We start from the raw sequence: 288358 nt of genomic DNA, 5'->3' as shown, positions 1-288358 counted from the left end.
GCCATTCTGTGATTCACTCTATGATTTTAAACAAACAAACAAAAAAAAGTGTTCCTTGTCTGGGATAGGTTTGGACTGTGGGACAGGTGGTAGGAGCGGAATTGGAATGGGTGGGCTCCTCCATCTTCTCTCACCTCCTGAGCAGCAGTAGCAGCCAGGAAGGGGAGTTTTGGAAGGATACATCTGCCTACCAGGTGTCACATGCACAGAGGGGAGCTCCAGAGGAGGAAGCTGAGGACAACTTTGTATGTGAAGTTGCTACTCCAGTGCTGGAAGGGGCCTGGCCTCACCTTTCTGCTGAGATTCTGTTGAGATTGGCTTAGTAATGCAACAATAACTTGCTCACAGGACACAGAGCAGAGCCGGCTACTCATTCCTCTGAACAGCCAGTGGTGTAGCTTTGAACAGATGCCTAGAGGTGAAAGGATTTGTATTCCATTACTAGCCCCTTGAACTAGCCAGGGTCCCCCAGGTTAAATATTTTTGGCAACAGCTTGTTTACATGTCAAACTTGTCAATGAACTGCTGGGGCACTGCTGCCACAAAACTGTGTCAGTGGCAGCCGGTGAGCCTTCTCTATGCACTGAGTTAAAGCCTTCTAAAGGACTTGTCAGATACAGTCTTCCTCCCGTGTCACAAGAGCAAGACTAATTTCAAAGAAATGCTCTTTATTTCTACTTAAAACTGCTAAGGAAAATATCCAGCACTGTCTTTTTTCTTGTCATCTGTTCGACAAGTGTCTCATAAAACAAATTGAGAGGTTTAGATCTCCAAGACAAAAATCAATAAGGGGATAAGTAAAGAATAGGAGGAAGTCAGCAGGCTGAGATTTATTTCACTGGAAATGTTTTTTCAATGGATTTACTAATAAATCTGAAGTGGCTGGTACAGCCGCCTTTGATATGCAGTATCTCCTTTACTTAGATGAAAGTTGCACATGAAAAGGATCTCTGAATACTGATTTTTACAAGGGTGTAAATCAGGGAAGCCTCACACGAAAATATACCACCAACATCTGCTTCAGGTACAAGTTGAGAGAAGGGATCTGTTTGTGTGCCAGTTTTTCACTGTAATTTTGACCCTTTTCTTTAATACAGTACAGTAGTTGTGCTCAGGGCCTTGCTGTGCTGCATACTGAATGCTGCAGTGCAATAAAATCATCTCTGTCCCAAAGAGTTTACAGAGTTTCAAGGGCAGGAAACTTCACTGAAGTGTTAAATAGGGGATGACCAGCAGTGAAATCACAGGGAATGAAGTGTATAACGGTAGCACTGAACTCTGTTATCTCTTGAAAATCCTCTCTAGTGAGTATTTCCACTTTAGTGATGGGAAATTGGGAAGATTTTAAAATAAATGGTGATTCAAAACAGACTTACAGATAGATAAAATGAAATAAACTCTTGAAATAGTCCAGAGAAGGTTATAATGGACTGGCTGCCAATCATCTTCAAGGTTGATTCCACAGCTGGTCTATGTAGTAGGAAGAGGCGACGTCAATGACAATAATGACAGTTATTACTGAAAGGCACAGACTTTGATATGGATGTGTAGCAGTGGAAAAGACTGCACCTCAGTCCAGAACACCTGTTCTCCCTGCTGTATGTTCCCAAAGATCGTGATCTTCCACAAAAGCCCGGTCTATGAGAAGGAAGTTAGACTGAGCTGCTTGTTTAGTAATATTAGTGGTTTACTCCAATTGGCACATATGACAGATGGCTGTGGGTAGGGAGCTTGTTGCTGTGTCTGTGTATGTGCTGTGTCTGTGTATATGTGCTAGGAGGGGTTCCAGAATGGCATGGTTCACTATTCTATTTCAAATTAAACAGTCTTGGATGATTTTACAGTGTCAGATGGGAAATCAGCCAGAAACTAGCAGATATCTTATTGCTTCTTGTTCTTACATTGATTTTGCATTTTGGAAAGATTTCTTTGCACCAGACATGTATTGGTACATGGTTAAGCTCTGTTGTTCCAGTTCACAAATTTGATGTTAGGAAAAAAACATCAGAAGTGAGAGTAAATCAAGAGATATGGTCATTTTCATCCCCTTCTATGGATTTTCTCACATCAACTTCAGAAACATGTCACAGCTAACTGTGAAAACTGGCACCTCGTTACCTACTTTATCATTTCTTATGACTTACTAAAAATTATTATTATTGTTCATCATCCTTTTTAATAGTGCATACCCTGGCTATTATGTTATGTTATTATTAGAGAGTACAAGCAAACGTGTTTAGGTCACTCAAACAGTATGTATTTAAAAACTGCTATGGCTGTTAGTCTGAAGGATGCAACCAGGACTGTGATTTGCACAAGGCTCTGGAAATGGAAAATGTGGAATGAAAGCTGTGTGTGATCGTATGCTAACTGGATGTGTCATAAAGCCATATGCACAGTGGGGCTGAACTGAAGTTGCATGGCCCACCTCAAGCCTATAATTTCCTTCGTTTCTGAGCACTTTGCTTTAAAATCAAAATAACAATGCATTACCACAGTAGGTTTTAAATGCAGTTATGTGTATAGACATTATACAAACATACACACGTGTACAAATATTTTACAGTGGAAAGTCAGAAAACCTTTATAGTAGGCAATGTTTTCCATAACATATGCATTCGTATTTAAAACTGTACAATGGGAATTGGGATAAAGACTTTTCCCTGTGTCACAGAATGTTAAGAATAGATTAGAATCATGGAATTGTACAATCATTAACGTTGGAAAAGACCAATGTGCAGCCATCCCTCTACCACCAATATTGCCCACTAACCCATGTCCCTAAGCACCACATCCACATGTTTCTGAAACATCTTCAGGGACTGTGCTATAAAGTTATATTATATATAGGCTTCACCTTGAGTTATTAAATGTCATAAAGAGAGTGATGCTCATAACTTATACAACCTCCAGCCCTACACCACACATTCAAAGAGTCCAGTTCCACAAAGCAGGAAAGTACAAGCTCAGTTTCTTTGAGGATGATGCAGACAATTATCAAAATTCATGTTCTGAATCAGAACTGAAGCTAAATTTAGAAAGCAAGCCTTAAGTGCCAAGTTTTTCCCAGCAGACTTTCATGAGGAGGACTGGTCAGACCTTAATTTGATTTCCAAGTCAAGAGTGGGACCCTTCACCTTTCAGCAATGGAACAGTATATGTATATATTTTCAAGTACTTAGTAATATCTGCAGAGGGGGAATACTGCATGCTGTGCTCCTCACCTCTCCACATCATCTCCACGTCACAAAACCCTGTCTGGGTTTTCATTCAAAATCTTCTATCCATGGCCTGACCCTGTTTGATCTCTCCCAAGATCAAAGTCTGGAGAAGCTGAAAGACACAATTACATGATTTATCCTCAGGGGAGCACAGTGACTTCTGAAATTTCTTTCTGCCCTGGATTCCACACGCTGTACTCTTGCCCATAAAATGGAAATACTGATTCTGTTCCTGGTCTGGATTGTCTAAATGGATGTGAGAGAATAGCAAATATAATTGCATAAGGACAGAAACCATGATGTCGCAAAGAACAGGGGGATATTAACTCTTCCGGTCTTGTAGATTTCCAGGCTGCAGTGTAATCCTACAAAATTAAATAATATGATCAGGATTTCCCCCTTTCCTCTTGACCCGACTTTCAAGCTAAGGCTAAGAATTGCAGCACATTTCTTTTCCCAAAGCAAAACACAATCCTGGATGAAAGTCAGTTTAGTTGAGAGAAAAAAAGTACAACAAAAATAGATCTTTTCCATAAACAAAGCTGCTTTCCATTTTGTTAACGTAAACAGGGAGGTGCATTAAGAGATCATGCCACCCAGGCCTGGAAAAAGAAGCAGGGAAACATATTTCTGAATATTTTTCTGAAGGTGCAAGGATGGCTGAGCCTCAGGCAAACTCAGCAGAAGGATAAGGCTTTATAGACAAGGCAGCTTTATAGACTTTGTCACCTGAGACTAAGGAGAACTATACTTTCATAGTTCAGGTCAAATGCAACATCCCCCTTCTCAAATGAAATACCTGTTTATAGTGGGCACCTGTGCACTTTGTGTGCTTTCAGTAGCCCTACGTGCTTAGCAAAAAAATGTGGGTTTTTACAGCAGTTCCTACAGCTCTGAAAACACAAATTCAGGTCTCTGAGCATAGACTTGGATTTCAATGATAATGGCAAAAAATAAAAAAGGCCTTTCAGAAGTGTAAGTGCTCACCTTCACAGACTGAGGCTGGTAGGTACTGGTGTTCAGGCTGTTGCTGTACCAGCTCTGCAGTGAATGAAAACACCCTTCCCCCAGGGACTGGAAACAGGGAGATGAAACAACAGAAACAAGAAATGAATTTTGTCCTATTTTTGCACTGGATTTTAAGATGACTGACTGAAATCAAAGGTGGATGGAGCACATACTATTAGAGCCCAAATTTGTTTTCTATGTCGCTTGAATTATTGTCATGGTGGGAAATTCAGCCCTTCCAAATGCAAGACCCACACAATGCTTTAGCCATCAAAGTAGTCTTTTTGTTATTGTCTAGGGATGTCTACAGTCTAAATGTCTACAGTCTATGAGCATCTGTAAAAATCACACTGGTGAGATGCTGTAGTTTTCTCATACAGTTGGTTTGAGATACACTTCAGTCATACATTTAATTCATGGGCTATAGCAAACAGCTCTTCCCAAGGTAAATTCCTTGCAGACAGAAACACCCCCCACCTTTTATTTTCCCCTTTGAAGAGTCTCTGTTTCTGTTACTCAAAGCAATCTGCTAATATTAATCTCCCAACTAGATACTGCAGGGCAAATTCTGCCCTTATGCATGCTGCATTTGATTAAAACTGGTGTATATATATATGCATATAAAGCTGGTAAAAGCAAAGCTCTTCCAGGGCTTGATACCGTATCTGATTCACATCAGAGACAATAAGACAATAAATAATACTCATTGCAAAAATGGCTTCTTCCACTTTGGCTGATATCAAAAAGGAAGAGCTGGCATTTAGTTTTGTTGTTTGGATTCAGCCTAAAGATTTATCCAGAGACTCAAACACTACTTCTTCAAACTGTTTGGAAAATGGTCTTCAGGATCTCAGCAGAACATGATGATTTCTGCTTTTTCTTGCTTCCTTTTGGGCCATAAGTGCAGCAAGAAGGGCCTTTTGCAGAAGACCTTGACCTTGCAGGAAGTTCAAGTCTATGTGCAAGTGAAAAATAGTTTAGCAAATATTCCATATCTATCTTTCCTCCCCCTCAAAGTTTAGAGAAGAGGATGTGGTTCAAGATGCCTTGGAGGTGTATTTGGGTTATTATTTTCTCTGGTCTCCTTTTGATAATCTCTAGGTATGCCATCATATCATAATGTATCTTGAAAAATACATGCATGGAAAGAAGTAGTTTAGATTGCTTTATCCTTTCTGATACTTTTTTTCTCTTTTACTCCCCTCTTCCTTTTTCCTTCCTCTGTTCCTCTGCAGCTCCCATTAGGAACAAGTCAGTGACTCACAAAGGCACATCTTCACTCATTCACTACATCACAGCCCTACATGCTCAGCCACTGCAGGGTTCCTTGACGCTTGATCTTTGCCACCAGGAGCATCCAATTCTTTGGCCAGTTTTAAGGCCAAAGGGAACTCTACAAACCAGTTGTTCCCTGTTTCCCCCAGGAACAAAACTGTGGCTGTGTTACTGCCCTCTAAAGATGTGTGGATCAACATTAAAGCACTGACCTGTTCAACGCTTCTAGGACCCTTTGAACTGTGGGTCTTTGAAGCAAAGGCTGTAACAAACTGATGTATAATAAGCTGCTGCCCCATGCCGGGAAAGGCAGAGGTATCAGGGACTGGTGGAAGCTTTTGAAGGCACAGAATGCTATTAAAAACTGCGAGAGACTGGAGGAAAAGAGACAGTGAAAAACAAATCTCTTTTCCAAGCAGTGGTACATCTAAGTTTGGCAAGTTAAAACTGGGGTCACTAAACCAGATTTGACAGAATTTTGGGGTGGCTGGCTTATGGTTTTGGCTTAGATGCACCTTTGCTGAAATAATAGCACCGTTTCACTGGGAGAGAATCTTAGTTCAGTTTGGGGCTTTTCTTACCTTTCTGCACCAGTAAGACGGTAGGGAGGGGAGTCTGCATAGCAATAATTATTATCAATGGTATTGTGTTTTTTTATCTTCAAAGTGCTTTACAGAGACAAACTAATTATTTCTCTGCAACACCCCTGTGAAGAAGATGGTAAGTATCATTATCTCTGTTTTACCAATGGGGAGACTGAGCCAGAGCATTTAAGCGATTAGCCTGGGGCCACAGGGGCAGTTAGTGTCAGGGCTGGGAATGCAGGAGTGTCTCTGCTCCCAGTCAGCACCAGGCAACATATCTCTTTAGGAGGAACAAAAGGGAACCTTTCTCCAGACTTGGAACCTAAAGAAGATCCTTTTTTTTTTTTTTTTTTGGCAGGGGATTATAAACTCTTTCTTGAAAATGTAATCATCATTGGAAAAAGTCTGTGGAGTAATGGCACGAGAGAGGGCTGAAAATCAGCATCTCTGCTTTATAGGCAATCCTGGAATTTGAAAAAATGGGGAAATTCCTGGAAGGTGTGTGTGTGTGTGTGTGTGTGTGTGTGTGTGTGTTGGGGGGGGGGGGTGATGTGCTCTATTTCAGTGCAAAAAAAGTGACATATCTGAAATTTCCCATGGAAGGGAAGATAAATTACAATGATTTTTAAATATCAAAATGTTTCGTTGCAGACATTTCAAAATGAAACTGAACCTGAAAGTCTGTGCTCTGAAGTTCCTGGTTCAGACATAGCTTCAGGGCTTTTAAATTCCTGCATGCCTATCGGCTCTCAGTGAGGTTCTCAGGGCTTCCACAGGTATGCTAGTCGTCACCTCCCCTGAGCACAGTGTGGGCTGAGTGCCTCTGCTCTAGGGGAAAAAAAAAATCATTTTAAACCACCAATAGTTTGGCTGTTTGGTTTTTCTCTGGAGCAGAAAGAGAGCAGTCATACTAGACCAGATGGGAAGCAAAAAGTACACAAAAGCAGGAGGTCACTTTCTGGGCCAAATCTGCAATGGGAACTTTCCCACTAACATAATATTTCCAGCTGCATAACTCTTTGACCAGTCTGCTGTCATGGAGAAGCTGTCACAAGGCTCCACATCCTGAAGCCTGTGCTCCATGATACCTTATGGGGCAATCTAACTTGGCCAGGATCGGTCAAGATTCCTTCTGTGTCTAAGAAGCCAGTAAGTTTCTTGAATTTCAAGGACACTGTCTCATTTGAGATGCAAATAATTTTCAGCAGTGAATTCTTATCCAGCTCTGTGAGACACTGACAGCAGTTGAGTTGTTATCCCTGTGCATTAGACCCTGATCTGTTGATTCCAGAGACCAGTGTGGAGTCCTCTTCCTTCCTCTCTTCCATTCCCTTTCCCCATAGAGCTGCTGTGCCAGCCCAGCTCAGAGGAGATGTTCTATTGGGTCTCAGCCTGGTAATTAGATGCCAAGAGTAGTGTTCTGCAAACATGCCAGAGAGTACAGAACAGTTGCTGACAGCCTGTCAATACTTGCAAGGATCCCTGATGGCTTTTGGCATGATTCACCTCCTAGGCACCCTCCACGGCCAGATTGTCCTTGGTACCCTACTGTGGGGTGAAGCAGGGATGGAGCTGAGCAGGTTGCTGGTAAGCCAGTTAGAGCTACCAGTCCTGTCTCATTCAAGGAGAACACTGGAGTCCTAAGTGACAATCCATCCTGCTTGCCTCCCTGACATTATGATGAGATATGAAGTTGGGACAATGGAGAGGAAACAGCAGAGCTAGCGTTTTTTTTTTCCTATGGGATTTTCTTTTGCCTGGATATGACCCTTAGAATACTGAAGTACAATCACCAACCTCAGGTGCTGCCTAAGGACTGGGACTAGAGAAAAGATCAGATTTCAGGGCAGGAGAACAGGCAAAAACAAAAGAAAACAAAACCATCTTTCTTCTTTTGGTTTTGTTTGGAATTTTTGTTTGGAATGAAGAGCTGTTGAAGAACACAACTCTTATTTTTACAGTTTATACTGCAGTACTGACAGGAGCTAAAATGTATGAAAAAAACTAGAATACTTAACACCAAGTCCAGGAGAGACTTATCACATAGCTCTGGTTCCATTTCATCCTGAAGAGCTGAGCCAGATCCTCAAATGCTCAGATGCTGCCACGAGGGCTGGATTTGCTATAGAGTTCTGTAGCCCGCCAGTGTGGCACTTTTGAAAATCTAGATACTGATTTTGGTGCCTAAATGAGAGCTGAGCTCCTTTGCAAATCTGCTTCTGATTGTGCATGCTGAGCTGTTCTGCAAATTCTGGCTATCATTGCACTGCATTCTTGTACTTCCTGGTTGTGAGTTGTGCTGGGAGCAAAACTATCAAAGCACCGCAAGGAAACCACTCCTGCTCTAATCAGGAAGCACAAAAAATCTCAGGAGCCAAACTTTTCAGCCTTTTATTACCTTTTGGGTGACGGTTGTATGTCTGAGACTGCCTTACCCTAATATGGATCGGAGCTGTGCCACGGCAGGTGCTATAAAAACCTCTAAAAAGAAACAATCCCAGCACTGATTAGTTTGTAATCAAAATATAAGACAAGGCTGAAAGTGTGTGCAACAGATGGATAGATCTGGCATAAGGAAAACATGGGGTAAGTGTTCTGTTGAATGTCTCCAGCGTAGTCTGCACAGCAGAAAAGAGCAGTCAAGGATAAGCTGAGCTGCTTACCTTACATGACCCCCTAAACCTTTTGAGATTTGCCCACAACAATTAATTATTCTTTTGACTGGCCAAGATGACTCACAGCTGCTCATGCCATCCCAAAGCTCGAGATCTAAGTAAATTTATTGAAATTAGTGGTGGCTCCATTCCAGGAAACTTGCATTTCATTTTGACTCAAAGAAGATCCGCACCCTTCCCACCTTCTAGTCTTAGCTATACAGCTTCGATCTCCTAGTGATTAAGACTCAGGAATGGGAGTCATGAGATCTGAGTCCTATTCCTGTTTCTAATACAGGGTGTTTTTCAGTGAGTCACTTCCTCTCTCTCTTCCTCAATCTCCTTGTCTGTAAAATGGGGTTAAGAACACTGACCCATCCCACTGAAAAGTCGTTAATTCATTAATAACTGCAAGCAGTCAAGTAGCCTTACATTCTGGAGACTTTCTCTGGCTTTAGTTGCTTTCTATCTGTCACTAAACACATGGTTGCATAGTGCAAAGGAAGTTCGGGGTGTCAATTAATTAGACTGTTATGGTTTGTTAGAGTTCTTATATCTGAATTGACTTACTTACACCTCCTTAATAATTAATACTTCCAGGAGGGCAGACAAGAGGGGTCACTGGGTCAGGTGTCATCCTTCCCATGATGACAGTCATCCATTTCACAAAGACCAGTCTGTACTTTCCTTTGATGCCTTGGCATTGGATGAAAACTGCAAACGGTCAATGCCAGACCCTAGTGAATTTTGAAAACGGGCATTTCAGACCCAAGTACTCAAATAATATTGTTCTTATAGCCCTGATCTTCGTTCCTCCCTGGTTGGAAATTAACCTACATCTCTGAGAACAGAGTTCAACCTTTTTCTACCTCCAGCAAGATCTTTCCCAGTGAAAGCTGTATCAATGTCTAATTCTTTGAATTGGGTTATCCCATCTTGCGTCTGTGGGCTAGACAGCACTGAAGCTTGCTTTGCCTAATTGTACACAGGTCTTTTGAACAGGAACCCTATTGTTAGTGCGCTGGGAGGGCTTCACCAGAACCAGGACAAGTGTCTGCCGCAGCACTCCTGTAGGAAAGTGGAGGAAAATCCCTCAAGGCTCTTGAAAAGCTGAAAACTTTTGTTTTTACTTGGAAGGGGTTGTGCCTATTGCACAGCTGGGCAGGCCTTCTTATGTACTTCTCCTTTCCTTTGAAAGATGCCACCCGGTAGCCATGGTTAGCTGGGAGCTTCTGCAGCTGCACCAACTGCCAACTTCAGTGTCCCCTCTTGATGGAGGGGTTGATAGACTGCAAGGACAGGAAGGAGAAACCTGCAGAGTCATCGCCTTATGCAGCAGCTGAAGCCACAACTGCCTGCAGAAACAGAAGAGTGCAGTGGGGGCTCTGACTTCCTGAAGCAGCCTCCTAGAAACTGTGGGGAGAGAATAATCACAGGGAGGAAAGGCAGGCAGAGGAACTGGAACTAGTGGTTTGGGCCTCCCCCCCAGCCCAGAGAAACCACTGTCCTTTTCTTCTGACACTGCCTCCCTCTGTTGAACTGAAGTCCTGAAACAGCAGTAACTGCAGCCTGGGGTTTTGGTTTTGAAGCACATAGCAGGAAGAAATGGGAGGCACCCCTGATGTAATACAACATATGTTTGCTTCTTGTTGGAAAAGTGTATAAGCAAAAAAAAAAAAAAAAAAAAAAAAAGGAAAAAGATATGAAAATGAAACACAACTTTTTCTTTGACCAGAAATTACTGTTTCTTACATCTTTTCATCTGTGTTTTCTGTGTCTGTTCAGGAACAGAGCTACAGTCACCGCTTCATCAAGCAATAGCAGAGAGCTGTTCAAGAGGCTTCACATGCATGGCTGATTTTTTTAGCTGGTGCAGTGAGACACGTGGAGCCATGCTGCAGTAATGTGCATTTGGCACTGCTTTCTCTCACCTGATTACACCATCTTTCCCCTCTAGTGTGACTGGCACAGCTTAGCTTCCTTGCTTGAATTCATGGCTCCCACAAACTGGGCAAGTTTCCAACCCATTATTAATTACCTTATGTCTATGTTCTCGAGATCTACTGCCCCACTCTTTCTTTATCTTTTCTTCTTTATCATATGTTATTTGGAAGACAAACTTGTCATGTGAAGGATCATGCCTGCCTTACATTTCTTCATTCCATAGCACATAAGAAACATTAATATAAGAGCAATATTGTAATCAATCACAGTGCCGCAGTAACACAGGAGTTAATGTTCCTTAAGATCCTATGTCAGTTTATTGAATTACAAGCAAACATATTTGGTACATGAACTAAAGGACTCATGTGATTGCCAAGACTCTAAGCCAGATCTCAGGTTCACATTTCTCTAACACTACTAGACCTAACTCTATCTAGACCTCCAACAAAAGTGCACAGTGGCCACTCTTTGCCAACACCTGCAGCTAGAGATGCTGGGGAATGTAAGAATTGCAGATAGACAAGTGAGAGAGCTAGGGCATGGATCACAGGAATCACTGATTTTAAACAAGTTTTGAGGGTGCGTATTTCATGTTTTTATGACTGACTTTCGGATGTCCACGTTTTGAGAATGTGAAAGAATATTTAATTAATTCTTTATCCACCTATAAACAGAAGACTCTGTATTCTCAAAGCATCTCAAAGAATTTCTGCTGGTATAAATTGATATAGCTCTGCTCACTTGAAGGAGGAAGGAGACAAGAAGGATGTCCTGGCTGGGGGTAGGTTAATCCTCCAGGGATTGCTAGACTGATGTGTTATTCCTTGTTTTGCTACAGATTTCTTGTGTGACCTTGGGCAAATCACTCTCCCTCTCAGTATCACAGTTTCCCATCTGTAAGCTGGTGAGAGCAACAACCGCCCTGCCCCAGAGGGGTGTTTGGAGGATAAATATGTTAGAGGCTTGGAGCCACGGGAGTACAATAGTGACAAGGTTCCAACAAATACTGAAGATAGATGGAAGCTGACAATCAGGAGACTGCTATTAGCAGCTGATTCATTCTCTCTGGTTAATGCATATTTTTAACAGGCAGTTATTGACTAGACAGGCACACAAGTCTGTCAATTAACAATGTTATAATGAAGTAAATCTCTGTACCAGTAGCCTTTGGAGGGTGAATTCAGAACTCCCAAACCCTGTGGCACAGGACCTGCACTACTAATAAAGGGCGAAGATTTTCCTGTAAGTCGAGATACCACACACTGAGAAGCAAGTGCCCATGTGCTATTGGCATTTTCAATGTAGAGTCCTGAGCCGCTTCACCATGCAGCACACTGACAAATAAATAGTCTTAGGTGAGCATGGATTTATTACAATGTGCTCATAAAACCTTGTCAAGGCACCATTTGAGTACAAATTCTGTCCAGGCATTCCAGTGATTGGTGCTTAGAGCCCCACTTACGACCTGCCCTGCAATACGATCAGGGAACACTGCTTAATTGTATTTCTTTTACAAAGTGATGAAACGTAAAACTCTGCTCTTGGCATGCTGGCTGGCACAGGAGTCTCAGCAAATATGTGATTCTCGCACTGCAGCTGGACTCTAATGACATGAAAGGTGCTAATGCAATGCAACTGGAACCTTTAATTATCCAAGTGACTAATAGGAAATCTCTCAAAGTGTCTGGGAGAAAGAGCCTTACTCTTTAGTGAGAGTTCCTCAAACTGTGTTTAGAAAAGGGGTCATGCAAACAGCAAATGTAGGAGCAGATGTGAGACCCAAAGCTTCAGCGTCTGGGAGTGGGTTTCGCTTTCCTCTGACAATTAGATTGACAGACAAAGTAGAGAGAGGGAGAATAACACTGGGCCCATTATTGACTTATACTTGTTGGTACCTAAACTTGTTCTGCATCCTGCAGGTAACTGGATGAACCTGCTGATGAAACAAAAAGATTTGGATTAACTTTGAATGTGTTTGTGTTCAAGGAAGAGAAAGAGTGACAGACAACTGTTTCCCACTTGCAAATTGAACGGAGACTGTCAGATCTTAATGCACCTTGGGGATTATTTCTGTTTGATACAGTTTCAGACCCTATTTCTTATTTTATTTATTTATTTATTTAAATAAGCATTATTCTTTCCTCAACCATCCAAGGTATGAAAACCATACAGACCACACTGCCTGGATGTTTTGGAGCAATGTACAGTGTGTGTAGGGGTGGGTAGTTTATCACATTACTCTGTTGCTTGGTTTTCAGACTGATGCAGATTCAGCCTTGTGTCACTATCGACTGTATCAGTTTCTCTTCACTAATTTTGGCAACCATGGGTAGATAGAGTTCAAGGGCTACTAGAACTTAGTTGACATTACTTGGCAGTTCAGAGGTGCAGGTAGTTCCCAGACAAGAGAAAAACTTTGTCTATTTATTTATTCACCGTTTATCTCCAGAACTTGACTAAACTGGTGCTAAGCAATGCTAGCTAATGCAACATCAGTTACAGAGGCCCAAAGCTAAACCAAAAAAAAAGAGAAGAAATATGCTGATAAGTAGCAATCACCCATTACCAGCCAGTCCTAATCATGAGTCCCTCAAATGCAGAAGCAGATTTATCAGTGCCTTTGAAGCATGTAAACTTATTTGTTGCTGCCACCATACAAGCCCAGGCAGTCCCAGGTCTGTTACTTCTTTCTGTTCCTGCTTTTCTGGTTAAATGCACCTGGGAATATGTAATTGTCTTAAAACATTCATCATAAACAAATGGGATGGGCAAGCCAGCTGAGCTAATGCTGGGGAAATGACTTAAAAAACCTTGAGATTGGTATAATTGGTGGTGTGCTTCTTGTGAGCAGGACAAAAGATGCATGTTTTATATGGAAGTACATGGGACAGGAGCTCTGTGTGCCTGGAGAGAGAAAGCATTCCATGTGTAACTGTGGCTTGGCAAAAGCTTGGGCACTGTTGTTACAAATACAGAGAACAGATCACTGGCGGAGCAGAGGAGTGATGTGATAAGAAATGTAAAGGCCTGTGTTAAATCTCTTACAGTGATCTCTGATTTGCATCAGTGCAAACAAGGGCAGAGACATGGCCTAAGTCAGAGCTGTAGGCACTGTTCAACCGTCTTGGTTGTTTTGTTTTTGTTTTGTTTCCTATATAGATAAAAGATAAAGAAAGCATATATTCTTTGTTAAATAATGCTCAGTGCTAAGGGACTTTCCAGGTCTAAAAGTCTGGGCTGAAGAAGTTAGCTTACATGTGGAATTGCAGCTGATCCAAGAGCACAGAAAATAAACAATACCTCCATCCCTTGAACTCTGTGAGCTAGTTTTGTGGTTACTGTTCCTTTTGGTATTGCCTTATCTCTTGCCATGTTTACAGAATTCACCTTGTCTGTTACCCTGAGCCTCCCTGCCAATCACAGAGCATTGAAAGTACCTAGAAAAGTTGGTTAGTGTGGGAACAGTGGACATTGCATTGATAGTACTGAACGAAGCAATGAGGAGACCACAGTTTTAAATGTCAGTGTGACTGTGTGGTTGTAAAACAGAAGGCCATTAACAGGAGGAGTTTGTATAGAGGAGCACCAGTGAGGTATCTGATACTCTGTGCTCCAGCTTTTTTTTCAGCTGTAGTCAGCTGCAGTATGATGAGATTTAGACCATTTATTTGTTGTTCCATTAGTAAGCAATAAAGCACAGTGAGTGTATATAGAGGAAAATAGACCACATCTAAAGTGCACAATCATTTTTGCAAAAATCGGCCCTTCCACAGCAGATAAGGACTTCAACCCCTCTTTGCTTTTCCTTCGTCACTGGGTCAGATTCAGCTTTTGCTATGGATGTTCACTCTTTGCACTGCAGAAGAGCTGCCTCCTGGCAGCTGTTGGCCAGTCCAAGGCTGGTAGGATTCTGTCACACCTGTCTTGGTCCCAAATGGACAGAGATGGACATACAATGCTGTAAACACATTTCTGAGCAATTAAGCATTCTGGCTAGGAAACAACCCAGTGGCAATATTACATGAACTTAAGTTACCCATGAGACAGTCCAAATTTACTTTTTGGCCGCCTGACATTTTTGGATTGAATGGCAAGAAGTTGTGTCATTACTGCATGGTACAGTTGTGAAACAATGAAGAGGCCACAAAATGGCTGGAAATCAAAAAGCATACTGAGCCTCAATGTCACAACTACAAAGCCAACCCATTCAAATGATATGTGGCAGTCCTAAGACAATCCTAAGAAGTTAAAACTAAGAAATATCTGCTAAGATAGAAACATATTCCTATACTTTTTGCACAGAAGTGAAAGAAGTTGTAACTTAGGGCTGTTTGCTCACATCTCTCTCCATGTGTGCTGTTCTTTGCTCTGTGCTTCTAACAAACAACACTCTAAACTATCCCAAGTCACTGCAGTGTTGCTCTTATACACACCAGTTTGCTTTCTGTTGGATTCCAACCTCTTGTGTTTGGCAGTTTCCTTAAGCATCCAGCTCTAGGACACAAAGTCATTAGCTGAAAATGTCCACTTTCCCTGGAAAAGAACAGGGAAAAAGGTCCTTTCAATGGCTGCTTAAGCACTTAAAGCCATGGCGTTTTGCAAAACCCAGAGACAAATAAGCCAGAAAACTTTAATTTAAACTGGAAATTGTGATTTTTCCTCAGCCTCATGATTGCTGGTGAGCCTGACTCATGATTTTTGAAGGCTTAAGATTTGCAGTGCCACGTGAGGTAGATACAGCCACTACAGGACAGGCCCAAACAGTCCCTTAAAAATCATGTATTAGGTCTCCCTTCCTTTGTACTCCCTTTTGTTGGGTGCATGTAATTAATTAATTTTGCATGCTCTTTTCGCCTGTCATTTGAGAAAGAAAAAATACTTGTGGATTCAGGGCGGCAATAGAAAAACCTTTTATTTTAAAATTGAAAGATGAAAATGAGCATAATGAACTCGCCACTTCCTTAGAGTTCTGGTAACTTGGGTGTGATCTGATGGTACAGAATGATTCATGGGATAAAATTATAGACTTATGCAGGTGTGTACAAGAGCCTGGGTGGGGTGTAGGCAAACAGGGAATTTTATATGGCTATAAACATGGGCATGTGGTATAAAGAAACCGTGCAGACTTAAAAAAAAACCCTTTATTTTAATATGATAAGGGCAAATTGAATGAACTTTCTGGTCAAAGGTAAGGACACCCCTTTGCTCATCTCCTGCCAGATTCCAACAGAGATAACACTGTGTATCTTTGAGCAGGTGGAAATCTTGTCTGATTCTTACAACCATGCAAAATAAAAGGGCTTGTGTAGATTCTCCTTATGCTTGAAGTCTGTCTTCGTTGGAATTGGATAACTTGGCATTATTTAAGCTCATGTAACCTCCGTGCTTTCTTCTGAACAGGGAGGTTTGGGGGCTTTCTCCTTGCAGTCTCTTTTGCTGCACTTTGTCAATGGCAGACAGGGTAGGCCCTGTCATCAGGCTGCTGGACAAGTGAGAAAGCTGTGCAGCTCAAGGAGCGAACTCCTATCTCACACCTGATTGTAGTGCCAGATACAGTGAAGGTCAGAAGGCCAAAGGTTGAGAAATCTGGCTTGCAAAGCAAACAGAAATGTTTCTGTTTGCAGACAGAAATGCTGACTGTACATAGAGCCACAGGAACTTCCAAACCACAAGAATTGCCTCTCACTGTTTCCCTCTTCATCTTCTGTTCTTCCACCACCAACCTTTTCTCTTTCTTGATGCTGTTGGCCTGAGATTCTTCTTGCCTGAAGCCCCTGCTGTCTGAGACAGCCTACACAAGTCTGCCTGAACACCTCTGCTGATTTCAGAGCTCGTCAGAAGAAAGATGAAAAAAAAGAGCCTGGCTTCGAGGCCGGTGTAAAGTCATGCAGCTCTTCTGAAATCCAGCAAGTTAGGCAAATGAGAGCTTTCGAAATGTCACGGACGAATATTTTGTTTTGTTTTGTTTTTTTCTTTCTCGTCTAATTTCTCCTCGCTCTGTGGTTTGTTATCATTCAGCTCTACAAGGCTTTGTTTAACTCTAGTAAAGGCCATAGGAGTTGGAATTAGATCCATTTTTGTTTGCACAGGAGTGTGTGGCTAAGGCTGGGCCTTTGAAAGGGCATATTATACACTCTGAAGGTTTTGGAAGATTGTCGTAACTATTCCTTGAGGGTCAGGCTGTGCTGGGCTCATTCTCCCCTTATAATGTCTTACTCCACAGTCAAGTCTGGTTTGCCTGGAGTAAAGGACACAGTAAGATTCTGAACAAAGATAGCTGTTGCTTCTCCTTCAGCAGCTCTAGCAGAGTGCACTCTATGAGATGTATGGGGCTCTGGCCCACAAGTGATTCTTGCACAGGGACCATTATAAATGAAAATGCCAGAATTCTCTAGACCCTGACTAGAGCTGGATGTTGGCTGTTGGGAGTCCAAGGCGTCCTTACTGAAGAGAGGACATCAAACTGCTACTTTTCACACAAGCTGTGTACAGTTTGACAAAGCCAGCGTGGGTATGAGGGTGTGCTCATCTGCAGCAGCTGATGAATGTGATCTATGTGATGAATTTGAGCTGTTCCTGATAGCTGGGCACCTTGTGCCAGGAGGAGAGATGGGTGCCAAACGACACAAGTGGTAACATTCAGAAGTACAGATCTGTCATCTCACTACTACCAGCTCAGCATAAATCCTGTCTATTCAAGTGAGCAGTAAAGCCCACCCCAGACTGTCCAGAAAACAAAATCAGAATGCAGTACTTTCTCTGCGTAAATAGCTAGCAATTCCTGAGGAAATGGGTCCCAGATTTCCCTGTGAATCGGGGCCTTAAGTTCTGACATAGGGAGCTATTCATGGAGGAAATTCTAATTGAGTCAGGTTGTGCTTTTTCCACAAATTGTTTACCCTCTGTCTGGGTCTTTACTGGGTTCCTAAAGGGACCTGTGTTGCACCCAGATGCTCTGGTGGTTAGGCACATTTAGGTGAGCACTCTTTGTATGCAGAAGTCAAATACTAAAGGAAAGAAATGTGTCCGTGGTCCATAAGAGGGACAGATCATATGGTCACCATCTGGGGTTTAGGGATGGCTCTGTGCACTGAAATAGCAGTTGCTGTGCCTTGCTGTGTTTCCACAACAGAAACCAAAGATGGTGACATGGAGGAAATTAATGCCAACTGCCCACTCATTTCCTGATTCTTTGTTATACATGCTCCAGTGGATTTAAAAAGAGAGACTGCAGCATACAGAATCCAGAGTCTCATCTCTGACAGGTGTGGATTGAAGTCAATGGAATTATGCTGGTGTAATCCAGGTTAAAAGGAAGAAACAGGCCCTGTACTCTATGCTAAAATTCTCTCATGAAACGTTTCCCAGAAATATCAAAGAATATTAAAGTTCTTTGGGAGCAGGGACTGTCTCATACTGTGTGTGAACGGTGTCCAACACAATGGAGCTTGCTCTTGGCAGAGACCTCTAGGAGCTGCAGCAGTACATGTAATAACATCTAACTACACCTTCAAGACATGGTGTAGGGAAGTACATTGTGTTAAGGCAGTTGAGTGCCTGCCTAACCTGTGATTTAGAGGTGCCCCTCCCTCAGCGTTCAAAGGAGGAAATGAAATCTTCCCCAGGGAAGCATTCTGACCTTTCAGCAGCAGGGTCTGTGCACACTGGCTCCAGAGGAGGAGCGGGAACTGGGACGCTTAGGATCAGTTCCCCAGTTTGGCTACCTGGCCTTTGGCAAGCCACTTAATTACCCTGTTCTACAATTGCTCAATTGTCATAATTCTTCTTTTCTTTCCCATAGCAGGGTGGGGATGGATGGAAGGGAAGCAAATTCTTCCTATATTTATGATTACAGAGTGCTTTGAGGTACACTGGTGAAAGGGCAAAGAGACATAATAGATCACGTTCAGCTCTGCTAGCTGGTCCCTAAAAGCATTTATTTAGAGACTGAGGCTTGCTCGCTGGCCTTAGTGGTAATTCTTTCAGGAAACAATTGCTTAAGGTAATATTTTCCAAAGCATCCAAGTGAGTCTCCCAAATCCCTTTGAAAGTGGAGGAATCTCAGACATTACACTTAAAAAATACCCCTGAGCCCCCACAGAATCTGAAAACATCTGCACCAGTATTTCCCATGTGAAGAATATGAAACTATAGAGCCATCAACTGACCCAAGGAACTTAACGTACATTTTAGTAAAATATAGAAAATACGTATCTCATTACTGATATATCACTAAGCAAAAAAGACTCCTCTTTGCTGTAAAGATCATATCGAGACCCTCGACAGACTTGCCTGATTCACTAGCCATGAAATCTTGGTCTTTGATCTCTCTTCATACTACTTCATGTAGAATAAGGCAAACTCCCCTGGCTTGCCTCCAGCAGGGAGAGACTGAGGGTTTCTGTGCTTTTTTCAGGCTAATTAGCCACTTGTAGTACCCCAGAGAGATGCAATGCACTATTTTTCTTCCCTTCATCCATTCCTGTGGAAGCCTGGATCCTGGTCTTTACTTTGACACTGAGTAGTAGGGTTGACAGAGATTTCTAATCTCCAAATTAAAATCAACTTTTGGCAAGGCCCTGTTCTAGTATAGGAGCTGCACCATTGAGCCAGATAAGTGGTAACTAAGGAGGTTTGTAGATACTGAGGTATCAGCTGGTCAGGAGGTACAAAGGGTTAACTCTTAATTGCAGTCACTCCATAGTCTGCACGTGGATGTCTCAGGGATGGAAGAGGAAAAAGCACAGAAACTGTCTGTGGGAAAAGTTGCATTCTATGTCCCAAACCTCCACTATGCAAAGTTTTTTCTGCCTGCCTCGGAGTTATTTTGCTTTCTTGCTGTATATCTAACTCCCAAGGAAAAGACCTTGTCGACTCAGCCTGAATCTTTTTGTGTTGAGTCACCCTTCCAGCTTCCAAATTAAATGGCTAGTAATTGCACGTATATGAAGATTTAGACAACTGCTGTCTTATACCACATGTCAGTGTGAACTACACGTGGAATTTCTCCTCTTATACATGAAAAGACAAGCTTAAGTGAGATTGTATTGGATCTTTAAATCAGCAGAAAGGAGCAGTGAACATAGCATTAATTTTCAGTACACTTGTGATTGCAAGATGTGAACCCTTTGTGGGGATGGAAGCCACAATAGCTCTTCTGCACAATAATCTCTTACTGTTCGTGCACATAAATAGTCTTATTTTCATCTAACAAGCTTCTGATATTTCTGACAGAATTCCTGCGAGATTAAACATCACATAAAACGTATTTATCTCACACAAGATATGACTTGCTCTTGAACCCCCAGAAGTTGCTGGGGTGTAGAGCTATATTTTTTATTGTTATTACTATTTTTCTGCTTTTTGTCCTGGATCTTGTAAGATACCTATCCTATCTCTAATTATGCTAACAAGGTCCTGAGGTTGATTTAGAGGCTCTGTTATAATGCCAGCCTCCCAGTTTATATCTCAAGTATCAGCATGTTTGTTGCAGATGTCAGTTAAGAGAAGCTTCTTTTCCGTGCTTGCGTGGAGAGTAAGAACAGGAGCTGGAGCTGGAGGGGTGTAGCCTAAAATAACAGAAATGAGACAAAACAGTGATCTCTGCTGTATCTGCACAAGGACTGAATTTTCTGTGAGGCGCAGGCAGCTTGCCTGTATCTTCTTATGGACATGCAGCATTTGATTTCATAAGTTCTTTCCCCAGACACACAACAAATTGACTCATGAAACAGAATAGTTCGTCTCTGAGTGCCAGCACTGTGTTAGGTATGTTGATAATTTTCCAAAGCTGATGTGTGTGTTAGTCACCCTTGCTGGTTCACTGCTGACCTGAAAGGAGTTAAATCATTGCGAAAGTAAAGTTGATCTCATCACAGCGCCTGCTCGACCTGGAGCTTGGGAGCTGGTGAAGGAGGTGCTTCTCCCATGCTTTTGCCTGGGGAAGGTGTCAGGCTGAACAGTGGGTGTGCAGCAAAGGGCCCAATGTCTGTGTCTCCTTCACAAACTCCAAACTCATGTGCTTGTCTAGAGCACAGACTACTATCCACAATTGCAGTTTCACATGGGTGTGAATGACACTGAAAGCTGTAAGGTGGTCAGAACGATAGAAGATATAGAGTTCAGAGGGTTGTGATCAGTAGTGCAGAGTCTGGCTGGAGGCCCGTAGCTATCAGTGCTCCCCAGGAATTGGTGCTGGGTTCAGTCTTGTTCAACATTTTAATCAGTGACCTGGATGATAGATAGAGTTCAATCTCAGCAGATGTGCTGATGATATGAAGCTGGGAGGAGTGGCTGACACATCAAAAGTCTGCTGCCATTCAGCAGCACAGGACAGGCTGAGGGCTGGGCAGAAGAACCTTACAAAGTTCAACAAGAGCAAGTACAGAGTCCTACATCTGGGGAGGAATAATAGCATATATCAGTATATGATAGAGGCTGAGCTGTGGAAAAGGAGCTCTGCAAAGGAGTGTTCTAATGGCCAACAGGGTGACCATGAGCCAGCAGTGTGCCCTGGTGGCCAGGAAGGCCAATGGTACCTGGGGTGCATTAAAAGGAATGTGGCCAGCAGGGAGAAGACTGAGGGAGGATCTTATCAGTGCTTCTAAATATCCAATGGGCAAGAGTCAAGTGGATGAGGCAAGGCTCTTTTCAGTGGGGCTCAGTGACAGAACAAGGAGTAACAAGCACAAATTGGAACAGATGAAGTTCCATCTGAACATGCTGAAAAACTTCTTTACTTTGAGGATGGCAGCACTGGAACAGACTGCCCAGAGGGGTGGTGGAGTCTCCTTTGGACATAATTAAAACCAACCTGGATGCTTTTTCTGTGTATCCTACTCGAGGTAACCTGCTTTAGCTGGGTTGGACTGGAGGATATCCAGAGGTTCCTTAAAACCATTCTCATTCTGTGAGCATCATGAAGAGGACTCCTCCTGCAGACCTTTTTTGCTCTGCTCTTTGCTATTTCTCCCAATCTGACTGGATCCTGATGGTGCTTTTATAAATGAGAGGCAAGCATACACATTTTCAAGAGCCTCCTTTATATATGTATATATATATATATATTGCACCACGTGCGTATGCCCAAGCATGTAAGTCAGGATCTGTTTTACCATGTATAAACAGATGGGTATGTTGCACAGGCCTGTTTTACTGACAAAATTGCCTGTATCAGACATAAGCTATCACATATCCTATACACTTGTATAGGAGTGTGGGCATTTCCTACTTATTTTTTTAACACTGAGACTTGGCACCGCATGAGACACTGAAAAATAAAGAGACCCTGCACTGTAGAGTTTGTACTCTAAATGTCAGACAGAGAAAAGACAGGATGCACTGTGGTGAGGAAGATTTCTGATGTGTTTGTAACTTAAATAGGACAAAAACTAAACTTGTTTCACAGGAAAAGAGCATGTGCGTGTTTGTTTTCAAGAACTTAGAAAAGAAAAAGCACCAGCTTTGTGACAGTTTGCTGGGGAGAGGTTTCTCTTACCACCTGCATAAAGGCTCCGGAGAAGGAAATGGGTGCACACATCTGTGTGGTCTCAAGTGCCTGTTGTTCCTCTGCTCAGAGAGCGAGGTTCAGCTGCGATCGTCTGCCTCGGTGTCTAATTCCTATCTTGCTTTATGCTTTATGCTTTTAGTGAGAAGGGATAGACAGCAAAGCAAAGCTTTCATACTGTGATCATAGGAGAGGAGCTGTTTATTTCTGTGCTTCATGTGACGCCATGAAAACAGTCAGTGGCTTTACAGGGGAGCTGCGCAGTGCTCTCAGCACCTCTGCTGATGCCAGCTGACAGTCTGTGGCACATGGCCCTTCCAGTACTGCTCTGCATCAGTGCAGTGATGGGCAGCAGGTCAGAGAAATTAGAAACAGGTATGTTTTTCCAGGTTTAAATCACTTAAAACTCTTGGCAGCATTTTTATTACACATGTACATATTTGTATTTTAAGAAAATGAAGTGCTGGGTGTGGATATGTGCAAATACTATAAAGAGGACACCACAATATGAAGCTTCCTAAAGCCTTAAATACCAGAAGTGTTTGACTCCAAAGTGTGGGGCTGAAGTGGTATGTGGAGAAGCCTTGGTCCACTTTGCTGCTAAAAACAGAAACATCTCACAGGTTCATTTCAGGACTTGCACTGGAAAGTTGTGTGGTCACACCACCTTGATGCCACAGCTGGGAGACTCTTGTGACATTGTGGGGATATAATGCCATGCCAGGGAGCTGCTTTGTAATGCTGGAGCCCATTAGATGGCTAATTTCCTTCTGCAGTGTCAACACAGAGAAATCCCATATTCCATTTTATCTGAACAGCCTTCATGATGGCATTTTCCCTGGTTTTACTGCAGAGATAGACTCAGTTTCCCTGGCTTAAACTCACACTGCATCCCCAGAGGAAGTGTGAACATAGTGTATGTGACTCTGTGACCTCAGAATTCAGCACAGCTTCCCAAAGTGAAGTGTATATGTAGGGTCTCCAGACCAACCACACGACAAATTTAATAGCAATGACAGCAACAACATTCTTAGCGCTTGCAAAAGCAAGCAACGGTGACAGCAACTGAAGCAGGTTATCCTCACTTATTGTAGCAAAGCAGCAAAAATGAGGTGCAGTTCTGACCACAGCCTTTCTCGTCCCTGCAATGATGGACGACCACCTGCTTGGGAAATGGTTGTGCACTTTAGGGAAAGATGCTACTTTGAAGGGGCAATATAAAGAAATGTTCTTTCTAATGGTAAATTCTGTGTTTTTTTCTCCTTGTGGTCACATCTGCTACCCTTGAATGTACAATTCAATCCTATAAAGGTAAACGTATTACTGAAAATAATACTTAAGGCCAGTTCTAATACTTTTCATACATTTTAAAGCAATTCATAAGACTCTTTACATGAATAACTTAAATTAACCTTCATTTGTGCCTTAATTTGAAGTTCAAGCTTAACATAATCGATATTTTGTGGTCTTCTGCAATCTGCTCAAGTCTGTTTATCCAAGGAAATTATTTGTTCCACTTCTGCATTTGAGGTAGAAACGGGCATAATTAATTCCATGAACTGCAAGAAACTGAAAGAACCGGAACTCTGAAGATAGATAAATATACCATGTCCAAATTCAAGGCTTTTGAAGTCCATCCACACACACTCTCCACTTAACCTTATGGTGTATAATATATGCAGTATTTCTCATCAAACAGTCCCAATTCAGCTTCTTGTAAAATCACAGCTCTTCAGCAGTTGTTGTAAAGTCTTTTTCTATTTTTCCCCAGAGAAAATGATTGTCTAAGGTGAAAATAATCTTATTTGCTGTAATCAGAATGTGAAATCAGAAATGAGAGCAGACGTATGCTACCGAATAAAACCCTTCACATTGTTCTTGTAATGATATGTTTTTGGATGAGCTACGTTTATAACCAAGTAATTTGCTATCAATGCTTCATTGTAATTTACTCTCTAAAGAATTCATCATGTCATAAACTTCAGTAGGTACGAGATCAGTTTGTTCTAATTTTAAGATCGTATCATAAGAAACATTTAGCACATTGTGAAATAAATTCAAGTAGCATTTAATCACGGCAAGTCTCTCTGTCATGCCCATCTTTGTCATCCTTAACAGACTTAAAAACTGCAACTGGGCAATTCTCAGCTAATGTAAAAAGTAACATCTAATAGCTTTCAACTGCAAGTCAGACAGATAATCATCTTGTGGGGACATGCCTCAACGTTTCCGTGCATTGAAGGTTGACAAAATGATACAGCTTCCGTAATTCTGAAACTCGTGGCAGCCAAGGAGAAGTGATTGAAAACTTTGGTTACACAGACCTCAAGATCAAATGATTGTTTGATCAAACGCTCCTTTATAAAATACTGCGCTGTGTTTTACAGGAGGTGGGAACGCTTATTTTGCTTCCAGCTAATTGCCCAGCTCATTTTCCATTAATTTATAAGACAGCAATGCCTGCGAACACTAACATTAGGCTTATTAGCTGCATGTGAATAACAAAGTTCAGATCACCTGACTTTTTTTAATATTTCTTCCCGTTTCAGATATTGTCCAGCAGTTTCACTGGTACCTTGAGTAACAAGAAAACAGACTTTCTTCATTATAGCATGGCAGAGAGGCAAATGACTATCAAGAACACTTTGTTATTTCTGTCGTTTGAAAGTTGGTGTGTGTGGCGTAATACTAATGCAAATTGTCTAGAGTTATTCAAACTTACTTTTTTCACTTTTGGTTGTTATTTTCTGTTTATAATTTCAGTGACATTTTTCAGAGAACAAATTTCTTGTTTGAGTGGATGGATGGAATTTGATCTCAAGCAAAGTGGGCACAAGACAGAAAGACTTCTCATTTCGCTTTTTACTTCCAAGGGCAGCAGATAAAACTGAGGTTGTGTACACAAGGCTTTTACCCCAGCAGTGAGCTGGGCTAACAGCATTTCCTCTGGTTATAGGTGGAGAAGCAAGAAATGGGGTGCAGGGGACCTTCACTGTGCTTTGCTCTGCTGGATTTGGGATGTTGGGCTGACTTGAGTTTGCTCACATTTCTGATCTTTCAGGAAAACGACACCTGAGTTGTACCCAGCTTCAGTGTTATGCATTATGCACACCTAAGCAGATTCGTGGTTTTGTGTTTTCTCTTGACTTTTCTCTTGCAGCAGGTAAAAAAAAAAAAAAAAAATCAAAGGATAGTAAAAGGAAACTGCAAGCAGGCAATTCTGTCAGCCCAAAGTGTTCAAAACAGGGCAAACTGGATTTAGGGAAGGATGCAAAATGGGAGCAAATGTGATAATTGTAAGAACTGTATGAGAGAGGCAGGGAAACCCCTTGGGTGCAAGAGTAAATTCATCATCACATTATGTGAGTATTCTGTTGTGATTGTTCTCTGATGTGAGTGAAAAGTGGTAGGATTTTTTTTCCCTTTAATTTACTGGAAATTAGAGTGGCTCAGTTTTGCTTTAACATATTTTTTTATCTGCTTTGTTTAGAGTGTGCTCTGAACGGGGCTTTCTGTTCTTGTATTTCTATAGATTTTGCTTCTTGCTTCTCTCTTTTTTTTTATTTTCATTTGCTCCTAGAGGTTTGAGTGAAAAGTAGCCATAACATTTCTGAGAGCAGAAATGCACAGAATCCATTCTCCTAAAGCCAAGGATGGTGGAACTTGAAAATGTATCAGGGTCACCCAAGAGGATGTGCTCATGAGAACTAGCCTAGGCTTTTCTTCCAGCCCTCCAAGGTGTCACCAGATGGGCAGCCTGGAATCCTAGAGCTCTTTCAGGAGCAAACCCATTCCCTCTGCTGACTTTCTGTCCTGGGGCCCATCAGAGGATCTCACTGCTTGAAAACTAGCATCTGAAATGGCTTCATCGGTGAATAAGCGGCACTCTGTGGTCAGCTGAGAGCCAGGCTGCCGTGCTTATGGAAGATGAGGAAGGTGGGTGACTCACATTCAGATGGAAGGTGACCTCAGGGCCAGCCCTCGCTGCACAGTGAAATGTCATCTTGGTGCCGGATGGGCTGAGCAGCTTGAAGTGAGTTTGTGTCCTGCTCTGAGTGCTTGAGTGGAAATCAGATGACATGCAGCTTAAGGCTGAGTTTGTGTTTAATTAGGAGATTATCTCAAATCTGAAATGGAGCTACTTTGAAGCGTGTGAACTGAAGCTACATAAAGACTCCTACCAACCCCTGCAAACTGGGAATTTATCAGTTTCACTCAGCATTTATTTGCTGTGGCTCAGTTTGGGGTGAGAGGTGCAGCTTGGTTGCCACAGCTGGACTTCTCTTTTCAGGTCCATATTTTCTCTCCGTTAGCTGCTCCAGTTTGTAAGCAGATCAGCTGCACTGGAACTGCCCTGCTCTGCTCCCTCAGCCAGGTCTGAGAGGTGTCTGGCTGTAATGAAATGAGCTGACTGGCACTTTAGCGTTCCCCTGTGTAGGAGTGTCTTAGGAGTAAGCCACTTAATTATTATTAACGTTCTAATTGGCCTGTGCAAGTGCAGATGTGCATGGCAGTGCTGCCTGGCTCTCCGCACCGCGTGCATCCCGATCCCACTCCAAACCACACTGAGCCCCGTGCTGCTGCAGTCCCTATCTGTTAACCTTCAGCTGTTTCCAGAAGCCAAACCACAAACAGACTAAATGTGAAGGGAGGAGAGAAGAAAGTAACTGTAATAAAGAAACATTAACAGGAAAAGTACATCTTGGTAAGGTCTCCAGATAAGAATGGTAAGAATCGTTCTCTCCGAGCATTGTCTGCAGTACAGCATGTCCTCCCTATATGCTGCCACAGCTAAAGCATACAGGACATTAGCTCTTAATGGGAAACATTAGGTGTTTAAATCAAGAACATTTTTCCACCACACGAAATTGTCAGGTGACTGCTGCAAGCCTTGGTGGAGGCTCTGCTCCCAGAAGTTCCTTCTTTGTTAGAGGCTTGCCACCTAGTGCTGCGCTTCGGTACTGCTCTCCTCGTCCAATTGTCGGCCTCACTGCTGGAAAAGCTGATTTTTAAAAATTGCTTATTTGACATAAGTGGCAGTTACTGCATGCATGGACTGTTTTGCTTTTAGAACAAGATTTGCTCTGAGACAAGCAGCAATGTTTGCTGTTCCAGCTGCTTGTGCTGACAAACTGCATCCAAATGGGGTTATTGTAGTGATGTCCCTTAACCCCTCTTTGCCAGAGAAGCAGCCTAAAAATGGATGGCCATCATTCATAGCAGGGCGCTGCCTTCATGTGAAACTGCAAATGACAGTCGGTTCTGCAGGGTACAAAGATTTTTTTGATGCATCCATGATTGTCTGGTAGAGCACAAACGTTATTCTCACAAGTTCACACTTTAGAAAAACATAAAGAAACCGGGCAATTTAAAATAGCTTCCTTTGTGCTCAGGCCATCTTTCTGAAAGACACAATCTGACCATTCGACTGTATTTGCAGCTGTCCCCTTATGGTGAGTTATTATAAAAACAGAAGCAAGATACTTAGCTTCCTGTATCTGCATTTAATTTAGCATTAACATCAAAGCCATCCCACTCTTCTATACAGTAGGAATGATTTCTTCCACCTTTCTCCTGCTTAAGAGCAGCATCTCACACCATTAGTTGTTTTGCCAGAAATCAGTAGGACAGCTGTCCTTACAGTGAAGTTTCTGGTGCCACAACCTGACCCGAAGTTATTTTGCTAATGGAGGTCTCTGCTTTGGCAGTGCCACATCCTTATCTGTTGAGCTTGAGCTGCATGGTGCTGAGTGGCTGCAGCTCCCAGTAGAGCTGGTTGCTGTTCAATACGCTTTGTGTCAGTCCAGGCTCTGCTCATCATGTTTATTTGACAGGCAATAACCTTTTTATTGAACCCAGCACATTACACTGATGATCCACCCTTCAGCAAATATGATTGTAATAATCACTTGGTATTTATTTAACAGCCAATTGCTGTCTTTTGGGAAAGAGTCAATTTACATAGTTCCAAATTACAATTAATACGTATTCTAATGGTTATTTAATAAAGGCTGACATGGAGGAGTTGCATATTGGTAAGAGGTGAGGATAGGAGATGGGACTTCATTCTGCCACTGCCTTGCTTGGTGACCTTGGGCAAATCACTTTGCCGCTACATGCTTTTATTTATTCCCTTGTAAAACTGGTATAATAATAGCCCAGTGCCATGAAGCCTAATTACTGTTTGTGAAGGATTTTGACCTCTCAAGCAAGGAGCTGTGTGAGTTATACTATAGCCAGCCCATTGACCCTGAGTGAAGGAAACGTATGCAGCTGTTTATCTAGAGGAATGTCGAGACAGAAATGCATTTTGGGCCAGCGAAGTATCTTTCATTAAAGAACACCTTCCTCCTACGCGCTTCACCAAATGTCAGAGCTTCCTATTGCTCTGAAGTAGAAAGTCTAATTTTCTCTGTATGTACGTATTCAGGAGCCCAGCCAACTCCTGGATATTGGTTTCATTGGCTAATTGATGAGGCGTGGAGAAGATTTTCTCTAATGCCAAACTTGGGCCTTCCCCATGTTGTAGCATCAGACTCTGACTCCTTGTCCTGTTTCTTCCCTCCCCCCTTCCTGATCCTCCTTAGGAAATTTAAAGCACTTCAGAGAGAGAACTAGGTTTGTAATAAGTTACTTTAATTGGATTTTTTTTTGTATTGGTATGCACAGGTTATCTTTAAATGATTTACTGACGTACTGCCAAGCACTGCTCATTTAAGCTCCTTCCTGCTCTCTTTGTATATGGATTCCTCTAACGATACTGGCAAACAATCTCTTAGTGAACTGTTGCCGTGCACAATTTCAACCTCGTTAGCATCTACAACAGTGAACGTGCAAGACATTTCTACAGCGAACATCCCAAACGAAAGCTAGGAGGCACTGCCATTGCAGAGACTGTGCCACCATCCCACAGGCTGGGGTACTGAGGCTCAAACCTTGGTGGGCACCCCCTTATTGTGGGATGCTTACCCACCCCCTTCCTGGGAAGGTGAAGAGGAATCCAGGGGTTTCTTTTCTGCCTTTTTCTTTCTTTTTTCTTTTTTTTTTTTTTTTCTTCCCTGTGATCGTTGAGCCACTCCGACATGAATTTATGTGTGTAATCATCTGTGTTGTAATTGGCAGCCTGGCATATGAGTCACTAACCAAATTAACTGAAGTTTCCTTTGGGGAAAAATGTAATCAGTTACTACACTGAGATACATTGCAAGAAATTAACTCTTACTGTTGTTGGGGGCTTGGAGCTGACTGACTGAGGGTTTCCTTCCCCAAACCAAATGGAAGCCAATGGGGGAAGGGGGCGAGAACAGAGAAGGGGAAAAAGCCCAAAGGGTGGAGGTAGCTGGTAAGTTGTTTGTGATATTGTCTACCTGAAGAATTGAAAAGTCACAAATAAGGCCCATCTCAAATCATGATATATATATATATTATTAATTAGTAAGATGGGAAGATATGTTTTTAGCTTGTTCAGGGGCTTTAAGCCTCTGGAGCTCCAGTCTGTGAGTGTTTATTTGCATCCCAGATTATTTGATATTCACTTTCTGTGCTAACGAAGGCTGAGATCTTCATGTGATTGCATGATTCAAGAAGCTGGAGCTTTAAGAAAAAGTCCACTATTACAGAACTAAGACTTAATTGGTCATAGTTAGCGTTACAGCATTTGATTGTTTTTCTTCTGTACTGACATCTATTGAGAGCCCAAATCTAAGCAGCACTGTGTAAATAACTGATCTTTTCTTTGTCGTGCTGGATGAATCTAAACATTAAGAAAAGTTTTGTTTCAAATCAAATGAAATATTTTATTTGAGCTGAAACGAAACCTTCATGTTCAAAGCTCACTTACTTAAAAGATAGCAGATACTTGATTTTTGAATAAAATGCCCTCATTTCTCTAAGTGTGTTTTTCTACAAGCCTGGTACAGAGTTCCAGTTGACCCTGATCTACAGCTGTCTGAAAACAGATGTCTAAAAAGATCATACTGGCCCACCTGAGAGGCTCCAGTCTAGTGGGTGACTAAGATGGTGAAGACTTGTGGCTTTTAAGTGATCCTATATAATGGTCACGAGGGATCAAATATACAACCATGGAGATGCCACTATCTTAATTTTGATCTCTAAGTGTTGATATTTGTTTGTTTGTCTTCCTACTTCCTGAGGACCTTTTCTTGATGAAATATTGGTAGAAGGTTTGTAAACCAGACGTGCAGTAACGCAACAAAGAAGGAGGAAAATGGTACCTGAGGGACCAAGGCAGCTTTCAGGAAGACTTTCTGGGAAGTGCTCCTGCCTGAACAGTTAAGATTTGTAGTGTCTTCTGTGTAGGACTGAGCTTGGTCAGTTAAAGAAGAATGGTGCATGATGCCTAGTGGAGGAGAGCAGAGGAAGGCTGCTTGAAGAAAACAACTATGATGAGCAAAATCTGCAATTTAGGCATGAAAAACCTGTACTGATCAGTGAATGCACAGACACTCCTGGAGGGAAAATCAGAAGGTTAAAAACTCTTGGCCCATTCTTTCTCCCTCTGAAGTCAATCACTTAGTGCAGTGTAGATTGTCAGGATAAATTCTGACATCTGCTACATGGCAGCCTCTCATTTTAACCTTAAAATGCCTCTCCAAAGACCCTCGGAAAAGGGCTGTAGTTTGGTTTTTCTTTCTTTGTTTATTTCTTGCTTGGTGCTCCTGCATAAATATAGCACAAGTGTCTTAGTACCACTGCAATTCTTTGGCACGATTCTGTGGCTTCTGACTACATTAGCATTTCCTTTTTCTTTTATCTTCTTTATTTTTATTTTTCATACATTTATTTTAATAACTAGAACAATCTATTTCTGCAGTTGGAGGAGTGCAAAATTCAATTTATCTCACAGAACACCTAAAATTAATTCACACAGAAAGGGGGTGGTAGAAGATTTAGGTCCTGACTGCAAGCTTTTGACTGGAGTCATTTGTCATTTTGCTTCACGGATTGGAGCAATGAAGGTTTTATAGTGTAAGCCTTTAGAGTGACAGAGCTGCATGTGATTTCACACTGCTGTGTCAGGATTTCCTTTTGCAGGCCTTCATAAGCAGCCTATACAAATTCACATCTGCTTGAGCCTGGTGTGGAGGGGAGCTGGATTGGACACAACCCTTCTGTCTTTGATACTTGGCATCTGCATTGCTCGGGCTCTGCCAGTGGCTGGAAATCGGTACAGACATTTTGCACGTGGGATGTTCATGTGAACTTCTCAGTGGTCTACCTTGGTTCTGTAAGATGGTCACTGCACTGGTATTGCTGCAGAAATCAGAGCAAATCATCGCCTGGAGTTGTGCTTGATGTTGTACGCATTCAGATCTATGATCAGAGGTTGGATAATCCTTTGTAGGAGCTGGATGCTCGCTACCTCCTTCTGATTGATTGTGCTTTCAGATGCTACAGAACTTGATATGGCAAAGTGTTGCTGGGGCAAGAAGCAGTGTCAGTGGAGCCAGGACTTACCAACAGTAGCAGTGGGCTGGGCATTTCTTCAAGGTTTGTGTTTTCAGAAATGCTCATGGGTAGAAGCCTTGGAAGGACCAGGTAGTAATGGCTGGCTGCCTGCAGAGCCTCACCAAAATGCCCTTTCAGTGAAAAGGGAAATGCAGAGAGTATGAAGGCCGTGATGTGGGGGTGCTTCAAGGCTGCTGAGGCAGTGGGGAGAGCTGCGTGTGCAAGTTCCTGGTCCATCCAGTTACTTTCTACAAGTCCCTGCTTGTTAACACCCCTTTTCCAAGGTTATTTATCTTGCTGTCTTTTGCTGAGTTCTTTTGGATCCAAATGAACTGCATTCATTCACACCTGCCATATAACCCAGCAATACTGTATAAGTGAGTGGGCTTCGCTACTGAGAGCTGTGTTTCAGGTGTGATGAGAATCTATGCTCGTCTCTGCTCCTCTCTCAGGGAAAAAGCAAGCAGGGCAGCAAAGCTTTGCAGAAGCAATGGGAGATCCAGAGAGACTTCAGAGACCCCCTTTTTCCCTGCCCTTTCACAAACCTACCGCTTCTTTCCCTCACATGGAGCAGTGATGGCAGGAGATGCAGAACAGCAGTTGTTTGCTTCATAACATCACAGAACAGCTGAGGCTGGCAGGATCTCTGGGTCCATCCGGAAGAGCTGGGCAGCAGCCAGGAGGTGTTCAGAAATGGTCCTTTACTAATGCAGCCTCTGTTGTGTTGCAGCCTGCAGCCTCTCCATCTCTTTTCAGCGTTTGCTTATCAGGATGTGCAAAGGAGAGAGGGTACAGCACTTGACCCTGCATGGAGTGGCTGCCTGTAGCCCTGCTGCTTCTATCTCCCAGCGCTGTGTTATGTTAGTGTTATGCCAGAGCTTTGGAAGGATCTGTGAACTGTATTATAATCGATGTAAGGCAAAAGTGGCAGTTGGTGTGGTATAAATAGTGCATAAATATCCTTGCTGTCTACACCGAGGTGAGTCTTGTCTCCAGAGCTTCCAGTGTTTTTACTGCTTTTGTTTTTCTTCCCAATACTGAATTGTGAAGAATTACCTTGGCACTTTCAGTGCGTTGCCAAAGAAACTCAAAATGGCTTTCAGGGGTTCATTTCAGATGGATTTTCAGTGCCAGCGAAAGAAGAGATGGCTTTTTTAAAGAATGCAATTTATTTTACCCACTTTCATCCTGAGTTTATACATGGGCCATTAGCTGCCGGCTGAGTGGTAAACACATAACTGGTGATGGTACTGCCTACATCTTGGATCCACTTTCTCCCCTCCACAAGCTTTTCCCTTCTATCTAGATATGGTTACGAGCTAGTAAACCTCTCTTAACCCTTTTTCAGTGACAGAATTAAATTCCTTCCATTAATGTTACAAGTGCTTCAGGCAAAATAACTTTATTCTGTTGCACCTCCTTTGGGATGCCTCCTTTACAGTCTTGAAAAGGTTGAATGACAAAGCAGTCATTAAGGCAACTGTTTGAAGATCATTTACCAAGAAAGAATAGTCTTGTAGCAAAGTCACTGGGGAAGAAGAAGGCCTAAATTCATATCTCCACTCTTTAGCAGTCTCTTGGCATGGCCCTGGAATGTGCAATCTCTGGTTTTCCTGACCTTCATCTTTTTTGTAGCAACTTATTCCTCTTGAAAAGGCTATCAGTGAGCTGAGCTGGGTGAATAGCAGTGGAAAATGTAGTCCTTTACCTCCCTGAGCTCTTACTCTTTGTGAAGTAGGACAGAACACTGCTTCCTTGTGCATTGTCAGCCCCTATTTTAGAGTGGGAGACCTGATCTCAGTTGGTAGTGTAAAATACAATACAAATATAAAATGTAAAAGAATGTCTCGGCTTTCTGATCTATTGCCCATGGGCCCATGTAATTTCATAGCTAACTAATATTGGTAAAGAGGCTGCAATCTCATACTCACCTTTGTAGGTCATGTTCATACGGAGGACTCATTGAAATTGTGCACAGTTACAAGGTCTAGAGGAATAACCTGAACCCACTTTACTTAGCAGTGGAGTAGGTTGTGAATAGGTACGCTGTTGAAGCATTTATTGTTTTTCAACTTAAGCCATGGTTTTATATAAATAATATATGTAGCTAGTCAATGCTTGGGAAATGCATTCTTTTCCTTGTGAAATATTAATGGACATCAGTGCCTACTTAGTATCCAGTCAACTTGGAGAATACAGCTCTTGTAAGAAGGCTTGGTTACTTTAATGTCTTGGGTAGGACAGACTTTCTAGCTGGAAGGTACTGCAAATCTGCCATTTTATCTATCAGTTCCCCCTTCCCTCTCCTGGGACTTCAAATGGACAGCACAGTGAATGAAATCCTCTGCTATGCTGGGGGACAGGCACTGTATGAACAGGACTAAGGCTGCTTTCTTTTGTACCTACAGACACTCTCTTGGAGAAGCAGAGTCTATTCAGGTCTGACTCATTCCTGAGCTAGCCAAGGGCAAACCTGGTAATGAGAATAATTCATTCACGAGTGAAATCACTTGGGATTGTCATTTGCAGACAATCAAAATGATCTAAATAGTTTCTATATCAGATTACAACCTCTAAAATACTGTCACTTTTCATACACAGTGCATTTTGCTCATTGTGGAATTCCCATCCGTGACTTCTGTAAATTTCAAGTCTTCAGAATGGATTTTTTGTCAAATTCTTTGACCAGAAGACAGAAGTCTTCTGTCTTTGTATGGGAATGGGATGTCCACTTCTTTGAAGACTGAATTTTTTTTCATTAAATCAGCATTCCAGTCCCTGAATGTGATCCAGGCATGTGAGGTGGGCAAACACATGGGAGGATTTGGGCTTTTTGTTGGCAGCCATAGAGAAGAAGTGGCTGAAAATCTTCTGTGATGAAGTTCTAGTCCTGAAAAACCCACCCAGATTTACAGGTGTTTGAACTGACTCAAGCCATCTTAATCACTCACCAAATAATACCATTTTTGTCCAGTTCTGATTCCTACAGGCTGTAGGGAAATGTGCTTTGTGCTGGCTGATGGAAAGGAGCCTTTGTGATGCTCGCTGCAGCTCCCTGCTCTGCTGGTCTATGATGGATGATTTTCTTTTCTTTGCTTAATAATCAACCCTTGTGTATCTGTCTGAAACTCACACCATTAAAGTCTCAACTCAGCAATCTAAAATGGCTTATTTTTTTGTTTCCTTACCTACATGTCAAAACATAAGCATGAGCTTTACTAATAAATATTTCTATTTTATATGCATATTTTTATGCCATTGTCCCAGTTGTATTTTCAAGGCTAAGGGCTTCAGTATGAGATTTTTCCTGCATGTTTAACAAACAAATACTGAAAAATAAGATATGCTGATGTGGAGATTATTATACATAAATCATTGAAAAATGCTCTTTTTAGAGAAGGGAATCGCAAAAGGAGTCATTGACCTGAATAAAAGAAACTCAGCCATACTCCAGAGGATTTGCCATTTTGATACACGTTAGTGCTTGCTAACAATTGTAATTTATTAATCCTGTTCTCTCTTCTTTTCCTCTCTCCTTGCACATTTGCTTTTTATTGTAAACAAGAATTGTATTTATTTTCTAAGAGTGTAAATTGATCTTGAGGTCACTGATTACCACTAAAAGCTACTTGGTAGTCAAAACAATCCCTCAAAAGACCCATAACCAAAATAGGTAGAAAAGCTCTCCTCACTGGATCATTCAATTTTAATATTTTGAAGAGAAAAAGCAGCATTTGCATCCTGAAACAGAGCCAAGGATATTCTGGACTGATTTGTGGGTCATAACTCTCTCATGGTCTGTTTGGAAACAGAAGCTTGCTGCCTAGTGCAAATTGATGGAGCTGTGCTCCTGCAGATGAAATACTATTAGCTATGCTGATGGATTCCAGGATATAGATTGGTGATAGCCAGGATTTTTCCACCTCTCTGGTAAACCAAGATGCCTTGTTTGATTTTAAATGGCAGTTAAACACTTGGAAACTTCTCCTTGTGCAGAGAAAGTGGAACGAGAACATACAGCGAGATTGCTGTATGTTATTGCTTGTTACATCTCCATTCTATCTGCAGTACAGAAGTTTTACTAACAGAGCTGTCAGGTCTCTGCTTCTACCGTCAGCAACCCAGAGATTCCATCCATGTTCAGTATTAGCCAGATGTATTCATATGCATGTGCTTACAGATGTTCATGCCTACCTGCACAACAGATGTGATTATTTTTCCCATTACCTCTGCTTTCCAAGTGAGGATGCAATAGTTGAGTGTTTTATATCCCAGCAACCAGAACTACATTCTGTAAGAAATTTATAAATAATCCAGGGCTAGGTAATCTTATCAGTAAATATCCAGCTCTAATTTGTAATCACCATGTGTCTGTCAGAAGCACAAGTATTTTTCTCTCTCCCAGTATTTCCAGTTACCGTGAACACTGCCTGGCTTTGCTTTAGACTGAGCTGGAGTCTCAGCACCATGTTTTCTTTTATTTAACAAACGTTGACTTTTTAATAAGATCTGTTTCTTTCTTTGTCAATATGCTTGGAATTTGTCTAAGGAGTCCTTTTGTGCATCTTCCCTGTGGTATGTTGTAAACACACTGACAGAAGCAAATGAGTACTTAAACCATCATTACTCCTCAAGTTTCCCCTTCGGCTGCATCTGTTCTGTTTCTGAAGGTGGACTGCAATGTGCCTCTATCTACAATCAAGTTTTACATCTTACACAGAAGGTGCTGTGCAGAGCTGAGCTCTTGCAAAGTCTGGAAATGATTTTTTTCCCTGTTTTCCCCCAATTTATATTGGTTAGATGAGGTGCTTGTTTGCTAGAATGCTTCTTTCCTTTTCCTCTGCAGTTTATCTTTTCTGTGGAAAAAAATACTGTTCGGGAGAAAAAAAATATGAAATAAGTCGTTGTGCGGAGAGAAATAACAAAAAAATATACAATATATTTGAGTGATACATTTTGGGAAATTCTTAACATGGACACACAAATATCTGCCTTTCTAAATAAATTCCTGTATTCTTAGCATTTATTGAATCAGCAGTGTACCCATCTGTTATGTAACGCTAGCAGCTGGTCACCCTTCTCTGTGATGTACAGTTTCCTTTTCTTCTTGTAGTAGTGATAGAATAATGCCATTATTCTTCAGCACCTTTCAGTTAATGTTCCCTTAGTTGTCATCCAGCTCCCAGTTACTTAAATGTAAATACATATGGGTTCAGTTCCTAATTTAGAAGAAGAATTAGCTTTGAGCAAAGCATTAATTTATACTGATGGATTAGAAAAGAGCTTCTTTTCCAAATGAAAACTGTTGGGCTGGTTAAAGAAACAATTGGCAGCATCACTCCTCCGATGTGCCCAAGCAGTTTCAGGAAGTGGGTTCTAATAATTGGTCTCAGGAAAAGACAGGAACAGACAAGGCTGGGTTTCACTATCCTCCTTTCCATCACAGATCCATCTCTGCTCTTCCAATAGCTGCAGAGCTGTGGCAAAAGGATCTGTGCAAAGATCTACCTGAGTCCTGCCAGGTTATCTCAGAGTAGGAATGGAAAAACAAGGTGTTAAAGAACAGCCATGTGCGGAAGGCAAAATGTGAGATCACTGTCACTCCCAGTGTGGTCTCCTGCCGTGACTCTTTAAATGATTGTTTATTGTAAGGAATACATGTTTTTATTTTGTTCTGTCAACAGATCACAAATGTTTTGGGGAGATATCAAAGAATTTGAGTTCTGATTTGCAGTCTTGAGATTGATAGAAAGTACTTCTCATCGTGTGTATGTTGGCCATGCTTTTTGAAATGGCCATGGTGGAAAACCTGAAGTCAGGCAGATGTTAAACATCTGGTATCAGACCAAGGACTCCCTTCTACAATGTGCTGAGTAAAGCTGGCTAGAAAGTGAAACATCTGTTTCAGGAAAAACGTGGAATTTTTGTCTCAGAAATAAAAGTAAGACCTCTTGCTATAGAGCAAGTGAACAGAAAGAGGTTCAGCTTGGAGTACAGCAAAGGCCAGCTTTGAGGCCATTCCTGTAAGATATGGGAAACCAGGGCTCAATCTATAACATGTCCTTGGCTGGGTTCAATCTGTTATGCAAAATTGTTCCCAATGGATTGGTTTTGACTCAGTGAAATCCCATTCCTTCGGACAAAGGAGAGACTATGCTCCACAACCCAGACATTAGGGCATTAGTAAGGTCTGTGGGAAGACGATGTTAAATCTTTGCCCTGCTTTGTTTGGAGCCATCTCAATCTTTCCTGTATCACACGGTATAAATCCACATCGGCAGGGAATGTGCTAACCACCGTGCTTCTGGCTGTGCTAGGATCCTTTCCCAATCAGATTTTGACCATCAGTCTTTAGTCGGGCTGAAAGATTCTTCCCAGAAAGCATTTTGTTGAAACTGTTTCCCACAAAGATTTTCAGTTCAGAGAGATCAGCGTTTTCTGTCCAAGAAATAAATAAAGAAATAAATAAAAATTGTTGGAAAATTCCTGACTAGCACCAGGGCTGAGCACTGTTGAGGTCAATTGACTGCTTGCATCCTTTCTAATGTTTATATCTTTTTATTTCAAAAGAGTTAGAGAGCTGCTCTTCTGGGCAGGAAATTGCAAAAAGGCCAAGGGCTGCATTTAAATAGTGCATTCAACTGTAACTTGCACTGAGTGCAATTTTGAAATAATCTTTATATAGAAGTGGTTGTCTCTGCCTACTGAACATGTTGAACCTCCCAGATGCCCAATCTGCCTGCTTTTCACAAAACAGAACATTTCTTTCTTAAGTACCGGAGCCAATACTGTAAAAAAGAGGCCTGGAAAAAGAAAGTTTAGTAATATAGCCCATAAGTTCAGCCCAAAGGGACTTTCACTGTCAGATGAATCCAAACTCGGAATGTGTAAGTTGAAAAGGGAGGGGAAGGAGAGATAAGGGGGTCAGAGAGTTCTAAACAACTCTTGCATGAGCAGAAGGACAAAGAATGCTAAACAAAGATGTTATTGGCATCAGAAATGTGATGATTACAGGTAGCAAGTAGTTGGGGCCGCTTTCCTACTTGGTACGTTGCTGCTCATATTCCTATCTCTGCTGTTGGTCTCTCAAGGGATTCTCAGCCAAATAACTTTCCCCTTTCTGCTCCTATTTCCCTTGCTATAAAGTGGTGTCAGCGATGTTTTTGTTGCCTTTGTAAAGTACTTTGAGAACTGGGGACAAAAGGGATATTTTAGTGTTGTTATTCATTCAGCAAGTGATACAACTATAAAACTGAAGTTTGAAATCATTCTTATCTTCCTACGCTTCTTTCCTCTTTGAAAGGGATTTTTTTAATTATTATTTCTTTTTCTGTTGGGAAAAACCAAGGGATTGCAAACTAATGAACTTAGAAGACTCCTCCTACAGCCTTGCCTTCTGAGCCAAGTCTCAAACCTTCCCGAGGCTTTGTTGTCGGATGCAGGTTATGTGCTCTGAAGAGCTGTATTTGGAAAGCAATATACAAGTGGCAGATGGTGGTAATCCTCCAGGTGTCCCACTGCAAAATGTGTTGGGCTGTCCCAAACTGGACAGCCATGTGGTAATTCTTACTCGCACTGCTCTGTCCTTCAGGTTATCGCTGCCTATGCTTCCTTATGTGCTCTCAGCACTTAAGTATCTCAACACATAGTGACTGTCCTTAGAAGCTTCTAAGCACAAAAAAGCATTATGTTTTGCTCATCAGTACAACAGAACTGAAGTAAAGATTCTGTGCGTTAAATAGAAATCATATAATATTCTTTTTTAAAGTTGCTGTGTTGTAATTTCCTGTACACAAATCTCCTGCATTCAGGTCACAATAAAAAAATCATTTTAATGTCTTTTAGCCCTTATCACCTATCACATGGGCCTCACAGGCAATCAATAACACAGTCAAAGCAGCTGTAGGTAGTGACTTTGTTCTGCCATTTGATTCCTGAAAAGATTTTTCATCACCAAGATAAAGATTGGAACAACTGACTATTTAAGAAATCTTGTTATAGAATGAGATCCATGCTCCAGTCCCCCAGCTTATTGGCCACATGGAAATCCAGCTGAGAAATTCCGCATTGCTTTATCAGCAAAGTTACAAATATTTATGAAGGAACAGAAGTCAAATGGGAAGGACTGTCTAATCCAAGCTATGTATGCTTATATCTGCCCTGAGCATGAAAACAACTGCTTTTTCTCAATTTTTCTTGCTTTATGGGTGGTCTGCAGTGTTATCCATAAATAATCTTTTTTTTTTTTTTTTTAAACTTTGTACAGGATAGAGAGGATAATAACCATACCAGCTTCACCAACCCATGGAGAGAACAGCTGAAGAGAGCCTGTGAAATTGCTATGATGAATAGCAGAAGAAGGGAAGGTTTCTTGCAGTGAGAGAGATCTGAGCAGCACTTCAGGCTGGAAGGCAAAGTGAGAAAAACCTTTTTTGGATGTCGCTAGATAGTTTCCTTGTATTGTGTTAGAATTGTGTTATTAGAGAATAAGAAACCAAGAAGATTTCCCTTCTCCATGCTAGAAAAAAACAAAGAAAAATTAAATACCTCTCTAGGTATATCATAATATCTAATATTCCAACCAGTGTTTTAGCCTGATATGATAGGCACTGTCCACAATAGCAGCATTGCAGGCTGTTATCAAATCCAGGTTCAGTCTCCTCAAAGACTCACAAAAAACGAAAAGGGAAAAAAAGATCAGTTCTAAAGAGTTCAGTCTTCTGACCAGTTATGCAGCAGACTGAGCAACAGATTCAATATACAGCAGTCTTTCCTAAATTCAGAGCCACTAGGAACTTATTTGCTTCTAGAGGTGTTAGGATTGTGACTTCATTAGGTTCAAAGTAGCTACATGAAACTGTTGCATACCCTTTTAGATTCAGATGCCATTGGTAGAAAGGCTTGCTAGGCTTTAGTCTATGACTTTGGTCAGCCAAAACACATATCTTGTGAAGACCTCAGACTGCATTTGCTACCAGCTGCAGACTAAAGCTCAGCAAACAGTTCAGCAGTCAAGGCCTGCCATGTGTTGAGATGTTCTTTCCTGATCTATAGCTTTCACTGGTATGAGTTTACAGTACTGGCCCCCTTCTCCATTTCCCTAATGACAGCTGTAAACCTCCTATATCAACAAGGTGGCTTAAACCATGACATGATTGGCTTTGCCCATCTCTCTGTACACTTAGCAAAGTCCTCCTTCTCAAAGTGTTTTAGCAGCTCACATGCAGTATGGCATGATATTGAATCTGTTGCTGGCTTAGTGATGAACAGATGTCAGAGAAAAACGGTAACAGGAGAATGGCTGAAAAAACTATTTTCCTATGAGGGATTTCCACCTAGCAGAGGCATTAATAAAATGCAAGAGAGTCTTTCTTCAGGTTTTTCAATGGAGGTAAAGTTTGGTGTTTAGGTCATTCTTGAACTGAATTTCCCTAAGGCATTATGTTCCTCCTTGGGCACTTAAGTAGTTTTATAAAGGCACTGATCAGCCATAGATTGCTTTGAAGTTACTGACAGTTTGAATAGTTGGCACTTCAGGAGAAGCTGAGAAGTTTGGTGCATCAGCTCACGTCCCTGTGTTTTAAAACCGCAGCCTTTGCACTGACTGACTTGGAGACAGGTGAAGTTGATAAAAGCAAAGGAGTATAAAAAAGCTAAGTGCAGCAGAGGATTAAAAAGGAGGGAAGATAACGAGAAGAGAGATTGTGGCCCAGATTAAAAGGCAGAATTTCATTGGGATGTTTTCCTTATGTCAAGACCTCCTTTTTATAGCTTTTTTTTTCTTTATACAGAGTTGCTCTGAAAAGGCTGCATCCTGACTCTCCCACATCCCTGTATTTTATCTTGGTCAATGATGTACATCCTTGTAAAAAGTAGGTTAAATATTTCTGTGGTTAAATGTCACCTGGCTTGGTGGACGCAGAAGGCTCACGTATAGGGCTGGTAGGAGTGAGTCACTTCATAAGTTGCAGTCCCTGCTGCTCCCCCTTGTCTAGACTTGTTCTCATCTCAAACCTAGCAAGGTCCTGTCACTGAATTCACTTGAAACCTGGAATGGAGAGCTCCTGCTATAGCATCCTTCTACTTCTATTCTGCAAACAGCAGTTCTGTACAGGGACTGTGTTCCCTGGCTGCAGTTGCTTATTCACAGACTCCTCCGAGACCTAATAGAGTGTTTCACATTTAATTTTGGAGGTCTGAACGATCCTACTGCTCGGATCTTGTAAGATAAACAGGGTCAGGCCTGGTTAGTTATTGGATGGGGTCACCTCCAAGGAAAACACAGGTGCTAGCCTGCAGGAAGTGTGATGGTGATTCAGAGGCCGCTCCGATCCCTCCGTGCCTCTTGTGCCAGAGTGCAGCACTGGCAGGGATGACTTCTTCCAAAGGTCAGGGCAGGATGGAAAACCGCTGCCTCTGTATTTTGTTTATAGAGACATGAGAGAAAAGTCCTAGAAATGGGGCACGTCTGCTGTGATTAAAAGGTAAGATCTCTGCTTCTTTAAAACTGGGAACAGACCCTCTGAGAAGATCACACCTATGATGCTCCAGGAGGCCCTTTGTCCTTACTGCACAAAATCCCAATTCTTTTATAGCCCTGTTGCTGACAGAGAGTCAGTTCTGCTCTACAAGTGAGGAATGTTCCTTTTGTCACACTTTCGCACAGTAGATTGGCTTAGAATGGAATTCTCTCTCTTTTCACTAAGTTAGAATGTTTGCACTTTAGTTATTTGGAGTCAAAATTCCTTTGAGCTTAGAACTTATGTTTCCTAATAGCACCCAATGAGAGTTCTTATAACAGGTACATTTGCACCTCTTTGGACTCAGCCACGTATCTTACACCTGGCTGAAAATTTCAGTTCTCTAAATGATGCTGTGGTTCACTCTGCTCTAAAACTAGACTGTGATCTCATGGACATCAAAGTTACTTCTCTGAAATGACATCTTTCTCTGTGCCTTTTTATAATGAAATGCCTTAAAGTGAAATCTATCTTTAGGCTAGATTTGGCCTCTTTTATTTTTATTTTTATTTTTATTTTTATTTTTATTTTTATTTTTATTTTTTTTCCAGAAGAATTATTGTTGTTCTCAATTGTATTACTATGGTCTATTAACCAGGAATTTACTGTGTCTTTATTTGGGACTGAACTGAATGCACGCTTCATTATAATGTTGAGACACTTTTCATCACAGATTTACTGATGTCTGTAGTCTCAACAGAGTGAAACAGTGCTAAGTATTTTCTAAAATGAAGTCAAGTGAATGCAAAGCATATGCTTAATGGAGTGCCTGCTTAAATGTTGTCCCAAAAGAAGGATAGATTTCTCATCCTTAAGCATTTTGCATTAAGTCATATGGGATAAAATTCAAGATTCATTTCAATGAATCAATCAACTCAGTATGAATTAGCTCTTTGCCGATCAACCACTGATGGTGCTTTCCATTCAGACCTGCTCTGGAATGCTCCATTTCATTGGCAGCTTGCTTTGGCTAGTCCTGGAGTACTTTACATGTACTTTTGCCAATAGCAGTTGGAATTGTCACTTGCTTTTTGAGGGGAGAAGCGGGGAGCAAACACAGCTTCTAGATTTTTGTGGGTTTTGGCATCTTCATGACAGTTTTACTGAGCTTGCACATATTATGCTCTTGCTGACATTTCCTCCTTTTGAAGTCATTAAAACCAATTTCATATTTATAAATAAAATGTCCTAATGCATCTAGTATTTGATGAGGTCTGGCTGCTGCCTGCTTTGCTTTTTAATGTTTACACCAGGTGTCTCTTGCTATCAAGGAACCAAGCAATGAATAAATTTAACAGATATTTCTTTTAATTAGCCCCCAAAGAGCTAGCAATGAAAAACACTATCAGAAACATTTACTGCTATAGAGAATACAAGACTTCTTCTCAAAGCCACTACACAGAACTACAGAGCAGCAATAAAATCATCACTTGGATGCAGACATAGATTGTTTACATAGGGATCTTGCATGAACTGTGCATTTATTAGTATTAACTTCTAAGCATGCAAACACTTCCACACATGCATCTGAGTAGAGCTATTGAAGCCAGTGGGATAGCTCTGCTGCCTAGCATTAGGCACATGCATTAAAGTTTGTGGGATTAAGGCTCCATTTATGTATATCCCTAAGAGCTTTACCTTCTCTCAGGAGCGGGGAGGAAAACTTCTGTTCCACATCGGTGTAATTACTGTAACATACAGTATTGGCAAACCAGATCCTCTGAATGTCTGCAACATTTCAAAGTACATTAAGATACAGGCTAAAGGCTGACAGCTCCTTATTCTGACTCACATGCTGCCCCCTCTGCTTTTGATTTTGCATTCAGAACTGCCACATGAGTGTCAGAGCTGCAATCAATATGCATTTGTGTAGCACCTTTTTTTTTTGAAGTTTTCTAAACACTTTACAGGCAGCTCTTTTATTTCCACAGATCTCAAAGTTTTCAAAATCTAAGTATTGTTATCCGTCTTTTATTGAGAGAGAAATGGGTGTATTTCAAGGGAAGTGACTGGTCCAGGAATTACTGCTTTCAAGTGAGATAAATCAGATTTTTCCTGTGGAAATTCTCTCAAAAAGATCTCAAGTGACGCTATGGGAAAACACAGAATTTTTATTTCCATGTTGCAGTTAGTCTTGCATGATCCTGCCTATACCAGCTAATAACCCTTGTGTGTGACAACAGTCAGCCTAGAAAACCCTATGGACCAGACACACAGTAATTATCTCCACTCCATGGCTGGGATATCACGAAGAAAATACAAGGACCCTGACTTCAGAATTGTTTGTTGTAGACAATAGATTATGGGGGTTAAATTCTGCACCGAATCCATCTCACAGGTTAGTTTTATACGAGGCCTTAAGGGAGACTGAAATTACATCCAGGGTTCTGTTATTTGTGCCTGGTTTGTCTGGCTTGCAGTTGAATTGTTCCTGAGATGTACAGATAATGCAGCTGACTGTGTGTCCATGCAGCTCTGCAAATGAAATAAGGAAGGGTCAGTGGAGAGCAAACACATCCACATACATGTTCCTGTACACACCTGCTATGATATACCTGGTGTTAATGAACCCTCTGGGATGACAGCTGACACATTGCTACCAGGTCTGACTGTGCCACAGTCTCTGGCACATCCAGTGGGATCCATAATGTAGGATCACAATCCCTAGATAATGGAGTGTTTTGTCAGGATCATCCCATTGCATTGATCCAATCCCTGAAATGTCTGGCTGGGGAAGAGTGCTCTCCTCTCTCCCCCAGCACTATAGAAGTTCCTTAATTAAAAAGCTACAGAAACGTTCTATGCCAGCAAAATATTTCTCATAACGTTGTTATGGGAAATGTCTTAAATGTGGCAGTCAATTCTTCTTTGAAGTCATTAACAACTAAAAACGAATGCAGGAACTGGTGTGAGAGGGCTGGAAATATGAGAAGATTTAAAGTGTATCTCTTACATGTACTCCAGCAGAGAGAAGGGAAGAGATCCAATTGCTTCCTTACCCTTGGAATTTCTCTGTTGGTTTTAATCGTGTGATGCCCTAATGACAAACTCCACACACACTCTGGGGTATGTTCTCAACTTAATCCATAGGGATACATGTCTGTAATACTCATTAATGTCAAGAAGCGTTAGGAGGAACATAAATCTTTGCTCACTAAGATGTGAATCTAGACTCTGATGTACACCATACTACATCAGCTGCTGACTGAAGAAAAAGAGGAATTCCAGCACCTAAAAAGTCTACTTTAGAGCTCCTAGACTAAACAATCGATCCAGCCAAAAAAATCAGGGGTGAAATTTCTACTCCACACTTTGGTTCAAAAACACCAGCTGCAATAGAGAAAGATGCATACCTGATGGGCAGCCCCTGGCTCACACAGGAAGTCCATAAAATCCCTATGAATCCCCAGGCAACCAGACAAATTCTTTAGGTCCACAAGAAACCTTAAAAAGCAGGTAAACAATGCGTATCTGAGTAAATCTTCAGTGCCATACAGCTGGGGAAAATATCACACTATGCACATACATAAAGAGAAATTCTGATGCCAAGAAATTGGAACTACTCTATAACAGACTTCTGATTTGTGATTTCTTTGGCACTGAGCCTAACAAAAAATCACTGTGATTTCCAACTACAAATATTTTTGGAACCACCAGACTTGCTCCCATGTGTACGTTAAATGAAATGAATGTTCAAAACCCATAATAAAACCCCAGAGGGAAGTCTCCGATCAGAATATTAACATTAATCTTAGGAAGTCACTAGGAACCATTCAAGCTATAATAATAAATTGCAATAAGGAAGGAATATAGGGGCTTTTTTCTATCTGTCTGTTAAGCAGGTGTTACCGTGAATGCTCTAATATACACAGCGCAGAAGTGAAGTGGTTGCCCTTAAATTTTCCAGTTGTGTAAAATAAATAAATGACATTACCATAATACTTACAACAATCCCTCTTATACAAGCTTAAGTGTAGTTCGGGGAATACTGCCGATACTGAGATAACGTAATGCAGCTATGCATGACAAGGCTGGAAAGTTTTCAAAAGCAATCCTTCTATCAACAGCAGGACTGTGAGCTCATTCCAGATTGATGGTGAGAGCCTCTGCCAGTCACTTTGCTTGTGACCTGATCCCTGGTCATTCAGCCTGGGCAGTCAGAGGTGTCAGGACTTGGTGCTATCACATTGCTCCTGCATGAGAGTAAGTGCCTGACCTGCACCGTGCTGACCTGCAACCTACATCTCACCTTTGAATGTATCTGGATCCAGACTGCAGTTCTGGTATCTAAAATGGTAGCAGAGTACATTATCAGTAGTGGCTCCATTTTGAAAACTAATGGTATTTTTCAAAAGCAGCTTCCTTTGACTTGCAGCAGTCAATCAAGATGGCTCAGCATTATCATTTAGATAATGTGGGTATATGTGCTCAGTTTTTATGTGCTGAGTTTAAAAATGCTTTGGCCATGGTCTCTGGCACTTCATTAAAACTATGGTCCTCTGTGCACGATATTTATAATGTTTAGCAAGAAGAATGATCAAGAAATGAATCAAATCAAACTAAGCCTGCCCTTTATTTTGACCGTTTTTATTTGTTTGAGTTTGGAGTCTTTAAGTAGTCACATGAAAAACTTCTCATTATCGTTAGATAGACTCAGCCAGGAGTGGCACACTGTATTACTGGAAAAGGCAGAGCATTTTCTCAGATAGATGGGAAACAAGGTGTAGAGGAAGTCATAGGAGGTTCAGTAGGAGGTTGCTTTCTGGTTCAGGTACTGACTCCTAATGGCAAATCAATTTCTCTTATCACACAGTTGTTTTCACACCTGGTCATTCCATGGTGATCACTGTCTTTCTGACACAACTCAGATTCCAAGAGGTGTGGGAACTCCCACAGCACAGCCTCTGCAAATATCTGCAGCTCAGCAGCTACAGAAAGCCATTGGAAGCTGATCCATGTTGAACCACACCACTGAATCCATTGGGATTCACCCAGTGTTCACCAAGAAACAGACAGGTATGATGCAATTCACCAAGAACTGTCCAAACAGTGATCTTACTGTGTTTAGTATATTACCATCATAAATTTGTGTGCAGCCTGATAGAATAACAAAGTCATCGTTCCAGGTATGAATAGTGCTCTATTAATAATCTATTAAGTCGTCTGCAATAGCAGTGAATGACAGACACTTCAGTTGACTCTTGGAAAATGAATTGATATCAACTGTGAAATTGGACCCCAAGTATGGAGACACAATAGGACATGGCTGTGAAAGATTAGTTGGGGGCCATGTGGTTTCTCACTCTGCTCCACCCCTTCTTCGTGAAGCAAACATACCCCAGCACCCTGCATTTGTTTAAGATTCATATGGGCATGTCTGAGGAGAGCGCTGCATTGGGTCGATAGGAATTTTGATCTCTCCTAACAAACAACTGATCTGTTAATGTCTCCTGACCTGTCTTCGTGGAATACACTCATGCAGGGAGAAGCTCTTATGAACAGATTCTCGTCTTCATCCTACAAATAAGTCGCTGTTTTTTCTCTTCACCACTCGGCTTTTATCTCTCATCTCTCCTATTTGACACATCTCTCCTGCTGACTGCTGGTGGGGCAAGCCTGTGATTTGTTCCAAGCAAACACATGTGCACAGTTTCCACCATTGTGTGGTCTCATGCTATGAACTTACCTGTGGGTGTTTACTTTGGTGGTATGACCTGGTATTTTGTAGCGCTGTATCTTTTTTCTCCTTCCTTGATATTTTTTCCCCTCAGCCACGATAACTCTTCGTCAGAAGCTGCTTGCATTTCTGCTTTGATCATACAGAACGTAGCATATAGCCTCGGGTAACAGAGTGCTGCTTAACACAGATGAAATAGCTACAAACCCTCTTAGAAGTAGGGTTTAAAAAGGGATACCAGTGAAATCAGATCCCTCTAGCTGGACAGCAGACTGATAGGAGAACAAGGGCTGTTGTGGTATTTGGCAGCCAGACAGTCTTTATTGTTATTAGATGAAACAAAGCTTGTGATCTTTAGTCCTTGACCTTAACTGCAGCAGCACACTCTTAATCAGACCTTAATTTAACACCTAACATGGTCACAGAAAGGATCAGACATGGGCTGCTGGTTTAATTACATGTAGCTGATATCATCCAAACCAATTTAACCTCATTGCTGTGAGTTGGACACTGGATGGGAATTGCCCTTTAGATGCAGAACAGATCAGTTAAATATATATATATATAAAGATTATGTATATATATATAAAAGAGCAAACACACTGTTTGAGGTTTTGTGCTTTCACTCAAAAAAAATAAGTACGCTTTTGGATACTTCACAGGTGATGTTACAGCCTTTTCAGGAGGAACTGGAACCAACATGATTTGCTAAATCTCTTTGCCCTTTATGCTTTCCCTTTGGCATTTTAAGCATTTCTAATAATAGAATCATAGAATGGTTTGGGACCTCATAGAAAGGACCTTGAAGATCTCACAGCCCCACCCCTGCCATGGGCTGACTGCCCCCACCAGCTCAGGCTGCCCAGCACCCATCCATGGCCCTGGGCACGGCTTTGGGACACCCACAGCTCTGGGCAGCAGTGCCAGGGCCCCACCGCCCTCTGAGTAAAGAATTTCCTCCTAATATCCAATGTAAATCTCCTGACATATGTTGAACTGTTGCTGTATTAAAGTGACCAATGACTGAACTGTCTAACTCTTCCCTGATTTCTTATCAGAGATCAAGCTGACTAAAAAGTAATATTTATGTTTTTCATGACAAGGTTTTCTCATTTTGCTGCTGCTTGCTTCATGCTCAGTTCCTCACAAACTGACACAATATTTATTATTGACACTGAAATGTGAACAGTCATTTTTACAGGCTTTGACACAAAATTTAATCTATCCCTGAATTAGCATGGAAACATCCCAAATCTTCCTACAGAAACAAGAGCATTCTGAGTAACCAGATTCAACTTGAATAAACCTTACTTTTTCAGCAATGTGCCGTCAGCAAACCAACCAATGTAAGTACAATATTGTACTTTTTTTTTAGTGAAATCACAACTTTTCCATGAAATCCTGACTAAATACACTAAGACTGCTGCGAGTGCTGTAGGTTTGCTTTAGTGAGATTGCCTCAGGTTTGCTAGAAGTGGATGTCAAACTTCATTGCTCACCTGATGAGCAATCATGAGGGTCAAATTGTGACTGAGTGCTGTGCAAAGCACTCAAACAAAACTACCAGTGAAAAAAAAATGTAGCATAAGATGTTAACAAGCAGCAAGAGTTTGGACTCTGGAACAGAGATTCCATTGTCACCATTTATTACTGGCTTGCCGAAACCTTGAGCATTTCACATTTGTTGGACAGATGGACTCCAGCATGATAAGGCCAGGCCGCTGAAAATCTCTGTTGTTTTCACTTTGAATGTGAATTTAAATTGAACTGCCTCATAGTACAAGTGCAAAACTTGAATGTGAACAGTCTCTTTTATGTTTAGTTCCTGAGTTTCTACAAGATGACCTGGGGAAATGGTTTCCAACTAACAGAGGGGAGATTTACATTAGATATGGGGAGGAAGTTGTTTCCAGTAAGGGCAACGAGGCACTGCACAGGCTGCCCATGGAGGAGTGGTGCCCATCCCTGCACACCCCCAGGGTCAGGCTGGAGAGCTCTGAGCACTGATGGAGCTGTGGGTGTCCCTGTGCACTGCGGGCAGTTGGACCTGATGGCCTTTAAGAACCCTTTCCAACTCAAACTATTCTATGATTCTATGATTCTATTTATGTTCTAATTCCATTATGGACTTCTTGCACTGACTGAGCTTTGAATGAGATAAAAGAAAGGCTTTGTAGTGCTATAACCATCATGGTGCCAGGTTAAATTTCTAGCTGACACCACAGAATCAGTATGAACAGCAGGTTGTTATTGGAACTGGAAAGAGAATCTCTATGACACACACATGCCTTTTTTAATATTCCAATTTCACACTTGTAGTTCTGTTGTATACACAAGTCTTTCTGCTGGAGGGTCTGCTGAAGCTGTCCCAGGCCTTGCCAAAGGGTCAGTGTTGCTTTTAAAACTGCATGAACAGTTACACACCTTGCTATCTTCAGGCCCAGTAGCCAAACAAATGACGTTTCATGAATCCTTCCAAACGAATTGCTCTGTGACCAACAGAGACTTTTAAGCATTTAAATCATGAGTAAAGTGTTGGTAAGACTTTTCTTGAAGAGCTCCGAAATGCCCTTCTTTCACTGCCCCTGTTCGTTTCCAAAGTTCATGTGTTTAGCTCGATGCACAGCATGATTTCCCATCCTCCTGAGTTATGTTTTATCTTGGGGGGTTTGGGCTTTTTTGTGATTGAAAGTTTTCACCCAGCTCTTTGTGACCTCATGGTAGGGCAATCACTGTGTTGATTGGAAGGAATGTAGATGGGTCTGCAGAAATGTCAGGGTGTCCCATTAAGATGTTTCTTTCACCTCAGCTGGAGTTCTCAGCATTTCAGTGCTGTTGTTACCGAGATGCCCTGTAGTAAGTAATACAGCACAGAGCAAAACTGCTCTGATGTATTCCAGTAACATGGTGTTAATGTGCCATTGCTTCTCTGTATTTCAGCGCCAAGGCATCACTTTTTTGGATTACAATAACATAGGCAAGTAGACTTCTGCTTTAAGTAAACAGTGCAAATCTGTCTTTGCAGCAGTTATGCACGGGGACAGTGGGATACAATCAGCACTTTTCACTCTGTGCCTGAATGCAAGACATGATCTCAAAAGACTTCTGAATCCAGCAAGGCCCTCTTGACGTGCTTACCTTTGCACTTGATGCGAGGCCATGGCACACTGCTTCATTGCTTCTGGATGGCTTTGGATCAGGCTGGGTCAATACGTCTGTTTGAAAGGGGCCCCTCTTTCACAATGTCCCAATGTATGCATTTGCAGTACCAGAGTACAATGTACACGGTAACTTGTAATCCATTTTGACTAAACTTTTCCATTTGTTATGCTGGCATTTGTACCATCTAATGTGTATTTGCTCTGCCAAGGCTCTCAGCGCCTAAAAGTGCAATTACATATTTCAGAAGGCTCTCGTCTCAGAAGTTCTCTTTATGTCTGGGTGTTCATTATCCTAAGGATTGAACTCTTGCAAAGAAAGCAAAGTCTGAGCTTTCTTCATAAAGAAAAACAACACACCTTATTCATAGTTCTCTTATTTATTTATTTTTTTGTGATTCATATCATGCTTAGTGTTCTTCTTAAGTCTGCAGTCCCTGGAGCTAGATTAGGGCTGTGGAATCTCAGAATGTGTGGTACTCAGAACAGGAAGTTTTGAGACCGTTCTTGCAGAGAAAAGCTTGGAAATAAAGGCACAAAGGAAGCAAATCTCAAATGCTAAAAAAGGAACCCACATTCCTAAGCTAAATTGGTGCAATATTGTGGCACAGAGGATAGTTCAGTTCCAGCTTCTCATAGTGAACTGCTGCTATTAAGATAAATAAAATATTTTTAAATTAATTGTCTTAAGGATACTTAATCCAAAGTCAAAATGTTTTTCTTTAGAGGATGTATTTTCAGTATCACAAATGTTACATTTTGTATGAAAAACATAATAGAGTAAATTTACTTAAATAGACAGTTTGGTGCAGAACTAAGCAGTAGCCTTATTCAGAGGTACCTGGATATACATGTCTACCCATAGCTGTGAGCTTCTGTCTATATCTTCTCATCATTTTAAGGTTAATATTGGCATTTTCATGCCTGATTCATGATCTTTAAATGCCTGGCCCCGTCAGCACTGAATACCTGCTTTAATTGTGGGTGCTAATCTCTTTTGAAATTCTAACCTAAATTGAAAATTTCTGCCATTAAAAAAATCCAAGACCAGACAATCCGCTTGCCAAGTGCTAGGCTATAAATTACAGCCATTTCTTTTTATTACACTGTTATACACTAAAAAATAAAATAAAATAAAATAACCCCCAAACACCTAAACCCACAAATCTAATTACACCAAATGTGCTCTTCATCCAAAGGCAAGCTGCTGAGTGCAGCCTCGGCTCCAAGCAAACCGTATGGCTTAGCTGTAGCCTTACTTTGGGAAGAACAGAAGCAGAAACAGGAATGCAACTACAGCTCTGCATTAGCCCTGTAGGGAAATATCTAAATAAGTAATAAAATTAATGAAATACTATTTATAACCACTGTACAACAGATGTATTATTTATAAATAAAAGCAAACCAGGTTAGCCACGGTAAATTGACATGGCCCAAATGATTGCAAAAGTGATTTAGACAGCAGGGAACCTGGCACAGCTTTTTCCATTGTGGCCATCACAGCTGTGCTGGGGATACATGTGGGGAAGACAAGGCCATGAAGCACCACAGAGCCTCATCCACAGGTCCTCATCCACTTGCAGAATGGAACATCCTTCCACCTCTGAGGCCTCAGGTTTGTTCTGCAGTACCTGGACATGAAATTCCTTATAACCAAAGCATAACCAGACTATAGAACAGTTCCTAGTATGAAAACACCTTTTGATATTGTTGCTAATACAGGCTGCTGAGAAGGCAGCTGGGGACATCAAATGATCAGTAGTCCCCAGAATCTGTAGAGATAATCTCATACGTGCTTAGCCTGGCTAAAGGGGAAAAACACTGTGAGAGCAGTGATCTGGTGCATATTTTTTTAAATGCTGAGAGTCTGTGTAAATATTTGAGGTCCTGTAGGCAATGCTGAACACCTTGATTTCAAAACTACACGTGGCAAAATGGTCTCACAGAACTGTTGATGCCAGGGGACACAAATGAGCTGTGAGAAGCAGCAGGCCGGCCATGAGATATGTGCATCACTTAACCCTGGAGGTGTTCAAGGCTAGGTTGGATGGAGCCCTTGGCAAACTGATCTGGTGGGTGGCAACCTTGCCCATGGCAGCAGGGGTTGAAACTTGATGATCTTTAAAGTTCCTTTCTACTTAGGCCATTCTAGGACTTTATGATTTAAGATGATGGGTGCTTTGCTTTTATTATAGCTTGGGGACAGAGAGAAGGGAGTTTGACTTTTCTAGCACAGGAAAATGAAGCTGTGCACATTTGCAGGCATTTCTGCATTTCTCTGTTAAATGACCCTACATTTTGAAAAGTTTAGCCAAAGAAATGGCAGAAAAAAAGTCAATCATTATTGAATTTGTACTTAACATGTGAATCCTGTTACGGGAGATTTTAGAGATGGTCAGCTCAATGCTTTTGCTTGTACTGGATCGTGGTATGAGGCAGGAGTTGTGTCTTGTCTGCTATTGACCTGTCATGGCCACAGGGTTAGTCTGCAAGAAGCAAAAAGAGAAGGCATTAATTGTGTATTACAAAGAGTGAAGAATTGGAACTAATGGCACAGTGCTGCTGCTAATGCATGTGACACCTCCCCCTACTTCACCAACCCATATGGGGGTTTGAAATGTAAATACAATTTGTAATTGAGAGCAGCATTTTATTACTTGCTTTTAAGAGGCACAGGACGCCTGTAACCTTCAATATGAAATTTCCGTTGGCTAGAAATAAATTCAGCTCCATGTTTTGCTTTTATTCCCGCTGCGACACCCGCATGAGAAAGGTAACGGCTGGTCTGCAAGCTTTCACTCTCTCACTCAGCACCAGGGGAGAAGTGGCTGGGAGCTGTGGTTTTCAGAGTCACACTATTGCCTTCCTCACATTGCACACTGGAGGCAAAAGCAAACACACACTGCAGAGTAAATCCTCAGAGATGTTGAGAGATGCTGAGCTACTACAGCCTGGCTGGAGTCAATGAGAGCTGCAGGCACTCAGCCCTTCCCTGGGTTCTGCTCTCAGTTGCAGAGGTACGCTGCCTAAAAGCAGCTTGTTCTGCTGATGGTATTTATTTATTTATCAGTCTTGCCATAGCACCTAGAAAGCGTGGTTGTGGCCTCAGATTCCATTGTATTAGGTGCTGTACAACTACATAACAACAGTTCCTGCCACAATAAACTGGGAATGTATGTGTAAGACAAGTGACAAGAAATGTGAGCAGACAAAAATAGCACGGGATATTTTTGCTTCTTCTGTGATGTAGGACACATTACTAGGATTTATGATTTATGGTCAGATGTGCTAGGAAATCAAATATTAAGGTTGTATTTGGCAGAATGGCCTCAAGTTGTGCCAGAGGAGGTTCATGTTGGATTATTAGGAAAAACTTCTCTGAAGGAGTGGTCAGGCACTGGCACAGGATGCCCAAGGAGGCAGTGGAGTCACTCACCATCCAAACTTCCTCTGCAGTTTCTGTTGTTACCTATGTGTCATTTGTTCCTGGAAGTTAGGCTGAGGGTTGGCTGGGAGCCACCGTTATTTATGATAAGGGTCCTCCAGTTCAGATTCCTGACATTTTTTCCTTCCCAATGCACTTTTTCCTCACTGCATTGCTCTGTACTTTTTCAACAACATGGTGTGTGATGTCCACAGTTAAGCTCAGAGAAGTGACTGACCTAAGTTCATTTTAGGGATAGATGGTATGCTTACTTTCAGCCCTCTGTAGGAACCTGGCCTAAGCTGTCAGAGTAGTTGCCTGAGTTTCATTGTGGATGAAATGAGCTGACAGCAGTCCTCTCCTGCACTTCATTTACCTTAGCGCAGGCAGCTTTCATGTCTGCAGGGGTACAACAGACAGTCTGTAGAGCACTGTCTCCACGTGACCTGCAAAAACCAATGAGGTATAAAGAGCAGCCAACTTTGCTGTTCTGCCTTTCAAGAGAGATTTTGGCTTCTAGAAGCCCTTGTCTTGACTTCTGTTGAAAGGTACAACATGGGTTGAAGTTGTTTCTTCCATATGTTCAACCCTCTGTTAATTCAGAGCATTTAGGTTTTGGTGGTTCTCATGGCTGGATACCAGACCTTGTGCTGCAGGGAGTTCTTTATGGCAAATGTGGTGGGTTTGTGGCCCATATTTCTTTCACGTACTTTTAAACCTCAAAAATGCTTGTTAGAGGTATTTCCTTCACAGGCTGATACCTCAGGGACTGTTTCAGCCCATCTGAGTTGCAGCTCCTATAATTTAGTATTATTTTCAAAACTTCTGTCCCACACAACATGACTGTTGGGGTGTTGGCTCATGATTTAAGGGTACTTGGGTGGAGTTTGGAACACAATGATATCACTGAAAGTGGCATTTGAATTTCCTCCCATTTGAGTGACTGTATTGTGTATTTTCAAGCTACCACGGGATTTTGTGTTGCACTTCTGTGTACATTGGCTCCCATGCATACATAACTAATGTCTAAGTTTTGAAGATCTGGGAACACACAATAGGTTAGCTAGCTAAGTGAGCCAAACAGCAGGTCAAGACATGTCACCAGCCAACAGAATGATAGCATGGGGGGTGGTCCTCTGTTAAAAGCACATGCTTAGTCTCATCTAGGAGTAAAAATGACTGCAGACTGGCAAAGCCAGCAGAAGAGACCTTCAGACAATATTTGTCTTCACAAATAAAGCTTATGTCTGCTTTTTCCAATGGGGAACCAGGCATTATAAAGTAGCCAGGGAATGAAAAAGAGATATTATGCAAAAGAGTGGGAGTCTGCAGCCTTCCTATGACAGATTTTTCTGTTGGGCCCAGAGTAAGACACCTTTCTGTGCTTCTGCCCTCTGTCTCTGAAGCAAGGAGTAACTGCTTCTAAGTCTCTTGGGTGTGTTGAGAAGACAGATTTAGCCTCAGTTTTGAAATACACATATACTGTGGTAATTAGAACAGTACAAAAGCAAATAAAAACAGGAAGAAGAAAAGTACCTAACCCACAAAAGGATTTAGTTGATGTGCAACAAATGAGATATGGGACCACAGACTCTGTAATGAAGTTAAAAGAAATATTGAACAGCTGCTTTGCTGCACACTTTTGCAAAATGAAATGACATCCTGCAGGAAAAATGGTACAGGCTCATTTGCTACCCAAGAGGGCAGAGCTAAGGTTACAGGGACTGTAACAATGTTGTCATTTTCCTACTCCCAGGAGCTGCACTTTCCAACTTGATGGCTTTCCTAATGTAATTGCATTTACGTGCATGATGATTTTTAGAGCCTGATCCTTACTACTGCAAATGAGGAGGAACCCCAACAAAGCCAATGAAGTGATCCCCCTGCAAAAATGATGAGAGGCACAGCAGAACCAGGCATGCTCAGTCCACAACCTTCTTCCCCAGATTCTGCAACAAATGCTCCATTCTGGAATAGCAAGTAGGTGTCAGATGAAAACACAAAACAATGACAACAGTGCATTTTTCAGTAGCCACATCATATTATGTCATTGATGTCATGTTGAGTTATATTAGTCTGCTTTTCATTATGTTGTGTTATGCCTTTTGACATAATGCAACACACTGTAAGTAACATAAAGTGACCTCGAAGTATAAAAGAGAACACAGTTTTTGTCAGATTAGATAGTGGCTATGAATTCTCTGAGAGGGAGGGGGAAATGAGAAAAGGAGAGAAGGAGGTTTGGATTCAGTGTCCTGAACAACAAATCCACATAACGTAATTAACACTTACAGCAGTCCTGGTTGTTTCAGATTGGTCTGTGTGTCTCTGTTCAACACAGAGAAAAGATTCTCAGCAGGACTTACACTAATATTCTCCAGAAGGCTTGAAATCCACCTCATCTTGATAGTTTCTGGTGGCTTAGCTTGAAGAAACTGGTGTTCTTGCCCTAGTACCTTCTGAGCAGCATGAGAGGTACTGATCAATGGCTGGCAAGACAATGCTTCAATTTGCTGCTTTGCTGTTAATTCCTATTTACATTTGGATTAATCACTGGGTATATCTGTTCTCCACCTGCAAAATAAATGCACATCTGTGGCTTGGAGGACGTTAGTAGCATGCAACAATGAGCAAACAGACATTGTGGCCAGAGAACAGTAAAAGATGGCATTCCAGCAAGGTACATTTTGCCAGAGTGCAAAGTGCCAGAAAGAGGCTCATGTGAGCCCTGTGTCTGCCCCTACCTGTAGCCTCAGCACCAAGTTCCACACAGTAATACACACACACGTATTTATAGATACAGAGATGGTCAGTGCACAGAAAGTGGAGTCCTTTGGCATGAAAGCTGAGATGCTATTCTTCCAAATGTTTGGGAGTTGTCCCTACCTACTGGCAGCATATGGTAGGTTTCAGTTCCCAAATACGATTAGCTGTCCTATGTCTTCTTTGGGAGGTGTGCCATTGAAACACATGAAAGAAAACAATCTCTGTGCAGAATGAGAGGAGGAATGTTGTGGTATGAAGGTGTTTCAAAACTCAGTCTACAATAGCTGGAATACTGACAAAGGTTCTTGTCATATATTGCCTATGTCACATATTCAGCATTAGAGACTTTTTCTGTCTTTGCTGACCTGGGAGAAGAGACAACATTCCACTTGGCTTCCCACTGTACTACAAGAATTGTTATTATCTTATTAGGAAACGAATGATACAAGGATCAGAAACATTTTCATGATGGGTCTCAAAGACACAAGTGGCAGAAGCTCTTGAATGCATTTGATGTGGTCTTCTTGAGCAGTAATAAATGGGAAATCTCATTTTAAAAAGGTTTTTGAAGGATGAAAATTTGTGTTGCCAACAGAGTGAGAGTGTTTTGTGTGAAGAAGTCTCACAGGTAAGCATTCAGAACAGCACATGACATCAGAATCTAATGCCACATGTATTTTCTCTATAATTTCTCCATCTATAAATGTAGCATAAGTTAACTTCTACTTAATTTCCAGGTATGCTGCATTCCTTCAGGATGTATATAAGATGCCGTCTTTGTTCATTAGGCCATTAAATATTACAGACTTAGCAGTTATTCCTTTGGAGCAGTTTGCAATAAACCAGCTCTGCTTCCATCCTGAGATGTGTGCAATCAGACCCCTGTGACACTGCCATCCACAGCACTCTGTGAGCACAGAGATCCACTTTTAAGTGGCATTTTGAAGCATTAGAGGCTTCAGAATGAAACACTCTGGCAAGCATTGTTCAGTTCATAAAGAAAGCTGTTACTCTTTACTTGTTAAATTCATATAGAAAGCTGTTACCCTCTGTAGGACACCAAACCTTACGGCCACAGACTCCACACTGGAAAACCTCACTCAGTTTTGCAGCCAGCCTGGATCTCAGGAGACTTCCTGTTATTATTTTCTCTACTAATAAACCATTATATTGTCTCCTTCACAGCACATGGAGTTTAAATAAGCCCATCCCTGTGACAATCTGATTTTCTAAAGGAGTGTCCTGTTCTGTTGAGTCATGTGAGCAGAAAACACAAAGAAGTAGAAAGACAGATCAAAAAGGGGTAGCAGAAGGGGCCCTGGAGGCAGACTTAAGTTTGGTATTTAATATTTCAGGTAAAATATTCACTTAGCATCAATTATCTTGTTGGGTTCTTTTTTTTTTTTTTCCTTTTCTCTTTTTTTTTTTTTTTGTTTCTTTTCCTTCCAAATGAAATTGCCTTCTGAATCAGCCAGCTCTCTAATTACCAGATTGAATGATTGAAATTTTTAGGGCAATTAAATTCAAGCTTTTCTTTTTTCAGTCCCTACGTTATTCCCCTCTTCTCTCCCTCCCCTCTGCAGTCTGGAGCCTTTCTATAATTTGGAGGCAGTAGCAGAAGCAAGCAGACCTTTAAAGCCAAGATGCACGTCTCCCTTAATTCCTCTGTGGATTTGTTTTATAGACTAAGCAGAGAGGGCTCTGCTCTCTCACTGCACCACATTACAAACGCATGGTACTGTGTGGGTTTTATCCTATCATGTCATGTCATTTAAAAAACAGCTAGGAAAAATTTATTTAAGGGAGAGATTCTGTGAAAATACAAAGATCAATGGAGAAAATACATGCACTATTGGAAAATGCCTGCGGATCAAGCTGGAAAACTAAGGAACAAATTGATGACAATAACGATGATTGATGATACAGCAGATAAGAGAAAACAAAACTCCCAAAGAAACAGCACAGAGCATCTGTTAACAGAGTGGTTCGGACAAACTCCTGGAATGGCTGCATGAAAAGACAAGTGTTCTTCCAAAAAAGGGCACAACATTCACAGGATGGAATCCTGGGCCCAGTGAACTCAATGACAAAGCTGCTGCTCATTTGGCTGTCTTGTTAGGCTTAGAGGAAAATACAAACCCTTATTATTGGATGTCAGTATGTGAGCTTTTAGACTGATTTCAGTGGGTCTCTTTCTTCCTTTAAGTTAAGCACATCTTTAACAGACTTGAAGGATCTGAACCTAAATTAGTGGGCGCAATAGTCTGTATCTGCTGCTTACACCAAAGCTGTGAAATTCCCTACGAATTCCTTCCAAAACCTTGCTCTGAATTTTTCAGATTGCCAGACCCGATCTATAATGTACAAACCTGGTACTGCTAACAGTGGGTATTTGCAGGCAAGTGATGCAAGGGGTTTATTTTTGTGCTGTGTTACACCAGGTAATGGTAATCTGTCACGAAAGTCAGAATGAGCACTATGCTGACTTCCAGTTTGTATCCCAGACAATTTCACTAAAACCAGAGCTATTGCATTGTGCTTATTTATTGCTTAATTATCCCTGTAGGTGTTCAAGGTACTTCATAACAGCTAAAACAGTCTTTGCCCTGAAGAGCATGCAGTCAAATCTAAGATTAGAGGTGACAGCACTGCAAGGGGCTGGACCTGGAGGAAGAACAAGGTCTTTGTTCTGCTAGATACTTCAGCATATGTCTGCCCCAAAGTTCAGCTAATTGGTTAACAACTTTTCTGAGCCGAGGTCAGTGATTGATGCACTCATGTACTCTGATGCAAGTGTACGTTCCTGTTGTTGCTACTGTTTTTAAGGCACCAGCTGTCCTGTGTAGATATTCTCACAGGCACTTGTTAGACCGTTAGGAGATATGATTTCACTTCTGTGGAATGACACCAGTTTGAACTGGTTAACGTCCTGGACCATTGTTATCTATAAATCAGATATAAATGATTTATGAATCGGATGGAATGTGTATGTATTAATGTCCATGTGCATTCCCTGGGAGACAGCCCTTGTGGCTCCAGTGCTGCCTTCTGATTCCTCCCGCTCTCTACACCACAGTCACTGCTGCACATCCTTCTTTCGTACTTCAGTCCATTGCTTTCCATCTGGTTTGTCCTGAATTTCAGACATACAGGATAGGTTCTGGGAAAACAAGCCTGATCTGCCCCTCTCTATTTGCATCTGCAGAGCACTGTCTGCCCAGAATGCCTCCCAGTTCTGGCTGCCCCTGTACAGAACCTCAGTTATTTATCTGAGAGCTGCGCCGTGCTCTGCAGCAACCAGACCTCTCAATGCTCAGGATTTACTGCTCGTTTCCTCTGCATGTTTCTCAAGCAGTGTGGTTTTCTTTCTACATTTTCAGGGTGCCATGTTCACTTAATATCTTTTCAGTGCGTGCCCTGTGCTCATTACTTAGGAGTAGGTGGGAAAGTCCCTTCAGCTGTAGCGCATTGTGAGCACTGTACAATTGTATCCCAACTGCCTACTCTTATCTCCTGCATTATTTCTGTGAAAGCTAAAGCTGTGCATGGAACAGATGCTTGGAATGGTATTGGGATCCAATTACTGCACTTTTCCAATCTTACATCTATTGTCTAAACTTGGAGCAGACATATTTTTATTCCTTGGTGACACTATATAAAGAGGCAATTGGCATTGTGTTTGCTGGCTGACTAGTTGGCGGAGAAGGGACAGGAGGAGAAGCAGCAGCATGGTAGGTTTTGTTCTTTCCATGTCTGTCATTTTATTTCTCTGTATTTCTTTCTGACCGTAACAGTTCTAACAGAGCAGTAATGATCACATTGGACCCCATGACATCTCTTTCTTAATGTCACATCCAAAATGAAGATACATCCCATCGAGTGAGCTGTGAACTTCCAAGGACTTTATGTGTGTTTAACAATGGGTAAGGCAAGGAACACAGATGCGCCTGATGAAGGGAAGAGCTTGTGCACCTCTTTCCAAGGCTAATTTACTGATGATTGGCATGGCTGGCCTTAATTAGTGCTAAGGTCTGCTATGGCGTGATGGGAAGAGTAAGGGATATTTCTCTAATTTTAATTGTGTAGCTCTTGAGATGAGGGAGAAATAGGAAGTACCACAGAGATTTCTTTGTCTTTGCTTTGCTCACTGCTGGCTTTTAGATCACACTCAAACAGCCCCTCTGCACCAAAGGTGCATTTGATGTGATTCCGAGGAGCAAAGAATTCCAGCCTGAGGGGCAGGCTGGGCTCTATCTTCATCCTCTGCAAATTCAGAGGAATGACTCCAAAATTTTAAAAAAGAAAGAAAGAAAGGAAAGGAAAAGCTGGTGATTTTCTCTTATTTTCTCCTTTTTGCAGGTCCTTTTCAGACTGCCTTAGAGTAATGCTGCCCAGTGGCTCCCTCAGGCTAAGGAATAGTTGATTCTGGAGAACACTGGAGAGGGAGTTGTATATGAAACCGTTTCTCAAAACTTAGTTCAAACCTGATCCCATTTAACCAGGTGAAGAATGTGATCTGAGAACAGGATAAAACCCCATTCAAAGCCATTTTAATACTATACACACAGAAGTAGGATCTAGACTCAGCCTTTAAGCCCAGTGTAAATGGCTGTGCCATGAGCACAACAGTCACCAGTCATGTCCTTGACAACTGTTTAAGAAATGGACAGTGTCCTCCTCTCCATCTGTGTATTTTCAGGCTTCCCTTTAATCAGATTCAGTGAGGTCTCAGCCCTTTTGTTGGAGGTGGGGGGTAAGAAGTGCTGGGTCTCCTTCCTCCTTTCTTTCTCTCTTTCTTTATTAAAAATATATATATTTCCTAGTTCCCTTCTGTTTGGAGGGATGACACACAGCCTGCTTGATGTTCGAGGATATTTCAGGACCTTCTGTGGTGAAATCAGGAGATGTGACAATATAGCAATAGACTGTTCTGTTTCCTCACTCCCAGTTCAGCTGATGATTCTCTGTGATGGTTCTTTTCATCACGCCTTTTGTTTTGGGAAAATATCTTCTGAGGTACCTTACTATACAGGGACACATGAAACAGATTTAACATGGAAAGAAAGAAATAGCCTTAAATGAAAGAAAGCTGAAGAATATCTTTACATAAGGAAGTGATCATTTTTTATTAATCAGAGGGAAATGTATATGTAATTATGCTAGATGAACTCTGTGGGGAGGTTTTTTTTTTCCCCTCTCTTTATGATGTCTTATGGGATTTATAAATATTACAGAGGTTTTATAGCATCATAATATTTCAGATGTGCACTAAAGCTACTTTCAAAGGATTAGTGCAGACAAAGCAGCATAGTAAAAAATAATTACAAGTCAGGCAGTGCTACCAGGCTCTGACATACAGGGCTGATGAGAATGGGAGAAGCAGGGTTCAGGGAGAGCATTTTTCCAACACCAGCAGACCACACAAGTGTGATGGAGCGCAGTCCTGAGCTCTGTCTGCGGCTCTCTGCTAATTCCAGGGTATTTTGGTGATGTTTGGTCAGCAATGTCTGCATGGACAGAAAGGAGGAATGTGGGAGGAGGGAGGGAAGGGTGTGCAAGATGTTCCTGTTTTCATTCAGCTTGGTAATACCTCATAGCTCCAGCAAGCTGGAGGCAACCAGTACCCCAAACCAGACGGCCTTCCGATCAAACAGCCTGCTTTGCTGCTGGAATGTAACACCTGTACTGAAACTGCAAAGCAGTGCTGATGTCACCCACTGAAAACACAAAGTGTGTTTGACTGTGAGTGTGTGTGTGTCTGTGGGTGGGGAGGGGCTGCAGGGTGGTGTGGGGGTGCTGGGAAAGGTTTGTTGGATGGGGAAGAGCTTGGTGAGCTCTGGGTCAAGGGGTGGAGCAATCTGCAGTTGGAGAGGTGCTCTCCTGCTCCTGGGACACACGGAATTCTCTGTGCATCTGCCAGAGGGAAGAATGGAGACTGGAAAGGGATTTTATGTGGGGCAAAGGAGAATGCTGCAGCACACGGGAGCGGGAAGCAGGGAGGATGCGGGCCAACAGATTTTTGTATCTAGCAGGGATCAAAGGTGTGTGTGTCTGTGCATGTGTGGGAGGCTGGGACTGCATCTGAAATGGAGCGAGGATGGGAAGGGAGGGATCGGTGCGAGTGCAGAGCAGGTAATGAAAAGATCTTGTGTTTCTCAGCTCTGATAACGTGGGGTTTTATTTGAATGATCTGAGGCTGTTGCCTGTTTGAAATGCAAATTGTGCCCTTAGAGCAGGTTATGCTGCTCCCCAAGGGGTGTGCGCTGGGCTGCCCAAATGCTGCTCACCTGTCAGAAAAGGAACCTAATCTGTACTGAAATATTATGGCTTTTCCATAGCTGGGGTCTTTGTTGCAGACACAATGTAAATTATTGCAACAACAGCAACAACAATCCAAAAACCCTTTGGATGGGCCTAGGATGTAACTTTTGGTCCAGAAGCTGGATTTGATGATGAAAACAACTCAGAGATGTGAAATGTCAGCACTGAGGTCCCAGAGTAGATGAAAACTACAGAGAGAGCGTGATGGATGGAGAAGTAATGGTAACACAGAGTTAGCATCGTACTGCAGATCACAGTAGGGGACGGAGTCGGAGCAAGATGATGGATGTTGCTGTCTGCTCTGTAGTCACAGATGTAGTTGCAAAGGAAGGAAGTGTAAAATGAGAAACAATGCAGTTTAAAGCTGTTAGTATCTTATGACTAGTTTGCCCTGGGCAGAATGAGCACATAATGGTTGTATAGAGGTACAAGACAACAAAATCAGGCTCTTAATAGCGTATCTGCTGTGCTTCTCTGAGGAGCTCCCTCCCAGGAGAGCCGCTCAGCCATCAGCAGAAATGGTTGGTGCCCTCCTTGGTAAAAAAAAAATGGAACAAGACACAATAAGTTGCCAAGAGGGGAAGTGTTTCTGCTTATGGTTCAACTTAGGCTGTCAGGAATATCAAACTGTGTCACCTGCACCTACCTGGAGTATTTTCTGAGTGGTTGAGGGTGTGGTGGACCAAAGAGGGAGCTGAACTCTCCAAGCCAAATCAAACCAAAGATGTGGATTCTGGCAGAGTGCTGCCCTTCTTATCTGCTCGAGGAGATGCTCCTGCTTGGCACAAACACAGGGCAGGGGTGGCCACTGGTAAAAGAGCATCTGCATACACCTGAGCACCGTGCGAGGAGCAGCTGTACCTTCTTCATTTTGCAGCCATTTGGCTGCGCTGCGCTGCTCTTCTGGGATATCTGGGACATCACCTGATTTCCTGACTGCTTCTGTTTGCAGGTTACTTTGAAATCAGAGATTTTGTCACTCTGCTGCACTTAAACCTCACTCTTGCTCCCAGCATCGTGTACAGAATGAATCCCTCCTCTTCCATTCACAGAGGCAAAGGCAGCCTGCACTCGTGGCTTCTGCTGCCCATGTCACTGCCCTGTCCCTGTCCTTTTTGTCTCCTGATGCAGCCACACAGGAGAAATGCAGAGAAGGAAATGCAGCTCAAAGCAAGTGCTTGGTGCAGTGGAGTTTTTTTGGGGGGCCACATTTTGGTGTGGCTCAATTTGTCATTCAAAGCTTCTAAAACAAACTGAATCTTACAAGGAAAAAAAAAAAAAAAAAAAGACCCTTTAAAATCCAGGCTAATTGAGTGAGTGCTAACATTAGGAAGACAAATGAGTGATATGCAACAAGCCTGCGGTTTCTCTTCTAAAGTGAAGTGTTGTTTTCTTCACAATGGGATGATTAATACACTCAGGCAGGAATATTAATAGGCTTGTTCAGTTGTTGCAACATTCTTCCCACTGCTGTGCCTTGGAATCTGAGCCCAGGGGACCCCCGGCTCTTCAGTTCCTCATCTGGCATGTTTTGTATGTCAGTCTCAAAGCACACATTGCAAAGATAGAGCTGCTATCATCACAGAGTGCTGCTCGGTGCATTCTGCATTTTACAAATGGGGAAACCAAGGCAGGCAGCAATCATGTATCAGTCACCCACTTGCTCCTCTGTAGGTCACCTACTAAATTTATGAAACTGTGACATTCAGAAACTACTTTTGCTCAGTTCTGTGTTGCTTTTTACTGTATAATTCTTTAAGAGTCCTGATTCTATTAGTCAGAACATTGTGGTGTGTTTGGGGTTGTCAGGCAGCACCAGAGACCTATTTCTGTTCTCCTAGAGCTGCCTTTTATTTGATCCACCAGAACAGCAGTGACAGTGTGCTGTTCTCAGTTCCTGTCCACATCCGTATCTCTGAGCCTTCCTCTTCAAAGCCGCCTTCCCACCCATCAGCCACAAAAAACAAGTTGCACTTTCTGTGATTGTGAATATTCGAGATTTTTAGAGTGGATAAATTACATTTCCAGTACTGCAGATCCAAAAAGAGAGGAGACTGATCATCCAAGATACCAGAATACTTAGCTTGAAGCCATTCCATCTGGCAGCTGTTTCTTAACCCTGTGAATTGTTTTGGTGGTCTCAGCCCCATTTTACAAGCGAGTGGATCGTAAATAGATCTCCAGCCAGACCTTCAAAAGATGGATTGAGCCCAATAGGCATGGATCTCCTTTACCAGCCCTGGAAATGATGAACCGGAGAGAAGCATTGAACAAGTATTGTGCTGAGATTGATTTCTCTGGATAGTCTTCAGTCTTTTTTTGCCTTGAATAGGACTTCGCTAACTTAGGAAATTTTGAGTGTTTGGGGTGCTTTTATTTTTGTTGATCTGTTTTTGACAGATAATGATAGTGAGGAATGATGGAGGCATTGCCGATGTTTGGCATTTAAAGTGAACAAACCCTGGAGCTGGAGCCTCCTGTTCCTCACTGCAGTGCCAGTTCAGAAGGATGCAGGTTGCTTGCCACTATGGGGTATACTTGTCATGCTGAAAATGGATGCTGTATTTGGTCACAGCAGAGCAGAGCATGAGAGTGGTAGAGCATGTTTTGCCTTTGTAATAACCAGCTACGTGAATACAGGAGCACGGGTTGCACTGCCCCATCCCAAGGGCTGAGGCTGTGTGGTCAGCTCCCCCACACAGCCTGCAGTGCATTCTGCTGGGTAGCATCTGCTTTCTTTATGCTTTGAGGAACAAATGCCTTGTAAAAACTTAGGGTTGTCCTTCATATTTCCAGTCAATCTGGAAGTGCTGAAAACCTCCACCAGGCACCTCATGTTATGTGGATGATTGCCCATTACTGCTCAAAATAACGCTTAGTTCATATGGAGAAGGAGGAGGGAATCTATTTATTCCAAAATCAATATTTCTACATTTATGAAATAATCCACTTATTCACCTTTTCTTTTTTCCACACCTGTGGTGGCATTCTGTCCTTATTTTTCTCCTCTCTAAAACCACTTTTTTTTCCCCCCTTCATTTCCATTCCTATTTTCAGATTCGACTGCTTTGCATTAGCAGGTTAGAGACTGACAGGTCTGGAGTGTGGACATGTGGGTGAATGTCTACCACAGCCCTAATTTTCAACCTGGGATCTGAAGCAGAATGAGCTGAGCACAGAAATCTGCCTGGCAAATTAAGTTGATCAGACAATGTATACTTCAAACAGAGCCAGGTGGGAATATTTCCTTGAGCTGCTCTGCTCCTTGGGATATTTGAAATCAGTATTGAATTGGAACTTTCACAGACAGCAAAAGTTCCCTTCTGTTCCATGCAGAATAGCCCAAACTAACTAAGACTGATTTTCCATGACTTGAGAATTGGGTGGGACTGTGATGATGAAATGTAAAAGTAGAAATGATAAAGAAAAGAATCCATCTGGAAGGGAAGTCAAAAGGCAGCGGTGTGGTTCATTATCCTGCCCCAAGTAAAGGTAATGCTGTGGTTAGAACGTGTCTGTAATCCATAGGAATCACAGGTTCTGTTCTTCACTGGAAAACAAAAACTGCATTGTGTTGGGCAGGTTAGCTGGTTGGGCCCTTGTTCAGACACATGTGAGGATGTCTGGTTCTGACTGATTTCCAGTGAGTGCTGGATTCTTAGATAACATCACAGCTCTCTCCCAAGTCTTTCTGTGTCTCAGTCTTCTGACTACAGAACAGTGATTAAAGCAGGCCCTACCTTTTATTGATGATAACTATCTTGAGTATTCTAAATGTATGGGCTGGTAAGGTAACATACCGTGATATCATAGGTCAGTGTGAGAATATAGACTCTTCTCCAAATATAAAAGGCATTCCTACATAGGAAGAATCTGTTTGGTGCTGGTCCAGACAGAGCAGACTTTTAAGCTTTTCAAAGTCAATTTGCAGGGCCTAATGTTTGAGTCTGGCTGCCTGTCCCTACTTGGGACCTGGGAAGAAAGACTTTGTATGGGGACTTACCTGCACTGATTGCATTTCTCAAGAATAACAGGTTGGGAATTAAACTTCATGCTCTAAGATTATAAGCTTACATTGCTCCTCCCATAGTTCAGAGCTCTGCAAAGCCAGCACAGGAGGGGCAGTAGTCTCTGGTGCATGGTCTGGCATAGGAGCTTCTGCCCAAGGAACAAGCAGTTGTGATACCCAGAGTCACACTTTGGGTCCCTCACCTCTTTAACACAGCACAGAGACAAGATGTCCCTCCTTACACAAACTGCCAGGTTCCAGGCTAGAGCAGGGGAATGGTGGGAAGCCTCAGTGAGAGTTTCAGCTGTAACTAAAGAAGCATATTTTACCCCACTTTTGTCTATGTGAATATCTGTTGTGGGTTGAATTAAAAAACACAAAACACAATCATCTTGTATTACGTGCCTGTATATATTTTACCTTCTGTAAAAGATGGAATTTGTTTTCATGATAAACAGACAAGGTAATATATATTTGATCTTCTTATTTGTGTTACAGGCTCCAAAAAAGGCAAAGAAGAAGATAGAAGGTGGTTCCAATGTATTCTCTATGTTTGAACAAACCCAGATCCAGGAGTTCAAAGAAGTTGGTCACTATTCTTCTGTTTTCTATAGTCTCCTGTCATTACTAATGAATAACATAGGTTTTGTTTGTAATCCTTATTCATTTCTCCATCTGCTTTAAGAGAACACACAGTTGTTTTCTGAATCATCTCTGTGGTTTTGGCTGGTATATCGTTTTCCTTCTGTGTTTGTTTGTTCTTTCCTTCATTCCTTCTTTTATTCATTCTGTCTCTCCCTGCATCTCCCGTTTCAAGTTCCAGGCTTACTTACAAAAAACCCTGAGCACCGAAAAACTTACTAAAGGAAAGTTATCTCATCCACTTTAGCCCTGATTTGGAAAAATACCTGGGCATACATTTAGAGTTAAGTTTAAGTGCTGTTTTAAATACGAATAATCTTGTGTGCTCAAGTATTATCCTGAATGGAGATGTGTTGAATCAGGTCATTAATTCCTGGACTGTTCCACAGTGGTAACAGAAATATTCTGTGCCCATCTAATACTGCCCACAACTAGAAACCAAAATACCAGAAAATCCTCAGCCAACTTTCTCCATAAATGCCCATAAAATAACGCAATGTGTTGAGGTTAACAAATTGAGCATCTTTTAGCTCCCGGAGAATTGGTATTCCATGCTTTATGGATTCTTTGATCAAGTACCTGTGATGAGGCAAACCTAATTAGCTGGTTTATGAGCTGGTGCATAAATAAAAACAAATAATTTGATGAGTTTTTTTCCCCTTTTTTCTTCAAATGGGCATTTTAAATATCAGTGGCACCATCTCATTTTCCACAGATCTGTAACTTTAAATTATTTCTTTCCTCATTTTTTTGTTAACTTACATCTCCAAAGCAGTTCCCAATTTGATAAATAGCTGCTGTTTCAATTGCTGTATGTGGATTTCAACTTTACTTTTCATGAGGATTCTCATCAGTAAAGCTCAGTGGTGAATGAGACCAAAAGAACTGTCGGAGGATTACAAAGGATTGTAAATATGGGACAGGTAAAATTTCCCCATATTTAATGGGAATATTTTTAGTGCTCTTCTCCCACCGCTGCCAGCATCCTAGGAACTTCCAGTTTCATTCCCTCTGGGGGACTACTGCTTGAAGACCTGCCATCAGAAAAAGCAATTGGTTGGTTGTTTTTGAACTACTCTAAGTAAGATGCTACTTAGAACATTTCTGGGAGAGTAGTGGTGGAATAATGGCAAAGTCACAAGGCAGTTAAAAATCAAGGCCACGCTATGATTAAAGACTGCCTAGTTGGAACAAATAATACATTTTGTCTGATAAGTCATTTTTTTTATCAGAACAGTATTACACAGATTTCAGCCAGCTCACTAGAAAATGATGTATCAGCATCACCTCTTTACATTAGTTTCACTCATTAAGATACATGCCTGACACTCCTCTTCCATGATTTTGCTGGGCTCTGCTTTGGTCTTTGCAGTTCATTCTTTCTTCCAAATTGTGGGGATGCTTTCTCAACAATAAAGAGTTGAGCTTGATTTTTTTATTAGGTGGTTGCTTGGCAGGTAAGTGAAGGGTTGGGAACATGCATGCTGCAAGTTACCACACGGCAGACTGGAATGTGAGCAGTGGGGCTCTGTAAGAAACTGGAGATCAAACTGGTTGGAGATATGTTGCTTTCAATACAATTGCGGAAAGAGATGCATCCTGTAGAGCAGTGGACTCCAAAAGTTACTTGAGTGGACTGGTTGAAAAACTGGCTGATTTTCATAATAACCCTGGAACAAACATAATCCCATTGTAAAGATACACGCTCATATTGATGTGCACATCTGACAGATAACCAGCTTCAGAGATGTGCCTGGTTCTGCTGATACTCCCCATAGTATATCCAGGGGAATTTCAGGTCATTAAAACCTTTCAAAATCAATGAAACATTAGAAGTGTGATAGCAGCAAATGACAGACGTACAGATAGGTAAATAGATGGACAGATAAGCAGTTAGCTGTCTGGAAAAGGAATGTTTGATTTTTATCAGAAGCTAAATTTTGCCTGACAAGAAATATTTAAGGTCAAGCATCAAGGTCAGTCAGAGCACAGAATATAGGCTGATGGATGCAATTTATTGAAAAGGGAAATAAACTGTGAATAAACAGTACTGTGAATCCTACATTTCTCAGCGCTTTTGGAAATTCAGCTGTCTGTGTATGAAGGATCATCTTGAAGCCCAGAGGAAAAAGACTTTTTCTTAACAACAGAAAACTATTTACAATAATTAAATGTTTTACAGAATATAATAGCTGAGCAAAGGAAGGCGATACGGGAAGCAAACAAAACACAGAAATAGCTTCTAATTCAGAATTTATGGGTTAAAGCCCGAATGGCAGGAGCTGTCAGCATTGGCTTTGCCCAGCTGCATGCTGCACTGAGCATTAATTTAGTAAGAAGTTTGGGTGGGTTTAATTAAGCCCCTTGCCAAGGTACAGCAATGTGTTGAAAGTGAGGAAAGTGCAATGATGTGGCATGGTGTGGATGAATCAAAGGATGTTAAATATTCTTTACAGCATAACACTCTGTATTATTAGCATGTGACCGTAGCACTGTTCCATGCAATATGCCAATAAGTAGCCTTTGTTCTTCCAACAGGCATTTACCATCATGGATCAGAACAGGGATGGCTTTATTGACAAAGCAGACTTGAGAGACACATTTGCTGCTCTAGGTAAGCTGGTAGTAATAATTAAATACCTTAAAGAAACAGTGGTTTGTATTTGAATTAGTTGGGGAAATAATGAGGTACAGAAGGCAAAAGGAAACCTGTTCAGTTTGATCTTCTTCCTTTATGGTAGTTGCTATCTTGACTATGGAGCTCCAGCTGGAAAATCTCCCGAGCAGTTTCTTTCAGACACTAAACGAAGGTCTCTCTGGGACTCACTGGCGGGTGCTACAGAGCTGTGCAGCTGGCAGCTCTCCAAAGGCACTGATCCCTCCCCTGCAACTATTTCATGAAAAGCCCACCCAAGTCGGGGTCCATGCCAGGCATTTCTGATTTGCTTCTGAAGCCAGGCTTCACAAGCAGCACCGTTTTTATCTAGGAGTCATGGAATAGCTTCCCATTAACGTTCTTGTCATGGACTAACTGCCCCTCTGCCCACACTAAAGCAGGAAGACTTCATGTGAGGTTCGTGCTGCTGTGCGTTGATGTGGAGTGGAATGTGCATGTCATGAGATTAGGTACTGTCCATTTCATGTGCATTACAAACCTGATAACATCAAGCATATCAAAGAAAAACTTCCCAAGAAAAGGGAAAATCAGAATGCTCATGAGCCCTAACATGAAGCTGTATCCGTGTTGCAACATTTGAGGCTTGAACAGTGATGTAGGCATTTGGGCTTTTGCCATCTGGATCTTATTAAAAAGAGTTTGATAAGAATCTCTAGTGCTCCCTGGGGTGGAATCAGACTGCTGTAGAGTCAGTGCAAAGAGCAGAAGCTCCTGAACTCTTTATTGTGACAAAGAAGTTTGCAAACTTTGGCCTCTAGCTACTGTTACCCTGAAATATTTATTTCTTAAGGCCACATTCTGCTATCCTTCATGTTCAGTGAAGCCCTTCAATGCTTATAAAGTACATTCACAGCAAATTACCACTCAGTTTGAGTAGGGATGCTGGATTCTAAATTCTCAACAGTCCAGTGCAGTGTTGGGGAAGGAATAGGACTCTCAACTCATCCATTTGCTCTCTACTCATCTCGACATCTCAATATACAGGAGGGCAAAGCCTGAGACTTTGGATCCACATCAGTCACGTTTAAACTCTGCTATATTAATATCAACACAGTCTGTTTTTCACCTGAGGTTAAAAGAAAAAGCACACAAAAAACAACAACAAATAAAATGAAAAAGAATTTAATTGAAAGTAGCCCCTTCTTTGGTCTGCTGCTGGCCTGGTCTGCATCATTTATCCCTCTTACTCCTTTTTCTATCTTTTGATCTGTATTCCACCTCAGAATGCACTGGAGGATTCTGGATTTGTGTTCCACCATGTTATTAGTGAAGTTACACAGAGCCCTGAGCTCCCCAGTGGGAGGAGATGAATGGGAATTGTTTTTTGAAACACAATTTGGGATTTATTATGAAAAATGATCTCTGCTGCAGGTCGTCTGAATGTCAAGAATGAAGAGCTAGAAGACATGGTGAAGGAGGCGCCAGGTCCCATTAACTTCACTGTCTTTCTTACGATGTTTGGGGAAAAACTGAAAGGTAAGTACCTTTGGGGGGTTGGACAGGTATCTGTCAAAGATGCTCAGCACTGAAATATCTCAGAACCTTGCAAATTATAATAATGTATCCACGGAACAACGCTTAAAGGCAAGGAGTGATCTCCATTTTTGCAGACAGAGATGAAGTATGAAAAGGCAGAGGGATGGTCCAGAGGACAAATCAAAGGGGTGATTTCAGCTTGCATAAGCTAACATGGAAGTAGCGAGCTGAGGTCTAGAAAGTAATGAAATCATGGCTGCCTGGACACGCTGCAGAAGTTATTCACCAGGCTGAGGTCTGTTGCTCACACTACGCTGATATTCCTCCCAGTGTTAGATGGTTTAAAACTGTCATCAGCATTTCTATGAAAAACTTTTCTGCACTCCTTTGGCTCATTATGCAGACATGACCTCTGCACCATCTTTGTAGTTACAGGGCATGAAGCAGCATCATGGTATCCCCCATTATCTCTTACATCAGTAACATAGCAGCCCAGGCTTGCTTTCACTTGAGGTCAGTGGTAATTAAGACACTGGCTTAAGTTGAATGAAGATTTTGCAGAATAACTGCTACTCTTTTTCTCCTTCTTGGGATAAAAATCATGTAGATAAGAGAAATAAAAAATACATAAAAAATTTGAAAAATCTGATCACGAAAAGGTTTTAAAATAAAACAAAAGTTTATTGTATTGCTGCTTGCCTCTGGCTTTGTACTACTGAGTACAGTTCCAAAGAAGGGCTTTCTACCCTTGTAAGAGAGACTGACATTGAGGAGTGGACTGTATTACCCAGATACCACTCTATCTTGACCACAGTGGTACCCACACCTTTACATTCTGGATACTGTCCTGCAAAGCAGGCAGTGCCCTGCTCCGTGATCTTCCTTCTGGGATACACAGCTGTTTCTGATGGGTTGCCCTGCTTCACATTACTGCATATTTGTGTTGCTTATGATCTCATGGAGCATGGAGGCGAGCTGTTCCTCCTTCCCCCTCTTCCCTCTTGCCTCTTATGACTGCTGAAGCTGGTAGAGTCTCACCCTGCCAATTGTGTGGCCTGAAACCGGTGCCAGCACAGGAAGGTGAATGGTAAAGCATGCCCCTCTTGTTCGCAGGTTTCCTGTTGGCTACTAGAAGAGAAGAAAGGTTTTTGTTCTTTCCATTTGGTGAAGGGAAAATCACAGCTGTGCTTGTCATGCCCTTCTGGTTGGGTTTGTCATGCAAAGGAAGCAGAGCCAAAAGACTGCACATTCCCAATCAAAACTAATTGGGATGAAGAGCCTTTGTAGTGCAATTAGAAAGGGAAAAAAGGCTAGAGGAAGTGGATATGGCAATTTTGCAACGCTCTTTATTAGCTAAGTACCACTCAGAGAATTTGGTGAAAGGTGCTTTCTAAGTAAAATTTGTTGTGCTATAATTGATTTCTGTCATAAAGGGGAAGCTGGGATTTTTTCGGATGAGCTTTAGCTTTGTATGTAGAGATTATGATGCCAGATGAACAGCTAACAAAACTCAGTTTATGTTAATGCCAACCACATGGAGCTGTTTCTACGGGGAGTCAGAATAATACAATTTGTACAGAAAACAGAGATGCCGCACATCAAAGAAACCACTTTATTTACCAGCTAATCAATAAAGAATGCCTGCTGCATTGCTTCTCTTCAAAGCCAAAGTCCAAGGATATGACAGAGCAGAAAATGTAAAACACAGTAAGGAGGAAAAAAACAATCCCCCACACAGTGGTGACTACTTTAAATGCAGACCTGTCCTCAGAGATGGAAAAAGTTTCTGTTCACAGAACAACCAAAGCTCTCATTAAGTTCCAGTGCTCGTTATATTGATTATCTATTCATTGTAGAATGAACACACTGCATCTAAACTGGCAGAAGGATATATGTGGATAGTGTATGACCAAAAGGAGCCCATATAGACTTCTGCTCAATGACCATCATATCTACTAAGATTCTACTAATAATCCTTATGATTACAGAGAAAACCCAGGAGGTGTCAGCAGTATATATAGTTGAGCTGTTAAATCAGAGAATCATGCCTGGGTTCTGCTCTGGTTCTCTCCCTATCAAACTTTGCAACATAAATTTAAATAGTAATGGATTCTTTGGGTACTAACCCTTTGTTTTTATATCACATTTTCACCATTTCAGTATCCCAAATAACTTCATGTGTCAACGTACCAGCCTGTAAATTTGGTTTCCTGAAGTTATGAATGATTTATATTATATATAATCTATATACAGAATCTACAGTATTATAGAACAGCCAAAAATCCCAGTCAAGATAAAGGCACTGTGAAAGCTATTTTTGATGCATTTTTATTTATCTATCTATTTATTTATTGATTTATTTTGCACTCTAAATAGATGGGACAGATAAAGAATGAAAGAAAATGAAGACTCTTACTTTCACTTTATTGCTGAGAGCAGAGGAACAGAGAAATTAAAGTTATACCAAAAGTTTGTGGCCCAGCTATAAGCAGAGGCAAAGTCTTGGAGCCACAGTCCAGTGCTTTAAACCATCCTGTTCATACAAATAACACTTACTGTGTTGCTGTAAAGAGATGCTTAAGTGGAAGTGTGCTACAGAACGTAAGAGACGGTTACCATTTCACATTGATCATCCTGCTTCCATTGCATTCCATTGATACAAGGATTCTATGTTGAGCTCTATTTAGTGAGAGAAGTAAGCTCTTCTCTATATAGTGAAGAACAAGTAACATCAAAAAGTGTTTTTGCAAGGAACATTCAGTACAGGATTAAAGGAAGCCAGTGAGGGAAACAGTTTGTTATATTTTCATTTCTGAAAGCCACTAATCCTCTGGGTAGTGATATTGGAGACCAGTTCCTGGAAGTTTTCTCTCCTGCAGACACAGAATATATATGAGTTATTATTTTAAAGCTTCTGAGCACTGAACTATTCACCTCTATTGTTTATCTGACATGACAAATGCTGCCGACTTAAGGAACCTTTGTCTGCAAACCTACAACTGCAGAATTCTCCATTTCGCTGTGTTCTCCAGTGAATGCAATTATTACATAGCAAGTATTCAGCAGATATAGATAACCCAGGCTCCTAAATTATCTTTCATTAATTTTAGGCACGGACCCAGAAGAAACCATTCTGAATGCTTTTAAGATTTTCGACCCAGAAGGAAAAGGCCACATAAAGGCAGACTAGTAAGTTTCTTTCAAGGTCTTTTAAAATATTATTATTAATAATAATAAATATCACAAGTTTAAAGAACTCCTTAAAAGCTATATATTTTTTTCACAGTATTTTAAGAGACAGGCAGGCTTTGTAAGCCAGAGTTAAAAAGACTGGACTATTGTACAAATGTATTTGTATACTAAAAAGAGATGTTATTGTCTTCAGACGTTGCAAGAGGCAACGGAAATATAATCACATGTAGGCCATTAGATAGCCTTTTTTTGAAGGTCTGGATATAAATCAACACATGACTCTTTGTAGATTAACTCCATATGTAAAAATAAAATGAATGTCTGGTGCCTGACTGTCAGAGCGCTTCACTGAAATGGGAAATCTAGTCCCCCTTTTTAAAAAGTGATCAATTTAATTAACTCTGGGCCGTGGTTTTAGTAACAACATTTTACTTGTTATATGTTTACTGTTTGAGCCTTCTGCTTCTAGACAAGAATTTACTGTAAATTTCCACTAGATATGCTGAGAGCCAAAGCAAATAATGCTATAAATAATATGGCAACTATTATCAATATAGCTATTATTTAAATTAGGAGGCAGGACCTCATTTGTATTCATAACCTGTTAAACCAAGAGAGTGGGGTGAAAGGACTCGAAGTGCTAATTGCACAAATGTAAATCCTTCTTATACGCTCCAAATGGTGTGAGCAGACATTCAGGTAAATGAGATAAATGATATCAAATCAGGGCAGTGTATGAGGAATCCTGACCCATGGCCCTGGTGAAATGCTTTATGTGCCTTGATTTATGCACATGCCCTAATACCATGGTGAATTTGGGGACTATCCCATTACTGTGGCAGCCAGTTCAGGTAAGTTTGCTAAAGCATAATTTGTGCAAGAATCTTACTAGGGACCCATGGGTTAGAAAATCCTATTTGCATCAAAGAACTCTGTTAATGTCACAATAAGGTAAATGAAAACTGAGCCTGTCACCAGCACACCTGAGGTGGAGTGTTCCAGTACATAACCTGCAATTATCAGTGTCTCATGAAGTTAGTTAAAGGTAGGAAAATCATGTACAGTATTTCCTTCCATTACCAATATGGCTTTTTTTTTAATTACACTGGCACTTAATTCCCTGTGGGTAGGAGAGCCCTATTATGGATATTTTGGAGTCCATGTTATGGTAAGCAGTGTGAAAAAGCAAAGCTAAGAGACAATATTTTCACTAAAGGACACCCACATTAATTAAATCAAGATGCAACAAGTGGATGTAGTAAAAAACAGGAAGGAACAGAGGGTTAACAGTTGTTCTGATAGCTTTGAGGTTCATGTTATCAAATAGCATGGGAAGAACGCTCTTGGTAACACACCAGAAGCGACTCAAACACGAACAGAATAAAATGTAGCCTGCTGTCTAATAGGCCAGATCACACGGTAGTGAAATCACAACCATGAAATACAATGTTCTGATGATACAAAACCCATGAAATGTTGCATTTCCCACCACTATCTGTAACAATGTCCCGCATACAAAATGTGCAGCTTGCCACCCTGCATCCAGTTCTGCATTCCTCAGATGCTGGAAGTCAGTTGGAGTTTGGGGCAAATTAGGAATGCAGTATCACACTCCAAAATGAAGATGAGAGAAAAATACTTTTTTTTTAACTTAATGGAAAAGGTCAACCTTGTTCCCACCCCCATTACACTGCTAACATTAGACAATTGTTTCAGTTCATCACCACAACAGAGCATAATGTTTACTTATTAGACCCGAGGGTATTGTTGATCATTACAGAGCAAACCATTAAATCAATTCCATGAATGTCTTTGAGGTTTAATTTCTATTCATTTGCTTCCAAAATTTAGACATTTGAAGGTTTTGAAATATTTTTTACGTTGGCTCATGCAGCCCTTTCAATATGACAGTTAATGCTAATAAATAATATTTCTCCATATGAAAAAGAAATAATACTCCTGGAATGTTCTTCTCCTAAAACAGTCACACTGACCTTTTAATCAGAACTTCTTTTTATGTCCATGGAGTTAACATCCTTCTGGGGATTTTTATGGCTCTTCCCTCTGCGTGTTTTCACCTCCAGTCTGGAAATGACTCACTTAGTCCATCTGATGGTAGCTGGGATGGAGCCTTCTAACCTTTCCAGAAGCTTCGGGAGTTTATAACTCACTTCCAAATTCAATGACAGACTATGTTTGTCTGCATCATTATACCACACATAAAGTCCTTCCTCTAGCATGATGTCAAAAAGAAAAAGCGTTTTAGATCAGATTCTCAGCTGGTATAAACTGGCATTGCTTTTGGAAAGGTTAGATGATTCAGTTCTAAATGCCATTCATTGGACAAAGTGAGTCACGCCAACATCAACTGTTTCTAATGCTGATGCCAATAAAACTTTACAGATTTGTACCAGATGAAAATGGACCCAGAGAGCATAAACACATTCAGGTTCTTTGGAGATTGCTCTGGTTGAGCTGGGAACATTTCTCATCATAGCTGCAGAGCACTGCTTGCTCTAACTCACCTGCTTTCTTCCAGAGAAAACAATGTGTGAAGGGAAATCCCAGGGGAATAACAAAGTGTCCCAGAGCTTTTACAAGGGAAAATGTTTTGAAAATACAAGGAGGCAACAAAATATTCACAACTGGAGAAGGAATTGTAGTCAGGCAGGACAAGAGATAGCATTTAGACAACCACAACAAGGCAAATGAATCCTTTTTGCACAGAAGACTTTGATTTTTTTAATTAATTTATTTTTTTTTTTTAGAAACAAGTAGTCTTTAAAAAAGAAAACAAGATACATAAAGAAAGAAAAAAGTTCATAATCTCTTGCTTTGGAAATGGTGAGCGTTCATTTCCCTATAAAATAAATAATGGAAAATGTGCATAGATCCTTAACTCAGTCCTTCTTCCTTGTGAGTGTGCCAGAGCCTGCTGGGCTATGCATCAGAACATTATAATTAGATATTTGATCTTTTCCCCTAAATACTTCAAGCATGTAAGTAGAAGATACATCACGCCCAGATCTCTTTTTAATTCAGTCCTGTTTCTGATGAAGTTTACTGTGACTTCTAACAAAAGTGCTATAAGTGCTTCCTTCTATTCACCAAGCTCCTTCCTGGATCACACTTCCTTTTATATTTACTGATGCTGTTTTGCTCCAGCACACATACATCCAATGATCAATTTACATCGATGAGAATCACCTCTCTGTTCCCCCATCCAGTGATCATTTAGGAGTTCCACATCAAGAAATGCAGTCATATAACAAATACCAGCACAACAAGACAGAAATGGCAATATGAGAGGAAGAGGTGAAGAAAGACTTTGCTAAGTGAGAAGCATGGGAAAGTACTGCAAAGAAAACATACAGGGCATCTTAAGCTCTCTGTGACTTCAGAGTATTTTCCAGAACTTACCAGAATATTTCCATGCTTGGCCTTGTGGGTAAGGCTCTTATACATTACCCAGAACCTTCCTTTTCCTGTTTTCTCTTTCTACCCTTCCAAATAAGTGATGCAGTCATTCTGTCCAAAGGGGTTGGATTGACATTCCTATTCACCTATGCAATTAGGTTTAAAAAAATTACATGTTTAACTGAGTTTCTACAATGGGTTTGAAAACAGAGGGTAAATCAGCTGAGGATCTGTCCCCAAAATATTCTCTTTGATGCAATTGCATAGAATGCAGATTGTGTGTGGATAAGCTCCTTGTTACAGTTCTGTAACTCCAGATCAAGATCTTGCACTGTGAAATACAACAGGTCTCACACAGTTTCACAGTCTCCTCTGGGAATAACTGCATGCAAATAAAGGGACTCTCAGATGATGATTTGGAATAGCTGTTGGAGTTCTCTTTCAAGTCTTCTTTCTTATTTCATGCTCTGTTCCTTTCATCCTCAGATTTTACAGAAAATATTCTCTCTTTTGGTTTTGTTAAGTGATCCAAACTTTAAAGAGCAAGTGAGAAAATGTACCATTTTAGGTTAAGATAAGCATAAAAAATTACTCTATTACAATTAGAGTAATAACCTGAAACAATTTTAAACCTCTATAAAATGTCACAAAAGCAAAATAAGTTGGCAGAGCGAGGCACTGACACTGATGGGTGCCCGCAGAAAATCTCTTACAATATCATATAAGGATTAACAGCTCCAATTTATGCAGTCACACAGATTTCCTTTCATGCAACTTCAGGAAGGACCTCGCCATCTGAATTGTCATGTGCCATTATCACCCTTTAATCAGGTTATTTCATTTTATTTGCACAGCATCAAAGAAATGCTTATGACACAAGCAGACCGGTTCAGTCAAGAAGAGGTAAGGACCTTCTGCCTTACTCAAAACTGGGATGTCTCTCCAGCATTTGCCCCTCTTTAAATGCATGAATACAGCTCAAATCCAGTCTGAGAGAAGGCTGATGCCAGCTTTAGCAATTAGGAACAATTCAAAGCATCTCTTGTTAATAGTTCCATGGCTAAACCAAAGTCAAACAGATTCTTTGGACTTCCATCCAAGTGTAAGCATGGCCTATCTCTTGCTGTTCCTTCCTATGGTGAGCTGGGCAATGAATTTACTAGAGTTCAAATGTATTTGGGTGGGGACTGTGATCTGTTTTCCATTTCTGTGAGAGTTATTTTGTTTGAAATCTGAAATGAGTTCTGAAAGGAGGGATAGGAGGCACTGACTTCATGGTTTGTGTGAGACTGAACATGGATTCTGATGGCTGGGAGGAATTTAGGGGAACTTTCTTTTCAGAAGAAAAGATTGAGTGGAGTTTGTTCATGGCAGGACCAGATTGGGGTACAGACTGGAATACATTACTTAGTCAGGGCTTATCTGGACTTTAGGAAGAGCTATTTGATACAGAACTTTGATTTGAACAGGACTGTGTTACGTAGTTTTGCCCTAACTCCTCTTTCAGTTTTACTGAAACTACAGAAAGTTTTTCCATAGTAATTAACAAATGAGGCCAGAAGGGAGCTGAACTGGACTGAAAAGGAGAAGCAGTACTTGTTGCTGTCCTGCAGTCCCGTGTTGGTAACACTTATCTCCTGTTTGCTTGGCAGATCAACCAGATGTTTGCTGCTTTCCCTCCAGATGTCTCTGGTAATCTTGACTATAAGAACCTCTGTTATGTTATCACCCATGGTGAGGAAAAAGACTAGAATGAAAGATGAGCTTCTCCTGTGATGATGCACCAAGTTATTTCATTGTGCTTTTCTGTGCGAGACAAAAGGCTGAACATTCACTATGTGAAGCCTTGTGGTCATCAGAAGAGAACCAATAAAGCAAGTGAAATTAGATTAAAGTTGTTTAATGCTCCTGTTTCTATAAAAGATGAAAATACCAATTTTTGTGAGTTTTTTCCCATCCTTTTTTTTTCATCAGTGGTTTGAAATGGAATTTTCTTGATGAACTGATGCCATTGTGATTTATTGACAATCCTAATGTTCACCAGATGGTCCATTGGGCACTGCAATGTTGCTTAACCTCTTGTCTTTTATACATAAGTTCCATGTGCTGATTGAGAAACCCTCTAACTTACTGCATTGGGAAAAGCATTTGGTAAATAAAATTCTTTCTCCTTGCAATGAAAGTGCAAATAAAACAACCTTAAGCTCTTGTGAATGTGCTTAGTGATGTGGCCAGTTCATAGAAGCCAGCAAGAGTGAATTTCCCCCTCAGAGGTATCTTCGTATATGTAGGAAGCTGTCTGTGAAGTAACAGTAAGGGCTAGTTCTTTCAGCACTTGGTCATGATCTTTGTTTTAGAGGTGAAGGACACATTGAAAGGGTGTATTTTGCCAAAGGTCAGCTGGAAGTCTAAGGAAAATGCAAGAAAAGAACTCAAGAATTGTAGCTCAGGGTTACAAATGAAAGCAAACTATCTCTCACTTTCATAATTCAAGATCAGCATAGCTTCTAAAATGGACTACAGTTTCTTGTAGTTGGGCTTCCAGGAACTGGACATGTTCCGTCCGTGTGTAATACTGCATGAATATTTCCTGCGTGGGAGTCAGAAGGACACTGCAGCCAAAGCAAAACAAACTTCTGCTGTTTTAGCAGCTAATGAAAATGGTTTCCTTCTGCATCAGTGTTGCTGGCACCACAGTCCCACAGACATGAAGAATAGGTAACGAGCTGTTTCTTTTCTGTTTCTTTCGAAGAAACAGTGTTTTTCTGGTGTAAGTACACACTACCAAGAATCGGATCAGTTCAAAACTTTGATAGACACAACTAGAAGCAAAATGTGGTCCTTCCTTATGGGAATCTTTGCTGAAGGTGTGGAGAGAGTTTTGACACTTCTTGGCACGTGCTTTTGTAACATTTAAAATTAGATTGCACAGTGCTCCAAACCCCTCTCTCTCTGTGAGCTGTGCAGTTTGACTGGGTTTTAGTGCCCAGTAAATCTCCACAAAACACAGAAGTCTGCATAACCTCTTTTTCCACCTCCTGGCTTATTTGCCAGAAGCTCAGCTTTGCTGTGCAAGCACAGTTTGCACCTCTGTTTCACATGATTGCACTTTTACCTCCAAAATGAGAGCACTGCTTATGAGATGAGATTGTGGTTAGGAAATGGGAGGTTGTGGAGGTATTTTGAGTGTCAGAGCAGAAAATAATTATTTATGAGCTTCCTCTTTGGACACCTACATGGACCCAAACTTGTGACAGTACTTCTTAGCAAAGAAAGGAGCTGCCTGTATGAGAAATGGATGTTTCATTTGCAGTCTTCATTTGGAAATTGTTTGAGCAAGGGGGTCTGGAAAATGCTCTACACAAATCAAGTGCCAAGTCTAGCACTGCCTTGTGTGAGTTCCACAAAAATCACAGACCCCACCAAGCAAATACTGACTGTTCCACTAATAGGAGCTGAAGTCATTCAGGCATCAGATGTCAGATGGTGCTTATGGTTTTTGTTCTGTTTAAAGATTTCAGAATGAGATCGAAGAGTAGATAAAACAGCACGAAGGCTTACCTTCTACCTTCTATACAGAGAGATTTATTTTTCCTTCTGTGAGTTGATAGACAAAAACTTTGAGGATGGTATTCTTGAAAGATGAGGTCACATATTTTTTCCATCAAAGCATGCACACTTTTTGATGGATCCTTTTTCATCTGTTACTACCTAGTTACATGACTTCTTTGAGCGCAGCTCTGAAGCAGACAGCAGTCTGGGTGAGCAGTTCTGCATTCCACCCCCTTCCTGGCTGCTCCTCTTCCCTCCCTCAGGTCTGCACTAGAGCTCACACGCTGCCCACGTTTACTGCAGAGGAACTTGAGCTACACTGTTGGATCTATGCGCCTCCTTGGGCCTTCTATGAGGGGAAATGACAAATGTTCAGATGAATGCAATGCTCATTCTCAGAATCTTTATCAATCCTGGTTTCATTTCAACTCCCGTTTTCACTTGGGGACAGGGAGCTGTGCTTATAGGTTTTGGATGCAGATTCTGCTAATGAAAGGAAACAAAGAGCTGAGGTTATCTCCACAAAAACAAGATTCTCACTGATGCATCACTAAAATGCTCAACTGGGAATTGAACTCGTGTGAACTCTGGCAGAGTCAGTCCCTTCACAAACAATAGCTTATTTGGATGAGGGAGGGGAAAGAAAAAAGATACAGTGTAGAACTGATAATCTGCTTTATTAACACACCAAATGTTCACCCTGTAAACCTTTGTGAAACTTTGCGAATGGGTGCAGCAGCATCTGAGATTAACTGTCATAAACAGGCATAAAAGGAAGAAAGGTTCCCATGGGTTTCCCCAAGCTCATTGTTCTGCTTGGAGGCAGAGCTGTTAAAACCCTTCTACTGACCTGTCTAAACTTTCTAGGTAGCCTCAAGTCCAAAGCAAGCCTCATTCAAGTGCTGTCCATGTATCTATGTTCTCTTTAGGATTACCCTTACTTTGTGCATAACTTTTTCTTAAAACATAGTATGGTACATCGGACAAAAAATCCTCTGTGAAGCAGCAGCAGTGAAAGTTATGCATGTTTCTAGGCAACGTGGGGAAAAGTTTGTTCCAGGCTTCCATTTCTTATTAATTGCCAGCTTCTGCTCCCCTGTAGTATCTTCTTCCTTATCCCAGAAACTTCCTTAGCTTCGATTCCCCTCTGTCACTGTTACCTTGGTAATGTGCCAGCACAGGTTATCTCAGGACACATCTTGAATTTTCACTAATGATACAAAGGTGCAGATTGTCTGAAATTTTAAGTTTCCAGTGCAAAAACACAATACCAATTCTGCATTAAAATTTTGTATTAATGAGCTGGAGGTGTAACCCTCGCACCAACACAGACCTGGGCCGATCCTCTTAGATCCCTAACAGCTCACAAAGGAACACTTATGGACAAGTTGATGCTGTATGGAGGCATTGGCACAGTTATTGTGTCTGATGTCCCTTGTCTCACAATATGCTTCACACCTTTTTCCAAACTCAAGACATGACTTTATGAAAGCATAAATGGACCCTTGAAGCACATTTGGGCACGTTATTTGAAATAACACAGGTTTCCTAAATGCAAACCTGCAATTATTTGTTAGAGCTCTGTAACCTGGGAGATGCTCATGTGCATTCACTTAACTTTGGCCACTTAATCTCATGTATGTTCAAGTAGGCTTGTCTCTGCAGGACTTCTCTTCGTTGATTGAAGGGAAAGAGGTCCTTGAATAGACATTACAGGGCACTTGAGTTCATTTCTGCTCTGATTCAGCCTCTGCAAGCATCTATCTGACTCTGCTAATTATAAAGCAGGGGCCTAGGAATGCTAACCCAGGTATTTATGGTCAAGCAAGGCAGTACCTCCTTGAGTCCTTATCTGGAGAATTGTTGCCATTTGTTACTGGCCCCTTCAGTTTAAATGGTGGCTTAGTGCGCCTTTTGACCTGAGGAACATCATTTTTTGACAAAACATACTAGCAAGCTCAACATTTAGTTAGCTGCTTCAGCAGGAGCACAGAGCTCAGATGTTAGGCCAGACAGGAATCTTTCTGTTATAACGGTTGGAAGATGGTAGCTGTCCTTTCATGATGCAATAGACATTATGTACAGGTGTGACAAGAGATCCAAATAGACAGAAAGCTGGAAGGAAAATGCATGTTACAAACTGTCTTTGCTGAGAGCACTGTAATCATGAAATCATAGAATGGCTTAAGCTGGAGGGGACCTTAAAGATCATCTAGTTCCAGCCCCCCTGTTTTGGCAGGGTTGCTCCCCACTAGATCAAGCTGCCCAGAATCCCATCCAACCAGACCTTGAATGTCTGCAGGAATGGGGCACCCACAGCTTTTCTGGGCAGCCTGATCTAAGTAGAAAGTAGTCCAGCAAGTAGGCAGTTGGGACCAAACATGTCTCCTGATGACCAGCAGCTGTTAGCTGTGTTGCCTTTGCAGACTGTGAGCAGCCTGATAGCTGAGGAGATATTCCGGTCAGACTGATAGGATTTTGGTCTATTTCACAAGCCTACCCCCACAGCACTGAAACTGCTGCTGCTCCCTGCATTGCAGGCTCACATGCTCTCAAAATAAGTTGTTTTACACTAAAGTGAGGAGAACACAGTGGTGCTATGCTCTGCAAATGGCAGTGGGGCTTTGCTGAGGCTGTCCAGGGCCCTTTGGGAACATCACCACCACCTGGGGCCTCTTCCACACCTGTGTGGAGCTCTGCAGGTGTGGGGGATTAACGCTAATGGGCTCCACTTGGCCTCATAGGAACTGCTGCCCATAAAGGACAGCACACAGAGCTATGAGGTGCAGTTGTAGGGTTTGCTGGTGAAGCATCTTTGGTCCTGGTTCCCCTGTACTTTCTCCGGCATGGCTGATACCAACGTGAGGCCCAGCATACCAAGGTAAGGCAGAGGTTTTTTATCTGAGTGGTGTGTTAATTTGGGCATTGTGAGGTCCTGGATCAGTCCAGGGCTTGTGTTTGGGGAGCTGGTTCTTGGGAGAGGTGGTCTGGGAGCTGTGAGGTTTTTTGTTGTTCTGTTTTACCTGAGCTGTGAATGACTTGCAGTGCCTTGTTTAGTCAGCTGTGGTTGGTTATATAGAGCAACCCTTTGATTTTTTTTTTCTATGATGTATGAAGCTTACCACCTTTTTTCTGGCCCCTTCTGTGTAGCGTGCTCATTAAAGTGCCCCCTAGTCAGTGGGAAAACCACTGCCTGCTTTTCTGTGTTTGTGCCTGAGCATGCTTGGTGATGCCCCAGTGGCACTGGGCTCTCTCTTGGGAGCTGCCCATGGAGTAAGCAGGTAACCCTGTCTTCTCATGATGGTTCCTTGAGCCCCATATCCATGTGAGGTGGCAACCATGAGGTCTTCTCACAGGCTGGGAAGGTGCAGACAGGTGGTTGGGGCCAGCTAATGGAGAAGCTGTTGAGGCTGAAGCAAAGTTCCTGCTGCCTTTTGCCAAGCCAGGAGCAGATGTTCCTAATAAAGCTCTGACCTCTTAGATGTGAGTGCTCAGCTGATGACAAACAACATTAACAGGCCCTGTGCTATTAGACAAGTAATGGAGGCTGGTGTGAATTCTCTCATGTCTAATATGTGTTTTACTTCAGTTTACTGTCAGCCTTGGCTGAAGTCTACCAGTGGTTATTAGAACAGAGGATAGACAAGTGTATGTTTTACTGTTCTGTATCACCCCACAGTGAGCTTCTTAATGTGTGTTTACATGTACTGTGACTCCTGAATCGATTTAGTGCTGAATCTTCAGCTTAGTTTAAATGAGCTGGAAGAGACTGGAACTTTGAGGCTTTTTCTTTTTCTTCTCAGTTGTTTCCATCTACTGTTCTATGAATATTCCATTGCTCAATAATGAGACTTGGAAAACAAAATTCCAAGATCATCTTTTAAAGGCTGTTAATGGCCATGAATGTAACCAATATAGTTAATAACAGTCCAGGCAGAGATGGAAGACTGCTCTCTCCTTTTGAGTAAGGGCCAACATAGCTTTCTGACCAGCCCTCCTAGAGAAGAGTCTGGATATTAAGGGATAAGTCACACCAAGTATTTCCTTCTTAGGCTCTTTATTCGTTTATGCCTACTGGTTTTTGTCATCTTTAAAGGTGTTGTTTAGCCTGTTTTGAGTTATTTTGAAACAAATGTCTTAAAAAACACACACAAAAAACAGCTTTTAACTTCAGAAAACATTTTTATGGATTTCTTTTTTTTATTAAAAGACCGTTTTATTTCTTCTTTATGAAACATTCTCTAACAAAAGTAATTTGTCCTTGGAAGAGTGAAAGGGGTGAACAACTCCAGATTTCAGAAGGCTCTGCTTGGTGAAAGGAGTAGCATGAATTCAGTTTTCTTGCATTTTTGATTTAAGCATAGAAGTATGGAAGCTGAACAGTGATATACCATGTCAGTTAGGACTACTAAGAAAAAGGAACTATTTTGTTTCCCTAACCCAAAAAGCAGTGCATGAAATTGCTTTAAGCCCGAAGCAATGAGAAGCAATACTGAATGGAGGATGGAGGGGGGGAGAACTGCAAAGCCCTTCGGGCTATTGAGCCTCTTGCCTCTAGGTTTTACTTCATCTCCATTTCTCTCCTTTGTCACTGTATTCTCCAGTCTCCTCCTCCAGTCCAGCTGCCTCTTAACCTTGTTAATATTTCACTTTGATGGTCTTAAGTTCTTGACAATTTGTTCCAGATGTTTGCTACTTTGAACGAAATAGATTTCCCAAATTTCCTGTTTACTCTTAATGTCTTTTGTCTCTTTCTTTTTCTTTGAAAGTGTGACAATGTTTTTAACCTCTTAGCAATCTGAATACATTGGCCCACTGTTCCACTCCTGCCCTTGCAACTCCTCAAGCTTTGAAAGCTTTCCTCAGAATGGATGCTCCTTTTTGTTTTCCCCTTACAGGATGATCTTGCTGTTTTCCATCTCCCTCAGTTCTATACATGTGGAAGTCTGAGCTCTCAAGCTCTTTTCCTTTCCTGCATGTGTTTGCACTGAAGTAGAAAGGGTATCATGGATGGGAATATCCCACTTTTGCTATGCTTCAGACCAAATGTTCTTATAAGCTGGGACTGTCCACGTTGTTCCAATCAGGTGCCTTCCATAGATAAGTTATCTGGAGAGATGTGAGGAGAAGCAGTGGGCTGGTGGCTCTTTGTGCACTGACACGAGTTCCTGATATAGGAGCTCTATTGGGTCGCCACAGCCAACCTGGGCATGGCAGTGCTGTTGGAGGCTCCCGTTACATTAACAAGAGTGTGTCCACTTCAAGGCAGTTGTATGGCTTCAATTATTCCCTAGTTTTCTTTAAAAACAAAACCAAAAACAAACCTGTAAGTGAACCAGTTCTTCAAGTACAAAAGCTGTGCCTGGACTCAGCCTTACACCTCAATCTTGCAAATGCTTTCACACGTGTTTACCACTATGAGTAATCCCATTGATTTTTAAACAGAGCTGCTCAGGCAATAAAGAGTGGATTTGTGTGATCTGGGACTTACTGTGGGGTATGTCAGAAGTCAGTCTTTTGAAACCAATGATTAAGTGAGTGTAAGATGAGTGTCCAGCCCAGAATTTCATTAAATCAATGAGTTATTTTGCTTATAGGCTTCCTTTAAAGTATCTGGCTGTCTTGTCTGCTGAGTGCTTTCTCTTGGAGACTGTTTGAGATGACTTTTTTTACAGCATTCTTTAAAACAACCACTTGGTCAGTGCTTGATGTGCTATGGCTTTCTGTTAGCCAACTGTATCCTTCCATTGAAGCTATCCCATGTGTTGGTGCCTTTTCAATGGTGCTGTCTGGTTTCCTACATTCTAACACTGAGTGTACTTGAGCTGCAGCTTTCCATGCTTGTGGCCTCTCTGTTCTCCCCAGTTGCCTGTTTCTATGAAACTTCTAGTGATAAGACAGCTCTGAAATTCCTGTGTGTCAAACTGAGCTGAAAGCAACCAACTCATTCAAAAGTTATTAGGGATGCAGGCTCATACATACTGTGATGATATATGTGCTGTTTTTGAAGGGAGTAAGGCAGAAAAAATAAGAAGTGATTTGATTAGAGATGGATACATTAGAATACCTCGTGAGCTTGAAAAAATGACTTTGCTCTTATGGCTGGTCTTACAAGTAAGCTTAACCCCAACTCATCCCTCCAGCCCACTGAAGAGAGCAGAGGGGGAGGACTACTTCTTATGCAAGGTATAGCTGGACAAACCTTCTTGGAAGTCACAGAAGGAAGAACTTGCTTCTTAGTGTTTCATCAATGTGAGCAGGCTTGGTGGTAGGGCTGGCAGATCTGTGCCAGTTGCAAACAAAGTGGGTGAGTCATTTCTACTCAGGTGTTTGCTGGAGAAGGAAACCTTTGAGTTCTGCTTAGTTAGAGAAATACTTAAGGGAAACAGCACTGTTGTGTTAAAGCACCAGCAGTCTGACATCATAGCCAACTTTGCCCCAGCTGGCTGTGCTGCAGATCATTAAAGGGAAAGGTGTTTCACACATTCTAGCCTCTTTTTCTCCTTTACTTTAAAAATAGATCTTTATATTTTAATTGGGGGAAAAAAAGCAGGAAAAACAAAAAAACCCTGTAAGTAAAACAACAAAAACCAACAACCCTGAAAACCAACACAATGACAAACCCACACTGCATGAAACCCCTAAAGAGGAGTCAAGAAGAGACCATTCAGCTTTAGTGGAAGCTGATGAGCATTGATGATCTCATGAATCCCATGCTTCCTCTTAGGAGGCAATGAGGAAGCAAAGGGTGGGGATATAGCACAGTGAGTGAAAATTAAGACAGCCCAAATCTGTTGCTTGATGAAATACTCAACAAATTGCTCTGTTCTTGCCTATCTCATTCTTTGCATCAGTGCTGGTGTTTTAAGGTTGTTGGCTCCGTATGGGTGGGTGATCTGTGGAAGTCTTCATGGCTTGCAAGAATTACAAGAGTGATTATAGTAATTTGCATATTCATAATTGTTTCCTAGGCTGTGTGAAATGACTTCATTCAGACCTGGTTTGTGTGCTCAGTTCTTTGGGAGTGAATTGAAATGTGGTTTTTTTCCTGGATCACAGTCTCTGATTAGGACAGAGTTCCATCAGCGTGAGGCTGAATCAATGAATTGGAGGGCTGATGCATTCAAATCTAATGAAACTTGATCGCAGGGTAGGAAGTTGTCTTTACCAGGTTGTCAGAGGTATCAAAGTTGGCAAATTCTTGCCAGCTTTGCAAATCAGCTGCTCAGTGTTAGCCTACAAAACAGTTCACCTCATTTTATTTCTGTCACCCATGTGCCCTTCAGCTTCTGTTGGCAAGAAACAGTATCAGCAACACCTTCAGCTTGGAACCTTCCCCTGTTCTGTGCTCTTAGGTAAAAGAGCATGGTAGAATCTTTAATGATTCTGTGTTTTTTAAGGCTGGAAAAGACCTTTAAGATCATGTAGTCCAACTGTCTTCTCTCTGGAGAAGAGATGTTGGTTACAGAATACCCATAGTGGACATTTAAACACTTTGAGTGTTTAATACTTTTCATAATAACTTTTGCATCTAGAATCCCCAGCGGCATTTGGGGTCTTGATGTGATGTTGTGCAAATGCATATTTTGTGCAAACAGGATGATGCAATCACTTGGAAGACTTTTAGAATCGAAGCAGAGAGAAGGCAGGAGGGGAAAGAAAATCACAGGGAATGGAGTGACTATTTCAGCATCTCATGGCAGGTCACTGGCAGAGGCAGGAGCAGCAGTGGGTCTTCCCAGCTCCAGACTGATGTTCACCCACCATGGCACTCTCTCTCTTCTGAAGCGCCCTGTGCCCTTCCAGTGCTTCCCAACCGCTCTTAAACTGTTTCAGACCTGGTATGCAAGTGGGTCCAGCTAATTCAATGTAACCTCTCTTTTTTTGAGTTACTTTGCTATCCAGAGCAGTGTGACCAGCTTGTGTTGCTGGGAATGGAGCTGGATTTGTTTAGTTTCCAGAGAGGAAATGGTGCATGGTAGGAGTACCCTAAAGCAGAGCTGGGATGCTGCACTGTGGATGTACCATACCAAGAACAACTTGTGGTCATAAAACCAGGTGACCTGGTTTGAAATCACATCCAACACTTTTGAGCCGGGCAGCTAAATATTTCTGAAGCTTATTAAATTAACCAGTTAGACCAAGGCAATGCACAAGGTATACAGGCCAAAGAAAGCAGCGTGGGTGTAATGTTCTGAAGGAGAATTATAGTTGCTGCTGATCGTGCTTTTACAGTAAATGTCATGTCAGTGTTTCCTTTATTGGTCTAGTTTTTTTTTCCCCCCTCTGGTGAGTTGTTCTCAGGCTGCATGAGAAGGCTTGCAAATAATGAAAAGGTTTTCACGTGCTGCAAAGTGCAATGGAAACCTTGAATCTGTTACCCAGAGAATTCCCCCAATTTGGGTTGGGAAGAAAGAACCTCAGAACTGGGGTCTGAACCTGACAGTGAGCACCCAAAAGTTTTGGAGTGTTCAGTTTGTGCTCAGCTCTCTGTGTCATTAAATGTAATCCCCTTGGTTCTTGTGTAGTGTATGAAGAAGTGATGAGTCTTCAAGCTGGGTAAGCTTCTGTGGTTCTGATAGGAACAAAGCTTTTCAAGTTTGTGATATCTTTGCATTTATCTTTATACTTGTGTTGTGTTATGTTGCTGCATAAGGACTCTGACTGAGGGTAAGATGCTGTACAAGATGTCAGCCTTACTGCAAAGACCTGCTGTTACTGACTGAGCTCTGTGTGCCAGCCCATGCAGTCGTGCTGTACTTGATTAATCACGTTCACAAGGGCTGCATTTTTTCCAGCTCCCTTATGCTGGGCACTGTGCAGAGAAACATTTCTTTGTTTCCTGTGTGACTTGCCAACCCGTGTCTCCAGGCCAAACCTGCTTTCTAATTCAAGTGACAAAATTAGTGAAAAACTGGTTTGCATTTTGCTCTTCCATCCGCCCAGGCATGTTTGGGAATCCCTTAGAATGACTGAATTCAGTGGTTTAAGGGTTTTTTTTTTTCCTTTATTACACACCTCCCTCAGTAACTCTGAAGGAGCTTCATAATGGAAATGCTGACACAATGCTATTGTCTCAGCCCAGGAGTGTGTTCCACCTTCTATTGTTTGCCTTGGCCTCCGTGTATTGTATACTGCCTCAGTTTAATTGGTTAACTTAATAAACCTCTGAAGCACTGTATCAGTTGCCTGGCTTAGCTTTTATCCATTGACCTGATGAAGCAAGTATAAGTTTCAAAAGCTTTCCTGTATGAAGTTAATCAAAGAAAAAGGTATCTCCTACTGTATGCTGCACGTATGTCTTGGAAAGGCTCCTGAAGCTGACACATTTTTACAATTAAAGCATTTAAACAGAGGTTTTTAAGGTAATGTTTCAGGCCTGACCTGCTTAACTTCGTTTTAAGAGAAGGAAAAAAAGTTGAATTTTTTTCTAATTATTTTTGGGGCTGTTCAGGGCTTCAGTAGCCACATCTGAATGATGTGCTGGATCCAAAGATGGACCCTTGGGGTTGGGAAGGAGGGAGAGAAGTGAGGAGAACACAGTGGGAGCGTTTTGCAGGTATTATAGATCTGATGCATGGCTGAGTTGTAAGACCTGGGCAGTCTGCTCTGAGGTTTTGGATCTCACAGGAGCCTCACATAACCATCAGCAGATCCTTTAACACCTCTGTGCTCCATTCCCCACTTGGAGGTTCTTTTGGTGTGTGTGTTTCTCCCCCCCCCCCCCCATTTCTTGTCTCATTAATTTAGATCTTGAGATTTGGGGATTGTGTATTACAATGGGGCTCTTTATTGCATGAGCTGTAATAATGAGTTGGAAAGATTGGTAGATCTTAGCAGTATGTTCTCACTGTGGGTGCAGTAAAGTCTCTTCTGAGCCAATGCAAAGAGCACTTGAGAGGCCCTGTGTGCTGCATGTGAGGGGGGATTTACCTGCCTTCAGCAGAGCCAGAGAATGCAATGCAAATCTGAGCCCACCATGATCTAGCTCAATCTGCAGTCTGTGCATCCCCAGATTTGGGGTATTCATCTATCAAGAAAGATTTAGACACACCTGATCATGCCTCAGGGCAGGGGAGCTGCCTCGGTTACCTCTTGCTATCCCTTCCATCCCCCCCTCTTTTCTTTATTTTTTGTGACTCTATTAGATCTGACAACAACAGAATCACATACTTTGTTCTGAAGGATTCTTCCATTAATTAGTACTTTGTGGTGTGTAGCTCCTTCCCTTGAGGAGCTCTGAGAGGTTGACAAGTGCTAATTAAGTCCTACAAGAACTGGTGTGTTGGGTAATTATTATTTTACAGGTAGAAAAACTGAGGTGCGAGTGTAACCCACAGGAAGTTTTTTGGGACAGTTTCACTCTGATGCTTGGTGTTTCAGCTCCTTAAAGTTCTTGTGTACCTCTGAGCTGTTGTTGCTAGTGGAGAATACTGCTGGCGTTCCCCTCCTCCTGCCCACATCAGAGCTGGTTGAGGTTGAATCAGTCTCATCAGCCACGTTTGGGCTGTATCAGCATCTGGGAGGGACAGCGAGCAAAATGAATCAGGCCTGTATGCCAAAAATAACTTTATTTTACTCTTTTGCCATGCTTTCATACTTGCAGAATTACACTGACTTTAAAGGGTGAGCTGCTCCAGAACCCTGAATCAGGCCTTTTGTATTGGCAGGGAGGTAATCTCTTGCAGTCTATGTCATTTGAGAGCAATTCTCCATCAAACATTTACCTGTGTAATTAATCTGCTTCAGAGTTCTCTGGCAAGGAGTGGTATGGCCAAGTGGCATCTGAGAATACTTCAAAAGGAAACAAGATAATCAGTTTAGCTTTGGGTCAGTGGTGCATCAGGAGCTACTGAGCCTGGTTGGTCTCTACCTGGATGATGCAGTGGTGTTGTGCTCTTGGAGGCTGTCTGCTGTGAAAGGCGAGCTGTGGTTCCCTTTGCCCTGCAGGAGGGTTGTTATCCACATGTGTATTTCTGGACATTACATTGGAGCCATGTGACAGAGATCACAGGACAGCTTATCTACCCTAACTCTGTCCCTCAGCACCTGTTTGTAAGGTCAGTGGAATTCCAAGAATTGCCTGAGGATCTGAATTTGATCTGTGGATTCTGATGGAGCAGATTTAACCCTGCCACACAGGTTCTCAAGCTGCCATTTGCAGGTTATCCACATTAACTTCATACAGACCAGGGTCAATTTCATGAGAGCTTTTGCTGATTCCATCTGAGCCACCCAGTATGTACTGACAGACCAGGACTTCAGACCTGAGAGCACAAACCTGGGTGGTGTTAGATTTGTGTGCTCAATGTGATGTAGGGGAGCTGGTTAGACAAGTTCTACTCCAAGTTTTAGCTTTCATGTGATAGAAACCTTTGCCTTGTTTTCACTGTCCAGCTCCGTCACGCTGCTGCACATCAATTCCCTTCCTTCTTTCAGGGTGTGGATCCGATTAATATTTGCACACTGTAATTTGTGATGTTGCTCAGTTTAACACGGTAAAATTTGCCAGTCCAAAGTATGTCTTGGTGAGAGGGTGAGGTGCTAATTAAGACTGGGAGGTTTCCTTTGCGATCAGATATTTGTCTCTTGTTGTCCCACAAGTGAAATCTGTAATGCAGCTTTGCACAGCAGCAGTGCTGTGGGATAATGGGTTGGCTGTAAGCACAGTGTGTGGGGGGGGAAGGTGGTAAGAATGAGCCCCAAATTCTCAAATAAAAATTGTTTTCTTCCATTATGAAGAGACTTTCTTGAGAAGCAACAAGTAGGGTCACGCAGATCAGATTTGCAAGAGACGTTGCTCCAAGTTGTGTTGGATACATAAACGTTTTTCTGTTCTCCACCTTGGCTGGTCTGCCTGCCATGCTGCAGCATCCCTGTTATCTCTGCTCATGGGGAAGACTGCCATAGGGCCACAAACCTTAATGAAGCTATTCCTACAATTCTGAACATCTTTATCTGTCCCTGTACTTGTTTTAGAGAAGGGCTGGTTTTGTTTCAGAGGTGGCTGTTATGCTATGAAGAAAGAGGATGTATGTCTTTCAAGAAAGCAATCCCAACTTGCTCTGCTGGAGTAGCCATAGCCGGAGGTGTGCAGGGCTCAGGTAGTGCCCTGTTATTTCTCATGGATTATGAGATGAAAAGGTTTGAGAATGGACATGAGCAGTCCAGCCTTCTGCTCCTTGACTCATTGTGGGCCAAACCTCCTCAAAAGCACATCATGCTCTGTTGTGCATCCAAGTCTGGAGCCGCTGCCCACAAGGAGAGGCCGTGTTTATGGTTGTGCAGAGGGATGGGGCTGTGATGGGAAGGTTCTGTGCTGAAGGGCTGTGACTGTGAGGGGCTGGTTCAGCCAGCGAGCCCAGCTGAGCAGACTGGCCCACTGCTGGGGCTGAGTGGTGAAACCAATGAGCAGAACTACTGCAGAGCATTGCTGAAGTGTCCGATGGATCCATATCATGTCCTAGCTGAGAGCTGGGCATCATCAGCCTGAGTGCTTGCGTGAAATTAAAGATGAGGCATAGCCAGGGGGCAGCAGCTAAGCTGGGTGTCTGGGGAGGGGGTGTTAACACCCCTTCAATGCAGCAAGGCCCTCTGAGTGCATTAGCATCCATCTGGTGGGTAATTAGCAGGCTCTCTAGTAGAAGAACCAGCAAAGGGATCCCTCTTCCCACATCTTCTTGTAAAGTGCTTGCTCTAATTTTTGTGACATCCAGCTGCAGGGTTTCTGTATCTGTCATTACAGACCATTAAACTGCTTCAGATGCATCTATATATTTTAAGTAGTTTCTGACCCATGGGTGACAGTGGCCAAGGGGGATCTGACCTTTTTCAGCTAAGGAACATTAGCTTGGGTGTAATGAGTCAAAACGTTCCTGGCTAAGGAGGCTCCTGCCCTTGCAGGCTGGGCATCGGCAAAATCACCTTCCCTGTAGCTCTGTATTGCCGTGCCTTTAAAACATAGGTGATGTTAGCAGAAGGATCAAAAAAGGGGGTAGGTTGGCTGAAATATTTTGTTTCCCTCAACATGTAACACCTTTTATTGAAATGCCTGTAATCTTTGCTTGCTAATTGAAATTAATTTATTAATTTTGATTTGAAAAATATGCAAGCACTTTCAGGCTGATGACGCTTATTTTTTCAGCTGAAGTGACAAATCCAATGTTTTTGTTGACCCAAATCTGCCTGTTTTCTTTGGGCAGGGATAAAAGTTTCAGCTGAGAAACTCAGCCCTGCCTCTTAATCTGGACAACATCTTCTGCCTAAGGATACCTTCATTCACAGACAGACAAATATCTGGGTGGGAACAAAACCCAGGAAGTCAGCACTTGCACTGTCAGAGTTGAGAGTTTCACACTTACTGGGAAAAAGTGAAATTGAAAGAAACTGGACAACATGATGTTAATTAAAAGCCTTGAGTAAGCAGATTTATGGGGCTGTTTTCATGGAATTGGTGGTAGTGTGTGGAAGAAGTTAGCTGCTCTGATTAGCCTGTCACTATGGAAGGTGTTGTCATGACTTTGATGTTATCCCATCTCTGAGATGTCCTTATGAGCAGTGAACATTACCTATACAGCACCTGAGGTTTGTATAGCTGAATGAATGTGGTTAAGAGCTGCCATCTCAAAGCACCAGGCTGGGGTCACTGCAGGTGAGACTGATGTCATCAACCAGCCTTCAAATGGAAGTGTGGAAGAGTTTTGAGCCTATTCTGTGCTAAAATACAGGTCCTCTACTCTCTGTATGTGTCCAAGGATGAAAATACGAGACTTATTTTAGTTGTTGGCGATAACAAATGTTTTCCTCCTTGCAAAAAAGATGACAGGAAGAGTTTACAACTTGAATTGTTGGACGAATATGTTTTCTAAAAGGTGAATCCAGCCCTAGCTGTTTTTAATGTTTACTAGCCTGGTTAATAGCTAGTTAAAGAAACATGACTTTGTGTTGCTTGAAATCTGGTGTCATTCAAGGTTTAAGCCTACAGTTAGTTAGTGTGCTGATAGTACTACCAATGGTCTTCACCAATGCCCAAGGAAATAGCTGCCATGTATGCAAGCATGGGACTCCTTGGAAGGGGTGACTTACTATGGGGGGGCTATGCGTGCATATAGTTTGTGTATATGGTGATAATGAACTGGATCAAGTATTTCTGCTTTATTGGGAAGTTAGAGGGTTAGGGTCTCTTCAGAAGGCACGGGGCTTGGTTTTGGAGGGGTTCACAGCTGAATTTGGGTGGCTGAATAACAGATTATCAGAAGTGCATCGTATTGGGTAGTGTGTACTGATGCTGAGCCTTCTCAGAAAGCTGGGGCTGTGAGATGTCCTGCTGCAGGATGAAGCTGTGAGCGATCGCTGCTGGTGCCACCGTGTGCAGGCGAGGGGAAACGCCTTGCCCGGGGCTCTCACTGGAGCCATCCTCCTGAGCATCTCTGCCGAAACAAATTGTGTTGTAAAGCTCTGGTAATGAGTAACCGTGCGTTTCTGCTACTCTTTAAGGCACTTCCTTGTGTTTGGAAATCTTCCATTAAGCCCCAAAAGGCACAGAATGGGAAGAAAAAAGAAGTCGCACATCTTTCCATGCAGAAGGGAAAGGGCAGAGGAAATATTATAATGCAGGAAAGCAGCATACACCAACTCCTACAGATCCAGAGGAGATGAGCTGTTTACCAGTGAGTACCTAGTTTAGGAGAACAATATATTCTGGAATAGGTTTCTAAACAAAAAGGCATTTTGTGCAGTTGCAGTAATTAATGGTTGCTCTCTTGCAATAGCCTCCAGAAAACTAACTCATGCATTTGACAGCAAACATGAATATGCTTGTAAAACTGAGGGGAATCATTAGGCTTGTGCGAGCTTGATCACCTAAAAACAAACCAAGAAGCTGAACGTGGAAGCATGTTATGACTTAGGGGCTTGATTGAAGTTGATGGGAGTAGGTCAGCATTAAGCACTATGGAAGGAACCTGGGCTCACGTGGAGCACATGGGCTACGTGGCCAAAGACACCATATGTGTTAAAGAGGACACCTGAGGTCTTGAGCTGCCCAAGTTATGAGGGGCTTTTAAAAGAGGAAATGTAATGCTGTTATATGGGGTTTCTTCGGGAACTTGCTGTGAGGCAACATGACTGGGTTGTGATGTTTTGAGATCAGTGGATGCTCTTCAAACATCGTTTACTTTATTGCACAAAGGCAACTTATGGAGCTTCTGCAGGAGGGAAAAGTGATTTATTTATGAGTGTAAAGAAGGGGAGAGTTATGACAAATGTGAAAATGGTGCAGATGTCAAAAAAGCCAGTAGCAAGGTGATTCAGTTTGCCTCCATCTCTGCACCTGCTTACTGTGGATACTCCTTCCAGTGGGTTTGCAGGTGTGAATTTTCAAGAACATTCATTAGAAATCTTGTAATGGATCATAGCAAAAATCCATGCTGTGGCATTGCAATTGATTGACTCTTGTGCCTCTCCTGACCAAGGGGTGGAGTTGCTATTTGCTCTAAGTCTGCTCACCCAAGTGTATGATGGCAGTGACTGGATGAAGATGAGATGTGTAACTATAAGGAACTGTAATTCATGTTAGAGAAATTTAGTTTCTAGTCTTTCTGTTCCTAATTTGCATTGTGGTGTGCAGAGTACAGGATTTCTACCATCCAAATACATCCAAGTGCCCAAGATGTATGATTTGCTGGTAAACTTAATTTTCTATTTGTTCCTGGGGGGATGGGGCGGGGGGCTTGTTCTTTCTTTTGTAGAGGTAAATCAGCAATAACTCCAGTGCTGGTCGGATTTACCCATCTGGGTAGGGAGCAGACCACACGAGCTGCAAGTGAATACTCTTCTCTAGACCAGGGGCTTAACATAAGCTGTTCAGAGCAGGAGTCATCTTCATCTCGTTTGTGCTCTGCAGTGTTGCTTCAAGTCATCTCCTGGGCTGTGTAGGAATACTTAGTCCTTGGCATTACCTCAGTTATGAGTTTGACTATTTCCTGATAGATTGTTTATCAAAGAAAATATTATGTCAATAATATCTAAAAGCTGTAGCAATATTGCTCCCAGCCCAGGGGTGTAAATACTGTGTTATCTCATGGCACAACCTTAAATGACGCCACACATCTTGAAATAACATGTCCGAATGTGTCAGAGGAAGAGATTGTTAAAGCATTTGCCTTACATTACCTGCCTGCTAGCAAATGGGTGGTGAGAGAGACCTAGAGGTTTTTTTGTTGATGTTAATTCCTCCCTCTCCATTAGGCAGATCATGCAACTGTCTAAATGCAGTTCTGGAAAACCTGTTTGCTGGCTTATTCACAGCCCCAAATGGCTTTGAGCTGCAACAGCACAGTGCCTAACCCTATGAGGGGGAGAAGGAAAACGTGGCAAAACCACCCCTGTGCACCTTCTAGAACAACATCTTCCGCATTTGTGAAGATTTGGGGGGAGGGATGGAGGGGGAGAAAATGGCCCATGTGTGAAACCACGAATTATATTATGTCTGCCAACCCCCTTTGAGAATTGGGCTGGCTGTCGGCTCAAATGATTTGTGCTTATCCAAACTTTACTCATCAAAGGTTTTTATGAGTTCACTTTGGCAATGGCTGTGTTTTTCCATGTGGTGAAATCATACACCTGGAAAACATGAAGCCAAAATGGTGTGGAGGTTGAATAGCCCTCCTTGTTCTCCAAATGCTCTTGAGTTTTAGGCATGATGGTAGTTAAAGTGTTTGTGGTGCTATAAAATTTGTACAACTTTACAGTAAACCTGTGTCTTGCATAACCCTCTTGACCAAATGATTGGCAGTTTGACTGTCATCTTGTAACACAAAAAGGAACAAATATTGGCCTTAATTTTTTTACTGTACAGAGAGAATGCTGAAAATCTTTACCCTGTACGAGCTGTGCACGGTGGCATGGAAAACATCCTGCAAAGCAGCAGCTTATGAATAACAATATTTTAGTTTGCTTTATGGTGTACAAAGTCTTATCCAATACTGGCCAACTCTAGAATGAAGAACGAGTCATCAAGACAAGATAGTGATTGTGCTTCACAGGAGTGATGGTGAGAAGGGGACAGAAGATACTGACAGGAAATTTAAGAGAAGGGGAACGCCTGCAGCAGTGTTTGATGTTGACCTTGAAGTTACCTTAACCAGTCTGTCTGTGTTGTTTCTGGCAGCCTGAACAAAAGCCACTTACATTGCCCTCCTGATTTGCAGGTTGAACCCTCATAAGTCTTGTCTTGAGGCCAGCTTGCCTTTCCCTCTAGGCAGCGAAGAGAAGCTGAACTGGGGAGGTGTGGGAGTGGCAGTGCTGTTGTGGATTGGTTTCTGTACCCTTAGCCTGTGTTGTCTCCAGATGTGGTTCAGAGGAGCACAAGGCTAGAAGATGGGTAGCAGTGGGAGTGATCTCTTTCATGTAATTGATCAGAAGTCCCCGGATGGTGATGGGACTACTGGTAAATGTGGCTTTAGCAGCCTTGGGGTTAAAGCTATGGGCTTTCTGGATGTTGAGTGAGTCTGAGCAAGGCGTAATTCTCAAAATGATACCATGAATTAAGGGGCACAAAACTGGCGAAGTTGAAAAGGAATTGGGTATGGCAGACATCAGTTGCTTTGAATGCGATGCAGTCACTTGTCTTTCTGTTTACACAACAGAATAGCCTGAAGAGAGTTAATATGTTTAGAGCACTTGTATGCCTTTCTAATGGGAGAGGAAACTCAACAAATTGATGTGACTCAACAAATTGAGTATACAGAGCAGATCACAGCTCTGATTAGGCCATTTGCAAGATGATTTGAAGAGCACTGGCCTCTGGCCAGTGAGCTACTTCTTACTTGCAAAGGAGCACAGCTCATGGTCCTCATTGTTTGCCTATTGCTATGCTAGGCTTTGTCTGAAGCAATGATGATCTTGTACTTAGGCAATACAAATGTCTGTGGCCACAGCATAACTGCAGGAGCTCTTCCACTAAGACCTTGTAAATGGCACGGATTAACAATAATATGGGTAACATAAAATGGAATTTAAAGAATACCGATGGCTTAATATGAAAGTCATGAATAATGCTGCATGAAATACTTGAGCTATTAGTTTGCTTATAACAAGTGTACCTGTGCACAAATCTGTGTGCTCGTTTTGTGTACTGTAATATAAATGCTTTGTTCTTGCCTTTATGTAATAACACCCCACCTAACATCTAGACACCTTTGTATATATTTTATGCATGCATCTAATTCAGCAGTTAAATATGGCTCCAAAACCCACACATACACCAGAGGAGCCCTAAATTGTTGAGCTGGTTTGAAATCTATAAAGAAACAGCACTTGGGAAGGGTTGAAAGCTGGAGAGGTAATGAGCATTCCTTTTAATTTAGTGGCCTTGTAATATGCTGCTGAGTAGGAGGAGAAAAGAATGAGGCTGGTGGCTGGATTGGGTCTGTATTTCCTGTGTTGACATGGAATGGGTGGAGCAGGATGGCAATGGTGTCCTCTTCCCTGGAAGGAAGAGACTGCTGCTTGCCCTTGATGTGAAGTGACTCTCAGGCTTTAACTCTGGGCTAAAGATGTTAGATTCTCTACTCAGGCTCTTGTCTTCCTTTCAAATGAATGTTAATGCTTCTTCCCCTTACGTTTTAATCTTATGTCTCTGAGGAAACCACTTCTTGAACTGGAATCCATCTGTGTGGTCTTGACTTGGAGGGTCTTTCTGCTGTGGGGCACAGGACCTCCCAGCTCTGTCCCGTGCTGGAGCCGTGGCAAGGCTGCAAGTGTCTGAGATCCTGGGGGCAAGCCAGGGAGAGGGAAGAGGCAGCTTTGAATTACCCAGGAATTTCAGAAAAGCCCCAAACAACTTGGGTTGTTGGAAACCAGAGTGACGTTTATGAATTGTGTCGGATTGATGTTTTCTATCATTGCTGCTTTCTTTTCTTGGTGTCCTCTATTGAGGAAGGGCAAGAATCTAAAGTGGGAGAGAGGAAGAAGCCCAACCCCGAGGAGCCTGTAAACACAGCTAAACAGTTAATACACAAATCTGCTGTGAATGAGAGGGGAAGGGGAAGATGTTTTTCATTTTATGATGAGTTGTGAACTGAGAACCAGTTTGCCATCTGTGGGAAAGCCCTAGGAAGAGACTGACGTACAGCCCAAGGAGTTCCCCACTGCTCCCCCTCCAAACCATTCCTCAGCGTGGAAGCCGAGCCTGCTGTGAAAGCACCATGTGCTGGAAGACTGCCATGTTTCATACTGGGGAAGCCTGAGGCAAGATGCTCAGTCTGTGCGCTCTGTGTCCGTCCTTCTCTGCACAGAAAGGACTGCCAGTGCTTCCCTACTGTGCTGGAGTTCTATGGGGGCAGCTCTTATTACTTCTGAGGTGTTTGGGATGCTGGGGTTGTGGGAAAGCATCAACAAATCTTGTGTAATGGAGGAACTGGGTGTAGGGGAGTTGCTCCCTTATGAAAAGAGGGTTTTTTCCTGCATGATGTGGGGATGTTCAAAACTGTAAGCTTGGCAGTTGTGACTGCCCGTAGGAAGGATAACAGAACCAGTAAGATTGGAAAAGACCTTTAAGATCAACTAGTCCAACCCCCCACCTATCATCAGTCTCTTGCCCACCAGGATAGGTTAATCCATCAGCTGCACATGAGCCCTGTTTCTCTCACCTGCATCCCCTCTCCTTCCTGTAGTTCCCCAAAAAGCTTTTTCCAGAGGCTGCTGGAAAGTCACTCTGTGGCTTCAGTTCTCAGGTGCCCATTTCAGATATGTTAAATGAGTAAATTAAAAACATCCTCCCTACTTTTGTCCTCCCCCATGTTGTCTGGAGCAGCCATCACATGACCTCCTGCTTGGTAGAGCCGATGATGCAAGGCTGAAGATTACTTCTGTGTGCAAGAGTTGCATGGCAGTTCCAGCCATGTATTGTAATTCTGTGCTGGTTGGCGCCAGCTGAGTAATCTCTGTGATAGCCTTAGGAGCAGCTTTGCCATGAGATTTTAGAAATGATATGTTGTCTCACTGTGAAAGTGCTGATCTAAACAAGTATTGGCAGATTGTCATGACAGTGAAATTCCATCCCCTGAACAAAAAAAAAAGAGAGTTTTCTTGAATATGTGGAAATGAGAGATGTAGGGGAATACTGTAGTTAAGCAGCGTATCTGCTCTTAAAAAGAATTCTACCCTCTGTTCTTGTTTCCTTGGGAGTGAGAACTGTACTAAATATGCTGTCATGATGGTCAGGAATGCTCTATCACAGAGGGGGTAGAATCTGCATCTCTTATAATTATTATCCAGGAATTGTGCTCTGTAGCTTCCCAAAGCTGAGCACCTGCCCCTTCTTTCATTGAGCGAAAAAGGTGAAATGTATTAAGTCTGTCATCTTGTTGACTTCATGGCTTTGATGTCCTCCTGATTATCAAATTGTGCCATTAGCCTATGATAATTCCTAGCTATATTGATAGATAATTATACATGCAACTGCATTGTATCACGTGATGCTAGATATGTGATTCATCCTTTGTTTCTTGTGAATCTAAAAAACTGGGTCTCCTGCTTTCCCTGACTGTCTCTAATTTAGAGGCTATGAGCTTGAGGCATCAGAATCTGCTGTGCTTATATCTATGGTTTATAACAAGGAGATGGATTTGTCTTCCAGTTACACCAGAGAGGGGAGCAGAGGCTCCCTCAAACCTGGGTCTGTGCTGGGCAGGTGGAGGGGCTGAGTCTTGCTGTACCTTTGGCTCTTTTGAGGGCAGTGGGTACGTTCTTCCACTTAATGTATACTTAGAGCAGTGCTGCTTTAAGATCAAACAATCACTCGAGATTTATACCCTGGCAGCTAAACATGGAATCATACATAATTCCCAAGCACGTTTGTCTTGCAAGAGCCACACCTGATCTGCCTCCTAGCTCTTGCTTACATAAGATGTCCTCATTGTATTGGGAACATCTGGGGTGGGGTTGTTGCCTGCCAGGGTGGGCATCAGTGGGTGCCTACCATGTCTGTAACCACTTGCAAGCCTTCCTCAGCCATCAGGAACGTCCCTCTCTGCTGGGTTTGTGCATTGCTGTGGTCTTAATGCTCTAACCTCTTTTATCCCTGAACACAATAGGATGAAATCCTACAGAAGAAAGACATATCTCAAATGTTTCCAGGATGTGTATGTACATCAGTGATGCATGTGTAGTTTCTAGCAGGGAGAGGATTAGAATAAATGCATTCTTTGTAGATGCTGTTTTAATCTTTCAAGCTAAACTTAGATCTCGGACACCTGTCTCTGCAGCAGTCTGTCTCTTGAGCTCATGAATTTTGTGCACAGCTGTCAGTGCTGTATGTGGGGTTCTCTCTTTTCAGCTGGCTCTATTCCCAGTTGGCTGAAAAGTGGAGCCTGTCTTAGAAAGAGAATTTCCACTCCTGCGTACTTTGATGGAAACAAGAAGATATAAAACAAGATTTAATGACCCAGGTTTTTTTTTTTGTGAACCATTTATTAGCTGTTCTGTACATACTCAGTCTCTGGGGTACTAAGTTACATATTATGATAAGTATAGAGTGCCTGTTCCCCATGGACTTTGTTTCATGATTTATGTGGATAAAATAAAGCACATAAACCAAATAAATTACCTTGGATAGCTGACTTTGAAATAGGACCCTGGGAAGTGCCACGAGGTGGCCAAATGAAATGCTGACCTGAAGCAATGGTGTTAAAATGAGGATAGCATCTCCTGCTCTTGGTTTAACTCGGAGATTGGAGATTGCAAAAGGAGGAAAAAGGCTGTTAGGAAAAACATCCACCTCTGTTGTCTTAATTCCTCTGGGACTGATTAGATGAGGGCAATGTGTTGGAAATGGAACGGCCTCACCACAGACTTAACAACAAGTGGTGTCTGTGGAGTTCTGTAGAGTAGCTGTCTTCTCTCTAAGAAACGGCCAGCTGAGATGTTGGATCCCACAGGGCTCTATTCAACCTCTTGGGATGGGAGCAAGAGCAAAACTACTTGAAAGGAAGGATCCTGCTTGGCAGGATCCATGCTCTGTGAGCCTTGCTCCTGTATAAATTGGGTATCTTCAGTCTTTCAGTGTTGGCTGGCTGAAGCGTAGTTGTTCAGCTCCAGACAAACAGGCAGTTCAGCCTTCCCAAAATAGCAGTAGTGGGATGTTGTTGCCTAGAAAATCTAGGGGCGAGATTTCTTTCTATGTGGAGTTTCAAAAGCTTGCTGCCATAAGAGGAAAACATAAAAGTGAGGCCTTGTTCCCATTACTGCTCACAGAGGACATATTTCCAGAGGAAGGCATGTCACTTCTGTACAAGAAAGGCACCAAGGCCATGGGGCATGTTGCACTGGGAGATTCAGGATGGATATTAGGGAAAATTTATTCTCTGAGAGAGTGGCGATGCAGTGGCACAGGCTGCCCAGGGATGTGGCAGGGTCTCCATCCCTGGAGGTGTTCAAGGTGCAGGTGGCACTGAGTGGTGTGGTCTGGAGCGGTCAGAGCTCTGGGTTGGTGATTGGACTTGGATGGTCATAGTGGTCTTTCCAACCTGAATGATTCTATGACTGATCCTATTATCTTTGCTACGGTCAGTGGTGTGGTGGCCTTCAGAAGTAAGGCAAAGTTTGCAGGGGTGCAACTGAAGATTGCTGGAGGTTTTTGTTTTGTTTGCTTTTTAAACACCAGTGTGTCATCCCGTGAGTGGTAACAGGGAGGCAGAAAGGGAGCCCAAAAGTTTCAGTGCTGCTTCTTGTACAAGTTCAGCCAAAATTGGAGATATCAGCAGTTTTCCCTGGCTCTGAATGGCAGACTGCTGCCCTGCACCCCTGAGAAGAGCAAACTTGTTATGTCTTCTCAGTGAGCAAAGTAATTCTGCTTTTGGGAAGCAAAAGGCATGGTGTCCTTTGGGTGAACACGAGCTGCTTTGCTGTTTGTAACAGAGGCTGCTGAGGCCATCAGCCACGTACCATGGGGGAAGGAGCCCTCTGGAGCCATATCCTCTCTAGAAAGGAGAAGAAGCAGCTGAAGGAATTTGGCTCCTGTTAGATGATACACCTACACCACCAGATAATGATTTGATCAATCGGCATGCTTGTCAGATCGGACCCCAGATAGCGTGGCGGCTCGCCAGATGCTGGATCAGAGAGACTTTGTTTGATGTTATCACAGTACAATTAGGCTACACGCATTGCTTCACGGCCGAGGCAGGGTGCAAGCAATCGGGAGGTGCGTGGGCTGCTGCGGGAGGGCTCGGCTGTGCCTGGCAGTCCGGGTCATGGTTGTGGGGCAGGCGGGTGGTGGGCAGCACCCTGCAGTCTGTGCCCTGGCTTTGGTTTCCCTCAGCCTCCTTTCTGTCAGCCAGCGGAGGAGAGAACAAGTAGATTTGGTTTCGGGAGGCCTCGGGGCTCAGTAAAAAAGAAAGCTCAAAGGAATTGCTCTGTAGAAGAGTAAAATACCAGGTGTAACATGCAGCTAATTATGCCACTGGTTTACAGGAGGGATTTTAAATGTTTCTTTCTGAAAAGCCTGAAAGGAAAAAAAAATCAAAGGGGAAAGATTGAAAAACAAGTATGAGAAGATATAAAACAAGATTTATATCTAAATAATTTCCTCTAATTGCTGTTAGAAGACATTAATTTTCCTTTTGATGCTTCACTTTACCTTAGGCTTTGCTGTACCTGCCAGGATGGCAGGGAGTCAAAGAGGATTAGCTCAGCAGCTCTCTCTGCCTTGGTAGCCTCTGTGAAAGGATTTAGCAATGGGAAGAATACATAAGGCTTAAAAAAAACACGGTGCACACACCAAGAAAAACAACACAACTCTAATTTAAACAGGCCGACCTCAGCCTTCGTTTATCCTGTGTGATCACAATGACCTCACCAGCAACCCATGGGTACAAATGAGGTAGAATCTGGGTTCAAAGTGCCAGGTGTGCGAGTTGCTTTTTTACAGATAGAGAAGTACCTGGTGTATGTGTGACTGCACAGCTGTCAGCAGTGGTTTTCAAAGCATTTCAAGTGGAAAATGTTTTGACCATACAGAGAACTAGCTTAAACCTCATGCATCAATTAGGGCTTACCCAAGCCTTGCTCTGGAAAGGACTTAAATAAAGCTTGGGGTGAACTATTACTTTGCCAAGGGGGAACTTTGCCCCAGGAGGATCCAGACAGAAGCGATACGATATTAAACTTGCCCTGATTCTGATAAGCATCCTTTCTAGCTTGCATGTGTGTAGGACATCTGTCTGCAGCAGTGTTGGAGCTGTGATTCCCCTGTTGTCCATTAATGTCTCCTCTCCTATTGGAAGATTGTACAACCTTCTGGTAGCACAGAGATTGCAGATTGCCTGGGAGTTTGCTAAGAGTAGGTCTGGCAGTGGTACCATCTGAATAGGTCAAACACTCTGTTTCACCTCTTCCTTTGTCAGAAATATACTCAGTTTGGGTACTTTCTTGATCTCTGGTTGCACCTGAAATCCAAAATTGCTTTAGTGGTTGTGGTAGCTACTTCACAGCTTGACTCAGAGGTACAGATTCCCATTGAGTCTGACGGGAGTGGGAAAGTCCACATTCCTTAGGCTGCGCTGAATATCTCCGCCTGGAAGTGTTGTTTATCAAAACTTCTCTTAGATGAACCTTGCGGTAATTCTCCATTAATTTATTTCCTCCAGTTATTACAATGAGTTCTGCTCAGGGGTATCCTAGAAAACCACTTGGAAGCATCAGCGGAGAAAAATGAAGTGCGGTTGGCTGTAAGGAGCACCCTATGCCACATCATAAGACTCGATCCCTTATTTTCCCACTGCTTTGATCTATTCTGTTCTCTGTGTAGGGCTTAAACAAAAGTAACCTAAGAAGATACCGTCTCTTTGTTTTTGCCCTGCATATCATTTTGTATTAGGCAGTGATTCTTAAATACAGCTCGTAGTTCAACAACTCTATAGGCAAACCTTTGGGGTGAGCAATAAAGCAAATGCAGAAATAGCGAGAATTAAAGGTTGCTTTTAAAGTGCTGGTAGAAGTTGTGAATAAATTCCCTGCTTTAGATAGGGTGTACTGTCCAGTTTACTGAGGTCAAGGGTTTCATGAGCATTGTTCTCATTTAAGCAGTGTAATAAATAGCCAGACTGCCCGAAGTTGTTGTGTTGAAGACATACGCTACTTGTTGAGCTCTTCTAAAAAATCTGGTCCTGCTAAATCAAGAGCAGACGGTCTCTCTTATTCATCTCCTTGTCTGGCGGTGGTTAAACAAATGCTTTTGAGTCTGAAGAGCATTAAAATTCTGCAGCTTTCATAAATGACTTTGATTTCGAGATGAACAACGAGATTTTTTTTTACAATCAAAACCAAAATGCAGCATTGAAGGAAGCTGCGCTAATTTCTTCAGAATCAAATGTAGAAGTTAGTAACATGAAACATCTGACCACAGGCCAGATGCTTCAATGTGATAACAAGTAGTTCAGGAAGCCCCCAATAGCTTTGGCTTTCCAGAGAACTTTGAGATCTGTATGTATACCTTTAGGCTTGAAAATGCTTTGTTAAATGCAGTGCTTCTGCAGACAGTAAAATGTGAGCAAATAGGCAATGCTTGCGACTGCCAGTGATGGGGAGATCAGTGGCTTTGTCCTTCTGGATATTAAGTTAGGAATTATGCTTTTGCTCAAGAAGCAGCTACAGAGTAGAAGCTGCCATAACAAGAAGACTTTCAGTTGCCTTAATACTTGAAATCCCATTACTGTTGTATTCATAAGAAGCTCACAAATCCATACCAATGCTTGAAGCAGATTACAAAACAACTGCTCATGAGAGCATGTGTTATTGTTGATTCTTCATGCTTGAGAGAGCTGTTCAGTGTGACAGCACCCTGTTAAATTCATTGCACGTTGACTACAGCTGGACCTGCTACGACCTTTTTAGTCACAGTTTGACCAAATGTAGCCCATGTTCTCTACACACACTGAGTAATGGCGCAGACTAAGCTAAATCACAGCCGAATGGATCTTCATACCAGAGTTACTGTGCCTTTCTAGTATCAGATGTTCTTAAAAGGACGTCCTGTTCTGCTGTCAGACTCTTCGTTTTCAAAACAATAGATGAGTGTTTGGGAGTTGGGGGAAGGAAAACCAGTCTCCTGCAGGAGATAAGATCTGATATAGAGGCCTCAGAAAGAAAAATAGGGCTAAATTTATGGCTGCTGGTGTGACTGCTCTGTATCTTATTTATCTTTTTTTTTTTTTTTTTTAACGTTCATCTGAATGTATATTTATTGCTTCTCAAATGGTTTTCTGTCACTAAAAAACACGTCCAGGGAACTCAAGGAACTCTCAGGGAAAGGAAAAAAGAGAATAAGAGGTGAACCAAATCCTTCAGAGCCTCTTGCTTCAAGTTTCCTTTGCTGGGGACAAAGTTTTTAAAGGTGGGCAAAGCAGTTGGTTACCTATCACAGTGAGATCTTGTACTGAAAGCATGTAAATGCTTTTGGGATGGTACTGCAGCAGTGCTGATTGCCATAGACAGAAAATCACATCTAACTGTACTAAAGAGGCTTTTTGTGTGTGTGTGCATGGTCATTTGTCATGCTTAGGGTCTCATAGTTAGTCCTTGAAAGTGCAAAGAGCGGAGATCTGCCATTTTCTAGGGGTCCTCCCATGTTTTATCCAGCAGATTGATGCACAAACAGCATTAAAGTGGCTTCCAGTCATTGCTTTACAGACACCACGTGCATGGTCTCTTAGCTGAGACGGGGATGATGGGCTGGGAGCTCCGGAAGGAAGGCCTCACATTCCTGCAGAAAGGAATTTGACACTATCAAATGTTCCTTTTTTATCCATTTAGTTTTGGCAACTGTCCTTCTATAGCTGTCAGTCAGGGTGCTGCAGGACTTGGTCTTGCTTTCCAGTTTTGAGGAAGAAGTCTATCAGCTACACTTGTAAAACAACACCAATGCTGAAGTTTCCAGTCGTGGTTTCAGGATGCAGGGCCTCCCAATCTCAATTTCTCCTGCCCTCTGGGCCTTTTTTGGGGGGTTTTATATCCTGTGCAGTGCCACAATATCTACACATCACTGAGTCCTTCCTTTTTTCTTTCATAGAGTTATCCCAGCTCATCTCCACCAATGACTTTGACCAAAGCCATGAATATTGATGGCTTTTCAAAGTCGGTTCCAGGCTCTCTGAGTAGCAAAAAAATAATAATTAGGGGGTGATTTTTGTTATTCATTTATTATTATTATTAGCATTCTGGCATTTATTTGCCCAGAAACCCAGGGCATAGCCAAAGAGAGATGTGGAGGTGTTCACAGCCCTGGTTCATCGCAGCTATGCTAAACAGTGCAGCCTTATTTTAGAGGGAAGGAAAAAAAAAAACAACAGACAACCAACAACCTGATGATTAAAAAGAAACAGCTAGATATATCTAATTTAATAAGATACAACCCATGTGGATCATAAAAGGGAGATCATAGCTGATTAAAACTGCATGAATGGTTTTAAGTGCATTCCTCAATTTTTAGACTAGAACAAAGGAGATGACCTGATTTATCCTGGAATATGGAGATAGATAAGAGCAACTACCTCGACTAGACTTTTCCTCTGCCAACTCAGGATTGTATGTTTAAAAACTAGTCTGGACAAACATGAGCGGTGTGCCAAGCAGCAATGTTTCCATCACTTCCCTTGGAAGATTATTCCATACACTAATAGATCTTGTTGTCAGGAGATTTTTTTTGTTTTTCCTTGCATTCTAATTCACCTCAAAACATGAAGGAACTGAGGCAGGAGTCTAATAGCTTGGCTTTTTTTTCCCCCTCATGCCTCTCTCTTCTGCTGTGTCTCTAGGCTGTAGCTACACGGAGCTGCTGCTGAACCAGATTATTGAGTGTTTGGGTAGACTTTGTAGGAAATAGCTTGCTTAGGGCTTAAGTTAGGGATTGGTTAAAAATTGGCTTCTGGACAGAAAACAGAGGATGTCGCAGCTAGGAAGCTGTTTAGGATGGGGAGGTGTGGTGAGGGTCAGTTTTAGCCATGCTTTCGTTTCCTTCTTACATAAAATGATCTCTCATTTTGTGCTTGTAGCAAACTGCTGTTCAGCAAAAAGGAGGCTAAAGAGGGAAGGCCTTTTCTCTATTGTTGGGACAGTGCTTGAGTGGGAAATGGAGCTGGTGGGTCTGAGCTGCTGTCCGCACCCCTGGTCAGTCAGTGCTTACCCTGTGGGCTTTGTGGTGTGGGTCCATCATCCTTACGTGGTGTGGGTCATCCGTAAATGAATTAAAACAATGTAAAAGCAATAGGAATAGGCTGCCTTAATGAATGGGTCTGATAACTGATTTATGGGATGCTTTCCACTCGTGAATTGGCACAGCTCCACCGACTGAATGAGGGCAGTGCGGATTTGCACCAGCTGAGGATGTGGCTCATTGCGTTTTATGTACCAGGAACTCTCGGGCCAAAAATAGCTGTAGATACCTTGAAAGGAAATACCATGTGAAATGCTGACCGAGAACAAGGCTGTTGGAAGGAGGAGGAGGGGAGAGCTGGTGGTGACTAATACACCACGGCCATCTGCACAAATTGGCAGCTGTAAAGTAAAAGTAGCGAGGTTATTGCACTATATATATATTGAAGCATTAAGTGTAAGGCGTGTGGATATGTTGTATGGAAGCATTCAGCATTAATCAGTGGGGAATGTGAAATAAAACACGTAGGCTATTGTGTGCAGTTTTAGTTACCTTATTATGGGAAGCGTGCCGCACATTTGAGAATGCAGCAGGCACAGTGTAGGGCAACCAAAGTTATTCAGGGATTTGGGGAACGAATTATAAAGAAAGATTAGCTAGGCTTGGCCTCTATAACTTTGAAACAGGAATTGTGTTGAGCTGAAAAGCTTGCTTGGGCAGAGTGATGGTGAATGGGAAGCTCAGGAAAGGAATACTTCAGCTGAGCTCTTTGACGGGCTTGCTGGACAAAAGCCATGAAAGATTTGGAGGGCGAAGATCTGCTGTAACACACTGAAGCTGACCTGAATCTGCACACAGGATGCTGGCACAGGGGCAGATGAGAGCATGGGGAATGGAAACACCTGAATTCAGTCTAGATTTAAAGTTGGAGGGTAATTTTGTACTGGGGACCTGTTTTCAATCTACTCTTTGTATCAGTGGGAATTAAATTGGGGCACTTAACCTGTCTGTGGTATCCTAGATCATGCATCTGTACAGAAAGAACAAAGACAAATCTGCAATACCTTGGTGATCTGGATACTGGTGTCCATGTCTGTGTGTGTGTGGAATTTGTGGCTTAATGAACGTCTGAGAGGGGATTTGAGGTCCTTGGGTTAAAGGCCCATATCCTGTAAAACACCACATTATGATTATTATATTCCTCTTCATTGATCGGCTGTCAGGGAGACAGACTCCAGTGCCACTCTGCTGATGAAATGGCTGCAATACAGATATCAGTGCCGCTCCATGGAGCAGCTTGCAGTAATGCTGCTGAGCACAGCTCCCGTAATTGCCTGGCAGCAGTACGGGCAGAAGTGCTGCTCCATTGATTGCTGAGCGTCCAGCAATGCTCTGCCGATGGCTTGGCACCATTGTAGGCTGCAAAGCTGCTCCACGGACCTGGTAGCTCAGAATGCTCCAGGAGGTGCTCATCGACCTACAAGGTTGGATATTAGGACAGTCTCTGGAAGAGGGTCAGGCAGTGGCACAGCTGCCAAGGGAGGTGGTGGAGTCAGCACTGGAGGTGTTGAAGAACCATAGAGATGTGACACTGAGGGACGTAGTCAGTATTGTTGGAAGGTGGACAGCTGGTCTAGATGAGCTTAGAGATCTTTCCCAACCTTAATGATTCTTTCATTCTGTTTAAAAATCATAATGATGGAAATACAACAGAGTCTGCAAGTGAATCATTCCTTGGTTTTTCAAAGGCTGGGGGTAAGAGGAGGAAAGGAAGCAGATCTGAAATGTGGCCAGAGCGAGCTGTTGGCATTTTATGCAGGGGACTCCCTAAAAGATGTGTTCCTTTCACCTGGCTGACTGCTCCTGAGCAACAGGAAACGCGCTGCTGGGGAGGCAGACAGCAGAGTGACTGAGCACATGAGAGGAGCTGGCACAGGCACAAGTTGTGCGCTGCAAAAGGAATAAATGAAAGTGTTGCTCTGTTGTATCCCGTGGTAGCTGGTCCTATTCCTCCCAGCTTCCCCCCTTGGGCTGTGATGTGTTGCAAGGTGAACCCCCCCCCATTACAGCCCCTACCTCTATTATTTTGCTGCTTCTTTTCACCTGATGAAGACTATTTCTAACTTTAGCAAAGCTCGTGCAAAATGAAGCCCACACTACCGGCATTCCCCCAAACCAGCCCTTTCTTTTCTCCTGGCCTTACGCTGAGGACTGAACTTGATGGTTAAATTCTATGGCATGGTGGTTGGTCTTTACTCTGTTGCTTTTTTCCTTCTGTTTTGTTTTGATTTTTTTATTATTTTTTTTTTTTATTTTTTAACCCAGGACAGTTTGAAAGTGTTAATTACCCCGCGGTAAAGAAGACATCTTTTAATGTGAAGGCTACCCCTGCCTATGTGAAATATTTAACACTTGGTATGCTGAGACTTGCTCTTCAAAGTACTGTTGTTAGCTTCAGGGGTAAATAATGTTTGGCAAGGAAGCTTTAGCAGGCACCAGAGAGAGGGTGCCTTCGTGCAAGGAAATCACCCGAGCACCCCTCCAGTTTGCAGACTGATTTCAATATACCTGGCGCGTCTTGTTCTACTGCTGAAGCACTGCGTAATGTAGGGACGGGCACTGTGCTCCATGGGAAGAATCACATCTTGTAAAGTTTATTAGCATCCTTTAACACGTAGCAAATATTCTGTTGGCGTTTACAGAAAGAAAACCAGTTGAATAAGTTGTAGGTTCCTGATGTAGGACATGCGTATGGTTCAACCCTGTGTGTTTTCTTTGCAAACTCGTTCCTGGCCAATTTGGCCATGCGAGGGAAAGCCTTCAATGATGGCTGTCCAGCACTGAAACTTTGTGGAAAAATTTAATCTATTTAATAAAAGGTTGTATCAACAGCGCAGAGGGCTTCTGGATCTTGGTATAGATGCGGTGCTGCATAGTTTATTTAAGGAGAAAAAGCCTGAATTAACACATAACAAAGCAGACAATCTAAATGAAAACTACAAGGAAATTCATGCCAGGGGGATTTTTTCATTGGCAGTTCCCAAGAAAAGTTTTTTCCTTTTATATTTTTTTTTTTTAATGGTTCAGGACTTCGAATGCTGTAAAACTGAGGGGTTGGGACAAGATACTTTTCTTTTTTAGGCATTTTGTTTTTTCGGGGGGAAAAAGAAGGCAAAAGCTTTCCATGTGAACCAGCATTCTTCACAACCTCTCATATTTCCTGGGAAATTTTCTTTCTAATTTGTTTCTGTTGTTTCTGAACTCTTGTTCTGCCACCGCCTCAGGGGAAGGATTGCATCCTACCTGACTCAGGTCCTCAAAAGCAGGCTAATGAGAAGTCGGTGCCCTTCTAGGTGATTCTGTGGGCAGAGAAGGGCTGTCATTGGCACAATCATGTTGCTGATGTTCCTGTGTACCTTTAACCTTCCTTTTCCTAACCCTTGCCATAGTACGCTGCTACTTAGCACTCCACAGCTACTAAATGATGGTGACCATAGTGATAATTATGTCATGGCTTCTGCCTGAAAGTTTGATCTTTGAAAATATGAGGAAGAAATCCATCATGAAGAGGGTGGTCAGGCATTAGCGTGAGCATCCTGGGGAAGTGGTGGAGTTCCCATCACATGAAATAGATAAGAAATGTGTGGACATAGCCCTAAGGGATGTGGTTAGTGATGGGCCTTGGTAGGTCAAGTTGACCTGGTGATCTTTTAAAGATCTTTTCCAGCTGAAAGGATTGATTAGTTCACAATTCAATGTTACTCTTACATTCAAGAAACATTTAAATGTCGTACTGAGGAACGTGTTTTAGTGGGAAATAGGTGGTAGGTGGATGGTTGGACTAGATGATCTTAAAGGTCTGTTCCAGCCTTGGTGATTCTATGATTCAGGCATTCCTGGTTTGCAGCAGCCACCAGAATGGTACCTCCCTCACTCCTGTGCCATGACACAGGCTGCCTCAGTCAATGAGGAATGATTGCAGACTTGCATTTCTAAAAGCTGGAAGGTCAAGGAGGAGCCAGGAGGAGTATATAGAAAAGAGAGGACTGTGTTTGGGTTTTTTTTCTGCTGGAAGAGGTATTTTACAGGCAAAAATGTTGACAGTTCCCAAAAGCTGTGGCTTTCCTAAAGGAGTTTGAACTTAAAGGAGTTTCCCCTTTTAGTTTCAAGGCAAAGAAAGTAGTACGTGTGGAGCTCTGCAGATGAATTGCCATCCCCGCATGAGGTCAGCTGCTGAAGCAGGGTTGCAGGGCTTCCATGGTGTGGATTGACCTGGGAGTGTGGAACTGAGCTGCCTGTGCCCTTCTTCCCAGTTGCCAGGTGGAGATCAGCCCTCTGCTGGGGCAGGAGTGGCTGTGTGTTTGCAGACACTCCTCTCTCCCTACCATTGTCCTTGTTACAGTTCCATCTGGCTCTGAACGTGGAAGTTTGCGATCTGGATTCCCTCTGTGCTCTTTTGTTTTTATCCTGTCAAGCTCCAGTTTCCAAAGTGTATTCAGACATTAGTCAAGAGCACCAAGATGTCCCATTTTTACAGAAAATCAATGGGGTTTAGCTATTAAGTGCTTTCACCTGAGTCTCTTGAAAACATCCCCTGTAAATAACAAAACAAAAGCAATAGCTGTGGTGAGTGGTGGGTTTGCAAACTGGCTTCACCCATAGGCCTGGCACCAAGATGTCAAAAGGTACACGAGGACGTGTCTCGCAGCAACGTGCTGCATTAACGGCTGTAAGGGATTATCTTTGAGCTGCAATTTCCATGGAGAAAAGTTCACACTGGTCTTAAAACGTTTATTCTCACAAAGCGAGTGTGCTGCAGAAGCAAAACACTCAGCCTTTTAATGTCTTGTATAATTAAGGACCACTTTATTTTCTCTTTTTATTAATGACTTACCTTTAATGTTAGCCCAATGACACAGTTGTGTAATTTAATGTGAAATGTATTATTCAGCTCGCTGCCGCCTTGCAGAAAGGTTTTGACAGGCTCTAATGGTTTTGGTTTCAGGACAATAAACCATCTTTTCTATAAACCCTGGGAAGAAACTTGAAGGAAGTGAGGTGGCTCTTGTAGTAGTTTGGGATTTTTTTTTATTATTATTATTTAAAAGAAATAAAGTGTAATTAAAGAAAAAAAAAAAGAATAGAGCAAAGGTCCTATCATAGCAATGGGAAATCAGTTTTCAGCCCCAAATCCAGAGAAATCATTTAAGCTTATGCCAAAGTCTCACTGGGGACTTGCTGCAATGAAGCTTATGCTCTCTTGACTAAAGGCTGAGTTTAAGCAATTATTTACCCCTTGAGTAGTGAAATTTGTAGTAAGAGATACAGCATCTTTTATTATATCAAGCATTTATTTAAATGCAGCAAGTTCTTTGTCTTATAAAATGCGAGTTTGGGGTCTGTGGACAAGTTGTGTTTGCTTTAAGTTATATATTTAACTCACGGTTTTGTTGAGCTGCGGGCAGAAAGATTAATAATTAAATGGGTTGCATGAGGAGCTTTCCTATGGGAGCACGGGATTTGATTCAGTGACCCAGTCCTAAATTCCTTTTGCTGAATCAAAAACATCATACAGGCCAAAAGAAAAAAAAAAAAAGCAAGGAAGTTTGTTGCAGTCCTGTGGTCAATACTCTACCAACAGTGTGAAAAGGTGGGATCTCTTTTTAGTGCCATTTTTATAGAATCATAGAATGGCTTTTGTTGGAGGGATCTTTAAAGGCTGTCCAATTCCAACTCCTCTGCTGTGGGCTGGCTGCCCCCCAGCTCAGTCTGCCCAGGACCCACATCCATGGCCTTGGGTACCTCAAGGGATGGGGCACCCACAGCTCTCTGGGCAGTGCCAGGGCTTCACCTCCCTGAAGCACAGAGGGCAATCAGAACCATAGCACAGCACTGCTGGGAGCTCAGGCATGTGCCCGTGGCCATGGGGCTCTCTTGGGTCCATGATTTCTATTTTTCACTCGGTTGATGACAGTGATTTCCAGTTTTGTACAAAAACAGAGTACCTAGAATTGGCTTTGAGCAGCATTGATGCATCATTACCATCAGCCCTGTTGGAGAGATTTGTTCTCCTACACCTGGGTCTGCAGCACTGCCCATCTCCATACCAGCAGCTTTACCCCAGGGATGCACTCTTGCTCTTATGGTCAGGTTAAAGAAGTGCCCAAGAGCGCGCAGAGATGTTTATGGCTGAGCTATCAGCTGAGCCCTCGTGATCTTTTCTTCCTTTCCTTCTCATAAAAAGCAAATAATTTGGAGGCAAGCTGATAAAGGAGGGGAGTAGAACTGTAGTATTTGCCCCTTTGCTGCAGGCAATCTCAGCTGCCCTTCCGGCACTCCTCCCATTGCTATGCAGTGGGTACAGGGCAACGGAGAGGAGTTTTTCTCACGTCCCTCTACATTAGGCAGCACTGATATGCTTAAATTATGATCTTGCAATTAAAAACTATATTAAAATCTTCTGCTGGTTCTGGAGTGGGAAGCTGTAGTAAATCAGATAGCTACATGGAGACTCTTAGACAAGTTACGAATTATTCATAACCAATTATGTAAATTCCTCTGGAACTGTAATAGTAAAAAAACATCCCAAAGCCCTGTGCAAAAAGTGGGTTGGTTTGGTTACCCCCAGAGAAGAAGTGCTATTATTGTTTAAGTCTGGTCTGTAAATGTGTTAATGGAGCCACTCTGAAGGATCTGAAGGGAGAAAGAACAGACGCAACCTATTAACTGCCCATGTCCTAGTAATCATTGGATAAATTGACTTTTATTGTATCCAAAAGTAAGAAATCTTCTGGGATAAAAAAACCTTTTGCTACTTGGCTGCTGATAATTGGAATCAACAACTCAAGGAATTAAGGAGGCTAGATCAGCTACATGCTTTTAAAATGATTTGTAGCTGACGTATTGCCAGTTATGCACTCTATGGGCTAATCTCTAATTGTATTTTCATGTATGGTTCTGGACTGAGTGGGTGATTTATTTGACACACGGTTTGATCTACTCATCACCAGCCCTTAATAGATGGGATTTGCCTTTCCAGATAGAGCTATTTGTCCAACAAATCCAATCGTCTGCGTTTGGTAGTAGCTAAAACCGAGCTTTCAAGGAAGAACCCTTTGGTGATAGAGGTGGACAGGCAGTGGGGTTGCTGGAAGCAGCGGCTATAGGATGGCAGCTGCTGGTTCCCTGGGTGCTTTCCCCATGGAGCTTCAACCAGCCCTGCTTGGGACCCGGCCTCTCTCTCTGTGTAAGCAATAGAGACCCAAGGTGCTTTCCAAGGATGCCTCAAACCAGGTGCCTGGAGGCAGAAGGCATCACAGCATGAGGACCCCAGGGTCTGAGGAGTCAGTGTGGCTTAGGCCCTGGGTCAGACTCTAGGTAGCTGTTAGCTCTGCTTTGGGAGCTATCAGATCAGTTACTCTATCTCACTGAGCTTGTTTCCACCCACTCCTCTTGCATAATGAGACTGTAAGCTCTCCAGGGCAGGGACCATCTCTTTATGATCTGTTATGTGTAACACCTCGCACAATGGGGTGCCAGTCTCACCCCAGGCCTGCAGGCACTGTTCTCTGACAGATAATTAGTATTTTTTAGGCACCGCTGCAGTACAAATAACCCGGGTGGTTTGTGTTGTTGTTTACTCCTGGCCAAACTCTGCTTGCAGGCTGAAAGCGTGCGGAGGTGCAGCGGATGCTTTGTGGCATGGGCTGAGCTAAGGGCAAATCCGCACATGGGTTCACAGTGAATTAAATTGAGCCACTTAATTACTTTTCACCAAAGCTTCCTTCCAATGGAAAGTGGGATTCATGACCGACTGCTTTATAAAGGGCTTTTGGAAGCTTCAGCTGCATGCATTGAACTTGAGGAGAAACAGCAAGGGATGAGATTGAGCAGAATTTACTCAGCGTATCCTAATGCTTGCACTGTGTTCTTAGAGCACATCTGTAACATGCTGTGCTGTAGGAGGGCAGAACCAGGGAGCAACATAATTCAAGTGCATGCATCCATCTGTCCTGATGCGTGTGCATATACGTGTGTAAGAAATTCATCTCTTTTTCTTATTTTTTTTATAAGTTCACAGATCTGCTCTCTGCTTTCTTAATCTCACCGTGGATGGTTTCCTCTTTGCATGCCCGTTCTGTAATTCCTTCAGCAGACATCTGTCAGGAATACACAAAAACTAACACAGCTTTGATGCAACAACAGAATCCTGGAAACTAATCAAGAAAAGGGGGAAAAAAAAAAAAGATTGCCCTTGTAAAACTGGGTCTGTAATTATTATGGGAGCCAAGATATCAAGATAATAAGGAGACAGCCCTAAATAACTTGGGGGAATTACAGAAGGTAATAATGTACTGCACCACTGCCAGACGGAGTTAGACAGACAGAGTGGCTATGGGTTTTGGCGTGGGTTCTGCATTGTGTTGAGCTGCTCTGCTGCTGCCAGCATGGGGAAGGTGAGCAGGGAGAGGCGTGGAGCAGAGCTGTGCTCCCTTGCCTTGCATCCTGCAGAGGTTTCAGCCCTTCTTCCCAAGGAGAGCCCATCATAGAGCAGCCTGAAACTTGCTGGGATTTTGGGGTCTGGCTTCTGCTTCCCAGTTTGGCCCTGTGATGGCCCATAGCCACGAGGTGATACGCTGTGTGGACTCGGCGATAGCAAACCTGACTTGAGCCCCCCTGCAGTGTGATAGCAGCATGGTAAAAGAGGGGAAGGGTTACCAAAAACAAGCAAAACTGTTGCTGTCTCTGAGGGAGGGAGTGTCAGCTCGGCTTTGCTGGTTATGGTAAACTGTTGTGCTCATATCCTCAAACAGGAGTTTCTGTGCCAGAAAGTCCGTGTAGCCTTGGAGAAACAGATGGTGTGGGAGAGAGCTCATCAGGAGTGGTTGCCCCATTGCATTTGTGCATTGCCAGCAGAGCCAAGCCAAGCTCGTGCTGCTTTCTTTTGCACCCACCTTCAGCTGGGTGAGAGCAGCCAGGTGCATGAATCATAGAATCATTAAGGTTAGCCCTCTAAGAGCATCTAGTCCAACTGTCCACCTACCACTGATGTTGCCCACTAGGCCATGTTCTTTAGTACTGTATCTACCCTTTACTTAAACACCTCCAGGGACCCCCCAGGTAGCCTGAGCCACTGCAGAAATCCTTTCTCATATCCAACCTGAACTTCCCCTGGCATTACTTGAGGCTGTTCCCTCTTGTCCTATTCTCCTATGAGCCTGCAGAAGAGCTGTGCTGGGTGTTGCTGCATTGAGCCTGCTCCTACCAGAGCGAGCTTGTTGGGAGCTGGCATGGGCAGTGCAGCACTGCGGTGCAGACGTATCCTTTGGGTGTAATAACAATAGAAAGATGAGATACGTCGTTTTTCAGAGGTTTTGGAGCAATAGCGTGTTAAGATAATACAGGCAATAAAGCTCAAAATATATCTGGTGGTGGTTTCTAACTCTGCTGGTATTTCTCCTCGGGGTTCAATGTGTTAGAGGAGGCCAAGGGCACGTTTTAAGTACTCAGAATCCACAACCAGTAGTAAAGACTTCCAAGGATCTTAGCGCTCATTTAGGCAAACACGAACCAGTCTGAGGCACGAAGCTGCTCTGCAAACTGGAGGCTGAACTCATTTGGAAGTTCAGCTTTTAAGTCCTGCCACTTTACTGTTCAGCAAGACAAGATCTTTGCATCCTTTTCAGCAAAGCAAATGCTATTTAAAGGCACTAACACAGAGTCATATTATTAAATGTGTTTCTAGTTTGCCAGGGTAGGGAATCATAAAATCATACAGTTGAGTTGAGAGGGACCCCCAAAGGCTGTTTGATCCCACTGTCCACAGTGCACAGGGACACTCACAGCTCCACCAGTGCTTACAGCCATCCAGCCTGACCCTGGGGGTCTGCAGGGGTGGGCACCACTCCTCTCTGGGCAGCCTGTGCAGTGCTCGCCAACCTTACTGTAAACAACTTCTTTATATCCAATCTAAATCTCCCCTCTCTTAGTTTGAAACCATTTCCCCTTGTCCTATCTCAGCTCTGGCATGGGGGCATCGAGCTGCTATCGCTACAGACTGACTTCAGTCCTCCAAACTGAATCCTAAGCAGCACCCTCTTCACTCTTCCCTTTCATCTTTTAATCTTGGAGGTGCATTAAAATACTCCATGCCATCTTTCTGAAACGGAAAAAGCACACGAGTGTTTCACGTGTGAACACCAGGAATCCCAGAGAAGCCCAAATCACCCCATACAGCAGCACTTCCCAGGGCCACTCATTACCTCTTCTCTAACATCCTCCTGCTCAGTAACTGTAGGAGCATAGCATGCTACTGCTAAGTGATTTTAAATTAGGATTTAAAAACTCCTCCTGTGGCTACCCCTGTTGATTATGAATCTGCTTTTTTTTTCCTTTTCCCCCTACCAAGACCCAGAGTTTTGGCTCCAGCACCCTCATCAGTTGTAATTACTGTGCCATTTTACATGGAAAATGTGATCAACTTCAGCTTGTCTGAGCTGCCTCATCCATCTGCACCTGTGGCTATGGAGAGAATGGCTCATGCTGGAAATTCTGACTTTATCAGAATGGCAATTATTAATCCTAAGGAACTGCATTTAAAAATATCTACTTTTTTTAGTAGTATTATTAAGAGAACTCATCCTACTGCTCATTATCTTGCTAATTCTAATGTAAGGCATAAAGCCCCTTTAGTTTGAAACAGAATCACGTGGTGTAAAGGCATAAGAATTTAGTTGATGAATGAATGTGTTTCACTGCGGGTAAACATGGCCAAGCTAAATCCTTTCCCTCCCTCCTCTCTTTGAATCCTGTTTAATTTGTAAAGAAAATATATGTCCTAAGACATTTTTTGGGGTTGAACTTGGTGATTTGAGGTCGGACTTGATGATCTCTAGTCCCTTCCAGCCCTGGGATTCCATGGGCCTTTTCATTGTGCTCATCACAGTCTTTGCAGATCGAGGGGCTCAATGGGGCCTTATGTGGTACATCAGGAGCATCAGCAGACACTGGGTGTCCTGTGTCTTGCTGCAGCTCAGACCAGGGTCAGGGTTTGGATTGTTTTGTGCCTTTGGTTTCCACACAAAAATATCTCCCAGTTGAGTTGGGGAATCTGATCTTTTAGATCACTTCAGGTGGCTTGTTTAATTGAGGGTGAAAAGACAGAAGTTCACAGTCTCGATGTGTATAGGTGCAAACGTGGTGAGAGAGTAGGAGGGCAGTGCGGTGCTGACACAAGCTGCCAGGAGAACTGGGGGTGCCACATCCCTGCAGACAGTCAAAGCCAAGCTGGATGGGCCCTGTGGGTTGAAACTAGATGGTCTGTAAGGTCCCCTCCAACCTCAGCCATTCTGTGAACGGAAGCAGCTCCCGATCCCTGCAGCAAAACTCAAAGGCACTGTTTGTCCCCTCCTGTGTCCCCTTAGCCTGCGGCCTGTGCTCAGATGGGAAGGCTGAAGAGCTGAGATGTCCATGTGCAATGGTTTAGATAAGGCGATGCTGCTGGTCTTTAATGCAGCTCCCACACCTCTGCCTGCATCTGTGCGGTCTTACCATGTTTGCAAGCCTCAGAGATCCGCTTGCACAGGGAAGAGGTGTGGCACGTATGCTCCTTTTGCAATAACAACTTGCCTCTCCACCACTTCTGCCTGGGTGGCACAGCAACCACAGGCTCTCATCATTAGCAGCAATTGGTGGGTCCCGGATTTAGCTCTGTCACCACAAACCCTGTCTTTTGCACGAGCGGTCTCCAGCTTTAGCAAGTAGCAACTCCCTTAATTATACATTTTTATCTCTTCCATCCCAGCTACTGCGCTTGGGGCGGGGGGGAGGGAGGAAGGAGCAGAATGAAGGAATCTAAGAGGAAAGTTAATTTAAGTACTTGGGTGCAAGGAGCACTGCAGTCCATCTCAGTGGCTACAGCGTAACTCCGTTCCCTGCTGCACAGTTTTAAGCAGGAACCTTGGCCTAATGATTTTTCCTTCCTATCTGTGCAGCTTGCAGCTTTTTTTCCTTTTCTCCTCCAGTTCAGGAAAGGCTGTTTGTGTGACTCCCCTTCTCTGACTTGGTTTGGGGTGAGTTCCTTGTTGTCCTCTGCCCCTCCTTGGGCATCCTCCTGGCCCTCCAGGTCTCTCATCCTTCCCTGCTCCTCTTTCTTTTTCTTTTGCTGCCCCCTATCCCCCAGCCTTGCTCAGCTGTCTATCACATGAAACCGTAACTTGCTGCATAGGCATAAAATACTGTAAACTGCTGCACCTTTTGCACATGGATAGGTCAAAAAGAAATGTAGCAATTTGCTTGAACATGTGCACGGGCAGTATTAATGCAGATCAGTTGCAAGAAATAACGTAATACAGATTTGCCAACGTATGTATTGCATAAATGCTGACAGGTGCTGACAGAAGTGTGTGCGTAAACATTTAATAGCACTGTTAATTCATAGCACAACAGTTGCTGTTGGCATGGTTTGGAATTCATTATATTTTGCTATTTATTCCTAGTCAGCTTGTTGTCCATCATCCTTCCAGATGGCATGTCTACCGCCATTCCTTCCTCAGATTTGCATGATGCTTTTTCTGGGAGCAAGGCAGGGTGGCCGATAGCTCGAGTTGTGCTTGCAGACTCCAAAGCCTCCTTTCTTGTTCCATACAAACACACTGTGTGTCTGCAAAGAATTCCCCTCATCTCTTTTATATCTTAATTGCTCTCTGTGAACAGAGGGAAATAAATATTTCATTCCCTTGTAGATGCATTTCCCTTTTCTGTTCTTCTTTTCTCATCTATTCAGATTGTCATGGTGAAAACCCAGCCCCAGCAAAGGCAAAGCCGAAACCACCAGGGATTACAAGCAAAGATTTACCTTAACTGACTCTGCCTAAAAGTTAGGTGTCTCATCCAAGATAATCATCTGGACTCCTTTTATAGTCCTTGTCGAAAGGTACTGGCACCTCCAGCATCAATTCACTCTCCCTGTCTCAGATAGCTATCTCAGGATGGGATGAATAGCCTTCTGGAGCTGCCAGTTTCTCTCTCCGTTCACTATAGTAGAGGATGAAAGCCTGAACTTTAACTTTTAAGTGGTGATTCTTTTGCTGTCAGTGGCAGGGGTGACTTCTTGCAGCGTGGTGGCACTCCCTCCATCCCAGTGGGACAATCCTAGAATTATGAGAGGGACCCTTGAAGGCCATCTGGTCCCACTCCCCTGCAATGAACAGGAATGCCCTACTGCTCACCCAGTGCTCAGAGCCCCATCCAACCTATCCAGCCCCATCCTGCTCATCTTTCTAGCTGGACCACAGCTTCTGTGCGAGTTCTGCTGTAGCCTCAGGTATTCCCCTGCAAAGTGAGCTCAGGAACCACCTGCCTCCATCACTGTGTTAAGTCATGGCAAATTTGGGAAGCAGCACCAAGTGTGCTTGTATAGAGAGAGATAAAATACATGTATGCTGAGCAGTGCTTTGCTGGGTTTTGCCAAGGGAAAAACTGAAGCAGAAAACTGAAGTGTGGGTTTCAGGTTTTGCTTTTCTCAGTGGAAAAGCTGGACACTATCAAATGACATGAACAGCTTTCTGAAAATATTTTCTTTCCAGCAGTGAGTGAGAATGGGGCATTTCCACCGGTACTATGGAAAGGCAGATGGTTATGGGGTCATGTTTCAGGCTGGAGGAATGGTAAATGTCTGCTTGGGGGTCTCAGTGTGTGTCTGCTCAGGATGGTCATGGCAGTTCTGAATGAACAAAGGTGTGTGACAAACACGTAGGTACTAATGATTGTTCTCACCTCAAACTGAGGTTACTGGTTAGGTGCCATTTATGGCCTCTGAGGGTGGCATTGTCTTAAGGGATTCATTCATTCCTTTCATTTCAGCAGGAGCCCTATAGGAACAGAAGCGTGGCCTTTGGGTTGCAGAGAGGGGATTGCCACCTGTAGGGTCAGGGTGGCCCTATGTGCTAATTTATGGCCCTGCAAGCCAATGGGGTGTCCCACGGGCAAAGGAGAGGGAGAGAAGTTTCATAGCTCTCTCAGATTTGTCACATAGGAAAGGTCAGCATGGGGGGAAAAAAAACAACTCAGGCCTTTGTTACTCTGAATTGTGACAATGATTGTCTCTGTGGGTGTAAAGTGGGGAGGGGTATTCTGAGGAGTTGGTCTCCTGGGCAGTAAAAGCTTCAGGTTTGGCAGTGACTCAGGGTTAGTCCTCTAGGTAGTCACACAGGAGGTTTTGCGAGGGGGTCAGAAAGTAGGGCTCTTGGGAACCCCAGGAAAAATAAACACAGCCCAAAAAGCTGTGAGAGATTGTGTGACAGCCTCTAGTGAATGAGAAGTGGCTGAACACCAGGTTTTTCTCTTTCACAGCCATAAAAATCCAGGCTAAGGAGACTGCCCATTACATCTCTTCTATGGTATCGCTCCCCGTGTTTGACATAGCTCAGATGATCTACGAACTGAGGCCTGGTTTTGATTTAGCACTGTTTATTAACCTAATGGTGCTGACATATTTTAGTGCAACATATAAAATCTAAGGCTTTTTCTTAAGCTGAGGAAATGAGGTTATGTGACATTGATCCAATATGGAGGGGAGCATTTTAGCTTTAACAGACAAGGGAAACGAGGCAACCCTCCTGTCCTCCCTGCCAAGAGCTCTGCAAATGGGGCAGAAATAAAGGTTTCCCCAAGTCCTGCACGCATTTAAAACCAGCTATAAATGACTGTAAGAATCAGTTTGAGATTTTAATCGAGGCAGTAAGAAGGCTGAAATAACAGGTGGTGCTTCACAGGTACTCATGTCCTGGTCTGGAAAGAGTTGGGCGCTTGTCCTATGGCCGCAGTGGAAGTGGCTTGTCCCTGGTTTATAAAGGAAACTGAGGCCATAAGGTGATGGTGGGAATGGTGAGTCTGATGTTATGGGTAGAAAAGAGGCTGACCCTCCTGATTTCAGGCTTTTGTGGGTCCTTGTGGAATCCCATCAGCACTTGAAGCATCAGCTAAGGATAGCATTGTTAGAACTAGGGAAATATAGAGCTTACTGGCACAAAATGGTGATCTGCAGACAGGCAATGACAGGCCATTAATAGACCTGGTAACATGGATTTGCATTAACTGTTTGGAGGTATTTTGTAAGCACCTTGGCTGCGTGTCAAATCGCTAAGCCAGTACATTGTTCCGACATTGGAGTTACTGTTGTTGGTGTGAGTCCAGAGCTGTTGTGCTTGAGCAATACCACCGAGTCCTTGCTTTTCTCCTGGTTAACTTTTGAATGGAAGTTCTTTCCTTGATTTTGATAGTAGCTATTAAATTTGGCTGCACCCACTCAACATTGCCTCGCTTCTCAGAAATAGGTCAGCGGTTGTGTAACTTCCATTCATCCGTCCATACAGAGCAGTTAATTTCCATTATTGAGGTTTCCCAACATCATAACAGGGTTGCATTAACGTGGCTTATCTGTGATAACCAGTGCAAACTAGCGCAGGAAAATCCATGAACAGAGCCAGTCCTGTTTAATTCAGTCTGGTGACTGAACATTACACCACTGCACTCCGCCAGCGCCGCTTCAGGGTGTAGCTGTGCCTTCTCTCAGCTTCCTGCTCCTTCCCACACCGCTCCCTTCTGACCTGTGCTGCAGTGCTCAGCCTCTGCTTGGATGCCCTGAGCTGTAATTTCACCAGGTTCCTTCTATTCCCACCATGGCACAGAAGCCCTCTGGTACAGTCTTTCCTCTCCCATCGCTCCAGTCATCTATAAAGAAGGGCTGAAGCTCGTTGCCTCATGTGATCTTGCTACTAGATGATGTTCCTCCTCCTCCTCTAATCATTTATCCCAAATCCCTTCCTTTCCAGATCCCTTCATTTCCTCCTGCTCTGTTTTTAAGCCTTCTCTTACATGACTTATTGTCTAGAGCAGCTTCCCTGTGCTTCTCTCTTTCCAATCCTTTGTGAAACCGCAGCTGCTTCAGCAAGTCCTCCTTTTCAGAGGCAGTAATCCCCATTTGTGCCATAGCCCACAAATATTTTCTGGTGTGATGTCAAGCACGTGTGCAGCCTCCAAGGTAGTTGGGTGAGGTCGCCGAGAGAGAGCAGAGCTTCTAAATCCCTTTGAAATGTAATAGAAATCAAGTACCTTATTCTCTTTGGTTTAAAAATCTCAAGTCCTCCCCTGGGACAAGGTGTGTGTGCTGATCTTAGTGATGTGTTGCGGTACTGCTGTACGACGCCATGTGAGTTCTGTATTGAACCATTCATCATTTGAATGCACAGTGATGCGCCAGTTAAGAGCATGTGCCCGACATTAAGATGGGCTGGTTTGGATGTGTCTCGTGGGGCTGGTTCTTGCTCAATTGCTCATTTCCAGATGTGAGTTTTGAGAAAGAAAAGCTTGCAAGTGCTGTGTCTGTCTTGTGTTAAGGATGCCCATCGTTGTTGCCCGTGTCCATGTAAGTGGGGTTACTCCCAGCAGTATCAGCATCAGCAGGACTGTAGGCACTTGTCTTCTTGCTTGCTGTGACGCAGGTTTGCTACCATCAGACATCACACAGATGAATGCCCACTTCCCACTGAGGCTTTTGCTTATAGTACAAATTTGATGTTGGAAATGTCTGGGATATTTAGTTGGATTCGTTTCTCAAAGGAAAGGAGATGTGAGCTGGGGTTTAAGAGGAGCGTGCTGCAGTCATAAATGGGTATAGAACTAGGACTAGGCTGGAGCATTCCTGGAGGGTTTAGGTAGATTGCTGTGCAGTGGGCAGAGCACAGGGGAATGCTTTTGGTAATGGTGGGACTGCTTGGTGATCTTCGGGGAGCCCACCAGGTCTTCAGCCCCTCGTTTTTGACCCATTTATCCCTTGTTGTTAGCAGGTCCAGCACAGCTCATTTGCAGGATACATCCTCCTACATTAAAAAAAAAAAAGATTATAGGTGAGGGAAGGAGAAGTGACTTATTTTGATCAATTGCCACAATTGTTAAATGTGGAGTTAGAGGAAGAAACCTGAATAAATAAACCCATGAGTCCGTGCAGAAACTGGGGATTAAGCCCAGGTCTGCAAAATCGCAGCCAATTACTGCAAGCATGAGGCCACTTGCATCTGCTGACTCCCTGCTCTGGGTGCTCCTGAAGCAGTGAAGCTACTTGCAAAGCATGAGTGGCAAAATTTGGAGCAGTCAGCAATGCTTTTCTGGGCAATGCAATTCAGGCGAGCCCGTGAGTAAGGAAGGGATGGGATGGCAGGATGGACAGGCTTTCTGTTTTAGAAGATCTGGATTTAATTCTGCTTGGCTGCTGCAAGTCAGAATCCTTTCTCTTCATTTTATTCCTCCATACTGTGACACCTTTAAAATCCATTTGACTTTTGATTTTCGTTTAATACCTTTGAAAGTGGTCTCATGCAGATGTTATGAGCAGTTGGGGATACTGGTATTTGGTGGAAATGCTCTGTTTCATGGATGTCAAACACTTTTGGAACTATGATCTTAAAGATCCCTCCCAACATGAACCATTCTATGATTCTAAGAATAATTTGCTACTTACTATGTTAAATCCATTTATATCTGCTAAGTTCAGATGTTATAGCAGTGGAACTTTACGGGCCTCTGAATCGTGGACAGTCATAGCTACCTGAAGTTTTGAAATCGCTTTAGGAAGGTAGCAAGCTCTCCTGGTTTTGAAATCAGAAATAGCTGTTGATGCAGTTTGGAGCACTAAATGGAGATCTATGTAAATTGCTGGGGGAGGGGGAGGAGAACAGTTTGATCTTCCAACCTAATTTGGACTGTTCTCATGTTTTCTTGTAAAGGTTGTTTTGATCATTTGTTGCCACCTCCCAGTTCTCAGCCATCTCAAGTCTCTCAAAAAGTTCTGATACTTTTAAAGATAAGGATCAAATTTTATGTATTTTTGTCTCTTAGTTCTCATGCCTTTGACATTCAGGTTTGCAAACGTTTCCCCCTATCAAAGGGCTTTCACATCTTTCCTCTTTATTTTTATTATTTTTAAATGAAAATTGACATTCTCATTTGATAATGTGACTGGGAGCCAAGACTTTAAGAAAAATGCCAAATCCCACAATACATATGGGAATTTTGCACCCTTATTATTAATAATGGGCCTCTCTCTCTTCTCTTTAAGTCTGCTGAGATTTTTGGTGTTTCATCTCAATCCGCCCAGATACTTCTGAACTTTGATGGTGGGGAGATGGTGAAGTACTTCCTTGGGAGAAGCGATGATAAAACATGTTTCCATTCTGAACCTCTTTAAGCATGAAATGTTTTCAGGCCTAAGGTTCTGCAGCCTGCAGTCTGGTTTTCCCCCCACCCCCACCCCTTTTTTTGCTTGGCTGGTAGGATTAAGAATTTGATTTAACGTTATATGCCTAGAAAAATAAAGCATTTAATTTACATTTTACAAGGCAGTTATTGCAGGTTAATTAAATATCAATTGAGTGTTATAGGCCATATTAAGATTTATTAATAACCCAGGAGATAAATCTCCTTGGAATTCAATTAAATGAAAATCACATAAAAATATATGTGCAATTTTATTCATATAATACATAAAACTTGTGAATTACAGTGAAGCATTGTACAGTAAGTTGATTAATAGGAATTAATCGGTGAAATGGAGGAAAATCAATTTAAAGTTTCCATAGCAGATACAGGAAGCAAGGTATACTCCCATACCATCAGAAAGCTGAGTTTGTCTGCACCGAGACTGTCACACTCCATGCTGTAAGTTGCATCCTGGACAAAGAATCATAGAATGGCTTGGGTTGGTTGAAGGGGACCTTAAAGATCACCCAGTTCCAACTGCATGTCATGGCCATGGTCTCTATGCAAGGGGAGGGCATGCATGACTGTACCAACGGACCTCAGAGCCTTTGGCCCTCGATGCTTTTTCAAATCTCTCTAGGCATTTGTAAGATAGTTAGCAATGGAAACGCTGCTGGCCAAGTGGGCTGCGAGCTCTGAAGGATGTGGGTATGCTGGGCTTTTTGCAGCATCACTGAGCTTATCTGGTCCTGTCTGGGGCAGAGCAGCTTCCGATATCGGCGATGAGGCTCAGAAGCTGGACTTGGAAAAATATCTTTCCAATGTTTGCTGAACGATTGAGGCCTGGCGTGCTGCCATCTGTTCCCTGTGCATCCTGTGTTAAATACTGTCAATATGAGATTATGTTCCAATTACAGTACCAGACTGACTGGTTTAACTCCTACCATGAATCTATTTTCCTTTATTACTATGCACTAACTATGTGACTGATGTACCAGACACCAAAAGAGATGGTCTCTGCCCGGAGGGCTTTGTCTAAAGGAAACATGCCTGGAGAAGACAGAACGCAATAGAAAATGCAGATGAATGAGTAATTCGGTTAAGATTTTCTTTTTAATTTGGGGATTCTTTGCCTGTTTGTGTGTTTGGCTGGAGTTTTAATATTACTAAACTCGCTTCTTTCAGATGTTGCACAAGAGCAGAGACTTCCATAGAAACTCAGGCAGGGTTAGGCATGAGGCTCTTTGAACTGTGTGTGTGTTGAGTGGTGGTGGGGGGGGGGGGGGTGGATGAGTGCTCAACGCACACATGGGAACACTGCAGGGTGGAAAATGAAGGGAAAGCCACTTTCCAGCCCAGACAGCTCCTCCAGCAGACGCCATGGATCGCACTGGGGGAGTGCAGCCAGCTCTAAAAACTAGCAGGTGTCTTTGTCAGTGCTCATCCTCCCTCTCCTCCGGTAGGGACACTCGCATCTGTCTCCTCTGTGCTTCATCTCTGCTTCTCCCTGCAATAGTTGTTAAGGATATTAGCATTAAATACTTACTGCCTGGCTTAACTAAGGGGTAAGATAGGATTTAATTTGTATGGCTGAAATCCAATTATATAATGGAGCCCCTGGGGGAAGCAGTTATACCTGCTGAATCTCTTGGATGAGTAATTGTGCACAAAGGCTCCTCTCCAGAAGTAGCAACAGATCTGAAATATTCCCCCCCGTTTGCTGCTGCTGTTACATAATAGGGCTGGGACCCTGCAAAGAAAAGCCAATGACAGCCCAGCGCTGGAGAAAGAATGAAAGCACTGCCAGGAGAAAACAAGTTACAATCTGATAAAATCAAGGATCATGCAGGAAGTCTGCAGCAGCACAACCCGGGGGGAGCCAAACTGCAGCGCAGCCAAAGGAAGCTTACTCATCTTTTTGGAAAGCAGTACAGAGGCTTTGCTGTCTGACTTTTTTTTTCCCCCCCAACTTCTGCTAAATGTGCAGGGAAAAGGGAATCCTCCACTTGCTTTTGTCAAAGCTTGGTTGGTGGGTATGGAAAGAGTTAAGGCAGTGAATGATTCAGGGCCTTTTGAAAAATGCCTGTGCCTTATCCTTCATGTCATCTGTGTCCTGATAAAGATCAAAACCCTGGGTGATGATGGGCAGGACAGGAAAAGGAGATTCCCCAGTGAGGTTTCTGAAAGGAGGCATGCACGTAAGGTTGGTTGCTGGGGTAGGATTGGGGTTTGACAATTACACCTCTTGGTGCCTCCAGCAGCTCCATAGGCCACAGAGGGATGTGCCAGAGGCTCCAAGTGGGACTGCAAGCATCAGCTCTTGTACTTAGGCCAGTTCTCTCAAAGGTTGGAGTGCCACATTTCATTATATTTTGCTAAGTTAAAAGCAAACTTTGATTCTTTTCTAAGAAGTTATAAGTGGAAAAAACAATTTCCTTTGTCTCTTTGATGGCACAACTACATGAAATTAAAGATGAGTGTGTCCAGGAAGCTGAGGGATGTCCAGAGCTCCAAGCACTGCAGGCTGAGGACAGACCCAGACCCCCAGACCATCCCTCAGCATTGCTGTCTGGGCAGGTCTTGGAGCTCTGCTCAAAAACAGCTCCAGCAAATGCTGCTGAAATGCTGGAATCGAAGTTACCTGTCTGACAGACTTGCAGCTCCACCCAGTGGCTCTTTTTTGGCAAGATAAAAACCATGGTTTCAGAAGCATTAAAACCTGTTGAGGTCAATGTAGTCATGCCGTAGTGAAGCTCTGGCAATGTGTGTAAGAAATTGGGTATGTATTTCTCTGTCACATTCTCAGCAAGCCATCATTTACCATTTCACTTAGAGCAGAAGGCTGCAAAGACGATTGTTAATGAAACAAAGTCCAGGAATCTTACTAAACACTTTATTAGAAACCTCTGTGCATGAATTATTAGAGTGAAAAAGGTGAGGAACTGAGAGCTGTGGGCATCCCTGTGCATTGCAGGGAGTGGGGCCAGATGGCACTGAAGGGTCCCTTCCAACTCAGACCATTCTGTGATTCCATAACTGGCACGGTTCACCTTCCCAAGTTCTCTATGAACAGATTGTAATGGTTTGCCCCAAACCTATTTGTCATATGAAATAATTCACCAATTACCTGAGCAAATTATTGTTGGTTTGGAAGCTCATTTTGCAAAGAACTCTCCTGTGAGTGAATTTCCATGGAGTTCACTTGGCAGCTCCCAGCCGTATCCCTTCGCTTCCTTTCCAGGGTAATTACTATGACTAACAAGAAGCAAATCTCGATCATTTCTATCAAAGATGCCATGCTCAAACTTGCTTCTATTTTTTCTTTTTTTTCCATGAGGATTAGGGAAGTAATTAAAATGAGCTTTTATTTGTGCATATGTACACTTCAACTGTAGGAAAACTCAAGAGATGATTACATGTTCACGGAACGCAGGAGTACTTCAACAGTCTCAAACCAACGGAATTAATTTTGGATTTTAACCACTACTGTAAAAACAGCCCATTTCTCCGAGCTCAAGTGAAAAGTGCCTGAGCTTGCAGACATCCAACCATGGGGCTGGAATGCAAGTCAGCCCCTGTGCAAGAGAATAGGAGTTTATTTTTATAGGGATAATATTTCATAACAGATGCAATAAGCTGCGTATGAAGGATCACAAGATCTCTAGGAAGGCTCCTTTCCATCACTGAGGGGACAGGTTCCCCACAGCTGCTTCCAGCCACCGTGCTGTCCGGAGCTTGCTCTCCTGCCAGCTATAGAGGGGCTTGTACCCAAAGTGCCTGAAGGCTTTGTCTGTGTCACAGGAGAAGGTGGTGATTATTGTGTGCAGCAAAGGGAAGTTTAGGAATGGCCGTGGCTTCCAGAAAGGGGACAGGATGACCTTGATTATCCTGTGCAGGTGTATCAGTAACCATATCTTCCAGTATGGGATGTGTGAGCCCAGTCTTATTGAGGGGTCCATACAGGACAAGAGCTGGTACCTGATCAGAAATGCTTTTGTTGTCGGAGTGTCATCATAGGAATAATACACCTGCCCAGCAAGTATGTCTGGTTTCAGCTGCAGGTGCCTGGCTGCAAGAACATGCATCCATGCAACATTCCCTGGAGAAATAAGAGGAGGAGAGAAACAGGTGCTCAGGAGGAGTGACATTTGCCTATTTACTGTGGGAGTGAGAGCATCGGAAGCCAACTGCAGTGCTGTGATGTAGGGATGGCACTCATTGTGTGCTCAGCTGTACTGAGGAGGGTTGGAGTAGTTAATTCAGACCTCAAAGGTCCTTTCAACCTGTGGTTTCCCCTTTGAGCTGGACAATTAACGTTCCTTGTGACACGGGTTCACATAAAGCAAAAGGGCACTGTTTTGTAGTGGGATCAAGGTGAATGGGAGGCAGAGCTCAGGGGTTTTATTCCTGGCTTTGCTTTGCGCCTTTGAAGAAGTCGTTTGATTTATCCAGGCCTGATTCCACTGTTACAGCAATTTCAAAGCGCTGTTATCTGCACTTTTGGAAAAGGACATGCGAGCTGCTCAGAAATAACTTAAGCCCCTCATGATTGAGTGGTGAATTGTACTCCTCCTGTAATGCATTCAGTGCAACAACAAACTGCTCTCAGATGTGGCACTTCAGATGGTTAGTGGGCAATATTGTTGGTAGGTGGATGGTTGGGCTGGGTGATCTAAGAGGTCTTTTCCAACCTCAATAATTCTGTGATTTTGGGAGGTTTTGGGGGCAGTCTATCACAACAATCAGTTCTGCAGTACGATCTTTTTTTTACAATGAATGCCTTTCCTCATTTTATAAGTAGTTGCCTTAATTTCTTCTAAGTAAACCTTTCTTTTCGAAGAAACAAAAAATATTGTAAGGATATTCCCACAGTTTCTCTGTCTTCCTCTATAGATTTCTTGAAATATTGCCTTAGGAAAAAAAACAGAGCTCTCCTACACTTTTCTGCTATTTTTCAGTTTTCCAAACAGCATTTTTCCATCTGTTGAGGAGAATTAAAAAAGGAAAACCCTCCCCTGGTGATTTTCAAGGCAAGGGTGAATGTTGCACTGAGTGCCACAGTTAGAGTGGTCACAGCCATTGGGTTGATGGTTGGACTGGATGGTCTCGGTGGCCTTTGCAACCTTAATGGTTCTATGAAAATAACAGAATGTAAACAACTGTGTTATAAATTCTTTTAGCCAGACTGAGTTTTGTGGTTATGGAATTATTTACGCTCAGTCACTGTACTCATTTTTCTGTGTTTAAGGATTACGGGTGAGCCAACATGCAAAACCTTCTGTGGCTAAAGCAGCCTGGTAGCACTTCATACAAAAATATCCGTCACTCACCCACATACATGGAATTGCGCTCTGTGTGTTCAGGCTCCAGGTAGTTCAACACGCCGTTATGGGCTTTGACAGACAAATACACGTCATAGAGGAACATTGCTTTCTCCCCATATACTGCGTTTGGACGGATGATGCAGGTTGTGAGTTTACCACCATTGCTGAGCTGAAAAATCAGGGAGGAGTATTAGCAAGTGACGGATTTGGGGGTAGAATCTTCCACAGTGATCTTTGGTGTGGAAGGTGGAACCAAAATACTTGGGAATTCTTGGGCTGGAGTAGTCAAACTTTTGATTCTTAAATCACTCAGGCATGGCTGCAAATACACCTTTTGTGCACCAGGTGAACCTGGTTTTGCAGACCATGATTTAACACGGTGCTTTCCAAAGCTTCAATCCTTTGGTAGAGTTTGAGGATAGGTGCAGAGGGCAGAGCAATTAGATCCTGCAAATATATGGCAGCTCTGTGATGCTGTGGGAGTATCAACCTTTGGTGAGTTTGGGGCAATGTGGTGAATACACCCTATCAGTGAAGCCTTTGGAGTCATAGGTACAACTTGAGGGGTCTTGATGGTAGATGGATGTTTGGACTGGATGATCTTAGAGGTCTTTTTCAACCATAATGATTTCATAATTCTATTATTCTTTCTAACCAGCTCTCTCCTTCTGCTCCTCTTGTTCTGAAACCCCATGGATGCCACCATTGACTTTTTTTTACCTTTTTCCCATTGGCTTCTAATACAAGTCTTTCTGCCATGGCTTTTGTCTTTCCATAAGGCAGCTCCACTTCCCCACTGTATTTGGTGTCCTCATTTCCTCTGAAATAGATTGAGATGTGAGTGACCCTGGAGTCCAGGGTTGGGAGACATTTATCTCTATGTAATTTACTTTAACCCCTACTTTGCAGTGTATAAGTTCTGATGGTGAGTCATGCAGGGCTAAGAAAGATCCTTACTGCAGCTCAGGAGAAATAAAGCCTCAAGAAATACCAAGTGATTCTGTAGCGTTAGGCAAAAGCAGGTTTGTATGAAAGCAATGGTTTCATCTCTGAGAGGTGAATTTGCTTTTGTGTGATTGAGGCAAACAATATTCTGGCAGGGAAATTAGAAGGCAGAGCAGTTACCTTTCTAAGCAACTCTCAAGTGGCCGAACAAGGTGGAAAGAGTATGAGGTGATGGAAGGCAGGAAAATGAGAGCAGTCCTGTTTTGGTTTTTTCATTAGAGGTAGTGAGAAACCTCTTGTGAGCTTTAAACTAAAAGAAGCTGCACCTTAATTTTCTTATATTGTTGATTAGAGTTGGGAGGCGCTTGCTGGTGATGCAAAAGAGCTCCTGGAAGATGTGCAACCACCGAATTTGTGCTGAGGTTTTCTTTATCTGCCCTAGTGGATTATGTTTGAGAGGACAAGCAGAAAACCAGGTCCCTGAATTAGGCCAAGCAGGGCTTGGAGCTGTGCTGGGGAGCTCTGCCACTGTGGTGGAAGACAATGTGCTCCTCAACTGTATGTGACTCCTAAGTCAATGAGACCCAACACGTAACTGCCCTCACAGGTCCTGAAATCATTCCAAGGAGAGCTAAGAAAGCAGCTCCATTCCCCACCAAGGCGTGGGTGTTCCTGTCCCAGTGATTCTAGCTCAATATTAGTCCATTCCAGGATTTGGTCAGGTAGATTAGGGTGCTGTGGATTTGTCAGAGAGCAAAGAAGCCTTGTTTGGAGCACTGGAGGGACCATAATGCAGACCATGTGTCCACTTGCTCCCTGCTGCATGAGAAGGCTCTCTCCCCACTCAGTGTGCTGCAGGGCTTTTCAAAGTCTTCCTTCACATTTTCACATTTATTTGCTGACCATTTTGCTGTCCTACAGAAATTCACCCTGGGCAAACACTGAACTGTAGCAGGTGTACAGCACCCAAAGCAATGTGATGCAGAACCACATCTCTCCTTTCACAGATAGGGTTCAAATGTACTTTAAGGGAGAGCAAAGTGGCCTGTGACAAGGTCAAGCAGCAAATCTGCAGCAGAGGTCTTTTTGTTAAGCACTGGGCCACAGGAGATTAAGCTCTGACTCAGGCTCCTGCTTTGACCTTGGGCAACTCACTTGCTCTTTTCTGCACTCACATCACCACATGTAAAACATGGATAATGCTGTTGCCTTTCTTCAGTCAGCGCCTTGTGCATCAGATGTCCCAGCTTGAGAGCAACAGAAATAAATGAGGAGCCTCAAAAACTCAGCATCCCCATGCACACAGGCTTGTAGCACAAACCCTCCTCCCCTCCCCATGTTTACGGGTGATGAACAGGAGACAAACCAGCAAACAAGCACAGCAGAAGATTGATTGTGCACGGTTTGCTGAGAGCCCAAGAGAGGCCCAAGACAATTAGGGGGGTTATCTAGAAGTTCTTGTTTTAATTGCTTTCTTTTTTTCTATCTGAATTTCTTTTTCTTCTTTTTTTTTTGCCTTGTGATGCTTCACAAAGGGGCAGCCTGCCTGCCGTTCTGGGCTGCTGAGCTCTGCTCCTGTTTTCCTTCCCCCACCCCTTTTGAAGCTTGGTAGTAACAAAGAGCTCAGCATAATGCTCTTGCTTTTCAAAACGATCACAGATAACTGAACGCTAATAAGACTGGAGCAGCATTGTCAGAAGGTATCTCAGTGGTGGCTGTCTCAGAGGGATTGAGACTGACAGAGGCATTTTCTATTATTGTAGGATGCTGAGGTGTGAGCATTATCCCTGCACCCATCACCCTGTCCAGAGACTAATCATGCTTTGTCTGTGTCAGTTCCCCAGCACCTAAAAGTGAGTTAAATAAAATTATACAAGGAGTGATAGAGAAAGGGGACAGAGTGAAAAAGTAAGGCAAGCTTGATCACAGGCTGCAAAGAAGAGCAAAACAAATTGGGTGGGGACAGGAAAACTGCATCACCTTCGCTTTCAGCCATAGAATCGTAGGTCATTAAGGTTGGACAGACCTCTATCATCAGAACAAACCATCAGCACATCCCCACCATGCTCGCTAAACTGTGTCCCTAAATGGATTCACAGAATCATTAAGGTTGGAGAAGATCCCCAGGACCCCCAAATCCAACCCCAGCCCACCCCACCATGCCCACTGACCATATCCCTCATTGCCACATCTCCACCGTTCTGCAACACCTCCACAAATGGTCACCCCACCACCTCCCTGGACAGCTGTGCCAAACAGAGCCATGTTATGTTGCCTTCCAGTACCCACTAGGCTCCCTATTGAGACAAGCTGTGTAATTTTCAGCTCTTCTTGCACTTTAATTTCAGGAGTTAAAGGTGAAAATCTTTGGAGGAGGAGAACTACTCTGTCAAACAGGCTTTCTTCTCACAGCATGGTGGGAGAACATGAGTATGTTTTTGAAAAGCGAATTACAGGCTCTAGTTGGTGGGTTTATTAGCATTTGTGGCAGGAAATGGTTGTGAGTTAGTGGGGAGAGGATGTTCATATGTGCATATGTTCTGTGAGCAGCAGGATGCGTTCACAAAGGCATGGCTCTAAGGCAGGGAACTGTCCTCTCAAGCAACATTTGGGATATCTACCACAAATCTTTTCCAAAACACCTATTTACATGCGTCTCAAGTCACAGGACTAGAATTCTAACAAGGACGTACAGATACGTTTGTTTTTAGAAGTGATTTAGATATGTAAATAACCAAATTCCATAGCCTTTTATTGATGCTGGAGTTTTTAGTGCTCGTGCTCCCAAGTGGGTTGAGGTTTCTTGTTCTCAGGGACTTTTTCATACGTGAGGCATTTATTTCTATGGGCTTGGGTACTTAAATGCTCTTCAGAACAACTGTGTAATGCTTAACTTACTTGTGAGTATGAAATTTAGGCTTGTTGGTCATTTTAAGTTATGCCTTAAGCAGCCTTTTCTAACCAGGCTCCAATTGCTAGAGCCCAAAGACTGAAGCCAGCTGTGTCTAGACTGACTGCCTGTAGAGAAACAACTTGATTTTGAGCCAGATCCTTCTGGACACAGGCTTGCATGGCTTGAGCTGTCTGTGCTAATTAGTGAGAAGCCTTACAGTTTTGTGTGTCAGACTGCACCCATCTCCACCCAACTTCAGTTTTAACCCAAAACTTCAGTTCTTGGTCTTCAGAAAGACCAGCCCGGTTCAAGTTGCAATTCTGTGTCCCATGAGTACCAAAGGTATCCAGGTCCTGAAATGTCAGCTAACTGTGGGAGGCTATTTTGGAAATCAAAGATAGGAACAGCATCCCCAGCTTGTAATTTCAACCTTTGCCTTTGTGTTGTTCCAAATGCCATCTATGCCATCTTTGCCAAAGAGGGCTTCCAAAGCTCTTCTACTTCTGGGTCTGTGGGTCAGTCTTGATGGAAGAGATGGGTTGAGCATGTGCCCAAAACCAGGGAGTCAGAGAGTTACCTTTCACCAGGAAGAGGTATTTTGAGGGATAGGGTGGCACTCATGGGTCAGATCCTGGTCAGTGTAACTAAACATCAATACTGCAAAGCATTTACACATCAAATGCAGCTGCATCCTAAGACAATGTGACAAACTAACCTTCTTCTGAGGTAGTGCTGAAACAGTCTGAGCACATTTGATCTCTTTTGATACTAGGAGTGTGCCTCAGGTTTGTTAGCAATTCACTGTGGAGTTAGCAAGAGAGGGAAAGTAGGTCTGTGATAGAGCACCTACCCTCTAGGTCGACTCAATGTGAGGGAGAGAAAAAAAAGCTTTTACCCAACAGCAAGGTAAAACTTGGCCTTGTCAAACCCTGAGCAGCTGAGATCCAATGCCAAACTAGTTTTAGCAATTAGAAGTACAGGTCCGTACACATGGAAGTTATCCTGGAGGTGCTGTTAAATCCTACATCTCGCAACCAACTCTTTCAGTGAGGGGTATCCAATGCTGTTCAGATTTAGGTTGCAAGGAGGTGTGGTTTTCACAAAGGAGTGGAGGAATGGGGGACACACTTTCTGCTTTGGATTCATAGCAAAAATCCACAGGGATGCAAATGATGTGTTGGGCCTTACCTGAGCATGGGCTCGTGTAAAATGTTGGGTCCCACTGCAGCAATGGAGCTTGTGTAGACAACATATGGGATGTTCAGGGCACAGCAGGCCCTTAACACATTTTCAGTACCTGTGAGGTAGGTTGGGAAGGACAAATATTAACTACTTTGTTTTCTATTATGCAAGTCACATGAGATTTCCAAATTTAATATAGCAGTTACCAGGTTGGCAATACATGTGTATGTATGCATGTGTTTATATGTACAAAATTCTTTCCTTGTGGTTCACAGCTGTTTTAGTAGGTAATAACCTGAGGTGCCATTAGAGTTGCTGCTGTAATTGGGATTTCACTGTATTTATAGACTGTGCTTATTTCTGAGATTGATGATCAGAGGAGATACATATATTGCAGTCTCTTGCATCACTGTACACCAAGGTGTGTGTATTTAAGGCTTCATATTAGGAAAAACTTCTCAGAAAGGGTGATGATGCAGTGGCAGAGCTGCCCAGGGAGGTGGTGGGGTCACCATCCCTGAAGGTGATCCAAAGCTGTGGAGATGTGGCACTGAGGGATGTGGACAGTGGGAAATAGTGGTAGTGGGTGGATGGTTGGACTGCATGACCTTAGAGGTCTTTCCAAACCTTAACGATCCTCCAATTCTAAGGATGTATTTTGCCTAATTGCTCGTTTTAAAGAACTTACCCCCAACATTGACAGCTTTCATTTCCCAAAAGGGCAAAGTGTTTCTGATATCCACAATAGCAGCTGTGTGGATAACCAGGTGAACGCCCTGCATGGCAGCAAGGAGCAGATTGTAGTCTCGAATGTCTCCTTTCATCACTGTCACACGAGTGGTAGCTGGAGAAGAATAATATAAGCATAGATGCAGGGGAAAAAATACAAAGCAATATCTTCACATTGCTGCAGAATGAGGATCCTGCCTGGAAAGCTTTCTTCTCAGCAGGGCAAGAAGCAGCTTGCCAACTGTACTATTGGAATACATTGCCCTGGGGGGAAATACATCCCCATTTCATGAACCCCAAGAAACCAGATACACATCTGGTTTAATTCAGTGCAGCACTTTGCCAGTTTACACCAGCTGTGGGTCAGAATAACAGCAGCTGTCATTGAGATCTCACATGGAGCTGAGGATAGCACTGAGCTGCATGGGGAGACAGCTGGGCCTGAGCTGGTTGAGGACTTACTCAGGGACACACTAAGAAGTGTTGGTTTGTTTGGGGTGGATATTCTCAAATCCAGTAAAATTAGTTGCTTCTCCCCTGCATATCTCAGTGTAATCAGTTCTGGTGAAACATCAGAAGGCAGCATTCAGAATTGTGATCAAATTGAATAATTTAATGCATGTCAGGAACATGGGTTTTGTCTGTTCAATCCATGTTCCCACCTCAGGCCCGTAACTGGTATCTCCGATATAACACTACCTGTCCTGAAAGGGAGGGTTATGTTATGGCAGCTAGATTCAAGTTGATGCCTTTTTCTTACCTGTGGCAAATTTTCCTACTTCTTTTCTTGCTACTGAATCAAAAACTCTGACTTCTTTGATGTAGTCTTGTTGAGACAGGAGCTCTGTGATCTTTTCCCCAATGAAACCACATCCTCCTGTCACCAGGTAGACCTGGGCTCCATCCATCTCTGAGGATATTTTTGTGGTTGAGGAGCAGAGAGAAGGCTGCAGCTGAGAGCCTGTCGTGCACTGTTGATCTTTCAGCCAGTGTGCTTTCTGATCTAAGTCTAAAGTCTAACCTTCACAGTGTTGGTGTTATTGGCTGAACATTAACTCCATCCAGTTATGCCTAGTCAGGTTTTTGCTGGCACAGCCATACTGGTGTTACACACTGTTCTGGTCTTTCTCACTCAGCCTTTCCCTTCCACTTGGTGGTTTAGGTTCAGATGGAGACCTCCAGCTTGTCTTGGTCCTTGGCTAATCTCAGCCCACAGTTGCCATGCTGAGTGTTTTTCATGGTCAGTTGGCATAGCGTGACCTCTGGGGGCTGTGCGAAAAGTGGGTGTCCTGGAGGTGTGCTCAGGGCATCCCTCATTTAGTATGAAGCTACTAAAAGGTTCTTGTTGGCATGCACTAATGAATTTGTATAGATGGTGAAACAGCAGCAGATCTACCCAGCGCTGTGTAGAACTGCACACAATGCAGGCAGGTTCAAGAATGGCCATTTGTTATGTCCATGATGGCAATGGTATGGCTTTGCTGAATGGATTCTGCTTGGAATTGGAAGATACAGACACACGTAATTAGGAGGAGAAAGTCCCCTTAATTTGAAAAATGTGTAGTAGCAAAGGCTGTACCACAACCTCTGGCAATTTGTTGCAATGATTAATCACTGTCATTGTTAAGAGTGGACTGTTGTGTTATATTTAATGGACAGTGGCTAATATACTTCCTCCTTGCTAAACTATAGAGGACACGTGTTATCCAGTTTGTCATGTGGATAAAAAATGGGATGGAAGGGTTAAGACAGTTTATTCAAAGGCCATCAGTATTTTGCTTGTGTGTTTTGGGGATCAGCTCCTGCTAGAAGTGCAAGCTGTTAACTCTGCCATTGATTTTCCTTGTGCTGTGTTAAGCAGTGGGAAAAGAACCATTTCCCCTATGATTACAGTCCCTGGCCATAATGGCCCAGAGACCAGCTCAGACCTGATGCTAATTGGTACTTGGCAGACCAGTGCAGCCACAAATGTCCCAAGAAATTAATTTGGCCTTTTATCCAGCAACTCCCAATCTGTACATAGTGATTAACAGCCTTGGCCTTCCCTCAGGGGACTTCTGCAAGGATAAATACATCAGAGTTGGAGGTGTTTGGATGCAAAAAAAAAAAGATAAATACACCCTGAAGGACCCAGAGCAGTGCTGCATGGGAATGTTTGGCAACAAGTTACCCTGAGCATCCCCTGATCAGCACTGCAAAAAAGTCTGCATGAAGTTGAGGCCTTGACTCTGTGGGCTTTTCTCATTGTTTACCATACTTCACTACAATAGTGATATCTGCGTATCTATGTTGTGATCTGATCGGGGGGGAGAGAACTGGCTGTGATTTGCGCATCTCTTGTTTGTATATGGGAGCAAAAACAAGTTCAGAAACCAGACCTGGCAGCTATGACAGAAGCACTTTGGGTCCTTTGCCACCTCCTCCCATGCCTGGCTGTGGAGGTTTCCTTGCAATGCAGGATGTGCAAACTTTACATGGCTTGAAGGCTTACCAAGGCTTTCTTCCCTTCTTTCCTTCCTCCCTTCCCTTTCCTTCTTTCCTACCTTCCTTCCTTCCCTGTTCAGATTTGTGTATGTACAGTGAGGGAAAGCTGAGATGGCAGGAAAGAAAAACAGATGCCTTAATTTCAGGATGCATTCTGCTTGAACTTGCTCTGAACTTCGTAAATACAGGACACTTGGCATCATACTCATTTACAGTATGTTTATTTCTCAGTGCATTACATGAAAGGTCTTTGGTATTTGTGGGTTCTTGAATACTGTTCCCACTCTGCTCTGTAAGAAAATGCTGAATACAAAACATTCCATATACAGTAACAAAACCCATAGCAAATAAAGAGAAATAGGTATCTTGAACAATAACATAGCGATATGAAAACAGGTAAGTAACCATGCAAGAGGTGGAACAAACAGGTTGTGTTTACAACAAACATTAGAGCCTGCCATAAATTAACTCATGGTGTCAGAAGAGATTATTTGTGTTCTAAGTTAAGAAACTACATGACTGCAAAGTACTGCCTATGGCCGCCCTACTGAAGACCAAATGTTGTATAGCTTATTACAATGGGCCCATTTGCACACATAACAAAACACACTGATATAAATAAAAAGATACTGTGTAAAATAAGTAGTGAAAGAGTTAACGTTTCCTTCTATGGGTGGGAATGTGCACTGTGGACAGTTATAGCACCTTTGAATTGCCTGGTTTCAAAGCAATCATGGAGACTGCAAGTAGTTTAACCCCTATACCACCAAGCATGGAATGTAATCTCGAGTAAAGCAGAAGCTGTAAACATGGAAGAGAAAGAATTTCCAATATATTGTACTAAGAAGTGATTCCAGAAGCTGATTGTCTTTTGGAAGCCTTTGTCACAGTGGTCAGGTTCATTGCATTAAAACAGTTCATTGCAGAGACTGGGATTGAAACTGAACCCCAGAGCCAGACCTTCAGAAAGCCACATGTGAGCCATGTGCTCTGCTCCACTGCAAGCAGCACCAGTTCCTGGGAGCTGGAGACTTGGATCTGCTTGTTATGGCCTCTCCCTGTTCCTATGGAAGGTGATGGCAAAACTATTGCAGAGTTTGGTGGGAGCAGATGAGGGTTCTTCTCTCTCGTTTATTCTTATTTCCCCAGGTTGCTATCAATTCTTTACAGTAAGTGCAAATTGGATACTCTGTGGAGAAGCATTCTCCATCTCCCAGGTATACCAGATTGCTGGTGAACATCAGGGTGCACAAGTTGCAAAGGTTTTCAGTTGTGCAATGTGCTTCTGGTTAGCTCATGGCAAGGAAAACTCATTTCTACCACCAGAACTGATCCAAGTTAAAAACACACTGAAACATGAAGAATTTCAAAGAAGTCTTAGGAAAAAAAAAAAAAGGACAAGAACACACTATGGTATTGCACAGTATGCATGTAAGATAAAGCACTAAACGTTTCAATTAAAATACATTTCTAAATGAGCACGCATCCAGATAAATCCACTCTCAAAGTTACACAGACATGGCAAGATGCGTAGATGCCCTGGCTAAATGAATCTTAGTATCCTGCCTAAGATGGGAAATGTGGTTGGAGTGGTTGGCTTAGTCATGAATACCGCTAATAGCTGAGTATGAGGCTGTGTTCACCTTTACAGCATATTTAAACTGGGACTGTACAAGAGTGTGGTCTGACCGTTGTGTAAGCAGTGAGGAACAAGACTGCAGGTGAGAGGGAAAGTCCAGTTGGTTTAATCCCACTGTAACCCAACTTAAAGATACAGTACCACATGAAAGGGAGATACAGGTAACAAAGCAAGAAGTGTGGAGAGCAAAAGCTGATGTAGCTCTTAAATCAATTTGGAAAAGGCAATAATTAGAACTGTTGCAACCCAAACCTAACCAATCGTTTGACTGTTGGCTTGGCAGGATTCATTGGAAACAACTTCAATTACACTTCCTTTCATCTTACCACTAATTTGTTTTAAATAATTTCTTCATTTAAGATCTGAAATCCTAGTCAATAGGAATGGAGAGAGTCCTCATTAAGCTAATGCAATAGCTTGGAATTCAAAACAGCAAACACAAAGGGAAAAAAAATCAGTACCATTGGTTGTGTTGGTCATCTTACCCTTTCTAACAAAATTCAGTGTCTACATGAATGACTTGTCCAATTGGATTTGCACAGAAGGTGTAAGAAATTCACTGGTCACTGAAAGGCAGGTTCAGCCTCTTCACCTTGAATGCTGGGACTTTCCTCAGACAGTTGTTATTGCAAATAGTAAGATGTATTTAGCTTCTGAGTGCAGGATAAGCTCCTGTCAAGACTAATCCCAGAGTGTGATTTGCTGCTACGCTGGGGATTCAAGTAGCAAAGATTCACCCACAGAATAAGAAAACCTGTGGTAATACTTTTCCTTATTGACGTGGAGTTAAGAAACTATTGCAAAACATTCTCTGAGAATAGTTATTGCTGCTACTTAATTTTCTCTGCGTGTAGGTGCAAAATGAACACAGCGTGGCAGAACTCCATTGCAATTCCATCACATTCCATCCATACTGCTCTAAACTTTCACACAAACAGCCTAATCTCGTTGAAGTCAGCTTACACTGTGAACTTGTTCATCGAAAGTCCTTTTCACCAACAGAAGTAAATGCTGTTCACATGCAATCAGCAACACGAAGAGTAGAGATTTTGATGCTAAAATCTGAATAGGAATCTGAATTTTCAGACAAACAGTTTAAAGCATTCCTGGAATTTTCCAATTTGTTCTTTGCTTAAGAGACATCCTTGCAGATGAGAATGCTTTAAAGGCCTCTGAAAGCGTTACCTTCAAGTGGGAGTCAGCTTGACACCCTCGCATGAAACAAAAGCAGATGCCACCAACTACACCAAAGGACAAGGCTAAGGTTTGGCTTTGAACCTATTTGGGATTGATTATGTCAGTCAGTTAAGCAGGGCTTTACTGAGTAACTTTCAAGGGCTGTGCAGAAACAAGGAAATGATTAAACTCTGGAGCCATATTCAGGAGATGTCATTGCTATAGACAGCTTCCAAGGGTACATGACATCTGGTATTCCAAAGACAAAATCACAATATCAAAAAAAAAATGTCCTTAAGACCCTCTCCAAGCTATGGGTAAGATACTCCCTGCAATAAGGGCATAGAATTGGTCAGGTAAGCAAACTCAATTGCCAATACTAGAGCTTCCTACTCACTTCATTTGCACTCTGCAATTAAGCACTGGGATACTGTATCTTTAACTGGTGGACGGGCAGGGAGAAGACTTGCAATACTCCTACTTCATCCGACTGCTTCTCCTTTTGGCTTCACTGTCATCCAGCAGTGAAGAGAGGATCTGGTAGGCTTGTGGTTGCTGGGGTCCTCCACGCTTGATCTTGATGCTGCTTCGTAGAGGGGAACCCGGGATCACGTCTTGTCCAGAGCCTGGCTCAATGGAAGATAAAGAGTCTGTAAGGAGAGAAAGTCACGGGAAAGCACTATTTAAAAGGGGAGGCTAAGGAAGGAGTGAATGGGCCTTTCTGAATGATTCCTCTTCTGGAAGAAGTGTTGTCCCTCCTGCTGTCTTTCTGTCCAGCAAGAAGTCGTGTTTGCTGCAGTCGCACTACTCCAATATTTTGCCTTTTCACTGTCTGAACTCTTCAGGGTAAATACTACCACTGCAAGCAACACAGCAGCTCCTGTCCCTATTTGTCACCTCATTTATAAAAGCACTGCCCTGTTATTGATCATAGTTTGTCTTGGGCTGCAACTGCTACTCAGCATTGCCCACAGACTCCTGTTAATGCAGGAAAAAGCATTAGCAGCAGTCACACAGAAGTGATGTTCCTGGGGACAGAGGTACCATTTCACTCCTTGTAAAGGTGGTCATCTTTCCTGAGAGGGCTGAATGAAAAGCTTGACCCACCCTAGGCTACAGCCATATTAGCAATAAAGCTGGAACTAAATATTAGCTGTCTGCTCTCCTAGCATGCCTCATGTTAACACACACCTCCTCTTTCTACAGCATCCTACCTTACAGAGCTAGATGTGCTTTTGACTACAACCACTCTTCACTTTTCCCAGCAGTCAGCAGCACACGCTGACAATGCGATGCTCCCTCATCACTCGGAATGCCTTGCTTTCTTCCTTTTACCTTCAGAGATGGATGTTTGTTTGCTCATTTCCCTGCCAAGGGTTCAGCCTCACACTCCAGACCCTCAGCCTTGGTTCATTCACTTCAGGCAGCACTTCTATGCCAAGGGAGAGCTTGGCTGCAGGATTTGTGCTGTGCTCACTACAAGCACATGCTGCCAAACAGTTTGGGCTTCCCTGTGTCCTGCTGGGCTGCTCTCCACTGTTTGCTGGGCCAGATAATCTCACACTGCCCTCCCACTGCAGGGAAGAGGTTTGTTTGCTGGTATGTTTTGCCTTGTTGCTTGGGTGGCTGTGGTTTTAAAGCCATGCTGACTGTGAAGTTTCCTGGGAAAATGAGAGCATGCGATTGGCATCTCTGCGTGGGTCTCTGAACTGGGTGGAATTGGGCTACCCAGGAACCTGCGGTAAGATTTGTGACACACTGGGAACACCACCAGATAGTCGGTGCTGGGTGACTTACAGCTGGGTGGTGCCATTCACTGCAAGGGAGGTCTGTGCATTATGTCCATTTCCATTTCTTTCTTTCAGACCATATTCACATACAGAACTGAACATAATAGCACAAGGAAAACATGCTTCACTTTCTAAGTTCTTTTTCTAAGTAGTGTTTTTGTAGAGTCTAAATATGTCTTAAGAATGGGACTATTTCAAAAGAACAGAATGAAAATATAATTACCTGCACTGTTACTGGATAAAAAGGGAACTATTTATATAAAGTCATGCAACATAGGTGTTTAAACATAGTTTTTAAATGCTGTGCAATTAAAAGTCATCTACTTTTGCTGATATAGTTACAGTGGTATAGAGTATCTATAGATATAAATAACTCACGTCCACCCCAGGCTATATAGAAAACATACTTACTTATGACAGTAAATATGGTTTGCTGAAATGCTGCTGCATTGCCAAACAGCAAACATGTAGAATTGGGAAATCAGGCAGTTCTGCAGTGGCAAATTTTGTGTGTATTCTCCAGTTCATGCTCCACTGTCTATACAAGTTTATAGAGCTGATTTTTTGCTTTACAGTAGTAAAAGCAGAGATGCAAAGTAAAAGAGCATGGAGGGTTAGACCCTGGGTCCTGTATCTGTGAAATTCTCTGGCCTGCAGTTACAGGCAGGGTTCCCCTTCTACTCCTACCAGAACATCAGGCAGGTAGGCATAGATTGCTGCATAGGGAGCCTAATGGGCATCTTCCTGGCACTGTCACCAGGTGAAAGCAAGCAAGCATAAAAATATTTCTTCTTGGTCTATAAAATCCAATGAAAACATGAAGGAAACCAGGATTAATGCGGAGGGAAGGTCAGGCTGACTGCGGTTAAAATCATGGGTTCGTGATTCATGATTTCCCAAAAGCTCACGCCGCTGCCTATTGCTCTTGGAATTAATGCTTTGTGCCTCTAAAAGGTACATCTCCATTGAACAGTGAGGATGGTGTAGAGACCCAGACCTGTTCAGCCATACAATGGAGCACTACACACCAACACTATTTCGGCTTTAAAGTGCCCAACAGCATTTTCATTTTAGCAGTATACCGGCTGCAGGAGTGGTTTGTGGACCCTCAAAGCCGACTGCACTACTGCTTTAAGTCATCTGGAACTTCTGGACAGCTGAACTAAGCTTTTGTCACATAAATATCCAAAAGCCACTTCAGAACAGAAGTGGATGTTATTCTGAGGGAAGGCATGGTAACACTGGGTAACACTGACAGAGACTTAGGGCACGGGGCAGACATCTAATCATCGAGCAGCCTCCAGAATAGAGGCCCAGTTGTCTAGAAAAGCAAATGTCAGCAATGCTTACCATGAATTCCTATCATGTGCTCCAGAATCAAGACCCTCTCAGCTAAAATCTTCAGAGCTTCTCGAAGCTGTTGAACACCTTCCCCCTGCGAGATAGAAAAGAAAACCATCAGTGCTATACATTTGCTTCTTGGGCATAATGTTAACTCTGTAACACCAAACTGTGCATTGCAAATGTTTAAAAAGAGAAGTCATAAGAAGTGAGATAACCTGAAAAAGTAAAGTTGGAATGCGGGAGAAATCTTTAAAGATTATCTCCTCAGTTATACCCTGCATTTGCAGAGCCTCTGACTAAGCCAGGCCTTTCACTTTGGCTCCTGCAGTGAGCCAAACCCAGGGTTGTATATTCCTGTCAAATATGTTATGTTATGCAGCTTATTAACTGTACTGTACTACCTGGAGAACAGGTTTTGCTCTTGCCTGACGTTTACTCTGAATATCATTGAGTTTCTTAGGCCTTCTCTTCATTGGGACACCAGGAAATTCAGAGGGCTGGCAAGCCTCATCTTGCTTCTGCCTTATGAACTGGAACAGTGGCACATGGTGCTCATCCAGATGGACTTAAGCCAGCAGTGTGTGCTTGAAGTACCTCGGGCTGTATCAAAAGAGGAGTGACCAGCAGGGAGAAGGCAGTGATTGTCCCTATTTACTCTGCCCTCGTGAGGGCCCAGCTGGAATACTGCATCCAGGCTGGACACAGGTAGTCTTTTCCCACCTTGTAGCAGCTTTGTGTGGGAGAAGAACATCTGGGGGGCTGAGGAGGTGTTCAGCATGCAGGAGAGCAGCTGACAACATGGCCAACAGACCACTAAGACCTGGCTTTCTAGCATGCAGCATGTTGTAAACCAAGCTTCATATCTCTGCTGCCCTTTTAACTGGTGACAGGAGCCTTGCCCCCCCCCACAGTAAAAAGTTAAAGAGGAAAGCAAAAATGAAAACAAACAAAAAGAACAGTAAAAACCCATGCTTACATCAGCACCTTTATCACCTTCCTCGCCCTTCTTGCCTGGTTCACCCTAAAACAAACAAAAAAGAGAAATTGGTCTCCATGTGAATGAGGATCCTGCCCAGAATTACTTCCCTCCAATGGACCACAGTATAGATGACTCCTGAGCTCTGTCCTTGCTCCCAGCAGGTCACTGCTAATTCTGACATGGATAAACTTGGCTGGGGGTGGCCCAGCTGCAGGAGGGATTGGCTGCCATGGCCTGGACCTACAATAGATCTCAATGAACAGTGTTTCAGTCCATAACGATAAGAAAAATGCTGTCCTCCTCCCCCAAACATGCAATTGTGCATTTTAGATTTACAGCATAAAAATCCTCCATTCTTCTTTCATTAATTACTCCTATCATTTTCTGCCTCTGAAGATGCTCATTAAGATTTCTGTGAACAAAACCCCTACGTGCTGTCAACACTGCTCCGATGTTCCCCCTAACCAGGGAGTTCATGCATTTCCCAAAGAACAGAAGACACAAAGAGGTTAAGCCACAAACAAAAGACAAAGCCTAACAAATGGCTGAATGAAATAGGGCAGAAATGCCTGGACTCCTCAGACTCATTGGACATCCCTGAGACACTTGCAAAGCAGGGAGCAGGGAAGGGATGAAAGGCTGAAGACAAGGTTGTAGGAGCTGTACAGTACGATGAGATGGAATTAAGGGTGAAGAAAAACTTCCCAGAGGAACCAGGATCTCCCTGAATGCTGCCAGTCAAGACAACCAACTTGTTTCACTCACTTTCAGCCAAACTTCAACTCTGTTTGCACTCTAGCCATATATGTGCCTGTGCAGACATCTCCTGCATGCACTGGTTCAGCTACTGCCAAGAAATCATTTGGCCAAGTCTCTTAATCTCATTAAAGGTTTTCCAGCTCAGCTTGGCAGATCAAGGTGCAAGAGGACACCAAGAGCAGCTGATGTACCTTGGGTTAACAATGCCCACTGTTGAGCTCCGGTAGTGCCAGGAACCTCACACAGCAGGGATGGGTTTCTGTCTGCTGGACTTTGGCTAGAGGGGATCTGCAAGCACTGCACACCTCCTCCATTGGCATACTGCCTTCCTGGATCACTGCTCTCCACCTCTGACCTGTCAGTAGGACTTTGTCAGCAGTCCCTTCCTGCAGTGTTCCATTTGCAGAGGAATACTTAAGGTAAGGATTCCTACTGACCTGAGCATTGTATCTGAGAGCTGGCTGAACCAGCTGCAGACCAGCTCAGTGTTTTTATGGTACCAGACATGGCAGGCAGGCACCAAACCCAACTGAGTCTCGTGCACACCCGCAAGTACATCACTTACAGGAAATCCCTTAATGCCCCTCTCTCCAGTCAGACCTGCTTGCCCCTGTTGGAAATAAAGTAAGTGTCATTAGGAGATGCTTTTCCATTTGACAAGAACACAGTGTCATTTTTATTTATTTTTTTTATGAGAGGAATTAAAATGGCTTAATGAAAAACCTTACACTTGGGATAATAAGAAGAAATTCCTCTCCCTTGACATTATCACTTAGAGACAGCAAAAAGGGGTCATGGTTTTCTGTCAAGCATCAGCTCCAAATCCTATCACACTTTGGGGAAGTTTGGCTGCTCCGCTCCATACCCTCTCCATAAGATGATTAGCAATTTCTTGTACTTTACAGCAGACAGTTGCATTATAGCAGGAAGGAATTTGGCTGCAGATTTGTTTCTCACAAAGACAGAGCATTCTTCTCTCTAGTAAAACAGACAGGCTGATGCTGCCCCAGACAGCAAACAGAGCCCAGGACTCCCACAGAGCACTGATTTAATCTGCCTCCTGCTCCACACACACGTCCCCACGTTAACCCCAGCAGCTACTGATCAAACCCACACACAGTATTTTGGTTGATTTGTTTCTTTTTCCTGCTGTGCTGATTTTCACACTGTTCTCTGTGCTTTCTTTCTTTCTGGCTAAACTAAAACCCTTTGGAACAGTATGTGTTGGTGGAATGAAACGCCATCAAATCCAACATCTTTTTAGTCCCTGTTTTCCTCTGCAGCTCTGCAGGACACGCTGGGGCAGAGCAGAATTCCTAACTAGGAGAAGAGCTATAGATTATTTCATGGGAAAGCAGGAGCAGGGCAAAGGGAGGCAAAACTTAAAAGCATCTTTAGAAATCTATTGATGAAACAGCCACATATTGAAACCGGCTCTTCTCCCCTAAACACAAACAGAAACAAACCCATCCTTTTGTCCCTCAAAAACCCTCTAGCTGGCGGCAGCTTTTTGTAGCATTTGCCAAGAAGGGACAGCTGCTTTGTTACTCCGTCCATCCCACTGCTGCTTTGTAGAACACAAATGGGCCTTGGGCATCTCAAAACATTACTGCGGAGACCTGTGCGATGCACAGCCAGGCAGCACCAGACAAAGGCCCATGCTGACACAGAGGGCACCAGGAGGAAGCCCAGTTTGTCAGATGCTCTGAGCATCTTCAAAGGGAAACGCTTGGAATCTGCACTGGAAGGAGGAAGGGCTGTGAAAAAGCACAGGCAAGCAGCAAACCAGAGAGGAAACATAACAACACACTCGAAATACATAAACAGACTGTTCTCGGTGTCCAGGGGGAACAGAAAAGGATGTTATCAGCTTAAAGGGGATCAAAGGATATTTAGGCTGGATGTTAGAAATATCTTTTATCCCAGGCCCTCAAGAACTCTACCTCTGCAGACTGCCTGCGGATGATGCGACGCATCCCTCGCCGGCACTCGTTAAGAATTAGATGAACAGAGGCTGATCATGAGTGGCACACACGTATGCTATCGAGGGGATGTGCTCAGACTGCTTCAGGTCTCTTTCTACATCTATTCTTTCAGAGATTAAGCAGGAAGAATGTATAATAGCATTTTCTCATATCTCAACAGATATTGCCAACCCTCCTCTGCTTTTCTTTGCAGCTGCACGGCTCCTCCGCTCTATGTAAAGCCAGCCCTAATTTGTATCCACCAAACCCCAAATTGCAGCATGTAGTTGTCAAAACCAGCATTCAAATCCACGCTCGCGAAAGACAAAAAGCACACAGAACATCCTACAGAAATTGTGCCAGAAAAAGCCATCAGCTCTGCTTTCCATGCTAAGAAAGAAAGGACAGGAAACAGCATTTTTCTATTTAGCAAAGCATTGTGTGTTTGAAAATCTCACTTGTCCCAAACCTAGAAGGAGAGCTACAGCTCTGAATGTGTACGAGGAAGGGATGAGATCAGAGACTCAAGTATTTGTCTGTACTGAATGTGGACACTGTGCATCACAGCTTTTGTTTCAGAGGAAGTGCAGTAACAGCCTTAGCAATATGACCAACGAACTAAAGCACCGCGTTAAGGGAATCATTGAGGATCAGCTCTTACCAGTTTCCTGGATGGAAACCAGACACCTTTCCAAATGACATGCTTTCTTCTTTTCAAACTGAAAGTTAGCATTTAATGGCAACAAGCTGTAGTGACTAGTCTGTACTGAAATTACAGCGATGGTTTCACTCTTCATTAGAACCCTAAACTCTAGGCCCAGAAATGCATCAGAGTCTAATCTGTTAGTAATGCCGATAAATGCCCAAAGTGGGTGACCTGCATAAGATATTGTCTCTTAAAATTGTCTCCTTATCTTTCAGGTGATTTCTCATATAAGAATGGGGACCAAGAACCCATAAAATGGGCAAAGATGCTCAAATAAGTATGAGATTTTTGCAAGCATATGTGCTCCACTCTCAGATATCCCCTTCTCCTTCATGTGAGTCCCTCAGACAAGCATGAAATAACCCACCTGGGCCTTGCTACCTACCTGCAGGCAGCGACATCCAATGTGATGGAAAAAGTGACACTTGGAAGAAAATTTGTTCCCTATAGCTGCAGCACAAGGCCTATTTAGCCACCCTTGTATTACATCTTCCTTATTTCTAACAGGTACCAGCCATCATTTTTCTTCTCTCTTTCTTTACCTCTTTGATTCCGTTCCACTGTAGGGTCTCAGTAATGCTCCACAGTCCATTTGTGCCCACTTCCACATTTTGCAGACCTAACTGCTCAATGATTGCACCATGTACTGAGTGCTCAGGTGATTTTGTGTCCTTACTGCTTCTCAGAAGCAATTTCAACAACCGTGACCTTTTGGAGAGTAAGCTTGACAGAAACAGCTGTAGGTCAAAGTGCCACCTGAAACCCATCCATATATGCTGGGAGTGGGGATCTGACACGGATCTAATGTAAAAATCTTGGTAAGATTTTTCTCTGTTAATTCCTAAATTTCACCTGTTTGGAAATAATAATATTCAAACAGCCCTTCTTGCTACAGTTATTACCTCTTGACATAACACTGAGGTATAGAAAGCTTTCTAAATCAATTAAGAGCATCACTTGACCTGGGAAACAACTTCAGGAGAAGTCTGATGAGCTTTTACTGCACTACCATCACAGATGGAAGAAGTCAGAACATCTAAAACAATCCACACTAAAGAGCTTTGGTTGCCAGAAGAAGGCTGGCCTCTGCTAGGTTTAACATTCCAGATGTTTATTACCTACATCTCCTTAGGGAACACCAGACTCTGTGTAAGTCATTCAGTCTTTTATCTGTACAAGAAACCCTCATCTTGTCGTTTGTTGCAAAAGACTGAGAAAAGACTGTGTTTAAATCTGGTCGTGGCTGCAGTCCCATGGAATCTGAAAGACTTGTATAAATTCACCCAGATCTCACTGGGAATCCCTCCACATACATGAAACCTTACCCTCTCTCCTCGGTCTCCTTTGGAGCCTTTGGGCCCAGGTTGTCCTGGGGAGCCTGGTAAGCCCTGGAAGAGATGCATGACAAGAAGAAATTAGTTTCTGTTGTGCATCCATTATGAAGATACAGCCAATACATTTCCCAGTGATCCTCAGCTCCTGTAAACCTTATACACCCATTAAGTGATTGGGCTGGATTCTTGTTTGCCCTCGAGCAACAACAATGGAAGCTCTTTTTGCAGATATCTTGAGCCCTATATTTTCTTCTTCATATCCCCTCACTTTAGGTCTTTTAATGAACTGCATGCTGCTGATATAACGTTTTGTGAAGGGCCAGTGTGACAGGATAGTTCTTGTTCTCAGTGACTGAGAAGGAATTAACAAATAGATGGTATGGTTAGCCTAACAGCCCCCACTGCTTTCCCCCCCTCATCATAATTGCCTCAGTGGGTGGCATGAGTAAGCATACATACCTGAAAATTAATTGGACTGTGCAGTGGAAATCATTTTGAAGCGATTCACTCACCCTAATAAACAATTTTCAAATTAAGCCCAATCTCTCCTAATAATTTTGCTCCCTGGGTTGAGTAAATCTATAATAAAGCAAGTCACCAATGGTTATGAAGGGCGTTGTCTCCAGACTTCTACTAGTTGAACTGCTTTGCAGAAATCGATCCAAGTTCTTAAATTATCCACCCAGTGAAGCCACAGTTAGAAACCAGGCAGGAAGGGAATGATATTGTTTGTTTATATTCACCATGTCAGCTCCGCATGACCATGAGCAAGATGCTTTTTTCCACCTCAAGTGTATTGTGCATCTCTTTGGAGACTGCAGCACAAGCAACCCCAGCTCCAGTCCAAGCAGCTGCTGCTTCAAGCTGACGTGTTCAAGGCCAGGTTGGATGGGGCTCTGGGCAACCTGATCTAGTAAAGGTGTATGTTTGGTGGCCCTGCTAGGCAGGGGGGTTGGAACTACATGATCCTTGAGGTCCCTTCCAACCCGGGTCATTCTATGATTCTATGAACCACCACCTCTCAGCATCCAAAGAAATGGGCTTTCTAGCACAGCTGCCAGGAACCTCACCTTGTGGTTAAGTGGCCCAACAAGGTCAGGTGTTTCAAGGGACGATGGGAGGAATGCTCTCCCAGTTTTAGGGTTTTGAGGGACTAAAGGAGAAGCACTCTGCCAGCTTCATCTGGGAGGCACCACTGCTCACCATTATCACGTTGCTCCTTGCCTGCAGTCAGCCCAACCAGCTCACCACCAACTTGTGCAGGCTGACAGCTTAGCTACACCACCCCCGGGCCCACTAAAGATGCAGAAATTCAAGCATGATACAGGAGGTTAACTAGGGTTGGCAAGCAAGGTAGGGCACAGACCAGACTTGGCCTTACATCATAAAGCAGTGTGAACAAAGCTCAAGTGTCCATAGGTGACCTCTGCACTTGACAGCTCTCAACATTCGATTTCAGTGCGTGTTTGCACAGTGATGCTCAAGGAACACTGAATTAAGCAAGTCTGTTGTTAAAAATAAAAAATTTATAACGTGTGCCACATGTGAAAAAGCCAGACTCTATTAAAGAACCTATTTATGAATTGTGAATTACCTTATATTTAATCATGTTAAACTGCAACTGTCGTTTTGCTGCCAAATTTCCCACTGTGTTCATATCTATCTGGAGTTTCTCACCGCTCTCCAGAGCATTCACTAATTGAAATGATTCTGCTACACTGGCAAAATTTCACTAACTTGCTCTCATTGCTTCTTCAAAGTGATTAATAAATACATAGCACAAGTCTCCCTTCTCTAATTTCCAGCAATCCCAAGCCTGTCATATCAGGATCTAAGTTCCATCCGTTGTCTAAATGACTCAACCTTTCCCTCTCTTCTGTTCTCTTCAGTCACTTTTATCTCTTTAGTCAAGTAAGATACCTAATACTGAAACATTTGATGGTTTGCCTCTACAGTAAGAAACATTCATCCCAAACTGGAGTCCAGTTGTATCAGTCAACCACCATCTGGAGCCGTTTGGCCATTCATTATTCATCATAACCTCTGTTCTTTCAACTCTTTCTTTTTTTCTCCATCCATGTGGCTACTTTGCCCTTCCATCACAGCGCTTTCTTTGGACTGAGTTTACAACACTTCATAATTATCCCCGCTCCACAATTTTGATATCAATATCTAATCAGTCAAACTGACCATGGGGTGTTTTTCTATCACAGTGTTAGTAAAGCCCACGTCAAATCCTTTGCATCAACTCAGGCTACTGCGAAATGTTTTGACACAGTAACAGCAAGATACGTTGTAACGACTGAGGGAAAACCTGGAAGTATAACCATTTCAACTCCTCATCCCAGTTCACTATGAAAAACAGGGATCAAAAATCACAGACTTTCATGAGGAGCCAGACATTGTATCTGAGACCTATAAAACCTCCTCTTTCTGAAATGAGAAGATGCTCTGCACCTACCCCCCATCTCTGCCTCCCAACCCAAAGCAGAAAAACCCTTACTTGTGATCCAGGGACTCCAATAGGTCCTGGGGGCCCTTTGGGTCCTGATACACCTGGTGGTCCTGGAAGGAATCATTTGAAACAATGTTAAGGAAGCTTAGAAGGATCTTAAATTCCAAACTTATGCATTTCCTTTTATTGTTCTACTTCATCTCTGAGTGGGTGAGAGCCATTGATTGATCCCAGGAGTGCAGCATGGAAGTACTACATCATGCACTGGATTCTTGGGCACCCATATCCTAATATCACACATGCCCTAGGGAAGATCTTAGAGCTCTGGGAGGTAAAAATAGGCAGGAAAGATGCCAGCAAGGTGCTGCATTTCCATTGTTTAAAATAACAGCTCTGAAGAAATCTTAAGCTAGATCCTTGAAACATCAGAGCAGACTGTTGTATTAGAAATGGAAGAAGTCCTGTAGGTGGCCAGGGAAGTCTGCAAGTCTGCATGAGTCTGTCTCTGGTGCTGATGAACACAAAGAAGACAGAGGTTGGATACAGCCAGAACGAGAAGCCAACTGTGGCAAAGCAAAGCACGCTTTTGTTCTTTGCACGCTCACTCCAGTAGCAAAAAAAATTCTTTTTAAGTCTGTATCACAGAAGAGGCCGTTTCCAGGACACGTTAAACGCTGCCTGAACAGGTCAAATTGCTTCATAGTCACTGAACAAATTCATTACTTTTGGAAAAATAATTATATCCCAACTGCAGCTGTTAAATTGTACCTGGAAATGAGAGACAGGATATTTGCTTAGTCTGAGTTTAGTAATACTCCTCTCTGCTTTGGTTGTCACAACCCTTGAGATGAAACAATGCAGACATGATATACAAAGTACAGCTGAATTAGCCTCAATCATTAATGCACCGCAGAAATGCTTAAGTCAGAGAATAAAGGAACTGAAGGATAAATTAAAGGCCCTCATAATGAAAGGAAGTCTTTTCTTCTACTGATGGGAGTTCACCCCTAAATATGCATCATAGGGGAAATGCTGATGCTTGCAGGATTATTATCATTTAAGCCACCTATCAGCACTGAGAAACTGAAGATTTGCTGCTGAATTTTGGTCCTAGATTCTGATGCCAATTATACAGGTGCAAATCTGGAGTAGCTCAAACCATCTCTAAAGTCTGCACGGATATCACTGAGAACAGCTGGTCAGATCCTGCTCAGTAGAGAGCAACAAGAAAGGATTGCACCAGCAGTGAGAACAGCTCTGCTCCCACAGAGGAATTCACATGACAACCCACTCTTAAAGGCACTCTTCAATTATTCCCTTCTCAGGGCGAGTCCTATCAGAGCAGCAAGGAAACATTAGAAGCTACAAGAAAAATCTGCCTCTATCAACAGAGAACTGGTTACTGCTTGCCATCCTGCCCACTTCCAGACCCATGGCTCCACAGCCCTTCCACTGAGGACCACATGCTTTCCCTACAGGCATCCCACAGTGCAATTCCACTCTCCCTCAGATTCTTTTGCTTTTCTTCTCCAACGTTACAGCTTAGCAGCTCAATTGAGTGCATTACCTGGGGGTCCCACAGGGCCCGGTGCTCCTCGTGGTCCTGGCAGGCCAGCCATGATGGTATCTATGACAGTGGAGGCCAGCTGGGGTTCTCCATCTGTATTAAAAAGCAGAACAATCAGTTCCCCTGCAGCAAGAGCTGCCCAGTCCCAGGACTTCTCTCCAAAACCCTCTGGCACCTTTTGCTGGTGAAGGTCGGCAGCGCTTCTGGATGCAGTCAGGACACCAGGAGCAATCCGAGAGCATAGGCTGTATCCCCCAGATCTCATCCCATCTCCACTAACCCCAGAAGATTTGTCCTTTCTGTCCAAAAACTGGTGCTCCTGCACGTCCATATTGCATTACCTTTGGAATGTGGAAGCAGTTTAAGAGCAGCTCTGCACTGTACAGCAATAATTATTTTAGGAGTTCAACCAGCTTGTGCAGGTCTGTGGAACATGTGGAGATGGGAGCAGAGCAGGGAGAGGGGAAACCATTAGCAGAAACTGGAGTAATGTCGTCCTTTGCACATCTTTCTAAGCTGTCTCCAGCTGGGAGTAAAACACATCAGTCTGTTTACATCTTTGAAGCACTGGGTTTACCACTTCAGTTGGTAACTGAAGAGAAAAAAATAACAACTATGAAATAAAAACACCCCCAATTTATTTATTGCAAGACCAAAACCACCATCAACAGCTCTGCTCCCCACAGACCTGCACTGTAGCATGCCAGCAGTTCATGGGGTACCTGTACAACAGCATCTTTCATCTGAGCACCCCACAACACTACTTGACAGTGTGGAAAGCAAGGCATGAAAATTCCACAACTGGCAAAGACAGCAATTACACAAAGCAAGGAAGGCAACCCCATGTACTCATGAAGACTCACAGTCCATTCCACCAACCAGTGCTATATAGCCAACAGCATATATAACAGGACCATACCTGGAGGTCCTGACACTCCATCAGCCCTCTGAGAAGCCCACATTTTCCATGTCTGGAGGCCACCAGAATGAAGGATGCCCATCTCTTGCTGCCCATGACCTCAGACAGCCTTTCAGCCACCCTTTTAACTCATTATGCTGAAATTCTGAGGAACTCTTTGCAGGTGTAAAATCCTGCAGGTGGCTCAATGCTCCACTAATGACAATACCAAGTAAAGAGCAGGAAGATGGGTGGGATGTTTGTTTTCTCTGCAGGATCCAACCAAAACAACATACAGTGGAATCTCCAGAAACATTATCAGACACATCACAAAGCCTTTTCAACTTCTGGAGCACTGGCAGCAACAGAGGAAAATGTTCAATGTCCATGTTTGAAAGCTTCTCCAAGGGAAATTGTGAAATCTTTTTAACTGCCAGGGACAACAGTATATGTCTGCAATGCCTTCCTGGCAGCAGAGCAGCACGAGATCTAACCCAGGTCCCTCTGAGAACCAAATTTTGAGCCTGAAGCTTGAATGTAAACAGGTACTTCTTTGACTATTGTTTCCAGACCCATCCATCTTCCCTTCTTCGTGGCCCTGAAACAAAACAGCTGAGACTGATTTTATGTTCAGAAGGGAAGGTACCCAAGTGAAGTGTGTAATCCAATTAATTTGAGTTTTATTTGACCATGTCAAAATCCATCATGGCTTGGGAGCAAGATGAGATTGGGAAATGAGCATCGAAGAGCAATTGCAGAGCCTTTTGTTTTTAAAGAACAAGTGGCCAACAAAATGAAATGTGCATCCACTGAGAAAAGGAGAGGATAGGCTGCAAATGAACTGGGATTTAATTACTGCTGGAGTTAAACCAGGAATAAGCATTTGGGTTACAAAACATTCCTGCTAAGTGGTACATTATTACAACGGTGGAGTTATACCCCACAAATCCACCCACCCTGACATTAGATCCACTGGACTCAAAGTTCTTTATTTAAGGTGATTTGGTAACTGTGACACAGAAGAGAGCAATGTCTCGGTTCTAACACTGAGCTGATTCTGTGCCACATACCTGATGCATGCATTTCTAAGTGGCAGAGGAGGAAAGCAATGCTGCAGCAGCGGCCCCAGCAGAGGGGCAGGGCAGTCTGGCTTCTGGCTTGTATCTCATGTTTCTGACTAAGGGATAAATTCCCCCTTTATAAGCTTGATTTGTTGAGACAGGATGGAAATGAAGTAATCCTGTCCTAATTTCTTTCTGCTACCTGATCTGGAGGGAGACAACTGGGACCAATTTCTTTACCACCGCACTGTGAAACTGTGAGAAAATGTCTCCCCATTTTTGGCTTCTGCCTACTGATAAACATTGCCAACAAGAACTTACTGTGATTAATAAAGGCACATGCATTAACCATGTTCAGGCGGAACCAAACACTGCAGTATTAATAATAATCCAATACAGCTTTCTCACATCTTTGTGGGTGCACATGCCCATTACCAGGAATATGCTTCCCTCTGCTGTCAGCAGCTGGAATCTTGTGTTTATAGTTTTCAGATGTGCTCCATTAAAAAGAAAAAAAAAAGGAGAAAAAAAGAAGGAAAACCTATGCAGGATTTGTGAGGCTAAGCTTTATTGGCTGTTGAGGATCAGCTTTCCACCAACCTGTGGTAGGCAAAATCAGCCAGCACGTAAGGAAAACATTACATTTTGTAAGAAAATGGTCTCGATATTGTATAACTTTACCATGACCATGCAGATGACTTATACTGCCAGATCAGCATTGAGGTTGTTTTTTTTTTCTCTTAAACAACAAAACTTGTTATAGATTTTGAGCTCACATAGCCAATGTCAGTACACCAACAAAGGCAGCTTGTTCCACTTGTCTAACGTGCTCTTTGCTGTTCATATCCAGAGGAAATTTCATCTCTGAACACTGCAGAGCCCTGCCTGTGCACTGGAGGAAAGTGGATGAACAATGTGCCCCCAGCAGACAGCCCTGCTGCACACTTCTAACTAACAGTTGGGCTGTGGTGATACCTGGAGCATTCTCTAGGATCCTTTGGAATTGAAGGCTGAATGTAGAACCTTCTTTGTTAGAAGACTCAGGAATGCAGCAGCTCAATCTACATTTGGTGAAAAACCTTAGCACTGAACCTCAATTAATTTAATCTTGTCCATATGCTTTAAGTAACTTAATATAAAATAGAGCTGTTAAAAGTTCTTTCCAAATTAAAACTACATCTGTTCACATTCAGGAAAAGAAGTCTAGAGAGGGGAGTGGGTGGAAGGAAAAGGAAAGCTCTAGAAAGCCATCAGGCACAGGGAGATTTACTAATCCTTGGCTGTAAGTAGAACAACTGTGCCTTGAAGCTGGACATGAGCAGAAAAGCTGGGGAAGAGGAACAGCTAAAGTTTGGGGGAGTGGAGATGGGAGATCCTGGAGCTCCAGGGGCTTACACACCAAGCAGAGATACATCTGAGTTCCGCTTTATCATTATTAGATGCCAGCAACACGAGACCAGACCAGAAGAAATCTGATCAAGCCCGACTATGACTGCTCAGATAAGAGTGCATGACATGCCTTTCCAAGAAGACCTTTTCTTGTCATGCACAACACAAATCAAGTAAATACATCTTTAAAATCACCATAAGTTCAAAGAAGTTTTGACCTTCCAGCCACAGGGAACGAATAAATTACAGTCGTAGTCTGGGCTTTTGAGCCCACAGTTCTGTGTTTTGCATGGATAAGGGATGATGCTGTGCCAAAAACACAGGTGGGGAGACATGTCTGCAGGGGCAGGAAAAGAGCTGCATTGAACAGATGTCCTCGTTATGTTATATAATTTCAGAGATGCAAACATTGAGTAGCTGCTCATTTCTGAATATCCCTGAGCCCTGTAATACTGTAGCAGCAACACCATGAGAACTCACAACTATGCAGTTTCATTGCACCAGCACCTAAGTGGCCAGACACACTGTATTTACCCATGTAACTTCCAAGAGACCCACACAACATAGGCAGCTCATTTTGTCTCTTCTATTTAAGGCAGAGCACAAAAAGGAAGGTGGGAAGAAGAGTTGAGCTGTTCTGGGCCTGTCCATTCTGCTGATGTACCAGGGGAAAAAAAAATGGGAACAGAGAAAGAAGCTTACTTTCTTTTTCAGCTGTGGGCTGGAGGGAGTAGAGAACCCCTTGCTGGAAGGTGAGTGGGAGGCTTGGGGTGGCAGGTGGCCCTGGAGGACCTGGGGGACCTGGAATCCCAGTTTCTCCTGGAAGTCCTCTTGGTCCTTGAGGTCCCAACAGCCCTGTGCAGAGGCAGAAGAGGATCTGTTAGTGCACTTGAAGATGTGCTAATGGATGTAAAAAAGCAGTAGGAAGCCCATTCATTCCTGGAAAGAAGAGTCTAGATAGCATTAACTCCTCAAAGACAGAAGAGAAATGCTACCTGAAAATACTCACCACTGCCAGATGTGATGGAGATGTAAAACATGCAGAGAAATGAGATAAAGGGATGGCAATGTGGTCTCAGAATTATTTCTGTTAAGCAACAGATCCCCTCTCAGCGGTTCCTACCGTGATCTGGGTAGGATCACAGCATATTCTTGCTCTCCTTGCTTCTCTCTCTCTCACCTTCTTTGGCTCAAAGGTGTAACAAAGCTCAAAAAGAAACCCCACAAAAATCTCCCTGAACCTGAGCAAGAAACTAAAGGCAACTTGAAAGCAAGTGCAGCTCTCCCTCTTCTCCTCCAGGTACATCTGTGTGTCACCTTACCATCACAAAAGCACAGAAATAGCAACAGAAATCATCAGTGCAGAAGCAAATCAATCCTGATTCCTTTGGGGCTGGAAAGCTCTTGTTGCAAATGGAGAAACCAAAAGGCAGACACATCTTTGGCAAGACCAGCCCATTGACAGTTTGCCAGGACGTGCCAAAAAAAGCATTCAGGGCCACTCTCACATTTTAAGGCACTCTCCAAGTTTTAAACCTTTCCTGATCTCACACTTATAAGGCACAGCCTTTCAAATGCATACAAAGCACAGAGGCTGAGGTCTGGCACCTGTCGTGTAGTATCGCCTTGATCAAAACATTTAGGGGATGTAGAAAGTCTCTGAGCTCAGGAATGGAGTGCACTGTGAAGGAACGGCCTCATAACCTTTTCCCTTAGCTTACAATGGCATCATTAGTTTGACATTCTGGCATCTGACAGCTTGACACAAATGATGGAGAAAAAAGGCAGTTAAAACAGGAACACAGTGAGAGGGTTGAACAGGAAATGCTCTTTTCCAAAGGCTGACAGATCGGAGACTGGTGTTCATAGCTCCTGAGCAGGAGGGGAAAACATGATCCTGCTGTTCTGCTTTCTGGGACAAGTTCTCCCCAGCTCCATAGGAAATCCCAGTGACTGTCACGGCTCTCCATGCAGATGGTACCCACTCTGAGGGCTGCGGGCTGAGTTCAGTGCTCAGAGGACTTCAAGGAATGGATTTAATATAAACTGAAATCTCAACATGGTGCGTGTCCCAGTCTTCTGTGATCTGTCTGCACAGACAGCTTGCACAACCTGAAATATCCCCTGTCATGCCCTGCCCTCCCCTGGGACTTACCTGGTGGCCCTGCTGGGCCCCTCTCCCCAGGTTGTCCCTTCTCGCCTTTTGGTCCTGGTGGTCCTGGAAGACCAGTTGGTCCAACTGGGCCTGGAGGACCAACCTGTCCCGGTAGCCCTGAAAACATCCAGACAGGAAATGAGTTAGAGATTAAGACACTACTGAGATCAGAAGGTCTTCAACAACCTAGAAATGATCAATTTGCTTCCCTACAGGATTTTTCTATGAATGGAAAGAAGGGCTCCATCAATGGATTGAGGCTGATATCCCACCTGACACAGTGGGTGCTGCACTTGGCCAGCTCAGGCAGGTGATCAGGAGCCCATTTAACAGAGTAAGACCATTTGCTTAAAGCACTGTGAGCAGCTTCTTCCACCCTACCAGACCCCCCATCCCAGCTTTACTGCAGCAAACTCTTCCCAGCACAAAGGGAACAGCAGAAACAACGTTTGCAAGCATAACAGACTGTGCTGCTGAGCACAGGTCAAAACATTCCCTCAATCATGTAAGTCAACCTCAATTCTTTCAGTTCAATCTTTATAAATCAATCCTGTGAACTTCTGCAGGCCAAGAGCAATCATTTGCTGCCAGCATCCTCAATCATGCTGCAACAGAGGAGCTTTAAAGAAACTGGCACTTACTTCCCTGAAGGAGGAAAGTGCTGAAGGAAAGGCTGAGAGAAGCAGCACTGGGTAACGTGTCAGGCAAATGCTCATACTGGTGACAAATGGTGTTACCAGCATAAAAGAGACAAGTGCAAAAGGGAGACTAAAGAGGGAAGGATTCAGGGAAAAAGGAGGGGGAGGAAATATGAACAGGTCAAATCTTCGGCTGGCATTTCTTAGCTCTGCTGCAGTGACATTGCTTTTAGAAGCCAAAGCCTCTGGAAAGCATTCATTTCCTGAAATATATGAAAGAAAAACCCACAGAAACAAACAAACAAACAAACAAGCAGGTAGAGGCTGAGCATCCTACTGCTAGAGACCAAATCAGACAGGCAGAGGTCTGCATTTTCTTCCTGGCCTCATTAACCTGCAACACAACACCTGCTCCCTTTATTCCCCAAGGTCTCTATACAGACAGGAGCACGTTATTCTCTGTACAGAGCGTATCAAATCAATGCCCTGATAATCACTAGCAGCTCTCCGTGCCCCTGGCAGGCCACACTACTAAGGTAATAACGGTGTGTTCTCCCATCACTCAGCACGTGCCCCATTTGCTGTAGCCATGTGTCTTTCAGTGCCTCTCCCATAGGCAGTGCTTCCATCCTTCGTGTTCTGGGAGAACAGAATGTCTCAGAGATGATAAACCTGCTGTTTTGCCTCCCGTGATCGAATAAAACCCAAAGAGAAATCCAGCCTCTCTGTATCTGCAAGGCTCCGAATCACTGAGGGCTTGTGGCCACGGGGCCTTTGTGCTTTTGGGGGGGAAATATCACATACAGGTCTGGGCACAGCAACATTTTGTGCTTTAAAGGAGGCAATAGGAGAAACCATTCACTTACCCTGTGGTATTAGCTGCTCCTCTGCTCCTCTGTGTCCTTTAGGCTCTAATTAAAGCGGTCAGGGTTAAAAAGGAAAAGGAAAGAAAAAAAAGAAAGATAAGAAAAATTCGGTCTCTTGCTGCCAATTGGCTCAGTCAGAATCTCTATATTTTCTTAATTCCCAGGAAGATGTATCCTGTTGATAAACAAGCTGATCAGAAAGGCCAGCAGTGCAGCTGTCTCAACAGCTCTGAGCGCTTTTAAATGGTTGTCTATTCTCAGCCCTGTCACTCACGTATGAAATAGTCACCCTAACAAACAGTAGCAAGTCTTCCTGGAGCTCAGCCTGGAGAGGCATCAGCCAACACAGAGCTGTAAGGTCATCCAGAAACACTCCCATCGTTCAAAGCATCTGATTCCCATCACCCATCTCTGTGATGGGTACCAACATCCTGCCCTTAGTCCTTCGGGTTTAGAAACTTGGCAGCATGCAAGCTGGGATGTGGATTTGCTTTGGCTGAAAGAGTAGATGCGGGCAGGGTAGGCAGTATGTCACAAAAACTCTGCGAAAGGTGATGGGAGGGACAGAGGTTTGGCTTTCCTCAGCATCTAATCACACAGGGAGCTCAGGTTTGACTTATCCCTAATCCACAGTGACACTTGTTGAAAGATCTCTGGAGGTCTGCAATTGCTGTAAGGGAACCTGGGGCTAACTTTAAGCAACAAGTCACAGAACCATGTTGAAATCACACAAAACGGGCAGTCCCCATTGTCCTAAACCAAATGCATCGAGTTCCCTGCATTTCACTGAAATCCACAGTGCATTTTTTTGGCTGGCTTTGAATTGTAGATGCGAAGTGATGTGGGGAGGGAAGGAAGCCAAGTGTGAACCCTGATCCATGAAACATCCCCAAAGCTCCTTAGCAAAGCACACAGAGCTCAGCTGGGGCATTGAGGAAGCAATCACATGTCAATAAGCAACTTAACTGATTACTTCTAATTGCTGAAAGACATTGTGCTGACCTGAAATGGCCCAGTGCATGCCTGATTGCCAGTTATTACACCAGAGTTGTTATTCCACACTAGGTTAAATAAATCAAGGCTAGAAAAATAAAGGGTGACAATGAGTAACAACTACACTTGGTAGCACGCAGGCAGCTGCCCACCCAGTGTAGGAGTCTGGGTGATGACACCAAGCCTCAGACAACAACATCCTGTTTTGGGAGATGCTCCCTATCGGAAATCTGCTGATATTGGGCCATGGAGTCAACCTGATGCAAGTGCTATAAGAGACTGTTCTCCTTAACAGCGCTGCCAAATGCCTGGGAGAGCAGCACTCACACCTCCTTGCTGAGCTGATTATCATGCATAGAGAGCTTCAGAGAGGAGAAGACATTGAGCGGAAGGGACAGAGTTGTGTGTACATTTGCTTCATTCACTTCAGCACAACGAAGTGCAGGTGCAGAGATACAACAACAGCAAAAAGAAATGACATGGAGCAGGCAGAGCGAGCACATAACGGACACTGGGGGAAACTGCTTTAATTCAGTTCCTGGCAGCCGTCAGTGTGGTCCTGAAAATACTTTGCAGAACATATTGTTAGCGAACCTCCCTCCATGTTGTGGCATCCTGTCAAATTATAAACATGGACGACATCTGGTCTATGTTGGTTGCTCCAAGTCTGCTGCAGTCGTGAAAGGCTGCCATAATAAACTGCTCTGATAAAATAAAGGGGGGGGGAAAAAAAGAAAGAAAAAAAAAGGAAAGTAGGCCCTATAGAGGATAAAGAACCGCTTGGGGAGCAAGTGAAGCAACTGACAGACAGGGCTTTGGAAGCAGAGAGTGGGGATCTTGAACTGAGAATGCCAGGGTGAAGGAAATTCAATGCGCAGTGATCTGTCTAGCCAAGTGGGCTCGGAGGGAATTTCTTGTAAGTGTATTTTTTTTTCATGCCACAAGAGGGATCATAAAACAGCCCATTGTGTTTATGGTAAATTTAAAAACTAGAATGCAGAGTGTAACTGCTGTTGATATTCATGGGAAAGTCGTTCCTCCTCATAAAACCATGAATTACCCCTGCTGTAGTCCTCTACCACTCCTGATGGGGAAACACTGCTTTCAGCTCAGCAAGGGAACACAAATGGTCCCCTGGCACCCCAACGCGATGGTTCTCTGGAGTTTCCTCAGGAATGTTTCAAGCTATCCAGATCTCCAGATCCACGCAGACACAGACAATATTAAACCTTTAGAATGAACCACCCCCAGCTTGGAGGAACTATGGCTCTGGAGCTAAGTAAAGCTGGCTCTGACCCTAACACCAAGGCGTAGCTCTTGCACTGCCTCTCTTGCTGAGCACAATCCCACCTTGCAGTGAGCACTTGCAGCCCCCCAAAGCTACAGTGTCCCCTCAGAGCAGACAGGGAACCTCCTGCAGCAAGGCTGCCTGCCCCACACTCACCCCACAGCATCAGTTAACATGCCCACAAGCAAGCAAAGAATTGCCCATCTGAAAACCTTAACCCTCTTCTTTACAGAGCAAAGGAAAGGAGATGCCAGAGTTTCTCTCCAACCTGCTTCCTGTGAAGCTCTCAGTGCTAAGTCAGCTTGGCACAGCCTTTTGTGTTTGTAAGATACCCCACAGGTACCACACGTGTAGACAGAGTGATTCAATGGGGAGCAGTCCACACTTACCAACAGGTCCCACCGTTTTCCTCAGGACAGTCCCAGGATTTAGCAGAGGAAAAGCATCCGGCAGCAAGTCATCGTACCAGGTAGCTGTGGTCCCAGTGATGGGCAGGTTGTTTTCCAGTGGTGGGCTTCGCTCTGCAGCTTCAAGCAGAAGGATCTGGGCAGGGGACACGGGGAAGGCAGATAAGGTTAATGGGACAGTTTCATACACAGTCTCAATCTTAAGTCTTGAAACTCCTCTCCTTGCCAGCAGGAGTTGTAGATAACTGTACCACAGACCACAGGGGTTTTTGGAGATGAAGCTCTACTGGTTTTCTGGAAAGAGGCAGTAATTAGCTTGGAATTTGGCTGTGTGATGTTGCAGGAGGGTTCAGTGCAGCATTGCATGCCCTCTTCATAGAGGGCTTCACTGTTTGCAGACATTCAGCCTTAATGAGACTGTCTCCCCAGTGAGGAACAGGAGCCAGGGAGCGGAGCTGAGGTGAAGACACAGCTTCTCACTGCTAGGCTGAAATCAGGTTAGAATCACTGAGAGCCAATGCTGTGCAAAGGGCTGTGGGATGCCCCAGGTGACAGACTGAGGTGCCTGGGGACAACTACTGGCTGGACAAAAGCTTATCTAATTAAAGATGAGAGAGAATATGAAGCTCTTAAAGAGATGAAGCGATTTAATTTTGGAGCAAATAAAAAAGAGGCTATTTCCTCTTAAAAGCTCTGCACAGCAGTAGTAGAGTATTATTAAAACTCACAACTGTTTCTATACCTTATAAACACACCATCTTCCAACAAATCCCCATCCCAGTGTGTGTCCCTCAGCTGTTTGGGCTGTTCACAACCTAAGCTCCTTGGCCAAGTGATCCTGTTTGTCCTGCATGATTCTGACTGTGCTTCCCCTCCACTCTACACCAGAAAACAGTCCGAGGAGTGCATCACTGTGATTTCTTACAGCACTGGTACCTCCAGTTCGGAAAGCACCAAATCCAATCCTGATTTACTGGTAGGGGAAATAAAAGAGCATACAGCTCAAACTTTCCACTAAATCCCTAGAAGTTTCAGTTTTTACATGCTGCATTTGTCTTTACATAATGAAGTCACGCTGTAATTATAAATGAGAGTGACTTGGCTCCGCTCATTTGTTTTTAACTTGCAATTATTATGGGGTTTATCACTTATTTATTGCAAGGCCTGGTGAGAGCCAGAATTACAGCAATGCCAGAAATGATGAACTTCCCGCAGAATGCACTGGCCTGACAGAACTGAATCAGAAACTAATTAAACTGGGAACTAGCTTAAGTGCAGGGGAACTAAACCTCAGCTGTTGCAAACAAGGGAAACTCCTCCTTTGTTGCACTGTTCCTGGGTCCAGAGCCTCACTTTAATAGCAATAAAAAAGCAAAAGGAATCAGGCCACCGTGAGCCCTGCTTCTATCCAACAGCTTCTCAGGTGCAAGGCAATAAAGGAATCCGTTCCGTATGCCTCGTACAATTCTGTGCTCCTACCCCATAATTTGTCAGGCTGAAGGAAATATGCCATCAGTTCAACAAATGCTCAAGCATGTTCCTTGCCACGATCGGGCTTAATTCCCATTGACGTGGGGCTCAAGTGAGCATTGAAGGCATTCTCTGAGTCACTTTATACTGTTATATTATCCTCTTGCTTCCCCAGCAAAATACCTGGATAACGCTGCCAAAGCGGACTCAGCAATACAGGCAAAACCAATCCTTGTGGTGGTGAACTAGAGGGACCAGAGCCAGGCCAGGGTTTGGATGCTCCCGCTGTGGCAAGAGGATGGCAGGCTGCGTTGGGCAGTGCTCTGCAATGGCCCAGGGATGCTGCAGGATGAGGTGACAGTAAATCCATGGCAGCAATGGTCAGAGAGCAGCAAACTACAGGGGCTGCAGCCCCAGGGCAGTGTGAGCAGAGCTAGCACAGCCTGGCTGCAGAACCGCTCCAAATCATTTTTATGACTGATAATAAAAATGTGTTACCACATAATCAACACTAAACAGTGGCAACGATATCCTTTTCATTAAAAAAATATGTTTTAAATGAGCACATTGCTGATAAACGCTGTAAAGGACTTAAAGGCATGCACGGAATAATCTAGCTTTTATAGATTGGCTGAGTGCACTCCGTGGTCACCAGGGCTAAAGCCATGGCAACGAGTTTATTTTCCCAGGGCACAAAACGACAGAGATTGGGAAGCCTCAGGACTTAGAAATTTGTGAGAAAATCTAGTTTTTATGATTAGGCCTGAAAACGTGTCCAAGAGATGTAAAGGAGAAAGAGGAGAGCTTTCACATCCGTGAGATCCAGAGAGCCAAAGTGAAAGAGGGAAAGCACGAGGGATTCAGTCACATTCACAAAGTGCAAACACACTTATCCAAGCAAGGAGTGTCCTTTTGCATGCAAGCACAGCATGCAGCACAAACCAGGTCCTTATGAGAGCACTGGAGACGTTCATCTATTATCTGTCACGTTCTGTTATTCTTAAAGCTGCCATTGCCCTGGTCGAGGGACTCAGGGAGAATTCCCACTTTCATTAAACAGAAAAAGAAAGTTTCTAGCCCTCTGAGTAAACTGCTGGAAAATGATACCATGGGGGCTCACGGCCAGAAAGCAAATGAGCAAAATGTGCAATGTATTAGAGTCTCTGCATTAAAGGCTGGGTATTTCCCAGTCCATACGGTGGAGGGAGAGAGGAAGGTGGCAAAGAGCGAAGGGTGGGAATGCTCGGTGCAGGCAGTGCCCACCTCTCATCACCCACAGTGCAAAGGCTGCGAGGAAAATAAAGGAGCAGAAAACAGTGCAATCAGCCTGAGGAGAGGAAACGTGTTGAAGCCACGGATCACGTTGGCCACACAGCCAAGCAGAAGGCACAGAGGTGGTGCAAAGGGTGGAACCTGGGCTTGCTGCTGATGGCGGCAGGAGGGCAGATCACTGCTCGAGATGCGGAGAACTTTCCTCCTAACTTGCACTGCATTGCGCAAGGGGAAGGATGGCCTTGAGTCAGCACAGCAAACACACACAGGGTTTTGCTCCTTTGCACGCATGAAACAATAACTGAAATCAGAGCACAAATGGACGTGCTGAACCAGAGCCTCTGGCAGGAGAGGTCCCACCAGCAGCAGTGCCTGCCTCTGCCTTCCAGATCCCACCTCCCACTCGGCTGGGAAGATAGGAGTGCTTAGTCTGCCTGCTGCCAGCAGCGCAGCGGGAGCAGGACTGATGCATCTCCTGGCTGAGCGGCCTGCAGGCTGTGCCGGGGAAGGGGGTGAAGGCTGTGAGGACACTGCAGGTCCCACCAGGCCCCAGGCTCACCTCAGCATCTCCTGGCACTCACTGTCCTCCTATGGTATGATGCCTGGCTCTCATCTGCACGACCCGCTCACATCGGGCCCTCAGTGGGATGTAGCACTCCGTGCCTGAAGCTCGGTCCCAGCTCACTCAAGCCGGCTCCCCCATTCCCATTTGCCAGCATAAACTTTCTAAACTTCAGACACATACCACATTTCTTGCGTCAGATCAAAAGCTCAGCCTGGGGACAATGGAAATGGGAGGAAGGTTTTCATCTTTTTGAGATGGTCAGTGTCAGAGGACTTTGCTTTTGGCTTACAGTTGCTTTCAAGAGCCCTAATTTAGTTGTTTGCACACATCAAAACAGGATTTCACAAAAACAGCCTCCTCCCATCATTTGCCCTCTGCTCTCATTCCTGATGTCCTGTAACTAGTAGGTGCTAGGAACAGGGGAAGAACAGCCAGGTTCCCAGTGATTTCAAAATGGATAAAACGGGGCTCAGAATGTTTTTCTTTGGATAAAAACCCATGGAAATGCAGGGGGGATCATTCGACAGAATCCAGATGGATATTATTAATCAATAAACAGGGGATATTTGCTTCCTTGAAGCACTGACAGAACGAACCCCCCTCTGTTCCTTTCTGAAAAGGAGGGAAAGAAACTGCATGAACCTGGCTCATCAGCTAAAAATTCCAGTGTAAAATAAGATTCCCTTAATCTCATAAAGACACAAGCTGATTAATATTGCTAATTGCATAACCTGCTTGGATATATCTTTCTTTCTAGCAAATTATTTGGCAAACTGTAAGGAGTTTTGAATCACTCAATCAGACACAGAGCTAAGCAGGGAGCTTTGCAAGATTTGATGGTGAATGGCATCTCTTGTAGCATTACGAGACCTGTGAACACAAAGCTCCAACACAGTTGTTTGGTTTCAAAAGTCAACATACATTCAGTAAGTGTCCACTACAGTAAGTGACCCCACCACCTCCCTGAGAAGCCTGCTCCAATGCCTCACCAGCTCTTGCTACAGGTCGGAGATTTACCTTTGCTGCTGTAAAGCCCTGGCACCCCTGTGTTTTAGAGCCAGGGAAAAGAAGTGGGATGTGGAAAGGATCCAGCAGTGCTCACAATGCCGTGCTAAGAGCTCACTGAAGAGCGAATTGCACAAAGGAGCTCAGAATGAAATCAGACTCCCCACCATTACTTTAAAACACCTGATAAAAATAAACCGGAGCTATAACCTTCCACTCTCAAAATCACATCATTACTCTCTGCCCAATTTATTGCTCGTCACCTGCTGGGGATGTAGCAGTGCTACAGACATGGAGCCAGGCCAGCCTGAGATGAAGTCAGTCCTGAGAAAGTAACATCTGTTCCAAGCAATGGCTTTGAGATCAGCTCTGCTTCCCATCAGGTGAGAATCACTCAACTCTGGTTGAGACGTTCACATCGGCCAGCTCCATTCGGCTGAGATGCCTTCTGTGCTCCTCTCCTGCACTGGGCTCTGGATGAGGAGTTGCAGGAAGAAAGCAGCACAGCTGGAAAAATGAGAGGCTTGGTTCTTTCCTGGTCAGGAAAAGGACCCCAAGTCACCTGGGGAGCTACACCAGAATTCCTGAAAGCTGAGTGGAAGTTTAGTCCTGTGCCCAAACATGCAGTAAAGGACCCAAGTACATACATCTCCTTGTGTACCTCCATTGCTATTACCTACTTTTGGTCCACAAGAGTACCTCTCTTAAAACCAAAGCTTGCCAACTTAATATTCCCGAGCAGTAAACACACCAAAAGCACTTCCTGATGCAGACAGAGAACTTGCTTGGCAAATTAAGTTGTATGTTAAAGGAAAATGGAATTGTTCGAAGTTATTTTATGAAAATATTAAATATATTTGACTAAAAATGCCAAACTTGTAACTAAAACACTTGGCAGGATGGGGTGGTGGACAGGGAGGTCTTTAAGTGTTTTTTGTAGTTCTGGCAAATTATTTACAGCATTTGCCAAACACATGGAACAGTCTCAGGGGACAGATTTCTCCTCCTATCCAACAGTGATAAGAAATAAGATCCAGGAATTATTAGGCTTGAGAATGAAAGGATTTTAACTGTCATTCTGCAAGACAGAGGCCTGCTCACATCAGAGGAAGGTTGGTACCTGCTAAGCAGAAACATGAGTATTGCTGGTCTGGAAAACCAGCAGCTCAAATTAAGACCTTTGATACAAAATTCAGTTCACCCACCAAGTTTTGTTTCACCATCTCTCCTTAAAAATCCCTTTTATTCTTGGGGTCATTGTTACATTAACTGACTACAGAAACTCATCATCTCATTCAAACGTTTTGCAGGGATTGATTTCAGTTTGTTCTTGCTCCTAAATGAAACTACCTGCAAAAAAAAAATAGACTAAATACTCCTAAAATTCAGTTCTTTGTTGGAAGTGGGAGAACAGATTTTGCACAAGTCATCGGGAAACCTCAGAGATGCTCTAAGCTACCTCCCTGTTCAGAACAGAAGGAGAACAAATAACTGCTGGTGGCGATCAAATACACAACATGGAATATCCACAAAGGTCCTTCAAATATCAGGCAACCATTACTGTCCACTCTGCCTCACAGCCGAGCCACTGGGCTTTCACCCCTTGAGTCCCTTCGCCACACTATATTACCTCAAAACATTTTCTGTTTTCCAACAGCAGGGGATTGTTGCAGTGCCTATCAGAGAAGGAAAAGGCAACCCCATAAAACACCACAGACAGCTGCTTGGAAGAACAGGCAGATAGAAAATCACTTCATACAATGATTGCAGTAAAACTCCAAGGAATGGTGCTTCGTAATCAAAAGACATGGGTAGCGAAGGTGCAGTGTGGTAATCTGTTCTACATAAATGGGGTGATTTCATACAAATAGCAATGTATTGATCAAACCTCTGCACAGTACAAAGATTTTCTTTAAAACCCTTCAGGAACTTCTGCGTAGGGAATCGCATTACAAGGACTGCTTTCATGCAAAAAATATGCATGTCATTTATCAATCACACAATGAATCAATCAGACACTAGATATGTAATGTTATCTCCCTGCATTAAAGCTGTAAGTGAAATGCCATGAACTTCTCAAAAGTGGTGTCAGGAGATAAGACTGGCTTCTATCAACTCAGATCAAATGCTGCGCTCGAGCTCCAACCAAAAGCTGGGATTAATATCCCACTGCCCATAACTCCATGGTGCAGTTCATTAAAAAGAAACTGGGGTTGTGGAGAACCAACTAAGCAGAAAGCTTTAGGCAGCTGCCTGTCCTGGCACTGCAGGAAGGGACATCTCCCTTCAATTCCCACTACATAGAAACATCTCATAGAGCCACAAGGACAGACTAGAGCAGCGCTAAGGAGGGCACGAGGTGCGTTTGTTCTGCCCCACAGTTCAGCCACATCTCAGTCTCTTCTCCTCCCCGAGGACAACATAAGCACTGATCCCTAATGAGTCATTTTCCACTCTGTTTTCTCGCCTCTCACTTTCTAATCCAACTCTCATATTACAAAAATCAGAGCGTTACTTTTATTACCTCATTTGGACGCTGATCTTACAAGCTGGATGAACCAACTCATCCTTGTAATAAAAAGAGATGAGAGCACTTCTGGTTTCATCCCCACTTTAGGAGGACAGCTGAAGGGGCCTCCAGAAGAGGAGGGGTGAAAGAAGAAACAACGGACCTGCAGCCTGTTCTTCCATGGTTGTTCAGCTCGTTTAGTGTACCCTTACTCTTCACAGCCACCCTCATTTTGCATACCATCACACCACGGCTAGACCTGCTTGAAGCTCCACTGGGGTGGCTGTTCCTCCCTGTGGCCGTTCCCTGAGCTCAGCACGGTCACACTGGGTTGAAATTCAAAAGGACAAAAGCAGCAAAGCCATTCGTGGGTGACCTTTTCTGATTTACACTCTTCAAGTGCAAGTGCCCCCTCACATCACTGGAATGCAGACTCCCTGTTGGTTTGGGATTGTCATAAATAACCTATCTTGAGGTTTCCCACGCAGGGTACTCCAACCACAACCCATGCAGGGCTAAGGAGTTCTGTACTTACTCATATCCAAGAAGACGTGTTTCCTCATCCTTTTAGGACTGAGAGCTTCCAGGGAACTGCTATCCCATGGATGCTTTCACCAAAGGCAAGTTAAGACATGATGGACTGCTTTATTGAACATCACTTGAAAAGTAGAGATCCTACTCTCACATCCAGAGCAGGAGTACACACTGTTTTAAATGAATATAAGCACCATTTTCAACCATGCTAGCAATTACCGAACTACAACAACTGAGGTCACTGCGCTGCTTGTGTAGACCAAAGTGAACTTAAATTAACCTGAAAAAAAGGGTGAATCAGCATATTTCTCCTGTGTATAGCATCTGTGCTCATGCAATGTTGCTTCACTCTCCATTTAATCACTATATACCATCAATTTTTGCACTGCACCCACAGCTTATCAAACAAAGCGGAAGCCAGCAGATGAACATCATCACTGTTAGGCTGCACTGCAGAAGATGCTCTTCTATCAGATATATTATCTTTAGCACATCACAGTATAAACAGAAAACTCATTTTCCTCCATAGAAGTAAACCCTTTGATGAGCTTTGCTCACAGCTTAGGTCTCTGTGGGAGCACAGTCAAGACAGAAGGAAACCCATCTCAACAACATAAATTGCCTCATTATCTCCCCCGAGCTCGGGGATTTTCCTTGCTTTTGTGACTGGCTAAGAAGTAAATGAACTAGCTAGAGAAAGGTCAAGTTGGAAATGCAAGTGTTCCAAGCTGTAACTTTTCAAGCTACAGTGAAGATGAGGTGTCACAAACAAATGCTCACATTTAGAAGCACATGGCTAAAACAGATGACAGCAGTCCTCCTGCAAGCCAGACAAGCCTCCAGTGGCAGTGTTCACTCAGCAAGACAAGGTGCCTGGGACTGCAAAGTGATGCGGCACTAAAACACAGAGACTGGGATCAGCTGATGGAGCTGCCAAAGATCATCACCACCCAAGTGCCCCATGTCTGTTGAGTTCAGTGGCTCTACCAGCAGATCCGGGATGGTTCATCATGGTTTCCAGTTACCTGGAGTCTTGAAGGGCCACAGCTGGTCTTGGCATTGAAGTAATTCTTCTGGCACTTTGCTGCCCAAGTGCCCCAGGTTAGAGCAGGAGATGTGTTCCTGCCTTCAGCAGAGCCCCCATGCAGAAGGCAAGCAGGCAGCCCTTCCCAAATACCATGGGCATTGGGCAAGTGGTGCCAACTACAGAGACCAGACTGCTTTGAGGTGACAAGAACCTTATGCACCTGATCTAAGCCACCTTAGTATCTATACAACAAACCTGCTGACCTGGGCATACTTTCACGTGTGGGCTAAGAATTCTTGAGGGGGTCTGGGCAGACAGGAGCTTCCTCCCACTCCATCAGGTCCTGCCAGGCCCATGATGAAAGTTGGGTTTAGCCTCTTTCACTTTACTGTCCGATTCAAGCAAGCAGAGTCCAGGTCCTCTGCTGTCAGGACTTCAAAACAAGGCCTTAGTTATGAATTTCCAGTAAGTCAAATGAAGAAAGCCCTGGAAAGGGAAGGAAGGTAGAGCTGGCTGCAGGCTGAGCTTGGGAGGGCTGATTTACATCTCTCTGAGGCTGGTCCGTGTCTTACTTGGACTCAGGACTGCACGCACAGAGGTCGGTCACCAGCCCCTTTCCTCTCCCAACGCCTCCATCTCGCTGCTGCCAAAGAACACCCACCTGCCAGGTCCCGCTGCGCTGAAACACAGCCCAGCTCAGCTCTGTCCTTTGCACTACAACAGTTGTTTCCACTCGAACAATTCACAATTCCCCACAATTTCATTCCCCTCCTCCCCTTGCATTTTCCCCAAAGTGAAATATAACTGCGAAGGCTTTGAGGAAGTTCCAGACAACATTGCTCACTTCATTTCAGCTCAGACAATTCCCAAATTACCAGACTATCATGCACCGGCCTCAAAATCACCACACATCCAACCTCCCCCCACCAAAGGTTTCTCCCCAAATTCTTTTATGTCACTGATAACCATCTGTTAATGAATAATAACAGCAGCACATGCCTTAAAGGAACCGAAGCGCCACATCCAACAGCCAGGATGGGGCTGGCACCGAGGGACCCCAAATCAAAGTGGACCGACTGACTCAGCTTCTCTGTATGTAGACTGGAACAACTCATCCGAGTCCCAGTAGGTAGAAATTAAAACGATTCACAGGACAAAAGCACAACGTGAAGATCTCCCTTTAGCCCTTTTTTTTTCCCCATTAAATTGTGCATAAAAGCCTCCCATATTTGAGAAAAGGACTGAAACCACAGGAATGGACGGCAACTGAAGAGCAGGCTGAACAGCCCTTCTCACAGCAATCTGCAAACCTGTACTGCTGTGGTTTGCACTCTGCTTGGTAATGTTCCACAAGGCATTTAAGTGAGAGAGACCAGAATAGGAGACTACTTCTTTCCTGAGCCAGGGGAATCCCTGCTTTACGTCCCATCTTGGTGCACATCAGCTGAGCTCTGCTGTCCCTGATGGCTGCACAGACAGAAGAACAGGGGCTGCCAACTCCCCACCTTCTCCTCCAGCAACTCCTGGAATAATAAGTAATAATAAATAATAAAGGCACATCCTTACCTTGGCCTCAAGCGTGTTCAGCCTCTCAGTCATATCTGCTAGTCTTGTGCAGTTCATGCATTCTGGAAAGAACAAAAGAGAATCATGTGAAATCTTTATGCACTTTGCATTTCCATCCATAGCTTTCACTCTGCAGGCCTGGGTCCCTTTTCAATCCAAAGCGCACAGCAAAGTGCTTTGAGATCAGTTATGCAGGGAAGAAAATAAGTATCTGATGCCATCGTGCAGGTAAGCAGCCACAGCCACGTTCTTGAAACGCTGTTTGGGGCTGTTCAGTGCTGCAGAGTGTAAAACCTTGTTGCCAGTGGGTAGAAAGTATGGGGAGAAATATGAGTGTTAGGATTCTTTATGCTGCCAACCACTATGACCTGTTACCACCAGCAGAGATGTTGGTGGTGGCAGTGGAGGGGCTGCACTCCCACCTCATGACACCAGGGTGCACAGCCACTGCTCCAACCCTACTGAAATACTGAAGGAAGCGATGCACGTAGAGAACCCCCATCTCTGCAGGGTCCTGCTGCGTCCCCAGGCTCTGTAAGCACTCCCACAACAACTCATCAGTCTCAGCAACAGCAAGTAAAACCAAAAGTGACCCCAGGGCTGAGGCATGAAGTGGTTTCCATCTCACTTTGCTGCATAGAAGCAACTGATAGGCAGCAGCCACCAAAGGGGTCTTGACAGGATGCCTTACCAAGAACAAACGTTTGCTTAATGGGCTCTGAGTGCTGTTTAAAATGATTGCTTGGTACAAAGGACATCACTTATCTAAACAGGAGGCCTGCTGCTTTGCCTCTGTTTTCATTTCAGCAGTTTTAAAGTGAGTGAAGGAGGATGAAGCCCTGACCAGAGATTTAATCACCAAGCACTTTCCCAGCACTGCTCCCAGTGAGCAGAGAAGCTTTCCAGACGGTCCGCTCACCTATCACAACTTCTAAAGCTCAACCAGTTTCAAAAAGGGAAAATGACTCGCAACATAAAGCATTACAGAAAGTAAACTATCCATGCTCAGGTGATGAATCACCACCAACTTATGTCCCAGAGAGGGGATGCACATCTCTGAGTGCATCTCTGGGTTTCTTAAAGGCCACCGAAACAGCACTTATTCCTGGTATTTCCATGGGGTCGGGGAGGCTGACCCATAATTCATGAGCCATTGAACAAACTGTGCAGGTGTGGCTCTGAGGAGGTTGTGCTGATGCAGAGGATGTTGAGTAACCTCACTGCCTACCTATAGAGAGGAATGGAATGAATGTTCAGGATGAATGTGGGCCTTGCCCTACCCAACCACCACCAGGACACATTCAGTTGTTGACCCTAACAAGCCATTCCCCCTCCTGCATGAGGACCCCTGAGGAACCTCTTAGATCTTCACCCACAAATGCTTCCCAGTTTTATGGAGCACACGGTATGCACTGATGGCTCTCAGCCATACAAAGATTTTAGTACGTGGCTTGGAGGGCCAGGAAGTTTGGCTGTTCCTCAGCAGTGATTTACAGCCCACAAAGATTGCTTGAGTACTAACAGCAACCAACCCCCCACTGTGTAAACCTTCCAAAGAAATTCTCTCCTTGACCTCATAGGATCACAGAAACCCTCCCTGGGGAGCTGAGCAGTTCCCCAAAGGGGTCAGACACGCAGCTTCCAACCGATGGTGCCGGACATTTTGCAAACAAAGCATCTGATGGTTCATGCATGCTTCAATGGAGAGATTTCCTCACAGGTCAATGCTGACATGGACTTTCTTCTAACAACATATAACATTTGCTTATTGCTATTCTCCACAACTAATCCTGGACAACAGCATTTTTTGGTCTGAGCTGGCACATGGATACACAAGTGCCATAGGTGCGTTGTCCCACTGGGAAGGAAATGGGTGAGGCTTGTTTGGTCTGGATCTGCCTGCAGTGTGAGCAACAGCGAGTTATGTTCTGTGTGCAACCAGCTTCACGCTTTTGATCTTGTTCATCCCCATAGAAAGATAAGGAAAAATAAATCCAGTGCTCCCAAGAGCCAAAAGGCGTACCAGATGTGTTACAGAGCTAATAAAATATGGAGTCCTATTCTCCCTTCTGCTGGCTTGCACATACTAATGACTCCCATAGGTTTCAGAAAGACTGGCTTGAGCTGGCTGAAAACCACCTCTGGTGTAGATTTTGAGACATGTTGATAATTTAAGCTTTATTTGGAGAGCTCACTTCACAAAAAGGGTTTGTACCAACCCTGTGTGCAGGGTGAAGCAGCACAAGGGATGGGCACTCTGACCAGCACCAGCCCAGCAGCCCTTCTGCTCTTGAAGCATCTCTAAAAGTCCTTTTAATTATCAGTGATGACTGGGAAATGATGGGAAAATGTAGCCTGGCTCCCTCAGGAGAACTACATAGCACCCAAGCTGGATTTGAACTCTCATCCTGTCCTTCTCAAAGTGCCCAGAAACCACCATCCACACCCAAGGTACTTAGTCTAGATCCAAAAGACATTTAACTAATCCAGAAAGTGGAAATCCTAATGCAAAACAATATGCTTAACTGAGGAATATTGTCCTGCCAACAAATCCCTGATGTTTATCTAGCTAATTAGCGGACGGATGATGCTCACAAATGCAAAGAGTGAGACCAAGCCTCTGATACACAAACCACATTCACAGCTCATGAGGGACCAGGCCATTTCCAGATATGGGGTCATTACTTGTCTTTGCAGAAAGCCTGAGGATGATGGTGAGAAATCAAGACAATAAATACCTTCCCTAACTATTCTGCACTCACGCATTTACTCTTATCTTAATCCTGATGGCTGGTGGTTCCAAGGCCTGGCACTGTAAAGTCAGATTTTGTGACCAGGGATAAAGCATTCTGCTTCATTAAAGCTAGCCTGAGAATCTCACATCATTATTTCACAATGCATATAGCTCTGGGTCAAATACACGTGCTCTGTGACCTGAAACTCCAGAGCAGACGCTTTCTGTCTCTACAGAGATACATCACTTGTTGCTACACAGAACCACCGTTTATTTCCCCTCTATTCCTAGTTGGCAGATTTGTATTTCTCCAGCTCAACTCTGAGGAAAGAGTTGTGATTTCACTCTGTGAAGTCCAACCTTAAAACACATGGTAGGATTTGTTTCAGAAATATTCCAGCAGGGAGGATAAATAATTGAGATAACAACCACGGGGCCGTACCAGAGTATCATGTGTCACCCAGTCTGTCTCCATAACTTCTTGCTGTCACTGCCATAGCCCACCTCTGTCTTCCTGCCCTCTGGCCCCACACTGGCTATGTGGGTAAAGCAGCACAATGAGAGGGACAGCAAAGACATAAAATATAATAGATAGACTCGGTGCACTGGAAGACAGCAGACTGCACACCCCATACTGTTGGTGACCCACTGAGCTCCGATCCAAAGGCTGCTGCATTTGCTCAAGTCTTCAATGGAACAGGCAGTGCTGCTCAAACAGGCACCTGGCTCTAGATCTGCTCCTACGACAAGTGATGGACAGCACTGAATGTGTCTTGCTACACTTGGCATTCCTACTTTGCACAAGCAACGTGAGCACGATTTCATGATTAAACAGTTGCACATTTTGTCTGCTCAAGGCTGAAAGCCCTACAAGTCTTCCAGCTCCTCATCTGAATTAAGATTAACAAAAAAGGTGTGATAACAGCTGTATACCAACAGGAATGATTTCAGCATCATTACCGCAGTGTCACTGAAGGGAGTAAAATTATCAGGCCAACTTCCAGCATGGGGCCACAGGTCAGAGAGTGCTGCGAAATGGCAAAGAAACCTCTTGGCATCTCTGCCCCATTTCTCAGCTCTGACAGCCCACGCTCATTTGTATACCCAGAGTCTCTGCAGAATATTAAAAGGGCTTTTGGTTTTCCTGCAGCCAGATGCTCAGTAGATATAAATTGCACAGCTCAACTGAAGTCAAGGGATCAAGGCTCTGTCTCTCTTTCTCATGATAGATTGCTCCAAAATTCATATTTCAGAGAGGAGGTGGAGGAGGTGGTTTATAGCATATGAAAGGGGAGAGAATTCTGGAATCACAACGCCTTTGTTTAAACAAATAAAACCTTTGCAGCCAGATTTTTCTAGGTTATATTTTGCCATTACTAGAAAGTCAAATCTTGCCATGCAACGGGGCGGTTTGGAGTGCGCGGTGCTACAAATCCCAAACACACAAGTTGAGAATGGCCCAGTTTGGAGAGAATTTCAATGTCCAGTAGTCTCTGAACAAATCTGGAAGAGCATCAGTAAAGTCAGTTAAATTAATCCAGGCAACCATGTTGGTTTACAAGGAGGAAAGAATGAAGCTCAAAACTCCCAAGTGGAGCAGGAAGCACCACTAAATTCTACAGTCAACTTGGTGAGCAGACAGGGGATGGGAAGTGACAAAGACATCCAAAATACAGCAGTGGAACAGCAATGGGGCTTCCTGAGGTGACAACAGCACCATCACCACCTCCAGGTCATCCAGATCTCAGTGTCAGTGTGAAACCTCACCAGAGATGTTATACTTGGACACTCGTGATGAACCACTGGACCAGTGCCCCTTCCATCCACTTGTTCCCACACACATGCACACAGCTTAGCCAGAGGAAATAAAAAAAAATGAAGCAGTGTCATTTTCAGGCACCAGAAGAAATTTTAAGTCAAATTCCACAGCAGAAATGTGAGCACAGACCTCCTGCGCCTGCCTAGGTGGCCCTCGGTGGGGGACAGCCAGCCCAGCTTGCACATCCACCCCTCTTTAATTTGTCTGATTTGACCCTTCCAGTCTCCTTACATGGATACCGAGTTTCCCTAAGTAGTTTATGTTCTGGCCCTTTGCAATAGCTTTCGCCAGTGCTCGTGAAGGATAGCAGGCCCAAGCCATAAATCACAGCCAACCTGGGATCTGTTTTTTCAACACGTTTCCTCTAATGAGAGTCAGATGTTGGCTAGATAGACTTTATTAATTGTATTTGTTTGGTATCAGTCATGTCCATGGCTCTGGAGCAGAGCTGGAGCACATGGAGGGCACTGGGCTGACAGCAACCACAGGAGGAGGAGGGGAGCGCATGGCTGGGAGCCACGGGGCTGCAGAGGGAATGGGAGCTGTGGGTTGGGTGAGCAGTTGGGTCCTGCTGGGGCCGCACTTGGCAGCAATGCTGGGATCCCCCCCAGGCACCCAACAGGGAAACATGGAGCTCACCAAGACCCTCCTATTCCCAGCACTTCAGGTTACGACCATCTGTCTTCTCAGCCCCTTTCTGGGTCATCACATAAGTACCCCAAAACAGAACACACTCACTTTCAACACACGATACCTCTGAATTCACCAGCAGCACTGAAAGAGCCATTACTGTGATCAAAGTATTTCCCAAGTAAGGAACCCGAGGCTCAGAGACATTCAAAGAAGATCCCACTGACCACATTCTGCTCTCTCCCAATTTGACACCAGTATTTTACAGAATGCAAAGTTTTGGTTTCAGTCTTGAATTGTAAATTATTAGGCTGCCTATCAATAGGAAACAGCACATTTCTAGGATATTTTTGCACGTTTAGCATCATTATAGATAATCCAACATCTTTTCTAGGAGACCCCCATCACTGTCAACATTTCTTTGTGATCTTTCTCACCTATATATATATATATGTAATGGATATATATATCCATTACAATAACCCATAACCTAAACTTTACTGGCTATCTTTAAGAGGCAGCTCCATTTTCCCTTCTTATGAGATGTGCTCTCTGAACGTTTTCTGCTCATAAAACATTCACACAAAATTTTCATGTCTTTCTTCTACCTTCTTAAATAGGAAAGAGATTGGTGGCTTTTTTTCCTGAAAAAAACAGCTTTTTGTACTTGTTATTATGAAATTGTGTGAATGAGAAGTGCCCTCATAATAAGAAGGAGGGAGAAAGAGAAGGGGAAGGGAAACGGGAAGGGGAAGGGAAACAGGAAGGGGATGAGGAAGGGGAAAGGGAAGAGGAAGGGGAAGAGGAAGGGAAGGAGAATGGAAAGGAAAGGGGAAGAGGAAGGGGAAGAGGAAGTGGGGAAATGGAAGGGGATGGGGAAGAGGAAAGGAAGTGGTATGGAAGGGAAAGGGGAAGGGAAAGGGAAAGGGGAAAGGGAAAAGGGAAAGGGAAAAAGGAAGGGAAAGGGGAAGAAGAAGGGGAAGAGGGAAGGTGAAAAGGAAGGGAAAGAGGGAAGGGGAAGAGGAAGGGGAAAAGGGAAGAGGAAGGGGAACCTGCAATATTTTCTCCAGATTTTCTTAAAAATGATTTTCATAGTTTCTGAATGACCTCTTTTGGTCTTTGTTCTTGAAATGGCATTTATTTCAAAATTCACCTAAATTACAAGCGAAATGAACTGATTAAATAACCTTAAGTGAAATATAATAGTTCACTTTGGGTCAAAGGAAATAATTTGGCTTGACCCCAAGCCATACTTTACTCATTATGCTGCATCAAACTAAATAAATATGCAAATAAAAATTATTATTAATAATAATAATAATAATAAATATTTTCATTTCACTTTGTCCCCAAATCATTTTTCTTTCCTTTGTTTTTTGGTCTGGCAAATGAACCCCCCCCAAAAAAAAGCCCTCTATTTTTCACCCAGCTCCATTCTTAAGCAGCTCACACCACTCACATTGTGTTATTTAAGATTTCACACATGCATATTCCCACACCACCAACTAATTTTATACATAATTGCTCTCAGCCTGGGGATTTGTGCTCTACCACAGTGCCAAGGATCTATTTTGCAGTTCGGCCCGTGCTCTGCTAGCAGATGGAATCAGATCACAATCATTTATTCATAGGCAGCCATGAGCTGAGAGATCCGTGTTCCATCCATCTCCGTCTGACAGTGCAAAGCTTAGCAGGGAACGGCTGGATTTTGATGCAATGCATTCTGCTAGAAATACACTACCCATTATTTTTAGAAGCACCGCAGACGTTTTATTAGTGCAGCCTGAAGACTGAAGCGACCCCAAAAAGAAGGAATTTTCCTTCAGGAGCAAGGCTCTATGGGGCTGCAAAGGATGGTGCTCCTGGTACCATGCTGCTGGATATGGGGATGTGCACAGATCCTTGCTGGAGCCTCCCCTCTCTGCCCAGATGTACATCATGCCCACGCAAAATAAGCCATGAAACAGACATGGACAAACCTCCCACAGCAAGGTATGGAACTGCAGAATAGCTTGGGTTGGAGGGACCTTAAAGATCATCAAGCTCCAAACCCCCTGCCATGCACTGTTTGCAGCTCAGGTTGCCTTGGGCACTCCAGCCTGGCTTCTTCTCTGGGCAACTTCTTATATAGCTATATGCAGTGAGATTAAGCAACTCTGAACTTCCCAAAGCCTCCCAGCCAAGGAAGCCAAGTGCCTACATCCTCCAGTCTGTGCCCTGCTTCCCACCAATGCCAAAATCCCATGTCTGATCCCCACAGCCATAGTGCCAGCCTCATTCCTTTGTTCCTCCGTGCTGTAGGAACACTTAATACCTCACTGACCCCAGTCCAAGTGCAGGATCACACAGTCATGCAAGATCACCCCCTAACTGAGAGAGTCTCACATCTAGAGGCTGCTTTCCTTCCCTGCTGGGAGAAGTGATGGGGGAAAAACGCGGTCAAGATGTGGTGCGGCGTAATGTGAAACAAGGAAGCAGACAGGACAAAAGGAATCGAGGCTCACCACAAGCTCTGCAGGGACTCCTGCAATGTCAGCCCCACACCTGTGCATCGCAGGTTGGGGATCTCTCACGGTCCCGAGCCAAACTATGTATGTTAACTGGACTTTGTCTCTCAGAGAGATGCTTTAGAGCCAGACAGCCTTGGTTTCCTTTGCAAACCGCATCCAAGGTTAACCACTGTATTGAAAATATGCATCTCGCTGCCAGTTTGGATTACTGACATCAGTTCTACCTCTGCTTTGAGTTTTATTACACTTCAGACTGCAAGGAATAAAGACACCTCCAGGGTTAGATGCCTGCACTCTGCAAACAGTCCCTGCAAGCCATAAACATGTTAAATTTAGGATGCACCACTTCTCCTCCATCCAGCACATTTGGCACTGGTATCCTTCAGCCAAGACACAACTCCCTCTCTCCCATACAGCCAGAGGACTGAGAGGCACAGGGTATGGTCACCAGTGCCCACCACCTCCGGCATCAGGGGTGATGCTGGCACGTCTCAGTTTCACACAAGCACACAGCTAAAAATGCTCCCAGATTTCACAGCCACTGAGATTTCAGCCCCAGTGGTGCGATCAGGAAACATGAAGGTACTTAAATCTCTGAACCGGTTGCGTTCATCCTTCTGCATGAAAGGTCTCTGGAAGACACTCTCGAGCACCTCACCCAAGCTAATAGCTTGAACCCAAACCATCACAGCCTACAAATCCTTTAAACTTTGCAAATTGACTTCACGCTGAACAGCTGCCAGGCTCTCGTTCGCTCACAGCCACAGGAACAGCTTTCTTATCAATAAATGGGGATTCCTTTGCATGCAACACCCCGTAACAGCAATGGCAATGACTCGGTCAAATGCCTCTGCTTGGAGATGAGGAAGTGCCCTGGAAGTTTCAGGCAGCAGCAGCAGGACAGAAAAGATGCACATTCAAAACAAACCATGGCACAGTCCCTTCCAGAAGTGTGAGGACAAGCCAGTGTGGGTTGTGCCATAGAGATGGGAACGTTTGCTATAAATTGCTGTACTTTGACACTCTAAATGCTACAGCTCTCCTCAATGGGAAACAACTGGGATATCTCCAAAAGCTGCTGGTAAATGAGGATGTTAATGGTGACAATTGCATCAGAATAAGAGCAACCTCCTATTTTAGCCCAATTAGTGCTGTGCTAAATCATCAACCCAGGCCTTGCTTTTTGCAGTGGAAAGAGGCACATCTGCGAGGCTCTTCTGTTGCACGTGTTTTGTATTATACTCCAGCACAATATGTATAAACTAACGCTGTTCTACACTTACGCAGCACCTCATCTGGAAATCTGAAAGCGATTTATGAATGGTGGGCATCTGTGACATTTTACAGATGGAAATGGAGGCACGGAGGGATTCAATAATTAGCCCCAGACTCGTACAATGAGTCAGCTGCGGAGCAGAGCCTATTATTTGTTGTGTGGTAACATTTAGTGTCCAAATGCACAGGGACACGAGTCTTCTATCTGCCAAAAAAGCACCCAGGCATGCCCCAAAATGCCACCCAGGTCTGCGCTCAGACCAAGGCTGTCTGAATGCATGTTCTGAAGTACAGCCTCCTCTGGCAGCCTGCTCCCTCTGTTCCTGTAACACAACTGCAGACCAGAAGAAGGGTTAATACGCCTCAACGTTCGTCTGCTTTTTCCACATCAGTTGATCTAATAAAAAAGATTGATTCTCCCTGCAAATCTGGCCTCGCTTTAACAAATCATTTGATTTGACACAGAGGACTATATTCAGATACTTTAAATTCCACTTCAGTCCCTGAAAGTAAAGTTTCTGATGGACTGAACGCTTGGAAACAGCCAATAGGAAACACCAGGCAGAGACACCCACCTTGGGTAGGGTTTACATTACTGAGTGTGGCCAGAAGCATCTGCAGATCTCTCTGTGCTGTAGAGCTTATGAGCCTATGAGGAACATCACATTGTTAGAGAAAACAGGCAGCCTGTTCTGTACCTTCTAGAAATACAGCAGCAGCTCACACTTCTGAAGCACCTCCAGTACGTAAGCACAGCACCACGTTATCCTTCTGCCTGACCCAAGGCAGTGGGCAAGATGCCTGGAGTGACACTCCCAAGGTGATGGGATGGGGATCACTGAGAGCTAGAAAAAGCCCGTGAAAAAATCCAGACACTTACATGAAAAAATTCTCAATTTCTTTAGTTTGAAAACATAGTAAAGCATCTGCAGCCAGATCTCTACAACAGACCTAATTTGCAGCTTTCCACTATTCCCTCTTGGTGTTGCTTATATCAAAGTTAATAAAAGTTGAACATGGAAGGAGCTGATTTTACAGGGTTCCTATTCTCAGTGTACCTGCTCTCTGCTTATCTGGTATGTTTCCTTCTTAAAAGGAGAAGGAATCTTCATGCCACTTGGTGCCAACATTAAACCCGCTGCATGTGATGATAAAAGCCAAGAAGGGATCACAGCAGGTAGGGAAGAAGGAACTTGACGGTAACATCACTTACAAAAGAGAATCTGGAAACAAGATTACCCTGTAGATGGACCATAGATGGGTCTGAAGGTGCAGCCTCCCTATGCTGCCCACCCTGCCCCACTTGGCTGCCCCAAGATGAACCAAGTCCATTCTGAGCATCCATAGTCAATGAGGCTTCAGAGCACGTTCCGTAACATCCACAGAGCACATGTAGAGAGGAGCTACAGTTCAAGCACGAAGCACATCTCCAAAAGGAGCAGAAAGACAGAAGCTTGTCCTGATTTAAGGCTTCACTGCAGCTTATGGACTAGGGGGACAACTTATTTCTTTGCTGAGTCTGTGTTCAGTAAGGACCCCAAAGAGGCAGATCAACATGAGCTCTCCATCTCCTCACCATATGGCTGCTCTCACAAAACCAGCCTTGTTGGAGCAATTTGTCTGCTCAGCACATGTGCAGCTTTGGCACTGTCACGACTTCCATTTACCACAAGACCTGCACATGGCCATCAGGTACAAAGACTGCTGCGGGAATCCCTGCTGCTTTTCCATTAACCATCAATGGAGACTGACAGTCTTATTTAAAACCCTGCTTGGATTTCTGCACATGCACCAGCTTCCAAGCTGCTCACTGTGTCAGCTCGGAGGCACACAGTTCCTGCAGCAACAGGCAATGCTTTGTTGCCAGTCCACTTTCAACCTTTGAAACCATCTCAGCTTCCCCAGGGGAGGCAGATCAGAGACACCAGCAGCAATGTCACAGAAACATTCAGACATGAGGAGACACCAGGGCCACCACGGCCGGCTCCTTACAGAAGCCTGCATTGCAAACAGGATCACAGCCACCTCCCCTCCGAGAGCACTGCAGCATCACCTCAACAAGCTGATGCTTGCTTTATGGCACTCCTCACTCCTCAGACATGGATGAGGAGCACAATCTGGTCAGCAAAAGCAGGGTGGGAAGCTTTAGTCACAGGGAGGAAAGCTCAGAACAGGCAGAGACTCACAGCCCCCTCCCCGATGCCTCCCCTACAAGCAGTGGGTACCCCTGGCTCCTCCAATCCCCGCTCTGCTCTGGGTTCTGCTTTTCCCTGATGTTCAAGTTGCCCACTTACGGTCCCGGCTGGAAGAGCGACCGTGCTGGCGGCCCAGGGAACCTGCAGGGACAGAAGAGGCAATTACCACTGGGGACAGCTGAAACCCTCACCCTGTGCAGCATCAGTTCATCAGAGAAAAAGTAACGTTTACTCAGGTTGGGGAGTGAAACTTGGTGGGGAATGAAAGTGCCTTCACCCTCCCTGCTTGTTTGGCTCTTAACCCATTCCCACCCACAGAAAGGCACAGATGTGCTCTCATGTTCTCAAGGTGCTGAAACGTGCCTGTAAATGGAAATGATGCTCCCAAAAAAGTACATGCACAAGAATACCTACAGATGATGGTGACACTGTGGTGTCCTCTATTAGCCCTCATCTGCACACATAAAATCTGCTTGAAGGTGCTAACTACAAACAACTGTTACAAGATTTTACAAGAGCATGTTTGCCGTACCAGCGTCTAGAAACATCACATTAAAAACAAACAAACCAGATCAGATAATTGCTTTGAGTGTGGTTTTGGTTACTTGGGATGGGTTTGCACATGTGCCTACAGAGCCAAGCAGAGGGCTTGCTCGCTGTCCTACTGCAATCCTAACTGGGAGGACTGGGAGATGTCACAGTATACATCTGGACAAAGCCTGGAGCCCCTAACACCCTCAACCACTCAACTAAAACCCACACAGACCCCCTTGGGTGATTGATGTTTTACACCAGTGTTACATTCCTCCTGAATTTGTCCTTTGAGAGAAGCTAATACAGACTGTGAATGTTTCCATAACGTTGGAGCACGAATAGGAGACATGAAATTCTGCCCTAAATGAAGACTCACCTTATTTTGTTTCTTTTTTTCTTAAAGAAATTCTGTCTCAGGGGAACCAGCCCCCAAGCCCCTCATATGATTCTCAGTGTGAGGAACACTTTCACTTGGCTTAAGACAAGATGTGGGTTCAAGTCCTGTTTATCATACTTCAGATCAGGAATCCGGGTGGATTCAAGCCAGGTCGAACCCCCAGACAAGCTATGGCTACAAGTCTTGTTCGATAACAAGGGCCCCATCCCTACAGACAGCCAAGGTCAGGCTGGACAGGACTCTGAACACCTGATAGAGCTGTGAGTGTCCCTGTTCACTGAAGGGGAGTTGGACCAGATGACCTTTAAGGGTCTCTTCCAACTCCAACAATTCTATCATTCTGTACAAGCAACGAAGTGCAACCTTCATTTTGGTGAATTGGTGGTTGCAGATATGGGTATGAGAGGGAACTCCCAGCTAGTGCAGCAAATTGCTTTGATGCAGAAAGCCTTGCATCAGTCAGAGCATTCAAGCTAACTGCAAGCCACAACAAAAGCCTCAGAACCATACATTTTTGCACTGTTAGCTGAGTAACTTGATAACCACTATGCAATAAATTTTTCTTTCATTATTCTACCATTAACAGCAACTACAAACAACAAGGCTCTACTCTGAGGAGCAGATTATGATTCCGGTTTAGTCCTTACCAGTTACTATTAGATTAATGTTTTATGCCTTCTGCAAGAACTGCAGAGTCATCAGAATACCAAAGGCCAACTCTGGAGGGATCCCATTACTAACTGAAGATCCACCTTGAGTTAAACCACATCCCCAGAGCAGCATCGGGAAGTTTCTCCCTTTGCACAACAGTGCCAGGCTATCAATGACATCGAGAAACGTTTACGAGGTCTTTTCTGCAACAGCAACAAGAAAACGAAATCACAAGAACTGCATTAAGAAAGGCCAGGCCAAGGTAGATACGTATCCCACAGCCCTGCACAGGGAATCCATTTCTGGACTGCTGCCTAAAACTCTGCATCCGCCTTGTGCTGGCTCAACCCCCACCGCTCTTGGCAGGTGAGATAGAAAATTGGTTATAAAATGAGCCCTATATTTTATAAGTTTCATAAACATTTTTTCTTTTTTAAAAACTCGAATATGAGGTATTCACAGATGATCCTGTGCCAGAGAATAATGTAGTCTAACTTGGAAACAGAGTTACCACCTGTTCATGGCAACTACTCTTTTAATCTTCGTTTCTATTTTATGAGCTGACCAACACTATTTTATTAGCTGATAATTAGTTTAGGTTGATTTAATTAAACTGAATTGATTACAGCCTTTCTTCCTTCCAGGGCAATCTTTCTACAGGATTAGGAGTTCTAACAACTTGGACCCTTTACCTATGAAGCCGTATCGCAGACCTTCTGGCCAAAAGCGGTCACATTGCTCAGGTCAATATGTGCCAGTGGACACATAGATGTTCTTAGGTATTGGTTAAGAAAAAGGCAGAATCCGGCTTCTTGGTTAGAAAAAGGGGTGATAGCTCGGCCCCAGGTACCATTACTTCTTAAGCTTAACTGGGAGGAACAGCAGGTATGGTGGAGGGGGTAAATATTAAGCAAATACTGCTACTGAAAACACTGCAAAGATGAATGCAGTTAGTACTTGATCTAAAGCTTTATGTTGATGACAAGAATCTGTTGTCATCAACAGGCCAACACATCGTCTGCATCTTGGATGGATGCCTCTGAAATGGATCACAGAACAGTTTGCGATGGAAGGGACCTTAAAGCCCACCCAGTTCCCTTGATGTGGGCAGGGTTTCCAACCACTGGATTGTGCTGCTAAGGGCCCCATTCAACCTGGACTCGAGCTTATCAGGCAAAAAAAGCTTTGCTTTTTTTTCCCCCTAACTGTCTGCTCTTCTGTGAGCACATATATTCACACATCAGCATTCAGGCTGATGCACCATGCTGCTCCAAAAGTCTGGTCTTTGAAGACCAGACAGAAGAGAGCATAGGGTAGACATCTCAGCTAGCTTTAACACATCTTTGAGTTTGTTTGTAATGATTTTATCTGCAAGTAAGGCACGGATCAGACTGAGAAGAGAGAGCATTCATCCAGATGGGTTGAAGACATACTTATGTTTGGCTTACTGTAAAAAATCAAAGCAGTAATTGACCACCAGCAACTTCATTAATAGCCTTTGGAGTACTGGCCCTTACCAAGCTGGACTTTATTGAAATACTCAGGGATGAACTTTCTCATGTCATGATTTCCTAAGTCCCATTTTGCAACGAGGCAGAACTGAGCAGTTAATTTTATCTGCAGAGCCTGAAGTAGAGGTTGTGGCAACAACTCAACCTTGGAGGAAGGATAAAAATGACTGTAACAGTAGTAGATATTTGGGTGCAGTTAAGTACAGACAACGTTGCAGTCAAATGGCTGTTCTTCAAGATATATGTTGCCTTTGATACTTACAGAGCCTTGAAAAGTGAAACACCATCATTAGTCATAACTTGCTGGCAACGGGAACCCTAATAATTCTGACTAATTGTCATGGAAAGTTACCCTGATTGCAAATTTGACAGTTATAAAAATCCAATTTAGGAATTCCAAACAGGCCAGGAACATAATTAGGGACTATATTTTAACACCCTCTTGATCAATGGTGGGGTAATGGAGAGTCTTCCAAGAGCTTTGTTTTGAAATGAATGGCGCCATATTGATGAAACAACTTGGAGAGAAACCAGAAATTAAATTGAAAGTTTAAACAATGCAGCTGTATTTTATCATCCTGTATTGTCAAGCTTTAACGAAAATAGCTCCTAAACAGAGCCACATGTTTTGCCTGTTGCCCAAAAACTGAAGGTGAATTTTAAAACCCTTTCCTAAACTGCAGGATGCCAAGATTTTTCAGCTAGAAGTTGTTATTAAGAGGCTACAGTATTTCATAGAAGTCTTGACAATGGTTTTGTATGGTTTCTGTAACAGCAACTTCATTTTTTAAAGCAGAGATGGTTCAGATGAGTGACGCTTCAAAAAAAGAAGAATGGAGCCTCTGCTGTGCATTTCCTACGTATGGAACATAAAATTAAGAAGTAAAATCTCATAATCATAGAATGGCTTGGGTTGGAAAAGACCTCAAAGATCATCAAGGTCCGATCCCCCTGACACAGGCAGGGCCACCAACCTCCATATCTAATACTAGAGCACTGCTGAACAATCAGTAGGGAATATAAGCAGGATTCCCCACTCATTCTACATGTTGTTGACAACAATGTCAGCTCCCTTCTAAACCTGAGGCCTGGAAATAGATCAAATATGGGCATATCATGCAAGCAGGCAGCCCTACCAACCCTTCTGTGCACCCACATCTGAGTATCTTTCTGTTTCATATCCCTGCCTACTAAATGATGCACCCTTGCCTTGCACACATGAAGGATATGAGCTGTATGATAGAGGCTGAAAGAATCACTATAGAGGTCATATATGCTCCTTGGGCAGACCATGGAAAGCACTCTTTAACTCAGCTTCTTACCCAATACATCACTGCAGTGCAAATTCTTGTGTTCATTAAATGGTATCTCAAACGTCGGAACTAGGAGATGGTTTTTAATGAGGTTGCTGCTTCCATTCATCTGCCACTGCTCAATATCTCACTCGCAGTTTATCTCTCTCAGCAGACTAACAAGACTGTAAAAGCAGCAAGATAAATGCTAGCCAAATAGCTGAGCTCCTACAGACTAGTATGTGAACATGGACTTCCAAAGTGCCCCATAACCTCACGGCCCAGGGTTCTGCTGATGAGGTTGAAGGAAGGGCTCAGAAGAGGGAGCACCTACCTGTGCTGCAGCAAGTTTTCTCTACAGTCCTTTCATGGCTAATGAACATCCAGCAACGCTTGATAAAAACAGTGTCTGCTACTGATCAAGCACTGGTTGCTTTGTATCACACTTGAATCTAACAGGAAGAAACGTCCGAGAAGATGTATTGTCTAAGTTCAGTGTTTTATCAAAACCATATGAGCACACATAGCCTGAGGCCCTGGTCAAAAGCCAAAACACACAAGCAGGAAACTGCAAGTGGGTAAAATGTGACACTTGAAAAAAGGGTGGTTACCTCTACGCCAAAAACAAAGGCATTTTTACCATGATGGTACCAGTGTTATCTGGAACGCTTCTGCCTCCTGAAGCAGAACACAGAGATTGCCTCACAGTCTCCTTGGTCCAGGCTCTAATGATGGAAATCCCAGCTCAGACCACCTCTGGATGACATACCCCATATCTCTTCATCTGTGTATCCATTTATATACACTCATGCACACATGCAGGTACCCCTGTGTCTGCACTATGATGAGAACCACTTCCATCACAGCTATTTTTACTCTCAGACTACTACCAAGAAGCATTATCAATGATTTCCCTCATAATATGGAGTATGGCTTCAGTGACAAACTATGTCCAGTGCTCTCCTCAAAGGTATACCCTTACACTAGCACCACAGAATAGAGTTGCTGGTGGTTGGAGCCAGTGCTGAACCATCTCTTGTACCCCAACTATCCCTCACTGCCCTGTGTCCATCTCAGCTCCTATTTTCCAATGAGGCCAACTCTGGAGTTATCGAGATGTGGGGCAGTGGGACTGTATTTCAACTAGGAGGGACAAGGCTTCTACAGTTTTATCAGCTCCCAGCTGCTGAGAAAACAAAGAGTTTCAGCAGCACTTTCTAAACCCATGTTTAACTCCCAGGAGAGCAGCAATAAGTACCAGCTGGCTCATGGACTTCAGATACCTGCCACACACACTTAAGCAAAGAGAGCCCAAACCATCTGTGACGAGAACACGAGGTGAATATAACGCACTAACCATCCAGATACCCTACCACATTTTTATGTGTTAAATTGTTGTTTCCAATTAACTCTGAGCAAGAAAACATATACTGAGTGAGCTTGCCACATTCCTAGTAAGGCACAATCCACCAGTCACATGGCATCAGGAAACATCTCCAAATCTTTATTCCTAACCCTAAGCACACAGCACCATCCCAGCAGTGTCTGCCTAGCCTGGCAACATCTCTTTACAGCAGTGAAGGTCTGGCACTACTGCCCAGCTGCTCCACAGGCCATGGATGGGATCCTGGGTAGCCTCAGCTGGTGGGGGAGCAGCCAGCCCACGGAAGGGGGTTGGGGTTGGGTGGGCTGTGAGGTCCCTTCTAACCCAACCATTCTGTGATAATGACTTGCATGCTGCACCATGAAACATAGCAGCAGAAGAGGCCTACTAACTGGTGCCCGGTCTTAAACTGTCTGTCCAGTCAAGGTTAAAAAGTCTCATGGAAAAGGCATAACCACATGCAATGGCCACAGCTCCCTCAGTAACATGGCCCCCAGTGCTGAAAAGTAACGTGGCTGTTGGAAAGAACTGGAAAACAGTTTTTAAGCTTCATTAAGATGTTTCAAAAAGTTACTTTGATTTAAAAACCCACCTTAATAAAGCTGTATTTATAGTTTCTTTCCACAGTCTTCATCCATTTATACAGCTGCAGTTCCTCTAACAGACAGTTCAAAGAAATGCAGCTCCAGGCACCCAGTCAGAGCCTAAAAATCCATTGCTGAGTTGCCCAAGATTTCACTAATAAAATTTGTCTTCAGCAATATAAATTGAAGAAGTCAAAACAGAAACCAGCTCATAATCTACTGCAGCAAGCTTTTCAATCTGTGTCTCCTCTCCATAAAAAGGTGTTCCCCAGGGCCTCTGAATGCTGCTGGGAGATAAGAAGTGGGTGCTGATGCCTCCCCCCTTATCTGACACGACCTGGGGGTGCTGCCATCTGCTCAGAGAGGTGGGCACCCCATCTGTGATCAGAGCAGCCTTCTTGCTCCTCCAAATCTGCAAAGAGTAGATGGGGTTGGATTACTCAGCCCATCCCTCCTAATAACCCAACGCAAGAAGTTTTATGCTCTGCAATTGCACTGTGCTACGTGGTGGTGGAGTCACCAGCCCTGGGGGTGTTCAGGAAACGTGGAGATGTGGCACTGAGGGACACAGATAGTCAGCATGGTGGGAACGGGTTGATGGTTGGATCTTAGAAGTCTTCTCCAACCTTAATGATTCTATGATTAAAATTAGGATGGAATCAAAATGCGCTCGGAGCACTGAAAATAAGATATTGGTTTTCCTACATTGTTACTTTTCAGCTATAGCAGACTTCCAGGCTTTGCAAACTGGTTTCCCAGTGAGAGAAATCCATTGCACAAAATCTGGGGAAGAGATCAGGCGATGCATGACCTGGTGTGAAGAAAGCCCTCCAAAACCCTGCACTCAGTTCAAAGGAGCTGGTCCTTCCCCAGCCCAAGCTGAGCAGGGCAATCACCAGCTGTGAAGTCTGGAACAGGCACAGCAGCTCTCATCACATCACCCATCCACACTGCAGCACATTCCTCCAGACTTATGGGATAGCGGCTCCCACATATGCTAGGAGTGAAGCAGGGTAGAAAACAAGCAGATCTCAAGGAAGAGAACTCAGTAGCCCTGCTCTAGAAAGAAGAAATAAAGCAGGAAGAGAACAGTTTCTGCTGTTATTAACTGTTCCTCGCATAAAACTCATTTGGCCAAATCCATCAATGCAGCACTTCTTCAAGGTCTCTACTAATTCCCATGCACAAACAGGAATGTTCAGGGCCACATGTGTGCCATCTGGAACCATGAGCATGCTCAATGCCTGCACAGGGCTGGCCTGAGTGCTCTCCTGGTGCTACTGAAGCATCACTGCTAAATAACAGAGCAGTAGTTAACTTGCTAAGCCAATTACTACAAGAGCATAGTCGGGTTTGTGTGTTTTGTTGTTTGTTTTGTTTTTAATTTCACACCATACAAGCTAATCCAAGGGCCAACATACAAGAAATAGGTCAAGACTGCCAAAAGTTTTATCAGAAAATGGCAACAACCAAATTGTTTTAGGTCTCACGGTGTAACATATTCACTGCGGAACGCTAAACTGGATGGACCAGCAAATAAATGCCCACCAGGCAAGTAAGGCTGATGAGAACTGCAGGAAAGGAGATAGCAGGAGCGTATCTTCAACACCCAGACTCTACATCCTAAAACCCTTTCATTTCAGCTACGATGAAATTCCAGCACTTCTCTGATAACATCTAGAAGGCAAATGTTGCCACAGCACAATCTCCAAGGAAGCAAATTTGAAAAGGAACCTCTGAAATATTTGCCTGCATCCCTTTTGCCAAGTTTCATCTTTCATCGTCGCCGATTCTCAGCTTTTGGCCAACGGCACATAAATTAGGCTGTTATTAGTAGCAGCGTTCTACGCGAGCGTCTGAGAAGCCGGCTGTGTCCTTTGGTAGTGAAGGAAGTCGAAAGACAAACAAGTAAATAAATAATGCCCCCAACTCGGAAATCAAAGTCAGCTTTAGCTGGTGTGCCTGGATTCAATCTTACCGCTCCTCCGAAATCACAACCCAGGGGAAGATGAACCCAGATTGATAGGATGGGAATGCACGTGGATTTCTTATTCTGCTTGCAGAAGGGTAAATGAAATTTTTAATCCCTGGAGCTCAGCTATGTTACTGTTAGCGGTTGAAGGACGTCTCCTGCTGACATTTGGACAAGGCAGACTGTTCCGTTTGCATCAGCCTCTGCATAAGATAACACATCCTCAGCTCTCACTTGCCCTCAAGGCAGGGAGGGCAATCCTCTGTCTCAAGACCACTGCTCTGCCCATACTTTTCTCATGTGAAGATACCTTCCCTGCTACGTTTCCTGAACAAGAAGCATTACCGACAGCCTTACAGCTCCTCAGGGATTCAGACAATTGCTTTCCTACTTCTCACTCCTTGGATACACGCATCTAACACCAGATGTCTATGGAATATTTCATTCTAGAGAGGATTACCAATTCTCCTCATCATTTTTCAATTAACAAGTGTGTTTAGCACTGGCTGAAAGAAACGTGGGGTGTTTGGAGCACGTGAAGCATTTCGGAAGGAAAGTTGTACCATGAAGTCACACCTCATGTGATAACATTAACACATGCTAGTGCTTTGCTAGCAATACACAATGTCCTTCTTCCCCAGAGAACCTGGCCCTGCCTGTTCCAGTCCAGCTGGTTTATTTTGTGAATCAGAGTCTAAAATGCACAGGCAAAAGAACCACGTGACTTTGGATTCACCGATGCACGTGGGGATTTTCTCTAATAATCCCATTCATCATCACAGAAGCTAGATGTGTGAATGGTGATCCCCTCACATTCCCCAGGGAGAGCCAAGAGGCTCAGATTCAGCCATTCCGGGGGTAGCACCTGTAGATCTTAGAAATATGGTTAAGTGCCTTAACTAGAGGAAACAGCTTTTTCTTTCTTCCCTTTTAACGAACAGCTCCGAGTCCAAAACATATGAAAGACACAAAGTGCCTGAAAACAGTTAACAACGCAACAAATGAACCTGGAAACCTCATCTTGAGTGTCTTGAAGCTCCGTGCTGCCCAACAAATTTACATCGACACTCTTGTACCTTAATCTAAATGACTAAGGGGAGAAGGACACACTTATCCCACAGGACTGAATCTCTAAGATGTCACCATGCAAAAGGACAGTGAATATTCTGACGTGTCAAAGGTGAAACCACGACAACTTGCACCAGAGCAGGATCCCCTTCGACCATCAATTCAACAGACAAGTCTCCCATTGTGAGGATATAAAGTTTTATATTAACTGAGCTAATGATGTCATGGCTAGTAACTCTTCCCTCCTGACTTCCAGTTACTTGCCCATGTTTTTCACAGATCATAAATCATGAAGTTCTACTAACCAGGAGCAGTAACCGTATGGGGATATTTTCCCTTTTCTTTCTTCTTTTCACTTTTCTCCCTCCCTAAAAAAGCTTTAGTTATATGAAAGTAATTGCACAGATTGTGGTTGTGTGCAAAAATGGCCATTGGAACTCCAGCATTTTGCAGCTTCTGTGTGATGGCTCTGCCCAAAGACTTCGGGACATTCAGGACTAACAACTTACAGCACAGAGATAGCAGCAAGAAACACTACAATGAGGGTTTTGATTAAGAGAACATGAAAGATGAGGAAAAAAATCTGCTTTCGATGGGACTGCTGCCTTCAAAGCTCAGCTACCTGACTGGAACACTGCACTGTCTAACAGAGAAGGCTCACTTTAAGAGCAGAAGAGTCAGAAGGAAAAGCAGTGTAACAAAATGCACAGGTTTGCATTTCTCGACTTTAACCTCATTGCTTGCTTGCTTGAGCCACAGAAGTTATTTTGCAAACGCCAGTGGTTTTCTCTCACACTTTGTCCTCACGAAGGTGAAAAGAGTCACAGCAATGGTGTGGCCTCTCTACTTCACTCCTCTTTGTTAGCGAAAGAGCCTACAGCACGTAGCATAATTCCTGTTACAGGAAGGAGAAGTGAACGCTGAACATGGAGAAGCCAGGGGAGTATCAAGAGATTTCCAACAGCTGACGGCTGCTCTGGAGGAAAATCCAGCTGCTCCTTTCCATGCTGTGACCTGCTAAAGTTGGAACTGCAAATTTCCAACCCAGTCTGTAGCCATGCCTGGAACAATGGAGCATAAATAAATTAAATTCTTATCTCGGAAAAGCTTATGAGTGTCTCGGTCCGTATGCAGGCTTCTCAGGAAATGGGGGAGGGGGAGAAAACCTTCCAAAAATTCAGCACTACAATTATTTTTACTTTCTGCAGTCAAAGAAAGAGAAAGGGACAAAATGAATAACAGCATAGCAACCTTTTGTGGGACAGAACAAGCAGTGCTGCCATTAAGGGAGCAGGAAAGGTTCTTCAGATTCTGGCATAACCCTTCAGTAAGTGGCATAACCAGGAGCACAACAACATGAGCAGCCATGAGTGGCACAGCCTTCTTGTTTGAGCTCAGCCAACAATTCTCTCGCAGAAGATTCACTGAAGGGTAAATGCTTTTCATGCCTTATGTGGCTACTGGCTGGTGGCAGTAACCTCATAGGTTATGGAACAGGAGTGTCAAAGGCTTGCAGCGACACAGAGCAGCTAAACTTGGTGGGGAAACATCCAAATGAAAACTTGAAGGGCCACTGGAAATTGCTTATAATATGACTGTTGGAACACCATCTTCCTACAGACCACAGCAACCCCAAAGTCAAGCAACCCCTGCTGTTTTTACCTGAGGATAAACTATAACACATGAAAACGGAGGGCAAGAGGTACAGACAAAGAGCAGTTCTGAAATGAAACAAATGTCTCCTGAATTCAGTCATTTCCCACAGGGAGCAAAAGTTAATCACATAACCTAAAGACCAGGCAACTGCACTTAGAAGTAATGATGCAAACCATTCCTGAAAAATAAAAACTAGATCTTTGCCTGTCCTTAGATTTTGACATTAAGACTATTATTGCAGTTTGACCTCTGTGTCACCAGAGAGGAGAAAAAAAAGCAATCCTTGCTATCATAAAACAATACTGTTACATACATTTCTATTGTACTTATCTTGTGCTTTTCTGAACATATTTCTCCCAAGAACTCTGCCCAGTGTCTCACACTTCTAAACGAACCAGAGATTCTCAATGAAAAGAAAGATCAAAAATTGCAACCCCAAACCCTTAACTCCAGACTGAGCTTTCAGAAGAAAACTATCAAGGCTTCGGTCAGGGAAATTAAAGCAATAAAGGCAATTCAGTAACTTTTTAATTTAGACTAAATGTCAGTACTCTGCCTTAAAAACGTCAAAGACAAAAATTCAAACATCCTCCCTAACGCTAATTTTATTAACACTGTCAGCAGTTCCCAGTATCTCAATCTAAGGCAGTGAGTCAGGCAACAAATCAATCCAATTGCCAACTCCCCAGAGAGAAAGAAACAACAGAGGAAGCAGGGCCAGAGAGATGGCTGATAGCACATATTTAGTCTCTACGCTGGACAAATGCTTTGCTGCTTCCTCACGCTCCTGTTGCTGCTTTACACTGGGGGCACCCACTTAGTTATGGTTGAAGTGCCTTTAGATTGCACTGCTGAGGAGTTTTATGGGGAAAGAATGTTTGCTTGCTGCTCCCTGAGCTGGGTCTCAGCTGAGGTGTGGGATGTGTCACCAAGCTGAGATGTGTGACTTCCAGCAGGGGCTGGAACAAACAACACTCAGATAGCATGCTCCTTATGAAGCTTCATTCCTCCTGCAGCCCACTCAGTGCAAGCACACTTTTGCAGGGATCCGTTATAACAAAGAGAAATGCCACACCTGCCTCTTCTAGCAAAGACTTTCTTCTCAGAAAGAGTGGTTGGGCATCAGAACCAGATGCCCAGGGAGGTGATGGAGTCACCATCCCCAGAGATGTTTAAGGATAGGGTAGATGTGGTACTTAGGGATGTGGTTAGTGGGCAATATTGGTAGTAGCTGGACAGTTGGAGGAGGTGATCTTAGAGGTCCTTTCCAACCATAATAATTCTATGATTCTCCAGGCTCAGAGGCAAAGTGCAGTGATCCACTTCTTTGTGAGAGACCTCCCAGGTGCTCACATAGACCAGAGGAATGCATTCTACATCAACTGTGGGGAGCACAGCATGAACTCCAGCTTTCAAACTTCCACCCACGGAGCTCACAGCCTTACACAATATACATTAACCTTTGCTTTTTATGTCCTCTGCTACCAACTTTTTATCCATGCCTCCAGCACAAAGATTTTCAGCTCTTAAACTGAGCAGGCAGCTCAGATTGCCAGCATTAACAAAGAAAGCAATGCAGAAGAGTTTGCTGGATGCTGAATCCTAATAAACATACTTGCATTTTCTTGCCAGCATCGTTTTTCCTGCTTGGTTGTGTTTAGCTAAGGGACCAACAAGAAGCTTCTATACATGCCTGCATGTGGAAGTTTTGTTTTCTTTTCACAGGGGATTGGGGCTCACATCTGATTTGCACTGACCCTTCCACCTACACAACAGCAGATCTCCATTGCCTTGGCTGCAGGCGGTCCCTCAGGTAGTTACTGCAGAACACATACATGGAAATGGATGGTAAAAACCCACAGCTTCTAAATACACATTTAAGTGTATTTTATACCTTGATACGTGAATATTGAAGGTTCTGGTTACACTACCTTTACTTGAGAACAGTTAGATAATCTCCTTCCCAGCTGCTGGTGATTGGGTTCCAGAACTTCTGAAGGACAACGTAGGAGGAGGGGAAGCGTGATGCTTATCTTTCAAAATAGGAAACTGAAGCCAGCCACTTTCAAACCCATGCCCAGTAAACAGTCAGGCTATTTATAAGCACCTGGGAGATAATCATCAAATCACTTAACAGCCAGCATACATCTGTCGAGAACAAATCAAGTCCAACTAATCTAATTTCCTTCCCTGATGAAATACCAGCCCCCTCGAGGACAGGGTCAAAGCAGTAGTTTGCAGATATCTTCATCATGGTATGGTTTTAGCCCTAGCTTTTTGTGATGCTTTCCTAAGGTAACAAAGGATACAGAGCCTGCCCAATTCTGCTATATAAGGCCTGCACGATGGCCATATAGATGGGAGAAATAACGACTCTGGTCTACTCAACACAGCAGCATTGCTTAGCCCACCCCAAAGCTTTTGCATGTATTTAATACTTTGACCTGAAGCTATCCCAGTTTGGGCTGCTATCTCCACACCATCAATTACCTCCTGCCCTTCTGCTAATGAAGCAGGAACACAGAAATGGGTCTTGGGCAGAACACCACAAGCTGATGCCTTCCCTTCCTCATGGCTGCAGGAGCACAGGAGGGCATCACATCAGCCTGCACATCCTAAAGGAAGCCCCATCAGTGCAAAGCTTCCTGACAGCTCCTGGCCTCTCTCTGGAATGTGTTTAATTTAAAAGAGAAAAAGAAGGAAAGAGGTGGGAGCAGAGGGAAGAAAGATTCCAGGCCTAAGATTTATGGAGAGCCAAGGCAGTGGGAAGAGGGAATTAATAACTAAAGGTTATAGGGTTTTGTGTGCAGATGGATGATAACACACTGGACTTTACTTGGAAATTCACAGGATGTAACCAGGAAAGGGAAAGAATGTGAGGCAACCAAACCCACCTGTGTGGTTAGATCCAAACTGGTTCACCAGCATATCATATACCTTTCCCCTGCTTCTTTTTCCAGGGGGAGATGTGTTTGAGGTGGTTTAGGGGCTGGGGACTGTAATGTTTCCACTATTTTCCTAGGGGCAGTTGCAGGGAGGAACAGAGACTGTTCACATACTACTACTGTATGACTTGGAAGTGGTTCAAGTGATCAATATTGAAACAAAGTCTTCATGTCACACGATTATAGTCACTGAAAGAATCACACAAAGATAAACAGTTCACACATCCAAATCTTCATCTCAAGCAGAAACAAGAAGAGCCAGCTGAGCCCTCCACCTCCAGTTACCACACCAGGTCATGGAAAACAGATGCAGAGCTAAGATGAAGTGCCACCATCAGCTGCAGAGTGATGCCTCTACTGATGCATCTCCCAGCTCTGGCCCATCACCTGTAGTATCAGAGTGCCTCACTTCAGGTTGCAGTCTGCAGGCAACTGCCTGTGCATGTGTTTGGAAACTGCTCTCATCATCTCCTGGCTTCCACCGTGGAGCTAATATCTTTCTCCATCTGAAATGCTAAAGGACAGCAAGCCCAATGGTGGCAACCAGTTTTAACCCCACATTATGACCACTGAGTCTCTGGGCCAGGCTGAGAGATGCACTGCAGCTCAGGGGGTGAACTCTTACACCTTTATAAACTGCTTACAAGGAATGCAAGGGATTTACAAACACTGATTGACTATAAATCAATTAAAAGGTCCAATTTCTGCCACAAGCGCTGAGCACAGTAAAGCTAAATATGAAAAGGAGTGGGAATGCCTTTCATTTTTAAAGAAAATGGAACGTACGAATAAAGCGACTCTTTCAGAGTTCCTGCTCTGTGAGAACAAAGCAGGCAGGGAACAGCTTCACATTTCATAGCATGAATACCTGAAGCATTTCGTTGGAAGTCATTAAAAACTCACTGAAACAAGGGAAGGTGCTCAATCATTTTGAAACCATCCCACTGACTGTCACCCTCCCTCCAAAGAACACTCCATCAGCCAAGGCAGACCCAACACCAACAGGGCACCTACTTCTCCTTTCTCTCTTTTCTGGAGATAAGCATTGTAGGCTGAGACAGGAAGGAAAGACATCCAGGCTCTTTAAACAGCAGACTTCCCCCCTCCGCACATACACACACCCCAGTCTCATTACTGAGGAATCTCCTGTTTGAATGTGCTGAGGACGGCGTATTCCTGCTGAGCTCTCAGGTGGCCTGAGCCCCCCATTGAAGAGTCTCAGAGCAAAGAGCTCACGTTACTGGAAGATTATCTCAGCTGAAGCATTGCCTGCTGCGTTAGCTAGCAGCTGTCAGGCACCCTGCTCACACGGCCAGGTTACAGGGCAGGTTTTATTAACGATATCCCACAAAAGGTACAACAACATCCTGCATCTCAGAATGAAATGCTGGAGAACACACCTCAAGGGATCATCTGGCATAAATGCAGGGTATGGTAAAGACAACGGAGATCTGCCTGTGTTGTTTTTTCTCTTTTCCTTATGATAAACTAGATTAGAAAGATTAGAGTGTGGTTTTAAAGCTTGGTCCACTGGGAGCCAGGAAGGAATCAGATTAAGAACAAATTGTTTCATTTACTGTGTATGTTTCTATGAATCTCACAGCCCTTGTATCTGAACAACCCATAAATATTATTCTCCCTATTCTCTGTGAAACAGGAACGCGTAATCCCCCTTTTATAGGCAGGAAAACAAATGCCTTGACCAAGATCGCAGAGTCTATGGCAGAAAAGGGCTCCCTCATGCAGTGTATCATTAAGCTGGGTAACAGCTTAGCACGGATGCACTGTCATGCCTTGCCAAGGACAGGACTCTCAGTCACATTTTTCACAGATTCAAGAAGGTTTGGGCCAAGTTACAGAGAAACTCATGGAAGGCAGCAGACGGAGATCAGCTCACAGCTGAGGAAGAGCCTGAACCATCGATGCATCCAGTTCAGTGCAGGCAGCCAGGAGTACTACTGCACACTTGCCTTTTTACTCACGTTTCTCCATTGGTATCAACTCCTGGCCATGGTCAGAGTCGAGAACAAAGGAGACAGATATCTGATTTGATCCAATGTGACCAATACGATTCTCATAGCTTTACTTCCTATCTACTGTCTTTAACTACCAAGAGAAAGACATTTGATAAGGAATATCTGGCCTTTATCACAAATATATGAAGAGCAAATAGACTTGATATGGTTGTTACTCTTTCCCGGGACTCTTTTAGGGCACTGAAATTACCAACACCAAGGGGAAGGAGTGAGGGATAGGGGCAAGTCCTCACCTGGCCAAAATCCAAGCACTACACTTCATCCATGACCTCTTGGACCATCCTAGGAGTGTGGCTAAACCATGCAGCTTTGAGGAGACAGCTGCTAAGCATTTTGCAGCAAGCAAATCCCATTTTAATTCTACCATGATTTTCCTGCTCTTTGGGATAAGGAAGACAGACAGAGGGATCAAGGAAAGAGTACCTGGAAAGCATCTGCTGTAACAGAAATAAGCCTTTGCTGCTCTCTAGCCCATGATGCTGAGGGCTGAGTGCCAAATGGCACTGTGTCAAGCCCTCATTGTAGGCACCTGGTGGAAGCTCAGTGAGCAGCTACTCCAAGAAGATGGGCTCGAAGACCTTCAGGGATTGGGACTGTGGCCAAGTCTTAACATTGCACTGCTTCCTTTGATCTGTTTAGATAGAGCATTCTAGACAGAAGATGCCTGGAACAGACCTTCCTCCTATATATATTGCCTATGCACAAAGTGACCATGCTGTGAAACAAACACGTACATTCTGCAGTAGTTCAGATCGAGGAGGAGACTACAGCAGTACTCCTCATGCAGCTACTGAAGTCACTGGTAGGAACAGCAGCTGATAGAAATACAGCACAGCAAGGAAGCTTTAAGAGGGTGGGGGGGGAAAAATGCATTCTTGCTTAGGTGAGAGCTTACCAGCCCTTCAGAGAGGCCGTGTGAGATGGCCAGAAAGTGTCAGCTGAAGTAGGAAAGGCTACAGAAAAGATACAGCTACACATGTCCAGTCTTCAAAGGCTCAGCAGAGTCGGCCACTCGGCTGGGTTTGCCTTCTTGTGTTTATCTTAAGTGATTGTTTGGAGATGCATCAGAAAAAAAAAGAAAAGAGAATGATGGAGTGGCTCAGAGTTCTTTAGCAAGTTGAAAAGAACTCGTTTTGGCCAGGACTCCAGGTTAGAGGATGCATTCTGGGTGCTCAGCAGGGCAGCCATGGACTCCTCGCCTCCAAGACGAAATGTCCATTTATTATTTTTTTAATGTTGGGTTGTTTTTTTTTATCAGACTTTCTCACCCTCAGTCGGTGGTTTCCAGAAGAAGCAATCAGAATGAAGTATGTGGCGTGCCTGATAAATTACAGCGCTGGTGAGTAGCTTCACCAGACAGGGCTTGGAAGATGAAATTTAATCCAACACTGTCTCAAATTATTGAATAAATGAGGCAAGCCTGGGAAACGAGCACTGGGGATGAACTTCATTCATAAACCGCATTTGCTTTCTTCTCAGTGCCCGGGAGTCAAAACTTAGGGCTGTTGTGAAAATCTCAGCTGTCTTCTAAAGCTTTCCTGGGCCTCCGGCAGTAAGCAGCAGCTATCAGACACCGACAGCCCCCGGCAATGGGTGCTGACATCAGACAGAATGAAAAATATGAACCACGTTCCCAGTGGTGTTAAAAAGTCTTTAAGTAGAGACCGGGTCCTTTTCATTTTTTTTCTTTGCGATATTATTCATGAAAAGAAGCATGACAGTTTTTTTCCTGTTTTCCAGCTAGCATTATTAGATGGGCTTCTTTAGGGTTGATGTTTTTGCTGTTGTTGTTTTTTTTACTTTAAATATGATAATTACAGAAAGAAGCAATAATTTCCAGGCTGCACTCACCGTTACAACCTACTTAACAGAAATACCCCAACATTAAAGTCTACCCAAGCGTTGCAATGGAGAGCAAAACTGGTGGCCGTAGCTCTGCTGTTACATCCCTGCCTGGGCTGGAGTTGTTCCTCTCCATATAGGTGGCTGTTTTGGGTTCAAGCACAGGAAGACCAATGGGAAAGAGCATCCCAAGCCATCACCTTCACCTGCTGCCTTTCACTAAGGTAGAGTGGTGGTGGCTGTAATGTGGAACAAGGACATAAAGCAAAATAAAGAACAAACCCACCCCAAAAAGCAGAGGAAACAAGGAAACAAAACACCAAAGACAACACGCAAAGAGAATCACAAAGAGCATCTTGCATTTGTTGATCTTTCCTAAGGTTCACTGACTTCAGGGTTTCCTGCATGGAGGCTAAGAAATAACAGAACTTCCCTAATTTATCTTAGTCACTCAGCATAGGGCCTCTGTTCTCAGCTTGTACTTCAAATCCACTCTGCAATACATACCACATGAGTCAACCATGTGCGGGCAGCAGGCGCTTCCCAAGAGAGCACGTGTGTGTATTTTGGGTTGAAAGTCACCAGGATATTTAAATAACTCGGTAAGTGTGCACAAACATCAGTAATTCTAGTGCAGCCATAAAAATTACACAGTATGGAAATGCACCGAAAATGAAAATTGGTACCTTAGGCAGCCATAAAACCTTAAAGCAGCCACGAGTTTGACGTTCGGAGACCAAAGGTATCTTTAATAAAAACCCATCAGCTCGTTGGAAGAAACCTCACTACAAACCACAGGAGAGTGTAACAACTTACTACTTGCACCATGATTTGTTTTTAATTTAATGCTGAGTTAGAACAGATATACACTACCCATACTGGTTTCCCGTTCTTTCCACTTTTTGAGCCTTTCTCCTTTCATATAATGTTTCCTTTCTATGCAGCCCATGGCAACTATATATTAACAAATTCCTTTTGCTCAGATAATTTCTTTGCTACTCGTGCTTAAAAGTAATGTTACATTTCAAAGAAAAGCATCAAAACCATTACCCCAAAAGCTCAGATCTGCAGCCCCACACTTCACACCCACCTTCACTGCCTGCTGCTGTTACCCCCATGGGCTGGACCCTCACAAGACCTTCCCATCACTGTGCCACACTGCTGCATTCACAAACACTGCAGAAGGTACACATCCTTACAGCCTTCAATCTTGAAGCAGCACCTCTAGGTAACGCCTAATCCAAATCCCCTCTATAGAGCCCCTCTACAGCTCTAACCTGCTGAGCTGGAGGTGGCCATGGGCCATTTAGGGAGATTTCAAAGGTTTTCCCCCTTGCTCGTTTTGTTTTCCCAGCCTGGGAAGAGGCAGCCATGCAATGGGACACGTGGCTGGTGGTGACTGAGCGGCTCCATAAATCCTGGGCTTCTCTCACCACTTAAAAGCAGCTGCTCAAAGCCCCCGCTCCAAAATCCCTTTGTGAAATGGAACTGCAGGGGAAGTTTGGGATGGGCAGGATTTCATCTCATGAGAGCGTCTGGCTAAGACCGACATCAAAGCTGACCACTTGGCCAACAGCACCGGGAAGACTAAGTCACTGCAAACATAAAAATTCAACTGCAGATTTAATCTCCAGGTGAGAATCAAAACCTCAGCAAGACATGAGCCAGTTACAAGTCATCTCCACCCCAGCTTGCTTCTCCCCAGTGAGGCTGATGGGAACTTCACCCCACTGCAAAGCTGGGAATGTTGCTTGTGGTGCCCTCAGATCCCCCATCCTCCACCTGCAGAACCCAGTAATGGCCAATGCATAGAGAACAAAGCAGCTGCTCCAGGCAGGCTCCAATAATGGGATGCCACAGAGGAGAGATGCCAAGGAAGGCTTCCAGCTGCCCTTGGTGGCAAGGAGTGAGAAAGAGCCCTGTATTCAGTCCTCAAGAGGAGGAATGTCCCCTGTCTGCACTCACAGACTCCAGCTGAAGGATTACTTTCTACCAGCCATCACTGCAGGCAACAGCTCCATGAGGAAATCTCCTTACCGTGATGCTCCTAGGGGAAACCAGCTGCCCAGAATGCAGGCTTGCTCCCCAGCTCCCAGCTGACCCCCTTTGTGACCAGGGCTTTCCACGCCACAGTTTTTTCTAGATGTAAGATGGGAACAACAGTGCCATCTTTTGCAGTAAATCATTTCAGTTATCCATGAAAAATTATGTACGAATTAGATATTTGTATCATAATTCAGACCTGCTGACAAACACTGAGGTTTTACCATGATGGATGCATGACTGGGTATATGGTGCAGACATTCTTCAGCAAGCTGCTTGCACAGTCCGCAGACCCATCTGCATTCAATTTGATGCTTATGCTTATCCAAGGCTATTTATACATCATGGCATTCTTAACCTCAGTGGCTTTGCATCTCTCCACATCTTTCAATCACGTAATTGAGATGATGAAACGGTCCCTGGGGTACTTATTTCATGATACCACTATCAAGACTGCACGGTGCGGATACCCAGCGCTGCTTAAAGCTTTGGAAAGGGAACTGCAAACACCAGACGACAGGGATGCTCCAGCCAAAGTCATCTTTTGTCGTCGTTCACACAGGGAATGACAAACGCAAGGAGCAATGAATTAGGCACACAGCACACTGTCCAATTAACCACGCAAAGAGCTCCGCAATAGCTTTCCAGCGCTGACAGCTTGGTGATAATGAAGCTTTGTTATTCATTGCGCTGTAAAATGCAAAGCAGAACATCCAACCTGGAGGAGGGAAAGAATAATGTTTGCCTAATTTATCATGTTTCCAACCGACAAATAAGTTAGGCTCATAAAAAGAAGCAGGAAGTGAGGCTTTAATCCTCTCACCTCCCCAGCTCAGTGGAACGTTTTTAAACCATCTTTTCTCATTCTGGACCACGGAGCTCCGATCCTCCTTAATGCTGCAGCACATCAGTGGCTTCACACGCTGCCCCAGTTTAACATATTCAAACCATAAGGCAAGCAGAAATGCAGCATTTGGGAGGAAGGGAGACACAGGAAATACCCTTGAAAAGCAAGGGAGATGGAGATTTTATCCCACTTCATAACGCAGCAGAGAATGGAATTAAACACACTGACCACATAATCAGGAGCAGTTCTTATAAAAAAAAGTCCTCCTAAGCAAGAGCTTTTGTATCACATAACCCTGGGACGCAGCCTACACGTCTGTGTTTGGTCTGGTCTCCCTAGGTTGCCTGTGATCAATGGACAGACGAGTGAAATCACCTTCTGGATCTTTATCAGCTCCTGTTCTGAACAGACCTCCGGGGAAAGCTTTCTTGCTGCTGTGATTAGAGCAGGAGCCTTCCTGCACCAGCCTGGATGTCACACATCCCAACAGCATCCCTGACCGGAGGGCTGCAGTCCCTCCTGCACAGTTCACACACTTCACTGTGAGCAACGTTTGTCCACGAGTGCTCCGTGCACTGGGATTTGTACTTGGTTTCTGATTTGAGGACGTGAGAGAAATCAGACACAGGAAGGTGATGCTGGCAATTGCAGCAAATGCAATCCTAGTGCTCACTCAGAACAAATATCCACAGTTCCTTGGGTTCAGCACGCTTCAGACTGAAGGCTTTGAGCCTCTCGGCCACTTTCCCACAGGCAACACTATGGAAAGCAAGGCTGTGATCCTGCAAACACTGATCCTCCCTGGATCTCCAGTCTCCCCATGCAGTGAACTCTAAGTAGTTTTTTCTTGTTAATAAGAGCTTTTTGCTCTTTGTCTTCCCCTGAGGTAAAAGTCATCACCCTCATTTTATCAGCAGCTATCTAACAGTATAAGCAGTTGGTGACTTGCTAATGCTTAATTTGAACAGAGGCAGGTGAAGACTAAGCTACTTTCACAGTCTTCAAGTCAGCCAATAAAGGATTTTTTAAACTCTTTTTAAATAGTTTAAACCATAGATTTTTGAAGACTAATAACTCAAAGCACTGCACAACACTCGTAATTAAAACACAGGGCTTGAGTCCCACTCTTTGAAATACTCAGCTCTATCTGTACGATGTGCCAGAAGTCAGTGCTGTTCTCTGCCCACCTCTGCCCTCCCCTCCTGCTGAAATCATAAAACAAATGCAGATGGAGAGAGACGGGAATGTGAAAGGGCTGCACAAGCAGGAGTGAAGGAGGAGAGAAACTTAAGCCTGCACTATTAAGTCATTCCACCTCCCACCCAGTAACCATAATCCCAAGCTCTTAAAACTTCTCTTCCCCAAGTTTGCAAGTAGCCTACCACGTAGGTAGGATCGTGATGGTATCAAAACTACAATTTCTTGAAACAACTGCAGAGGTGGATTCCCACATACCAAGTGTTTGCTTACTCATGTATTTTTCTGTTAATTTTCCATGCCATTAACTGAACAGCTGGACTGAACCATGCCATGCACCCGAGAGCCAAGCAAAGGCAGACAAAACCAGAAGAGTGCCGGGACAGAGCAAAGGGATTTCACAACCACAAGACAGAGGAACACTCACGTTTTCACAGATCAGAGAGCAGTGCAAAGGGGCTCAGTTAGGATGCACACGGTGAAGCTCAGGATTAACTCCTGGCACATCTCAAACACCAGCAAGCAGCTCAACCAAAAAGCCTTCCTGAAATCCTATAACTCTCAGCTGCTAACAGATGTTTATGAGCCCCTGGACACAGAAACACAGTTGGCAGGAAGAAGCAGGGCACCGAGCACAACTGCAAACCTTACACATTATATTCTTCCTCCCCGAAATCTTCCTGAGGGACTCCTGCAGCTTTTTGAAGCATGTTTTCAGCCCCGGGCGATTTTCAGCAGAACCTGATTAAAGGCTGCTGCCCCCAGCCTTGTGCCAGCATCCTCCATCCCACCAGAGCAGGGAGGTCCCAGGCACGACAGCACACAGCCCTCATAGCTTTGAGTTACACTTTTGCTCCTACACAGACAGATACTGATACATTAGATTCCTACAAATAACCCTGAGGAGTTCACAGTGATCTACGTATATGCAAACAGCACAGGAACACAGGAGCAGTTCAGAATCTCATGCAGTCTCCCATACACCAGGTCCTCTTGGCTGCTCCACATGCTCACCTATGAGAAAAGCACATGGAAGAAGGGCCGCAGCCTCCTGCTATAGCTTTCTGCTCTGACAGACAGTGGCCAAAGGAAATTACAAGAGTATAATCAAGTTATTCCTGCCAAAATTAATAACACCACTGTGATCGGAATGGAAATTTTCACTAGCCTGTGGAGGGTGGGGAAGGAAGACTTGCATGGACTGGAGTCATACAAGAGGCAAGAGATGAAATTCAAGTCTGACCTCAATCGATGTCTGCACAGTCCGGAAAACACCACTAGGACTTTCTCCAGAAATGAACATCAACAAGGAAGAGCTGTTAGGAACGGAACACTATTAAATCATTTCTGGCAGCATTCTGGAAGGAATTAGTTGAATGTTGGCACTTTTATACCTCTGTTCACGATTCTGGTAGAGGTTTTTGGAACCCATAAGTTCTATCTGGAGCTTGTTGCTTATATATTCCTTGATATATCCTCAGCCAACAAGCCAGAAGTGACCGTACCTTCCCACTGAATTAATGGCTGAAGTTGCTCTCACTGTAAGGGAGTCTTGTTGTATGAATGTGTTCAGCTTCTGCTGCTTGCACTTCTCAATGGGAGTGAACAGTGGCTGAACAAAGATCTAATCAATATCCCTCCTGTTTCAATTTGGGCTGACTTGTGAACTCTTCCTTTATAAAACTCTTTAAGAAGAAAAAGAGCAAAACCTTGCATTCTTACAAAGCCATACAACTCTGCAGCGTGGCAGTGCCAAAGGGTCTGTCAACAGCCTGAGCCAGAGGAGCTGGATGGAGCTCTGAGCACCTGATGGAGCTGTGGGTGTCCCTGTTCATTGCAGGGGAGTGGGACCAGATGGCCTTTAAGGGTTCCTTCCAACTCAAACGATTCAGGGAATGGACTGAAAATAAACTTTTGCTGCCAAGAGGGTGTCACTCACTCACAACACATCTGGCGTCAGACCCGGTGTACTGCCTGCCCTACCTCTGAGTGCCAATGCCACGAGTCACGGGTCAGCCTTCAATACTGGAAGAAATGTGTTAAAAGAAAGAGGATTGTCTAGACAACCAAATACTCAAGAAAAACAGCACCAGAAGATGCTGACTTTCCCAAAACTACACACAAACCCTTCCCACGCCTGGAAGCTGCAAGCCACCGGCCACAATCCCTCCGAGAGCACAAGGGAGGAGATGCTCCAAGAGCAGCGTGCAAGAGGGGGATGACAGCCATCTCCCACATGGCCGTGGTGAGGCTAGGCATGTGCATGGGTGGGTCCCAGGTCAACCCAATGACATCAACATCCCCAGCCCCTGTTAGATCTGCTCCCTGCAGCTGGGGCTGGCCAGCAGCTCCCTGCCCATCCTGCAGCTCCTCCAGCTGCTTCCCCTGTGCTGAAATCCCACAGGCAGGTTGTGCCAGGGCACAGGTATTGTCCTGCTGGGACAGCTCAGCCAAGTGGGCTTTCCCATCCCAAGGTGCAGCCAGGAGACTCCAAAACAGCTGTATGCAAGGATGGGGACCGACAGAACTGAAGGGAAGAAACCACACATACCTATCACCTATTTAGCAACTGCTGAATAAGGCTTTTCGGACACATTGCCCAACACGGAGGACTGGAGGCTCTTGTGAGTGTAACTCAATAAATTTGAAAGGAGGGAATGCCAACACACAATTCCAACTCCAACCACTAAATAAGGAAACATACGTGGAAATCACAGATGAACCAAATCTAAACAGACCTCGGGGAGTTTTCTCCTTTTCATAAAAAAAAAAAAAAAAAAAAAAAAAAGCCATAAATGTCACAGAACTGAGCAGCAAATCATTCAAAACAACGTAGCTTACCAAGCACGCTGTCAAAGCAAAAAATCTGAGTCATTTAAACAACTGGATGCTATTTCAGGACTTCCCCCCCCCCTCTCCCCTTCCTTTCTTTAAGGCTCAAATTCCTCTTTTGTACTTGCTAATAACAGGCGTGTTTCTTGGCTGGAGTTGGGCTGCAGAGGTTTGATTGTCGGGTTTTATTTCATTCCGCAGTGCCTCCCTGACCTCCAGCCGTGGGGCCAGGACCCCGGGAGGCCATCTGCCCAGCCTATCCTCCCAAGGCAGACTCAGCTGTGCTCTTATCATTCCTGACATGTTTGCCTAAGTGGTTCTTAAAGATTTCCAACACTGGAGGCTCCGCAACCACTTCAGGCAATCCGCCTGTGTTTTATATAAATCAGCAGCTCATCTCAAATCGAATGCTACATTTAATTTTGCTCACTCGGGTCCAAAAAGAATGTTTAAAACGTGTACGTTGATGCTGAAAGATTGGAGAGCGGAGGATGCAAAGTGCCCGCTGCCTACACTGCATTGCTCCCAGCAGTGTCTCGGCTCACACCAGCAAACAAGAAGCATGCAGGTATGTAGTTAATGACTACACGCCACTCTGTGGTTTGACCACTCCAAGCTACAATTAGGCAATGATTTTCCCTCAGCTGGGGAACCTGCTGCACTATAGTCCTCAACATCTGGGGGGATCTCAAACCTTCTCCAAATGACTGCCTCCTCCTTCAGAGTGAACCTTTGCATTTTTATCACATTACCAAGGCCAAGTATCAACCAACACTCCCAGGTCCTTTTCCTCTGTGCAGCCTTCCAGCCACTCTGCCCCAAGCCTGCTGCATTGCTTGGGGCTGTTCTGAACAAAGTGCAGGATGCAGCACTGGGTCCAGTTGAACTTCATCTCAGCCACTGTTCATTTGCATACTTCTCACCAATTCATACATCTGCTTGACTACTTCCTAAACTAACATGCAAATACTTTACCTGCCCAGCTCATCAGTTGGTTGCCCATTACTTCCAGTTACCGAGCTGCTCATCTCCATTGAGCCCTGGGGCAGCCCCCTGCATTGAGCCCTGCCCAGCACCCAGCTGTTGGCAAGCTCTCAGGACTCCAGCAGGGTTACCCTAGGAGCTATGTTTGGCCATTTACCTCCAAATTATTTATTAGCTGTTTCTAACTAGGCTCAAACTCTTAATTTCTGGCAATATCTACTTCCTTTTAATTAGATTTAATCATTTTTCTTTCAAGCTCGTAACATTGCTTCACACATTGGGGTATTCGGTCAAAACACAAAAAGCAAATAACCAAAACCAACAAAAAGTCTCCCAGATTGGGGATGCACTGCCAGGCTCTGCATCAGAAACTGGAAGCATCCTTCAGGAAATGCTTTTCACCATCGGTTTCCTCCTCCCCCCCTCCAAATTATCAATATATTTGGCAACTTAAATATTATTCCTTACCCTTTTAATTATAGTTTTGTTTTGTTTGCATTTGGTTTACCTTGTATTTGTTTTATCTTCAATTACACATACAGAATATCTGGGGAGCTCTTTCATTAAATTGATTTATACAGCAAAATCCTTTATTTAGCCTCTGTTGGTTTATTTAGTTACCTCCATTATAACCCCAGGTTGAGTTCCAACCTGACAGCATATTTTTTCTTTTTAATATAATACACCATTTGGAGTAAGCATTTCTAACTGCAAAAACACCTTCTCATGGCAGAGCAGCAGTTGTGACAAGCTTGAACCTCTTGGCTGACACATTAATTCTGTAGGTTTCTGTTTATATCCCTTTGTAGACAGTTCTGATTTGCAAATTCCAGCCAGGAACAAAGTGTGCTGGAAGTATTGATTAAATCATTCTCTGCTATTAGCCAACAGAAAATGCAGTGTGAGGTGCAAGTCATTCTAGGAATGACACTCATCTGCTGCTTATAGTTCTTCAGTGATTCAATAAGAGGAACTTGCATTACACAAGGTGTGATTTTCAGGACTCCTTGGTGGTTTGGTATCCCAGTGAATTTGGTAAGAGCTGCACATGCTCAGCTATCACCGAGACGTCAGGCAGCAAACCAGAAACAACAAAACCCGCTGATTTTCATGCCAAAAGGGAACTCATCCTTTCCTGGAAAGTTTTGCTGCTCTCAAGTGAGAAGCAAATTATGGATTTCAAATGACATCTCCCCCACAACTCCCTAAAAGAGACAAAAAAAATAATAATAATAATAAAAATCTTTGTCGCTATTTAGAAAAAGGAGCTGAGTGAACCAGGAATCCAGACTGCCAAACATCACATGACAGAAGTACTGCACATCGAGCCTGAGACCCAAGCAGGCTGTCCAAAAGCAATTAAGCGACAGCTCTTCTTCCACACAACACTATTACATACTACGTTGCACTTATGCTGCTTCCAGGACCTGTGATGGCAGGCAGCAGGCTCTCACTTACTTGCTTCCTATTCATCTGTGCAGGAACCGAGGGCAGTCAGCAGGGGAGCTGGCGCAGGGGCACAAAGTGTTTTGTTCTTCTGCAGACATTACACACAGCTGCAATGATAATTCAGATCCTTTCTACAAATAATTGGGGATGGGAAGGTAACTGTTTTTCCTTCTACATCAGATGAAAATCCTCCAAAACACGCTGAGTCAATGTGGAATAAGAAAAAGGAGCAATATACTGCCTGGACTCATACAAGGGATTTCCCTGCCCTTGGGCAATCAGAAATGGGGACTGGCAGCACGCAGTCATCCTGTCCCATTTGTGAAGTCTACATTTGCTTCAGACATCTGGACTGTGGGATGGACATTTGGAGACAGGTTAAGGACTGCTTGGAAAGAAAAGTTATGCAAGAAAAAAAGACCACAGACCTAACCCTAAACTGTAAATGAAAGGAAAAATTGATGCATGGAAAGAAAAATCCACTGCACTCTATGCATGACGTGCAAAGGTGCACTTTGAGACAGACCTGAACTGCCTACGTAACAGAGCAAATAACTGAGCCACCTCTCCCTTCTGCAGGAGGAACTGAATCCATCATCCATCACCTCTAGAAGATAGCCCATAGAAGTTTTGTATTTGGGTAATAAAGCCAAGGAAACTGAAGATATCTATACTCATCTGGGTTGTTTATGAGTATTTACACAAGAGGGAATATTGATCAGGAGGAGGATAGCCCAGACATTAAGAAAAAGGAACAGAACACTTCCAGTGCTGGCAAATCAACCATCAGCTCCAGTAAACTTCACGGGAAAAACCCAGTCCCACAGGGTGAGAAATGGCTCATGTTTCTACTGACATCTACTGACTGCTAGCTCAAGTTTCTCACTGTCACTGCATCACACCCCACATGAAACCAGTGGCTTGACACCTTCAAGGAAGGATCCAATACACAGAACTACAGCTGTGTGCAGCCAGAATCAGGTGCCCCATTCCATGGGATATCTAACAGGAGGAAATCAAAGAGCTAAAATAGAGCCTCTGTTTTTACACTGCACTCATTTTCAGAGCAGAGTTCCTTACTTTCAGCAGCACATCTCTGACTTGCTTTTGGAAGCGTGTGGGCAAGGTCAGTGAATGTAAACCACCATGAACCTCCACTTCTTACTTGGCTTTCCTGGGCACCCAGGCAATAAGCAACAGTTGGTTCCCACCTGGCCCTTGCAATATTGCTTGTCTTTTATTACCAGGGCAGCCAACTCACCTGCAGCACCTCCAGGTCTCTTGCACACCCAACTGACTTCTCTCCATGTGTATAAAACCAGTCAGTGAGGAAAAACCAGTGCACAGCACATGTGATCAGCATTGGACCACTGCCTCTTGGAGTTTCGTAACCTTCAACTTTAAAAAGGATTTTAGAAACATTAAAGAGATGATCACATGGACACAGGAGATCACATAATTGAGTCTGAGAGCAACAGGCATGCTTCTGAATAATCAGAGGATGCAACATGAAAGCAGTCAGAAGATTCTTAGATAAAATTACGACGTATGGAGCTTATTCAGCCAAGTACCTTTTTACTAATCATTTTCCCCTATCTTAATTCAGGCTGATAATTTGCAATTATGGTTGTAAAGGGCTCCAAGTGAAAAGCCCTTTTATCAGATGTTTCTGCTGTTAGTCGACTTTCCAAGAGGGAATCAGATCCAGATGAAGGCACAGAAAAGTCCAAATCAATCAGCCCTTGACAAGAATTGCAGCCCTCCAGCAAATCCAAATAAAGCATCTTGATTTAGGAAGACATGAATGCAATTAACTGAGGAATCCGCATTCATTTATTTCCCTTTGTAAATATTGTTTATTTCCTTAACAGGTTACAAAAATGGTGACACACTGAAAACTCAGCAGCCCTAATCACCAGGCTAACAAGATCTAAATGATTCCAGGTCCCCCAAAGGGAAGTCAGCCGCTCTCATATACCCACGCACTGATTGTCCCTGTCAGAGAAGTATTGGCTAACATTTGTCAACCCATAAAAACCAATGCCTGAAAGGGGCATTGAAAGTAAAGAAAAAAAAAAAAAACCTTGGCCCTCCAAAGTTTACATTTTTCCTATGCAAAGCATGCCAGCTCTTTGATTAGCAGCCAAGAAAATGGACTCTGCTCCATTCCAAGTCTTAAAAAATTGTATGAAACAAAACATTAGCGAAGTGATTTTTCCTTGTTTTAATGTGGTTTTCAACATTAGGTTTATTGTTTTGTGGTTTTCTGCGTGGAGAGCATATGCTTGCAATATGTTTATAATATTCCGGGTTTTTAAAGCTACAGCATAGTCATCTGAAAAGAGAAGATCCTGCATATTGAGAAATACCCTAACAATACTCTAATTAAACAACAGCTGAGGTTTTCACTCTGCAGAAGGTATAACTAAAACAGATTCACTGTTCCTGGTCGGTCTGTTTTAGAGATCACCTTGTAGAAATGTTCCGATTCTGTTACCAGTTAGCATTCATTTGTCCACCTGTTTGAAAGTACTCACTGTTTTAGTTCTCCATCATTCAATCGAGTACCCATCTGTTAGGTCTTTCCACACAAGGACAGTACAACCACTCTTAGGGGTGGTATGACCGCACATGGTGGATGACCAGATTTGAAGGCAACAGAACCATCAAAAAGCTTTAGTTCCTACTGTGCATCTGTGCTTGGTCTCTGCATAGGAATAACAATAACAAACAAATCCAAGCAATGGAGAATCCCAGCACACACGTTACAGATATGTTTAACAGTGTAAGTTGCTGTAGTGTAAGAGCTGGTCACCGAATGGCCTTGCTACCTCAAATGCTAGGCACAACATGAAAAGATTTAGGTTTGATTAACTTGCACCTTCAAAGTAAATCAGAAAAGAACAACAAGAACCAGCAGTTCTGGAAATCTTGTCCCTAGAGGTAAAACTCTTGGAAGGGCCATTAATGGATTCTCAGTGTGACGATATGAAGGCAATCAACAGGGAGTTCTGAAGAGAGAGCAGCAAGAGCTGAATGACACCTGTCTGTCTGACAATGGGTGCCCGACAGCCAACACTGACTACAATGCCAAGGGGTAGCAGTGCTGTTTAAGATAGAGAGACACGGGCAAAACAGAGATGACCACATGAACAGATGCAGCATTCCCTCCTTCCCTCACACCTCCCCCAGATAGCCTGGCTCCAAGGGGTAGCGTCACAAGAGGAAAGAAGCATTTAATTGTATAATTTCTGCTTACATGATTCACGAGGTGCTTTAGCAAATTGCATGAAAACACCCTATGAATCAGTCAGTGACAAAAATAAATTACATTAATCCATAGTAGTAATAAGCTCAGAGTGCTAGAGTTTCAGTAGAAATGAGCTCACTTGTTAAGCTCCCCACCACTCGGAGCAAATAGGATGGCTTTGTGCCGTAACATTGTCCCCCAAGACAAAGGCTCACTTTTCTGCTGGAAGGGACCACACTTGGCACACCAGGTCATCATCTTCCATTTTGGACACTGCAGAGTGCCATCTTAGCATTCATCTGCCTTCTCTTTCATCTTCTTCATGCCAACACCGATATCTTGCCTGCTAATTGTGACCTCCTACATCAAAAAATACTGCAGCTAGAAATTGCAGCTAGAAATGGGCCCAGATCCAAACCCCATATCCAGATGGGATGGTCATGGCTGCTGAGGAAACTCTGACACTTCAGAATGAAGAGAATCAATCCACTCATTCTAAAGGTGAACTCTTCTAATTACAAGTCAAAATTCAAGAGCGAGACAATCATCACATCTGGCTTTACAAAAGCCAACGTCAGCCCTAGCCAAAATGACATATGAACGTTAGAAAGCTGGAGTCTGCAGTCTGGGGCTCTTGGTGTGAGCCATGATCTAGAGCAAAGTGCTGAAATAATGACTCTCAGGCCATCCAGCTTTGCTTCACTCCCCTCATCCCAACAGCTGAGCCTGAAAACTGCAGAAAGGTATGAGCTGCAAACAGCCATTCCCATGGACATCAGGCAGGCTGGTCCCACATCACCATTTCAAACACTTTCCATCAATTCCAAGTGATTTTAAAAATAAACTAAACAATCAATCAGACCTTGCTCCAAAATTCTACAAGAAACTTGAAATTGGAAAGAGGGAAAAAGCAACAGACAGCAACAAAGACTTTGAAAAGGTTCAGAAAGCTGCAAGGAATCCTGACACTGAGTTCTGTGCCTTCACACTCCCCATCCTATTTCAGTAAGGCTTTCACTGAACAACTGGTACTTGTAAGAAAGAATGCGGGTAAGCTGAACACAGGCACTGCTTCCAACTCTTCCCTGAAGCATGAGATGACATTGAACAACTTGCACCTTTATTTCCAACAGCAGCTTCATTTTAAAGGAAAGCTGGAAAATTCATGATCAGGTCTATGAAAAATTACAGTAACTGCTATGAACGTGTTCCCAAATGAAATGATGGTCTCGGGCCAACTTCACAGCCTTCTCCTTTACCCTGACTGCACATCAGGAGCGGTGCAGCCAGCGTCTGCTTCTGCTGCATTTCCTCTATCTGCAACAGCTGGGTAAGCATCAAATGACCCAAATTTCCCCCCTCCTATTTCTCCTTTTAGGTATCTGATTTCTGATGTTTTGGGTATTCCGTAGTTAGCGCTGCAATAAAGTCTGGTTTTAGAATAGCAGACAAGTGAATGCAGGGAAGGCTACATACAACTAAGTGGTCATACAATGCTCTATTGTGAGGTCTGACTTGCAATTTTTAAAAAATAATGCTGTTTTATGAACTGTTTGGGACAGCATACCATAAAGCAGGATTGGCTGCCCTTCTCCCCTGTGTCTCCATAGCATCATGTCTGCATTAAAGCAGAGAACAAGGGGCCAGGTGCAATCTACACGGTGTGCACTCCTCCCCCATCAGCCCCACTGAACTTGCAAACCGTCTAGTAACAGAGATAACATCACTTCAGCAATGAAGAAATGCTTCCAGCAGTAACTCAGATCCCTTAGCTTATTAAAACGTAGCATTTCAGAAAGCATTCCCTTCTGCATGCTTATTAACGCTGTACAGTTTCAGACTTTGCTTCCCTCTGAAAGGCAGCTTGCTCCAGCTGACAGCCCCACTGGTTCACATCCCAGCAAAATGAGGGAACCCTTGGGATGTAAAAGCCATGTTCTGTATTTCGTAGCCACGTTTTGGTTGAGGAAGAGCAATTCCCCTCTGAAAAACGTTCTACCAAAAGAAAAGTTCTACTAAGTCTAAGCCTGAGAGAAACACAGCGTGATGCTTTGTTGAGAACACGGGACCAAATTTCAGGGTGAAATCCAACCTTACATTGGTCCTTTATGTCTGTGTTTTATTTTTCACTTGGCTTTCCAGCCACTCAGCTTTTGACATTTAAATGCCCAGACAATACGCTGCAGCTCTGCGCACAGTGACTCCAGGTTTACTGCTTTCTACCAACTTCTGTAACTATTTTAAGGCTATCTGCTAGATAAGAGCAACGGTTAAGTGAATGTGATCCTTAGACCACTAGAGGTCCATAGAGCTGCTTCTGCCAAAGCAGCAAAGAATGCACAGTTTAAACAATAGTTCTTATTCCTCTGACCTTGAAAGTTTCAAGTGTCTCATTTTAAGGCTTGAACTCCTCTGCACACATCTGGATGGCTGAGCATCAAGTTTCAAAACACCTCTTCCTTTTTTGGGTGTCACACTGGTATAAACTCAACCATGAACAAGTTTGCAGATGACACCCAGGGCAAAAAAAAATTAAGAAAGGCAAAGCAAACTACAAAGTAACCTGCAGATACTGCATGGGGCAATGGAGCCCCTCCAGAATAAAAATGGACCATTCAGCCTCCGGTGCCTTTTATCCTTACTGAAAAGTTATCATCTTCCTGTTCATATACTGCCTACATAACCGTATCTGTAGGAGCTGGAGTTGAAAATACTCAAAGTCCATCCCAGCAAGGATTGTTTACCCCTTGCACCCACAAAGCATCTCAGGTATCAGAAGAGTTAACCATCTGCCTCCTTGCATCCAGTGAAAAACTCTAAAGCAACGACAGAGAATGCCTTGGTCTTTGTATGTCTCCAACAGTTCTTTAGCCACCATTATAATTAAAAGGAAGATAGTACAGCCTGCCTTCAAATATAACATTCCCACAGGAAAGCTTCCACTGTTGCTCTGAGTTTAGAAGCTGTAACTCCCGCTGAGATGTGCTACTGGGTTTCATGAAATCAGCAATATCTGCTTGCCAACGCAAAGATCACAGGCTGTCCTGGAGCAGGAGAGCAGAAAAGGAAATAACATAAATAAAGAAAATATCTGAATCCCTTGCAGCCTTCCCACAAATAACTTTTCTTGATGGAAGTGAAAAGCAATGCTTCCTGTAAGACCTGGCTAAAACAGGAATCAACTTTTCCATCGTCCAATTGGGAAATGCAAATGGCAGCAAACAAAAACCAACAGTAAAAATTAAATTGCTTAAAAATGAAGTCTCCTCCCTGTGCAATGCAAAACAAACTTGGATTACTCAAAGCAGAAGAGACACAACACTTTTTGACACAAACCCTTTAAAAAAAGGCAAAAAAAATCTCATCTCTCTACACGCTAACCCTCCATAACGTCTGTATATAGAGGTAGAGGTTAATGACAACGTCTGAAAAGCAGTAATCAGGCAATCTAAAAGCTTGGCTTAGTGCATGAAGGATAAATGGCAGGAAACTGGAGGCAGAACAGTTTTAGCCAAAACTGGATGACTGAAGACCAAAAGTACTACCGTAAATAATTCACAAAGGAACACAGCCAGGGTCTAACTATGTAAAGGCTTAGATCTTTTGCAGGATAATAAATTAAATGGAGATGTCTCTGATAGCACGAGCAGAACAGCACATATCGCTAATTGCAAGCGTTTGCAAAAAGGCCGAGCCCTGAAACATAAGCACATGGTTGGAAGGGTGGTCTGATGGCTACAGCAAAGGTCTCTCCATTTCCACCCCCAGCTCCATGACCAACACCTTTTGCGGGTCATACAAACATGTCTCAATTTATCCATCTTATTCACTGTAAAGATGAATGCATGGAGACTCATGCTCTTCACCAAGGTGTCTGGGATGTTTGCAGGCATAATACTTGGAGAAGCTTTAAGCTTCTTTAAACCCAATGCCAAGGTCTCAGAGCAAGCACTGTGCCAGCAAACCATATTAAAAATGGGATGACCTTCCAACTTATCTACACCCAATTCACCTGGTAAGGACAGAACTACATGGGCTACAGCACACCTGTGCAGAGCTTTACCTTTCTGGTGCCATTACAGCTCAACTCCCACCATCCTGCAGAATGGCAGTGCCACATCCCATGGGCACAAACCCACATCTCTAACATGAGGTGTTGGCACTGCTCCACAAAAGCAAGTATCAGTCATAGTTTAAAGCAGGTATGGAGGTGGAGTGGATGCTTCCAATACAGTACGTGCCCGTAACCAACCGTAAGCTTGGATGGAAAAGGGTAATAGAATAATTCATGGCAATTTAGGATGTTGCTTACTCAGCACCTGAAGTTATGCTGTTTATCTGCACTTTCTCATGCTCAAGCTGATAAACCAGATCTTACGACAACAAGCAGAGGGTACAAAAAGCCAACTACACTGTCTAAACTGATGACCTGCAACTCATTAAGCTGCAGTGTCAATAACAGATGGCCACCTACATTCCTGATTTAATCCAAAACAAACATGGTTTTTGTCTCTTCCCCTCCTGCCCCCTCAAAGAGCTGCCTTGTAGGCACACCTGCTTCACACACAGCTTTGATACAGCAAGACGAGATACCTACAAGACCTGCTGTAAGCAGAACAGGTCCACTGATGCTCGCAGACTCCCCAGCACATCACTGCCATGTGCTGAGATAAAAGGAAAAACATTCACCCCCATCAGCGTCAGAGTAACCAAACCAGCACAGAAAACTGAGCACAGGATGCAAATGCTGTCCAAGGGAATGCAATTGCAGGTGACTCTTTTAGAATTAAGGCAATCAAAATGACAGTGAAGGGCACTGCCAGCATACAGATAAATAAGATTAATGTTAAGATGTGGAGTCCATAGAAGGGAATGAGTTACACTGAGAGGCCTCAATTTCATCTTACTGAGGCTGCCAAGGAGAGCGCCATTTTGCCATCCAATTGTTTTTTATATCTTCAAGGACATTGTGAGAAGTCAAAAGAAGCCTGAAGGAAGCTGCCTGGTTGGCTTTTTTCTTGGTGTTTCCTTTCCACCTCCCAGTTATTTCACCTCTGTTAGACCCTCATAGGACTGCACACTAAAACTGTTCAGCATGGCCAACTCTATTGGGGGGGTGCTGTTGAAGCAGCATTTGGGGTTGAAGAAAAAAAGGCAAGAATTACATCTGATCACCCAGCCTGGAAGTTATTGTGTCTGTACAGCCCCGCTTTAGACCTAATTATTATAAAAGCTTCGGGGAACATTATTTTCAAAATGAAATCTTCTCTGTCAAAACTTTCATTAATAAGTTATACTTCTTAGAAGGGTATCGTTTTACATAGAGTGCCCAGAGATCCTGCAATGTGGAACAGATTCTTTTTAAATGAAGTACAGTATATTGTTTTAGGATTGTGGTAACTTAACATTTTACTTATGTTTTTGGACCAAAAAAAGTTCTCAACCTCTGCATATATTTATCTGAGAATTGCACTCCTCTTGGGCAAGTTTACTAACGGCTTTCTTTGGGGCTGTGAACTCCAGAGAGGAAACAGTGAGAGCAGAAGTTAACAGAATAATAGGAGAAGAAAGAAGAGGAAGAATGGGAAAATATATATTTATCGTAAAGAAGATCATGCAGTTCCTACCCAAAAACTCCTGTGGCAAGTCAAATTCATAAGAGTATTAAGAAATCCCCAAATATTTCCTTTCTCACCCTTTATGTACACTGTAATACCATAACAGGATTCCAGCTCCCAATCTGTGAACACAAAACAAATCACAAGAGCAATCCCAAGCAGAAAATAGCAGATAATGGCAGTAAGCTGCTCCTCAGTTTTACTTGGTCCTCCCTTGCTAAACAGACCAGTGAAAGATTTGGTTTTCAAAGACAGCTCCAAACTATCAATATCTGGTTGGCTGTGCCAGACAAGAAAGAAAAAGCATAGGTCCATATTAGAGTTCCCAGTGGAATGGCTGTATCCATAAGGATGCCTTCCAGCCCACCCTTACCACCCCACAGAGCTGCAGCAGCTGATGAACCAAGGAGTTAGCAGACAGATGGCTGTCCAGATCACCCTGATATGACTGATGAGATCAAGCAGCTGGGAAGCCGGTCACCAACATCCACCTTGAGCACATGGTTCCCAACACCAACTTTGACAGGTCTCCCACACCAACAACAAAAAGGAGATGCACTGAAGTCAGTGTTTTCGTAGCAAAAACAGCTCTGTTGGGAAACTTTGGACCAGCAGACCCAGGAGTTGGATTCTTTAATGCTTCTGGGTCCTTTTGAACTCAGGATATTCCCTAATTCTGTTCCTGGTAAACCAGGAACAACTGCTGATGGAGACTGGAGCTTGAGATGTAAGACAAATGATGGAATGTTCAGAAGTATTTCTTCCCTAAGGACAAATCTACACTCTGTGGGAAAATAAAAGGGCAGATGCTCTCCACCATAACTGCCATGAAACCCCCCATGATCCAGAGCATATCCATCAGGTGGCACAAATGCAGCTGAGGAAAACGTGGCCATGATTAAGCTGCATTTTTGCTGTGGTTTGGGACAGTTTCCTCCTCACAGCACAGATCCAACAGCCTCAGCAAAGCACATGAAAGGCTGGGGCAGAAAATTCTCAGCTGCAGAGATCAAGATGTGGAACAAACATTCAGAAGATGACGGGGAATAAAGAGAGTTAGTAGTTAGACCTAGAATCACAGAACTGTTAAGACTGGAAAAGTCCTTTAAGACCCCCAAAGTCCAACACCCCACCATGCCAACTGACCACATCCCTCAGTGCCTCATTTCCACAGTTCTGGAACACCTCCATGGATGGTGGATGCAGCCTTTTCCCAAAGAGAATGTTTCTACACGTTCCTTAATGCTTTCCAGTCAGAATCAGAATCAAAGTGCCTTTCTATGTCATACACCTGCATCCCACAGAGAACAGAACCGGTTACGTCCTTGAAACCTTGCAGAATTATGAATGCCTATTTATTACAAATCAAGGAGCACATTTATGAACATCTGGGCAGGTGAATGAAATATTCTTACTAATAGAGTCTATTTGGGGCCTGAATTTGGAAAGTCTTGCCTTTAGTTCCAGAAGGTTGCCTTAAAGTATATCTTAAAAGTCCTGAGTAGGCAGATTTGCTTTGGATCAAGGAGCTGATCTCTTTCCCAAGGGCACCAAACTGTGCAGTAGTTGCTATGGTACTGCAAGTATTTTTGTTTGTTAAACAGTAGATTAAGTGGTCACATAAAATGATTAGACTGTACGTTGGATCATTCCCTGGGAAGGCTTAAGTTACAAACTGGCTTTGAGGGGAAATTATTTAAGCTTTTCACTTAAAAAAATTTTAATCTTAGGCTGGTGTGTTTAAAAGACTCCATTCCCTACTCTGACTTAAGCTCATTTATGCCGGCAGGTAATAAAGCAAGGCACTTTTACACCTATTAAAAACGGTGTCACATCCTTGGGGTCCCTTCCAACCCAAGCCCTTCTGTGATTCTATGATCCCTGGCTGCATGCAGTAAGCTCTGTAGTAGCTCCAGTATTATCACTGCTATTGTGAATGGTCAGGGCTTGGATTACAATTCTTTTGCAAGATGCTGAGATGTCTTGCCTTGGGTCATAGCGTGCTGTAGTAGAAATCAAGGATGAAGTGTGAGCCTGTCTTACCAGACAGAACAACAGATTCCCTTAAAAGGCCGAGTGCACATACAATGTCTCCAAAATAAGCTTATTTAATTACTGAAGTTACTGGTGGATATAAAAGCTTTTACCATTGTTTATTTCCTTTACCTGCTTAGGCATTTATATTGAACTCCCTTCATGAGATCCAGGCACTATTACGAGGGAGATCCAAAAATAAGTATAAATATCCAATGGTTGATAAATGAACCTTGGGCTAATTGCTCAGATGACTTGAAGGGAGCAGGACAGACGCTTAGCACGAGTCAGCGCAAACGTAGGTGAAAATGCAACACATACATGGAGAAATTATCCCTTCAGCCAATGCCATTCATGAATCTTTTCTTACTATGGTATGTATTTGTTGAAGAATTTAATCAACCCTGCCAGTCTAGACAGACAGAGAGCTGCCAGATTAAAAGAAATACGTTGTGTTTTATAAACCTGACCAGCAGAGCACTCAGCTACCTCCTGAAAGCGTACCAGCAACTGCGATGGCTTTCTCCAGGAGGTGACTTTGGAAAAAAGACCCAGTCTTGATGCAATTGAAGTGAATCACGCATATAAATATCAGAGATAATTCTGGTTGCTGAACAAAGATGTCTGATTTCAGAGGACTCTACGTAGCTTTCTTTTTCTCCTTCTAAAGAAAGGTCAATATGAGTTAAATAATATTAACATTAAGCAAGTACAGCTGTAGATATCAGATAAGAGGAGTTCTGAGGATAATACTTGGCATATATTACGCTGTTTCATCTGTTTTTCCTGTACCCCCATAAATGATGACAGAACTCTCTTCTCTGCAAGAGTTCCCACAACCGAAGGCATTGATCACTGGAGCTTCCAAAAGAAAGGCAAAGAGGAGCCAACACGGGCTCCAAAGAAAACAAAACATGCACCAAACACACTAGAAAGAAGTCATAAAATTCCCATCAAAAATGCCAGTAGGACTGAAGCAGATCAACTGCAGACAGACCTGGAAAGTTTACTGCTGAGTTCCCTTCCCAAGCACGGGGTAACGAACCAGACATCGAACAGCTAAAGTTACAGAACCAAACACTCAGTGCTGAGACAGGAATAGCTCATGTGTTTATCATAGCTAGCAAACACAAACAAAAATACCCACTGAACAACAGCTAAAGCTTTCTGCCTTGCTTCAAGATGCTCGGGTCCACAGTTACTATTCAAACCCATGCTCGCTGCTGCAGCTTTGCCAGCGTCTTCCTGGGGTTATTGCTTTGGAATAGCCTCAAGCTGCCGTTTCCTTGGGATGAACACCATACTGCTCAAATTCAATACTCCCTATACGGCCTCCCCCAGAGAACAGGGCTGTTCCAGATGATTGCACGGATGTGAAAAATAAACCAGAGAATGGGAACACCCATGTTCAGAGAGGACAAGACTCGTTCAAAACAGATATTTGCACAGCATCTTGGCCTCCCATGGAGGAAGGACCATCATGAAAGGCTTGGCGCCAATCTTACAAAGTCTGCTTCACAACTGAGTATCCTTGGAAGAAACTAATTCTGCAGACATCAACTTATATGGCAACTATTGGGCATAGGTGGCTTGTTGTAACATTCTTATTTCACAGAGGAAGAAACAAAAGATGGAAGTCAACCCTCTCTAGTATGGAAAACAAACTTGGGGAGCTCCAGACTTCAGGGTGTTCGTTCAGGGTATCTGAGTGCAGTGGCAGTAGGGGGTGGTGGCATGTGTTGTGTTTGTTTAAGGAAAATGCTTGGAGTCAGCTGCTCCTGAAGCAGACATCCCGGCAATTAACTGCATCTGAAATGCTGGCCCAAGTCTATTAAGAGGGGATAATCATCACCATCATCAATTCCTCCACTGATTCTTAATCCTGTTTCACTTCCAGAGCTGCTAGAACATCCAACCAGCACACCTTAGATGGCAGCTTAGTTCCCAGGGGGGTCAACCACCCAACCAGCCCCATTCCTGCCCTTTGCCACCCCCAGAGCCACCCAGGCCACCATTCTGCAGCAACAGGATGTGTCCCTTCCTACAGCCAAGGTGTGCTTATGCCTCCCCACATCCACCAGACCTGTGCATTCAGAAGCAGCCACAGTCCCGGAGCAGCAGCTCCTTTATTTACAGCCTGCTGACAACAGAGTGGAAACTGATAGAAGCTGCAGGCAGCGAGTGACTCCCCGCCTGTCAGCACCGGATGGCAGCTCCTGTGCTTACTCCTATGAACAGAGCTCATTAACTCTTTCTTCCTCACACAGCCCAGGGTTCTCCAGGTGCCATTTCTGCAAGTTTGAGACTTGTGCTTTCCAACCACCTTCAGCTGAGATGCTCCTGGTTAGAAGCAGTGAGAGCACATCCTCTGTTCCCTCCCATTTCAATAAGCATGACCACAATTGTACCCAATAAACTACAACCTGCTCTTTGATCACACTGGGTCCAACCCAAAACAAGGAACGCAAAAGGCTCTGTGTTTAATCACCAGTCACAAAACAGTTTGCTCACTTCTGAGTTGTTAGCAAGGATACAAGAAGCATTTTTAAGTCTGATCAGCTCAACCTCAAGGCACCAGTCAGAACAAGTAGACAAACCTGCCTTGATTCATGAATCTTGTGTTGTATCTGTTGTAATGGATGAGATGCTCGCCCTGAGAAGATGAGCTGCACTGCTGAGGACATGCAGTTCCAAAGCAATCCTTCAAATCAGCTGAACAGAAACAGATTAAAGCTCCATATATCATTTAAGAAGTTAAAGTTAAAACTATATTTATGGAGCAAACACAGACTTTCCACTGGACAGCTGTTTCCCTGATTAGGGAAAATATATACATTACTAATAGGAATTATATCCCATTTCCTCTCTGCTGCTTAAAGCACACAAATTATATTTCAGCCTGAAGACGTATTATTCATAGATCTTTTACTTCACTGGAATATATAGTGCAATGCCTGTAATTTTAAGTGTTGGCTGTTTTTCTAAGTAATTCAACAGAACGGGGTCCCTCATCCCCTTCTTTCTCCTGCCAGTAAGAAAAAAATCTCTCTGCCAGCTTCTCAATAAATGGGTATAAATCACACCACACCACTGAACTGCCCAGCCTCGACTTTTCCTTTTGCACCAGAAAAGAGAGAAAGTGGGGAGAAAAAATAAAATGCAGACACATGACATACAGCCTTCCTTCTTCAAGGATCACACAGCTGGTGTTAAAGCGGTGGTAGCAACACATGGGGGCCAAAAAAACCAAACTCAACGTGCAGTGAGCAGGGAAAATATTACTAACAATGCAGTGTTCAAAGAGGACAAGGCCTGCTAGTAGACTCTTACTGCACAAGCCAACCATGGTGAGGGCACAGAGCAAGGCCCAGGCCATGCCAGCTGCTGAGATGAGGATGCTCCAGCTGAAACAGGTGGTGGCACAGAAGACGGCATGCCAATATCCATCCCTGCAGAGCTCACAGGACTGCTTGCCTCCTGCTGCACCCCAAGCTGGTTCTCTGCCCAACTATCTCCTTTGGCAGGTTGCAGGAGAGGACAGATGGACACAGAGCTGGATCCAAGAGCTTTTGCTGTCAGAAGCTATGTTAAAATCCAAGGGAGTGTTTTGCTCTCACCCTCTTGAGGTCTCAGGGGCTGCTTTCTTGCTCTGCATTGTGTCAGTATATTTTATAGCAAGAAAGAATGGAAATAAATGCCATCAAACTAGCCCTGCCTTTCCTCCTCCATGCTCTGCACAAGAAAATCCCTCAATTCCTACAAAACAAGCTGAAGTTTATGCCAAGCCTAACAGAGCTCACACAGACATTGTTATCTTTCGAAATGACACCTTCAATTTAATTATCTTAGCGATTAAATCATCTCTAAGCTATTAAGCAAAATAACTCAGCAGTGCCAAAACACTGCATCAGACCACAACTTCTCCCTTTTTTCTAACATCTTTAAGCCTCCCACTCTGACTGGATGCACAGAGTGGCAGCAGCACACAGCTCTGTATCGTGCCCAATTCCTGCAGGCACTGCTCATTGAGTTCCATGTCTGTCTCACTCTGACCTCAGCTCTGCTGGTGCAGATTCAGAGCAGCTCCTGGATCCATTGATAGATACAAATAAAACAGAGTGGACTACAGGATGTCCAGATTAGTTTATGTGAAAGTGTACCACGTTGAGAAAGTAGAAGGGGTCTCCAGTCTTGGCTGCTTGGCAACCACTTCCCAACGCACACATCCTACTCCCTCATTGTGTGCCGCATTTGTCTGAACGCATCTATCCTACCTGATACCTATACCTACCTGATGCTTGACACCTTCCATGCATACAGTAGCCTTAGAAGCCACATCCCCAGCAATATCATCTCTAATTAACCCAACCAAATATCAGAACAGCAGTTCTTCGTTCTCCCTCAATTCGGGGCCTCACAGACAAAATAAAAGCATTTTTCTCCCCTCCCTTCCCATGTGCACAGACAGCTGCTTCTGCAGTGACAAGAGATGGAGCTGAGAGACAGGTCCAGTTCTCATGCCTGGAACGAGGACAAGGACAGCCCCTTGGTCTCACCGTGCAGCTTCAAGCCATAGAAAGTATTTGCCCCACCAAGCTCATTAGAGCATCTACCACACTGAAGGCACACAGAGCAGTACAACACACCTGCAGAATGGGTAGGGAAATAGTTGAGCTACTTTTGAGTAATGCAGAAAACTCGACTGCATTGGTGTTACGCAACAAGGAGATCCTGAGACAGTTCATGTACAAGAACACAATCTCCCGAGTGCTCTAACTGCAATCTTGTAATTAAAACTGGCGGTAAGGAATGGAGACCCTGCTCTGTGCACATAGCACAATACAGACACAATGCTATTATCCACAAGACAGATAACTCTGGCTCCTCCAGTATTCCTATGCCTCAACAAGAAAATTAATTGCTTGACCAGCGTCTCTGTTGTTTGCTGTTTCATATTTCCCCCTATCTCCTCTTACGGAAGAGCTGTGCTGAGCTGTGTGGAGATGGCTCAGAGCTTGTCATTTCCAAAAACATATTCCTTTTACAATTATTTTTTTTAAACATTCAGTACTTTAGAGATCTGGAAACAAGAGACCCTGGCATGAGACCTGTGTGTTAATTGCATCACACTGTATTGGATTTAACTGAACTTCGTCCCTTTGAATGAGAATGCCTGAGAGTGAGAGGCAGCTGATGGGGGGCAGAGTGGGAGGAAAGGAGCAAAACATGATGTCAAGCCTAAGAACTCACCCGTCTGAGTTATCAGACTTCTCCAAGTCAGCAATTTATTTTATTAACATTATTCCCCCTGGTCTTACATCTTGGTTACCCCTAGCAACACATTCCCAAACTCCCTGTACTATTCACTTGCTTCAAACCAGCACATACTTCAAGTTCTGATAAAGCAAGAAGCTCGAGGCTGGAGCTAACACTGTCATTATTCCCCTCCAGCCCTCAAGATCAGCACGCCTCAGAAAGCAGACAGAAACCAGACAGAAAGGGGGTACAAAGCAGGGAGGCTGGACACCACGAGGTAAGCTGTCTCCTGGGAGATGTGTGACGAATAAAAAGAATAAAACATTTTATTTCACTACAATACTCTCTAAAACCTTTCCACAAATTGAAAGCAGCAATCTGTCCTAAGTTCAAAGGCCACGCTCAGGGTATTCTTCTCTACCTGCAGAAGCCAGACTGTGGCTATAGCACCTTACTTAACTGCACAGTGGACTCCTGGCACAGGAGGAAAGCCAGTATTTGGGTAATGGAGTGGTGAGAGGCTGTAGAACTGGGCTTCCACCATTCTGGGTGGGATTTTAGAACATGACTGACTGAAAAGCAAAAGGAATAGACTCCTGCTGAAGCCATCAGGCAAGTAGCCACTGCCAATTCCTCCCCGCACAATCATACTGCAATCAAAATACCACCAGCCTCCCCAGCTTTCAGCAGGCCTTGTGTCCCTGCTTCCCTCATCACCTGCAAATGTCATCTGCTGCTCAAAGCCCATTAACATCTACTCAAAGCTCACTAAACAGGAAAGAGCCAGTTAAGGGGTTTTCACTCTTCTGCTTTGGGCTGGCACAGAGCTTGGGTACAATCAGATAAAAGGACTCCATCAGCAGCCTTCTATTTCCATGGAAAGGAGAGATGCACCTACAACATCTCCTCCTCAACATTCTTCAGTGCTCTTCCCTGAGACTATTAGTGTGCTCCTATACAAGCAGCCAAGAAGAGGCTCTCAAGGTGGGTGACCACACTTCTGTCTGCCTTCCCAAATAAATTATGGTTGTCAGAGTCACAGCCTGCTGTACACCAACATCCTGAATCCCTGACGATCCTGTTCCTGTAGCTCACCTTGACTACAAATAAGTGGCTTTACTTCCTACAAGTCTCCCTGCTTTCTTTTTTACTACCCATCAAAACTGCAAAGGCCAACCTGTGTGCAGAACATGACAACTAGCAACTTTCAGAAGAGTTCAGGATACATTGTGCGGTGTCCAGTTCCAGAATGGCATAAATTACATCCTGGAACATATTATGTCCTGCTAAGTTAGACAAGAGGAAATGCGGTATACAATGAAATAAAAGACATCCTGGAACCTATTACATGCTTTAAAGACAAAAGAAAGGACATTATAGGATCGACGTGGCTAATAAATGATGTGTTGGCATCTCTCTTCTACCAAGATGTGGATTAACAACAGATGTATTACACTAATGTCTATTTGTACACTAATCTAAAACAACTGCATTGCTGTTGCAGACAGGAATTTGATAAACGCAGCCCCCATTCCAGCTCCAGGAGTGCTTCTGAGCTTTAGGAAAGGTGGGGAGGGCATTGAGCCGCTCCCAGAGCTTCCCTTTGCAGAGCTTGGGTCTTTGCTCTCACCTCTTTACCTTGTGTTGGTCCAAACTGATTTCCCATCTGCACAGCTGGGATCTGAAGGATGGGCAGATGGGTAGGGGTTGCCTTGCAGCTCAGATGTGGAATGCTTAGGAAATAAGGACTACACGAAACACTGAAGGGACACTGAAGGACAGTCAATGTTTTTGATCTCTAGAAACTAAAGGGTTAAATCCTACAGCCTCATCATTTCCAAAGGATTGCTTTCCCCTCCTCACAAGCCAGCAGGCCTCCTCATTTACATAAAGCCCTGGAGGGAAGGCAGCTGCAGAAAGCATGCACAGAAGATGCTTTCCTCAGGTGGCTGAGGACAGAAGATACTGCTGGATCTGCCCTCCAAACAGCTGGAGAAGAGCTGGAGGGAAAGCCCCCAGGTCACAGTGCAATCCCGGGGTAACAGCTAAGATGGTTTGCTCACCTTCTCTCAGCCTGAAGAGGCAGGCACAGGAGAGCAGCCTTCTGCAACACTGGAAACTTGGAGGGAAGTGGCAAAAAACAATGGAAGTGATGCTTGACCAACCATCTTGGCTACACAGGTGAAACTCAGCTTAGTGGCAGCAGCAAAGAAGGCTTCTCCAGCCTTCACTGCTCTCCCATAGCACACGTAGAGCAGAAGTCTGTCCACAATGTCTGAGGTTTGAGATGTCACATATCCAGCAGATAAAAGGAAACAGTTATTGCCAGTTCCATGTCCCTGCTCCTAGGGAATCCTGATAGGTATGATTATTCCCTATTAACAAGAAGAGAATGAACAGGCAGAAGGTAAAAGCAGAGGAGTTCAGGGTACCTGATCAAATGGACAGAGCCATCTCACTGGTACCCAGAAGCACCTATGGATGATAGCACCAACAGGAGCTCCTGTGAGCCAGCAAGGACAAGGAACAGCTGAGGCTGGGAATCAGAAGCTCACATCAGCACCCCGACCCCAAAGCTGTACAGTTTGCTCATTCCTGGTCTGGTACTGGAAAGGGATGTTGGTGGCCCTGCCTATGACTGGGAGTTTGGACCTTGGTGATCCTTGGAGTCTCTTCCAACTTAAGTCATTCTATGACTCTATTCTTGACCCAGGCTGTGCCTCAACCAGTGTAAAAGCACAGGAACAATGGGTGCTGGGGGGGAAGGAAAAAGAAAAGAAACAGAAGCATAAGAATGAAGCAGAGAAAGGAATGCAAAGCTGGCAAGATGAGAAAACCAAGGTGAATATGTGATCCCTCCTCCCCAGCCAGCAGAAGCTTGCTCTGTAAAAAAGATTTTCTCTGAAATAATTTGCATTTGCTTCCAAACTTAGTGCAAATCTGTCACCAGTCACTGAAAGCTTCGCTTCAGAGCTCAAATGGTGATCACAAATAAAAATAGTAAGCGCTATGGTCTGTCTTCCCGGAGCACTCAGCTTATTTGTGCAGCTAAGAGCACTGTTTGAAAAACAATAGGACTGTCACATGGTTACCTGGCTCAAAATGCCAAGGTGTGCTGTCAGTGTACAAACACAGAACAAGAAAGATCAATGAGATGCAACAAAACAAATGCATCCACCTCTCAAGTATATGTTTTCCATGCATGTTTACCATCTTCTATCAGTAGAAATCACTACTCTATTTTAATCAACCCAACCCATCTACTCAAGGACCGCATCACTGTATATTTTACACTACACACCATTCATTGCTTTGCTTTCACTCATACATGTTTATTTCACAACCTAGCACTCGCCCAAATGCACTGAAAAGGTGGCAAGACAATAATACTGCATGAGAAGAACACATAGTGGTCTCACTGGATTATCTCTGTCCACACCATCAGGACAAGGATGAGCCTCTATTGATAACTGAACTCAGGCAATGGACTGACCCATGAATTCACAACTGAGCCCACTGGTCAGGATTCCTACCAACAGGACAAGCAGCCCAAACCCCCATACTATGTTGAGTAAGGCTCAAATGGTTTGGTTTTGTTTTGAAGTCATTTGGAGTGGTGATGCCAGGAGCAACAGAAGGTGACTTACACAGCAGGTCCAGAATCCTTTATACGGGGAAACTGCTCCTCTAATGCAGAACACTTCCAAAAGCCATAGGAGAGAACAGAGTGGCGGGAATGCTCTGTCCTCATCAACCCAAGGAGGTGACTGGAGTCAGCTGAGCCTACAGCTTTCTTCCTCAGACCAGACCAAGACAAGGAAGTCCCCATATTCCCAAGAAAGGGAGCAGACTCCACCTGGGCAAACAGATATGAAACCAGGCTGCAGACTTGGAAAGACAGGATGAAAGGGAAGGGAGAGTAGGAAAACATAAGATTAGGACAGGGGGAATTTATTAGATCCTGCTCCATGCTACACAGTTCTTGGATACAGCCCCAGTCCCTGAGCACCAATCACTTCACAAGAATTAAGACCCAGCTGTGGTGCTGCTATAGAGCTGACTCTGATGTTTTTCATCTATTTGTACTTGAACTGGTCAAGAGTCACACAAAGAAAAAGCCCTTGTGAAAAAAGTCATGAACAGGGGAAAACCGTAACTGGGCAAACGGAGATCCTAAATGCAGGATTGAGGACAAACTTTGGCTGACAGAGTATTTAGAGCTGTATTAACACTCTCCTCCTATGTGTTTAATAGCCATTAAAATGGAGGGGAAGGGGGGGGGAAGTCTGTGTAGAAAAACAACCACTCCATTAAAGCTGAAAGAGGGCCCTAAGGCCACCTCAGCCTGTGTGAAGGATTGGGAAGGGTGTCGAGGCTGGAAGTTTTAATCCCTCAAGCACTCTTAATATTTAACAAAGTATTTCAGTGGAAGCGTCTGCTTCAGGGCCTCACTGCACACAATCATTTTGTTTATTGATCTCTGAAGATGTTATAACCATTTGTGGTACAGTTCATTCATAAGTATTGCAAGGCTTGTCACCCTGTGCACTTAGGTTTTAACCACCCTAAGGACATGGGGTACATTCACCCTCCATGTTATTGCTTATAAATGCAGAAAAGCAGTTAATGCACATTGATTCCTTGCTGGGAGAGACAAAGTAGCCAGAAAAAAAAATAAAAATAAAAAAATTGCTAGAAATGCATCCAAATAAAAGCAAGTCTTACTATGATCCTAAGAAGCAGAACAGCAAAAAAGCCCCAAGCAAATGGGGTCTTTCTAATCACAAACATCAGGCCAGGACAGGAAGGTCATAGCTTTGTGAGATCCGGTATTTACAGAGAATGCAGGAAAGCTGAGTTATCACTGTGCTATCCAAAAGGAAGGCAAGTGAAAGTGAATTTAGGCTTTGGCTTGCCCACGTGAGTTTGTAGATACCAAAAAAGTCTGTACTTAGTAACGAGCTACCAGTGTGGACACATCAAGGTAACCAGATGCCAACATGTATGCCTCTACGTAAGCCAGAGCACTGCTGTACACACTGCAATAATGCAATAAAGGTAAAATGGTTCTTCAGAACACATCAAAAGCTGTCTCTATGGCAACATGCTCTATACCATCAATTGCCATCTTTGCTTAACGAGCATTAAGAATTGTCTCTGGAGACCTGTAGTGTAGACAGCTTCCAGGAAATGAACTAATGTGATTACTGGTGCAGAAAGATCACGAGAGGCCCAAGTATGATAACAGGTAGATCCAGATGCATTACCAACCCAAGGCAGAAACCTCATCCTCAGGGAAATATATGGAGGGCAGAGTAGCCATCCTGGGAGGCTAAATGCAAGCAAGAACAGGCAACAGATTTAGACCTGGGGGAAAAAATAAAATAAAAAAAATCTACAATAGCCATCTACATAGATAGAGAGAAGAAATTCTAGACAGCAGCATGATACTATGGAGATGAATGAAAAGGCTTACTAAGAGAACTTGAGACAAAGTATCATTTAAAAAAGGAAGAATATTCTTGCCAAATTCCATCACTTGAGGACTGTGTAATTAAGCCAGGAAAAGCACAACAGAATATGCTACAGAGAATAATCCTACACTGGCTTGTTAACCCAACAGGCCTCTTTCCACCTCCAAAGTCTGCATTTCATAGCAGGTACCCAAAGGATATAGATTACAACAGGTGATAAGCCAACAGTTCCAATCTCATCATGAAATTAAGTTCAGGCCAAGTGTGGGGAAATGTGTATTAAAATCTAAGCCAACAGACTAGCGAGGGCCTGTAACGTGGGAGGACTCCCTGTGAAGTCAATGGAACTATGCCCAAATAACTGATGTGGATGGGATGCATGACTTTCATGTGTGCTGTTCCCTGCAGCACCTGTAAAAGTCATCCCCCGTGCTTGCAGGGCCACAATCCCCAGTTATGAAACGCACAGAACATCTCAGCTACACTCCACCATTCACGTGCAGAGCAGCAGCATTTTAGACAGACACTCTACTAGCAAAACTGAATGAATAGTCAAGCTAGCTGTCCAACTTACCCTTAAATATAAGGTGTAGACAACCCCACCAGTGACACCAGGGACATTGCTGAGGCCATAAAGAGAGTATTTCTGAAAAATCAACCACCTGGGCACCACAGCTGAGTTCTTCTCTTTCCCCCACCACCCCATAAAACAAATCTATCCAAAATAGCAAGGTTGGTATTGAAAAAAGTTACCATATATCACCCTTGTGTGATCTTAGCTGAGTCACGACTGGACCCAAGAGCCTTCCTCTCTAGTTCTCTGCTCTAAGTAGATGGCTGCACTGCTTCCCCAGGGACCCAGAGAAGCAGAAATAGGAAATGAAATGGAGAACAGGGAGGAAATTCCATCTCCCAACACAAAAAAAAATTAAGAGGCAGTCTCAGAATTCTCCTGGTAAGAGGTAAAGAAATACGTATGCAAGAGTGAAGGCTAGAGACACAGAAATATCTTGTTAAATTTTTACTGTTTAACCACTGAACAAGCTACTTTCTCTCCATAATTTATACCTGAATTGTGTGTCTAGACATGACATCATTTTAAGGTATGCCTTGTGTTCTGTGGTAAGTTTACAATAACCAGAACTTATAATTGCCGTGGTTCAGGTCAGCAGAAGAGGAAAAAATATCCGAAGCCCCTTCTAAGCAGCTGTTCTTGGTAATCGTTTTAGTCTGTTGTTTTCTGTCAAGGAGACAAGGCCTAGCAAATGCTACAAGCCAACGTTAAACCAAAGTGAAGCCTAAAAGTGATGAATACCATAGAATCTTCAATTCTCAGGCAGCTCCATTTGGTATGGTTCATATTAAAACAGCGAAGGACAGCCGGATAAGCAAGGGCAATATAAATACCTACTGTATGCCTAGGGAGATTGATGGTTACAGACAAGCTAGACCCTGCTGTATGCCCATATGATAAACCAGTTATCCACAAAAGCAGTAAAATAAGCCTGTGGGGCTCAGGTGGGATAACAACAAATATCAGAGTATTTTCACTATTGAGATATAAATCCCGAGGCTACAAGAGCTGGAAACACAGTACAGTTAACATGCACTAGCCATTCTTAAGAGCTGAATGAACCCCATGGTGATAAAGGCTGCTGGCCAAATGACTTTAATCACATGAGGAGTTGCAATCACTGCCCTGGGGAGCATGGCCTCAAGCATCCTATATTGCATCAATAAAGTGGAATTTAGACATCAGAATGCAGGGAAAACAGCACAACCTCAGCTCTATTTGTTGTTTCAGCTATTTTGTTGTTGTTACTGCTGTTGTTTGAATGATTTTGCCTTGTTTTTTTAAACAAGCATTGTAAGCATGGGTGCACTTGATGCCAGCCAAGGAGGAACAGGAACTAGAATCAGAGCAATTGAAATGCTGTCACATCCAAGGCAAACCAAAGGTCCTAAAGAGAATAGAAACAATCGATCTACCTGTGCCTTATGCAGAACTCAGTCCATGCAACTCAAAAATGCAGATATGTCACATAAAGCAACACCCATCCTTTCCATCCTACTCAAATAGGCCACAACAGAAATAACTGCTTTTAATGTTTCCACAAGGGCCAGCAAGTACACAGCAGAAGAACCACGTTCAAGGTATCTGTGGCAGATCATAATGGGAGATGGGAATAGTAGATAACTGAACTGAAGGTTGCTGGAAAAGCCACTGTTTGCCTAATCACTTGAGGGTAAGCTTGAAAAGATGAAATAAACCAAATTTAGGACTAGCTTGTTCCTCTTATTTAATGGACTATAATATTTTACAGTGCAAAGCCCTGCAGCAATACAACCTGCTGCAGCACTTGGAGCCATCACTGCACAAACACTATGTGAGCCATATGGATTTAACAACTCACCACCAGAAAGGAGAAAACCAGAACCTCTGTTACCTAAGCATTGGCCTCTGTTATTTGAGCTAAAAAACAATAGCAGCCGACCACAGCAATAGTTCACATCCATCATTCAAACTGGTCAGAACTAAATTAAGCAAGATATTTCACTGTTAGCATCTCACTGGTATCAGAGCAGTAGAAACACTGCTTTCCAGGAGAAAACAACCTGACTCCTTTGACAGACACCTCTAGGAAGACACTTGATCACTGGGAGCAGTCAACCAAAAGCCCAGCAGCGCAAATGGGCTGGTCTGCATCAATGTGCATCAAGGTTTCCAAAACAAAGGACCACTTGCAATCAACATAGGTCCACTGCAGCAAGTGCAGGGCCACACAGAGACATCTCGAGCATTACTGCTACCAAAGTTTTAATTTCCAACTGAAATACTCTATTTTGAAACCTTACTGTGTGCATTATCTTTTATGCTCATGTAACAAGGAACGTATCCATCATAAAATACTTGTAGAAAAACAAAAGAATTACAGTAATTTCTTCACTCACTTATTAGTTTCTCCATCATCAACTATATAGCAGGACATCTTCTAGCCCCATATTTCTTATAGCTCTGACTCAGTTCCTTAGAATTGCTCACCAAACACAAGTTAGTGCCCTGGGCAATCCTGCTTGCCACTCTTCTGCCTGCAGTAGAGGCAGCAGCCATGCATGGCCTTGGAAGGCTTAATGGACAATGTTCAAAACTCACTCAGAACTGCTAGCGTTATATAAGAAGTTTTTTTCTGTCAAAGAAGAACACATGTAGGATGTGGTTGCATCTGTAGCATGACCCTGATCTTGCCTTTCTTACATGCTGCACCCATAGCCATGCATCTTGAAACAGCTGTGCCTTTCCAGTGACTGATTACCCAGAGACACGCAACGGCACTCAGTATCTGTAAGAGGCCGGGGACTGAACCCTGAGTTTATTATAGAAAAGAGCTGGAGTAAGCTGCTTGCCAAAAATCCAAACTCTAGCCAACAAGTCCCTCCAGGCTCACTTGGAAGGGTCTTGTAACCTCATTGCCGTATGCCTGCTGGGCTCAAAATGAAATGCAAACTTGCATGTTACTTGTGGATTTGGATGCATTCTCCGATGAGGAGGCAAATCAGGAGCCTGGGCAAGAAGCACATTCAGAAAAACTACCACAATCTTTAACTAACTTCATCACATGGGATTTTCATGGTGCCATTCCCTAACACCTTTCCTGCTTTGGCAGTTGAGGAACCAAATATGACCTGGCTAAAAATGGTGACATTTTACACTCCCAAGTATTTTGATCAAGTCCTTAAATGCTGTTTGAAAACTACTTTTGTGGTATGTACAGTCAGAGCTGATGCCTTCAGAAAGTTCACCAGCAAACTCTTCCCAGCTTTCAGTTACATGGGAGCCTCTATCAACATAGGAACTGTAAAGTCACTATAGACGCATCCAACAAGAGCTCTTTCTTCTGCAGTGACTACCAGGATGTCTCCCAGTGCTCCTTGCTTTGGAACTGATTAAATACTTCTTAGCATTTGTAATCACGTACAGTCATTAGAATAAGTCTACACCTACTTCTTGTCCAGTTCTCCAAAAGACAGAAGTTATCTCTTAATGGCTACTTCTAGGAGACATAATTTGTGATGTTATTGGTAGTGCATATATCATGTACCCATTAACTACTCTATCTGGTAATCAGAGTTAATCAACTATTTAGCAGCATGGCATCTTCAAACATGAACTGGGAAGAGCACACTTTCACACTTGCAACATGGCTCTTGCAGTACTTGCAGTGCAGCATCAATTAGAAATCGAATTTTAAACGAACAGAGTATTCGCAGGGCTGGCTTTTGTAAGTTTGAACTTCATTCCACTGAGAAATGCTGACACACACACATGCAGACACCCCTTATCCATAAACATACCTAAAATCTCAGCTGCTGTGTGTCAGGCAGTCTCATTAGCCATGAGCTTTCTGCATGGTCAGAGTATTTGTAGCACCCGGTTCCAGGACAGCATTTCCTCTCTCAGGTCCAGAGGAGAGCTTAATTTCACCTCCTACTAACCACATTCCCTCCCCTGGGATCCTGCTGTCTCAAGTCTCCCTCCATTCAGAATTGGTGCACTTAATTGTTTCTGACTTCAACTGTCCTTGAAGGAGTCCCACTTTATGGATTCCTGCCCAACTCCACAGTTTAATCAAGATGTGACTGCATTTCGATCCCTGTCTGCTGTGTATTCCCAGTACCACTCATAACACACACAGATCTAATTAGAAGGCTCTCTTCATTCCTCACATTAACTTTTAAGTGAAACATCAAGACTGAAAACAGCCCCTGGTACAACACTATTTGACACCTCCACTCAGATCGACCCTGTCTGAACCCTTACTAGTTACAGGGCAGGCCTTCTTCTAAGAAGAATCTTCCATTGCAGATTTGGAGTGAAGGAGCCAATACAAAAATCTCCCGTGGCACTGCACGAGAATCCTAAAATTCTCCTGCTGCAAAACATGTTCTCATTTCCCCTCCAGTATTTGACAAGATAGAAATAAAGAGACGGCAGCTGGACTCTGAGCACATAAGGATAAAAAAATAAAGAAATCAGGAACACTCCCCTCATCATCCCTTGTTCTCATATGCAGGACAATGGCATTCTGCATACCAGGCACTACTTGGCCCCTCAAGAATTCTCCTGGAAGAAATTCAACAAGTTCCTCGTCACAGAAGCATCCCATTCAATGCTTTGACAGCAACATGAAGCCCACACTTTTCATCGCTACTCCTCTGAAAAGAAATGGGAATGGAGCTGTCATTTAAGCATTTAATTTCAGAGCACAACACAAAATAGCTCAAGGCGAGTATCAGAAAGTGTCTCCAGATTTGGATACTGGAAACCAACGAGTCATTCCTTGCACAGAACCCAATCACCTGCAGAAGCAGCAAGTTCACCACATAGGACATCTCAAGTTCTGAACACCTCTGCAGCTACCATAGATTTTTAGACCTGACTTCTCCAAAAGGGGCAGGAGTACTTTTCACACATCTCTTATATCAGGACAGCCTCTGTGGGCAGTCTCCAGGCAGGTCATCTTGAAATCTGTGGCTAACCAAAATGAAATACATAAAAAGGGAACATTTACATGAAAGCAAAGTACTGAGGTTAAAGCAGCTCAGACAGGCTTGGAGAAGGAAGGTACAATGAAGGTTACAGCACCAAGATGTCGCATGGATTCTTCAGGCCTCAAGATTCATTCCTAGGTAACTCAGAAGCTCACCGAGGTGTAGAAGTTTCAGGGGTGTCAGTATCTCACTTAGCAACAGGAACAGATCCATCACTGTTTATACAAACCTAATAGACAATACTTAAAGAATCTGAGGACCATCATCAACAAACATGAGGCATACAAAAAAAGGAGATGCAGTACCCAGCACATCCATGCTTCTGTGCTGCTGTTTCATTCCATCACAAAGCCCTAAACTGATAAAAAGCACTGATGAATACGAATTGACAGCATTGACATCCAGGGAGAGGAGCCTGGTACTGTACCACATCTTTTCAAGGTAAGGTTATGTTCAGATCTAAGCAGAAATAAAGCAAATTAATAGAAAAGCCATGAATTCTAAATAGGAAGGTCCGTAATTTGTGAGTGAAGAAACACACAGTGCTAACAGAAGGCATCTGTTATGTTTGGGAAAGCAAGCAAATAGCTTATCAAAATAAAAAGGTTTCCTGCACGCCACAGTAATTTGATGGGAGCTAACGTAATTGGAACAGTAATGTAACACTACAGCACACAGTTTTTCTAATTACGTTAAGAAAACATCTGTAGATATTTAGCATCCCAAATATTTTGACATTGGGTGCTGAATAAAATTCCCCCTGTTCAGATTAAGCATATCCAAAAAAACTTAAACGACTCAGATGCTGGAATGCGGTGTTAAAGCCTTTGGAAATCTGACAGGGATTTTTTTTTTTATTGTGCTTTTTCTGACTATATATTGAGAGAAAAGATGAACACTTCGAAACTGTGTAAGCAGTTCCACAGTGTCAATGCCAGAAAGCTCCCTCATGAGGCTGCAGATTCCTCCAGCAGTGAGCATGCACTCCGGGAGCTCTGCAGAAGGTCTGATCAAGGGTGACACACGTTGTGCCTATAGGCAGAAGCTGCTGCGTGGTCAGGATGCACCCAGAGGAGAGCAATCAGGTGATAGAGTGCAGAGTACTTGGGAAACTGCTGTGGTGGGCTTCCTGCATTGTACTGAAGAGGCACCAGAAACAAAAGTACCTAAGGCATTGTCTCCCATCAATCTGCTTTTGGGGGTAAATAGGATACTGGCTGCTGTCCCGGATTCAAGCAATGCAAACAAACGGGAAAGAAATCTGTGATATTTATAAAGTAAAATAAGACTTTGTCTAGCTGGGGAGCTCTAAGGCAGTACGGAGCCCATAGGGACACTTCTCTTCTCCCTGGAGATTGCACTTGCCTTTGAACTTTCAGCCATATAGGAAAAAAAAGAGGCTGAGTTGAACTGTCAGCATCATCTTGGATTCAAATCAATCAGCTTGATGTATGATTGCAATAGCTAAACCACTTCACCTCCACGCTGCCCTCCTCCATGTGTTCTTTATATCAGCAGTCGGCAGACTGGGTGGCTCAGTGGATTCATTTCCTGCACTAGGCTTGGGCTCCAGTTTAAACAACAAAAAAATTAGAAGTGAAAAATAAAAATTAGCATCTGACAGTTAAATACAGCAGATTTATTCGCATCAATTCTATCTGTCCAAAAAAAGTTGCAAGGAATCTTTCCAGGAGGTTTAAAAATCACCATTTGTACCATGGGCATCTGTATAATTAGGTGATCCACAGCTCTAACAAAGGAATCAGAAGCCTTCCAAATGTTGACATACCTTTGGGCAAGAGGACAGCAGCAAAGGGCCAGGAGAACAGCCTGAGCTGTGCTGAATTTAGAAAGGACACAGACTAGAAGCAGCCATCCCTGCTGAGCGGCCGAGCCTCCATCCACTCTCAGAGCTGGGCTTCCTCCACATGATGCTCTTTTGATTATTATTTATCAGCTACAATGCAGGGACTGAATTCCCAAGATAACTTGAATCTAAACAATGTGGCAGCCTTCAGCATTAACATAGGTGCCTGTCAGCTGGTAACAGTTACGTGGTTACTTTCTCAAGTTAAACTTATTAGCTAAGGGTCGGGATGTTTTGTTGTGCTCAAATTACATTTAACAGCTTGCACTATTGGCATGCAGTCCATTAGCATGGAAAGGGGGGTTCTCAATGAGGGTGTGTTACAGCAAGCAGTACATCAGCAGTCAGCCACACTCTGGGGCTAGATAGCCACACCGTACTGCCCCTTTGTGAAGAAGAAGTGCCATGGCAGTGAACATCCAACTCCCCAACTTACTCTACTTAATCATGACCTCCTGGCCTTACCTACTTAAGATGCAACCTCACTACTCCAGTGACCACTGGAAAAAGGAAATGCTTTCTTTGCATCTCTAGAAACAGGAGCAACTTGAAGTGGAAAGGCCACACCATGGAAGCTGCCATCCTGCTGCCAATGGAGAACATCACTGACTTGCAAAGCATTACAGCATTTGCAGCACAGCAAGAACACAAGTCAGCAATAACGAAGGCCTGATCTGCTGTCAACCATAACTACCTCACTACTTCAAAAGCTCCAGCTGCACAGATGAAACCAAATAGAGGTGAGATCTGTTGTTAGAAAAAAAAAAAAAGATGAAAGCATTTTGAGGTTCTACACTGCTCCATAATTGCACTATTTTTGTGTTGCTTGTTTAGATCCGTTTTTTTTTCCTGTAGTTTACAGGATGTAAGCACCCTACCCTTCCAGATGAACAGCATTTACAGAAGGAAAGGCCAAAAAGACTCGAGAATACAAGAGGCTTTGTATCAGGTTACCAAATGTGCCAACCAGAACTGCCAAAAAACACCCCAGAGAAACTTCTCCAACCTCTTTTCCTTACGACTCCAGGCAATACTAACACTAAGGATTAACGTAAGTAGTAAATAATGCAGTCTTAAACCTGATGCCTCCAGACAGCTTAAGGTCCTGCACACACCACTCAAATGCTACTCAACACTACTGCTAAAGAGTAAAGTGGCAGGACTATGTCCTGCTAAAAGGAAAGGAGTCTTTTCTTTCTTTCAACAACATGGGACTGTCAGCAGCTCCAGATGTTTTAGAGAGGGGGAAAAAAACAAGCTTTAAGAAAATCTCCTACATGGAAGTGAGAGCTTGCTACTGGCTTTCTGCTCACACTCCACAGCCCACATCCAAGCCCAAACACACAGTTCCACCTTGAAAGCCGACCGTGTAAAGTTGTCACCTCATTCCACAGACCTGCTCCTGCAAGATCGCTGCTGACTTTCTAAAGCAAGATTATGTTGGCTTTTTATTTCCACTGAACTCTGCTGAGACAGATCTGGCACTGCGGGAGGGAGCTGGATTCTCTCCTTTACACCAGCAGCACAACTGAGCTGTAATCACTCACACCTGTCCAAACCTACAGGCATGACTGGGCTGTACACAGGCAACCTGTTCCTGTGTTTGAGAGGCCTGGAGCAAATTAACAAACCCAATCCAACCCAACCTGTTCATTCACACACATCTCTTTTTGTCTTCCTCACAAGGGCAGATGCTCTGCTGGATCACTTACCCTCTTCGCAGTTGCTCCCTGTGAACCCAGGACAGCACCTCCACTCCAGCGTGGTCACAGTTCGGTAGGACATTTTGTACGTGGGCCTTATAAGAGTCCTGTAACTAACACAGACAAGAAGTCAGCAGGATGCACTTTTCCACCAGTTCATAACCCACCTTCCTGCCTAGCAGTGTCAGCAGAGCATCCACTCATCCCCAGCTGTAGAGAAGAAATGCACTTAAAATAACAGAGCAAGCGTTTACCACCATATGAATCTGATTCAACAACCCTTGTTTTTCTCCTTAAGCCCTTATATTCTTTCAGCTCTTCCTCATATCTCTCCATCAGATAACACACAAGCTTTACGGAGGTCTCATCACTACCAAGCTGTTTGCAGTAGCAGAGATGATGGTTAAACAAAGGCTGGCATTCGCCTTTCCTCTTCAAGTACTCAGAGTTTCCAGTGTGTTATTCTCACAAAAATTGCCTAAGTCTGTCAAATATCTTCCTTTCTCCCACCCTCAGACCAGGGGCGTACTGACACATAGCTGCATGCCAGATCATCATGACACAACACTACATCAGAGATCTGCATATAGCCTTTTTCCAGTTAGCTAATCTGTACCTCAGTTTTCCCTCCCATCTGAAAGAACTTTATGCTTCTCATCACAGCCAAGGTTCTACTGGACATGCTTTTGCTCTGTGGCCAGCACACAGCATCCTTTGGGCTCCATTCAAAGCAACAGAACTGTCATGCCCCATTGGAAACCAGACTGCTATGTGCAGACAAGCAGACCCATGCAAGGCACCAGCCATTCTGAAGTCAACACAAGACTGATGGTCACATAAGACTCTGCTTTTGTTTTAAAAACATTGGACCTCCAAAGCTGACAAGTCAGTTTTCCCCACATACATCCAGACAAGTCACTGCTGCTATTCATGAAGCTGAAAGAAAATACAGAAGCTGTGCTCTACGAGCTCCCCTCAAAATTCTTACTCTCATTTAACAGCCAAAGGAATTTGGCAGGCATTGGAAGCAGCTGAAGCACTGGGATTACAGCACTACAGACTGCAGCTTTCTGCTCCTCTGTCAGGGCCGGGCAGAAACAAGCCTGGCTGGATCTCCACAGGGAAGAGCATCCTTCTGCAGCACCAAGAACCGACAGGGGACAGGGCAGACCCAGGCAGCAGTTCTGCCCCAGCCCACCCAGACACAAGGCCAAGATGGAGCCAGATATCTCATGAATCCAACCTAAACCTCTCTCTAAAGGGCAGCTATCACATGTTACATCAAGGACAGTAGAGAAGAGATGTTGGTGCTGTTAGTGTGAGCAGCAGTAGCATACACTTATCAGGTGAGGCTGCTTATGTATGTCCTGCAAAGCAGGCACAATCTCAGCAGATTTGGGGAAACTAATTTCTCAGGAAGCTGCGACTGTTTCTGTGTTTGGCAGCTGAGAAATCATTCTCCCACAGGCAATGAATAAGAGGATCTGCACAAGTTTCTTCCTGAGCACACAGCTGCCTGCACAGCATCACCTAGAGATGGGAGAGCAATGCTGTCCCCAGGAACATTATGTCCTCACCCTCTGAGCTGCCAGAAAGCACACCAGTTAATGCTAATGCCAGCAACTGTGATCCAGGCATTTGTCTAACATGGGCTGGACAGAGCCAGTTCATCCCACCTAACTTTTCACACCTCTGCATCCAACGGCCTTCAGGAGCTTGCAGTCCTAAGCCAGCTTGAGGACTTGGCACCACAATGATGTAGGTAGACCCCTAGAACAGCTCTGGCATATTTCAGAAACTGAACCCAAGTCTCCCAGCTCTCAGTTCTGGCATCAGACTTGAGGCATCTTTCCACACACAAAACCCTCAGCCATCAGTCAGGAGTTCACGACTTTGTCACTAACACCACAGTTGGATTTGACCTTCAGATGAAAGTCTCCAGTCCTGTTACCAATGGCCAGAGCCAGCCAGTCTCCAGCCACACCGTGATTTTAAAACCATGTTTCTGCCAACACCAAGATGTGAAAGCTCTCTCAAACTTCATTATGAAGTGTGGAGAGTAGCATGAGCCAGACTGGAATCTTGGCAGCAGTTCTGTGACAGGGAAGTAGCTATAGTTTTAATTCTCAAACAAGTGAGGACTTCTCAGGGCACGACAAATGGAGAGCTCAGCTGTCACAGCCTACCACCCACCCTGAGTTTCCTGATGCTTGCAGCTCAGTTCAGTGTTGTGTGAATCAGGTACGTGAAGGAGCCCAAACTTGCTACCTCAAATTGGCTTTAAAGCTTCTCCATTCTACAGAACATCATTCCTCCTTCAACCATAACACAGCACCAAAGTCTGCCATCACATATCTCACCACATTGCGTTATACAGACTTCTTACTGATATTCCAGGTAGGGAGCAAAGAAAACTCCTCTACCAAAGCATAACCACCAATTCTGATAACCATTCCTTTCACGTTCATATTTCTCTCATAGTGAAAAGCCATAGAAAAACATATCTGTTAAATATAAGCCTCAGAACAAAAGCACGTGGAAGACACAACAGACAGGGAAATAAGGCTGGTAGAAGAATAGGAAAGCCTTTCCCTTGGATATCACCCAAGCCACAAACACTGGCATAGAAATACTGTAAAACCACAGTAAGAGGTTAGATGAGCCACAACCTGCACTTCCTTCCTTCCCAGACACATGCAGTACACACAATTGCATTCAGCAGAAGGCTTCCATGCACTTAAAGAAGCAATCTACAGCACCACTGCTCAGAGGAAGGGTTACAATTCAAATGCCTGAGTTTACTGTCAGCTGGGTGCGACCATGGAGGCAGCAAATCCCCAGAGGCTGGGTCACCATTGAAACACCAAAAGACTTTATCTCTTCCTTCAGACAGATAAATAGCATACAACTTCTATAAGTACATTAAGAGCCTCATCCAGACTGCTGGAAAGTTGCCCGTTCACTTCGCAGCATGACAAAGCAAAGGCATATCCTACAGAGCACTAAGCCAAAGCCTCTACAGCACTAAGGAGAGAGTTCAAGAGCAAAGATCTGCTGAGGGAAAGTCTCCAGCCAAGGCTGCTCCAAAGCAACTCAGCACCCAAGCTAAATAAAGAGCCTGGGGTGGAGGGCAAGAACAGAGCTGCTCACCCATCCCAGCCCAGATGACAACACTCCTGCAATAGAAGTACAGCCACCAGCTTCCCAAAACCAAGAGAGCAAGGAGATCGCACAACCAAAGCTGCAAAGCTGGGGATCTCACAGATATCCCTCTGTCAAGTGCTCAACCCTCAGCTGCAGTTTGTGCAATAAGGAAAAGAAACATAACGTGAATGAATGGGAGACAGGAAACAGATTAAATCCGTGTCTGGCCACAGTGATGTCTGCTTGTAAGCAGCGTCTCTCTAGCACAGAGCCCCTCTCAGCTGTCACCGCGAGGCTGAGAGATGCCTTTTTATTTTGGCTGGCGTCCCTTTTGCTAGTGAGAAGCCTGATAACGGGTGCTGGCAGAAGGAAAGCTCTCCCAGATATGGTTGACTCCCTGCAAACAAGGAGATGAAAACAGTTTGTTTCAAGTCACAGCTGGGAGACATATGAAAAAGCCAAAGGAATGCCAATAGCCTACTGACGTTTTGCCTTGCTTACAGTCAAGTGTAACACTACATGAATCTGACTATCTCCCTTTCAAGCACAAGTGACATAAATCTCACAAACAGAAGAACAAGAGAAGGGCCAGAAGGTCTTTAAGTGCATCCTTTGGGTAGAAGGGAAACAGTACAGAAAGTGAAGCAGGGGGCCATTGTTTGATTTTCTGCTCTGATCACCTTCTGTAGGTGTTTTGGGAGACCTGCCCAGGGAAGTCCTACAGCCCGCTGGGCTGGTATAAGTTTGCCTGTCCCTTCCAAGGCAGTTTTTCTGCTGACAGAGGAGGAGATCAAATATAACTTTTCTCCTGTTAAGAGAACTGTTCTACCCAGTGAGATGCTGAATACAAGAGGGACCCAGCTACCCTGCAACAGCCAAGAATTTCTCATTATACTTGGTAGTTTCCATCCAAAAAAACAGGAGATAGGTTTCACTTGAAACAGGAAAGAGCATTTTCTCAAAAGATGTATTCACTTTAATAAAGGAGGGGAGAAGCATAGGGTTTTTGTTGTGTGTTTTTCAATTTCAGCTTGGCTCTGAGACATCACTAGCATCATGATACAGACAGGCAACAGCACATGCCTAGGAAGTAAGACCTCACCTATACAATAACCCTGAGTCTCATCAAGAATTGCATACACAAGCTGCACCCCACAACATCCATCAGTTTCAGTGGTTGTTTTTCATTACGTTATCAGTCGCCTCAAACTTTATGTGATGTGCTGCATAATTAGGGCAAATTATATTGTCAGCCCTTTGAAAAGTACTATGTGCTTTGCTTGTGTCCTCCCACTTGTGACTGGAGCAGACTGCCAGCATCCTTCCATTTCTTCTGGGATGTTTCTCCCTGGTGATCATAATCTAGAAATGCAGCTCCTCCAACAGCTGAGCTTTCACCAGCTTGGATCTCAAGTAATAACTCCAGCTTCTTTCTGTGGTATTTTCACACAGAAAGAAAAATGGAGAAGTCTGCTGCCACTCTGCATTGTTTCCCAACAATTGGACTCGTCAGGCAAATGAGCCAAACTACATTTGAAACTGTAAACATTCCATGAATAACAATGGCACAATGGCAAACAACTCCTGAAGTCCCTGGATTAGCAGCAAGAGAACCGATGTATATGAGTAACTTAACCACAGGAGCCCACAGAAGGCATTTTTACCAGTAACACGATCAATTGTTTGGTGCTTGTGAAACTACAGTTACTTTAACAAGGAAAAATATGCAAGATTTTTGGCAAGTTTAGGAGACAAGGTGAAAGCCCACAAGTTTCTAATGACAATTATGTGCGTAAAACGTCTGGGAAATTAAAAAGCTTCAACAGAAGTTTGGCCATGACAGTGTAAAATATTAAGTGTTTCAACCACAGTTCTTGCATAAAACAAGACCAAAGAGACACCAAAGCAGCTCCATTACAAGTGAAAAAAAACTTAAGATTGACCAACGGCCAAGGAGAAACCAGATAATCAACTGTGGTAACTGCCACATGGAAAATGGGAATTCCAGATGAAGAGACACGAGAGCAGATGGGTGCATGCAGCAGGCACACAGCCCGAGAAAGCGGATCTCTCTGGGTATCAGTGCTGGTAGTTCATGTTCTGGCTGGCTTATTGACTAAGAGGACCCAATTCTGTGACTGAACTGGAAACAGCAATAAAAATGACTAAATTATAGCCTTTTCTACATGGGAAGTTGTCATAGATGCTAGGTGTAAATTTAGAGGACAATGGCCTTTTTTTGCACCAATTCCCAGATGAGTGGTAACACTGCTCTGAGAACGCCTCTCTGAAAAGGCAGGGCCCAACACCACACACTGAGGTAGCAGCTGGGGACAACTATTCCACAGTTTTGTCTTGGATATGGATCCGAAGACTGTAAAGAACTGGAAGACAGAAGCAGACTAACAGCAAACTGGGCAGAAGTTGACGTGCCACCATCTCCAAGCTTTGTTTCCATCTGGGGAGAGGTGATGATGATGTGCTTTCATGAATGTATCCAAGAGAAATAGACACACAGGAGTAAGAGGTGCTGAGTGGGCATTAAGGACAGTACTTTCATCCATCCCCACTATAAGAAATTTGAGTACAGCTCTCAGCATACACGATCAATGTTAAAGAGCCACGTATGAGGACTCAATACCAGCCAATGCCATCAGTCCAGCATCCCCACTGATCAGCCTGAAGGATTTTGTGTTTCTTTGGCTGCATGGCTGACTAACAGCAGTCTCTTGCATGTGTGGTTGTAAAGGTGATATTACAACATAAACTTCTTCATGCAACCTCCCTCTACACATACTCACATCCCTAATTACCCTGCAGATAATTCATTGAGTATTCCATACCACCAATATCTGATCCATAGAGCTCATTCAGCTCTGCAGCTCTTAAAAGCGGGGTCAGCCGCCTTGATGAGATGAGCAGGCAAGTTCATGCAGGCAACAGTAGACATGAATGTTTTTACCTCACTAAGTTGGCACAAGGTCCTGGCCACCGGCAGCTCTGATAAACTCGCTGGATCACCGTTTCTGACCCATTCTGCACTTGACAGGAGACAGTCCGTGTAACCGTATAGTGACACCAGTGCCTGCAGAGAGAAAGAAATCTGTTACTCTCAGTAAGGCAACAAGCTGAAGCAACATACATAGGCTGCTTAACTAACTTAGCTTCCTTTTAGGACAAGGTTACTCATCTAATTGACCAAGGGAAGCCAGAAGATGAGATTTGATTTTAGCAAAGTTTCTCAATATTGTCTTTCACAGCATCCTTCTGGATGAAAATCCCAGCACTCAGCTTCACAAGTACACAGCAGCCTGGGTGAACAACTGGCTGGTGGGTGAGGCTCAAAGGATCAGGCTGGCAGCTGGTCACTAATAAGGTTCTCCCGCTGCTCTCTGATGACAGCAAGAGAACCCAAGGGAACAGCATGGACCTGGAATGGGCTCCCTGGGGCAGCAGTCATAGCACCAAGTTATTGGAGTTCAAGGAGACCTAGGGCTTGATTTTAGGTGGTGCTGTGTTGATCCTGGAGCTGGACTTGATGATCCCTGTGCATCCCTTCCCACTCAAGATATTCTATGACTGAAATAAAACCAGAATTACTAGGGGTGGAGTTGCTGCCTCTGCCGGCCACAGCTCACCCAACCTACAGCCTCCATTTCCCACTCCTCCTCCTCCAAAAGCTGCAGAGATTTTCCCTGCTTCTGCCAACCTGAACCACAAGAGACCCAGTAATGCCTCTTGCTTCGTCCTCAGAGGCCAGTACATAATTAGCTCTCTAATTTATCATAAACAATGGGATTTCAGAAGGGAAAAGAAAAAAGGTCTTCCAAATCTCCCGATAGCCAGCATCCATTGTATTGGCCTTAATTTCATCCTGCTCATTATGGGATTGCTCCTCAGCCGCCTAGAATGCTGAAAAACATCAGTTGGAGAAATCTGCTGTTTGGTGGAGTTCGCTGTCAGCAGGGCTCAAACAAGTCATACAGCTACCCTGGAGAGCTTCCAGTCTAGGAATGGGCAATACAAAATAAAGGGGAGGGATGGACCGAAGTATTTTGCTGTCTCCTAAGGGAAGAAAACAGAAGAACTGTTCACCACATGGTGTATGAGAAGGCAGCAACTGCAGCGCCAGCCCTGGAGTCAGTACACATAAACACTGTTTACCTTCTCATAGAAAGGCATTTTTGGGTTCAAATACTGTGCTTGAGGGGGCAAGGATAAATAGGGTGCTTGTATTTCCCCCTTCCATCACTCATACTCACCAAATTCTGGCTCGCATTTTTGCTTCTGTAACTGCACTGAGGCAGCAGATTTGAGAGCCTCTTTCTTATTGATTGAGGATCAGACCTGGAGTCAGCAACAGGAGGTGGAGGCACCTTCCTGGGTCCAAAACACACAAGGCACTTGTGCAAGCATTCTCTGCACTGACAAGAGCCCTGCTCCTCACCCTCAGTACAGCAACCATCCCCCCCTCCATTTTTGATCCCCCTCCCATCTCTGTGGGAGGCTGGCTGCTCCCATCTCCATGAATAGGAGGCAGGCATGCCAGTAGCCGAGTGCTGCAGACCACAACGGGCAAGGCAGGGCCAGCAGGCTGCTCCCCAGGCCCCAGCCTGATGCATGAGCACCAGGGGACAGCAGCGTCCCCTCAGTGCCATCACTCCCAGCAGCAGAAACCAAGGCTTAGACATGCAGCTTCCCCTGCTGAGACTGCCCTGTGTGCTGCAAACCCACCCCTGATTCCTTATATGTAATGCTCTCTACAGGCTTGCAGCAAAGTCTTAGTAAGCTCCTTCTCTCACATTCATTGAGATGAACCAGAGAAATGCCTTTTTCTCCCTGCCCTGGAGATTACATCAAGAATTTAAGGAGTGAGAAGAGCTTAAGCCACCAAATTGCCCCCAGTACAGACAGAAAGACATAACTGCTGCACTAAGGATACAAACTCTGGACCCCTGGATCAAATCCCATCATATCCAAATGCCTCTAATAACATTGTGGAAACAATGGGCAAAACTTCATTCCAGAGAGTCCAAAAAATAAGATTAATAAAGCCTTGGGTCACAAAATGACACCACGTCCTTGAGGTGCAGCACAACTTCCACACAAAGCTTAAGGGACAAAAACAGGAGGAAGAAGAGACTGGAAGTGAGCTAACTCAAATTATTTCTTGTTCTCCTTGTTGTTTTGGGGTTTTATTTCAAGCGATGGTGTAACCGCCTCTCATTTCATCTCTCTGAGCCTTAACCACGGGGTGTGTGCTCCAAGTACTGCTGGTTAAGGTCTCCCCATGCCATGGGAACAGCCATACGCAAGCAGAAGCAGCAGCCAGAAGGTCTGGGAAACCACCGCTTCATACTATTTAACTCAAGCACGTTCTTAGCACGGAGCTTGCAGCTGTCAGAGGGACAGCATGAACATTCTGCACAAGCCTCAGGACAAAAGCATTTCACGTCAGGCCAAACAAGTCACACACATACAGAATCTGACAGGACAACGGCAGGAGCATATGTCCTGAAGTGACAAGAAACAAAAACTTCTCACAAACACGCAACGAGAAAAGGAACTGGTCCAACTGGAAGAATGGAGCAGCATTTTGCACACCAGAGCAAGGAGGTGCACGGATGTAACAAACTCAGAACGCAGCTACCACATTTTAAAACACAGCATAGTTGTTGAGGACCCGTGGGCCTCTCCTCACATTAAGAGCATTCATCTGGCTTGCCAGCGAAATCCAAATAAATCAAACATTTGTTTACACACACTGTGTTTTAACTGTTGTGCAGCCTGTATACGTGTGCCCCTCTGGCCTTTGCCCATCACAAAGTTTTATTGGGAGGAAAAACAAAGCTGTCTCTGCCAGGTCTTTCATTTAGCACTTGCTGCCGGCATGCACGCAGATTTCCTGTTCAAAACAGTCCAGCACTGCTGCGGTCTGAGCTCCTGAACCTTTGTTCTACCTGGTCTTCAGAAGGAACTGCTCAGGCACACATATCCCTTCACAGATCAAACAAATCACTGTTGCCTTGGAAAAGCCCTTCTTCAAATGGAGCCACACTGGACAGACCTCATCCCAGCCTTGTGACAGAGCCACAGACAGCAGTGGGGATCACGAGGGGAAACAAATGGTCAAACCCCAAAGTTTAGAGTACAACATGAATAAACTTCTCTCATTTCTTTACTTTCTCCTTCCCATCATCAGCATCACTTCCCTACAAATGTAGCTTCCAGGTGCTTGGCTTCTACAACGGCATAGGAGCAAGGGAGAATAACGATAGGAGCGCTGCTAACCATGACATGCATTTAGGATTAGCTCAGGCCTCACTGTAGATATATAATAGCACAGTGATTACAAAGGAAAAGACAGACAGTGACCCACCCCCAGATTTCCCTGTGCAAGCCAGAAGTCTGCAAGAGCAGTCTCCAGAACACAAGCAGAAATCAGACCAAGTGACGAAAGGCCCCATATCACGGCTTACAGAGATTATAAATGACCCCTTATATTACACACATATGCTAGCAAGAAAGGTTTAGAACTTTCATGGCATACATCCAGGATGGCAGAGAATACATTACTGCTTATTCAAAGAGAATATTCCAACGCAGCAAACTAAATGATCCAAATAGCAGCTCATTTAGGGCTGGGGCTGTTGGACCTCATGCTAGTTCATCACCAACACATTTAACACAAAGCCCTGCAGTGCCTCATGAAATTGGTCTTCCACTGCCCTGCTTGGAGAGTCTCAGTTGCTCCACTCTCCCCAGCTGTTTCCAAATGGATGCCTTCCTCTCACAGCCTATTTAATCCTTGGAAGACATTCACAGGCCCCTGAAGATCTGCAGATCACAGCCTGTGAGCTACTGGTTTAGAAAGTTCTATTCCAGTGTCAGAGACCAAGATCCCTCATCTTGATCGTGGCTGCCAATGAGCCATTCTAGAGGGAACACAAGCATTGATACCAGTAGAGATCCCACCATGTTTAATGTATGGGCTCAAGACATTACTGCAGGCATTTCAGCCCAACTGAAGGAACAAATTCAACCAGCTACTGTTGAAAAATTGGCCAACAAAGCAACAGGCAAATTTGAGGCTACTCTGAAAACTCCTATTCTGAGCTTTACCAGACACACAAGAGAGTTTCCCACTCTCTGCAGACTCAGCAGAGGCAGCAACACGTGGCTTCAGGTACCTGGACACCAAAGGGACAAGAAAGGCCAACATTCATAGCAAGCTGAGAGGATCCCATGGCAGCTGGACTTGTGCAGAAGGCTTGAGCTGCATCCTGCTTCTGTAGGCAGACACTACGGAGGAAGCTTTGTTCTACACCCCTGCAGCTTTCGGAACCCTGCTCTCTCTCAGCAGAAGCCTTATTTGGATGCACAGTTCTCCCCCTGCAAACTTACAGCAAGAGGAAAAATAGACTGTGGAAGGTGCAGCTTAAGGTAACAAATACTCATGCTAAATACTATAAGCTGTAGAAGGGCCATATACTCACATATCAAAACTTTACTCCTGACTAACACAACTGAATTAGCTTAGAGCAACCACTTCACAAACAGAAAAACACCAGACCACAAGCTTCCCCACTTCAGGCCATCTGGATTTGCACAGCACCATTTGGTGAGGCCACCACTCAAAGCATACATACATAAGAGATGCCCTTATCCACTGTAAACTCTTAGAACCATTTGCACTACAGTTAGCTGACAGCCCCAACCCCAAAACCACATCTGCTTCTTCCCCAATCCAAGGCACTGGCTTTTCTCCAAGCTCAGTCTCCTGTTGGTTCCTGAAGGGCCTTCCAAAGGGGGTTGTAAAAGAAAAGCCAACCAGTTGTTAGGAGGCTTCATTCCACTGGACAAGTGATCACAAACTGAACCGTGTCAGAAACCACCAGGCTGAACTGATCAGGACTCAGCAAGCAGCCTGTTTAATCAAGAGCATGCAACTCGAAAAATCAAAGCAGCTGCATTCTTGCCTAATCACTGCTTTCAAGGGGACGACAGTTCAGCTCCACACACACAACTGACTTGTTGCCATGCCTGGTAAGGACAGACCTACAGCATGCAACACCTACCACACACAGGACCTTTATTTTTTTGGCTGATGCTTTCACTGGAGAGAAGGACATGGCTGCAGCTCCCAATAGCCATGGCCTTATAGCTGCTGGCACACCACAGCCCTACCAGCACACTGCGCTGCACTCAGCAACGTCACACTGAACAAAGCCATTGGCACTGCTGCAGAGCTAAGGAAAATGAGGATGTAATGTGCTTTCAGTGCTTCCGATGAAAACACACCGCAAAAAGCTCAAATCATCAAGCCTTAACCAGCCAAGAAGAAAGCAAAGTATTCCAGAAGTGGGAGGGGGGGAAACATTAACAAAAGCTTTCAATGCACAACTGCTTCATCAGCACCTGTTCAATGTGTTTGGGCACAAACCAGCCCTCCTCACTCTCAGTCAATACTGCAGATGTCTCTCAACAAGGCTGGCATTTCTGATGCTTACAATCTGCCCTAAAGCTTTGTGCTGTGTAAACAACTGCACTGAATTATCTTTTTGTTTCCATAAGGATAACACACTGTGTGTTATACTTAGCAGAGATCAACATTTAGGGCACAGAAAACAGTAGGAGTGTTTTGATAGCTAGACAGATTTCCCCGAGTTTTCTCATAACATTTTTCACTGAAGCTATCAGTTTCCCTGCAATCACAGAGAGGAATTTCAATAAAATCAGAAGGTCGCTGACTTTTGCTGGGAAAAAGTTGCCAATCCGACTTGATGAAAGCAAACCATGCCCTTTTCTTTCTGTAAATAGTACAGCATCCTCTCACTGGGCCAGAACAGCAATCTATATGCTGCATGCTGCAGCCCACCATTAGCAGGGGTTAGTTATTTCTGTACTCCACTGAGGCCAGGAGCAGAAGTTGCCCTGTGCATGCCAAGAATGCTGATTCAAGGCCTGCCAGGCTCTCCCTGGGCATCTCTTCCTGAGCCATCCAGTGCTGCCTCACCACATTGTTCCTTGCTTGTTCACAAAAGCACACCTCCCTCAAAGTGATTTGGCTCCCATCAGGATCGAGTTTACCAGCTAGTTGGGTTGTCTGTGCTCAGATTACCCCTTGCTGCTGTGATCTGGCTAAGAAGGAGACAGACAATCTCATCACACGCTGCTGGAACGCTCGGATAACAATCAAGCAGAGTTTAAGCATCTCCTGTTCTCAGCCATTTCTGAGCTCTCCCCACATAAGTAGGTTCAAGAGAGCAGAGGCTGTCATTCAGATCATTGACCAGAGAAAAGCCAGCTGCAGAATTCAGCACTGGGCACCAGTCTTCACGAAATGAGGATGTTCAGAGCTGAGGGAATGATTTGGGACTGCAGATCTGTGCATCACTGCTATGCAATTTAGACTATTTTATGCAAAGACTACCTGGCGGGGTGGCAGAAACTGCATGGAAGCACATGATGGCAAGCTTCATTTCAAAGCAGAGCCTGCTCTTCCATTACAAAGTTTTAAGGGGTCTGCCCTTAGAAGACATGACAAGCCACAGTAATCTTGTTGTCAATATCGATGTTTTACACATGCCTTACTCCCACTGACTACTTCAGGCATTAATAGAAGTTACTCTGCTGCAAAAAAGGGAGAAAATCTTTATAACAGTCCATTTGTTTCAGGAAATGAGTAAAACTGGACGATTGCTGGCGTTTCTGAAGCCAGACAGCAGCAGCCATTTGAAGCAGCATAGAGCCAGAGGCATGAATGGGAATAAGACAAGTTCCAGATCCCCCACTCTGCTGTGTCGGTCAGACAAAGATTGGAAGGAGCTCCAATCTCTCTGCCCCCAAGAAAGAGTCTGAAAAAGAGGCTAGAAAAATAATTCTTGCTTAGCAAAGTCAGCCTGGACAGTTTATATGGGTACCTCCCAATAGCACAAGCCTTCCTTCCCCACGTACCAACACGTTCTGTGCTCACTGCACTTCACATACTCAGTTGCCATTAACAGGCTGAAGTCCTCCCACACCAAGGGGCTTGTCAGACTGCTGAAGGGAGTTCAGGCCCAGAGAATCCTTTACCTTAGGAGAAAAGCAAAATCTATTATGCACAATAGTTTCAGTCAGTTCTACAGCCAAGTACACTGAACTGTGCTTGCCTTGCTTTGTTGTGTGCATGGTTGGCCTTCCAAATAGCACTACCTCAGGGGCTGAACTTACCTCAGTTCATAGGAAACAGCTCAAAAATTTTGCCTCGACCTTCTGTAGCCATTGAAGTTACAGGAGTTGAGGGAAAACCTCTCCCTAATGGAATTACTAACAGCCTGGGAAGCGAATAGCTGACCAGTATGGAGCTGTGGTGCAGCTGTTTCAGTGACAGGCCAGGAGTCCCACTCCCCCCATGGCACTCATCTTCCTCAGCCATGAGCCTGTTCTCTTCCAATCCCTCATCTCATTCACAAAGGGCCTTCCCAAACGCCACACATAACAAAGCAGGGGTTCAGGAGTTCTCTCTCCTCCATTACACGCACTGCAATCATTGATAACAGCAGATCAACCTTCTACATCAGCACCAACACAAACACAGATTATAGCAGATGAGGACCTGAGGAAGGTTGAGCAGGCAGTATGGGGAATAAAGCCCAGTCTCAAAGACTGATAATGCAATCAGTGCACACAGCTCTGTGCCTTACACACCTGCCTGTGCACTCATAAGGGGTAGAAGGTCTCAAGGATTTCTCCAGCACAGAATCCCTCTGATTTATATCTACTACCACTGCACTGAAGCTATTGGCTTTTAAAGGCATTCTTCCTGCAAACTCTTTTGCTGCTTCCTCCCCCAGGCTTATCACAGTCAATGAGAAGACAGTTTCCAATGCTTACCAAGAGAGGGAAGAGGAAATGTACAGAAACATCCATGGAATCTGCCCGTTAAATTAGACTGACTCGATGGAATTTGGCATTTGATATCCACGCAGCGTGGAAATCATGCACAACTACAACCTAGGGTGTCATTTTTTTTTTGCAACACAAAAGCTCTTTGCAACAGAGCCTTTCAAAAGAAGAACCTGAGTCTAAACATTTTTGCACAGCTGGATAACAGTTGCAGTCAGATCCCCTGCCTCCAGTACACCCGCAGCACTGCTCTGTTCATTCCTAGAAAGCTCAACCTCAGAGGGAGGAGCTGAAGGAAAAAAAAAAAAAACCCTAGGACTTGTTGAAAAGTACAAAGCCAGGATGTATAACACCAACTATCTGTTGGAAGCGCACTGATGTTTGCAAATGTGTTCTTTGGAATTTGACTTTTTGCTTGCCTCTGAAAATCCGATCTAGAACTGATGGTGGCTCTGATCTCCATTAGGTTATAAAGTTGGTTTTTAAATCAAGATCAGTATCTCCATATTTGCACCAATACGTTCATTCAGAACTGATCTGACTTTGAAGTAGATGAAGAAAGAGAGAAAACTGTTAGGTAAATAGCACAGGGAATCAGCAGCCCCGTGACTGTGTTTGATACTTCAGGAATGCTCCTGATGCAACCACAGCCTCCTTCACCATCCATAAAGCTGCTACCCAGAGCTGTCAGAGTCCCCTTGCTATGTTATATAATAACAAAGCAATATTTTGTTCAATTTAAATCCACCAAAATGGCCAAATCAGCCTCTTGCATTTATGGGCTGAAATAGCTGGTTTTCAGTATCTCCTTCACATTGAAATCAGCCACACAGAGCCCGTATCCTGATGTGGAAGGCCAGTCCACATGGATTGAAATGGATGCACTTATGCAGCTCCATGCAGGCAGCAGCACATCTTTGTTCGCCAGACTCACAGCACTTACCAGCAGCAATGAAAGCCACATGCATGACAGGAATACAAGGACTCTGCCCAGATGAAGCAGTGTTTTTCATTAACATTACACTGGCACCAGAACCCACAAATTACAACCCGAACAAAAGGCAATGTCAAAAGGAGAGCGCTGAGTGTATCAAAGGGGAAAAAACATTAGGGTGGTCAGAACAAGACTTGGCTTTGTATTAATTGCATGACGTTAATCTGTCCATCTAAAGCACATGTTCCAGGTTTTTCCCTACTCTGAACAGTGCAGATATGACTGTTATTGCAGGTACACCCTTCTGAGAGCTATAAATAAAACACATATGGAAGGAGGAGCTGTGTCAGGTAAACAGATCCCCAAGCCTTTCCAGCAGCATTTCCTCCACCTGCTATCTCTCCTTCCCTTTTCTTGTTCTGCAGTACAATCATTTCATCCAATCCAAGTCTTGCATTTGTCCAGCAGCTTGCAGAGCACTTCATGAACACAGAGGGACTATGCAGCTGGCCTTCCAAGACTAGCTGCCTATTGCATGATTGCCCATCACTGTGGGGAACTAGATTTAATGAACCAAGGGGACCTCTTTCAGATCAGCATTAGGTCACAGTTAAGCACACAGGCTCAGCTTTATTTCCCATCACTTCTGTTTTAAGTAATTGCCATACAAAGAACATTTGCATCCACACTGAAATAGCTAAAGAAACAACACCAGCCCTAAACCCTACAAACACACCTGTACTCCAAGAACAGAATACATCTCTCCAGTAGCTGCTCTGCTGATACATCAAGTCATTCTGAATATCCAGTTGCAGTGGTGGGGTAATGACAAGCTGTCTCCCACTTGCCCAGCTGAGATCCCCAGCCTGAGCCACCTGAGGCCACAACTGCACTGGAGCAAAGCTTTGCCAAACCTCTCTGGTTGAGCATTCAAAGTGTTAATCATTCTGAAAAACAAAACCCAAAGCCTGAGTATTAATTTGCTATTTAAATTGAAAAAAAAAAAAAACCTCTTGGCACAAGACTGTCCTGGGCGTTACTACAATAAAAAAATCATTTGGAAAATCACCCTATTGTTCCAGTCACACCCATGGGAGTTTCATGTGTAGGGAAGTAGGAACATCAAAACTGAGATCTGCTGTGCGATCAGAGCTGAGTTTGCCCTTTACAACAGCTCGTTTTTATTCCAGTGCATGCCGGGAGAGAGACCAGAGGCAGTGAGCAAAGCTGGAGGATGCCTCCATGAGTTCCCAGTTGCAGAGCCCAAAGTTTTCAACAGCCATCTGTAGTGTAGTAGACCATGTTACAAGCACACACCCACAGCGGGGGTTCAGTGACCCTATCTTTCCCTTCCTTGCTTCCTTCTCAAGCTGTTTACCCCCCAGTGCCCATCTAAAAACAGCAACAAGTTGCCTTAGAACACCTCCCAGCACAAACACTTCCTCTGTGCAAACTGGAAACCTCACTCCATGCCCTGTACAGAAGTACTGCAGTGCAGATGTGGTACTTACAGATGTATGGCATTGCTGTTCTACAGCAGCAGACTTCTGGTCGCCTTTCTCCAACTCCCACTCTTTCATTTGGCCAACAACATTGATCCAACACCATAGAATGTAACTGCATTGCATTTGCAGTAGATCAGCTCTTCTGCACACAGTAGTCCCAAACCCCTACTAGCAGGCACTCAGCATTGCCTCATCAGTGTTTAAACTCGATCTTAGCCAGATGGCATGTGTTTAAATTGCAAGGCAGCCCACTGCACTTAAGCGCCTATAGACTGCATGAAGATTCCTAAAAGGCTCTAACAACATATCTTCAATTTAAACCATCTTCTACCTTTAAAATAACAAAGTTCTCAGGCTTCCCCTCCCCCCGAAGTCTCCACATCTCTATATTGTTTTCTGCAACACAGTTTGCTCATTAGGAACAAACCTTTAACAAAAAATTCACCCTCACGCTAACACCTTCCCTTATTATTAAAAAATTCTTGAGCAATTGAAGAAATCACTTCAGTGCCTCAACACTTTGGAAGCCTCTATTTGGAAGGGAGATGGTCTCAAGGGAGGAGATCTACATTTCGGTATCCAGGTGGAAAATGGGCTTCATTTGGCCAAGTAATAACAGCCAAAAAAAAATATCCCATCGCCTGTGCACGCACAGTAGATTCTTTAAGAATGATAACAGCACCTTAAACATTCCCAAGTGCACACATGGGAAATGGGACGGGGAGAAGGAGCACTGAGCCAGAGTGAGGTGACAGCAGGGGGCCTGAAGGAGAGGTACAGAATGCTGTCCAGAAATCATTCCTGCCCTGTTCTGTGGAGAGCTGCAAGGATGGCAAGTTCTGTTAGACGGGGGATTATAGGGTTTGCTGCTGTTGAAGTTTAAAGTTACTTGCCAATGCAAAAGCACATGGCAACATAGCCATGTTCTCCACGGCAGTAAAAGCCTCTGGTGTACTTTCAGGCACAACTTTGGCAAGGAGTGAACCCAGACACACAAACACCCAATGCTCCTGAAGCAAAGGCTTCACCAGCACTCATGGCATTGGGATTGGATGTGCTCAGAGCTACTGCAGGGGGGGAAGAGCATTGCTGTATGTGTACTGAGAGGCAGCAACTGACACTGGATACACCCATCCCATTCTGCACTACTTGCCAAAGCTTGGGGCAGACTCCAGACAATGGCCTTGAAGACTGTTGACCTTTTCCCTCCCATCTCTTCCTATTCACACAGATTTCTCCAGAGGTAGACAGTCAGCTGGGGGGTGAGGAGTGACACAGAAGAGCGTGGAATCTACTTCTACTAAAACAAAAGTTGTGTCCTGAGTTTCATTGATGTGCGAAAGTTATTTCTGCATTGTTACCTTTTTGTTCATCACTTAGGAAAAAGAACGCTCTGTAGCTTTACTTACCGTAGGCAGAGCAGAAAAACCCTGAAAGACACAAAGTTGCACAGTGACTGCACAGTCTACAGCTTATTACTATGCTAGAGTTTGCATGCAAGCAGCTTTTGCACATTACAAATAAAAGTTTGCTTGTGCTTTTTCTCCCTCATACACACACAATGGTATTCTTTTTCATCTTTTAATGCAGCCTGGGGGAATGTATATACATGGCATTTCAGCAGAGGATGACACATTTGTGTCACGCTTCTTGTAGCAGGAAGATGAATTTGGACTGAGATGGTCTCAACACATGTAATCTATACAACAGCTATCGATCTACTTCCTCTTGCAATCAATACACTCATAAGAGAAGCCCCTTGAGTTCTTCAACCTGAGCCTCAGGTCCTATCAGCTGTGTGCAGTTCTGGTCAAATGCATTTGTTCTGGGGTAGAAAAAATAACAACACACACAAAACACATCAGAGCTCACGGTGGTGCCTGCATAGGAAGCCTTGCCTTCCTAGGCCATAGAGATGCACTGAATACAAGTCCATAACCTACACACAGGTAGTACAAAGCGACTCCAAGAGTCAACTGAGACATAAGGTGGAATGTTTTCTACAACCCCCTCCAGTTTTTAGCTGCATTCGGCCAAGTTGCAGTAACTCCCATCACTTCAGCAGCCTTCTCCTCACTCAGTAAAGACAGATACAATTTCATCCTTACCTTCCCAAAAGGTCAGGGGGCGACTTCTCCAAAGGTTACCTGGGAGCTGGAAGTTTAATTTCAGCAGAACTCTAGAAGCTGCTTTGGAAATCTTCTATAGTTCAGATGCCATGAACCACTTGGCGGTATCTGACAGACATAGTTAGAGAACCTGATTGTTTCCAAGGACATTACCCAAGAAAATGAACATGCTGCTGTAGTCCTTGCAACAAAATTCCAATAGCTTTCATTGCAGAGGTCTCAGAAGAGTTTTAGCAGACTTTTAACTACACTATCAGGACTCCAGTATTTTTCTGGTGCTTGGCAAAATAGACTCTTACTATTTCTGCTTGCAACATGCACTCAAAGCTTATCCGTAGCCCTACAGCCTAATTCCTACAACTCCGCAATCCAAAATTTTTCTATCATTTGTGATATACATTAGTGACTTCCAGTAACAGCAGCCCAAGAGACAGCATTTTACTGTGCGATAGCTCAAACCATTTGGCTCAGCACCGTACCCTGAAATACACTGCAGGGAGGCTATATATTTTGCTGCAGGTTATGCTGATTTTCAGCAGCGTTAAGCCAAGTGCTGTAATATCCTGTAGACCCAATTCGCCTCTTTTGCTCTCACATATAAGATGCTGCACGGGAACAGAAAGCTTGCAGCATCACAGCCCAGCTGCTTGAAGGTTGAGTCCTGCTAGGTAGCAGCAGCAAACCTCTTGCAGCAGAAAGGGCAAGGAAGCAGCACATCCTGTGCCACCAGCCCTGCTCCTACCCTCCCTTCCCAGCCTGCCCACTGAACCAAACCTTCTCTGTAGGACTCGAGCAAAGACCAACTTCCAATGACTAATTCCAGTCACATGGGCTCAGAGAGGTGCACAATGACCTCCTTTCTGTAAGAGTGGGAGCACACGGAAGTGCCAAGTATTGTCATTTATAGGATTTTATTATAAACTCCTGCGTAAATTCATATACAATACATTGGGTTTTGCAGTTTTCCATCTAAGATCTAACCACACCCTCATCAAGCACTCCCCAGAGCCTTCCTTTACATGAAGGGAAATATTACTATTTCCACTTTATTTGGGGCAAAGAAAATAAAGTCATAAAGAAAAAAAAATGTACGAGCCTCAGTTCCCAGACTTTGCTCTGCTATAGAATACACTGAGCATTTAAGGCAATGCTTCTTTCCTTGGGAAACAGAGTTGAAAACAAAGCCTTATGAATCAGCCAGCTGATAATTAAAAGCAACTAAACCCAGATCATTTTAAGCTGCACATGAGAATCTGGACTCCTCAGATGCTGAATTCCTCTGCTGACCAGAAAAGCTCGGGTCACTTGCCCAGCTGGTCACTATTGTTCTGCCCAGTAATGTTCTGGCAGGAATGCATGTTTAACAAAATACAGAGATTAGGCATAGCAAGGAATGCAGCCCCCCCTTTTACTGTTTAGGTTAGTGAGGTTTGCCCTGTTGAAACATGGAAGCTTATATGTATCAGATTTTCCCTGTCCTGTGCTGCTAGTGCCAATGACAGACACAAGCTGACAGCTCAGTTCTCAGGACTGCTGCTATTTTAGCTTTAAGTTCATTAAAAGCAGCATAAGTTTGCCTCAAAGCTGCAATGACCATTAATTACATCAATCAGTGCTTTCTCAGGGATGGAAGGTACTGAGAGAGAGCTTTTCTCAATTGGTAACTCCCAGAAACATCAATTTAGACCACATAGAGACTCAAACAGGACAGATCTGTAGCACTTTGCAGATTTTCTCCTTGGAGAACCATATGCAAGAAGGCTAGAAATAGCCTGGTTACACTTCTGAATTAACAGCTTATATCTAGAGGTACCCAGGAGTGACAAGTCCCTACACAGGGAGCAAATGACAGCTTGCACTGCATGAACTGCAACTTAGAGAGCCACATAGTAAATCTAGAATGGGTCTTATTGAGATACAGAGCTGCCAGAGCCCTTCTGGGTCATCTTAGCACAGTGAGAGAAATCACACTTTATCTGGTACCCATTTTGCTGCCACTTGAAGACGTGAGCAACTCAAAGCTTGCACAGGACAACAGCACTGAGATGAGGAGCCAGACAGCCCACAATAAGCAGGGTGGCAAAAACCAGGCCAGTACTGAAGAAGTAAGAGAGAAATCAGGCAAGAAAAGAGCCAGGGAGCGGAGCAACCTGAGGCAAGAGGAAGAAAAGTGGCATCAGATAAAAAGCCTTTTTCTATAGAGAAAATGAGCAGCATTTCCCTTGGTTGGAAGGTTCGATTTATGCCAAACCTCTTTACACACAGACACGCACTGAAGAGCTGCTGGTAGAGCTGTCACCCATTGCTGCCTTGAATGAGGATTTTAAAAAGCTCCCTGTGCTCTACTGTGTTTACAGCAATAATGAGAGCCCGGAGGAAGGGGTTAGGAACATCTGAGTTTAATAAGGGCCGAGCAGCACACAGCAAAGAGAAATGTCTGCCCTTCCGTTCAGGGCTACCACACCCCACCAAGAACTGCAGCACCAGGCCAATGGGAGGCTCAATACAGAGACGTTATGTCATCCCAATAGCCTCAGCAGCCCATCTGCCCCAAGCCTTTTCGTGATGAGAAGAAGCGTTTTGAACCAAGCTGAGAGCTCCCAGCACCACTCTTTTGAAGGGCTAAATAAGCACAGTCCTGTGGGGGAAGAGCAGATGGAGACTGACCCCAGGCAAAGACAAGCCAAGAACAAAAGGGAAGCTTTTGTGTGGTGCCATAACTAAACAGCTCCATCTCACAAGATCTTCACAACAGGGCAAGAGGGAGATCTAGATCATTTAACACCTATGCTGCTTCCTTTTCTTAGTGTTGAAGTGCCCTTACATCCAACACACAGAAGGCCAGGAGCATCCTACTGCAGTTTGTCACCCAGAGCAGACACTTTGCATTCAGGTTCTGCAATCGTACTTGCTTCTCTCCCCTTCTCACTTCTGCAAGGTTGGCCTCTAAAACTGTTCTCTGATGAAAGCATCTTTCATTAAAAAAATAAAACCCTTAATCTACACTCTATAGTGTCTTCATGTGGTACTGTCAGCTTCTTCTTTTTAACCTCTTTATCAAGTATTTCATTAAGAAACAAAGCAAGAAGCAAGAGTCTTGCCCAGTTGCAGATCAAGAACAGCTCCCGACAAAAGCATACACATATACATGAGTAAACAGACCCAGACAACCCAACTTGATTCGTTCTTCATTTTCCCCCCTTATCAAGGCATAGCCCAATAAGGTAAAACAAAGATACAAGCTACAATCCAAGTGTCAAGAATGACTCCCCCTAAGCAAAGCTGGTAGGTTTCTAACCTGACGTGTTTCAGCCAGGATTTCAGTGCGCTAACAAGCTCAGCTTTGAGAAAATGAACAAATAAGGGTTATTGAAAGAGACACATTTGTTAATTTATCCAAGGGCAACACAAGTTCACTGCCACCCATTGCTTTGCCTCTCTGCTGCCTTTTCCTTCCTAGAACTGGAAAAAGAAGCATAGATGAGAGGAAATGATTCACACAAGCAGCTGGAAAGGCAAGACAGTAGGAGATTTCCTAAATGGATACAATTTACTGCAGTAACTTCAATCACGTTTGCTTTTTCTAAGTCATCCCAGTGTTTCTAGGTCCTTAAAATCCCATCAGCATCACTGTTTTAATTGCATTGCTGAGCTACAGCACTGACCCCCACCAGTCAGATGAAGATCAGATGGCTGTAGAGTCCTGACAGACAAACACTGGATAGATAATTCCAGGGTTTGGTGATGAGCTCAAGACCTCCCGACCTCCTGGAGCTCTTCATTCTTGGTGAAGTCAGGAGACCCACAATTAACTGAAAGCACTAAAGCCTCACCCACAAGGCTGCAGTTCATTACACTGCAGCATAGTTGAGCACAGCCCTTCAGACAGGGCTGGCTGGGGAGGGTCAACTGCATTCCCAGCAAACATGTGGTTGTAGGACTATAGGACTATGCATAACGTAGGCAGTTGCTTAGACTAAATTCACCTAAAAACTGATCCTGAAAGCCAGTCATACAAGTGCCCTATTAAGAAACTGCCTAATTTAATGTGTATTTCAAACACTTTATCAAAGCTGCTACATTATATAAGGCCAATAAGCACTGCTGCATGGGTTTCAGACATTATTAGTCATGCAGCCCTTACAGAACTTTACAGCAATTCAAGCGTGTGCAAAGACAGACTACAAATGTCTTAACTAATAACCAAGATCTGCCACTAAGCCAACCAGAACCCAGAATGTTCATTTTAAGTGAGAAAGCAAACAAGAAACGCTTCCATCAGAACATTTCCACCATTTCACTTTGAAGGATGTGAATGATGGTTTCTGTTTCCTCCTCCAGATTTCACACACGTGCCCCAAATGCTTTTCACACCAGCCAGGGCCTTCACTTATCCAGCAAAAACAAACAAACAAACCACCACCACCCTTTGGCAGCCCATCTCTGAGACAGCCTGCAACCTGAATAACAGGGATTAAGGCAGCTATGGAGCTTGGAATGGTTTTCTTCATCACTGACAGAGGATTCCAGCACCATTTGGGTTTTTCCCCCTCCCCCCACTTGGAGAAATACATTTTTTTTCCCCACAATTGAAATATGTATATATATAACAGACACCCAGACAGCTCAACCATGTCTTCCCTTACTGATCAAGGGCTGAAAAAGACAACTGCAGGAACAGGATGTCTCGTATCAAGAGATGTCAGCTGCAGAGCATCACATCAGCGCGTGCTGCAACAGAGCAAAACTCAAGAGCTGCAGCAGTAACTTTCAAGGCTCCAGCCTGTTTATCCTCGGCTGATGGCATCAAGGAGAGATACCAGAAGCCACCAGACAAAGCATTCAGTGGGGAATTTGTGGAAAGGAAGCAAGAGTGGCCACAGTGCCATTGCTGGTGGTCATGCAGATCAATTTCAGAGCAGAAAGCCTCATCCTTCATCCAGAAAAGCTCACCTACCCCAATGCAAAGCTGCACCCCACAGGAGGCTGCCCCCAAAGGTCCAACTGCCCAGTGGGGTCAATGCTTCTCACCCATATTTTCCCATCAGAAAAGGAAGCAGTTTGATATTTGCCAATGAAGGAACTCCACCACTCAAATTCAGACCCCAGAAAGATCACTTCAATGTACAGTATTTGACTAAGCACTCATTTTTTTTTTGTTTCAAGACACCCAGCAGTGATCTTTCCCCTCCTTTTGACTTGTTATCCTCCCCGCTTTAAACTAGAACATCATATTCTCACAAAGCAAAGTTCCACCAGACACACACACACAAAAGGCTTCTAAAAGATTTCCCAACATCATTGTTTAAATCAGCTTTAGATGCTTTTATACAACACTTTATAGACTTGGAGAGGGATACGTTCTCCTGACAGCACGTCAGCTATCCAAACAACTGAGGCATGGGAAAATCATGCAAGAGTGTGAGTTGGGGAGGGTCTCTGGTGAGCAGCAACAGCCCTCACTGGTGTAAAGCGTGGTAGCTCTGAACAAAGATCTGCAGGCTAATAGATATGTAAGACAAATGACATGTGGTTCTCATTGCAGCTCGTGCTCAGGGGAAGGGGGTACCTTGGAACAGATCCAGCTGGGATAGGTTTATCCCATTACTCTCCTATAATTTTCTGCCGTTTCAAACCCTTTGACAGTTACTGTAGTTTTAACATCACACCCCCTACAGACTGAGGCCTGTTTGACAGGCCAGCAAACAAAACCACCCCCAGCTCGGAGAAGAAATCTGCACCATATGTGAGAACCATGCGAGGCGCGAGGCCAGTGCCCGTTCTTGCACTCGTGACACAGCGATGCAAATCACAATGCTGAGCCCAAATGGCCAGCGCTGAGCTCAGCCCCCCGCGCAGCAGCACAGCTCGTGCACGCCAGCTATTAGCAAGGGGAGGAGGAAGGGGTAGAGACAGGATGGACGAGCGCTGAATGTTAAATTCCCAAGTTCCCATTTAAGGGAATTGCAGAAGGGAAGAGAAAAAAAAAGAAATAGTGAAATTTAAGAACAACTGGAATCAGGTTAAGCCACTCTCCTGCTTTATACAGTGCGGCTCATTCATCTCAACAGCTGTTTCACCTCTAGAGAAATACCCAGAGAAAACACAGGGGAGGGGGAGAAGCCTCAATTGTTTGCTCTGTTGAAGCAGTACGGTTCAGTAAATCAAAAATGATTTATATCAAGTTTACAAGAAGCTGGTTGGGGAGGGAGGGGAGAGGAGCACGAGCCTGGGTTTTAAACAGCCATCCGAAAGCTGCAGCTCTCGAGGGGAGATCCGCAATTAAGGTTCTTCCTTTGTTGAGCTGAACGAGACTTCCCCGCAGCCGAGGGCTGTAACAGTTCCCTCTGCCGGCATCCCCCGGGTCAGGAGGTTTCACAGCGGCGCAGCGCCGTCCCCTCCCCGCGGCAGGGACACGGGGAGGGGCTGCAGGTTTCCCCCGGAGCTCGGCCGCCCCGCACCGCTGTCTCTCCGTGCCCCGCTCCCACAGGTAGGCGGCCTCCGGCACGCGTTGTGATGGGGCAGCCCAGGTCGGGATGCGGGGAGGGACGCGAGCAGCCCTCGCGGCTCCCGGGCCGCCGGCGGAGGGGGACCCGCTTCTTACTCACCGGCGACTGGCGAAGCCGCTGCCCGGCGAGCCCGAGCTCTGCTCGGGGTAGTTGTGCTGCAGGGTCGATGCCGGGAATTGATAAAGGAAGCCGGTCCCCAGCGCGCATCCGTGCAGGCAGCAGCACCAGGACAAGAAAAGAGCGAAGTGCATTTTTGCACTACGAGGGGTTCCCCCCCCCCGCCCCCCTTTCTGCTCTCGCTCGGCGGGACCCCGATGCCGCCCGACTCCGCTCCCCGGGCCGCCCCGCTCCGTCCACGCGCAGAGCCCCGGGGCTGCTGCTGCCCGCGCGGGGTCCGGGGCTGCTCAGGGCGCACAGGGCGCACTCTCAGCCCCGGATGCCTTTTCAAATTTGGCGAGGTTGGCCCGATTCCGTCAAAGGGGGCGTGGGGCTTCGGCGTTAACCCTTGCCAGGCCTCTCTGCAGACCCCGCCGCAGACCCTGCGGGATGCCCCGGCTCGGCTCGCGGGCGGCTGTGAGCGAAGATCATAAGGTCCTGTGCTTCCCTAACGTAGAGAGAGCCACGTCTAGGAAAACCCACTGCACCCCAAAACCAACCAAGTTGGTGTCGGCTGCTGTGTTTGAGTGACAGCATTTACACAGGTAAAGAAGGACATAAGTACTGTGATATGCCTCATTCACAAGGCAGCCAGTGAAAAACGAATCCCTGCTTCTGTCTGGGCATCCTGCTCATTTAGGCATCAGACATAAGCACCCTTTGCCAGCACCTCAGGTAGAACCCCACCTCACCAAGCACTCTGACAGCACAGAGCTCAGAAAACTGCTCCTTTGGCTCCAGACACGCTTCTGAAAGGACATGGGTGCCTCACAAAGGCAGTGTCCCCAGGTGGGAGCCAGCAGGAACTCACTCCCTTCTTTGTACATCAGCTGAGTTTCAGCTCAGTACCCCTGAACACCCTGTGTCTAATGATGGTGTCGCAGACCACAGTAGCTGCTCCTTCAGAGCACCCACAGCAAGCAGCTCTGCAGGAACCCAGGCTCTTTGCACCCACTAACTGCACTGCCAGCTCATCTGAACCCAACCCATGCGGTGGGATTTCATTTCTGAGAGCACACGACTGTGTTTCTAAGGCTTTTCCCTTCAGATTTTGCAAGTTCACAGCACCCACCCTGCGCCTCAACTGTACAGCCATTCACAGGCAGTCTTGATTCAGCACTGAAAGCAGACCTGGTCTTAAGGGTGTCCCTATGGGGCTCAGTAAAGGCAGAGACCTCTTTCTACCAAAGGGGAAGCACAATCCCTGCAAGATGCCATAGCTGCAAGGAGACCCCAGCAAGATATTAAGAAAATAGCTGGGTCTGTCTCCTTGGGTGAACACCTGCCCTTTTCCCCACTGTGCCCACCTCCACAGAGATAAACAGCTCCTGGCTGGAGCCTGTAACCAGACAAGTTTAGACTGCAAATAAGGCATGGGGTTTTTGAACAGCCACTCTCATTAATCACTGAAGCAAATCACACAAGAAGGAAAGGATAAAGTCTGCAGGGCAGCTCAGCACAGCCTCCCTGGGCTTACCCCACATTTGCCCTCAGAGCATCCCAGAACACAGACTGGTGCAGGTGATGGATCAGCACCCTCTGGGCTCAAAGGGAGCTCCATGGGTCTGGTCCAGCAGTTCTAAGTTACCATCCTTGTTTGGAAGCAACCACTGTTTGCTTATAAAAATCCCCCAGTGCCTGGGGTGTAAGAAGGTCTTCCATCCCCAGTCCTGGCTCACATCTGCCACAGAACCTTCCCCTGTTTCAGTTCCCTCAGCAAAAGAAACTTCTCCCTTCCTTTCCACTCAAAAGAGTAACCAAACCACACAGCTCCCAACAACTCACCCAAGGGCTCTTCAGCCACTCCAAGCCATTTCCTCAGCTCAAGCTCTCAAGGATCCTCTGCTCAGCCTGACCTGTCTCTCCTCTCAGTAGGGCAACAAACCCCAAGTGTGCTTCTCTTAAAAGCACACCCAGTAACTGCCACGCTTCCAGAACACTCCACAAGACTGTGAGTCTCCACCGTACTTTAATCAGGGTGATCATCTTCAGCTGTGAGTGATCATTCTCAGCTGCATGTGCACGGCCAGCCTGGGCGCAGCTGTGCCAATCTCCCATTCCAGCAGGTTCTGCAGCTACAAGCTTTTTTGCTGGAGGCATGTTTAGTTCCCTGTCCTGACAGGCTGGGATCAATCATTTTTCAGTATTTAACTGTACTAAATAGCACCAGTGTCTTTGTGATCCATTCTCCTGGCTTGAGTTAGTTCCTTTGAAAGCCGTTAGCCATCTTTAGTTCTTAACTCTCCAAGAAGGTTTTATATTTGGTTGCATGCAAAGTTCAGCACTTCAGCCTCCACTAATTTTGCAAGACACTAAGAGGGGATATTAAACACAGGTGATCAGATAAGACATGATTCTGGCAAATCGTTAGAGACATCTGTAAGAAGCTAATTCTATTCCTGTTTCACCAACCCAGAGGCTGAAGGTCAAATGACTTTGCTAAAGACTGTAAAGAGCAAAAGGCAGAGCCAGAAACAGAGCTCAGATCTCCAGGCTTCCATTACTCCTGCCCTGTCCCTAATGTCTGTTTGCTCCTATTCTGTATGACTGACTTAAGATGAAAATGAAGAATTAATTTCCAAGCTGTTTTTGGAAGGAGAGAAGAAAGGGTGATGTTGTCTACCGTAAGGGGAGAATTAAATATGACATTTCATTTTTAGTCCTTTGGATATGCGTAATATAATCAAACACAATAGCGGTAATAAATGGATATTTTTTCTCCCTGTGGTGCTTACGAGTGCAACATATTCTAACAATTTCTCAAAACTATGTTGATAAATTGGAAATGCAGTGATGGAGGTAACAAAGACAGCCAACAAAAACATCATTCCTTCAATTTATCACAGGGACTCGTTTTGAGAAGAGAACACATGAAATATGAACAGCCCAATTCGTACAAACCAGACGTGCTATATTTCAAAAGATAAAGCTACACGTTTGATGCCTGCGCATAAGTATTTTAATTAAAGACTTGCCTGGACAATCAGGCCATATAAATTATCTGGAGGTATTTCACAACTCAGTTCAAGATAGAAGAAGCAGGGATGCATACTGGAAAGCCACAAAGCATGCAAGCACTGGGAGGAAATAGTGCAGAGACAGAGGTCAGGTTTTTAGTTTACCAGCTCTATTGGCTTAGCTTTGCTATCATAAAGAAAAGCAGTCCCAGAGGGCCCTTCCTCCTGCACACTGCTTGCTTTCTATGCAAGTGATGGTCTTGAGCTGTTATGTCAGCAGACCGATAAATTGGACATGTGTGGGCACATGAGGTTTCACGTGGTTTGGAGCACTTATCAGCTTTCTATAGTCCATTTGGCAAACGTTAAAAATGACTTGAAAAAAAAAACCTTAAAGATTGATAACAATATCTATAATCTCTTTAAACATGCACTGCATGCAACAGCCAACAAAGTGGAGACGATAAAAGGAACACTCAGTGTTTATTTGTCCTTATTGTTCAGCTGAGAAGGGAAAAACAGTGGTGTGATCGAGCAAAGGAGGGATTCATTCTCTGAAAGGTGGCTTAGAAAGGTAGAAACTCATTGTCATATCTCTAAGAGTGAAGTCCAACCCAGGGCTGTAATGCCATCTCAGCTGTTCAGCATCACTCAGTATTACAGATCAGTACCAAGATGAGACCAAAGCAAAAGCAGCTTTGTTCTACATAATGAAACCTTGTGGGACTTTTTTGTTGACTATTGCATTAACACCTGCTAGAGTGAGGACACAAATAGAAGTAGGCAGGAAGGACTGCAAAAGGTGATTAATTGCTCCTTTTCCCTGCTAGAAGGCAGGATCTATTATACATAGATGGCTCATGGCACACATTTGTCTGCCTTGTTCTGAAACCTCCCATGGTTTTCTGACAGTGTGTACCAATGCTTCTCTCTTTATACTGGTGTTTTTTCTTAACATCCAACCTCAGCCTGCTTTATTGCAATTTAAGCTTGTCATGCCTTACTTTTATCCCCACCAATGTGTAGTGCCCTGCAGTTGTCCTTCATTAATTTTGCCTTTTTTTTTTTTTAATCACATCATATCATCAATTTGTCAAGATCATTTGAAATTTTAATCCTGCCTTCCAGTGTTCTTGCATCCAGTCCCAGCTTTGCCTCATCTGCAAATTTAATAAGCATTTTTCCCTCTGCCATCACTGAGATCACTAAAGAAAACACTGGAAGGCTGGTCTTCACGTCTATATCCTCAAATTAAGATCATTCGCTGTTTGTTAAGCATTATTCAGTCCCTGAGGGCTGCCTGCTTCCTTGATGCTGCACAGGACATCAAGACTGATCTTATAAACTCTCTAAGCTGTGGGCTATCTTGAAGTTTCACAGTAACACAAAGTACTTTAAAACACGCAGTGAAAGAAGCTATCGGGTGTCAGGCTGTGATTTTCAATGGTGTCACTAGAAGTAAGAAATCTGTATTCAGTGGCATCCACGCATTCAGCTGGTTTGGAAATCCATCCTGAATCATAGACTCCCTCCGAATATTAGAGAAGTGGGGACTTCCATGAGCAAAGAATGTTTCAGATTTGGACTATGGCCCTGAAATCCTACTGCTTCTCTCAACCTCCTCATAGCTCAGATTGTCTGACTCAATCTCCCCACTACTGATGGGAGTCTGAGTTCCTTCTCACAGCGTACAAGTCATACAAGAGGGAATGGGCTCATCCCCTTCCTGACAAAAGGAAAAGTAAATGAAAGAAGTAAGAAGATGTATCCAGAGAGAAGCATACTCTTGCCTGCTCCTGTACCCCACACAAGGTGTGCCCCAAGCCCTGTTTCTGTCCCTGTGGAGCCAAGAGACAGAAGAATAGGGAGGCAAGTGGGGAGCGTAGAATGCCTTTCCTCCACAAGTCAAATCTTTCAGTATCTTCCAACCATATTCTTCCAGATTTTATGTGTTGTTTTTTTTTTTCCCTAGCCTCCTGGGAACTCTCTCTGTTGCCCATGATGATGAGGCTTAACCAGAACAGTTTACTTTTCTTAGCTGGCTTTCACAGCCCCCTAGAAGTTGGCTATGGTACTTTGGAAGTCAGAAATGGTTGCACTGTAGCCATTGAGCACAACCTGACAACCGTCTGTCCTCACGCTGCAGAATTCTTGCCACTCAATGCCTTCCTGCACTATTGGACCTTATCACCCAGGATGTAGGATGCTCCATTTCCTCTGTGCTGCAAGTGTTTTCCAGAGCTTGCCCTGGCCTGGTTTTCAGCATCTCTCTGTGTTATTGGTAAACAGTCAACCACAATACAGCTATCATAGCCATATTTTCCTTCCAGCTCTATCTTCACCTTATTCTGCTCCAAAGCTTCTGGCTTCAAGGGACCCCACCAATAGCTGACATTACATATTTCCTGAAGCATTCATGTGAGCCTCTCCCTTCTCTGTCCTCATTCTTTTCACAAGATCCTGCTTTTCAAATTAAGTTTCCTTGTTTGCATCGACTTTGTCTGATTCAATCTGATTAACCCCCTCCATTATTTTAAAATCACCAGCTGAATCACAGAACTTTTTAAACAAGATAATACCAAAGCTCTTCAGTCCCGCTATGGAACTCAGACCTGAAAGGCACAGTGTTATTAGTATTCTCCATGCTTTATCCCCTTAATCTCATCTTTCTTAGGTAGAGCGAGCAGCACTGAAAAGAGCACTCAGAAGCAGAACTCACCAGTGTTTTATGTAGGAACAATAACACCTCTTTTGATATAAATCCCATCCTTGCCATAATGCAACCCAACATCCTGTTCAGTGCTGGGGGTCTGTTTTTCTACAGCTGTGTGTTAGGCTGAGAGCTCCAGGGATTGTTTGAAGAGAGTATTCTCCAGATTTATCCATTTACCATTATGAACCTTTTGCTCCATTCGTAAACCTCAGCACCGCTCAGTGGCGTTGTCTCGCTCCTTAGCCAGCTCTCTACCTAATCTCTCTTGAATCTGTCAGATTCCTCTGTGGAAGCAAGAAAAAGGCAACAAAGGTGCTAAACATGAAAGAATCTCTGTGGGTATTAAAGGCTAAATTCACTGCAAGCAGCTGGATCCAGGTATTGCTTGGCTACGCGCATATACATTCATGCTAGTTTTGGTGTTCACACTGGACTCTGTTGTCTCTAATGGATACCACGTCTTGGTATTGACTTGCTATTCAGAAACCACCCTTCCTCCAGGGCCTCTGGGTGGTTTCGTCAAACAAGCTTTAGTTTAAGTACCTTATTGAGCAGGTTGTATGCAGATTTCCCTCCTTCACTCATTTCCATTTCATAAATGGAACATTTAAATTGTACTCCTCAAATATTCCTCTTCTTTCACAGACCTCTTTTTCACCACAGCTCTTAATTTCCCAGCTTTGTCTTCTGCCTAAGAAAGACCAAGCTCTCTACAGATGCAAAACCAACTCCTAATTAATCTCCTGAGCTTACAGGGGTCTATCACCCCTCATTCCATCAGGTCCTAGGCAGGATGGATGGATATATGGGCTGTAGGGAATTTGATTCAGATCCCTGATCTCCTGTAGGAGATATTGGGCAATCTCTCAGTGACACCCTTTACAACACAGGGTTTGGTGCTTTGTTCCATTTTGTGGGTATTGTTAGGACGATAGGAATGGATTAAAAAATAGCATGGTATTAGTAGCAGAAATAATGAAATGAGAAGAAAAAGAAGAATGAAGGTGAGACATCATCTAAAGTGCTGAAATCGTTCTTTTCTTGGCAGAAAGAAAATGATAAAGTCTGTAAACTGGCACAAAATGTTTAAGCCGACTGTTGCCCAAAAAAAGAAATAAAACCTTTTGACCAGACTAAGGAGATTTTTGGTATGCAATGAAATGGGAAGACAAGACGATCAGCCTCACTGTGTGCCTGGAAAGAAGTGACTCAGAGCAAATCTTTTTTGGCTCCATTCACATCGTGAATGTTTAACTCTAAGATTGTTGTGAAGAAGCCAGCGCAATGCCCCAGCTGTAGGGCGATGCACTATTTTGCATTGAAAACAGGTGTTCAGCTGGCTGGCTTTCGAGCAGAGCACATTAGATTTGTCCCAGATTTTCCGTACATGATCTCTAGGTAATACTTGCCCTTTTTTAGAAGTTTCAAGAAAATTAGATAATTATTTTCCATGTTCGGAGGCTTCCCTGAGCTGACTGACAAGATGTTTGAAGAGCTGAGCTGTAGGTTGGGTGGAAAAGAGCCTGGCCAGCTTACAGGGGAGTTGAGTGGACTTTGGAAAAGGCAGTTCTGGAACAGCTCTGAGAACAACCAGAGCTTGCAATGCATAGCTAGGCACACTGCTGTTACACTGGTGATCAGCTGAGGTGCAGTCTGTGGCTGGGGAAGAAGAGAGCAACCAGCCTTGATAACCCAGCCATCCATTTCCTTAATATTGGAGCTGTGTTATGTAAAGAACTGCATTAACTGGAACCCTCCACTGTGTTTATTCATTTTAAATGGCTTTGAGATACAGTTTCTTTAAGAGATCCGGTATAATCAATCTCCATTGTTCTGTATATATTTGCAGAAGATATCAGCTTCGTTAAAATATGGCATGCTATTAATAGCAGTAAATACACAGTGTTAAGCCTTAAAATGTAATGCAATTAAATAAGAAATATGAACCTAAGGAGGTTAAGTGCAGTCTACCAATGACATTTACATTTGATTTGAATTAAGAAACACACACGCACAGAAATAAAGGGCCTCCATATATACTTGGATAACAGGAAATCCCCTGGATGTAAAAATAGTGAATTTAAGAATGAAGAATATAAAGGTCTAGTTCAAATTAAAGATTTTATGACTGAGTACTCCATTAAATCTTTGAACACTTACAGTAAAGTGTCTGGAACTCTTCCAGTCCAATTCTTTATACTCTCACAAGTGACAGATTATACTTCTGAACTTAGAGAGCAAAAGAAAGAAAGAGTGATTATATCAATCCATCTAAATCTGGAGCTTGCTAATTAAGATGAAAACTATAAAAACCTGTGCTTAGGTGAAGCACAGTATTTTTACAACCCAGCTCAAGACAACGTCACTACCCGCGCCAAAAGAAGAATATTTAAGTTTTCAAATGATTGAAGAACAATAAAATAGTGAACTACTTAACACCACATGATCAATAATCTCTAGTAAATAGGAGCACTGACTCCACTCCCACTTGTAGGAATGCACAGATCTTCATTTGTAACAAGACCACGCTGGCAGGCCACGATCACACCAAAGTGCCAACCTTACATGAGTGTTTATAACCATAAGATATTAGCGAGGACCTTTCAGGTGAAGAGCTTGCAAGTGAGGCAAGCATAGGAAACTAAGATACTTAAGATGTTTCCCAGGCTTCAAAGGGAATTGAGGCACAGTTATCAGTACTACAGTCTTTACGTTGAAGGTGTAGGATTAAGCATTCATCACTGCATTAAGCAAAGCTGCAGGGACTGGAGATCTTGTTCCAGGCTCCCCCAAATATACTAATTACTGGTATAAATGTGTTGTCCCTACTGGAAAGCTGCCAAGGGTTAATTGAGTCTGCAATGAAAACAAATGTGAGACGTTAGAAAAGACGGCTGATTTGACCCAGGATGTTAGCAGAAATATAATGCCTGGAAGGACTGTGGGGTTAAGAAACTCCTGGCCTTGGCCATCAGCTCCAAAGCAACATGTAAGTCAAACAAAGGAAAAAAAATGAGAGAAAACAAAACCTTCCTGTCAGTAGGATGTCCTCTCATTTAGGACCACAAGGCAGTCCCTCCAAGGCAATACATGCTTTTTTGGCTTGCTTTCTATGAAGGCATTAAGGATCCGTCCTTGGGTGAATAAATAGATCAGACTATTAATAAACGCAGGCTCTTTTGCAGACCAATAGGGGTGGCAGACACATCTGTCAGTGGGAAACAAAATTTACTTTGAAACTTTGTATTCAAAACAAAAAAACATACGGGTCTAATAGAAAAGGTTGCATGAGCTCCTTTGAAACACAGTTATCCCTTGTTTGCCTTGTTTTAGTCATCCAGTGCTCTTTACCACCTATGAAACTGTTACTTTTACCACCCAGGCACCAAGGTTGTTTTATCCAGTTCAATAAAGCTGCTATGCCCTCTTCTATGAGCAAAGAGCACCCAGCACATCCCTACACAATATTCCTCACCACCAGGTAATATTTCTCTTTCATTGCTCTCGATAACAGATATTGAGAATGCCAAATTTAAGAGGACTGACTAATGGTGTAATTGTATGCCTGCTTCAATGCAGCAAATATCTGCAGTGGCTGAAAGAAATGGCTCCACTTTATCCCACTTAGCCACATCCCCACAGGTCCTTGTTACCTTCTCTCTGTTAGCAACAGGTTTTTGTGCAGCACAGATAGCTGCTCCAACTGAAAACTGCTCTCTCTTTTCTTTTCAGAGGGGTCGAACCAGTTTTCAGCTGAAAACGGTTCCCTGCTAATTGGGACAGGACTAAATTGAAAGCTGGGGTTGGGCATGGAGGCAGTGCTGCTACTCTGAGCAGGCAGTGACATGAGTTTGTGCCAGAGGAAGATGAATGCATCCACAGCACAAATTAAGAGCCCAGATTGTCATCAGGAAGGAAAGATTCTCCTGAATAGATGCTTCTTCCAAAGGGTAATTCAGAATACCTCAACCAGAAGCCTAAGATTAGACAGCATGAATATGACAAAACCACGATGGCTTCGTATGGTAATTCCCACAGAGCTGCAGCTCTTTTTATGAATGCTTTAGCTGAAATAATTTTGCTTCATTCATTTTTTCACCCTCAAGGAAAAACTGAAGCTTTCCTCTGCTATGGGAGAGAAGACCCTCTGTTAGCTCCTCTGCTAACACAGTGAGCATCTGTGGGTTCTCTCCTCTCAAACACTATTCTTATAGGGGATCTCCCTCTGATAAACCAGCAGTCCCAGTAGATCATGGCAAACAATCCTGTGTACCACGTCTTTAGAAACAGTGCTGTTTGGAATGGATCAGTTTGGTCTACCTCAACACAGGCAAGTTAACACCACATTATCCAATGTACCAAGGTCACCAAGATCCATCGGATGATCTGCTTGATCCTCATCATACCAAAAAGAAAAAGAAGGGGGGGGGAAAAAAAAGGAAAAAATAATATTGGATTCTATACAGAAATCTGAGTGCTCCAAGCTGGGAGCTGTAGACCCGACCACTCACAGCCCACCCACCTACAGATCAAGATGGACTGGAACAACCTCCTCCATGAGCCAGAAAAGCGATGGGGGCTGGGAGGTGGGAGGAAGAGTTTCATATTTCATCTACCACTTTTAATAGGAAACAGAACATGGTGGAGGGTTGAAAGGAAAATGGCAAATCCCTGGAGGTGCCGAGTGTTGGCCTCTCAAGTCAAAGCTGTCAATCACACCGAGTCCCCTCCAACTCGTACTTCTTGAAGGGAGGGAACAAAAGAAGGCGATGGACCGGCACGTTTAGCCACTAGGTGTTACTGTTGCTCCACAGAAGCTCAGAGTAACAAAAGCGACATCTATTAGAGGCCTCGTAAACAGTTTTAGCTTAAGATTTAAAACCACCAGAGCTATATTTTCTCTAGATTCACGTACTGTGAACCAGCAGATTAGAGCACTGGGATGTGTTGACTTGGAGGGGTCTCTGACTTGGAGACTCTTACCTGCAATTCAAGCAGCAGGCACCACATATTATGATAAAGCAATCACTGCATCTCTGTGTGAATTCCCACAGACATTTCTAGAGCAAAGAATCATTTTACTAACATATTATTAATAACCTGCAATTGCTTTGGAAGGAAGGAGGAGGATCTGTCCGCACAGGATCACCTGGAGATCATTTTTGCTTGCCTTACTCACACGTGTGCCTTCACAAACCACAAACACACAGACAGAACCAGCTCCCAGCCGTCTCAGCGAGAGCAGAGCAGCTCTGGCTCACATTTAGAACCCGCAGTAAACATTTATGTTATGGGAACACACTTAAAGGCCCTGTTTGAAAGCTCGTCTGAAAGCAGGGCTGTACCTGGGCACCAAACAGCTCTGGAGCAGCACAGCTGTCTGCCAGATGGTGAGCTCGGGGCTGCTTTGTTTTATTTAGCTGCCACTTAAGGCACGTTCTGGGGCCACCCGCTCCCCCTCAACTATCGCTTCCACCACACAACACCGAGTACGCAGAGCTGCCCACGTCGTCCCGGGCGGCCCTGCTTTATGCTCAGCCCTTTTACCACGTGACGACAGCACAGCCAATCGCAGCGCACCCTCCCTCTCCCCCCTCTCTCTCTCCCCACGCGGCCGCGTTGCTAGGCGACGGGTGGGCGGCCGCCATGTTGAAGGTGAAGGTGTTGCTGGTGGGGCCACGCGAGGTGAGGGAGCCCCGATCTCGGAGAGCCCTGCGGCCGCAGCTTGTCCTCGGGGCTTCATGTAACCCTTGGGGATCCTCCCCGGGATCTGAGCCTGCCTCTTGAGGGCCGTATTTCCCAGGCGGGGCCTTCCCAGCTTGCTGGAAGCGCCGAGATGTGGAGGCTGGGAGCAGAGGGGCAGGCCTGTGTGCAGTTATGTCAAGGGAGGGCAGGCTGCTGGGAGCAACCCCGTGTTATTCTGTTCGTTGTGGCTTTGGTGCATCGAATTCATACGGTTGTCTTTTATTTTCTTGCATGTACCAGTCTGGAAAATCCGTGTTGGCAAACTTTGTTTCAGAAAGCATAGAGGGCATTGGCAGCTATGTCCCGACGCAAGGAGTAAGGTGAGCACAGCAGTGTAGGCTGAATTAACCCGCCGCCTTGCAGAAGGTGGTGGTGGATGACATCGTGTGCCTGCTTGTGTTCACAGGATCCTGGAGTATGAGAAGCCGAACTTGAATGGGAACAGCAAGGGAGCTGAGTGTCGATTTGAGCTGTGGGACTGCAGCGGTGATCAGAAGTAAGCCGGCATTGCTATTATTTCTTCTAGGTTATTCAGTTCATACTAATCCTGTTTACGCAACGTTCTCATGCATAAGGCCCTGAAACCAGTGATAGAATCAGTCATAGAATTGTATGAGTTTGAAGGGACCTTTAATGGTCAACACGCCAGCAGTGAACAGGGACACCCACAGCTCCATCAGGTGCTCAGAGCTCCATCCAGCCTGACCTTGAGTGCCTTCAGGGATGGAGCATCTACCAAGATACGTTGTTGAGGTGGGGAGAAGAAAACTGACAAGTTTGAATGCATATTTCCATTCTCCAGCTATCAGTCTTACCTCTTTTTTCTTACCATGCACCTCTTTTTCAAGGTTTGAAACATGCTGGCCAGCTCTTATGAAGGATTCTCATGGCGTCATCATAATCTTCAATCCTGAGCAGCCCAGTCACCTGAAAGAAATCGAAATGTGGTACTCCTGTTTCGTGCAGCAGCAGCCACTGCTCGATAGCCAGTGTCTCCTTGTTGCACATCACAAGCCAGGCAGTGCAGAGGACACAGAAAATCTGTCCTTAGGTGAGAATATAGAATATGTTGCTTAGAGTTTTTTTCTGTTGATCTCTTAGTCTTTGAAATTGGCCATACCTTGTGGCTTTCATTTTTCATTTCTAAAAACATTAGAGTGCTTTGCAAAACAAAACCTTTGGATCTCAAAGGGCACCTAGAAGGTAAGAAATGTCCTTGTTTCCCAAAAGTGAAAATAAAGACTAGAAACATTTGAGTGATTTCTCTCATGCCATGCAGTGAGTGTGCAACTGAGCCAGGCATGAGAACTGATGACTGCAACCAGATATAATCATCAGTTTATCTTATGCAGAATGTTACCTTCTGCTTACTGACGTTTTTGAAGCCACTTAAGCCTGCATTGTAGTGATCAGCAGACTAGGAGCCCTTTGTACTACAAGGTTCATGATCTTCCTCTTAAAATTATTATAGCTGTGTTATTATATGCAGCACAATTATTTGTGTCTGTTTTTACAAGTGAGAACATGCATTGCCTCTGGACAACCTATTCTGGTTTTCAAACAAGTTCTTATTATAAGCATTAATATATTAATACATATTTAACATAATAACACCATTCTAATTTTGATATAATTCAAAACTCTTAGCAATTCAGTAGTAAAATGCAATTCAATGCTGAATTATTTAGTTATGCCTAATTGAATGTGAGACCAACGCCAATACTTTGAGCCTTAATTATAACATTTGAGGAATTTAAACTAGAAGCAAGTTCTTGTTTGTCATGCTAACCAGCTATGCTGCATTTCTTTTTCACTTTATATGTCATCTGGGGTATGAGACATCAGATACTACTGAATTCCTGCTGATGTTTTCAGCAAGAACTGTCCCATGACATTGATCATGAGTGCTGCATTTCTAAAGGAATATGCTTAACTATTTTTTTCTTGCATTCAAAGCTTACCCATTGAACAAGCTGAAACTAATACATTCCAACTTAGAAGAAGATCCTGAAGATGTTCGGATGGAATTTATGAAATACTTCAGAAGCGTTATCAATTTATTAAATGAGAGCAGAGAGAAGGAAGAAATGTCAATTATTTCGTAACACTAGAAGAAAGTAAAGAGAAAGGATTGTTTTAACTTTGTAAGCCGTTCTAGCAACATCCTTTGCAAGAAGAATTTGCCAGACTATAAATGCTTCAAAGAAAATAATGCATAATTTGTAACTTGACCAGGAGAGCCAAATGCTGACATCAGATAAACTGTGGTGCCAAAGAGATGGCTGCGCATCCAAGAATTTGGATACCTTTAAGTATGTTCAGTTTCATTTTCTGTCAGATGTACAGGAAGGTATTGTATAGCGTGTTAATGTGGACCAAAAGATAAAGATATTGTTTCCTCACTTACAAATCTGTTTTTGTAAAGGTGGTAATTGAAAGCATGACAGAACTTAAGGTTTGTGGAGTTGTGTTGAAGCATCATAAAGTGTTCATGTTAGCTCTGTTCCTGGAGGAGTGATGCTTTTGGAAGTCAGTTGAAATTTGATGGGAGTGGAGATCTGAGAAGCAGTTGTTGGTGTGGAATCCATGTTTTAATAATAACAAATTCTCCTTCCTGTCCTGCATCTGAAGAGAGCACGTTTCATAGCTATTGCTCTGGCAAGTCAAAGTTGCAGTCTTTCTCATGACAGCTTTTCCTCTACTGCAACAAACTCACCCTCATCGGGGACAAGGCATGGGGTCACGCTGGGAGAGAAAGAATCAAAACCTCAGTGCAGTGCAATTACTTTGGCCTATTCCTGGAGCTCCAATAAGCGGGAAAATAAGTGCTGCATTTTTCAGAGGAGGAAAAGCTGCTTCAAACTTGGATTACTGTTCCCTGTTGTACTGAAATAAGTGGTTTCATAGATGATTTACTTTCTGTTTTGTTTGGTTTGCATTCATCCCTGTTCTTAATGTATTCTGCTGTGGAAGGCATTTTTTGTAATGTAATACTAAGGCAATAAAATTGTTTTTATAATAAAATTGCATCCTTTTTTGTCCTCAAAGGGAAAGTGAATTAAGTTCTTGTATGTCTTATCAACTTCCTTAATTATTAGCGAGGAAAGCTGTGATAAATTTGTAGTATGTTTCACACTTACTAGATCCAACGAGAGAAGTTTGCAAATAAATGGCCAAAGAAATGATGAATGAAAACCAGAAGAATGTATCTATACTGCCACTTTTTAACCAGGGGACAATTTAAAGTAGAGAGGACCTGGGAGCAGGAACTGCGGAAGTCCTTCATCAGCATCCCATCTTACCTTGTTCTGCAACTTGCTTTGTGAAGTGTTAACAAAAAAGAAGAGAAAGAAAGAACCACTTAATGTATTTTAGTTCAAGACAACAAAACTGAGTGTTTGGGTTTTTCAGTCATCTGGGTTAATCCATCTGCTACTCTTAAAATTCTTTCTTCAGTAATTAGTAGACTGTTCTTCTGCAAATATTCTCCATCTTCCAAGGTGGCAAGAAGAGATGTCTCCAAAATCTACAGTTATTTACACATCTTTCTCCTGGCATTCTAACAGCGTGTGATGAGGAAACTTTGGTGAGCAGTCAGGGTGTGGAGTCCTGTCACAAACACATTAGCAATAGCAAATAGTAGCCCTGTCACAAACATATTAACTAGTAGTAGAGTCTTTTCCTGGCTTCCTCAAAATGCCCCAAACTCCTCAGGGCAAATCAATAAGTAAATAAGCAGCATTCCCTCTAGTGAATTCAGTCCACTTCAGTGGGATTCCCAATAGCAGTCTAACAATGACTGACTAGCAGCTCAAAATCAATGAACATTTAGGTTCATTACTAGGCTCTTTATTTAAAACACAGGTATGTGAGGCAAAGGATTAAAAGAAGATCTTCCAAACAGTTTTAAAACTAACATAATAAAACATACTGAGCTAGGCTTTACTTCAGAGAATTACAATTCCAACTTGGTTGGTACCAAGCATGCAGGGCGTGAAGCTGGTGTCAGTAACCCACATCATTCTTTTCTTTATTGCTTTGCATGCTCACAGAATTTGCTGCCCCAGCTTCTTTTCATTGTCTGCTGGCTCTTATTCTGCCATTAATACTAAAAGCTCCACTTGATTCTGAGAAGAAACAGAGAGGTACTGAAAGGAAACACCAGTGAGAGTAAAGGTACCGTGAAAGAAATAAAGTAAAATAAACAGTAAGAGATGAAAGGAAAAGGTTGGAAGGAAATAGAGGGAGGCTGGCATTTCAACATCTACATTTTATGTCTATGACTTTTGAAACAGCCAGGCTTTATTTGTTTGCAATCAATGTCTTAGGGTGGTCTATTGGAGACAGTTATTGGAAAATTCAGTCTAGGTAGAGAACAAGTTTTTTACACATTGCCTTATTTTTCCTGGTTGCCAGCTGTGTGGCAATGGAGCCAATTTTAAAATATACTGTCTTAATAAACTCAGTTTCTCCCAACATGTGTATTTTGATGTGCACTGGTAAAGGTAATTGTACTTGAAATTCAAACCAGTGCTTGTGTTATGTCAGAGCTGAAAAGTCAATGATGAACTTCCCTATCCTTTGCCTTGTTTCATATCAAATGTTAACTGTGATCTTCATCAGACCATTTAGGTTGTAAAGGGAACAACCACTTTCTTGGTCCTACTGGCCACACTGTTTCTCATGCAGGCCAGTATACCATCGTCCAAATACATCATTCTGTAT

The 288358-nt window shown here is 43.8% G+C and overlaps 4 protein-coding genes across 11 annotated transcripts; 2 read left to right on the top strand and 2 right to left on the bottom strand.

Annotated features, from left to right (window-relative positions):
• The first annotated feature begins 68084 nt into the window (after positions 1–68084).
• MYL10 (myosin light chain 10) lies at positions 68085–80690 on the top strand. The gene is made up of 6 exons (XM_072353647.1): positions 68085–68120; positions 70716–70791; positions 72226–72330; positions 75441–75519; positions 79794–79842; positions 80592–80690. Exons 1-6 carry the CDS (start codon positions 68085–68087, stop codon positions 80688–80690), a joined length of 444 nt encoding a protein of 147 aa, XP_072209748.1.
• Positions 80691–132579: 51889 nt separating this feature from the next.
• Positions 132580–140880, bottom strand: HSD3B7 (hydroxy-delta-5-steroid dehydrogenase, 3 beta- and steroid delta-isomerase 7). Its single transcript, XM_072353963.1, has 6 exons — positions 140733–140880; positions 139932–140087; positions 139250–139358; positions 134944–135043; positions 134230–134392; positions 132580–132998 (listed from the first exon to the last, which is right to left on the bottom strand). The coding sequence occupies exons 1-6, from the start codon at positions 140878–140880 to the stop codon at positions 132580–132582; spliced, it is 1095 nt and encodes a 364-aa protein (XP_072210064.1).
• Positions 140881–142726: 1846 nt separating this feature from the next.
• COL26A1 (collagen type XXVI alpha 1 chain) lies at positions 142727–274141 on the bottom strand. Of its 7 annotated transcripts, none has more exons than XM_072353768.1 (16): positions 274004–274141; positions 253058–253180; positions 246961–247064; positions 189075–189116; positions 177813–177874; positions 167847–168000; positions 165177–165221; positions 163673–163789; positions 162220–162372; positions 158170–158262; positions 156651–156712; positions 154139–154201; positions 150709–150753; positions 149382–149426; positions 148412–148496; positions 142727–145921 (listed from the first exon to the last, which is right to left on the bottom strand). In XM_072353768.1, exons 3-16 carry the CDS (start codon positions 247031–247033, stop codon positions 145749–145751), a joined length of 1212 nt encoding a protein of 403 aa, XP_072209869.1. In that variant the 5' UTR covers positions 247034–247064; positions 253058–253180; positions 274004–274141; the 3' UTR covers positions 142727–145748. The 7 variants fall into 7 exon arrangements, with proteins under 7 accessions (XP_072209869.1, XP_072209863.1, XP_072209865.1 ...); XM_072353762.1 differs by lacking the exon at positions 274004–274141 and adding an exon at positions 272162–272455; XM_072353764.1 differs by lacking the exon at positions 274004–274141 and adding an exon at positions 272162–272455 and having other exon boundaries at positions 142727–145897.
• IFT22 (intraflagellar transport 22) lies at positions 271983–286657 on the top strand. Of its 2 annotated transcripts, none has more exons than XM_072353770.1 (5): positions 271983–272043; positions 283874–283953; positions 284040–284129; positions 284482–284684; positions 285590–286657. In XM_072353770.1, exons 4-5 carry the CDS (start codon positions 284507–284509, stop codon positions 285736–285738), a joined length of 327 nt encoding a protein of 108 aa, XP_072209871.1. In that variant the 5' UTR covers positions 271983–272043; positions 283874–283953; positions 284040–284129; positions 284482–284506; the 3' UTR covers positions 285739–286657. The 2 variants fall into 2 exon arrangements, with proteins under 2 accessions (XP_072209871.1, XP_072209870.1); XM_072353769.1 differs by lacking the exon at positions 271983–272043 and adding an exon at positions 283509–283573.
• The last annotated feature ends 1701 nt before the right edge of the window (positions 286658–288358 follow it).

The sequence above is a fragment of the Excalfactoria chinensis genome, chromosome 19 (assembly GCF_039878825.1).
Source record: "Excalfactoria chinensis isolate bCotChi1 chromosome 19, bCotChi1.hap2, whole genome shotgun sequence".
In the NCBI taxonomy this organism is placed as follows: domain Eukaryota; kingdom Metazoa; phylum Chordata; class Aves; order Galliformes; family Phasianidae; genus Excalfactoria; species Excalfactoria chinensis.
This window is presented reverse-complemented; position numbering and strand designations above follow the sequence as displayed.

Excerpts from the sequence above, each read along its gene's own strand:
- MYL10 (XM_072353647.1), top strand. The coding sequence starts at position 68,085 with ATGTTTGAACAAACCCAGATCCAGGAGTTCAAAGAA. Across the intron at positions 68,121-70,715 it reads AGATCCAGGAGTTCAAAGAA|GCATTTACCATCATGGATCA; the intron begins GTTGGTCACTAT and ends TTCTTCCAACAG. Across the intron at positions 72,331-75,440 it reads GTTTGGGGAAAAACTGAAAG|GCACGGACCCAGAAGAAACC; the intron begins GTAAGTACCTTT and ends CATTAATTTTAG.
- HSD3B7 (XM_072353963.1), bottom strand. The coding sequence starts at position 140,880 with ATGGATGGAGCCCAGGTCTACCTGGTGACAGGAGGATGTGGTTTCATT. Across the intron at positions 134,393-134,943 it reads TAGAAGCCAATGGGAAAAAG|CTCAGCAATGGTGGTAAACT; the intron begins GTAAAAAAAAGT and ends CTGATTTTTCAG. Across the intron at positions 132,999-134,229 it reads GCGCAATTCCATGTATGTGG|GGAATGTTGCATGGATGCAT; the intron begins GTGAGTGACGGA and ends TTATTTCTCCAG.
- COL26A1 (XM_072353762.1), bottom strand. The coding sequence starts at position 272,313 with ATGCACTTCGCTCTTTTCTTGTCCTGGTGCTGCTGCCTGCACGGATGC. Across the intron at positions 149,427-150,708 it reads GGGGCATTAAGGGATTTCCT|GGTGAACCAGGCAAGAAGGG; the intron begins GTAAGTGATGTA and ends TGTTTGTTTTAG. Across the intron at positions 145,922-148,411 it reads GCACATGATAGGAATTCATG|ACTCTTTATCTTCCATTGAG; the intron begins GTAAGCATTGCT and ends CTCTCCTTACAG.
- IFT22 (XM_072353769.1), top strand. The coding sequence starts at position 283,535 with ATGTTGAAGGTGAAGGTGTTGCTGGTGGGGCCACGCGAG. Across the intron at positions 283,574-283,873 it reads TGCTGGTGGGGCCACGCGAG|TCTGGAAAATCCGTGTTGGC; the intron begins GTGAGGGAGCCC and ends TGCATGTACCAG. Across the intron at positions 283,954-284,039 it reads GTCCCGACGCAAGGAGTAAG|GATCCTGGAGTATGAGAAGC; the intron begins GTGAGCACAGCA and ends TTGTGTTCACAG.